This window comes from Diospyros lotus, chromosome 12 (genome assembly GCF_014633365.1).
Source record: "Diospyros lotus cultivar Yz01 chromosome 12, ASM1463336v1, whole genome shotgun sequence".
Taxonomy (NCBI): domain Eukaryota; kingdom Viridiplantae; phylum Streptophyta; class Magnoliopsida; order Ericales; family Ebenaceae; genus Diospyros; species Diospyros lotus.
Window position 1 is genome coordinate 165,616 of NC_068349.1, and position 264,384 is coordinate 429,999.

At 37.9% G+C, this 264,384-nt stretch overlaps 27 protein-coding genes, 1 non-coding gene and 1 pseudogene across 46 annotated transcripts; 23 read left to right on the top strand and 6 right to left on the bottom strand.

Annotated features, from left to right (window-relative positions):
* Positions 1–7,001: 7,001 nt before the first annotated feature.
* LOC127814089 (transcription factor IBH1-like) lies at positions 7,002–8,543 on the top strand. The gene has a single exon (XM_052355347.1). It carries the CDS (start codon positions 7,453–7,455, stop codon positions 7,963–7,965), a length of 513 nt encoding a protein of 170 aa, XP_052211307.1. The 5' UTR covers positions 7,002–7,452; the 3' UTR covers positions 7,966–8,543.
* A 9,501-nt stretch (positions 8,544–18,044) lies between these two features.
* LOC127787093 (probable sodium/metabolite cotransporter BASS3, chloroplastic) lies at positions 18,045–24,784 on the bottom strand. The gene is given in 6 exon segments (XM_052314953.1): positions 18,045–19,072; positions 20,609–20,856; positions 20,858–21,183; positions 21,287–21,382; positions 21,463–21,521; positions 24,722–24,784. Coding segments are annotated over 4 exon segments (873 nt in total). The 5' UTR covers positions 21,312–21,382; positions 21,463–21,521; positions 24,722–24,784; the 3' UTR covers positions 18,045–18,798.
* LOC127787092 (uncharacterized) lies at positions 24,050–26,566 on the bottom strand. 2 transcript variants are annotated; one of them, XM_052314952.1, is made up of 3 exons: positions 25,870–26,566; positions 24,987–25,081; positions 24,050–24,871 (listed from the first exon to the last, which is right to left on the bottom strand). In XM_052314952.1, exons 1-2 carry the CDS (start codon positions 26,347–26,349, stop codon positions 25,019–25,021), a joined length of 543 nt encoding a protein of 180 aa, XP_052170912.1. In that variant the 5' UTR covers positions 26,350–26,566; the 3' UTR covers positions 24,050–24,871; positions 24,987–25,018. The 2 variants fall into 2 exon arrangements, with proteins under 2 accessions (XP_052170912.1, XP_052170911.1); XM_052314951.1 differs by having other exon boundaries at positions 24,050–25,081; positions 25,870–26,565.
* Positions 26,567–30,623: 4,057 nt separating this feature from the next.
* LOC127787430 (monocopper oxidase-like protein SKU5) lies at positions 30,624–37,073 on the top strand. The gene is made up of 9 exons (XM_052315474.1): positions 30,624–31,052; positions 32,529–32,638; positions 32,722–32,992; positions 33,087–33,225; positions 33,480–33,843; positions 34,228–34,593; positions 34,709–34,787; positions 35,819–36,018; positions 36,687–37,073. The coding sequence occupies exons 1-9, from the start codon at positions 30,900–30,902 to the stop codon at positions 36,796–36,798; spliced, it is 1,794 nt and encodes a 597-aa protein (XP_052171434.1). The 5' UTR covers positions 30,624–30,899; the 3' UTR covers positions 36,799–37,073.
* Positions 37,074–38,007: 934 nt separating this feature from the next.
* LOC127786864 (poly(A)-specific ribonuclease PARN-like) lies at positions 38,008–43,090 on the top strand. The gene is made up of 8 exons (XM_052314571.1): positions 38,008–38,415; positions 39,264–39,394; positions 40,555–40,743; positions 40,821–40,933; positions 41,080–41,196; positions 41,278–41,392; positions 41,495–41,710; positions 41,999–43,090. Exons 1-8 carry the CDS (start codon positions 38,096–38,098, stop codon positions 42,646–42,648), a joined length of 1,851 nt encoding a protein of 616 aa, XP_052170531.1. The 5' UTR covers positions 38,008–38,095; the 3' UTR covers positions 42,649–43,090.
* A 37-nt stretch (positions 43,091–43,127) lies between these two features.
* Positions 43,128–48,076, top strand: LOC127786865 (uncharacterized). Of its 2 annotated transcripts, none has more exons than XR_008020060.1 (9): positions 43,128–43,625; positions 44,176–44,325; positions 44,892–45,106; positions 45,683–45,753; positions 45,871–46,030; positions 46,574–46,760; positions 47,128–47,267; positions 47,411–47,499; positions 47,591–48,076. XR_008020060.1 is itself a non-coding variant. In XM_052314572.1 (9 exons), the coding sequence occupies exons 1-9, from the start codon at positions 43,271–43,273 to the stop codon at positions 47,675–47,677; spliced, it is 1,473 nt and encodes a 490-aa protein (XP_052170532.1). In that variant the 5' UTR covers positions 43,128–43,270; the 3' UTR covers positions 47,678–48,076. The 2 variants fall into 2 exon arrangements, 1 of the variants encoding a protein (XP_052170532.1); XM_052314572.1 differs by having other exon boundaries at positions 47,128–47,286.
* Positions 48,077–48,722: 646 nt separating this feature from the next.
* On the top strand, positions 48,723–49,507 carry LOC127813966 (uncharacterized). The gene has a single exon (XM_052355125.1). It carries the CDS (start codon positions 48,822–48,824, stop codon positions 49,326–49,328), a length of 507 nt encoding a protein of 168 aa, XP_052211085.1. The 5' UTR covers positions 48,723–48,821; the 3' UTR covers positions 49,329–49,507.
* A 6,263-nt stretch (positions 49,508–55,770) lies between these two features.
* On the top strand, positions 55,771–57,325 carry LOC127787291 (calmodulin-like protein 3). The gene has a single exon (XM_052315260.1). It carries the CDS (start codon positions 56,753–56,755, stop codon positions 57,209–57,211), a length of 459 nt encoding a protein of 152 aa, XP_052171220.1. The 5' UTR covers positions 55,771–56,752; the 3' UTR covers positions 57,212–57,325.
* A 334-nt stretch (positions 57,326–57,659) lies between these two features.
* On the top strand, positions 57,660–61,239 carry LOC127787290 (uncharacterized CRM domain-containing protein At3g25440, chloroplastic). 2 transcript variants are annotated; one of them, XM_052315257.1, is made up of 4 exons: positions 57,660–58,221; positions 58,878–59,190; positions 59,831–60,238; positions 60,361–61,239. In XM_052315257.1, the coding sequence occupies exons 1-4, from the start codon at positions 57,959–57,961 to the stop codon at positions 60,880–60,882; spliced, it is 1,506 nt and encodes a 501-aa protein (XP_052171217.1). In that variant the 5' UTR covers positions 57,660–57,958; the 3' UTR covers positions 60,883–61,239. The 2 variants fall into 2 exon arrangements, with proteins under 2 accessions (XP_052171217.1, XP_052171218.1); XM_052315258.1 differs by having other exon boundaries at positions 58,881–59,190.
* A 767-nt stretch (positions 61,240–62,006) lies between these two features.
* Positions 62,007–65,960, bottom strand: LOC127814033 (protein FAR1-RELATED SEQUENCE 5-like). 3 transcript variants are annotated; one of them, XM_052355254.1, is made up of 3 exons: positions 64,384–65,140; positions 63,321–63,915; positions 62,007–62,476 (listed from the first exon to the last, which is right to left on the bottom strand). In XM_052355254.1, exons 2-3 carry the CDS (start codon positions 63,879–63,881, stop codon positions 62,273–62,275), a joined length of 765 nt encoding a protein of 254 aa, XP_052211214.1. In that variant the 5' UTR covers positions 63,882–63,915; positions 64,384–65,140; the 3' UTR covers positions 62,007–62,272. The 3 variants fall into 3 exon arrangements, with proteins under 3 accessions (XP_052211214.1, XP_052211213.1, XP_052211215.1); XM_052355253.1 differs by lacking the exon at positions 64,384–65,140 and adding an exon at positions 65,616–65,955 and having other exon boundaries at positions 62,008–62,476; XM_052355255.1 differs by lacking the exon at positions 64,384–65,140 and adding an exon at positions 65,616–65,960 and having other exon boundaries at positions 62,419–62,549.
* A 1,734-nt stretch (positions 65,961–67,694) lies between these two features.
* LOC127786744 (receptor-like kinase TMK4) lies at positions 67,695–70,765 on the top strand. Its single transcript, XM_052314383.1, has 2 exons — positions 67,695–69,942; positions 70,278–70,765. The coding sequence occupies exons 1-2, from the start codon at positions 67,695–67,697 to the stop codon at positions 70,763–70,765; spliced, it is 2,736 nt and encodes a 911-aa protein (XP_052170343.1).
* Positions 70,766–73,048: 2,283 nt separating this feature from the next.
* Positions 73,049–75,639, top strand: LOC127787289 (probable glucan endo-1,3-beta-glucosidase A6). The gene is made up of 3 exons (XM_052315256.1): positions 73,049–73,798; positions 73,934–75,232; positions 75,344–75,639. Exons 1-3 carry the CDS (start codon positions 73,744–73,746, stop codon positions 75,379–75,381), a joined length of 1,392 nt encoding a protein of 463 aa, XP_052171216.1. The 5' UTR covers positions 73,049–73,743; the 3' UTR covers positions 75,382–75,639.
* Positions 75,640–81,744: 6,105 nt separating this feature from the next.
* On the top strand, positions 81,745–93,487 carry LOC127787160 (chloroplast envelope quinone oxidoreductase homolog). The gene is made up of 5 exons (XM_052315065.1): positions 81,745–81,882; positions 85,032–85,383; positions 90,891–91,032; positions 92,161–92,252; positions 92,671–93,487. The coding sequence occupies exons 2-5, from the start codon at positions 85,315–85,317 to the stop codon at positions 93,361–93,363; spliced, it is 996 nt and encodes a 331-aa protein (XP_052171025.1). The 5' UTR covers positions 81,745–81,882; positions 85,032–85,314; the 3' UTR covers positions 93,364–93,487.
* Positions 93,488–95,459: 1,972 nt separating this feature from the next.
* On the top strand, positions 95,460–98,734 carry LOC127787159 (chloroplast envelope quinone oxidoreductase homolog). Of its 2 annotated transcripts, none has more exons than XM_052315064.1 (4): positions 95,460–95,808; positions 96,804–96,900; positions 97,234–97,325; positions 97,787–98,734. In XM_052315064.1, exons 1-4 carry the CDS (start codon positions 95,737–95,739, stop codon positions 98,474–98,476), a joined length of 951 nt encoding a protein of 316 aa, XP_052171024.1. In that variant the 5' UTR covers positions 95,460–95,736; the 3' UTR covers positions 98,477–98,734. The 2 variants fall into 2 exon arrangements, with proteins under 2 accessions (XP_052171024.1, XP_052171023.1); XM_052315063.1 differs by having other exon boundaries at positions 95,462–95,808; positions 96,804–96,945.
* Positions 98,735–99,788: 1,054 nt separating this feature from the next.
* On the top strand, positions 99,789–103,045 carry LOC127786675 (pentatricopeptide repeat-containing protein At3g07290, mitochondrial). Of its 3 annotated transcripts, none has more exons than XM_052314226.1 (2): positions 99,992–100,196; positions 100,469–103,045. In XM_052314226.1, exons 1-2 carry the CDS (start codon positions 100,129–100,131, stop codon positions 102,615–102,617), a joined length of 2,217 nt encoding a protein of 738 aa, XP_052170186.1. In that variant the 5' UTR covers positions 99,992–100,128; the 3' UTR covers positions 102,618–103,045. The 3 variants fall into 3 exon arrangements, with proteins under 3 accessions (XP_052170185.1, XP_052170186.1, XP_052170187.1); XM_052314227.1 differs by having other exon boundaries at positions 100,514–103,045; XM_052314225.1 differs by having other exon boundaries at positions 99,789–103,045.
* Positions 103,046–103,598: 553 nt separating this feature from the next.
* Positions 103,599–114,072, top strand: LOC127786676 (serine/threonine-protein kinase MHK). Of its 4 annotated transcripts, none has more exons than XM_052314228.1 (19): positions 103,601–103,833; positions 104,489–104,843; positions 104,940–105,018; positions 107,013–107,081; positions 107,244–107,333; positions 108,576–108,714; positions 108,815–108,917; positions 109,102–109,154; positions 110,546–110,612; positions 110,876–110,984; positions 111,081–111,146; positions 111,256–111,324; positions 111,401–111,461; positions 111,557–111,661; positions 112,067–112,105; positions 112,334–112,368; positions 112,504–112,549; positions 112,773–112,848; positions 113,744–114,072. In XM_052314228.1, exons 2-19 carry the CDS (start codon positions 104,836–104,838, stop codon positions 113,874–113,876), a joined length of 1,347 nt encoding a protein of 448 aa, XP_052170188.1. In that variant the 5' UTR covers positions 103,601–103,833; positions 104,489–104,835; the 3' UTR covers positions 113,877–114,072. The 4 variants fall into 4 exon arrangements, with proteins under 4 accessions (XP_052170192.1, XP_052170188.1, XP_052170190.1 ...); XM_052314230.1 differs by having other exon boundaries at positions 104,492–104,843; XM_052314232.1 differs by lacking the exon at positions 107,244–107,333 and having other exon boundaries at positions 103,599–103,833.
* A 4,241-nt stretch (positions 114,073–118,313) lies between these two features.
* LOC127786688 (uncharacterized) lies at positions 118,314–125,012 on the top strand. 2 transcript variants are annotated; one of them, XM_052314267.1, is made up of 4 exons: positions 118,314–119,159; positions 119,284–119,723; positions 122,187–123,534; positions 123,958–125,012. In XM_052314267.1, the coding sequence occupies exons 2-4, from the start codon at positions 119,649–119,651 to the stop codon at positions 124,560–124,562; spliced, it is 2,028 nt and encodes a 675-aa protein (XP_052170227.1). In that variant the 5' UTR covers positions 118,314–119,159; positions 119,284–119,648; the 3' UTR covers positions 124,563–125,012. The 2 variants fall into 2 exon arrangements, with proteins under 2 accessions (XP_052170227.1, XP_052170228.1); XM_052314268.1 differs by having other exon boundaries at positions 118,314–118,500.
* Positions 125,013–125,632: 620 nt separating this feature from the next.
* Positions 125,633–129,288, bottom strand: LOC127786689 (GTP cyclohydrolase 1-like). Its single transcript, XM_052314269.1, has 2 exons — positions 128,428–129,288; positions 125,633–127,085 (listed from the first exon to the last, which is right to left on the bottom strand). The coding sequence occupies exons 1-2, from the start codon at positions 128,633–128,635 to the stop codon at positions 125,914–125,916; spliced, it is 1,380 nt and encodes a 459-aa protein (XP_052170229.1). The 5' UTR covers positions 128,636–129,288; the 3' UTR covers positions 125,633–125,913.
* Positions 129,289–138,013: 8,725 nt separating this feature from the next.
* On the top strand, positions 138,014–145,019 carry LOC127813937 (uncharacterized). Its single transcript, XM_052355085.1, has 3 exons — positions 138,014–138,326; positions 144,490–144,605; positions 144,684–145,019. The coding sequence occupies exons 1-3, from the start codon at positions 138,049–138,051 to the stop codon at positions 144,725–144,727; spliced, it is 438 nt and encodes a 145-aa protein (XP_052211045.1). The 5' UTR covers positions 138,014–138,048; the 3' UTR covers positions 144,728–145,019.
* A 1,145-nt stretch (positions 145,020–146,164) lies between these two features.
* On the bottom strand, positions 146,165–159,883 carry LOC127814174 (cyclin-C1-2-like). Of its 4 annotated transcripts, none has more exons than XM_052355481.1 (9): positions 159,648–159,883; positions 152,045–152,148; positions 150,690–150,729; positions 148,969–149,013; positions 148,771–148,889; positions 148,562–148,676; positions 147,865–147,909; positions 147,239–147,386; positions 146,165–146,632 (listed from the first exon to the last, which is right to left on the bottom strand). In XM_052355481.1, exons 1-9 carry the CDS (start codon positions 159,677–159,679, stop codon positions 146,537–146,539), a joined length of 744 nt encoding a protein of 247 aa, XP_052211441.1. In that variant the 5' UTR covers positions 159,680–159,883; the 3' UTR covers positions 146,165–146,536. The 4 variants fall into 4 exon arrangements, with proteins under 4 accessions (XP_052211441.1, XP_052211439.1, XP_052211440.1 ...); XM_052355479.1 differs by having other exon boundaries at positions 152,042–152,148; positions 159,648–159,879; XM_052355480.1 differs by lacking the exon at positions 159,648–159,883 and adding an exon at positions 152,321–152,493.
* LOC127814170 (xanthotoxin 5-hydroxylase CYP82C4-like) lies at positions 153,114–155,627 on the top strand. The gene is made up of 2 exons (XM_052355474.1): positions 153,114–154,281; positions 154,793–155,627. Exons 1-2 carry the CDS (start codon positions 153,298–153,300, stop codon positions 155,420–155,422), a joined length of 1,614 nt encoding a protein of 537 aa, XP_052211434.1. The 5' UTR covers positions 153,114–153,297; the 3' UTR covers positions 155,423–155,627.
* A 1,152-nt stretch (positions 159,884–161,035) lies between the features above and the next one.
* LOC127814172 (cytochrome P450 CYP82D47-like) lies at positions 161,036–182,956 on the top strand. 2 transcript variants are annotated; one of them, XM_052355476.1, is made up of 3 exons: positions 161,036–162,138; positions 163,275–163,886; positions 182,803–182,956. In XM_052355476.1, the coding sequence occupies exons 1-3, from the start codon at positions 161,161–161,163 to the stop codon at positions 182,818–182,820; spliced, it is 1,608 nt and encodes a 535-aa protein (XP_052211436.1). In that variant the 5' UTR covers positions 161,036–161,160; the 3' UTR covers positions 182,821–182,956. The 2 variants fall into 2 exon arrangements, with proteins under 2 accessions (XP_052211436.1, XP_052211435.1); XM_052355475.1 differs by lacking the exon at positions 182,803–182,956 and having other exon boundaries at positions 163,275–164,112.
* On the top strand, positions 172,298–172,404 carry LOC127787765 (small nucleolar RNA R71). The gene has a single exon (XR_008020229.1). It is a non-coding gene; the product is annotated as a small nucleolar RNA R71 (small nucleolar RNA).
* On the top strand, positions 179,961–182,956 carry LOC127814173 (cytochrome P450 CYP82D47-like; annotated as a pseudogene).
* Positions 182,957–203,037: 20,081 nt separating this feature from the next.
* LOC127813963 (uncharacterized) lies at positions 203,038–206,574 on the top strand. The gene is made up of 6 exons (XM_052355120.1): positions 203,038–203,449; positions 204,208–204,407; positions 205,406–205,546; positions 205,644–205,724; positions 206,200–206,327; positions 206,432–206,574. Exons 1-6 carry the CDS (start codon positions 203,224–203,226, stop codon positions 206,472–206,474), a joined length of 819 nt encoding a protein of 272 aa, XP_052211080.1. The 5' UTR covers positions 203,038–203,223; the 3' UTR covers positions 206,475–206,574.
* Positions 206,575–208,825: 2,251 nt separating this feature from the next.
* On the top strand, positions 208,826–221,846 carry LOC127786997 (nuclear transport factor 2-like). 2 transcript variants are annotated; one of them, XM_052314820.1, is made up of 10 exons: positions 208,826–208,993; positions 209,157–209,266; positions 209,356–209,493; positions 210,971–211,241; positions 211,328–211,548; positions 211,661–211,838; positions 211,976–212,097; positions 212,176–212,241; positions 220,156–220,222; positions 221,344–221,846. In XM_052314820.1, exons 2-10 carry the CDS (start codon positions 209,201–209,203, stop codon positions 221,643–221,645), a joined length of 1,431 nt encoding a protein of 476 aa, XP_052170780.1. In that variant the 5' UTR covers positions 208,826–208,993; positions 209,157–209,200; the 3' UTR covers positions 221,646–221,846. The 2 variants fall into 2 exon arrangements, with proteins under 2 accessions (XP_052170780.1, XP_052170781.1); XM_052314821.1 differs by having other exon boundaries at positions 212,179–212,241.
* Positions 221,847–222,590: 744 nt separating this feature from the next.
* On the bottom strand, positions 222,591–227,574 carry LOC127787100 (galacturonosyltransferase 8). Of its 2 annotated transcripts, XR_008020103.1 has the most exons (4): positions 227,263–227,574; positions 225,944–227,179; positions 225,286–225,629; positions 222,591–222,972 (listed from the first exon to the last, which is right to left on the bottom strand). XR_008020103.1 is itself a non-coding variant. In XM_052314961.1 (3 exons), exons 1-3 carry the CDS (start codon positions 227,455–227,457, stop codon positions 225,354–225,356), a joined length of 1,707 nt encoding a protein of 568 aa, XP_052170921.1. In that variant the 5' UTR covers positions 227,458–227,574; the 3' UTR covers positions 225,016–225,353. The 2 variants fall into 2 exon arrangements, 1 of the variants encoding a protein (XP_052170921.1); XM_052314961.1 differs by lacking the exon at positions 222,591–222,972 and having other exon boundaries at positions 225,016–225,629.
* Positions 227,575–240,297: 12,723 nt separating this feature from the next.
* LOC127813870 (wound-induced basic protein-like) lies at positions 240,298–256,558 on the top strand. The gene is made up of 2 exons (XM_052354967.1): positions 240,298–240,535; positions 256,308–256,558. Exons 1-2 carry the CDS (start codon positions 240,465–240,467, stop codon positions 256,378–256,380), a joined length of 144 nt encoding a protein of 47 aa, XP_052210927.1. The 5' UTR covers positions 240,298–240,464; the 3' UTR covers positions 256,381–256,558.
* A 2,276-nt stretch (positions 256,559–258,834) lies between these two features.
* LOC127786745 (uncharacterized) lies at positions 258,835–260,010 on the top strand. The gene has a single exon (XM_052314384.1). It carries the CDS (start codon positions 258,835–258,837, stop codon positions 260,008–260,010), a length of 1,176 nt encoding a protein of 391 aa, XP_052170344.1.
* Positions 260,011–264,384: the final 4,374 nt, after the last annotated feature.

A 264,384-nucleotide genomic window follows, 5' to 3' on the forward strand; every position in this document is an offset into this window, starting at 1 on the left:
TCCTTCAATTGCCTCCTTAATTCCTTTAATTTTGGAAGCCAATTCCTTTAATTTTGGTACCACAGCAGAGGGCCTAGTTCCCGTCTCTAATTCAATGTGGTGATCCACTTCTCTCTTAGGTAGTAATCTCTTTGGCAATTCGGCAGGCATGACATACCCCTTCAATCTCCTTTGGTAGTTGGCTTGGACTACTGGACTCGTCCACCTTTATTGCAACAAGGAAAGTTGGTTGTGCCTTCTTTATGCCTTTGGAAAGTTGCATGGTCGAAATTGTCCTGGCTTGGATACTTGCTTCTCGCAACAAAGGTACCATGCATATATTCCTTTCCTCCAAGATACACATTGTGTTGGCAAAAGGGATAGGCACAACCTTAACTCGATCCATGAACTTCATGCTAAGTACTATAGAATAATCATCCAGTGGCACAATTGAAAAGTCTATAAAGTCAAACCACTCACCTAGGCACACCTTCACTCCACGAGCAACACCAAAAACTAATTAGGGCTCGGAGTTGATTGCCTTAAGCCATCCTTGCTCCTCCTCATATTTGATGCCAAGTCGGTCAATTTCCTTCACCTCAAGGAAGTTGTGGATAGCTCTTGTATCTACTAAAGCTCGAACCTCGTGTCCACCAACCTTAGTTGTTACATACAATCGTCCCTTCTTCTCAAATTAAAGTATCTTCACATCTGCTTTGATGGCATTAAGGATCTGCAAAGAACCCATCTTAGTCTCCTCATATTGCCGCGATTGCTCATCATTTGACTCAATCAAGGCTGAAAGTTTGCTTTTTTTCAGGCAATCCCTTGCCATATGCGACCCTTCACAAAGAAAGCACTTCAAATGTGGCTTTCCACTTCCTTTGTTATCCTTGTTGCTTTTTTTACCCTTATTAAAGTCTATCTTAGACTTTACCGAATCATTTGTTGCCTGCTTTCTTTGATGGCTATCTCCCCCACCTTTGCCCTTAAAACTTTTTTGTGGCTTGCTTTTCTCAGGCTTCCTAAACTCGATGAGGGATTCGACAATAGCGATGGCAGTGTCAAGGTTTTGTGCTCCCCGACATTGGATCTCCATCCTTGCCCATGTTTGTAGCCCATCCATGAAGGCAAAGAGGGCCTCCTTATCGGGGAAGTTAGGTATCTCCATAATCAACTTAGAGAACTCCTTAACATACTCCCTAATGTTGCCTAGCTATGTCAAACACCAAAGCTTTTCCCTAGCTTCATTTTTGGCATTCTCTGGATATAATTGTTGCTTGAGTTCTTTCTTGAACTCGTCCCAAGTAGCAATGTTGCAAAGGCCCTTATCCATCTTGCCCATGCCTCTGTCTCTGCCTCTACCTCCACCATACCATCGTAGTGTCTTCTAGGTAGATGGCCGCATGGTTGATTTTCTTTGCACCATCCATGATGTCATTTCTAAAGTATTGCTCCAAGCTCCAAAGGAAATTATCAATCTCCTCCGCATTGCTTGACCCCTTATATGCCTTGGGCTTAGGAATTTCCACCTTCCAAGGAGTTAGAGTTGAGGGCATGGCAGCAACTCCCCCTTGTGTGATCGCCATTTTACAAAGGGTCCAATCTCCCTTAACATCACCCAGCTTGGTAGCCAATTTTATGACCTCTTTCGTAAGAGTCACAATCTCACTCTTAAGGGCATTAATATCACCAATGAGAGTCTTTAAGGTCCTTATCTTGGCTAGCACATGATTCAGCCACCACGTTCAAGGATCCTTGCATCTCCCCACGAAGCTCCTATTGTCTACCCTCAAACTTCTTGATGCGTTGGCCTGACTCCTCAAATTGATCTATTCGATTGACCATAACAAGCTCTATTCTAGCGAGCCTTGAATTCATGCCTACCATGACATCCCTAGACTTCTCCCTACTATTCTTGTTGCCCTCGGGAGTTTTCGTCTCCTTTTCCCTTCCCTTATGGATGGTAACATCGCTACCACTTGCCATCTCCCTTGTTGGCTTTTAGCATAGTTGAAATATCCTCCCTTAAGCCGAACCTGGCTTTGATACCAACTATCACGAGCTTGGACTTTTACCAACAACCATGCGGCACTTAGTCACAATTCGTCACAACCAAGTCAGCCTATCCTCTAAACAAGCTATAAAGATAGTTAAAGAACTTTAGAAGGTAAGAGGGAATATGGAAACAAAGGAAGAACACTTGAAAGAAACCTTGGAAAGCAAAAAAATTCTATTGCTTTAAAGAATGTTGTACGAGGCTTCTGATTTTGCTTCATACCTATAAATGAATGCCTACTCCTATTTATAGCCTTCCACTTTCTCAATGGATGGCGTAGATTAATTTGATCTTACGGTGATTATGGCTTCTCTAGAAGCTTATCGTACCTCTACCATATTCTAGAATATTCTACACAACTCTATAAGATTCTATGATGTTCTAAAATCTTCCAGACTACTCTAGACCTTTCTAGGCTAGTCTATACATTTCTAGAGTCTTCTAAAACATTGTAGAACATTTTGGGATATCTTGGAACCAAGGGCGGATTTATGTGTGGGCAGTCCACTATGAAATTTAAATTTTGAAGGTAATTTTTCATCCCAATTTCAATTCAGTCCACTGTAACTTTAATCCAGCCCAATCCAATTTTTTTCAACCCACCCCAACCTAAATTTCTAGATTTGCCTTGCTTGAAACATTCTAGAACTTTTTAAAATTCTCTAGGACATTCTACACACTTTACATAACACTAAAAAAAGTTTTGCCTAATCCAAACTTCCATTGGGCAAAATTGGGGCGGAATGTGACACAGAGAATGGAATCACTTGCTCTCTCTCCCTTGCCGTCCCAATGCAGCGCCAATTTTTTGCTTCTGCTGCTGTGGATATGTTGTGTTCTTTTTATCTAATTATTATTGTTTTTGTGGGAGAGAATGGGTCTTGGATTGTTGCAGTGACGTAATTTTGAGAAGGGCCGCCCAGGGGGGGAGGGAGGAGGGAAAATAAGGTTTGAGGACAGGAAATGAATCAATCTTTGAAGGAATAGATAAAATTGCATTAATTAATCTGATTTAAAGCATTTCATGAAAACTTAATTGGCTTTGGCTGCTGCTTCCGCTTCTCTCGCAGGTTGACTCGATCACGCCTAGCCTAAACCAAATAGCAGCACACTTGGAGTTGGAGAACGAAAAAGGATTATTATAAAGAGACCCAACATCCAATCGATCTAAACATCAGGGAAGCCAACCCCACCGAATGAACAGTTGGTGCTTAGTGAGGTTGCCACCTGGCCTGGTTGCTCATGACTCATAAACCAATTCAGTGGTCCTAGAAAGAAAGAAAGAAAGAAGATACAAGCATGTGCATGTACTGGTTCTTAATTACTTATCTAATGATGGTAAACCTAATTATGAGATTAGTTAAGGAGTCTTAATTCTAAAGCATTTGATGTTTGTTAGCACGTAGGCACGCTGGCCCTACCATGTTCTTCTCTTCCTACTACTCACAGCCACCACTTAATGGACCTCATGTTATTGGACTATATATATATAACTTTTCTATAATAATTCTGGCCATAAAAAAAAAAATTAAATTATTAAACTACACCATGTATATATATATATATAAGTATTTTGCTTAGGTGCTTTGGTTTTAAATATGTGGTTATTTGCTACTTTAGATATAAAACAAAAGAGACATGTTGAATGAGTCATAACTCATGATTATTTCTCAACGAAAATCACTTCATTCCTCTGTCTTTGTTAACAAGGAATGAAAAATTAAAATGATGAAAATAATAAAATAAAATAAAAAGAAATATTATTTAATATTTGGGGTTGTTTTCGAAAATGAACAGAGTAGCTTTTATCTTAATTAGTTGGCAAATTTGAAATTAGCAATATATATAATGGTCCTCCTCCTACAGCTCCAGGTCCAGGCCATCCAATGTCCCAATTATCTAAGGCCTAACTCTCTATATATTAGATTTGAGCAAGTACATACACATATTTATATATCTTATTGGCCAACTTTGACAGTAACTATATATATTGATCCTCCCCCACACCCCATCCTTTTTAAGTCCTACTCTTGGCCTAACCCTAGACTCTGAGCCTATATATGTGTGTATATATATAGCTGTAAAGTATATTCCTAGGGGTGGGGTGACACTTACATATTTTTGGTACTCAATAGTCACTCACTATATAAACTACCCGATTTTGCAAAATTTTAATGACTTTTTTCTTTCTTTTAATTTTTTTAGATTTTAAAATTATTGTTGTTGTTCTGGCTCAATATCATATTATATTGATATATTTTTAAAAATATAATCTTTAACTTTTTGAAAAGATAAATTTAATACCTATCGTAGAGTTAAAGTTGCTCTTTTGTAAACTTTTAATTACGAACTTGTGTTGTGAAAATATTTTTATTACAAAAAATTTTAAAAATATTATATTATATATATAGTAATAACAAGCCCCCAATTCTATCAAAACAAATAAATCCTATGTAGTACTCGGATAGTACCGGCCCAATCTCAATCTTTGGCCATGGCCCAATCTTGACCTTCGACTTGCACTCCAATCTCAACCCACGACCTAGTCTTAACCCATGGCCCAATCTCGGCCAAAGCTCGATCCTGGCTGGCTCTATGCCAGCCAACAACAACATCATCAACTGCATGTTATGTATTCCCATGTCTATTCAATATGTCATCTATATTAATGGCAGATCATATCCCCATTAATGATAGTCTCATCGACACCATGCCACTACCAAAAAGTTCTGGTGCCAGACGACCAATCCTATCACCCTGCAAACACACGATGCATGTATGCAGAAGGACCTCTCCTCCTTTTATATAAATCAACTCTCTTTAGAACCAATGTATGTTCTCTTTTTAGTTTACCCATGCTCTATTATTTTTACTCCCTGACTTACTTGAACATCAAAGTATCTACATGTGTCAATCCCTCCCCTAATGGATCGATCGTCAACCAATTCCTTATCGTTACAAGCTTGCCTCTATCGTCCCTTTTGGCTAGGAAAGAAGAGTAGTGACCCTCCTTAAAATTATCTTAGCATATATTTATTTTAAGGTGGGTTTTCTTGGCATCATATATATATATATATATATGTGGGACACAAAGGACTCCACCCCATTCTCTGCAAGTGAAAATTTAACCAAGGACTTATCCACATAAAAAGTTGAGGTTTTTCAAGGATCGGCTGTCACATCCTTCTGAAAATAAAGTGCTCCTTAAAGCGGAATCCTATCCCTTCAACCATGGAATGTATTTAATGGTCAAAGATAGATAGACTTTTAATAATAGGAAATTAAAAAAAAAAACTGATTTTTACTCGCAATCTAACACAGTAGCCTAGCTTTGTGGGTCTCCCATCTTTTTGAATGCTTTTGCTGGCCTACTAGGGTTTTGATGTCATGCCCCAAGGGCCATCATATGTATATATATATATATATGGCTCTTAATTTGTTTATGTAACTAAAATGCAGGTATATTATTATTATTATTATTATTATTATTATTATCCTGAAGGAGTGGTTTGGTTTTTATAGAAAAAACCCTCAACCAGTGTCATATATATATATATATGTAACAGTACTGATATATTTCACTAATTAATTAAGCTTGCATAATTAAACGACTTGAGTGACAAAAAGAAAAAATCCTAAAACTTTGAGGTTTTGAGGTCTGAATATTCTTGTGGTTGGGCAGGATTTTGATTTATATTTATATTTGTTGTAATTTAATACTTTATTGGTTAAATTTATGATGTGGAAGTGTAATTGAATGATATTTGAATGCAAATTGTACCCATAAAAAATGACTTCACCCTAATTCTAGCTAGTTTTCTTCTATTCTCTTCTTATCTCATCTTAAATGAAAAGTAGACACAAGTGTATTACAATTAATTAACTAATTATTAAGGTCTAACCATATAATTAGGTTAAATTTCAAATGAAAGTAGCTTATATATATATATATGTAGAGAGAGAGAGAGAGAGAGAGAGAGAGAGAGAGAGAGAGGTAGCTAGGTTTGGCATGATATAAAGTAGCTTAGCCATGCACCAAGCTTTCTTTTGTTTTTTTTTTTTTTTTTTTTTTTTTGGCTATGAATATATAAGCTTCGACATCAACAACCCATTAAGCTAATTAAGCATCATGCTTATTTCTTTGTCATTTATTTATTAACTATTAAGCTAATTAAACGTGCCGTGCATCATGTATATACATATATACTGGGTAGGGTAGGGTAGAGTAGGCTTGTTCATATTAACCACCCAACGCCCAATTAACACGTAGCTAAGCTAACCCCACCGTTTCATTAATTTCTTCTATATATATATATATATATTAATTGGGTTTGATTAATTAGCGGTAATGACGCGCGCGCATGCAAGGTTTTTCAAAGAGTAAAGCTATAAAAGTCTTTGATTAATTTCCACCTTTTTCTTTCTTTCTTTCTTCCACTTTGATCCTACGATCGAACAACCCATCCATTCATTGACTGAAAAATGTTATGTCACCACCTTTTGCATATATATATATATATATATATAAATGTTGGGTAATTAATAAGAACTGATCAGCTAGCGCTGCCGCCGCCATGGGCCGCAACAGCTGCACCACCAGTGACATTGCCGGCGGGAGCCGGGCTTAAGAGATTTGTGGGCAGCAGCAGGAGTGCCGGTGGAATGTCGCTCTCTTAACGACCAAAAAGAGACAAACATGAGATAAATTACATACAAAATAAGCTACTAGGAAAGAACAAAATTGTTGGGAGGCCCCATCCATCCCAAGTGGGCAATGGAACCATGTGCTTCCATATGGTGGTTGGCCAGCAGCCCCACCACATCCACAAAATATTGGTTAATTAATTAATTAATTTAATTATATTCACACCGATGACTTCTCTATCCTTCCAAACCCCTCCCCCCCCCCCCCCCCCCCCCCAAAAAAAAAAGAAACTGATGAAAATGAAACATCAAACTTACAACTCAATTCAATTCTATAATATTACAACGATGAAAGATTGATTCCCCAAACTCTCCTCTTTCCCCACCGTCCATTCTCAATCCTCTCTCTCTCTGAGTCTCTCTCTCTCTCTCTCTCTCTCTCTCTCTGGTTCAAGTAGATATTGTGTCAGAGGAGGTCGTGAAGTTTCCTTTTTGTCCTTGTGAGGAAGAAGAAGGCCCCTTTACTTACTTTGTGTCAGAAGAAAATCTTTCATGTCCAATGGTTATTTCAATTCTGATGACTGTTTCATTCCATCGCAAGAACCGACCAACCCCTTTGTAGATCATATAAACACTACCTTAGATTCAGCTTTCAGCTTTACATAAGTGCCCATGTGTCCGAAACCCTAATTTTGCTGTCACGTACGCTCGCACTAGTCTAGCTTCTTCTCTTTATTGATCTCCACACACATATATATATATATATATCGATGAAGCCTACTAGTTCCATTAGAACTAGGTTTGCTTATGGGTTTCTTAGAGCCATGAAAAGGCTCAGAAACCGCAGAAGACCTGCCGCTTCATCATCATCATCATCATCATCTGCAGCGCGAGCGGCTTTTGGACGCTATCGTAAGCTAAAGATGGTGGCCGATGCGTCAATGGCTTCGGCAGTGGGGTCGAGGAGAGCCTGGAGCAGGGCCTTGCTCTGGAAAATTACCCGTCGCCAAGCGCTGGTGCGGCGTGCTTTGGCGGGAAAAAGGAGAAGGTCTGGTGGAGACGACAGCGGAATTAGAAGATCGGTAGTAGTAGAAAACGAGGGTACCCAAGATCATCATCATAATCAGTCTGGTGTTGCCCAAACTGATATCCTTCGAAGGCTGGTTCCAGGAGGTGAAAGCATGGATTTGTACAGCTTGTTGGGAGAAACTGCACACTACATAAAGTGCCTTACCATCCAGGTAAAAGTGATGAAGAATATTGTCGATTTCTGCTCTACCTGACTACTTTGGCCATACGTACTTGCAGTATCATCATATGATGGAAAATATAAGTACAAATTAATTAATAAATCCCACAGAGAGAGAGAGAGAGAGATGTTTCGCCAGGAAGTTACATGCAGTTGTGGAAACATACATACATACATATATATATATATATGCAGGATGAAGATCAGGTGGTCTTAAATTTGCAGATGTAAATGATCATGGAAATATATAGCTTCTAAGTAGAAGCTAGCTTTTAAAGATGTAGAATGTAAATTATAGACAGATATATGCATGAGTGTATTCTGGAAACTGATGGCTTTAAAGTTCCCCAGTACAGATCTGTTGCTTGTAATTCTACGCTTTTATCCATCCATCCATCCATCCTTGTAGCTCTTCAGGCTGTTTGTTGATTCCTTTGCCTCTTTAATTATTTGTTTGATCCAAATGGAACCTACTCACTCTCGCCGTGCTTCATTTATATCTGCATTTGATGATTACTAATCGTTGATGTATTGTAAAGGAATTTTTCTGTGTTCGCTTGATGATAAAATAAAATAAAATTAAAAAAAAAAAAAAAAGAATCCCCTTTAATATGGTTTTGACTTGGAAGATCTGAATGATCTAGTTTCAAGTACCAAAACAAAACCCCTCTTCCCCTTAATTTGTTACAAAATGTAGAAGAAGTAGACATTTCTAAGAGGAAAAGAGCTACTTCTTGTACTGAAGTCATGAACTGAACAAACAATAATGTTCCTGTTTTTGGAAAATGTCTTGACACCATATATATAATATGCATGTACGTACTACACATTCTTCAATAGTTCATTTTGTTTTCACCTGTCGTGGCATCAGTAACGATTCAACATCTCACACAATTACTTTCTAATCCATGGTATAATTGATCCTTTTTGCTAGTTTGATGCCCTGAGCTTAAATTAAAACCAATTAATATATATAAATAAAGAGAGAGATCTTGAAACCTCGTAATCTGTACAGACTTGGCACTGTTCTTTTCCCTTAATTTGCATCGATCTAGGGATTTAAGAAAGAGAATCCAATTAAAGTAAATATAATTTATGTAATAATATATTACAGATATTAATGCGTGTAAATTCAATGTATAAAGATGTCTTATATTGTTGAAATTTTATTAATATTTTACATGTATATGGAAAGCAGTATCATGTAAATCAAGCAAGCAACACAAAGGGATATATATATATATATGATTTGTACAATTTTGGCTACTGAGCATTTCAGAGGTACGCAATTAACAAAGGATCAATAAGAATGGATTTTTTTTTCCCCTTTCATCTAGTAGATGGATGGATATTTCTGGATCGTACTCGCCAATAGAAGCCCAAGGCCTCCATAGACCTTCCGACTCAATCTTGGCCCCGTGTTTACGAGTAGTGATCATCATCACATTCGTATCTACAACACTCCAGCGCCCACTACAAGTTCCATCAACATTTAATGTGACATTTAACGAAGGTTTCGTCGGCACTACTCCTCCGTTAGAGAGAGCCTCGCCAGCATCAGATACTGTTCCATCTTGCTACAACACCCAAGGCCTACTCACATGTCAGGGAACCCCTTCCCTCTATATAAGCCAATCTGCTCACAGGCTCAGGTATGTTCTTTTCAGCCTATTGACACCCTACCAACTTAATCCCTTGCTCACTTTACCTTTGTAGAGTTTTGTAAGTGCCACCACCTCTTCTTTCGATCATCGAAACCAGTTTCGACATCCCGAAATCTCCCATTTGACAACTCTTTGGGCCGAAAGGAACATTTAGTGTCCACCGTGGGGTCCAATAAAACTTACCTACTTCATAATCTCACCAGAGCCTTTCAAACCAATCCCTCCACCTTCCCATGGTGCGAACCAGAAGCGTCCTTAACTAAGAACCAAACGACAACAACCACCAACCAAAAAATTCAACCACCATGGAGGTTCTCCTCTAAATCGTCCAACAACTTCAAAACCAGGTTGCTAAGTTAACCCGAAATCCACAGTGTGACCAACACAACAAATGGGTCGATGATGACACAAGGTAGCCGCCACCAACAACACTTGGCTACCCATACTCCTGTTCTTCCACCTTCCATATCCCTATGTGCTCCAGGCCACCCCTTCTTGGAGTTCATTATGTTTGTACCGTTGCCAGATGGCATCCACCTTCCCAACACCTTGGAACCATAAGACAACACCTCCGACCCCTAGGAGCACTTGACCATGTTCAACGCCATGATGATGTTAAGCGGGGGGCATGATCCGATCATATGCTGAGCATTTCCCAACACACTTAAGAAGTCGACCATGTTGTGGTTCTCCTTCTTAGAACCAAACTCTATTCATGACTTTTTCGAGCTAACCACACGCTTTCTCACCCACTTCTCCACCACTCGGGCACATCGTAAAACATCGGCAAGCCTCAATCTGAGGCAAGGAGAGATCGACTCACTCCGAGCCTTCCTACACAGGTTCAACCAGGAGGCCATTCAGATCAGGGATATAACCCATGTCGTTTCCCTTTATGCTATTATGACTAGGCTTAAACTGGGGCCCTTTGCCAACTCGCTAACTCGAAAACCTCTAGCCAACCTGGACAACCTCAAGTTATGGTCGTGGGTTATATAAACATGGAAGAAGTCTTGGTTGCCCAGCACGACAACCCTCGACCATAGGCTAGGCCGTAACTAACCCAGCGGCAAAGACCCTTTACTAAGCATCAATGCCGTCTTAAGAAAGACTCTGGCTAAGCACGAGAAAATAAAGACCGCCATAGGGGACGCAGAGAGCAAGCCCGAGTCCCTGAGCCACCTTCGTTGCGTTATGACAACTACACTTCCCTTACAACCCGACAAGATCAGATCCTCGAAAAGGTTTACAATTTAAGGGTCATCCCTCCCCGAGGTAAGAGCTCGACCTAATCCTGATCCTAACCTAGACATTTGTAAGCGCTGCGATTACCACAAGATGTTCTGCCACACGACCGAAAAGTGCACAGCCCTCAAGGATAAAATTGAAAGGCTAATCAAACAAGGTCACCTTCAGCGGTATGTCCACCAGAGGCGAGGACGGAGTGCCGAACACAGTGACGTCTGGTATCGAAAAAGAAGCTACAGCCGCGAAATCGACCTGGGGCTAGGAAGGGTTAGGATACCCGGTCAGACCCCGCTAATCAGATAAGAGAGGTCATCGACACAATCTCCAGAGGTTTTGCGGGCGGGAGAAACTCAAACTCTACAAGGAAGTGACATCTCTGGGCAGTAATGTCAGTAAGCGATGCTGAGAAGAAGTTAAAGAAGATAACCCGACATCCAGTGATCTCCTTCACCGACAAAGACTTTGAGGGGATTGATCAGAACCTCAATGATCCTATGGTGGTCTCAATTGTCATCGCCAATTTTTTGGTTAAAAAAGGTTTGTATTGACTAGGGGAGCTTAGCGAACCTGTTTTATCTATCGACTTTCAAGAGATTGCAAATTCCTGAGGAAAGCCTCAAGCCTTTGCATGGGAGCCTGGTTAGTTTCTCTGGGGAACAAGTAAACATCAAGGGCTACATCAAACTACTTACCACATTCGACACGACGCCTCTCCAAAAGACCATCAATATCAGGTGCCTAGTAATCGACTGTCGAACTCCATATAATGCACTCCTCGACCGCCCTTTTCTCAACACTCTGGGCATAGTTTCCTCCACACCACACTTGGCAATGAAGTTCCCGATATCGGCCACCGAAGTCGCAGTCGTTCATGCTGATTAGAAAGAAGTTCGGCAATGCTATAACGACAGCTTGAAGCCTCGAAACCTTAAGCCTTGCTGGGAACCCACTAGTAGCCAAGACCTTGGTGCTAACGTTCCCAGCACCAGCTCCCGAGCTCCCTAAAAGAATGTGAACATGATTGCACTTAATCCTCAGAGTGAGCTCCCTGGCAGCCTCTCCCAGCCCACGGAAGAGCTACTTGTCATGGGTTTGGGGCCTCATCTAGAGCAAATAACCAAGATTAGCGTTACACTCCATTTCGACCTTAGCAAGCACCTGGTCGAGCTCTTGCAATGAAATGCCGATTTATTCACCTGGACGTCTGCAAACATGCCTGGGATCGACCCCAATTTCATCAGCCACAAGTTGGCATTGACCCATGCGCAAAACAGGATTCATCAGGGAAGTTAGGGAAAGAAAGACATAAGGCGATGGTCAAGGAGACAACCAAACTATTAAAAGCCAGATTCATCAGGGAAATACCATACACCACGTGGTTGGCTAATGTGGTGATGGTCAAAAAAGCTTCCGGCAAATGGAGGATGTGTGTCGACTTCACAGACCTAAACAAAGCATACCCCAAAGGATTCGTACCCCCTACTAAACATTAACATACTCATCGATGGAGCCTCAGGATAAAGGTATCTTAGCTTTATGGATGCGTACTCAGGCTACAATCAAATCAAAATGCACCTGAATGATGAAGAGAAGAAAATTTTCATTACGAAAAATGCCAACTTTTGCAACAAGGTTATACCCTTTGGGCTGAAAAACGCCGGGGTAACCTATAAGCGATTAATGAACAAGGTATTTTCTAAATAAATAGGCTGAAATATCAAGGTATATGTCAACGACATGGTTGCAAAAACCCCAGAAGACAGAAATCACTGCTCAGACTTGACCGAGATATTTAGGTAAATCAAGAGACACAACATGAGGCTCAATCCAGAGAAATGTGTTTTGAAGGTATAGGCAGGAAAATATCTCGGATTCATGCTCACCTACCGAGGCATAAAATCCAACCATGACAAGTGTTGAGCTATCCAAGAGATGTGCAGCCCCAACACGGTAAAAGAAGTGCAACACCTAACCGAAATGATTACAGCCCTCTCCCGGTCTTATCTAAATAGACGGATCAAGCCCTGCCGTTCTTTCAATGCCTCAACAAGCCAACAGAGTTCCATTGGACAGAGCAATGTGAAGCGCCTTCCAGGAGTTGAAACACTTTCTGGCCACTCTTTTCGATCCTGACAAAATCAAAGTCGGGCGAAGAGCTTCTATTCTACCTTTTAGTAATCGAGAACGCACTCAGCTTCGTCCTGGTCAGGGAAGAAGGCAAGACACAATGACTAATCTACTTCGTCAGCCGAGTCCTACACAGGTCCAAGGTCAAGTACCAGAAAATAAAGAAGCCGACACTTACATTGGTGACAACAGCCCAGCAACTAAGGTCCTATTTCCATAGTCACCAAATTATAATTCAAATTGACCATCCAGTCTGACAAATTCTCCAAAAGCCTAAGCTCTCTGGGAGGATGATTGCGTGGTCAGTAGAACAGTTTGAATTCGACATTCAATACCAACCCCAAAAGCACATCAAATATCAAGTACTGTATGACTTTTGTGTTGAGTTATCCTCTCCTAGCCAAAGCTCGGATAGTAACCCCTGGGTTTTGTTTTGTCGATGGAGCATCCAATATGAAAGGAAGCGAGGCCGGCATCATTCTAAAAGGGCCTAAGGGGATACTAATCGAGCAATCACTCAAGTTTGATTTTAAGGTAAGTAACAATTACAAAGTATGAAGCTCTCATGGCTGGACTCATCCTAGCCTCCAAAATGGGAGCCACATGGCTGGTAGCAAAAAGTGACTCCCATATGGTAACAAATCAAGTCAAGGGCGATTTCCAACAACTGACCCTCAGCTTGACAGATACCTCAACAAGATCAGAACTTTAACTGAATCTTTCGAATATTTTGATATTGAATACATCCCCAGGGAGCAAAACTCGCGAGCGAATCTCGGGGCCATCTCGATCTCTCTCGCCGTGTTATCTATTGTCCCTTGAATCAGACAAGGACGGTCAGTTTAGCACGGTCAATTCGCTCCCAAGAGCCCGGGTCTACCTTAACAGGTGAACCTCAGGGCCATCTTGATCTCTCTCATCATGTCGTCTATCGTCCCCTAGACCAGACACAGACAGGGGTCAGTTCGGCACAGTCAATCCGTTCCTTAACGCCCGGGTCTACCACGATGAGTGGACCTTAAGGCCATCCTGATCTCTCTCGTCATGCCATCTACCGCCCCCTAGATCAAACAGGGATGGGGGTTAGTTCGACACGGTAAGTTCGCCCTCAAGCGCCCGGATCTACCCTAGTGGGTGGACCTCAAGGCTATCCCGATCTCTCTCGTCGTGTCGTCTACTGTCCCTTGGATCAGATAGGGATGGGGGCCAGTTTGGCACTGTCAGTTCGCCCCCAAACGCTTAGGTCTAGCCTGACAGGCGAACCTTGGGGCCTTCCCGATCTTTCTCGTCGTGTTGTCTACCGTCCCTTGGATCAGACAAGGACAGGGGTCAGTTCGGCATGGTCAACTCGGTCTCATTCAAACCATGCCTTGTATCAAATAGGCATGGCTAGACCTTGAGTTACCTCGATCTCATTCAAACCATGTCTTGTATCAAACGGGTATGATCAGACCTCGAGTCACCACAGTCTCATTTAAACCATGCCTTATATCAAATAGGTATGGCCAGACCTTGAGTTACCTCGATCTCATTCAAACCATGTCTTGTATCAAACGGGAATTGTCGAACCTCGAGTCATCTCAGTCTAATTCAAATCATACCTTGTATCAAACAAGCATGACCGGACTTTGAGTCACCTCGGTTTCACTCAAGTCACACTTTGTATCAAATAGACCCAGTAACCTCGGCTCAATCGGTGCCTTATGCCAATCGCCCAGGTCTATCCCACTGGACAGACTTTCCTCGGATTACGACTTTGGATAAATGCTACAGCAAAGTGAGAATAGAGAAAATCAGAAGCTACGAGTTGGGAATGTTAAGATGGCTTAAATCAACTAGAAGTCTTCTTAGCTATGCCCCGGCCGAAGGAGCTACCAAATGAATACGTGGACAAGCAGTTAGGAAAGTGGGAAGACGGGATGCACTACAAGAAAACAACAATTTAGAGACGGATTTTTGAGACGGGCACTTTACCGAGGGACCAAAATTCGTCTCAAACTGAAAATTCGTCTCAAAATCACTGTTTTCTTGTAGTGATGTGACAATCACTCCATAAGAGAACTCAAAAAGGAGTGCAATCACCCATTCTAGTATTGTTCTCACTCAAACACACTTAACTCTAGTTATAGGTACCTCTGCAACGCTGTTAATAGAAATGCTCCCTTAGACTAGCAAGGCCTTGAGTCAAATCAACATCCTCATCCCTCAAACCCTAGGGCTACCTAAAAAGCAAAAAGCAATCAAGAGCGACTAAAATTGAATGCATAATTAAGGCGTGCAGAAGTAAGGTGTAGTCCTCCTCTTTTATAGGTATAATGAGGGACATCCAATAGCCAAGGGTCATCCGTCATCGCACTTAATGTGATGCTGCCACGTGTCTCAACATCAATGCCTTACATTTAGCGGTCAAAGAATCGCCATTGCAATTTGGTCGCGTGCCCGGATAATATAATATCTTGACTACCTCTCCACCTACACCACTCTGCCTTACCCTATAAGCCTAACACTTTAAATTTCTGGAGCGAGCACGCTATGTTAGAACATTAAAGCCACCCCCAAAATCATCAAGCTCCTTGCGAGCCTTAGAAAAATCGATAACACCCAAAAACGCCCATCACCTTTAGCGTATTAAGCTCAACCACCTCGGTCGTATATACCGAGCTCAAAATGTCCCGGTTAAGTGTAATCGACCTCAATCATCTCAGTTGCACATTCCTAGCTTGGTTTCCTACAAAGCCTCATCTCTTTGGCTAATGCACTCCTTGCTCTCTTATAATAATGACTCTGTAATCCATGCTCAGAAACTCACCCTCACGATCATCCAACCCGAGGGTCTTATTCGGAGCTCAACTGTCGAACTATCTCGATCTTACACGATAAGAGTCCAGCCGTCATCTTTATATTTTGAGCTCGACTGCTCACCTTAGTGAACATCCAACCTAGGGGGGTTGTGGACTGTACTGGCCCAATTAAGCTTGGCCCAATAGAGGCCCAAGACCTCTATCGACCTTCTGATCCAATCTCAGCCCCATGTCTCCCAATAGTGATCATCGTCACCTTTGTACTTGCAACAATCCTGCGCCCATTACAGGTTCCATTGACATTTAATGCGACATTTAATGAAGGTCCCGTCAGCACCACACCTCCGTCAGAGAGCCTCACCGACGTCGGATACTGTTCCATCCTACTACAACACCCAAGGCCTACTCATATGTCAGGGAACTCTCTCCCTCTATATAAGCTAGTCTGCTCATACTGCCCAGGGATATTCTTTTTAGCTTATCGACACCCTGCCAACTTAATCCCTTACTCACTTCACCATTGGAGTGTTTTGTAGGTGCTACCGCCTCCCATTCCAATTACTAGCTCCAATGTAACGTCCCGCTCGAGCGATAGGAAGATCCGGAACAACTTATCCTAATGGGCCTACACGAACTTCCTAGGGGGGTCACCCATCCCTGGATTACCCCAGGTTAAGCACGCTTAATTTGGGAGTTCTTTACCAACATTCAGCCCAAAAGGTATCCAGCTGGTGTTGTTTCCTTTCTTACACTATCCTCGATATATACTAACTTCTCTGGGCTCTCGGGGTATTACATTCTCCCCCCCTTAAGCACATGACGTCCTCGTCATGCGACCTTACAACCAGCCCCAGATCTCTCCCATTGCATGGCCGATGTGGGATTCGCCTAAGGTGCCTACACGCACCCCCCACAGGGGCCTACACACACCCCCCTCGGGACTCAGCCTTCTCGCTGAGGTTTGCCCCACCACCGCGCTCAGAGGCTCGGGGGTCGGCTCTGATACCACCTGTAACGTCCCGCTCGAGCGATAGGAAGATCCGGAACAACTTATCCTAATGGGCCTACACGAACTTCCTAGGGGGGTCACCCATCCCTGGATTACCCCAGGTCAAGCACGCTTAAATTGGAAGTTCTTTACCAACATTCAGCCTAAAAGGTATCCAGCTGGTGTTGTTTCCTTTCTTACACTATCCTCGATATATACTAACTTCTTTGGACTCTTGGGATATTACATCCAATGTCCCAAAATCTCCCATTTGGCAACCCTTTGGGCCGGAAGGAACAATTTCTACTTTCATAGAGGATCCATTAATAGGATTGCCATTGTTTGATCTATCAAAAACAATTACAAATGTTTAAACTTATAAAATCATATATATTTGGATATATATATATATATATACAGATTTATTCAGAATTATTGTCTCATAACTTTGATGCGTCACCCCCTGTGATTAGATGAATAACCTTGTTCCTAGAAGCTTGTTTCTCTCTATGAAATTTAATTTACTGAGAGAGAGAGGGTAGCTAGGAATGAATTTGAAAGAAGAGGAAACTAGTTTTACAAGATACTGGGTCATCTTTCTTGATAAGTCATGTATATCCGAGTCTTTTGAGTGTCTGAATTTCAATTATAAGTTTATAACTACATATTCAGTTGATTGTTGAACATATGTATATATATATATATATATAAAATAAATATGCTATCATTTCCATGTAAACTAATTAACCATGAATGTGAATGCTTTCAACGCTGGTGGAGAAAAAAACCACTGAAACGTAGAGATGGAAGGACATGCATGGGAGGTTCAAATATAGTTGATCGGCTCAATGTCTTGTTATCTCTGTGAGTGAATACTTTGGTAAATTTCATCTCCAGATATGTCCTGTGATGTGATATTCGTGATATATGTATATACATATATATATATATTCACATATTATTAGAAGTACGTTTGAGAAACTGCATAAATATTTAATACACACACACACACATACTGGTTCTTCCTTGTATATAATTAATAATAGTGGATGCATTCATATTGCCATGCCATGCATGCATGCATGCCTAGCCCAGGTCAGGACTAAGCAGGCTAGTGTCGTGTCTTCCTCTTGGTTCCATGCCATCCCATGCCACGCATGTATATGTATATAGTTGCAGACGGCACATACATATATTATGTAGTACTGAAGTCATCGAGCGAACTACGATGTTTGCTGTCCATAGAGTACTGTACATATATATATATTAATAATAACAACCCATGGCTGAGTGTGTCTGTCTAGAAGTGTCAAGTCTGCGCATACAAATTAATTAATTAAGCCTTCTTTTCGGGCCGGCCCCGACAGAGAAGAGAAGTTCTGGCCTCTCACATGATGATGATGATGATGATCCTTTTAATCTGGTCGTTCACTTTGTTCTGCTACTGCTAGATGCAGATGTAGTCAGCCTCTGTCTCATCGGCTCGGCCCGGGATTAAACCATCCCCACATTACACACAGTGGCCCAATTAAATAAAGCCCATTGCTTTGTTGATTGATTCGGCCCAATTCTTTTTTGTCTGGGCACAACAATCAATACATGAATGAGATGGATCGTAAGTGTAGAGCGGGCAAGCAACTGCTGATGAGCCTTTGTCCATTGGGAAGCACTGAGCAGGCCATCAGCACTTTGTTCATCAGATGAAGAAATTAAAAAAAGCATTTTGATTTCCTGCAAGAATGGTCCTATATATCCACACAGCCAGAACTAAAATGGATGACGCAAATCACAACTATATATATAGCCAAAGTTAAAAGCATTATTTCTCTATTGCATTTCCATGTTACTACTTTGACACTACTGCATATATGATTAAGCAAAAACAGGGTGCATGAGCACTCCACAGGAAAACCATCTCCTCCTAATTAAGCATATTTCCTGCTCTCTACACTCTCCTATATATCTCATTGATGCCGCCTTTCTTCCAAGTCTCGTACGTATTATTCTTAATTTCTATGAATATAATTTGCCTCGGTGGGTCAGTCTCCTGGAATCAAATACTTCATCCAATTAATGCTTACTTCTTCACTAAGGCTGGACTGTAGTCTGTAGACCGCAGAGCTCGCTCGTAGAGAGCCACTGCCCCAGAAAGATGCAAGACAAAGGCCCATGATCGCCATAGCAACTACTGAGAATGCAGCGGGAACCGCTTGACTACTGCTCCCAAGGAATTGGGCGGCAAGAACCCCTGCCAGCGTAGAACTTTGCATCCCCGTGCACAATGAAATTGTTCTGCACGCTTCTTCATTTTGCCTGCCAGAACTCATCAAAACCATTCAATTCATTCATTATTAAGGGGATTTTTTCAACATGCATCATTATGTGAAGCTAATTAATTGGCAATGGAGTCTTATTTACAACTCAATTTGTGGAAGCCCCATGCGTCCAACAATTGTTTGCTACTTTTGTCCATAAAACAAATTGATCGTAGGAATGATATGTTAAATGGCCCTATTGACGATAACTTAGATCTTAAAAATGGCCAAAACAAATGATAACCAAGTTAAATTGGCCAATTAACCTGTTCAACCCACCAGTCTTTCGACAATCAGTCTTTTTCGCTACCTGGACTGCTATCAAGTATGTCTATCTTCCCAGAGTATAGAACAGGGGTCCTAAAGAAAGGATTTTTTTTTTTTTTCTCACAATTGTCCTAAAGAAAAGCGAGTCCTGATATTTACAACAAAGTTTTTCGTTTACGACTAGAAGATAAAGGGTTTGAATTATGAAAAGCAAGCCAAGGTTAAGGCTGCTTATAAAAATGACCTCCCTCAACACTTGCAAAGTTGGGGAGCCTCATGCACGGAGGCATCATCTTTTCTTTCACAAGTGTCCTAAAGAAAGGATATAAGTGACAGGCCTAGCAAAAAAGCTTCATTCAGACAAGAACTTTAAAACCCTCATTCAGCTGCGGTATGGTGATTCCGCAGAGTAGATCAGGAGGCAACCTATTTTAAGTCAAATGATGTGTAAACATAAAAGGGGCCACCATTGTGCAGACTAGGGAAGTAAAAAGAAGAAAAAACAATTTCATAAACATGCACGACGCAAAAAGACAGGGTAAAAACTATGTGAGGTTATTAAGATATTATTTGTTCCTGGACAAATGAAAGAAAGATTCAAGGAAGCAGAGATATGAATGCTAGATGGTTTATCAGCAACGGAAGACCAAAAGAGAAAATCAGAGAGGAAAATATAACGTGAACATAACAAGGTGTTATACGCAGTACTTCCACCTAGACACAGCACTCCAGAAAACCACTTCCCCCGCCCAATGCAGCCCACCACCAAGACATTTAAAGTGAAATGCCATCTATATAATATATATATATATATGACATCCACTATAAATTAACAAGATAAGTCTCACCAACCACAATACAAGTTCCACTAGCTTATAACACCAAAGATTGAACTCAAATATCAGCAGCACGTGGGAAACATGGAGTCACATGGGATTTGTCCCAAAAATGATTTTTAGCTCCAATAAAACTACTTATTCATCCATTTAATTAAGTTAAGACAAAAACTACAACAAAAAAAAACCTGGATTGGATCATCATTCAATTATACAAGCATATGCCTCAACATACTTGACATCTCCACAATATATGATACATATGCATGCACTTATGAAAAATATGGCACTAAAAAAGTTACAAGTCAAGATCATGAAAATTCTAGGAAACATGTGATAATGGTCAATAAAGAAAGGGAAATACAGGAAGTGCTACTTTCTGAAACTAGTTCAGCAACACCTGTAAGCAAGATGAACAACAGGGGACTTACCTCAGAAGTGGTACTTTGGAGATCCAGTAACCCAAGGTGAATGCAACTACACGAAATGTCAACACAGGACCAACCAATTGCAGACCCTCAGCCGAAAGAAGCTGACCCTGGTTAATAGCAAGAGGGCTGCCAATACACAAGGAAGTACAAACCATTGCAACAAATGGCATCACAGGTTGAAGAAAGTTTACAAAAGATTTTGCATAAGTATTTAGCACGAGCCCAATTGTGATGGGAACAAGAACAACTTCCTAATGTGTACACTACCTGTGAAATGGACTTTGACATTTCAATTGCATCAAGTTGAACAATAGACCCAATAAGAAGGCCTGTTAAAAGTGGAGTAACAATAACTGAAGCAATGGTGGTCGAGCTTGTCAAGAGAACGCTCAGGGCCACATCCCCTCTGCTCAAGAAACTAGCATAGCTGGATAGCTGAGCCCCAGCAACACAAGACATGAGGACAAAACCAGCACAGAACATGGGAGAGATTCGAAATGCCCTTGCCACCAACACGCCAAGAGCTGGTTTCAGCACATATTGTGCCACAAACCCTATAGATATTGTTAAGAGGTCTGCAAGAGATGAGAAGGAGTTTAAAGGCAGATGCAGAGCATCGCCTGATCTAAAACTTCATAGCGACAAGGTCGATTTTTCTTAGCTAGAAAGAGGTGTTACCTCTGAAATGCAAGGGAAAAATCATCCATAGATAGTCTAATTCCAATTGACAACATGATAAATCCAAGAGCAGGGGCGTACAATTCCTTCGACATCCTGCAATTCACCATAAGCATGCCATATATCCTTTGAACAAAGTTTGCATAGAAATGGGAAGACATGGAAAACACTACCACGCAAAAGAAAAGAAATTTTCTCCCTAGTAAATCCGTTCCACTTCAAGCTATTTATTGATCTGAAACAAGACGAAAATAAAGTAACTTAATTTTAAACCTTGATCCTTTATAAACCTTAACATAACCAACATAATTGGGATGGAAGAATACTTTATAACCCTTGATAGCACAATAAGGAACATAATAGGGAAATGGGAAAAGGGTATACAAAATATTAAAAGCAGCAGGTGATAAAATCAGACCAAGTGAAAGTTGAAGGGCGAGCGAGAGCGGTAACTGCAGTGAGCGCGACCACGGATGGCATCATTGCCGGCAGAACTTGGGAAGAATCAGCCTTCACTCCTAGTCCTGGCAAATTGCTGTAGTTGGCATCGAAGGACAACAACAAGAAGTTACCTTCTCTTCTCTGTAATCCGACTTTGCCAATGGTCGGCGAGGACGCGGAGCAAGCCAAGCGAATGCGGAGAGAGAATCGCCATGGGGGATTATAGACAGAGAATTGGAGTTAGGAGTGGAAGTGAAAGGGGAAAGGTTGGTTTTGGGAGTAGTTTGGCGTGATTTGAGTGGTGGCGGGAAGGATAAGACAGAAATCGAGGCCATATGTGGAGTGGAGGGATGGTGTGGACGAGAGAAGTAGAACCACCGGACCGGAGAAGCCGGACTCCGCCAGGCTGTCGCAGCTTCTTCGCGGGAGAGAGAAGGGAGTGTTTTCCGGCAGAAGGGGAGAGAGAGAGAGAGAGAGAATCGGAATTGGAAGGTTGCTTCTTCCGTTACTACATACAGAAGAGAAGAGAATGTAATTGTACAGTAATGGCGGGTGATAAAATTTTATACAAATTTATTATTTGTCGATAAATAAATTTAGATTTGCTTTAAATGTTCAATTTATTTTTTTGTTTTTTCTTTTGTAATCACTTGGAGGGAGATGACAAACCCAACAATTAAAAGAAAATCAGACTGCTTGAATCATGAGTGAGTACTCTTTATTATTAATTAATTATGATTTTGGATAATAATAAAATCAAAGGAAAATGCAAGAGAAGAGATGTGTGGATATTATGGGCGGCCCCTCAATTGAGCCGACCAGCCAGCGCCCTTCATGTGCTTCCAATCCAAGAAAAATTAGTCTTCTGTCTTCCTCCTCTTCCATTTGTTAATTTGCCCACCCACAAATTGTGTGTAATTAGCGAAGCACACTGCGTCAGGGCTTCTCTTCTTTATTGTTGTTATTATTATTATTATTATTATCACATCACTTTACGTAGAAAATGGCACAGCAAATCTGTCAAGTTAACTTTCAAATTTTGCCATAAATATTATTATCAATTCAAGTTTACGTTCATTCGGATGGGATTATGAAAACTACATCCAGCAGCCCTTTCGTAAACAGGAGCTTACAATGTCGGTAGGTAAAAAGTAAAACGACCAAGCAACTAACATTCTACTGTCCCCCACCCCCAACCTGACTCTCCGATGAGATTCATATATATGCATGCAAAAAGTATTAGTTTCCCCCCAACTAACTTATCAACATGAGTCGATACAATCATGAGACGTCAACACTCGATTATTATTAAATACAACATTCTACAAGTGTCTGTCAAGAAATTTGAGGTACAGCAAAAGCAACTGTCAGTAACTGGGAACAACCATCGGACGGATAAAAGCAGGAAGAGGACGCAATGTTTTTCTTAAAACAGAAACGACTGTAACCGCTAAAAATCTAACGGCCTTAGCTACAGATTGTCAAATTTCTGACTTCTAAAGATAAATATACAACACAATCACTGTGCAAAGATTTTTTTTTTTTTGGGGGGGGTGGGGTGTTTAATGAAGCCTGTTAGAATGTTACACTGCTACATGCAATCAATCAGTTCAACAGTCAAATCAGATCAGATCCATTTGCAACAAAAACCTTTATGGCTGGAGAAAGGGAGAATTACCATCGAACAGAAAAATCTCCTGAAAACAACTCCTCAAAATCAGCCTCTGTTATTTGCTCAAAGCTCCATATGGCTTTGATTTTCTGTTAAATGAAAGTGCCCGGGATAACTATTTTAAATGCAGGCATGCAGGCAATTAAACCTTGGGACAGACTTTTTACTGCTTCAGTTCAGGTGTAGCTTAATCTCTGAAAGATCTCATGAACTTTTAGACAATGAGGAAGCAACAAATGTTCGTTCGCAGAAATCTGGAAATGGTTTCCACCAATAGGGTTGACAAGGCATTTTGACGGTAAACCATTATAATGAACTGAATTTCGCATGAAAATGTTCATAATACTCGAGGCTTGATCCTGAGGGGAAGGGTGAATTAAGAGAGGCCAGTTGATGATAATCCAAACAGAGAATTGTCATGTTTGGTGGACTAAACACTTCGTGAGTTCAATCACTGTCCTATTAAAACGTGGTAAGGCCACTGTACAGTTATCTGATAAGCTGCTTGCATGATTTATTTGTGAGACACATGAACAAATATTACAGATTCAGCATTGTTTCCATATTTCTCAGCACATGTTAACACACACTAGTGCCTACAAACAGGGACATAACAGAAAACTGCAATGGCAGTGAAAACAGTATCCGGGTGCCAAGGGAAGAAATCATGATGACCAATTGTGTAAAGATGATTGCAATATGTTACTTATACTCCAACCTACACAACCAGCAAATCTTTCTCATTAAAGTTATTTTTTAAACATGCTACTCGCTATGCAAATCTTCAACACACAACAAGTCCAAAAAGAACAAAGTATCAAGAGCTTCAGAAATTTGAAGTGAACTCGTGGATGTAGCAAGCCAGCTGCTTGAGGAAGTAATCGAATGCAAACCCAAAATACAACTTCTTCTATGACAGCTCTGACTTTCCTCCCTGCTTTCCACTCTTCCCACCTTTCTTCTCCCCCGAGTACTTTCTTTCCCCTTTTCATCTTTGTCCGATAACTCAACAATAATTTAGCATTCATAGAATTCAAAATAATAATGAGGTAAGCAGCACAGATTGTTTAAAGAGGCCAGGCAAAGAGGCAACAGTAGCAACTAGCAAGTACAAATAACTCCGAAATACAACATACAACATAACAGCCGTAAAGAAAATAACAATTAAATCCATTTTATTCCTTATTCTTTTATCAGTATTTATATCTCATCACTAATGCAAATACTACCAAAAAACAAAAAAGACGCTTTATCTAGAAACCGTGTATGTTTATAGTCATAATGAACTCAGCAAACAAAACAGACTTCAGCAGATTTATCACCTGAAACCACTTTGACCAAAGGCTCCTGTCTCATTATATTTTCTGCATAAAAGACCCCGATGACAATCCTGTTCTTCCAACTTGTCTCTCAGTCACATTCACGAAAACTGTCGTGCTGACAGGAGCAGGCATGGCTATAGTTTGCAGACTCTGCAATGTACAAAAACCGCAAGCAAGCACACTGAAAGGAAGCATAGGACCTGCTACTAGACTCTCAAAAGACATGTACATACAGGGAATGAAGCCCCATCAGTGATTGAGCTACCTTGCAACCTGAATTATCATTGTCTTGCCAATCTAAGAAACAGCCCTCATGGAATTACCCTGATCAGGTTGATTAGGCAGCTTGCCAGATAGATTCTGTAAGAAAGCATCAAATATCATCAGCCAATTGTAAAGGCAATCAGTTGCAGTACGAGTAAAATAAACATCATCAAAGTTACAGACTCAATGTTGAACACATAACATGTCTAGACTCCGGTTGCAGAGGAAAGAACAACCCGGTGAATATGTCATAACTAATTCTTGCGATCCTGGACCAGTAGTTCATGAAAAAGTTGCCAGAATTGGAAACACAGATGAATGGCTATATCTAATATGTGACGTTGTTAAATCTCAAACTAGGAATTTTAAACCAAAAATATCAGTTTCTTAGTGTGTTTGGAACACGACTTCATGATGGATAGAAACATAAAAAGAAAACGCAAAACTTTATGCTCGTGCATTTTTATATATAGATAAAAACCTTTCACTCTCAGTTCCTTCTAAGAATCCTGGTTCTAAACATAGGATTAGGGATTAGGGATTAGGGAAACACCCCATTTAGAATTCTGAATACTTTAAAAACAATCACAAATTAGAATAAAAACAAAAATATCCATGGAGATAAACTCAGAGAAAAATCCCCGTGACCAAATTCCTAAAGAAATAGGGGTTTAGATCAGAACCATACATAATCAATGTCCACGAATTTATTATGGCCTATTGCTCGTTAGCATAATCGATAAAAACCCATGAAACTATTCTTAGAACCAAGTCTCTAGCCAATCACCTCATCTTCAGGTTAATCAAGACACTTGCAAAAAACCAATAAGAGATGCACAGAATCTGTGAATTCCAGGGAATTGAGAAATGAAAGAAAGGAGGACCTTCGATACAGTTTCGGCGATCAAGCTCCCATCTTGAAGACCTGGGGGATTCGCCGCCGTGCAATCCCGTGGCGTTTCGAACAAGGAGAGGGAGAATTGCTTAAAAACAACCCCAACATCGAAGTAAATCAAGCCGGAGCTGGGAATATCCACCCGAATTTCCTTAACGGGGAACCAAAGAAACAAATCTTGAGCAGAAAGACCCGAAAGGCCGGCGATCTGGCCGTAGGAGAGAGTGCCGGAAACGTTGCGATCGTAGTGGAGTTCGTTCTCGTACTTGGCATTGCACTCTTGATCCAAATGGACCTCGAACTGGCCGGCGTCGTCCAAATGGAATTCCTTGACGCCCTTAGGGAGTAAGCCCATCGGCAGGCCGTTCGATCGGAGCACATCATATATCGACAAGGCTTCGGCGGCGGCTGAAGCCCAGAGATGGGTCGAGAAGGAGAACACAAACAGTAGTAGGAATCGGAGAAGCATTGTTGGGGGTGGGTTTTTGCAAAGCAGCAGCAGCAGCAGCAGCAGAGGGGAGGAAGAATTTTTGCATCAACAGAGAAGGGTGGGGTAGGGTTTAAGGAATTGAGAAAAAGAGAAAAATGATGGAGAGAGAGAGAGAGAGAGAGAGAGAGAGATGCCAGCAAGCAAGAAAGAAAGAATAGATTATAGAGAGGGAGCGAGGGAGAAAGGGTGGGTTAGATTAGAAGAAGAGATATTAGTAGATGAGATTACGGTCAGGGTCAATTGATTTGTTGCTGGATGTTGTGTTACCGAAATGGCAAGGGTCTTGCAAGTAAGGACTGGCCACGTGTACATAGAGGGGGGTATATATGTAATTCAGAAATTGGAAACGGTACGTTCACACGGGAAACGGGGGCGCTGATGGTGGAGCGATAAGCACGAAAATGGAAGGAATGGCCATAAATAGAGCTAGCGAGCGAGCGAGCGAGCGAGAGTTGTGGAGCTAAAAATAAAATAAAATTTAATTAATTACTAAATAAATATAATAATACTAATAGAGATTGCATGCCATTAAAGATATTCATAGCCAACTAGTAGTAGTAGTAGTAGTAGTAGTAGATATTTGTTAGTGGGTGGCTGAAGGCAGGCAGGCTGGCTGGCTGGCTGGCAGGCTCCCATAGTCCCATCCATTCCCATCTAAAATATATGTTATATTATTATTATTATTATGTAGAAGAATGTAGTAGTAACATGATGAAATATATAATAATATTATTATTATTAGTAATAATCAATCATGCATGGTAATGGGTGAGGGTAGGGTAGGTGCCTTTGGAAAATACATACCAACAGTGATTATACTCGAATTTGTCGGTCATTGGTATAACAATAACAATAATAATAATAATAATACAAAACTTATACCCACCGCTACGACAAATTTACCTTAATTTTTCACGGTCACGCCTAAATAATTGTAATTATTAAGAAACATCCGATCGACGACTACTTAATGAAGAGATTGATTGATTGATTGATTAGCCGAAATGCATAAATAAAATTATAATTGTATATATGAATCAGCAGATCAGCAACACCACGACTGACCCCCCCCCCCCCCCCCCCCAGGAGACGGAGACGATATATATATAGCATTTATAGGAGAATTGGAAATAGATTTAGATATTTGGTAAATAAGATTTGGATACAGAAATTTAAACTTGGTCTTATTAATTACTATTATTTTTATTTTAGCTTCTTCTTCTTTTGTTAGGAACCCCAGTTGACCAACTTAATAATTCACTATTATAACATTGTAAATAAGTGTGTTGGGTGCGGCAGCATTGCAAATCAAATCCTTAGTGCACAAAATAAAAATCAAAAGAATAAATCGATAGCAACAACAAGAAGAACACGAAATAAACTCCCTATTTCAACTAATGAATGACAATCATGAAGACAATAGATCAAGCCTTAGTTTTGAATTCATCAACACCACTTAGGTAACTCCAAAAATAGAGACACCAAACCACAAATGAGCCTAAACCTAAAAATGTTAAAAGGCCCGTCCTAGGTTGACCACAGGCTTTTTAAACAGATAGAGGATCAGCCCATTTACTGAAAAGGCCAAGCCTAGTCTGACCCTTTTTGCCATGGGTAGGGACGAGTCAGGCCACCCCATGGGCCTAGCAAGCTTGTGGGCCTTAGCCTACAAGGCCTAGTAGGCCGGTCTCGGTGGGCGAGGCCCACATGCCCTAGTAAGCTGAGCCCACTGAGCCCGAATCCTTTTTTTTTTTTAAATAATTTTTTTAAAAAATAATACATATATAAATATCAAAATAATGTATATATAAAAATTAATTTTTTTAATTTTTTTTTTCAAATAATTTTCTATCTTAAGTTTTAAATATAATTTCATCATTTTATATTTCAAAATTCTATATGCCTTGTAAATTTTATTGTGAATTGATATAAAAAATAATGCACATATAAAAAGATGAATGTTTATTTATAATTTAAATATATAAAAATTTTAGCTTAAAAATTGTAAATATATTGATGGTTATTATTTATATATATTGTGAAATATAAATTTTTTAGCCTTCAATATCAATAATTAATAAAAAATAACATAATCAAAAAATAAATGAGTAAGGAACGTTGAAAATAACATAAGGTCCCAACAAGCTGGGTCTAACCGGTCGGGCCCAGTGGGCCACAGGCTAGGCCAGGCAACCCGTAGGCTGCCCGACCCTTTTGACATTTCTACCCAACCCCCCCTCCAAAAAAATTGAAACCTTCAAACCCCCAAGTCTCTCGATTGATTGACACCTCTCTCTCAAGCCACACAAGCTTCCACACACAGTTGGATCTACCAAGAAACGGAAAGTAATCACAAAGCTATGGGTTCAACAATGGCTGAGAACACTTACATATAGAAAAGACAATCGATCCCCATAAATACACCTCATCGATAAATCGTCCAAGACGAACAAGGAAAGGCGCGACACTCAACAAGGAAAGGATCGCCAGACCAAGAAGGAAAAACAATCCGCCATATAATAAAGGAGCAATCGACCACAACAAGGGTGCCCAAGGAAAAAGAATCGGCCATCGCACACATAAGGCAAAAGGGGAAAGAATGATCCCTTTTATATTAAGGATCTAGGGCACAAGAGAAATGAGCTAAGGTAGCAGGCTTGGGCTTCTCCCTTTCTTGAACAAATGGGTCAAGCCCTATTTCTCCTCTAAAGAAAAGGTTAAAGGCTTATGGCCCAACTTCTATTTGGACAGCCAACAAAGGTGTTGAATCGTCATTTTAATCTTGAACCGAAATCTATGAAATTAACTTGAACCATCATGATTGCTTTAGATTTTATTAGGAAACATAAACCCAACAAAGTGTGACATTATTTAACATATATCTGGACATACTTACTATTACACTTTATTTATTCAAACTAAATATAAAAATTATCTTCCTTGACTTGCATGAAAGGGGAAATAAGAGTCCATGATTTCTATTGAATTTTATTTTATTGTAGTTGGTCCACGTATTATTAGAAGAGATTGAAGTGGAAATATTGTTACATGTATTTTAATTTTTATTATACTATATATATATATATTAGCACGATAATCTCAATATATATTGTGGCATGCATGTATTATTATTTCTCCATATTATAATACATTATATTATATTGTGATAACACTTTATTTATTGTTGGACAGAAATGGAAATAACTAGTTACTTTAGTTTCTTAATTATTGAAATTACTCTTAAAATTTGTCTAAATTACGTGCGCAGATTACCCATATATAGATGAGATTTAAGCATAACCGGGCGAGTGTGATTTTTAGTAGTCGTCATGCTTGAAGCGAAGCAGCTGTGGGAGACAGCTGGGCTTTGTCACAGGACGAGCCGGGAGGGAGGGGATCCCGGCTTGTCTTGTGACATTATTGTGAGCTACACCTACACCGACACAATACTACAGCTACACTAGAGAATTCCAAAGGAAAGTTGTCTCTAAGGGAGATTTGGTATGGGAAAAGTTTTTAAATTTTTGAAATTTATGATTCTTGGAAATATTTTTAAAATTTTTTGATTCATAAGATTTATGCAATTCTATGTTTGGATAGATTTAAACATTCTCGGGAATGTTGAGTATTCTTTTCTGAGAATTTTACATTCGTATGTTTGGTTTAAATGTAAAATTCTTGGGAATTCATGTTCTTTTTTAAAAATTACCCTTATTTAATTTTTTATTTAAAAATGATAAATTTATTCTACTATATAAAATATTGGGACCCATAATATCTTTAGAAAATAAAAAAAATATATTATTTTTTTACACATTATATATATATGCATGTGTATATATATATAATATATATACATAATATATATATTTGTATGAATATCTACTTTAATATATATATAATATTTTATAATAAATAATATAAATATATTATAATATTTTTTTATATTTAATATATAATATATATAATATGTTTTTATGGAATTATAAAAAAGTAATAGATGTTTTAATCTTTTTATTTATTAAAAATATTCTCAAATTCGTGGAAAATTTAGATTCCCAATCTCCCATAAATTTTTTTTGTGAAAAAATTAATTAAAAATCATTTTCAAAAATCTTATTTTCTAAAATTATTTTTATAAAAAAATTATACTAAACATAAAAATACATATTCTCAGCCTAATATTATCAGCGATCTTGAACATCATCCGGAATGTTAAAATTTCCCATTAACAAACGCACCCTAATTTCTACGCCTGGGTGGAAATGGGCCCCAAATTGCAGAACGCAGGAGCGCTCCAAGTCCAAGTTCCAATCCAGTCATGGTTTGCACTTTCCCATGGCCAGACCCATACCACCTCCACCGCCATGTCTCCTCCTCTTGTCTAAAAAGCAAAAGGATCCCCAAATTGCTCTCTTCCAGTAGTACCATCATCAAGTAAAGGAAAGGAAAAGCTGAACAGCCGTCGGCAACTAGCGGGGGAGCGAGCGAGATAAAGAGAGAGATAGAAACAGAGGGTGCCGAATCCAATGCCCTCTTCCAGTCTACTATCAATTTCCGGCTGCTTCTTCTGTTCTGTTCTCTCCTTGTTTACTGCTGTTGCCTTTGCGGGCGATCCTTATATTTTCTATGATTGGACTGTCTCTTACATCGCTGCCTCCCCTCTTGGCGTTAAACAGCAGGTTCCTTCAATTTCCTTCCTTCTCTCTCTCTCTCTCTCTCTCTCTCTCTAGCTCCTATTATTTACTTGCTATTTGATCTCCGTCTGCACGTGCTTATGAAAATAATCGACGAACAACACAACAGAAAATTTATTCTCTTCCCCCATTATGTTCTCCATCTCCACTGAGGAGGTGGAAGGACGCCATCATTCTGCTGCTATCCTCTCTGCAAATTGACCGACTACATTATCCCTATGGTCACCCGCTTTCTTGATAGGATGACACCAAGACAGAGCACACGCGCGCACACGCACACACGCACTCTCTCTCTCTCTCTCTCTCTACAACTAGGACTTCCCTAACTCATTTCATCCCTATCCAAGGCAGACTTTGGCCATAGAGGATACCTGGTGGTGTGCTGTTCATCAGGTATTCAAACTTGCTAGTTTCTCAGCTCTAGCTATGGAGTCCCTCCTTAGTTTGATGATTTTGATCCCAGTTAGTGGTGTTGGTGGAAAAGCAAGGATCCGTTCTTGTCTCTCTTGTTGAATTAGTGTACTACCTTTTTGCCCAAATAGAGAAACCAAGAGAACTTCCGCTTAGTACTTGATGCTTGGATCGCTTCAAGAACTGCGATGTCAACTTCTCCTTGGTCAACTGAAAGTGAAGGTTAACTTCTTGCCAAGTGTAGATTGTTGACAATTGTTTGGTCATCCCATGTTGCATCACCACCTTCCTCGGAATCTCCTAGGATACCAGCTTCCTTAAGTACATTGGGTGCATTCCCAATAATGACAGCATCAACTGTGAAGAGCTAGCAATATTAAACCAGCTTGAACACAGGATCAACTGCCTACCATCAGAATCTTCAATCTCCAAGCTATGATGGGGGTTTCCTTTCCTTTCTAAAACTCGAAAGTCACACCTCATATTCTACATAATACATGTGAAGAGCTTTTATATCAGTTCATTGATGAAATTTCTACATAGGTGAAGTCAAAATTGGTGCATAATCTGCTTTCCTGAGGCTTATGGATTTACCATATGGCTTTCTCACTAGAGATTGTTACAGTGCACTGTCACTTTGCATTTTAAACCTCTGCTTGGACTAGTATTTCAAGCCTCGAACACCTGCAAAACATTTGAAGTTAATTTACAGAAAATAAAATATTATTTTATCTTTACCGAATGGTATCTGGTTTTCCATTTTATATTGTTACTGCAGACTAGTTTTTGTTCAAAATGTGATGTTAATATGAGAAATGCATCATCCCCTCCTTTTTTTTGTGAGTATTCTTGTTGTTCTTTTTTATTTTAATCCAACTCTTCTGTACTTTGTTGTCCTTGGAATTTTGGAAGCTTCCACACACAATTTATGGTCGTTTTTAGTTCTCTACTGTTGTGATTTCATTATAACGAGATTCCTATACTGATGATTTTTTAGCCATTTGGATATATTTTGGTTGCTGATGTCTGTTTTAACTCAAAAACTCTTAGGTGATTGGAATTGAAGGACAGTTCCCTGGACCAATTCTCAATGTCACCACAAACTGGAATGTTGTTGTAAATGTCAAGAATAAGCTCGATGAGCCACTTCTTCTCACATGGTATAGGTGCACTGCAAGCAGTTGATATATCTGGAAGTAAATGATGACAATAACAGCATTAACTGTTGCTAATCTGATTGCAGGAATGGCATACAACAAAGGAAAAACTCATGGCAGGATGGTGTCTTAGGGACCAACTGTCCCATACCTGCCGGTTGGAATTGGACTTATCAGTTTCAGGTTAAAGACCAGATAGGGAGTTTCTTTTATTTCCCTTCATTGAGCTTTCAGAGAGCTGGTGGTGGATATGGAGGAATCATCATAAACAACAGAGACGTGATTCCTGTACCCTTTGGAACTCCAGATGGAGATATCACTCTCTTTATTAGTGATTGGTACACCAAGAGTCATAAGGTCTGTGTAGGTGTGTCATGATCACGTCTTGTGATGAATACCATCCATGTTTCTATTGTTTTATGGTTATTGACCAATGCTTGTTGGGAAACAGGACCTGAGAAAACATATTGAAAAGGAAATCGATCTTGGAGCTCCTGATGGCATCCTCTTCAATGGATTAGGTCCTTATCGCTATGATGACGCACTGGTTCCTAATGGTATTCCCTATGAGATGATAAATGTTGAACCAGGTAACTTCTTTCAGTTGGTATACAGCCCATAGTTCTGTGATTCAATTCAGAATTGACAAATGGTGTTTTTTGTCATTGACCTCTAAAATCTTCTCGTTAGAGAAGAAGTATCTTGATAGAATCACTAGAAGCATTTACAACATCACCCTGGAAGCCTTTGCTCTGGACTATTTTTTAAATGCTAAAAATTGATTAGTTTTATGCTATGAACTTCTATTGTAACTAACTAAATACCAGTTATTTAATGTAAACAGGAAAAACATACCGCTTCCGTGTACACAATGTTGGCATCTCTACAAGTTTGAATTTCAGAATCCAAAATCATAACTTGCTTCTGGTAGAGACTGAAGGGTCATACACTGTTCAGCAGAACTATGCAAATATGGATATTCATGTGGGCCAGTCATACTCATTCTTGGTCACAATGGACCAAAATGCTACCAGTGATTATTATGTTGTTGCCAGTCCCCGGTTTGTTAATTCATCTGCTTGGGCTAGGACTGCAGGAGTTGCTATACTGCACTACTCTAATTCTCAGGGGCCAGCTTCAGGTCCTCTTCCAGATCCCCCCAATGATGCTGACCCATTTTTCTCAATGAATCAAGCGAGGTCCATAAGGTTGAGTTTAACTGTTTTTCTGTTACTGTTAGCATGAATATATGACATTCTTGATAATACTGGTGGCCTTTCCGTTGAATTTTTCTAGCATTCTAGGCCTTCCTTAATGCTAGTCTGGTCGCTGTAAGTGATTATTAAATGGTTTGACTGACACATGGTTTAATGTGAATGGAATTTTAAATCTGGGATTTTTAGTCATTTATCCGCTAAGTGAATAAGTGTGGGATGCAAATGACGCCACAGCAGAACTTTGTTTGGGATAAATGTGGTTTCTTTTGTGTGTGCGTGTGTGCCTAGCTCATTAAGGTATCTTACAATCATTGAATATTTTCTAAATGCTGAGGTAACTAGCCTTACGCTATTCTGATGTCATTTGATCTGTAGATGGAATGTTTCTGCTAGTGCTGCTCGCCCAAACCCCCAGGGTTCTTTTAAATATGGAGATATTACTGTGACTGAAGTCTATGTGATCCTTAATAGACCTGCTGAACTTATTGATGGAAATTGGCGCACCACGCTCAACGGCATTTCATATTTAGCACCTTCAACACCGTTGAAGCTTGCCCAGCAATTTGACATTCCTGGCATTTACAAGCTTGATTTTCCAAATAGACTGATGAGCAGACCTGCAAAGGTTGATACATCTATAATTAATGGTACCTACAAAGGTTTCATTGAAATCATATTGCAGAACAATGATACTTCTGTTCAGAGCTACCATCTTGATGGCTATGCATTTTTCATCGTGGGGTAAGATCATAGATGATGCCCTATCCCCCCCCCTTCCCCCCCCTTCTCTCTCTCCCTTCTCCTCTCTTTTGAAAATGACGTGGTCATAATTAGCAGTTTTCCATTTGGAATGTAGAATGGATTATGGAGTATGGACAGAGAATAGCAGAGGAACTTACAACAAATGGGATGGCGTTGCTCGCTCCACTACTCAGGCAAATCTTAACTCTTGGTGCTTGTGAATGTCACATCTTTTGGATTGAAATATTTTATACCAAAAAGGAAAAAAAATAGAAAAGGAGAAACAGCCCTTTTCTTTTTGTTAGCTCAAGGAAGATTTACAAATTAAATCCTACCCTGAGACTACAGAAAACCTCAGTTGTTTTATGCAATTCATCTAAGAGAAGGATAGTATGAAGAACTGTAGTGATAGACTTGGTTTTTTTACCTTAGGATATAATACTCAAATGAATATTAGTTTGAACTTAAATGGCACTCTATGCCCCAATATACTTTATATATATAGCTGCTATTTGGTGGCATATCCAGTGACATTGTTTGCATGGCTCATTCTTTTGTATGAAGTATTTTCTTCCTAGTATAGTTCCTTGAAAATCATGCTTGCACTGCAGCGAGTAAACAGTAGCTTTTCAAGTAATTTGCCGTGTTGCATACAGTAGTCTAGAAGCAAAACTGTTGCTTTTGCATAATTTTAGGAGCGCATTTATTCAACCTTTAATCCAATAACTGGTGATTAGAACAGGTAGAAATGCTAAATTTTTGGTATCCAGAAGAAGCATTATACAAATCTTTGTTTAGATTCCGATGAAAATGCTGCAATTTATTATTTTCTTTCTGAGATTTTATGGTCAAACAATTTGGTAATCTATCCATGAGCCTTTTCAGGATTTAAGTGGATATAATTACACAGGTAGAAATGGTAAAAAGAAAAGGTAAATGGGTGCTTTAATAATGATATATTGAAATGTAAAGTATACCAAGCAAAAAAAAATGTGGGTTATAGTAGAGGAGCCCTGGGAATAATTCAGTATTTCTTTTCCTTCTAATTTTATTGGGGATAAGAGTTGCTGTTCGAGCACAATCATAAATATATGGGGTAGTCACTGTCTTACATGCTGTATTGGGCTGCGATTTTAAGTCCTGTGTGTCTGTTTTGACCAAACTTCTATACTTGTCTGGTTGAAATCTTTTTAAGGGGCCAACCTTACCTCTCGCCTGATTACAGGTGTTTCCTGGAGCTTGGACTGCCGTTTTAGTTTATCTGGACAATGATGGCATTTGGAACCTTCGTACACAGAATTTGAACTCATGGTACCTGGGCCAAGAAGTTTATCTGAGTGTGGTGAATCCAGAGATCACAGAAAAATCTGAGATGCCACTACCTGAGAACACCATCTACTGTGGCCTACTCTCACAATTACAAAAGTAAGATGTTTTCACAACTACATCTTGTCAATAATCCGCTACTGGTAGATGGGTTAACACTTCTTTTTTCCTGGCTATTGTCTGCTACAGATGTTCAACGTCTGAATTTCTATACTTTACAGGAGAAAATGTGTGCATATTTTGCAAAAATTTTGGGAGCAAGTTTTGCCCAAGCTATTAAGGCATTTGACAAAATCATTTATTAGGCTCTATTTGGATTGGGTAACTTGACCTTAACATTCAGAATTTGGAAATTTTCAGTTCCTTGTTTGGATACGTTTTTGTTGAAAGCATTTTGACTTGGTTCCAAATCTAAAGGTGGATTTGAACCCAAAAATAGAAAAATTTGGAATGCAAACTATTTCAAATTACAAATTTCAGATTACATTATTTAAAATCCCTCTATCCAAACATGACCTTAGAGTTGATTGGATGTATCGTATAATTGGAAACTTCTAGTGCTTGGCAAAATCCTCCCTCGTTTTTTTAAGACCCCCCTCTATTTTTTTTTTTGGGTCAGAAACACGATGTTGTGGTTTCATGGATGATGGTATTCGCCCCCCACATCCAATGCACTTTGTTTTATGTTTCGTATGGTCCTCAATATTTTTCCTTTTCATTTCCAAACTCCTATTCTAATGTTTAGCTTTGCTTTTTTCTTCCTTCAGGGACCAGTCTCAGAGAGTTAAGTTCTCTGGTGCTCCTTCTCCCCTGGCAAAAGTAAACAGAACATTTGTTATTGCATTTGCTGTTGCTTTATTGGCAGCTTTCATCAGGTAGGTAATAAACTTGCACAAAAATGTAACTCCGCATTATGAATCAATCAATCATGCATGTGGGGACGATTTGCTTAATTCCATGGAAGTTGAGAATGAAGATAGATTAGTCAAGTCCCATTGTGTTGCTTGTATTGTATCATCATGTAATTTCGATGCCTTGTGGCATGATTATGAAATCATTGTTGCAATGTCGAATTTTGTAATTACTTGACCATGCCACTTAATTAGTGGATCGGTAGAGAAGAGAGTAATGCAATTGTTATTATTATTTATCAATCCTTGATTGCCGGATTTATTACAATCAGTACAGCAATGCAATTGTCACAAATAAATTGAACAGGTAAACAAGAAAGACAAGACAACTCTGAGCTTAAACTTGGTTATTCTTTCCTGTTATCTGAGCTTACATGATTTCTCTCGAGGCAACTGTTATCTGAACCCGTTTCTGTCGATCAGAGTGAGGAACCAAGCTCTACTCTGCTAATTATATATATATATGTATGTATATCTTTGACAGTGGACTTGCAATGGACTAATTCAGCGGTATCTTTCCTCAACTCTTCAAACGAATCAGACTTCATCTTCCCTAACTTTCATCTCTTCTAATTCATCCAATGCCGATACATGCACGCATATACCAGAATAATCTCACCTTTCTCACTGTAAAGGTAATTAATTAATTAATGAGCATCGCAGCAGCATATGTTAGTGCTTCTGATCTTTCGTTTGTTGATATGGAGTTGGCTCAGATCAGAAGCCTTACTTGTTGCTGTTTTGGAGTTGGCATTGCAGGGATCTGGGCACATGGTCCCCAAGAACAACCCCCCCCCCCCCCTCCCCCGAAGCCGTGGCCTTTTTATAGCCGTTGGTTGATGGGGGAAATAATATGAAAATCAAAGCTTTTTTTTCTCTGGGTGATAATGGCAATGCTAATTACATTATGCTTGAATTTTATTCACAAAGAAGACTATTATATAAAATAATCTTTTATAATCAAGTAAATTGGTTATAGTAATGAAAATGTCAAGTTGTCACACAAAACAAAGTCAAAATGTAAGTGTTAAATTCATTCAAAAATTAAGTTTACTGATTAATCAAAATAATAAAAAAAATTAGTGATATCATAAAATATAGTATAAAAATATGAATTTTGCAATATATATATGTGTGTGTGTGTGTATTGAAAGGGACATATTTGCTTATATAAGTTGAAGAATTTGAGTTCTCTCTTAAAGAGGTCGGAAGTCGGAGCTTTGGGAATCAAACAACGTTTTTTATTGTATTGCCCTCCCAATCCAATGCTGCAGAGACGCTTCCTTTGCACCATCGTTTCCGGCAACCACCAGAAGCCTCGCCGCCAGTGGCCGATTAGGCAAGTGAACAGGTCCAATTTCTCCGAGGCTCTGCAGCACATCAAGGCCCACATCCGCGACTGCGACTTCGTGGCCGTGTCGTTGCAGAAGACTGGTTCCTACTCTGCCCCTTGGCACCGAGTTCTACCCCTTGACACCGCCGAGATCGCCTACTTCAAAGCCAAGTTCGCCGCCGAGAGGTTTCAGATTCTTCAGTTCGCAGTCTGCCCGTTCTCGGTTAGGGCCTCCAAAGTCGTCGCCCACCCGTGAGTCCCCAACTCATTATGATAACACCACCATATACAGGGCCCATATAAATAGATGAGAAAGATGAAAATAAACTTATTACCACTAGTGCACATATATTTCGTAGATAACTAAACGGGCATCCATGTGGCTGCATACTAGTATTGCTGAACTCGCCATATCTCGTGTATATGGGTTGGTCGACCAACTGTTTGTTAATTTTACAGTTGATAAGCTTTATGAGTTGTAATGAAAATGTAGATATTTTAAGTCTATTTCTCTAAAAAAGAAATGCATAGTTTACTGAACTTACAAAGATATAACCATGCTGCTTGTGCTGCCGTTTATGCATTGGGTAGTTGTATCTGGACTAATACTTCTTGTATAGATCATCCTATGACTTTTTCCCCTTTACCAATCCCTTTCTCCCGTCATTAATTTCTTGAACCAAGTGACAAGCCAAGCATCATGCCCCAAACTGCAACCTAACTTGAACTTATAGGTGTAAGCTGGGCTTTTTGATTTTTTGTGCTTGTGGAGTACACATGTTAATTCCAATTCAGGAGCTGTTGATGTCTGGGTACCTTTTCTCGGTTCTAATATGTCTCCAAAAGGAACCATTGGGAGTGGAGAATTTGGTACGTTATTAATATTTTGATCCTAGGTAATTATGTACATGATTTACGTGTGATAAACTGGAATATTAATTGTTGGTCACCTGTGTTTCCTTGGTAATTTGATTGTCTGATATAAGTAGAGCAAAAACAATATGTGCTGTCAGTAACTGTGCCATTCTAAGTTCTCTTGGTAATTTGATTGTTTGAAATTGAGATCTCACAGTGTTTTGTATATTTTTTATTTTATACAGATACAACTTTCATCTCTTCCCGAGGGATGAACTCAAAATTGGCTTGCCTTCATATAGCTTTTCGTGTCAGTCATCATACTTGAGCTCAATGGCTCGACAAGGTTTTGATTTCAATGCCTGCATATATGATGGTAAGGTGCTTAATTGCTTAAATAATAGAACAGTGATTTCATGAAGGCATGTTTAATATTTAAAATGTGCGATACTATTGTCAGATTCTTAAATAAGAAAAGTGAGATGCTCAAAGAACATTAGAAGATTTGACTTTAGTAAGAAGTTCAGAACTGTTTTGATCCTTAAATGTCTTGATCTATAGTTCTCACATGTTGTAAAACTCTGAAGTTACATTTTGCAATTGCTCCACAGGTGCTGCTGTTTTGATCCCGAAATGCACTATATATCTAGCTGGGATGGGCTAAGGAATTTTGAAGCTTCATTGGTTCGATAACTATTTAAAAAAATACCTTTCTGATATTTGACACATCAGTGACTTAACCAAATAGTAGCCGAAATTAAGGCCATAAAAAGCAATTTTTCCAGAATTAATAAGATATTTCAAAGCAATAGTTGTTTCCTCACATTCATTGAAAAACTTGGAGAAACATCTCTTCCATTTCTCTTTAATCACCAATTCATTTACCAATTTCTTTTGGTTTTATCTTTTATGCACTTCACTTGGCTCAGATACCTTGTTTTCCTCCCTCTTACTTTAACCGGCTGATATATCCATCCATGTCTTTTGCGTCAAGTCGTTGATTGACAAACATTGAGGGGAAAACTAAGCCAATTGCAGAAAATGTTAGGACTCTATTTGGAAACTCAACAACTAGATGAAGTTGCAAACTGCTGAGATACTCAAGGTTGAAACATTATTTATCAAGAAACTATTAATTTGAAACATTTGCTGATTTCGCTCGACATGTCTGAAACATTATTTATTGACTGAAATGCATCCCAGAATGAATATGTTGACATTTTGGTATGTGCGCCTATGCTGGAACTTTTCATCCTGAACCATTCTGGAATCATTTTTAGAAGGGTTGTGATACTCTAACATAATAGCTATTTTTTCTATCCTGAGTTGGGTGCCTTTGCACCAACTTATAAATGGTACCACTCTCATGCTAGCATCTGTTGCCCCTTATGAACAAATAGTTTTTTGAGAATGCATGGATTCCTCCTTGCGATTGGATTCTTGTTATTATTCAAGAAATACTTCAATACTCATTTTCATGCTTACATGAGATTGTCCAGTGTTAATCTGGAAAGACCTTTTTGGTTCTCTGGGCAGGCATATCATATTTATCGAGGGAACAAGAATCTGCTTCAAGAGAACGAATAGGAAGTCCAGTGCGTAGAAAATGTGAAACACAGCCTTCCTCTGATCTTTCAGTTGCTGACTCAATTTTTGTTGAAAGGATAAAAGCACGAGTCAGGAACTGGAGAAATGCTTTTAAAGACTCAAGCTCAAGGGCTGAAGGTGAGGAACGTATCTGTTATTCATTTTACATTTGATGTTGTTCCAGCACTTCTAAACTCATTCCCTATCATTGACAGATCCTTTAATCAATTCCCTGAGAAAACTTGTCATAGGAAATGAAGAATACGGATCAAGACCATGCTTAACCATAACTGTGTGCAGTGAACGCCAAGTGCAGCTTGTAGTAGAGGTAAAATGATCTCCATTGCTCTAGGCCATATTGTTGGACAGAATGAAAGGCGGACCATTACCTCCCTAGATAATTATCAAGAATAGTTTCTCATTAGAATTGTGAAGTGCAAGGTCATGTCTTGTAGGTTTTTGGGTTTTTTACAGATGCTGAGGGAATTTTATGATGACCTTGTACCTTTATCGGTTCCAGCAAAAGGTGGGGGTACCCAGGCAATTCAAGTTGTTTTAACAAGTTCAAAAGAAGACAGGTTACTGTTTGAGGTATGCTGAAAACCTTAAGTCCCAGGTGGTAATGCATGTTAAGCTTCGCATGATCTATGTAATCGTGGTTTTGATTGATAGATGGAACTTCAAAATCGGGAAGAGGAACAAAGTAAGCGGGTCCGTGGCTTTCGGGAGGTCATCGATTTGATTTCTACATGTCAGAAACCTGTTGTTTCCCACAACTCACTTAATGGTATATCTCCTTCGTGAAAAATTTGCAGCCATTTTAAACTCTAAAAGATAATTCCATTGCTTATGTTTATTGTAACTTTGCTACTATTTTACCTTGTTGCAGATTTTGCATTCATTCATGCGAAATTCCTTTCTTCCCTACCTTCTAGCATGGAAGAGTTCAGGCGCTCCTTGTGTCCGGCTTTCCCCAATATTCTTGATGTCGGCCATCTAATGAAGGAAATGGGGCCCCTGAAAAAGGTGACTAATTTGCCTGCCGCTATTTCTTATTTAAAAAGACGATTCTTTGCGCCTGTTGATGTGGAAATTTCTCACCAAGGTAAGTCATTTTTGCTCATCTCCGATGCATGCGACATGATAACATTACTTTCATTGTTGGTCCGGACTAGGACCATACATGTGATTGAGGTCAAGTTGCATCCATGATGTGGAAAACATGGTGCTCTGCCAACATAATTTCTAATATCTTGGGCAAATTGAGGTCGCTGCTATTATTAAGTTCCGCTGCCCATGAATTTTGACCTTGTGCTCATGAATATTTCTTGACATTGTAGCAATTCATGATCCATCACTTTAAAGTAAGCCTGATAAAATTTCCATCTTTCAGCTGATGCAGGTGACAGCAAGATCCATGGCCACAATGTTCTGAAGATAACAGAATTGTTTGCTAAACTGTGCTCTATTTTGAAAATTAACCCCGAAACTCTCCAACATGATTATGACAATTTCCCTTCTGCTCTTGAAAGCTCTTCAAACATCTTCAATCCTTGTTCCTCAAGTTCCCCCGACCCAATTGATGTGGATGTCTCAGTTTGGACAAATAACACAAGAAAAGTGGACACTAATAATTTGGTTTTCTTGTGGGGATTCAGAGATGGGATGTCTGCGGGAATGCTAAAGAGACGTCTCAGTAATTCCCATGTGGTGTTCTCTGATGAATTTGATGTGCGACTGGTGGATAAGAGTTGTGCTGTTGTTGTCTTCTGGAATCCTGGCTTATCATCAAGCTTTCTTGATGCTGTAGAATCTGGAGGGCTAAACTGTGAGCCACTGAGGGAGATGATCTCAGAAGGCCTTCAGGCTACAGGTTATCAAGCTTATAGGAGAGCTTGTGAGTTGGGTTTATGGGAAGCAAACTTAGCAGATTCTTTGGACAAAGCCTTAGAAGACACTGACATCCTTTCTGGAACTGGTTCCCAGGAGTCATTGAATATCTATTGGAACGACGAATTGATAATTAGCCTGGATGATCTGTGAATCATATAGGTTCTTGTTTTACCTTTCCTAAGGGAACCTGAGCTGATGCTTGAATCCCTCTCTCTCTCTCTCTCTCTCTCTCTCTCTCTCTCGGAGCAGGCACTGGGATACATCTGGTGGGTGCCTCCCCGCATTGAGAAGTAAACTTGTTTTTTGCCAAACTCTGAACTGGACTGGCTTGAATTCTTCAAAAGTGAGTTCATGATGATGGAAATTCAGCAGCGTTACCTTTTCAAAGGAAGAGAAAGTAGAGTTCCTAACTTCCTATTGTAGCATGATGATATATGATGATATTTTTTTGTTAAAAGAGTGTTTATAGAGGATGGTAACGTACTTGTTCCTATTTAATAGTAGTTTATGTTCCATTTTGACATGTAATTGTAATTTGCACTATTTATTTCTGTCTTTACAATAGGTTTTGGGAGTTCCCTTTGATTTGGAAGTTTGCAATGTGAATTAATTAATTAAACCAGTGTTGAGAGCTCGAGTTTATGAGTCCAGGGCCTTGCTATTGGTATTGGGCTTCGGCCCTACCAAATAAGTCACCGTCCCTTCCCTCCAACTACAACCGGAACCGGGCTAGCAAGTGCCAAGTAGGGCACCAAATACACTCTAAGCAAAAATGGCGGCCGTTGCTTCTAACGTCATTCCGGATCCTAACCCCAGGGCCAACGGTACCGTCTGGTGTCGGCGGAAGCCATTATCGTATACTGTCGCCTCGAATTCTAGGTTGCTACGCAACAAATTTCTTGGCAAACCTTTGTTTGCGTCAGTCAACAACACCCAAGGAGGGCGATCGGTTAGCGCCAGGGCTTCAGATTTCAAGTCGATCGATGCGTCGTCGCATTCTTTTGATGTGGTGGTGGTCGGCGCGGGAATCATTGGGCTGACAATCGCCCGGCAGTTTCTGCTTGAGTCGGATCTTTCCGTTGCCGTCGTTGACGCCGCCGTCCCTTGCTCGGGCGCTACCGGCGCTGGTACCGTGTTTTAAGGATTTTTGGTTTGTATTGTTCTCTTTGGTTGCTTAGGAGATGGATGAAGAGAAAAATAAAAGGAACTAGAATTGGTAAACTTTTGTCATTTCTTAGTTTGAGCTTAGGATTATAAGCCTGTGTGAATAAATTGTCGATGCAACTAAACGGTGGGTGAATATGTTTCTTTAGCTTGCGCATGCCAGTTTCAAACATAAGACCACTAATTTTTTAGTAGTGTAGAAAATTTGTTATTGCTTAACTGCTTATAATAGTTTTCTTATAGAATTAGAAGGCTAGCTAGACATGTTAATGAATTCTTATAGAATTATAAATGGGTGTGACTAACTGTTTTGATAAAGGACAAAAGTTTCTGGTTAGCATAAAATTTCTAATTTCTTAACTTGTAATGTTGATATGTTTGAACAATTCAAATGTTTGATAACTCTGGTCAAGCAAGTGAAGCTAGATTCGTAGAGCAGGTGATGCTTCTTTCTCCCTGAACTCTGATTGTAGGATTTCTTCTCCTTTTGATTGACATTGTGGATGGTACTAGGGCAAGGATATGTATGGATGGTTCACAAAACACCAGAGAGTGATAAATGGGAGCTCGCAATGAGGAGCCATGAACTGTGGGAGTTGTTGGCAGATGACATACAGCGTCAATGCATGAACCCCTTGGAGATACTTGGTTGGAAGAAGACTGGTAAGTTTGTATTCATGGTTGATAATCCACTCTCAACTCTCTTGTTATTGTATTTTGTGGGAAAACTGAACTCATCTCTAGACCAGAAGATATACGAGTTGAGAACTGCACTAAATGGTTGTTTTGGAAGAGAAACAATGTTTATTGAGTCATTTACTAGTTACATATCAAACAATTTCTACTTGCACTGGCAATTGACTTCGCATTTCTTACTTAATATTAGAAGAACTAAAAGTATGGGTTAGTGATTTACTCAGTTATAGTCCATTGTAATATTGCTGAGAGAAGTATAAATCACTAACCTTTTTGATATGTCATGGAATTGATTGCTAGGATTGGTTTTTGAGTTTACCACATAATATTTTTTAACTTCTGATTGGAGTCAAAAACATTATTCAGGATGCATGCAAGTGAAACAAGGTTTTCAGTAGCCTGATTTCTTCCTAAGCTTCCAAAAGAATGTTTGGATATGTTCAATGAAATCTTGATCGAATGTTGTCTTGCTTTTCAAATATTTATTTTCTCAATCATTTATATGCATTATTGTTTGCTGTTCTTATTAACAGGAAGCTTGTTAATTGGTAGAACTGCTGATGAGTCGGTCATGTTAAAGAGAAGAGTAGATCAGCTGTCTGAAGCTGGGTTAAAAGCTCAGTTCTTACATTCCAGTGATTTACTCTCAAAGGAACCTGCACTCATGGTTGCTGGGGAAGGTGGGGCAGCCTTTCTCCCTGATGACTGTCAGTTGGATGCTCATCGTACTGTTGCATTTGTTGAGAAGGTCTTGAAATACTTCTCCTATGTTATGTAATTGTACTGTTGCATTTGCTGAGAAATACTTTGTTTTTGAAATCCTTTTTGTTGTTTGTCACCTATGTTATGTGTGATAGAACAATGTAATTTTTCCCTCTACTGTTGAATGGTATGTACAGCCTAATACATGAAGTTAAACTACTAAAAAAGGAAATAATATGTCCTACATATATTCTATATATCTCGAGATATATGGTTACTATATTTGTAGAGATACCATATACAAATCATATGTTAACATTATACAAAGTAATAGCTGTTTTATGTGTGGTTAGAATGTTTTTTTACTTAAGTGTCAGCCAAGGACACAACAACATGGTCAGATTACTTATTGTTTTTTGAATACTTCCTTTATCCCCATATATCTTCTTTTTGTTTACATAATTGTTTTACATTTTCTGAATGTTTTTCTTATTTACTCAATGTAAAGTGCTATTCCTGATCCTGAAATAGTTTCCAAGTGTAGTGTCCAACATGGCTGCTTGAAAAATATAGAATTGTTAGCATAACATATTTTTCCATTCATTTATTGTATAATTTGTAGGTTAATAGACATTTCACGCCAGAAGGCAGATATGCAGAGTTCTATTTTGAGCCAGTGATTAGTTTATTGAGGTTCCTTCTTACTCTTTTTCACTCTGCTGAACTTTTGCTGTAACAAAGGTATTATAAGGAGGATTCTGTACAAAGTTTGTTAACTGATTGTGATTATTATGATCCTTAAATATTCAGAACTAGCAGTGGGGAGATTGAAGGCATTCGGACTCCTAAAAACATCCTCTATTCTAAGAAAGCTGTTGTAATTGCTGCTGGATGTTGGAGCGGGTCTTTGATGCATGACCTGATTAGGGATTCAGATATTGAATTGGATGTTCCTGTAAAGCCTCGAAAGGTTAGGATCTAAAACAGGTTATTGTCATTTTTTTGGCTTATAAATAGAAAAGAAAACTTGTTTCTGTATAGGCACTAGAAACAGTAGAAATTTTCCTTTGGTTGGTTTTGCAAATAAATAGAAAAGAAGATAAGGGAAAACAACCTCCTCTTGTTTGATTTCAAACAGGGAAGAGGAAAGAAACTAATTATAAAGAGAAGAAAATGAAACTCCTTTCCTCTTCTTTTCTTCCAATTTTCTTTTATTTTCCACCGTAGAACCAAATAGGGTAGAAGTCTTCTATTTCCATTTCTTCATTCCTTTCCTCAAGTTACCAAACCCAGAGCTTTATCCATACTGTCATTTAATGCTATAGCTAGGTATTCACTGCTTTGGAACATTTGAATGAGTAACATGACAATCAAACACGCTCAAACTTTATCTGAAATGAAAACTTGGAGCGGCAATGATGCCAGCTTTTGACAGAGTGAACCTTGCAACATTAAAATTGAGAGTTAAATTTTTTTGGGTGAAATCTGGGCTCATGGGTAGTCTGCATGACAGGGTCACTTGCTTGTAGTGAAAGATTTCAATTTCTTCAGACTAAATCATGGCCTCATGGAGGTGGGTTATGCTGATCATCAATCTGCAACTCTTCAATCCTCAGTTTCTGCTTCAGGGTCAGTTAATGCGTCAACGTCGTCTGTTTCAATGACAGCCACCATGGATTCTTGGGGAAACCTTGTTCTTGGTAATTACTTTATTCTTCACCTCTCTTTCCACTTTATCCTTTTAGAGATTGTCACTTTGTCTAGCATTTTTTATTTACCTTCATTGGTTATGTTTTCTGTATAGATTTAACCTTTTCTTTTTTAAATAGTCAGGAAAAGATTGTCCCTAAAAAGAGAAAAAAGTGACAATGCAGTTCCTGTTGAAGCTATTTTCTATATGGTAGAAAAAGGCCAAGCCTTGGATTATTTGAATAATATTTTGAAATGATGGCCCCACTTTTTATGTTTCCCTTTACATTTCCTTTTAGTTTTTAATTCTTTATTTGGGGTTGCAACTGCTGATCACAGACGTGTGTACATTCTTCCATTGTGTATCTGTCTTTCTAGGAAGCAGCCGCCAGTTTGTTGGATTTGGAACAGATATAGATGAGTCCATCATTGATCGCATATGGCACCGGGCGGGGGAGTTCTTTCCCACTTTGAGGGAGTTGTCGCTTAGAGATTTCATTGAAAGAAAAGAAATCAGAGTAGGATTAAGACCTTACAGTGAGTAAATAGTCTTTCCGATATTACTTAAAAAAGGATAATTAAGCTGATTGTCGATACTAGAGTTGGAGTTTGGTATCTGGAACTGGAAGTCATTAATCACACAAGGTTTCACTTGTTTCAGTGCCGGATGGGAAGCCAATGATTGGACAAGTACCTGGTTTACCAAATTTGTTCCTTGCTGCTGGCCATGAAGGGGAAGGACTCGCTTTGGTACTTTCTATACCTTTACTAGTTGCTTTGTGTTTTTGCCCAAATAAATGAAATAAACATGACTGTTGTTAGTGTGGCCCAAATTGCCCAGGCTCTGGGTACTGCGGAAATGGTTGCGGATATGGTGTTGGGCAATCCTGGGAAAGTTGATAATGCGCCATTTGCCCTGCAAAGATGATGATGATGATGTTGGAATAATGGTGAAGGATCAAACATCCAGTGACATTAATAATGATAAATAGATCACTAACACATGAGCTCTGCTCTGATTTCACTTGCTGGTTTATAGGCCCCATGAGTTGTTCCTCATTTCTTTTCACCTCACTAAGACTTATTACCACAATCCTTTCTTTCTTGAGCATATGTTGTCGGACGGACATAAATCTTGTTCTTTGCTTCATCAAGTCAGTGATGATTCCACAACCGTCTGCAGCTTCGTCTGTAGCCAACAAATGCACATCATAGGCTAGTGCTAGTGCAGAATTGCCAAAATGCTGTAATATTCAAATTTCGTTTTGTACTGAAAAATTAGTTGGGCCCTGTTCGATTCCAGTCTCAGTTCACATTTTAATTTCAATCGGTTTTGTTTTGGTTCGGTTCATTTCGATCCGGTTCAGCACCAGTCCAAAATCTAAACCTGGTTGAAACTAAATAATAATATAATATTTTATTAAATTGTAGTCTAAGTTGTTTTTTTTTTTTTTTTTTTTTAATTTTTGTTTTGAGTAATGTACATAAGCATACATGCATATTTTTTAAAAAATTTATATTAAATTTTTAAAAAATCAGACCCAATTAGGATCGACCTTAATTGGTCTAATTTTTTATTTAGAATTAATTTTAATCTCAGTTCGAATTGAAAAAACATCCCATGGTCTGGATTAAAATAAAATATTTTCTTAAAAAAATTAAATTATTGAAAAGTGTATCACTTTATATGCTTTCTATTCAAATAAGGATTATTCAAATATTTTTTCCAACCCAAATTTTAAAGATTCTTACAATTTAAATACCCAATAAACATTTTAATGAATTCACGCAATAATTATAAATTAATAATTTTAATAAAAGCTAACACGTTCAATAATTTTATTGCCAGACCCCCAAACAAAAGTGTTAAAGTAATAATAATAAAAAAAAAGGGAAAATACTAGTTTTAATTTAACCGGCCTTAGCTGACGTCAGATAATGAATCTTGACCGAACCGGACCGTAATCACCGGAGCGGAGAGGACTGAAAGGCCGCGTTCAAGCCATCTTGGTGTCTATAGCTTTGGCTCCTCCCCCTCCCCTCGAACCCTCCATCTCCAAGAACTCTCAACGATGGCGATGGCCGGTTTACAGAGGCTGACAACCAAAATCTACCGGAACCCTTCAATCTCTCTCTACTCCAAAGCCATAATCACTAGATCCTTTGCTTCTGCTTCTGCTTCTTCTTCTTCTTTGTCTTCACCCTCATCATCCAAGAAAGTCTCCGATCGAATCGTGAAGCTCTTCGCGATCGATCTCGATGGCAAGAAGCGCGAGATCGTTGGGCTCTCGGGCCAGACCCTACTCAAAGCCCTGACCAACAATGGCCTAATCGAGCCGGAGTCGCACAGGCTGGAGGAGATCGACGCTTGCTCCGCCGAGTGCGAGGTCAGCATCGCCCAGGAATGGCTTCAGAAGCTTCCTCCACCGTCCTACGACGAACAGTACGTTCTACGCCGGAATTCTAGGAATAGGGTACTCAACAAGCACTCCAGGCTGGGCTGCCAGGTCGTCCTCACGTCCGAGCTCCATGGGATGGTTGTGGCGCTGACCGAGCCCAAACCCTGGGACATCCCGTAAGGGGGGATTTTTCATATCGATCCTGTAAGAATTTCTCAACGAATTTTAGGGCTTTGAATTGAATAATGTGAACTCTTTTGAACGATGCGGTCTTTTTGCGGTCAAGTTCATGTGACAATTTGTATAAGACTCTTTCCAGTTTCGCATTTGAATTCTTAAAAGTTAATGCTTTGTGGTAACGCGCTTATTTGTTTGTGTGAATTTTGATGGTTCTTTTGCTTTGGTGAACCATTGACTAGTGCTACCATTCCCACCATTATTTCATCTATTCTTTTGAGAAAATATGCGTAGATATATTGCTGGTAACCATGTACTCTTTTATCCCCGTGCAGTTCAAGTCTGTGTTGGAATGTATGCCTTACTTGTTTAAGAATAGAGCTTCTCCATTTACGTTTTTGTTGTATTGGGAAAATACCAATTTACTTTGAGAGGATCATATGGGTCCTTGATGACATTGATAATTTGTTTTATTTTGATAAGTTTAGTTATAAATATGCAAAAGTGCAGTTCTTTTGAAATCATAGATTAGAATTATCAACTTTTAAAGTTCAGTTCTTATAAAAGCATTTGTTAGGATTTGCATTAGTTAGCATCAATTCTTGGTAGAGGATTTTAAATGTAGTTAGAAATAAGTTTGTATTTTATGTTTTATGAGTTTAAAATGTAACGGAACTAACTTACTTAGAGTTAGTATCGATAGTCCTTTTATTTTTTTCTATTTACATTTTAAGTCCTTGATTTGTAACCACCTCTATCTCTTATAAATAGAGGCGGATAGGTTCTCGGGAGGTAGATTTCAGCATTCATTTCTTTTGGTTTCTATCTTGCACAGGTTCTAGAGAATTGAGAGTGAGCAAAGGCTCGGTCCTTGTATTCTCGAGAGGTAAGGCTATTGATTCATAGCCAGATATGTGTGAGAGGGAGTGCTGTAATCTTGATCGCTTTCTAGTGGATTTCTAAAAGGCTTTGACAGTCTGGATGTAGGGCATTTTCTTGCCTGAACCAGGATAAGTTTCTTGTCTCATTTATCTTTCTGTTATTGCTTTGATTTTCTCTAACTTGTGTTATCCTATTTCTGGTTCTATTGGGTGAGTGTTGGTTGAGAGAGCGAGTGGGGTTTCTTGTGTGGTATTCGGTCCTAGATTCAACAGCATTGATTAGAATTATCTACTGTTGCAGAGGTTTTGATTTCTCGAATTGTAGGAATTCACAAAAAGTTGAAGTATTGCAGGTGTTAATGTATTTTTTTTCTGTAATTATTTCCAACCATCTCCAAACATGAATAGTGTTGTCAAACAAGATCCTTGGACATTCAGATTTGTCAATTCTAAGAAAATACTATAGATATCAGACAAATTGCCCCTTCTAATCACCCAAAAGAAGTGGTGGGACACGGCAAGTCAATAAAGAGGGGGATCCGTTGCAGTGGAACCCTATATGTATATCTAGGTACAGATTTTTGTGGTGGACATTAGCTCATATGTTACACTCTATTATTGGCCAGAAGTCTGTACAGTTTTAGCATATGAGCTGCTTAAGAGATGGATGGAGTGCTTAATTGCCTGGCAGTACCCTGAAGTGGTGGGATATGGCAAGTCGATAGAGAGGGGGATCTGTTGCAATGGAACCCTATTTGTATATCTAGATACGGATTTTTGTGGTGGACATTAGCTTGTAGGTTACACTCTATTGGCCAGAAGTCTCTAAAGTTTTAGCATTTGAGCTGCTTAACTTAAGAGATGGATGGAGTGCTTAATTGCCTGGCAGTACCCTGATCCTGTCTTGACGTGGGTGTTGTGTGTATTACTTGTCCTAGGTTTATATAATTTTAATTAATGTTGTTGAACTAGTCATTTTTATTGTTTCTTGATACTGTTTAAGGAACCGCTCATGTAAGAAATGGTATTACATCATATTTCCACTGAACATTTCTGGGTAGAAAACATATCCACTGGTACTTTTTAGAAATATTTTTACCTGTTCTAGGTAGAAAATGATGTGCAATGCAATTTGGCATTGTGTTCCACCTATTAGAAAACCCTCCTAGAATAACCACCCCTATACCTTGTAGTACTCCAGATTCTCACTTATTAACAAAATATTCTCTGGAATTTCTGCCGGAAATCCATCCAATTCCATTATGCCATTAGTCCTTGTCTTGCCTCCTGTATGACTTTAATCAATTACTTCTCAATCAGAAGTTGCTTTCTGGAATTCTTTTGGGAAACAAAGATATTACCAAAAATGAATGCTGGCTTAGTAATTTCTCGCTTTTAGAGCTCCTAAAAGCTGTTGGAAGAATTTCTAATAAAATTCCGATAGGAATATATATATATATATATATAAAAGAAGCATATGTAGTATATCTGAGTGATGTTTGTTTGTTTCTGTTTATCTTCTCTTTTGTTGAACTATTTGGAAGTTTTATCCTCTACACACACACACACACACACACACAAATAGATATTTGATTGATTCCATGCATTGTTTTGTTGCCTATTATTAAGCTTTCTAGTCATGAGTTTTATGTATTTCATATGTATCATGTATCATGTATCCTTTTATTTAGAAGAAGATGTCTTGACATGGTACTAAAAAGACCGATGGTTTTGCAAGGTAAAGAATCTTCATTGTTCTCTTAGAACACAGAGGGAATTGATTGTTTGAAATACATTTGGCATTCTTTCCCATGGTAGTGGTCCAACTCATACTGCTACCCTGTTCATTGAGGCCTTCTTCCATTGAAACCAAATTGCTATAGCATTGCTTGGATTATTAATGAAGAGTTTGATTTTTATATGTCATCCTCCTCCCCTTCCACATAACCGTTGTTTTAAGCTAGGTTGAGGCCACCTAGCAACTCTACTCCTTTATTCAGGTTTGGGACCAAATGTCATCATCAATTACCATTAATTGCACCTCTTATAACCAAGTTAGGATCGGTGGCACATCATTCCTAATGTAAATGAACTTCAATGGTTGTGACCAGGTGTGAGGAGGAAAAATAACTTCAACAAAAAAAATAAAATTTGATATCTTTGAGTTATGAGGTTATTTGAACATTTGCCGTACTTTCCAATTTTATGTAACAAGTATGTGTGGTTGTAGTTCATGGGTCATGTTTTGGGGACTGTGTGTAAAACAGTAAGACGAAGTTACTTACAAAAAGGGCCATCTTTCAACTCTTGAGAAACCAGAAATTTCGTGCCCTGGAGACATTGTAGCATCTGTCTTTTTCACTCCAAATAACAAAAACAGTTGCAATAGGTGACAGTATGGTTGAACAGATTAGGTGGTATACGGGGAATAATAGGCTTTTTGATTGTGAGGAAGAAAACTGGAAGTTGGTGATCATGTAATGGTATGATATGAGTCGGGCGATTGTTAATAGAAGAGAGGGTAGCATGTTTATTCAGTTGTACTTATGCAGAGACATCAATTATGATTATGGTATAAGAGTAGTATGCTTAGTGCTTAGTTCTGTGCTACATTCATTCCTGATGGACAGTGAGTTTTTAGCTTTTACAATTCGTTTTATTTCATTGGTTCTCCGTACTTACTTAAGAGTCTCTATTATCCTTTTCATCCCTTTTAAATGTCCCTCGTGCATCTTATCTTAAATAAGATTTATTTTAAAATTATTAAGACTTACTTTATATTTAATTCTGTCTTTTTGGTATGCTCGCACATTCCTCATAGATCATGTGTTGATGCAGTTAAATTTGTATTTTTGTGTATGTACTTTCACTTCTTTTTTTTTTTCTTCATATAACTACACAAATTTTTCGTTGTTTCGATTATATTAATGAACTTAATTTTTTAATCAATTTAATTTCTATGTTTTGACACTTTTTTTTATAACAAATTAAACTTTTTATTATTTCAATTATACTCTTGAATTTATATTTTTGAGTTAATTTAATTTTTATATTTTTATGTATTAAAAAAAATTAAGTAAAATAACAAAATAGATGTCATACTTTGTTCCAATCAAAATATAAGAATTAAATTGACTTGAAAATGTAAATTTAAGAGTGTAATTAAAATAATAAAAAATTAGAATTATTATATAAAATAATGTTAAAGAATAAGAATTAAATTAATTTAAAAAATATAATTAAAATGATAAAAAATTTAAACGATCATGTAAAAATAAAAATAAAAATTTGACCGTATTTAATCTATGAGCGGCCAAAACTTTTTGTTTTTGACGAAGTGTTATTGTCGCATATTTTTCAATTTTAAACTGTACAAGAACGAGGACGGTCCCTGTTTGATATGGGCCGGGCCGGCCCCGTCTTGGCCGTATGGTATCTTATGGGTCCATTAAATTGATTTCCCCTGAAGGAAAAGAAGAGGCTTTCCCGAAACCCTAATCTTCATAGTTCATATGATTTGCTTCGGCTGTATATATATATGTGTGTGTGTGTGTTCCGGAACCTTACCGAGCAGCTCTCTTCGTCTCTGTGCTGAGGAATGAGGTTCAGCGGTTTCGTCTCTGTGAGTTTTTGTTTATCAGTGGTTTAAATTGTTTGTAGGGTCTTGGGTATGTATATGTGAAAGCAAGTCAGCTTCTTGACTGGATCTTGAAATTGCTACGATCCAGGCAATATATCTATAGAACTTGCAACACCAAGCTTCCAGTTTCACTCGCCTGAATCTGATCCTTTTCTTTGCTGATTTTTCAGGCCCTTTAATTTCTGGAACATTCTCTCTCTCTCTCTCTCTCTCTCTCTCTCTCTCTCTCTCCCAATACCAACTTCTTTGATTTCTTTCCTTTTCCTATCAGAAAGAATTTTCTCCCAGAACACGTGTTTGGGTGGCCCTTTCATGTGTTCGACCTCATGAGGTCTCTGTCAGAATCACTATTTTTTCGTCTTCTTTTCAGAAGAGGGATAGTTGAATTCATTTGCGTTTTTCTTCTTCTACCCTTTTTTGGTTTCTGCTCTAGAATTGAAATTGAAACTGAAAGAGAGAATATAGGGTTCTGCATTGAGAATGGGGAGATGATTGGCTGCTGAGCAAACGCACTCTGTCCCAATACCTGAAAATGATGGTTTGTGGCAATTTCTTCGTTTGCAAAATGAATGATGTTTGTGTCTTCAGTTTCCAATTTACTCGTCCGTTTGATCTTTACATAGCCATGATCTTACGGGCACATGGTTGGATTACATTTTCACTGCCGCCCCGAAGCTTATGAGAGATTTGGGACTGTTGGGTTGGGCTTCCCTCCCTCGATCTCGTTGAAGGAAGACCAATAATGGTATGGTTGGGTATTCTTAAAACAATGGCTCGATTTTTATTACTAATATTTTTATTTAATAGGATTAAAATATCCTTAATAAGATCAGAGTTATGTGCCTCGTAGCCAGTAAAAGTCGTGTGTGAAGATGAGAAGAAACGGAGAGAAAGTTGTAGGAGAAATTTCAATTTTCAATTTTTGTCTGTGCAGTTATGATCTAACAAATGATGAGATGGTTTTTCATGGTTCTACTGAGCTGAAATTTAGAATATATGTTTTAGATATGACTGAGCTTTGGGAATCGAGCTATTTTTGTACTGTATCGTAGTTTAACTTGTTTTTTCCCAACTTGTATATTATTTTATTGATTTAAGATAAAGATTAATTATGTGTTTTTACTCTTATTTTTGGTGAGATTTTGCGATTCAAATCCGTGATATTAGTGAAATTTTGGGTGAATTTTGGTCCCATAATTTTTATTCCTCATATAGAGGGGTTTTCTACATAAATTTGTTGTTTTCTTTATTTTTGTAATTACATTTAGTATTTGATTAGTTATTTTATTATCTCACATGTTTTTATAAGTTAAGGATTGGGTTTTCATAGTTTGATACTGTGTAGTCTAATCCCTAACTCGCAAAACCTGTGTAGAAAACAAAGCAACTAATCACATAACAATTGTAATCATAAAAGTAAATGAGAATTAATTTATGTGAATAACTCTCAAAAAAATAAAAATCACCGGGATCAAAGTCTAACAATTATAAGAGACAAAAGATAAAATGCATAATTAAATTTATCTCAAATTAATGAAATAATAAAAGAGTTACGGAATAACAAATCGAATCAGAAGGTAGTACAAAAATAGCTTGATTCCCACCGTTAGATCCTAGAACCACAAGTTTAGAATTTCATTTGCAAAAATTGAAATTCAAAATTTTTCAATAACTAAAATTCAAGAACTCTATATTTTTTTTCTTTGTTTTTTTTAACCTTCAGGCATGACTTTGATAGTCTAAGAGACATAAAATTCTAAAAATTTGTGGGACCCAAGTGGCGGGTCCCGCAAAGAAGAGCATCTCTAAGAGGTACAAAACCCTAATCTCATTAAGGATATTTTAGTTTTATAAAATAAAAATATTAATAACAAAAACTAAGTTAATTTTTTTAAGAATACTCAAATCATTATTGGGTCATCCTCTTAAGGGACATGGAGAGACCCTATTGCCTGTTGGATAACCCAACAGTTTTGAGTTCAAAAATGCTATAGAAAATGAAAATATATTGTAATTCTAGGTGAACCCATCAATCATCAAATGGACGACATAATTTCTGTGTTCAAGTTTTCCCAGAAAAGTAAACTTGAGAGGACTTTGGCAACTAAAAGATCAACCCCCCACCCTTGAGAGGACTTCAATTTCAATTTAGCAGTGTTTGTAAAAGTAAAAGATAAAAAGCAAGAGGCTTTTGATTGCAACAAAGCCTCAACCATTCAATAACGCTGGGTATCATTCAATCCAGCAATCCACCCTTCAATCAGTTTAGATACAGAGTTGTCACTCTTTGTCACACGCACACACACCGATACACCCATCTCTTTCGCTTCACCTTCACCTTCTCCAAACAGGCACTATCCACCCTGAATGGTCTGATATAGTGACATACTAAAACAAGAGGTCTAACCTTAAAATTGAACAGTTAAGGAAGAAAAATAGTAGTGATCCGGTGCAACCTCCTTAAAATATCCCAACCTAGACTTGCAACAGGCAGCAGATATAACTCCTCCTAATAAGAGCCAGTAATTCAACGATATTTGCGGGTGCCATTTAGTGTCCATTCCTTCTCCGATTCTGAACCAACAAACGTGTAAATACACGTCCCACCACATGTTTCTCAACCCCTTCTGCCGAAGAAGCAGCCTGTGTCCTTTTTGAATTAACCTCTCTTTTGTTATCTAATTATTCTTTTTCTAGATAGTTACCAACCAATATTGATCGATGCTCTGTTCGTTCCCTTGTTTGGGTTAACACTCACAAATTCCTAAAATAAGGGTGGCTAGCACACGGCACTCCTGGTTGCTCATTCTTTGATTCATTAACAGTCATCTTTTTATTAGGCCTTTTTTTGTTTTTTTTTTTTGTTTGTTTTTAATTAGAGAGAGAGAGAGAGAGAGAGAGGGATTATGGACCCGGCAGAGCTACGGCGGGTTTTCCAGATGTTTGATCGTAATGGGGACGGCAAGATCACAAAGCAAGAGCTAAGCGACTCGTTGCAGAACCTGGGGATATACATTCAGGAAAAAGAGCTGGTCCAAATGATCGACAAGATCGACGCAAATGGAGATGGGTTTGTGGATATTGACGAGTTCGGGGGATTGTATCAGACGATCATGGACGACAAGGACGAGGAGGAGGACATGAGGGAGGCCTTCAACGTGTTCGATCAAAACGGGGATGGGTTCATAACGGTGGATGAGCTGAGGTCGGTGTTGCAGTCGTTGGGGTTAAAGCAAGGACGGACCATAGAAGACTGCAAGAAGATGATAAGTAAGGTGGATGTGGACGGCGATGGCAGGGTCAACTACAAGGAGTTCAAGCAGATGATGAAGGGCGGCGGCTTTGCTGCCCTGAATGCAGACTAAATATATATATATAGAAGAAGAATTCACTTACCGCAACAACACATGATGTACGTAATTGAAATGAAGGTAAAGAAAAAAAATAAAATAAACACAAGAAAGCTGCTTTTGGAATTATTAGTTAGTAGTTAAAAGAAGAGAGGGGGCAGTTTCATTGCCATTGGAGAGGACTTCCTTCTAGCCATAACTGTCAACTTCATATATTATGGCCGGCCCCTGAGAATATATTTTCTGTTTTTGTTTGTTGTGTTCTGCTTTGTGTTTGTGTAACGTTCATTGATGGGAAGACTTTTGTTTGAGCTTTTTAGTCCGAACTCTCTGAAGGAAGATATCAATGATCCACGCCCTTTGTTCTTCTGAACTAATAATAATCAATCTTCAGCAAATGGTAATGGGTTAGGCTGAGACGATGAATTCAGAATCTCAGGACTTTCAAATACCAAGCATTAATTATATTTTAAATGTTACCATTCCATCATTTGTTTCAATCTTTCTTTGTCCAAATACTTAAGTCACTGAGGTGTAGCCCATTAAACTGAACTACCAAGGATGGATGAATTATGTTTTTGAACGTTATCATTCCATAATTTATTTCAAAGTGATAGATATATTTTGTAAATACAACTAATGAATGAATGCATTATTTTGATAGTATTTTGCACTTGAAAACATTTTGTCTCTTGCTAAGAAGACCTGAATAATGGACCCTAGTTGGTCTGGGCCCAATCTGAATCCTTTTTTATAATTCAAATGGGCCAAAATGTTGGACCGTTTAAATTTTGGACAGCCCTCGACTGTCTCCGCTTGGCCTTGGCTTGGCGTTCTCAGCGCGCAGTCACAGACAGAGAGAGAGAGAGAGAGAGAGAGAGAGAGAGCGAGGGAGCGAGCGAACAAGAGGAGGTTGTAAAAATGGCGATGAGGACTCTGCGTGGATCGCACCAGCTTAGATATCTCTTCTCCAATCCTAGAATTTTCACTCCAACACCATACCTAGCGATTCTTCAAAAACCTAGGTACTCTCTCTCTCTCTCTCTCTCTCTCTCTCGTCTATGATTATGTTCTCTAAATCAACAACTGAATTTCTCTGAATTCGAACGAGACATTGTCCATGAAATGCGTTTCTTTGATGGACTGAATGCAAAATTTATGCTTTTTGTTTAGTTTTGCGTTCGGGATTTCAGGAAATTGCATATTTTCCAACACACCTGTTCTATCGTATTTCATTGTTCTTACTTTTATTCGAGTCTGATTAAGTTTTGTATTGATGTGATGGAAAAATCCATCTGGTCTTTCTTTTATTGGGAAGGTATACGGATTTTTGGATATTGAGCGTTTGAAATTTGCAACTAAAAGCCCATCGTTGTCTTTTTGTCTGTAAATTTTTGCCCTTGCATATTTAACTTATACAGCAACAGCCCACACACCGTGCCCCTTCTGTGCCTCAGTAACCATGAAGATGATTTTTTTTTTTTTTTTTTCTACTTCTGGCCAGTGTTAGGAAAATTTTGATCCAAACCTACAAGTATTTAACAATTTAGATGGAAGAAATCTTCTTTCTTGGTAGTGTGAATTTTGATGCACTTCTATCTATGCCGTGAATGTGTAGTTTACAATGATGCCTGAAATTTTTTTAAGAAAATGAAATGTTTTAAGTAATCTCATTTTGCAGTAGCGTTTATGATGTTTGGTGCAAGGTTTCCGGTCACAAACCAGCTACTTTGCTGATATCTCCTTTTCTGGGGACTCTATGGATTCATTCTGGTCAATTTCTGAACACGGACGACAAAGTTTTGGAGCAACCAAAGCACTCTGAAAGCATCATAGCTGCTGATGGCCCTTGCGATGGCAATGGTACAAAGAAAAGGAAGAAACTGAAGGGAAAAAGAGCTGTTGTTAGGTGGTTAAAGTTCTTGAGATGGAAGAAAAAGAAAGAATATAAAAGAATGACAGAAGAAGAAAAGATCTTATACAAATTGAGGAAGGTAATCTAATTGTTTTGATGCTTCAATACTCATGGATATTTGTCTAATGGATTCACCAAAGGAAGTTTACCACAAGGTTTGTGCATGTCTCAGTAGTCTAGAAACCTTGATTAACTCTATGTTTTACCGTCCTACCTTGGGAGTCAACCGTGCTTCCCTTTTTCCAGTTTACTTCCTTTGGTGCTGGTTTCCATCTTGTTACATGATCCCACACTACTTGAGCTCATAGAGTTCATCAGAGAATGTCCACTCAGAATTATACTAAATTTTGTTTTTTTTTGGTTGTATATTAGTTGCTTAGGCTAGCATCACCGTGTGAACTCAATTGAGTTGCTCAGATGAAGAATAGCTACTCGGCTAATTTAATTTGTTTTTTTAACACATATTGCTTGGGTAAACCTTTTGGTTGATATAATGTAAAACGAAGACCATTTACAATGATGTTAGATTTGAGCACAGTTCTAAGATTCTATGGGAGGGTTGGTTATTGATCCGAAAGAAAATAAAAACCGTTTCCTTTTCCTTTCATATGGACTGTTCCCGCAAGCACAATTTATTAATTATTATGGATGTTGAATTTCTTTGTACTGTTTCCATGATCAAGAGTCTTATACTGGGCACTGTAATCCTTTTACTCCAGGCTCAAAAGAAAGAGGAAAGGCTTGTTGAAGCTCTCAAGAAGATTGAACCTAAGGAGTCATTGGAAACGACCCATGATCCAGAGATACTGACACCAGAAGAACACTTCTATTTCTTGAAGATGGGCATCAAGTGCAAAAACTATGTTCCGGTTGGGAGACGAGGAATATACCAGGGTGTAATCTTAAACATGCATTTGCATTGGAAGAAACACCAAACTCTTAAGGTGGTGGTCAAGACGTTTTCACCAGAGGAGGTAAAGGAGATTGCCGCAGAGCTAGCAAGATTGAGCGGAGGAATTGTGCTTGACATTCAGGAAGAAAACACCATTATCATGTACAGAGGGAAGAATTACTCTCAGCCACCAACAGAGATAATGTCACCCAGGAGTACCCTCCCCAGAAAGAAGGTTTTTCTCTTTTCTTTTTCCAGTGTGCATGCATGTGAAGTTCAGAGATAAAGCAATGTTGCTGTTGATCTTATTTAATTGAAATTTGTTTTTTGCTCTAATTATGTTATCCTCTTATATAGGCTTTAGATAAATCCAAATATAGAGATGCACTTCGAGCCGTTAGGAAGTGTATCCCAAGACTTGAACAGGACCTTGAGCTGCTTCAAGTAAAAGCTGATAATAGGAGTAATGTTATGGAAGAATCCCTTTCTACTGGCACTGAAGATGTTGCCTCTCAAAGTCTTTTAAATTCACAGCAGGAGAATTCCGAGAGGCTGAGGGCGTTGATGGCTGAGAATGATGGATCCCAGGACGAGGATGACTCCGAAACTGATTTAGTTATGTGTTCAGATTCCGAAGATCTGTCAGATATCTTTGAGACAGATTCTGATACACAGAATGAAGAGAATACTGAACGGCCACTCTACCTGGATCAGTTCCAAAAATTCCCTGCTCAAACCGACAGAGAAACAGAAGGCATTGAGGAGCTTCTGCAACAAGCAGCTGGAGGGAAAGATGAAGAGAAACTGGACCTTGATGAGGTGGATCAGATGTTTCTGAGAGCTGCATCACTTTTAAAGAAGAAAAGAGGTAAAAGTTGAGAACTCTTTATGGGAGTTACTTTGATCTTCTGTTAAGTTTGTTAATAAATCATTAATTTAGCCTCTAGGTAGGTGTGCTTCTGTTCCCACCCAAACTGAAGTCTGTTTTGTCTTCACCTGTTTGTGAAGGCCATGAAAGAACTCTATATGGGAATTAGTTGGTAATTCTTCTATTTATTGCCACAAAGATTGTGGTCTCTTCATAAGTGTGTAATTCTTTCGTACTTCCCGGTATCGTTATTCTACTTGTGCAAGCATTGTACACTACCCCACCCATGAATGGGCGGCCTTTGTGCCTGAATCTCGTCTTGGGTTGAATTGGGCCTTTGGCCTGAGTATTGGGCGCTCTATTTATTATGGTAATCAATCATTTGGTTTGAGGACTTTGTGCCTGATGATTCTAAGTATTACGAACTTTGAAAGCAAAAATAGCCCACCACCTACTGCAACTGCAGACTGCAGCATCTGTGCAAAGATGAGATAACAAAGTGAAGAAAGCGTTTTCACAAGAAAGTTAAAACCAAATGATGCGTCATACCCTTGCAATTATATACGAGACTTGTAATATCCTAAGAGTTCAGAGAGATTAGTATATATCGAGAATAGTATAAAAAAGGAAATAACACCACCTAGATATTTTTTAGACTGAATATTGGCAAAGAACTCTCAAGTTAAGCGTGTTTGACCTGGGGTAATCCAGAGATGAGTGACCCCTCTGGAAAGTTCGCGTAAGTCCACCAGGATAAGTTATTCCAGTCCTTCCTATCGCTCGAACGGGATGTTACAGGTGGTATCAGAGTCGACCCGAATCGTGTGTTGGGACCGTGTACTAGCCAAATGTTAGGGATACTGGACTGGGGACCGTGTACTAGCCCAAAGCTGGGGGTACTGGACCGGGGACACTAGACGGGAGAGAGTTGGGACCAGTTGTAAGGTCGCATGACGAGGACGTCATGTGCTTAAGGGGGGAGAATGTAATATCCCGAGAGCCCAAAAATATTAGTATATATCGAGGATAGTGTAAGAAAGGAAATAACACCAATTAGATACCTTTTGGGCTGAATGTTGACAAAGAACTCTCAAGTTAAGCGTGTTTGACCTGAGGTAATTTAGGGATGGGTGACCCCCCTTAAAAAATTTGCGTAAACCCATCAGGATAAATTATTCCGATCCTTTCTATCGCTCGAATGGAATATTACAAGACTGGTGTGGATCCATCGCAAGTGTAACAGTTCAAGGTACATCTATCTAACAGCTCAGAGGAAATCTGCCCCAATTACTAATTGAGTCAGTCGTTAGTAAGGCTTTTACATTCGAAGAGCCAAAGGCCAAAAGAAAAAAAAAGAAAAAAAAGTAAGAAGAAACTTTTTTACAGATTGTATCTATAAAGCTAATCTGAGTCATTTTCATTTTCAAGTTCTCTTACACGCTGGACTATATTTTCCACACTTCTGGACATGTGCTCAGTGTGTTCTTCAACATATTTCAACAACATATTGAGCTGTTCCTGGTAAGCTGCACACTGGCGTTTACATCTCTGTCTCTCGTTGTATAGTTCAAGGGTCAGCTCACGAATTCTACGATCCTTCTCATCCTGCACCCAGGCAAACAAGTCGTTGGATTAACCGCTGCTTGGCGACCCCAAAAACCATACTTCTACTTGAAACCTATTTGCATATTGTTGAGGGTAATGATAAGAGAATAGAAAGATCAAGTTATCCCCATCGCTACCATCTTAAATATATGTAAATATATAGTTGCATGTGCTTAACCCGAGGGACATGGAGAGTAGAAGTAATAATATGAAAGATAAAAATGCATCCATCTTTCTAAAGATTTAACCTTTCAGATGAGAAATTAACACGCAGTATAGAAAACTAGAAATGATAGTTGTTAATCTAATTGCACATATCAGCCCTATTTTGTTTTGTGGCTCCAAAGAACACAACACCAGAGTAGGTTTTGACAATATTCAGACATACCTTTTAACTACTTGACAAATTGGATTTGCAACATGCATTTTGATCCCAGCCCAAAAGAAAAAAACATACATCTTGACAATATTCCAGCAACCAAATTCAATTTGTAAGTTTTGAGGGCAGCTATGCATGCACAAGGAAAGGAAAGGAAAGGAATTCTATATTAGATGTCCGTACAATTATTATTAAAATAAAAATTTTGAACCGTAGCCAGTTTAAGCCAGTGGCCCAGAACTGAACCTTCACATATGAAGTCCACTAAAGAAAACAAAGTTCACATATGGCCCAGAACTGAACCTTTTTTCTCATACGCCTTCTCATATGAAGCCCAACAAAGTAAATAGAATCTTAAGGACAGGACCTCAACAAAATTATCAAGCAACCTAGCTAAAAGATTCTGACAAAATTATCAAGCAATAAGGACAAAGAAGTGCATAATAGAGAAAAATACAAACGTACCTCACTGATCAAATGTTTTCCAGATCCTCGCCATGGTACTTTACTGGGAGACATCAAACTGTGATTGTGATCTTTTATGAATTTAGTAACAACCCATTTCACTCCATCCCTCAGAGCAACCCTGAGCATTGCAGGACAACCTTCACGGGTGATTGGCGGTGGAGGAAGAACTCTATCTTTCCTGTGTACATATTTCTTTTCCCGGAAACCTTCTTTTGAACATACAAAATCCTGACCAATTACCATATTATTGATCCGAGAACGCCGATTATGATGAATGCGCACCGTGAAGCCCGTACACCTACCATAAGTGACATAAAATTCTCGAGCCTCATCTCTTGAATCAAATTCCATGCCGACATTTGGTTCTATGACATCAGGTGGAGTTAAATTCCCACCTGATTGTTCCATTGTCTTGTCATCTTCACCAATACACAGATCCATACTCCTGGACAGTTCATCATCAGTGAGATCATTTGGGTTGTAGCTTTCAACCGGTGAGCACCTTTCAGCTTCATCTGAGTCAGATGCCCGGCTAAATGCGCCCTCCATGAAGACCATAATTTATTGATACCATTTATCCATCTTCCCAGAGCTGTGAGTAGGAAGCAAAATAATGAATAGGCCAACTTGAGTGTAGGTTCAAATCCTACTGAGTCTTGTAATTATAATTTTATTTTTCTTTATTAATGTACCAAACGACATGATATAGGATACAATAGTTTTATAGAAGTCATGACCATAAATAAAATTGTTGGAGATCTAGAATTCATATAGAAGACCTCACCTAGTGACATTAAAGTTTGTGATTGTTATTATTAACATACCAAACCAAGTAATTGAACCTATGACCCTTTGCTCAATTCAACTGAATTTCATACACAACCATCAAATTTTGACAATTAACATATGCGGAAACCTCATATATCCAGTTTCTATCAATAATATTCACTATAAGAACTTTGATTATAAAAAGAGATTGCATCAGTCAACAATGCCATTTGCCACATTGATTCACCAATAGTGAGCCAAGTCCATTAAAATCAGTGTCTTGTTCACTTACCTTAGTCTTGGCTCCCCTAGATGGAGTTTCCCCATTATAGATGGGTACAGCGTAATGTGATTCAGTTACCAGAACTTTCCAACACATCAATAGCACCAAGAACTACAAGAGTGGGAGGGTAAAGAATGAAACGGTAGAGAGAAACAAAAGAAAAAAATACAATTGGAATGGAGGTGTAAAACTGGTCTAAAGGCAACTAAAACCTGCAAGGTATAACGTCATGGCATCTTATCCTTAGCCAGAGATGCCAGACTCCCTTGACGCATGGGAAAATGGTTGGTTCAACATGTCTACTGTCTCAGAATGGAGGCAAACTTGAACAGTATGTATGAAAATGAACACTCAATCGGTAAGGTAGTTGAGAAAAGGCAATTTTTTTCCCAGCATGGACTAATAGCTGTTCGTTAAATCACTGTTCTAATAGAATGCTAAATAAGCGAATACCCACTGGATGACACGTAAACGCAAGGCACAGATCTGCATAACTTCTGATAGCAAAATAAGCATGTATGTATATGGGGCATTATGCTGCAAGAAGTGAGGTGAATATCTAGACCCGCGAAAATCTCCAATCAGTTGTTATCTGGACTTGACATCTCATGGTTGACAGTGAAGAACTTCACCGTGGAGCCTAGCATTTCAATGATGTTTAGAATATAAGCCAGCCGGGAAGCAATTGCTGTCACCATTTGCTGGTTCGTTTCTTTCGAGAAAAAAGACTTTTCTCCTTTTTATGCTTACAAAGGGAAGGGAAGGGAAGGGGGGGGGGGGGGGGTATTCAGTTTTCTTCTTCGTCTTCACCTCACTCCAAAAGCCCAGCAATTTTGCTCAAATTTTGTTAGGGATCGGACATATTGGCCCGTGTGCGTTCGGGTCTGTTCTTCTCATATCGATCAACAACCACACCGCCCAGAAGATCTTATTCTTGGTTAATTCGTTCTTCGCGGGGAGGGGGGCGCTTACGCTTAATGATTTTTCTATAAAATTAGAAAGTTTAATTACGAGAAGACGGTGGATTCAATCAGAGGAGGAGACACAAATTTTTCTTTTCCATTTTCATTTTACCATTCTTTTTCTCTCTAACCAAACGAAACGGGGGGAAAGAGAGCTTGCGATGAAGCGAGCAGAGTGCTTAATCAGCGGTCCAAGTCAAGTGAAAGAAGAAAAATAATAATAATAATAATAATAATAATAATAATAATAATAATTGATGATGGTTAGATCGAACGTACCGGCATAAACCCTAGCTTCCACGAGGTGGGCACCAGATCAGATGAAGGACGGTTGATTGATTGATTGAAATAGAGAGAGAGAGAGAGAGAGAGAGAGAGAAATCCACGGGCTCCTCTTCTTCTATTTTGGCCTGGCCGGAAATCGAAACACTTTCGTCGTCAGATGGAGAGCGTAGGGGCTGGGGGTCTATCAGGTTTCAAGCGCCGCACCCACAGAATGAAGGAATCCAGATCCAGCGACTCACTTGGTTTTGAGAGCGGCGGGTTAGTAATCACCTGCATCGTCCAACAATCCACGAGCACACTGCCCCCCAATCACCAGGGTTTTCCAAGGACTCGCCGCCATATCTAATTGGCTCCTTCCGCTGTTCAATTACTAATATCGGTTTTGTTTATTTTAAAAACGAATATAAGTTAAGATTAAAACATGAATATTATAAATAAAATCATTTTTAAATGACACCGTCCAATTATGAATATAAGAAATAATGCCCCCCAAAAAAAAAAGTTCAGGTCAAAAATATTGATGTGTTATGATAAAAAGACCAAAACAACTTTAAAAAAAAGACTATCAACATGAGATCTTCACTGATACTAAATTGTTGATATCAAATCTAGTCGTTGGATACCTTGTTGGTCTCTTGTGCTCAAAAATTACTTGAAGACGATTACACTATCATATTATTTTTCTCATGAACGAGAGTTTCACATAATGAGCAAACTAGATAACATTGGTATCTAAAAATTCTTTCAAGAGCTATGTGAATAAACATAGTTCATAAAGAATTCTAATCCTAATAAGATTTTAAAATATTAAAATAAATATTAATTATAAATAAATAGGTCTTCATTTTAGAAAACGTACGTTTTTTACATTAGTGTGAATACAGTCTTTAAGTCTTTAGTATATTCAATATCTAATTTAATTATCAAAATGTTTGTATGAAAACTTTTCTACGACTTCCAACTAGTTTTTTTTTTTTTTTTTTTTCTTATAGACTCAATTGGCTTGACGTTTTAAACATTAAATTATTATTATTATTATATTCGAGTGATAATAAACATGAATATAAAAAATAATACGATCTAATTATAAATAACTTATAAACACGTGATTTAATTAAAAATAAATGAAAATAAAACGATCATCGATTATAAATAGTTTATAAGAGATGTAGTAGTATCTTTAAAAACTAGATTGGAAAGAGTTGAAATTTTTATGTTTTTTATTTTAAATTTATTTATTTGGAGACTAAATTTCTAATTTTTTTTTATATCCAATTTGAGTTTTCACTTAAAAAATGAAAGCAAATTAAGGATGAGTGCAAGCGTTATTATACAGCTTATTATTAATCTCATGGAGTTGGGGTTGGAGGTGGGCGTTGTTGTTGACTTGGACTTGATGATGAGAAGAAGGTAATTAGAATGAATGAATGAATGAATGAATCGCAATCTCTTTCGGCGTACGATCAGCTCCAGATGCATGCGAGGTGGTATTAATTTGTACCCAAATGGTTAATTAATTACGTAAAATCAACCTTTAACCTTTATTTGTTAGCGGAGAGCTTAATCTCATTGTTACCCCCTGAGTTCTACCTAATTAATTAATTCAGTTAATAAATAAAATTATTACTTATTTCAATTAGAAAATAATTATATTATTATTATAAAATTATCTCCATTTTGATTTTTCAATAGTTATATCTTAATTAATTAGTTTATAATTCAATTAAAAATATGCTATCGCTATCATATCATATATTTAATATTGATAATTGCATAATATATAGTGTTATATATATATATATATCTCTCTCTTAATTATTTAAGAAATAATTAATGAGAAAAAAATTATGCTAATTGCATTTAGGACGTAATTGGGTGATTTAATAATAATTTAATTAATCAATCAATCCTTCCCATCAAGCAACCCCCCCCCCCCCCGGCCAACGCCATCCCGTCACCTTCTCTCCTCCACCAAAGAACACGGCCACCCCAGCCGGCGATCCTCTCTCTCTCTCTCTTCTGTATGCTGCAAACGGAGAAGGAGAAGAGAGACGGAGAAGAGTTATTAATGAAATGGAAGGAGATGAAAGACACCACGGAAAACGTATTAACTTCTTCCTTGCGCTAGCAACATTATTAATCGCGGCCACCTCCTCCCTCTACGGCGCCGATTCCCTCGCCACCAAAGAAGATGCGGCCATCATGGCCAAGCTGGCCACCTCCCTCACTCGAACGCCGCCCAGCTGGTCAGCCAACGACCCCTGCCGCTGGACCGGCATCACCTGCGACTCCTCCGGCCACGTCACCGCCATCAGCCTCGCCTCCAAATCTCTCTCCGGCCAATTGCCATCCGAATTAACCAAACTCTACGCTCTCAGGGACCTCTCCCTCCAACGAAACCAAATCTCCGGCCCCTTGCCCTCCCTCGCCAACCTCCCTTCCCTCCAACAAATCTTCCTCGACACCAACAATTTCACCTCCGTTCCCTCTCCGTTTCTCTCCGGATTAACAAGTTTACGGATCCTAAGCATGGCAGACAACCCTAATCTAGCTCCGTGGTCGCTTCCCGGCAGCCTCGCCGATTCCTCCGCCCTGAGTTCCATTGACGCCGAGCAATGCAATTTGATCGGTACCTTGCCGGACATATTCGGGTCACTGCCGAATCTGCAAGAAGTCAGGCTTTCACACAACAATCTCACGGGGCCTCTGCCGCCTTCCTTCTCGAAATCAGGGGTTCAGAGGCTGTGGCTCAACAATCAGGCTGTTGGTCTTTCGGGTAGGATCGATGCGATCGGTGGAATGTCGCAGTTGACACAGGTTTGGCTTCATCAGAATCTATTTACGGGTCCAATCCCAGATCTTTCTGGGTGCACTTCTCTCTTCGATATCTCGCTCCGAAATAACGAGCTAACCGGCCCCGTCCCGTCTTCTCTAACTACGCTTCCAAAGCTGGCTAATATTTCACTCCAGAACAACAAGTTACAGGGTCCATTACCGCGCTTCCCCAAAAATGTAATGGTGAGCCTCGGGAAGAACAACTTCTGCAACCAATCGCCGAAGCCTTGTGATCCGCAGGTGACTACATTGCTTGACATTATCGGGGCGTTTGGTTACCCAAATATCTTTGCCGAATCTTGGTCCGGGAATGACCCTTGCAAAGGATGGAAATCCGTTTCCTGTGATTCAAAGGGGAGAGTGACGGTGCTAAATTTTGGAAAACAAGGTTTGGTTGGGACGATCTCGCTGGCCATTGGAGACCTGAATTCATTGAAAAATTTGCTCTTGAATGACAATAACCTCACCGGCACAATACCTCCCAACTTGACAAAATTACCTCAGCTCCAGCTTGTTGATCTCTCCAACAACAATATTTCAGGAAAAATACCAGCTTTCGAATCATCTGTGACATTGAAAACATCCGGAAATCCAAACATTGGAAAAGACCTTCCATCTGATGGTAGCGGGAAGCGAAACGGCATGTCTGGGTTGCGGCCGTGGCTGATCGCAGCTGCCATTGTCTTAGCTTTGATTTGTATGGTAGCTTTGTCTCTCCTAATTTACAAGCAGTACGTGAAGAATCATAGTTGGAAGTACTACAGATGGATCAGATACTCTGGAAAAGCGGGCAATTCGAAGAGCACTAAAGATGGCACTGCCATTGGTTCGTCCGGTCCTGGAAGTGAAGCGCCCAGCCGAAGCAGCTGTACCACTAATAGTGGCATCCAGGCTTTAGCTGGCGGCAATGCCATACCAGTAGAGGTGCTCCGAGAAGCTACAAGCAATTACAGTGAACATAACGTTCTGGGTGAGGGTGGATTCGGGATTGTTTACAGAGGCAGACTCCCGGACGGGACTCAAATAGCCGTCAAGAGGATGGTAGCTATCCCGGCGATCAGTTCAAAGGGGCTCAGGGAATTCGAGGCCGAAATCGCGGTGCTCAGCAAGGTTAGGCACAGGCATTTAGTTGCGCTTCATGGTTTTTGCATCCACGAAAATGAGAGGCTTTTGGTTTACGAGTACATGCCTCAAGGCACGCTGGGGCAGCACCTGTTCAGCTACAAAGAAATGGGGTATCCTCCGCTTACTTGGAAGCAGAGACTCACAATCGTGCTGGATGTTGCAAGAGGGATTGAGTATTTGCACGGGTTAGCACAAGAGAGTTTCGTTCATAGAGATTTGAAGCCATCTAATATACTTCTTGGAGATGACTTGCGAGCTAAGGTGTCTGATTTTGGCTTGGTTAAGAATGCACCTGACGGGAAGCACTCGGTGGAGACAAGGCTGGCCGGAACATTTGGATACATGGCCCCGGAATATGCTGGTAATCAAGCACTTGTGATGCTGCCTCATTTCATATTGAACCGATTCAGAGTCTTTCAAGTCAAGGCTTGATATACATATGTTGTCACTCGAACATGCATATTTGGAATCATCTTCTGACTGCTGGAAGTTGGCGTTTCATGTCAAGATGAAATCTTTCGTCTTATGGACAAGCCAGTTCTTTTTTCTTTTGCTCTCTCTTGTCTCTCTCTCTGTCTCTCTCACACACACATATGTGACTGTCTTTCAATGCTAAGTTGTGGGCTTGGTTGGGTTGGATTCTTACATGCATATATGAATGCTGAAACTTCATAATGTTTCATAATTTCCTTGCAGCCACTGGAAAGGTGACGACAAAGGCGGATGTATTTGCATTCGGGGTGGTGCTGATGGAGACAATCACAGGTAGAAAAGCGCTAGACGAGAGCTTGCCGGACGAGGAAAGCCATTTGGTGGGTTGGTTCCGAAGGCAGCTCCTGAATAACAAGGACAGCATCAGGAGATTTGTAGACCCCTCCCTGCCGGACCCAGACGAAGAAACCTTGGAGAGCATATACAAAGTTGCTGAACTAGCGGGACACTGCACTGCTCGCGACCCCCGCCAGCGGCCGGACATGGGCCACGCCGTAAACGTACTATCTCCCCTTGTGGATCAATGGAAACCACAAGGGGAACACGGTTTCGGCTTCGAGCTTGGCATGAGCCTCCCTCAGGCCTTGCAAAAGTGGCGGTCTGGTGAAGATTCCATAAGAACCAGCAGTTTTACAAACCCAAGCGAACCTTCCGCCCCTTCAACCTCCTTCAAATCAAGAGATGGTCGATGAGTTCAAAGTTGGTTCAAACGAAGCTGCAAATTAAATTCCCACAAAGTAGCATCAACTCAGGTTTAGTTCTCCACTCTTCATATATACGTACGTCCAGCAGTACCCAACACAAGGACATTTTTGGTCATTTCAGGCTCTCGGCCTCTGCCCATGATTTGGGATCCATTGTCATTGTTCTTAGTTGATTGGTAATTAATCCTTTTATGCCTTTTTCTTTTCAGGGTATTGAAGCCTTTACAGAGTTGTGTTCCTTCCAGGAAAATTGGAGTCCGAAACCACTACCATATATAAGAAGGATGATCAATTGAATCATGTTTTGGTACTGTGACTGGCTGAAAGTGATGAAAGGAGGGGCATGAATTGATTCAAAGTACTAAAATAAACTAATCTAAACTGCCTTAAGATATGAGTGTGGGAACTGGGAATGATTGATTCAAACAAACAGTTATGTGTTTGATATATAGGGCACCCAATTAAGTCCTTTAAATTAATAATTTATTCTGCAGTTTATTAAACTTAGGTATATACGTATATAGCTTAATATTTATGGAGGAAAATTTTGTTTATATGTCAGGGAGTTAACTTAATTAGGATGGAGTGTAAGAGTGAGATCGATCGAGTGCTGTTCATAATTCCTTGTGTTTTGGAATTGGGGCTAAATTGCTGAGGAAGAAGAAGTGACCCTTCAATTCAATTCAACACAGATTTGCTGGGTAGAAATTAATTGTATATATACTGATGACCTAAAAGGTGCAATTTTTTCTTCACTTATTTTTGTCATTCTTTATTCAAGTATATATATATATTTTTGTCATTCTTTATTTTTCTTCACTTATTCAAGTATATGAGAGTACGTACTGAAACAACACTGGCTACTTTAATCACGATATATTGTGTCATTAATTTATGTTATTGACCACTAATTAATAAACAGGATTAATCCAAACAAAATAAACGGGCCGGTCGGTCAGGGGAACTTGGTTTAAAAATATATATATATGGAAATTAATATTGGCTCCTTAATTCCCTGTTCCAGGCCGGCCGGCCGGCCAACCAAACGCAGCAAATTAAGTATATAATTAGTCATCTAGTCCTATTAATTAATTAATTAATTAATTAGATGCCATGCAAGGATCAGGAATAATTATTTTTAAAATCCATTGATGTGTGTGTAGAACAAAACCATGCACCCGATGATCAAATAAATTTAAAAGAGATATATAGATCCAAATTAATTAAGAGAAATCTTGACCAGCAAAACTCAAAAAGGAAAAAAGATTTAGGATGAAAGAATTTGCTTAATTAATGAATATACACTAATCCAATTACCATGAAGTATATAGTTGAAGATAAAACTAAACGGATAATAGAAAATTTTCACACGGATGGCATATATAGGAGACCCTACCTCCTGGCCTTATGCCGAGGGGTTCTAATTAAAGAGAGTTTCAGCAAGCAAGCAAGCAAGCTCTTGTCTTGTGAAAATGAGATTTGAAAAAAGTCAAGCAAAGGATAAAGATTATCTATAAAACTTTAAATTTTAATCAATCTCACAATTAGTTCAATAATGTTTATCAATAATCTCCATCTCCTCTATATATAAACCCAGCTCATTTTACAAAAAATAAGTTATCATAATCATTTTTTTTTTTTTTTTACAAAATTTGAATGATTTGAAGAGAATTTTTCAACAATTAAATTATAGTACTACTGTTGCATCTAATCTAGTCTAGATAATAACAATTGACGTGGTATCTAATTTTTTTTTTAAATATGTTATCATTCATTGGTCGTGTTCTTGATCTTCCCAGCCATGTTATCAATCGTACAAGCTTAATTCCTAGAAACGTCACAAGATTATTTTTATTTATGTATGGGCTCCAAATTGAATATATTATTCTTCTAATTATTATTTTAACTTTTCTAAGGGTTGCTGGCTGCCGTGCCCCATCACGCATCGTCGGGCGGGCGGTCACTGGAGTGGAGAAGATAAAAATATGATAATGATATACATTTTGCTCCCAGTCTCTGATTAACGAGCCAATTAAATTAGTGAGTGGTCGCACGAGTAAGCATGCAATTGGTGATCGATTCTGCAGACTTTCCTCTGGCTTATCACTTGACCTTGCTTTCTTACTGTATCTAACTTATACAAAATTTAGAAGAAAAAAAAAAAAAAAACTGATCATGTAATGGATTTGTATTTAAACTTTCAGATCTATCTAAGATTTTGATCCATCTCATTCTATTGTTTGTTTGTTTGTTTGTTTGTGGGAGGAAATGCTCCACCCACCCACCCACGAAAGGTACAATCATCAAAGTATGCAGCGCCCCGTCGGGTCTCTGTCTCAATTACCATGACCCAGACCCAACGCAACGCAACGGAGCATCTCTCCCATTCACAAAGACCGTACACAGAGAGAGGAAGAGAGAGGGAGAGGTTCTTCCTTCCTGGAAGCATCCCAAAGCCTATTAAAGTTGCCCATCCCCGAAGGAAGAAGCCCAAAGCCAATTAAAGTTGCCCATCCCATCCCCGTCAAAAGTCCACCTCTTATTCCTTTTCCTTTTTCCTCGTTTTTTCAGCTTCTCTTTTTTCTCGTTACAGCTGCAATAGCTTCAGCTTGATGAAGAAGATTATTATGTATTTGTATACCATGGCATAAGCCCCCGCGTCTAGCAGACCCACCTTCCTATCCGCTCTGATTCTCTGCGGATTACTCTACCATTTCTTTTTTCGCCTTTCCCCCCTTCTCTTTTACCAAAAGGTCCAGAGAGAGAGAGAGAGAGAGCAGTCTCCCCCACCCAACCACACCACACCACAAATAGTAAAGTGGTCTCCCACCTGACATAGAGAGCGAGCGGAGAGCCAGCATCCATCCTCGCATCGACAAATCTTAAAAGCCCGCAGCTTTCTCTTCCATTTATTCGCCTCTCGCTTCATCGATCTCTTTCCTATCCTGCACGAACACCGTCTGTAAATGGAGATGCGTTTACTTTCCCTGCTCTTGCTTTCTCTCCTCGTTTCTTTCTGCAGTAAGTTTGATCTTGCTTCTTGCTTCTCTTGCGCCTTGCCTATAGCTATCTGTATATTCAAAATTAATTTATATCTATCTGTATTTGAATAACCCACATTCTTTCTGTCTATTTGTTTTCGGTATGATTGATTAGGTGCCGACATCTCAGAGAAGGTGGGCGTTTGCTACGGCCAGCTGGGGAACAATCTCCCGTCTCCTCCCAAATCCGCAGAACTCATCAAAACCCTAAAAGCGAAACGCGTCAAAATCTACGATGCCAACCCAGAAATCCTCCAAGCCCTTAGTGGCACCGACCTCCAGGTCTCCATCATGGTCCCCAACGAGCTCCTTGCCAACATCTCCGCCGACCAGAAACTCGCCGACCACTGGGTCCGCACCAACGTCGTCCCCTTCTACCCCCAAGTCAAGATCAGATACCTCCTCGTCGGGAACGAAATCCTCAGCTCCTCCGATAACACCACCAAGTTCAGCCTCGTCCCGGCCATGCGCCGGATCAGACGCTCCGTCAAGGGCCACGAGCTCCGCAAGATCAAAGTCGGTACTCCCCTGGCTATGGACGTTCTGGAATCGTCTTTCCCACCTTCCAACGGGACGTTCCGGTCCGATGTCTCCGGCTCGATCGTCAGGCCGTTGTTGCAGTTCTTGAACCGGACCAAATCGTTCTTCTTCCTGGATGTGTATACGTATTTCCCGTGGACGTCGGACCCGGTCAATATTAAACTCGACTACGCTCTGTTGGCGGCGAAGAACATAACCTACACCGACCCGGGCACGGGCTTAACCTACACCAACTTGCTCGACCAAATGCTGGACGCCATCGTCTTCGCCATGAAAAGGCTCGGGTTTCCGGATATTCGGTTGTTCATAGCGGAAACCGGCTGGCCGAACGGTGGAGATTTCGACCAGATTGGTGTCAATATTTACAATGCCGCCACTTACAACCGCAACGTCATCAAGAAACTGACGGCCAAGCCGCCTGTCGGCACGCCGGCTCGCCCGGGAACGCTTTTCCCGGCCTTCATATTCGCCCTGTACAATGAGAACCAGAAACCCGGCCCGGGCACGGAGAGGCACTTCGGGTTGCTGTACCCGAATGGATCGCATATCTACGGGATTGACTTGTCGGGGAAGACGCCGGAGTCGGAGTACAAGCCGTTGCCGGCTCCGACGAACAACGAGCCTTACAAGGGGAAGATATGGTGCGTGGTGGCAGAGGGGGCGAATCGGACCGATCTGGCTTCGGCGTTATCGTACGCTTGCGGGCAGGGGAATCGGACATGTGACCCGATTCAACCCGGAAAAAAGTGCTATAAACCGAATTCGTTGATCCGGCATGCGAGCTACGCATTTAGTTCGTATTGGGCCCAGTTTCGAAAGGCTGGTGGCACTTGTTACTTCAGTGGGCTCGCCGTTCAGACCATCAAGGACCCAAGTAAATCCGTTTTCCATAATAATTTAATTAATTTTTGGGATAACATCTCATCTCTCCATTGACTGATTCTTAATGGCTTGCTTCTCTCTGCTTGTGATTTTTTTTTTATAGGTTACGGCCAGTGCAAGTTCCCAAGCGTTACTCTTTGAACTACCAGTGATTTAATTTGTTGGTGACAAACAACCCCCCCCCCCCCCCCCTCACTTTAATAATAATTATTATTATTATTATTGTTTATTTGCGGGATCACTCACTTTTTTGTTTTGTTTAGTTTAATTTAATTTAATGTGTTTGCGTTGAGCCCACTTTTTTGTTTTGGTTCTACTACAACATGTAACGGCTATAAGATTCTTTGTTCAGTATTGCGGCGCACCCCATTAATGGAAGAACGGCCACATTTGAAATTCCTTTCGGTCCGTTTGATGTTTTCTTTACACCAAGTTATGTCAACATCTCCCTCCGGATGGATGATATATATAAGAATTATGTTAGATATATATTTATTTTGTACATTTTAAACTACATAAAGGGATATTATGACCAAAATATTCTGCGTCTTTATGCGTCTCATAAGAATTTTTTTTGTCATAATATCTCCTTATATCGTTCAAGATGTATAAAATGAATGTATTAATAACATTTTCTGTCAGTCATTATTGCTGCTTTGACAGATGGAGGGAGGGACTGCCACGGTGGTGGGTGAGAGAAGAGCAACCATCGCCGTCGGCCGGCAAAATTTATGATGGTGTCAACAGATGGCGTCTTCCTGCGCCGTGCTCATCACCAGCTTGGTTACAAGAATTAAACACAAATTAGTGGTCCATCAACTCTTCTCGATCGTGTATTTAAATTTATTATTATTATTATTCATTTCATTGCCATTGTTGCCATATTTTGTAAGAGTACCACCTAACATAACATAATGAAAAAGGACAACTCAATAGAGGATAACTCATCTGGACATTTCACAACTTTTGGGGGTGGGACTTATGGGAGGGGAGGCCCCCCTAGGCAGCATCCCCCATTTCCTCCACTATAATGTAAAAAAAAAAAATGAAAAATGAATATGATATAAAATAAAAAAAAATAGTAAAATAATATTTTTTAAAAATGTAAAATACAGTAAAGCGAGGAAAGTATGTAAATAAATAAATAAATATATTTTTAATACCAAGTAATTCGTATTATTGCAAACACTTGATATATAGTCGTAGGCTAGGCAGAGAGAGATTCAGTTGAGAGGAGGAGGCGGAGGAGGACCACCGCGGCAACGAAAGATTCACTTGAGAGGGCCACCGCGGCAACGAGTAATAGCCGAGCAACCACGAGTGTAATCGTTGGCTGGCTGGCGGCCCATCGTCGGATGGTGATGGTGGTAAGCCTGAGGGTTGGGCCTGGGGTTGGGCGGGAAATGACGTATATACTGCGGCCCACCGGCGGTCATCCCAGCCATACCTGCCATCGCAACCAAACACAACACCAACCACTTCATCACGACCATCATCATCATCTTCATCTCTTCTCAATAATCTCCAAATCACACTCACTCTCTCTCTCTCTTTTATTTCTCCTCATCATATATGGCCTTGGGTTACTCATTTATAGGGATGGACCCAACAAAATTAACACCCTATTTTTGAAAGGATTGAATTTGAATAGCGAAATTCGCGTGATACTATATTTAGCGAGTGTGTAATCTAATCTAATAAAAGTATTATTAACTCCAAAACTGACAAATTTAGACAATGACAACTTGGCTCGACTTTGTAAGAGGGGTCTTTTGACCCAGTCTAGATTAAGACTAAATAAGGTTATTTTTTTCAAAAAATTCAAAGTAGATATAACTTGCTGATTTAAGTTCAAAAAATCAGAAATTCCAAAGTCAAAAAACAAAATTTTAGATTGAAAACCGGACCAACATTCAAATTGATAAAAATTTTAGATTGAAAACCGAACCATATAATTAAGGGCAAGATCAGAGTGGTTCAATGCAGTCCGATTCTATTAAATTTGTGTATTTATACATATACAACAATACAATCAAAATATACATACTACTACTACTATATTTATATTTACAGCAGTCTGTACTGCTCTATTTAATTTAATGCAAAAAATATAACAATGCATATTGTTGTATTGATGAGCAATGATATATACAGTAATTTATTTGGTCTTTGGATCTTAAATCGGGATCGAAACAGACTAAATGGAAGACCGATTTTTAAAAATTTTCAAATCAAAGAGTAGACCAAACTTATATTCGAACTTAGATCAAATTGGGTTTTTTTTTTTTATCTGATGACAAGATTTGAACGCCCCTACCCACCCAGTAGAAGCTAGGCTAAGATATATAAGATGAATGCAACGGAGGGATGTTCTTGCTTGACTTTCCCCAAACGCGTGGCAGTTATGCTTAGTTTGGTTTTGTAATATCCCCCCCCCCCCCCCCCCAAAAAAATAATAGGAATAATAATTTAACCATAATAATAGTAAACGAAATTAAATTAATTAAACTAAATTAATTTGTTTAAAACATGTGGCTGTGGGCGTATGCTTGGAGGCTACGCCTTGCACAGTAGCCTTTTCTGTCAAAATGAAGCAGAGAGTGAGCGGAGGGTGAGAGATAGAGATCGAGATTGAGGGAGATAGAGAGGATGAGATGGAGAGATCGGGTGAGGGAGAGAGCTCAGCCGCGAGAGAGATAGAACGAGGGAGAGAAGGAGGTGGCTGCCATGAGGGCTGGCCGAGAGCTCGGCTGCCAGCCGAGAGCTCGACCATGGCAACCGAGCAAGCAACCAGTAGCGACAGCGATGCAGGGCGGAGCAGCAGCGTCGATAGGCGTTCGGCGAGCCAGTGGGCGGCCGCGACAAAGCGGCCAGGGGCTTGGCCGATCGGCCATCGGCGACGTGAAGAAGCAGCGGCGGCGACGGCCCAAAGCGTTGGTGGTGCGATGATCAGCGGCGGCGGTGGCCGCTGGTTCGGGCGAGGAAGAAGGTGCAGGGGAGGCAGCGCGGGGAAGAAGAAGAAGAAGAAGAAGAGAAAGGAAGAAGAAGAAGCAAGGCGCAAGGGAGGAGCTGCGGGAAGAAGAAGAAGATGAAGAGAAGAGAGAAGAGAAAAGAAAAGAAAGGAAAGAAAAGAAAATAAAATAAAGAATTTTGGGATTATTTCGGCACGGGAAGTGATCAGGTACGTGGGTAAAAATTAGTCAAAGCATGTCATGTTTAAATTATAAATTTTATGCGATTGAAATTAATTAATTTGGGTCCCGATTGTGTTATTTATTAGGAAATGATTTAATTTGCATCGGGAGCTCGAGTGAGGTCAGAATCAGCTGGTTTCAGGCAAGCTCTTAACCCTCTCTTCCTAATCTTTACTTCCCGTGAAAGACCCCGTGATTTCCTGTACTTTATCATCTCGCTTACTTTAATTCGGCACCTAACTTTATTTGTTAAATTATTATTCATTTGTTTTAATTTAAATCCGAGACTTCTATAGTTTTGTTTGTTGTGAGCTTATGGGAGTTTGTACCGCCCCCACTCCTTTCTGGAATGATGCTGAACCAGTTTGGGGAACTAGGTTCCTAGTCGTGCGAGTTTTATTTACGGTTTTTCCCGGATTTACTTATGATTTGGTTAGAGCTATTGAGTAGTGGGGCAGGGGTCAACCGTTTGGTGACGTTGGGGTAGACTATTGTACGGCCCTGAAGTGGACCGTCGGGTGGACTCTCCTAGTCACTGACCGTTGGCCGGTGCCGGGCACTGCTGACTAGCTCTGCCAGTATGTGATTTACTGCATGATTAAATACCTTGTATTACTGTTCATGACTTGATATGCACATGGGTATGGGATTCATGTTGGGATATTCATTTATTGAGTATGCTTGGACACGGACATTCTAGCTTGGTTAGGTTGCATCCAGCGCGGCATATGCATGGCGTGTGGTTTACTATGTGGGCGGAGCATGGCCTGATGCCTGGATGTATGGGCGCCTTGTATCACGTTGATGCTCACTACGCTATTGCATTTCTATGTGCATTGCATGGATACTGGTAGTATTTAGTTCTCGGACGGGAGTACCGTTCCGAGGGAGCCTATGGCTCGATTATCGGGAGTACCGACGGATACGGGTGACGGGAGTACCGACTCAGGATTGCGCGCGCAGGTTTGTGGAGATATTTGTTGCCTTTCAGGGCAGCGGCAGGTTGGTATGGGACTTGGGTGCCAAGTGTCTTATGTGGGCCCCAAGGACCGGTATGTGCTTTTATTTTGTTATGCTATTGAGCTGTTGTGTTGTAGCGTCTCATGGCTTGTGTGTACCTGGGGGTTTATTCTGGGGTGAGATTTCTGGTTTTGTGTAGTCTTCAGTCTTTTCTTCCTTATGCTTGCTGAGTCTCTCGACTCACCTTGCTTTCCATCATTCCAGGTAGTGGTGGCGTGGGCCATAGCAAGGAAGTCAGCTTTAACGGCAGAGTCGGTGTGGTGTACAGGCAGTCTCGTCAATCCCTATCCACTCTGATGTCTAAGTAGAATTTACTCTATTATTTCGTACTGTGCCAGGTCTTTTCTCGAGTCTTGTGTATGTCGGCACAGGAGTTTTGTTTATTTATTTATCTTGTGACCGCTGTGTTTGCGGGGTACTTGTAGTGCATGCATGTGTTTTGCTTCGCTTCCGCTATTCTCATTTTTGTGTATGCATGTCGGGGTGGTCTGTGTCTCGTGTTTCATTATTTTTCTCCTCCCGTAGGCGCTCCCGTTCGGGTAGTCCGGGCGGCTGGGATATCCGGGCGGGGGTGCGTACAGGTTTTTTGTGTTTTTTTTTTTTAATTTTTAAGCTAAGTAGTGTTTAAGCTGTTAATAATATTTAAGTTGGATAAGTTGATAACATATTTGGTAAAATATATTTTTAAGTATACATGAAATATTTATTTTTAATAAAATTAATTATAAATTATTGTTATATAAATATATATATGTTAAAATTATTGTTATATATATATGTATATATACAGAGACAATGACGCGGAGATGGACAAATGACGAACAGTGGGGGCGACAAAGGAAACAAGGGCGATGGGGTGGGAAGATGGTGGACAATGGCCAAAAAAGTTAGGGGTGATGACGAATAGTGGGGGCGACAGAGGAGACAAGGGCGATGGAGTAGGAAGATGGTGGACGATGGTCGAAAAAGTTGGGGCGATGGCAAATAGTGGGGGCAATGGTAAGTTGGTAACGACTGGAAAAGCTTTCAGAAGCGACTGCTATGGCTAGAAAAATTGATGGCGACGATAACAAGCCAGAGGTAAAAGATTAAAGAATAAGGACAATGATTGAAAACATTTCAAAAGATTAAGGGTAAAATGGCTATTTATTTGATCAATCTAGCTTATTTAGTAGTAAGTTTTTTCAAAAATTGACAAGTGATAACTTTTATAAAAAACTGATGCATGGGCATTTAAGCTAACGTTGTTTGTTAAAGTCAAACACTTAACTTAGATAAGTTGGATAGCTTAAAGCTAGTACACCAACTTATAAGCTGTAGCCCTTGGGGTCATTGCTTTCAGATCTTGTCTTCCTTACAAGCCAAACAAAAACTACTTACGATTAGTCAGAAGTCATTATACAAGATTGAGACTGTTTAATTTATATTATTATTATATCTAAGCATCAAACGGTAAAAACAATAATTTGAAGCACTGTATGTACATGGGATGGGACATGCATTAATTATTTAACAATGAATATTCAATCATGTTAATTAATAATAATAAAGACTCAAAGAACAACTTCAAATTAAATTAAATTTATTCATGAATCTTGAGGAGGACGGACATAAGAGTTGGTAAAATGTACAGGCAACAACTCCTTAATTATAATAAGACCGCGCCATAATTGAAGAGATGGATCGATCGATCAGCCGCCACAGAGGTTTCAACGATATTGGAATGGATATATAGAATAGATAGATCCCATTAATTTGATGAAACTAATAATCATCAAAACTCATATATAGTTAGCTGCTAATTAAGCTGTTATAGCAAACAACTCAGAACTTTCCTTCCCCGACAAGTCCTTGCCAAACACGGCCTCGGAAACTTCTCCCATATCCAAGGTCAAGTCTTTTCATTGCCCTTCAAGTTAATTTACGCTGCTTCTTCTTCTTCGTCGTCGTCTTCTTCTTCTTCTTCATTCTCTTTCATCTCTCTTCTGAAACATGGTGCTTTTCCTCTTCAACTTCATTTTCTCGGCCGTCATCACGCTATCCAACTTACTTTCATGGCTGATCTTCACGACCACGGCGCACCTTCTGGTGCTGCTGATCCAAGGCCTGAAAGTCACCGGCGAGGCCTTGAAAGGCGGCTTGGAGCAGGTCGCGGACTTCATCAAGGCCTGCGTTGAGTATTTGTTGGAGCTGGCATTGGAGGCGGCCGGCAGCGTGGTTGCTGCCCTGTTTGATCTTGTTAAGGAAGGCGTTTCAGGGTCGGCTGCTGCCGCCGGCGCAGCCATCGGAGGATTGATCGAACTGACGAGGAACTCCATTGAAGGGCTGTTGGAAGGCATCCCAGGGGTTTTAGAAGGCCTGTGGGAGATTATTTGGACCATGATTACAGATTTGTGGAACAATTTTATGGAAGCCATTGGACATGTAGGTGAGAATGCTTAATCTGTATTGTACCCTGCTCTCCACAATGTATACTTGTTTCTAATTTTCTCTAACAAAAAAATAAAAATTTATTAGTTAGTAATTAGTAATTATAATTTAATTTTTATTATATTTTATAAAACATAGTGACATTTGTTTTCGTGAAAGTAATTGCGGCTATCTGGTAGCTCCATTTGACATGTTCTTTATGGTATATGTTCTGAAAAATATTTCTCTTTCATTTTTGTTGTTGGATTCATGATGTTTTGGGCTTAAGCCTATTTTATCATTATAAGACTCGAGATATACCTTAATTTCTATTTTAATACCCTAAATATTAGATCCTTGTAGTCTCTTCTTATTGATATTTTTTTTCTTATCTTGTGTTGTTGTTCGAGATATATCCTAACATGATTGTTATATGTGATTAAAGTCTCTACATATGTTTTAGAAAATTTAAGAACTAATTTAATAGAAAAAAAAATTCAAGAAGTGTATGAACTAAATATCTAAAAATTAAAAGATGCACGATTAATTTATTGAATAATAATATTGTTAATAACAAAATGGGATATTATAGCTAATTTTTGAAAAATTTAAAGATTACCTTTAAAATTTTAGGAGATACCTGAATTAAATAGTCTGAATTTAAGAGATATATAATGAATTTATCTTTTTATATAAAATCCCCTTCCTTTATTAAACTATATAGTTAATATTTTATATTAAATTATATTTTAACTGACTTCTCCAATAAAGAGTAATAAGGAGGGCTCGCAACTTACCATTATTCTAACTCATGTCGACTCTTCAACATGTTTAAAAGCATATATTGCCAAATTATTATATCATTTTCAAGTATAGTGATAGATTTGAATGTTGAATGATCTATTTAAGAATCAAACCCCACCTTTGAGCATTGCTATGACTATCTTGAAATCAAGAAAAATCTAAATAAATGGTGATTGATCTCAAAATCTTCACCATTCATAGAATGGTTTTAGAGAGAGAAAATAGAAAAAATTAAAAAAAAAACAAAAATGTTATTTGGACACTCTATGTAACATTCGAATATCAATATGTTTTATTTTTTATCTCTTTAATATAAATATATAACACATTAATTAATAAATATTATAAAAAATGTCATAAATAATATTTTTCAAAAAAAAATATCAAATAGTGGCAAATAGTCGTGGAGGTTGAAACTTGGAAATGAAGCAAATTATAAGTTCAAAAATCCTATTTATACCACCCTGAATTTTTATTTTATTTTATTTTTAAAACCCTAAATTTTTAATGGTTTCAAATGTGGATATGAATTTTGTTCAAAAAAATATTTATGCCATTGAGTTTTTAAACTTTTTTTCTCGTGTAACCTTAAAACTTTTTGTAGATTTAAATATGTCTTTGAATTTTACAAAATCACTTATTTAAACACTTGGCTAATAAGTAAATTAGGAACACATCTTAGATGTTTAAATGAGTAATTTTACATAATTCGGGGGTACATTTAAAACTACAAAAAGTTTAAAATTTTATTTAAAAAAATATAAAAAAGTTTACATACATAAATATGTTTTTGACCAAAGTTTAGAGTACATTTGAAATTACGAAAAATTTAGAATTTTACAATGAGAATATTTTAGGTGTTTAAATGAGTGATTTGATAAAGTTTAGGGATACATTTAAAATTATAAAAAAATTAAGTTCTACAAAAAAGAAATATAAAAGTTTGAAGCATAAATATGCTTTTGGTCAAAACTTAAAAATACATTTGAAAGCTAGACGTTTAGGAGTATAAATGTGTTTTTTTTTTTTCCAAATTACAAACTGGCACCACATCTACGTTCACATTGGTTGGTATGTTAAATTAGTCAACGGCCCAATATATAATCTTGGCCCAATATTGAATTTGTGTTGGGTCAAGCTAGCCCATCTACCATTCCTTAGCCCAATACATGCTCTGGCGGAGAGGAGACGTCGGAGAGGGTACCGGACATAATGAAAATGCAAATTCCTGGCTGCGGTAACTAAAAGATCAGGATGTGGCGTTGCGGAAGGCGGCTGAAGCCGGGCAAACTCAAGCTGGGTAGTAGATTATTATTAACCCTAATGTCATTAGTGTCTTAGGGGGGTGTTTCGTTTAGCGGTTTGAACGCTTATATTTAGTTTCTTCAACTCAAATGTTATATAACTTATTTAGTTATACATTTGTTAAAAATTAAAAAATTATTGAACTTAAAGCCCTATTTTAACAACGTTTTAAACCTCTCATCCCAAAACTTTTTTTAAGCTTTTTTCAAAATGCTATTAGTTGCTTATTTCATTGATCAAGTTTATTACTATTTTGTCACAATTTTTTTATTATTTTTAACTTCTCTACATTTCTCCCTTTTTCCTCTTTTCTTTTTTTGCTCGTTGCCTCCCTCCTATCTCTTTTCTATGATCGCCTTCATTGTCAACTCTCATTCATTATCGTAGCTTTTATCCTGGTCGTTGCCTTCAACCCAGTGCCGTTGCCTCCATTGCCATCTCCAACTTCCATTGATGTTGCCCCATCTTCGTCGTCTCCATCTCCTTCTCATTCTCCGTCACTTCTATCGCTGCCTCCAATTCCTTCGGTCATCGCTCTTTTAATAATTGTATATGATTTATGTAAAATTTTAATAAGTTGAGCATCAATTTATTTTTTTATTAAAAATTAATATTTTTATAAATTTTATTTATATTATTCAGTAACTTGTTTATTTTAGTTTTCTTGTTAAATTTTGATAATTTATCAATTTTTTCAAACCAAACACATAACTATATAAATGACAGCTTAGAACATATTTATCCAAATATATTATCAGCTTAAACATTAGTTAAATTTAAAACTTTACATAGTTTATAAGTAGAAAAACTTAAAAGTTATCTTAAAAATGATAACCCAAACAGTCTTTTAGCCTTCGAACTGCGCTAAGGGGGAGCTAGAAAAATATAATAAAATTTTTCTCGTACTCTCTGTCCTTCATTATCTGTTTTAAGATTATTAATCAACTATAATAAAATAATTATATTATTAGTTAAGTAATAATTATATTTATAATATTATAATTATTATTCAGAAATATAATTATAATACTAATATGAATATACCAAATTTTTCAACAGGGGCTTCTTCTAAGAGGAGGAGGGGCTTCTACTTTTTCGTCGGTGTACAAAGAGAAAGGTCAAGAAGAGCTCCTCTTGGATCATGGCGAAGACACGCATGGCATGCGGTTGCCACAGAAATAGGTCCACAGTCCACGAAAAGCTTTGAGTTTTCTACTCTTTTGACTTTTTTTGTGTTGCCGCCCGTTTGTTGATTCTTCTGGGCTTTCTTCTTCTTTTCTTTCTATATATATATATGCAACATTAATAGAGCAGAGCCATACTCTTCTCTTCTGTACTGAATATGGCCGGGAAGAAGCTCATGCACGCGGTTCAGTACGATCGCTATGGTCACGGACCTGCTGGTTTGAAGGTAATCTCACTTACTTATTGCTGGTTGGCTAAATCTATGAGATTTTTTGTTTTAATTTGTGGAATTACGTACTGGATTATTCAAGGACTTCCAAAGATGAGCTGCTGGGCAAGCTTCCAACAGTACCCAATAAATTATTGGGAAAATGATATTTGTACATAAGCATTTTTTTTTTACAAGTAATATATCGCGATATTTTGATATTAAAATATTATGATATTTGTTTATTCCCTTCTCTCTCTCTCTCCCCTTCCCACACCGCCGCAACCGACCACTCGTCGCCGTTCTTCGCCTCAACTGCCTCGCCTGTTCTCGCCGCCTCGCCTTCTCTCACCACTGCAACATTTGCAGCCTCGCCATGTCGCCTCATCGCGTCGCCTCTATCACCTTGCCACTGCCGTCTCCTCTCACCTTCCACTGGAGTTGATGGTGTGAGAGGGAGAGCGAGAGAGAGACCGAGGGAGAGAGAGATGGTATTGTAGGGGCAAAATAAGTATTTTATTTGTAGGCACCCCCGCCCGGATATCCCAATCGCCCGGTCAATCCGAACGAGAGCGCCTACATAAGAGAGAAGAGAAACAAACACAAGACAAAAATACCCTGGCATGCATACATACGAAAAATACAACAGCGGAAACAAAATAATATACATGCACGCCCACAAGTACCCCGCTGGAACAGCGGTCATAGCGGTCATGGAGTATATAAAAATATATACAAACCCTGTGCCAATAAGTAGGAAAAACGAGGGACAACCTAGCACAGTCAAAAATAAGAGTCAGGACTCCTAACAAAACATCAGAGAAAACGGGGGCAGCTAACTGTACACCCTACCGACACGGCTGGCTGCTAGGTGGCACGGTCCTCGCCCTCGACTTTAGCCTTACCCTTACCTGGAATGATGGAAAGCAAGGTGAGTCGCAAGACTCAGCAAGTTTATATAATAAGGAAGGCTGTAAACGAAATAGAAGAGAAGATCACCCCAAATATAAACCCATATGTACACACAAGTCATGTGATGCAACAACGCAACAGTGCCGCATAATAAAACATATACCGGTCCTTGGGGCCCACATAGAACACCTGGCACCCAAGTCCCATACCAACCTGCCGCTGCCCTGAAAGGCAACATAAATCACCACAAACCTGTGCGCACTGTCCCGGGTCGGTACTCCCGTCACCCGTATCCCTGCCGGTACTCCCGACAGCCGAGCCAAAGGCTCCCTCGGAACGGTACTCCCGTTCGAGAACTAATAACTACCAGTAACCATGCAATGCATATAAAATGTAAGGCGTAATGAGCACCAACGTGATACAAGGCGCCCATACATCCAGGCATCAAGCCATGCTCCGCCCACGTAGTAAATCACACGCGATGTATATGCCCGTGCTGGATGCAACCTGACCAATCTAAAATGTCCGTGATCAAGCATAACCAAATCATGATGATCCCATCATGCAGCCCGAACCCATATGCATACCAAACCATGCAACAAAAATGAAATAATCAAGCATGCTATAATCACATAACGGTAGAGTAGGTTAGCAGTGCCTGACACCGGTCAGCGGTTAGTGATTAGGAGAGACCATCTGACGGCCTAAAATAGACCATATAACAGTTTCACCGTCACCGAACGGCTAACCCTTGCCCCCACTGCCCAACCGCTCTAGCCAATAAATAACCAAAAATCCATAATAATACCCGACAGCTAAGAACCTAGCCCCGGGTGAGTACGACATCATTCCCATAGGATTGGGGGTGATACAAACCCCCGTAGGCAACCAACGATTAATACCCTCGAAACCAGGTTAATAAATTAAATTATTAAACACACCGTTTAAATTCCATAATTTATTAACAGCCAAATCTAACGAAGGGAGACCAAATAAATTGACATCGAAAGAATCGACAATGAGGGTATATAGAACTTGCCTTTCCGGAGATAACCTTAGGCTCAATTTGACCAAACACGGTCAAAGTTATACAAACTGCAATATTCCAATTATAGACAAAATTAATAAAATTGGGCCCAAATGAAATTTCAACTGCAGAAAATATTAATTACTAGTTTAATTATATACCTGAATAATTAAATCAGAGATTAAACGGAGTTTAATCCGATTTTTGAAGCCCCAAAATTCTCAGATTTATGTCGCACGCACTGCTATTTTTTTCTGAAATTTTTGCTGCTGAATTCCACTCAAAACACGCCCGAAATCGGGCTAAATCTCGCGCAAAAAGGGGGCAAGGGGGCGGCGCCACGTGGCAGCGCTGGAGCGGCTGCTGGGGAGGCCACCGCCTCCTTCGAAACGACGTCGTTTTGACGTCTAGAGGCTGAATTAAATCAGCCAAAATTTCCCCCTCGCGCGCAGCCCCCGCGACTCGAAGCCGCGTCCACTGCCTGGCCGCCTCGCGCACGAACCGCCTGCGCCCACGCTCGCATCTAACCTATATATGACTTAGGTTATATTTAATGTGATTTTTTCCCCTTTCCGCGATTCACGCCAGCACCCCACAACTTCCATTAATCACACAATCACCCCCTATAATAATTACAGAAATGCCTGAACTTTCTAAAAATCACACAAATTAATTTATTTTAATTTTTTTCTCTTTCCAGAAATTCCCAAATAACAAAATTAATTATCTTAATTTCTTATTTCCATAAAATCATATAATTAAATTTTTATTTAATCTCAACAACTTATTTTAATAATTCTTTTAAATCCAATTACCCCAAAATTAATTTAATTACCATATACGGGCGTTACATTATTACCCTGTAAATGATTTTGTAATCCACTTTTTGTATAAATAGTATGACTCAAATTATTGGGAACGATTTCATTTCCCGCGGGATTATTAATATGAGCAATTCTACACTGCCCGACAAAACTTAACAAGGGCCTTACCGAAGCTAATTGTTTTGACAAAATTACCCCTCACCCCCTCAACAATATTACAAATTTGCCATTGAAGGCTATGTTGTTGGTTCTTCCTCATTCTCTCTCTCTCCACCGCAACGTGCGTCCCTTCCACCTCCGGCGTGCATCTCCTCTTGTGTTGATGCTCCTCACCAGAAGCAGCCTCTCTCTCCCTCTCTCTTGCCCGTGTGACTGCTTCTCTGGCTGCCCCTAACTTGTCCCGTCTGCCGGGCCACCTTGCCAATGGCCACTCCACTGGCCGAGATGGTTCCGCTCGCAACCAGGCCTGTTGGCAGATTATTAGATCCGTTTGATTGGCTGATGGCATCAAACCCATTTTCTTTCTTTTTACCAGTTTTGTTGTCCACTCTTTCGTCATATTCTGTACACAAATTTATACATACTTTATTGGAGATCTCACACCCATTAAGAATAGATCTTCTCGCAATGAAATTTAATTTCTTAAATTCTTTGTAACCTGATATATATATATATATATATATAGCCTTCAAATCATTTTTTCTTTTCTCGTAACTGGAGAGATAAGAATGTGCACATATATGCTTGGAAAACTTTTCTGGAATTTTATCGTTATATGTAAGCCCAAAAAATATTAGTGAAACCTATACAATAACCAAATCTGGTTGAAGTCTGCAATAACCAAATCTGGTTAAAGCCTCATTTAGGTGGCCGGTGGTGGTGGGTTGTGGCTGTCGACGAGGAGGAAGAAGGTCTCTCTTGATTTTCTTGCAATGGAGGTTTCGATTTCAGACTCTGGGTTGTGTGCAAAAGTTTGGCACTGTTCTTCGATACTTTGCAGTCGCCCAATTACAAAATATCGCAATATTGTAAAAGCCAAAATTTCGCGATATTTTGGCTTCGATAAGACAATCGATAAATTTTGTCGGGCAGTGTAGAATTGCTTGGGAAAATTTGCAAAAATAGAACTTTTGCCTGGAGAGTAATGAAAAATAGGATATTTTAATTTTTTTTTTTTGTAAAATTAGAACTTTTGGAATAAACAAGGACAAAAATACCCTTATTCCTTTCTTCCTTATCAATTCATTGTTCTTTTGGTCCATTTTTAATCCTCATTCCTTCACACCACCACCATTCATCACCACATATGATGGAAGGCATCATTGGAGTCAGCTTTTCCTAGAGACACCAAAAAGATACGAGACCTAATCAGTTTTCACCACTGTTGGATCTTTGGTCCAAAACGTAAACTTTTATGCAGGTGAGGATGTTCGTTATTGTTAATATCTTTGTTCCATATATAACACATAAAGTGGAATGTCCTATAAAAATGAAGAACAAGTTGCAGAAAATTAATGCTACTTTGTATATTTCATCCACTTTGTAACAGAAATCATTTCATGTTTCTGTGCAATTTTTGTTATTATTGATATATATATACATTTAATCAATTGATATTTACTACAATCGATATCTATAACAGATATCTTTGAACCGATATCTTTAAACTGAAATTTTTTAAATGATATTTTTGAACCAATATTTTTGCACCGATATCCATCAACAACTGATATATTTGAACCAATATCTTTGCACCGATATCTTTTAATAGATATCTTTACACCGATATCTATCAACAATTGATATCTTTAAACCGATATCTTTGAATGGATACCTTTGCACCAATATCTTTGAATTGATATCTATCAACAATCGATATCTTTGAACTGATATTTAAAATTGATATATTTGGACAACCATTATACTTGTTTGTTGGAGAACTTGCAGAAGGTGAAGAAATAAACAAAAAAAATAGAATAGAATAGCAACTTAGGTGGAGAAAGCAAGACACACAATCACTGTGTGTGGCGGACTATAGAAATCTTTTTAGAAAATTAATTAGCGAGAAACAAGAAGCGCCATTCTTCTTTTCAATGGCACATAAACATAAAATGATTTCTGTTACAAAGTGGATGAAACATACAAAGTAGTATTAATTTTCTATAACTTGTTCTTCACTTTTATGGGACACTCAACTTTAAGTGTTATGTATAGACCAAATATATTAACAACAATAAGCATCCCCACTTGCGTAAAAGTTCACATTTTGGATCAAAGATCCAACAATGATAGAAGTTATTTGGGTTTCGTAGCTTTTCATGTCTCTAGGAGAAGCTGACTCCGATGACATATTCTATTGTATGCGGTGATGAATGATGGTGGTGTGAAGGAACAATGAATTGATTAGAAATGGAAGAATTAAAAATGGAAGAGAACAATGAATTGACGAGGATGAAAGGGACAAGGGTATTTTTGTCCTTGTTTATTTCAAAAGTCCTAATTTTGCAAAAATATTTAAAGTGTCCTAGTTTTCATTACTCTCTCGACAAATGTCTTATTTTTGCAAATTTCCCAGTTATAAGAATTAGCCAGAAGATCCTGGTCTACCATGGGAACTGTTTGCCTGTTGTGTATAGGGGCATGTATATGCCGTGGTAGTTGCTTTATAATGCTTCTTGATGTTAGAAACAAGGATTCAATATGATCAGCGGATTTTCTACTTCATCAATCATTTCTAAATTGCACTTCAATACATCTTGCAGCACGTGGAAGTTCCTGTTCTCGTTCCAAGCAAGGATGAAGTCTTGTTAAAACTGGAAGCCACAAGCATAAATCCATTTGATTTGAGAATTAAGAATGGCATACTGCGCCCCTTTTTTCCTCGCAAATTTCCTCATATACCAAGTAAGTTCATGGGCATATTGCCCAAAAGTCTTCACCTGAATTATTGTGGCCTACTTCTCTCTATGAGCTCGTATGTTTTCGTACCTCTCTTTCTGTGCCGAGCAGTTTGAACCATGTATTGCTTCGTCCTTAAGCTGGTTATCTGCTGTTTGGTTGTATTTGAGGCAATTTTCCCCCTTTCCTGCTGAATAAATCTGGTTCCTTTTCATTATTAGATTTTTCTTTCTTTCTTCTTTTCCTTAATGGAGCCTCACTGTGGGCACTAACCCTTTGCTAATACAAACTATCTAATTGTATATATCGAGGTGAATGCGGTTTCATCACCGTATTTTTGCTGCAACCAGGGGTAAAGCGAAGAGCCCGTGCAATATCTCAGAAAAAAGTGCACTTGCGTCTCAAAGATTTTGTATCTGTCTCACAATTTGTATATGGAGACATTTGGATGTCCTTGATTGTCAATTGTTATGATTTCTCCATGAGCTGACATTACAAGACATGGCTTCCCTAAGTAGGGTAGGGAGGAGTGCAGTATTTTCAGGGATGCAACATTGGAACCAATTCTTCTTGCACATATTGTCTTGTCTTTCAAATGTTCACTGCATGCTTCTCCACTTGTTTTCAGTGGTATTGATGAAATTCCCGGGGATTCGTCGATTCTCTTGCTCATACAACAATCTATCAAGCCTTACGTCCCATTTTGTGAGTCTAGCTCTTCTTGTAAATAACTCGTGTTATTTGATTGGACAGTTTTGTGCTAACCGTCGGTTACCTAACGCAATCTTCTTTCTTTATCTGACCTTGAGACTGGTTGTATATAGCACTCCACAGGCGGAGTTTTTTCACTTGCTTTTATGCAACTGAAATTTTCCTTGCCTGATTTTGCCACAGTTTGTTGACTAGCATGAGTCTTAAACCTGTGGGAATTACTCTTTCGCTTAATTAACCGACACCTTAAATCTCACGCTAATGCATTGTTATTCTTGCCTTGCTTTAATACAGAGTTGTTATTTTATGCTTTTCAGACTTGAAACTTAATGGCATTCTACTCTTTGATTTTGCTTATTAAAATGAAGTTGATATTTACTTTTGGGGCTGATTTTTTTTTATTTTTTCTTATGCTTGGAGCAGCTACTGATGTAGCAGGAGAAGTGGTGGAAGTTGGATCTGGAGTCAAGAACTTTAAAGTTGGCGACAAAGTTGCAGCCATGCTTAGCCATGCCGTAAGTGTCATTTCTTCCCTCGCTTTTATGTTCATTTTTATAATTTGTATCGCTGTGTTTCCTTGCCATTGCTTAGCCAATGAGCAAATTTGTAGCTAAAAACTTCAGTGATCTACTGATGTTTAATGAGAAGATGATAGGATCCATAAAAATACGACTGTGTCCCATAATGGTATGCAGGGGAAGTCGAGAACTAAGCCCGACAAGGATGCAAAAACAGAACAATCAAAAGAGCCACTTGAACTTGATGGAAAGCAATTGCTGAAATATCACGCTGCATGATTGTAATAGGAAATAAATGTTATATACATTTGCATAACAATTTTAGGGGTGCTGAATATCACCCCGAATCGATCAATTTCCCTCATCTTGTTTTCATTTTCTGTTCTTGTTTGGCTGTATGTGGGGTGAATTGTAGGCTGGAGGCGGACTAGCTGAGTTTGCTGTGGCTAAGGTGGCTCTAACAGTTCCGAGGCCACCTGAGGTATCAGCAGCAGAAGGTGCGGGGCTACCTATTGCAGGTGTTACTGCTCACCAGGCCCTTACCCAATCGGCAGGGGTCAAGCTGGATGGAAGTGGCCCGAGAAAGAACATTCTGATCACAGCTGCCTCTGGCGGCGTTGGCCACTATGCAGTTCAGCTTGCAAAGTTTGGGAACACGCACGTAACAGCCACTTGTGGGGCTCGCAACCTGGACTTCGTGAAGAGTTTGGGGGCCGATGAGGTCGTGGACTATAAAACACCTGATGGGGCAGCTCTCAAGAGCCCCTCTGGCCAGAAATTTGATGCAGTGATCCACTGTGCCACAGGCATTCCTTGGTCTACATTCGAGCCCAATCTGAGTGAACATGGGAAGGTGATAGATCTGACGCCTGGACCGAGTGCCATGATGACTTTTGTCTTGAACAAGCTCACATTCAGTAAGAAGCAGTTGGTTCCACTACTTGTAATCCCCAAAAGTGAGAGCCTCAGGTCTGTGGTTGAGTTGGTGAAGGAAGGGAAGCTTAAGACAGTGATAGATTCAACACATCCTCTGAGTAAGGCTGAAGATGCTTGGGCTAAGAGCTTCAGCGGTCATGCTACTGGGAAAATTATCATAGAGCAGCGTTAAAAGCATAGTTAGTTTATGCAGGGGATCCATGATTTGTTCGTGCATTAAGCTATTTGATAATCTGTTGGATGCTGATGTCTAATAATGATAATACAAAGGCCTTTTGAGTTATTTTTGTTCCCATTTTGGAAATGGCAATATCGGGTTGAAGATGTTATTTGGGCACTTAAATTTGATACGATACTTTGCATTAATATCACATATTCATATTGATATAACATAAAATATACGATATCAATGTAGAGTGTTATTACTAGTGTCAAAATTATAAGTATTTAAATAATATTTTTTGTGTCAGAAATGCTGTATTATTTTGAGAACTAGAAGTGTATATTGTTCGATTTGGGAATGTTTTTTAAATCAAATCGATGGAAATTTGGCTACTTCTCAAATTATAGTCAAACTACCACATGTTTCCATCCACTTAAATCGTAACTTATTGAATTGGACAGTTTAAAAAATGTAAACAATATTGTCATTAAAATTCAACTGTATGCCCAACCAAATTAAAACAATCTCATGAATTACCAAAAATCACAAAGCCCATAAAATTTCAAATTCAAGGACAACCATATGCCATCGCATCCAAATTGCTAAAACCATTAAAAATTAATTGTTGTAAAGGTTTTTTGAGCTTCAATTAAAGGGTACGTGCAATCGATTTTATATGTCGATTTATTGAACTGCAAAACTAAAATCAGCCATCACAATTGATTTTCTAACAACCCAAACCACCAAAATAAAAAAATCACGATTTAGATCGAATTAAGTTTGAATCATTGGCTTTTTTTTATCTACTTTATTAATATAACATAAAATATAAGACACTAACATAAAATGCTAAATGCATAAATACATACCAAATCTTTCACATTTTTTTATTATGGCACTTTTAACTTTACTTGATTTTATTTACACACCTAAATTAAAAATTTTCACACCATATTAACCGTGGCCAGTACGGCTCACAACGGGTGATGTTCACACGCCATGTTAACCATGTCGATTGTATTTGTATTAAAAATCCCATCCCTCATATGTTCTCTTTGTCTTCTTTCATTCAACTTTGACAATTATTTTTTTCCATTTTCTTCCTTGAAAATCACTTTTAGTGTTTAGCTTCAAACGCCATATTGATCTAAGCCATGTACCTATAGTTTGAAACATTAAATATGAGGTAGACACGAGGTGCCAACATTCAATTGTCATTGTGGAGAAACAACAAATTTAAAGGTCTCGTATACAAAAACTAACTCAGGAAGAAAATTATTCAGGTGTGAATCTCTTGATTGTCATAATTGAATTCCAATTATTCCTTTAGTTACTTATTCTCGAAGTATGCATGCAATTCGCTCACTTATTGCAACGGATTAAGCACATGAAATAGAGACTTGACTTGATGCATATATGATCAACAAATGAAATGATTCATTTGGAGTATGGATGGTCGAATGAGGTAATCGATCAATTGGGACTTGATTTAAAAGGTGATTTGTAGGGAATATGAACGATTGAACGAAACGGTGAGTCACACAAGAGAAGATTAAGGTTTTTATCAATTGATTTTGGGAAAAAATGAAAAAAAAAATGAGAATGTCGACTTTATAGAGTCACATAATCGAGAAAAATGGTTGACAATTTAATATTATTCTTCTTTTATTTAGACAATAATGAAAAAAGATTAATAGTTTTGACAACACACATTTCCTTCTTAATGTCTATATCAATGCGCATATATAACAAATAACAGACACACTTTTAAAATTGGTCAATGATTAATATAGTGTGAAAATGACTAATTTTAGTGTATAAATAAATCAAGTAAAATTATGAGTGTCACAATAAAAAATAAAAATTTAAGTATATATTTATGCATTGGGCCTAATATAAAATAACTCCGCAAGGTTCAAAATTAAACGTCTAGAAGGCATTCTAATATGGGGATATATATATATATATATATGCCGTGTTATTTTGACCACCTTGAAGACCCGCAACTGCAATACCGTGGGCTGTCAAACGGCACGCGACTCGGGTCTCCCTCCGATAAAACTAAAGCATTAAAATTAAATTTATTAGCCACTAAAAGCCCGAGGGGGGCATTTCCGTCAGTTTGTTTACAAAGAGAAAGGCTCCTCCGTCTCATCATCCTGCTTGACGGCGACACCTGCGTGCTTATCCGGTGGTCGGGTTGCCAGAGGTCCAAATCCGTCCAATCCAACTGCTTTGCTTTCTACGCTCGATTCTCTGTTACTGTTGCCTCCGGCGCCCGCCGCCCGTTGACTCTTGAATCTTGGCTTTCTGCTTTCTCTGTATAAAAACTAGGCTCGCTTTCTGCACTCTTCCGAATAGAATCGCCGTTCCAAAGGGAATATGGCCGGGACTAATAAGCTCATGCACGCAGTTCAGTACGATCGCTATGGTGGCGGCTCTGCTGGTTTGAAGGTAATTCACTTGTTTCCAGACCTCTCTTCTCTTTTCTCCTTTCCTTTTCCCCCTAAATCCTGGTGGATTCTCTGAGATTTTTCCTGGATTTTTTTGTGTAATTACTGGATTCAAGAACTTTCGAAGATGTGGTGGGCCAGATAGATTTGACGTACATATAAGAACCTTTTTATATTCTGTACTATTATCAAGTGGTTGTAAATTTTCCAAGAGTTTCAAGTTTGGTATCTGCTTAGAACTTACCATCTGTGGGGTTTGTTTTCGATGAAACAAAGATATGCGTATTGAAAATTTGTTTAACCTTTAAGAATTCCGGTACGCGAACATTGAAGTTTTAGACAATCTAAAGATACTTGATGAGATTACGCGACAAACTCTTGACTTTATATAACCTAAGTTGAATGGATGTTGCCCTAAGGAGGTTAAAAGGACCCTTTCTTGGACCATCCAAACATGACTAGTGGATGCAACAAAAATCTGGTATATGGCTACTAGGGTAGGAGGTTTTCTGAGTTTTTTACACCTTTTATCCCAAAATTCGTCATTCGAACTTGGAAAAGGTAATCAACATTATTCTTATCAGTTGAGCGTTTTCATACATGCTCTCTTGTGCCTAGCTGTCTTTTTTTCAAAAAGTGAAATTGTGGCCAGTGGGTTGGCAGAAGGTATTATGTGTTGGTGGCCAAACTAGAGTCTGAAGTGAAGTGTAGCATTTTCTCTAGAAGTGAAATTATCACCAGCGGGTTAGTGGAGACTATTATAATGTGTTGGCAGCTAATCTAGAATGTAAAGGGGAGAGCCTGCGTACTACATATCTTGGTGAGCCTTGGGCGACTCTTTTAATTTAGAATGGTGTTGTGGATAGATTTGAGAAGAGTATGACTTCTAAAATCAATTCTGATAAAAGTTTTCATTTCCAGTCTTCCTAACTTATTTATTTTCATTGATATAATCTGCAAATTTTCTTCTTCAAAATTGCACCATGCATTTTGCAGCACGTGGAAGTTCCTGTTCCTGTTCCAACAAAGGGTGAAGTTTTGGTAAAGCTGGAAGCCACAAGCGTAAATCCAGTTGATTGGAAAATTCAGAAAGGCATGTTTCGTCCAATTATTCCTCGCAAATTTCCTCACATACCTTGTAAGTTCATTGGCATATATGTTGCCTATATGTAATTGAAATTTTCCTTCCCTGATTTGGCTGCAGTTTGTTGACTAGCATGAACCTTACACCTATGGGAGTTAGTCTTTTATTTAACTAAGAGACACGTCAAATCTCATGCTAATGCATTATTATTTTTTATTTAATATAGGGTTGTCATTTTTGCTTTTGAGACTTAAAATTTAATGGCATCTTCAATTTTGCTTATCAAGAAAAAATGTCGAAATTTACTTTTGGGCTGATTTTTTCTTCTTATGCTTGGAACAGCTACTGATATAGCAGGAGAAGTGGTGGAGGTTGGATCTGGAGTCAATAACTTCAAAGCTGGTGACAAAGTTGTAGCCATACTTAGCCACATGGTAAGTATTATTTTTCATTTTTACAATTTGTATTACTGCATTTCCTTGCCATTGCTTAGCTGATGGACAAATTTGTAGTTAAAGCCTTGAACGATCATAAAATGTTTCATGAAAAGATACTACTACTCTCCCACAAAAGTAAGGCATTTTTGGTTGGTTACCTCTGGATGAGGCAGTATGGGGAAGTTGAAAGCGAAGCCCCACATGCATGCAAAACCAGAACAATCATAAAACAGAAGGATAGACTTCAAGCTTGATGGAAGGCCATTGTTAATAGCATGCTGCATGATTTTAAGAGGAAATAAATGTTATACATGCACAGAAAACTTTTGGGTGTGCTGAACTCTGGATTACCAGAAAAAGAAGAGGAATGTGCAATGCACGGTTAATTGTCACGCTGCATGATTTTTTTTTATATTTTGTTTTTGTTTTTGTTTGGTTGATTATGGGCTGAATCATAGGGTGGAGGTGGACTAGCTGAGTTTGCTGTGGCTAAGGAGACTCAGACAATTCCAAGGCCACCTGAGGTATCAGCAGCAGATGGCGCAGGGCTACCTATTGCAGGTCTTACTGCTCACCAGGCCCTTACCCAAGCGGCGGGGGTTAAGCTTGATGGAAGTGGCCCAAAAAAGAATATTCTGATCACAGCTGCCTCTGGCGGTGTTGGCCTCTATGCAGTTCAACTTGCAAAGTTTGGGAACACGCATGTAACAGCCACTTGTGGGGCTCGCAACCTGGACTTCGTGAAGAGTTTGGGGGCCGATGAGGTCGTGGACTATAAAACACCTGATGGGGCAGCTCTCAAGAGCCCCTCTGGCCAGAAATTTGATGCAGTGATCCACTGTGCCACAGGCATTCCTTGGTCTACATTCGAGCCCAATCTGAGTGAACATGGGAAGGTGATAGATCTGACTCCTGGACCGAGTGCCATGATGACTTTTGCCTTGAAGAAACTCACATTCAGCAAGAAGCAGCTGGTTCCACTGCTTCTAGCTGCCAAAGCTGAGAACCTCAATTATCTTGTCAATCTGGTGAAGGAAGGGAAGCTTAAGACAGTGATAGATTCAAAATATCCTCTGAGTAAGGCTGAGGACGCCTGGGCTGCCAGCATCAGCAGTCATGCTACTGGGAAAATTATCATAGAGCCTTAAAGCATATGGAAATGGAACTTATTTGGTACCTCTTTTGTGTAGGTAACTAAAAGAAGAGGGCATGGGTATGGGTATGGGTATGGGTATGCATGTGTAGCTATTCGATGATATAATGTGTAATACTGCCTTGTGTTTCCGCATATTTGTTCATGCTATTGCTGGTTGTCAGTTGTAGTCTTGCAGATACATGTATTTTGTATACAAATAATACTGTTGATTTGGGTGTTGGTCTATAATAAGGCAGGCTTCTTTAGTTGACTTGTTATGTTTTCCTGTTTTGGAAAGATCAGAACAGTAAGGAATTTAAAGAATGCTATTCGTACAAAAGAATATTTACAGAAACGTTGCCGTCTTGCCCTTTGATATCCTTATATGTAATATATGAGCTTGAAATTTTTTATTTTTATCTTTTTAAAGTACAAAATTAAGTTGTAGAAAGAATCAAATTGTGGTAACCTACCATAGAAAATTGACTTTCTTCCAACTCCGGTAAACCCCATTTTGTCATTGGAGTTGCAAATGAGTCAACTTCTTGACTAGTGATTCATTCTAATCTTTAGTTTGACAAAAACTCGTTCAACTTTGTTTATTAAAGTAAATAAGCTAAATTTAAACTTTACTTCAAAACTCAATTTGTAAATGACTTGAGATTAACTTCAATAAAATACGACTCGTTAAATCTCATAAACAAATTCAATTTAAAACTTTTGAATATTCATAGGATCAATTGGAATCTAATAAAGATAATCGATTAGAAGTTCATGAATAGTTCGTTACCAAACTCATTTATAAATATATTATTTATAAATTTATAAATATATTATTTAACATAAATAATCAAACTTTGAATTATTATAATAATATAATTAAATTGAATGTGTTTAAAATTATTATATATATTAATTTAATTATTTAACTTAATAATATATATATTAAAATAAAATAAAAAATTAAATTTAAGCAAAATAACAAATTCTGACGAATCTGAATAGACACTTGAGCTTGTGTTGAACTCAAGCCCAAGTTCAACTCGTCAACCATGACGAGTCGAGCCTAAATTGATTTATATAAATTGAGTTTAAGTCTAATTGAAACTCAATAAAATTTAACTTGATTTGATTTGATTATAACCATATTTATGATCACATCATTTATATTGAAATATAAATTTTTTTACAAAAGTTATAATTATGAATAAATTTAAGAAATGTTTTATTGGTGATATAACTCAACATGTAGATAAATATTATATAAAAAATGGTTATTAGGAAGAGAATAACGATTATCATTTGGGTTCATAAAGCCTCAGCCTTGGTGGCGTTGGCGCGGTAGTAGCAACCTGCCCGGTTCAAAAATCAAAAGCAAACGCCTTTCTCAGTTTGCCCTCGCTCCCATTCCAGCATGCAAACGTGTATGTATGGGCATCTGCATGTTGATTCGCACGAATAAGCTTCTAGAGTTGTGCTTGAAGCATTCTCGTGCACAGCAACATCCTGTCTCAATGTTCTCATCAATTTCTCTTTCATCTTGCCCAACTGTTCCAGCATCCTTGGATGATAGTGATACCATTCGTCTCTTTTCGGCTTCGATGAACCAACCCAATTGGGAAAAAAGCAACCGCCTAAAATCGCTGGCTTCTCACCTTCCTCCCCATGTTGCTTCCAATATTATTGCACAGCATAGTGACAAGCCTGAGCTCGGGGTCCGATTTTTCAGATGGGTAAGCAAGCAATCCACATATTGCTATGATTTAGATAGTAGAATTAATCTTCTCAAGTTATTGGTACTTCGTAATTTGTTTTCTGTTGCACATAGGGCCGTAATTTTCTTGATTAAAGAGTGTAGTAATAGCGAGGATGAGGCTCTGAAGTTAATGGGTTCGCTTGACGACTTGCGAGATACTGGGTTTAGGCTTAATTATCCTTGTTACAGCACTCTTTTAATGTGTTTCGCTAAGTTGAGCATGGGTATGTCCGCATTTTTTGTTTATAGGAGAATGGTGGGTGATGGATTTGTCCTTGGCATTGTCGACTACAGGTCCATTGTTAGTGCCTTGTGCAAAAGTGCTTTCGTTGAAGCTGCTGAAATGTTTTTATCCAGAGTTTTGAAAGTTGGGTTTCGTTTTGATGTTCATATTTACACCTCTCTGGTGTTGGGGAGTTGCCGGATGGGTGATCTCGAAGAGGCCTTTCGAGTGTTTGATATAATGCCCAATCAAGATGGATGCAACGCCAACAGTGTCACATACTCGATACTAATCCATGGTCTATGTGAAGCCCGTAGGATTGAAGAAGCATTTCAGTTGAAGGAAGAAATGAGTAAAAAGGGTTGCCAGCCAAGTACACGTACATATACTGTCCTCATTAAAGCTCTTTGTGATGGTGGATCGACGGACAAGGCTTTAGGTTTGCTTGACGAGATGGCCATGAAGGGATGTGTACCGAATAATCACACTTATACTGTATTGATAGACAGGTTGTGTGGAGAAGGAAGGATTGAGGAGGCTAATGGGATGTTCAGAAAGATGTTAAAAGAAGGGTTGTTTCCCGGCACCATAACTTACAATGCCTTAATCAATGGTTATTGCAAGGAAGGGAGAGTCGTGTCTGCATTTGAGCTACTTAGTGTGATGGAAAGGAGAAACTGCAAGCCTAATATCCGCACCTACAATGAGCTAATGGAAGGTTTGTGCAAAATAAATAAACCTCACAAAGCAATGTTGCTATTTAGAAGAGTCATTGATAATGGCCTTTTGCCCAACAGAATATCATACAACATTTTGATCGATGGATTCTGCGAGGACGGACAACTTAGTGTGGCGTTCAAAATATTGAATTCGATGGAAGCAATTGGCCTTGAACCTGATGATTTTACTTACACAACGCTGATTGATGGGCTTTGCCAACAAGGGAGACCTGTGCAAGCAAATGGGATCATGGGTTTGATGATGAAGAAGGGAATATCTCCTGATGAAGTAACATTTACTGCTCTTATCAATGGGTATTGCAAGATTGGTGAAGCCGGAACTGCATTTTGGCTTTTTCAGAGAATGGTTTACCCCAGCTGTTTGATTAGTCCACATATATTCAATTTATTCCTTGATGTACTTAGCAAACAAAATAGGATGAACGAAGCAAACTTCATATTGGGCAGGATGGTAAAGTATGGTTTAGTTCCATCTGTTGTGACTTTCACAATATTAATTGATGGACTTTGCCGAGCAGGTGACACTAGGAAATCTTTAGGCATCTTAGGTCTAATGAAACAAGTTGGCTGTCTCCCAAATGTTTATACTTACACTGTTCTGATCCATAGCCTATGTCAGCAAGGGAGATTGGATGAAGCTGTGGCTCTTCTCTTCAAGATATCCCTCTTAGGATTATCTCCAAACTACATTACATATACCATATTGGTAAAGGCACATGTTAAAGCCGGGAGATTTGATTGTGCCCTTAAGATTGTCAGTGCCATGGTAAAAAATGGTAACCAACCAAACAGCCAAATCTACAATGCACTGCTTGCAGGCTTTGTTATTTCATCCCGAGAACTAAATGCAGGAACTGTGAGTACTTTGCATGATTTGGGTGCTAAATCCTCCCTTATAAGGGAGAATTGTGAGGATTGCATTTCTGACTGCATTTTCAAGCAAATAAGCATTAATGATGCTTTTGACATTCTTGGTAAGATCAAAGAATCCATTGGCTCCTCTATGGATTTGTATAATTTCTTAGGTATGGGCTTATGCAAAGTGGGAAGAATGTCTGAGGCAGGTCTTCTTGTCCAATATATGGCGGCGCATGGTCTCTGTCCTGACAAAGCTCTCTGCTCTTTGATCATCGAGTACTTGTGCAAGGAGCAGAAATTCGATGACTGCCTCTTGTTCATAAAACTCATTCTCCATAATGGTTTTCTTCCACCTAATACATCATACTGTTCTGTGATACATGGGCTTCGCAAAGCAGGAAAGGTGGAAGAAGCTAAAAGACTAGTCTCTGATCTCATCAGATATGCTGGTGTTGAGGAGAAAGCTGCAGTAGCACCCTATGTCGAGTTCTTAGTAAAGGAAGATGAACCCTGTCAACTCCTCGAGCTTTTAAAACTAGTTGAGCAGATGCATCAGGATGATAGGCCATGTATTTAATCTTTATCCCATTTCTTCTTCTAACTAAGAAGAGCAGGGGACATCTTGTTTCTCCATATGAGCAGGGATCAGTCAATTAAGTCTTCCCTTGACTGGCAACATGCATGATACATTCATTCATTCATTCATTCATCAAGCTGCATTCCAGCTGATATGCTGATTCAGCTGATGGTTTTGGGGGAACCGTTTGTGGCCGATTCAACGAAAGCTAAGTGCTATTGGGAGTTCTCTTTCACCATGGTAAAACTTGAATTTTGTTAAATTTGATCCCCCTGTATATTTGCATGTACGGCTGATGATGGTCTTCAAATGCTTCCAATTTACAGATTAGATGCAACCATCTCAGCTTGCTTAATCAATTCCAATAGTTAAGAGTAAGGGGTATACCATCCATGTTCAACTTTTTTCTCTTATTTAAATGTATGTACATCACCATAAATAAAAGTAATTAATGAATTACAATTTATGTATTCGATCTCGTTAAATGTTAGGAATTATGTTAATGTATTGTATTTTTATTAAAAAAAATATTAAATAGAAAAAATAATAACACATAATTTTTTTAAATTTTTTAATGAAGAGACGTAACATTTATAACTCCTAACATTATTTAATTAAATTAAATCCTAATAATTGCTTATGCGACAAGCAGACAAACAAATAACAAGGAAATTTACAAGTTGCATTGCGTTCACGTTATCTTTTATTTAAAAGTTGGCGACGTTATTGTCGTGGCATGGGATGGGGACCATAGGCGATGGGTGAGGAAAGCATGACCGTGAATATGGACTAAGTAGGGGGGCATTTCGGTAAATGTTCACGGATAATTTCCTTATCTTCGGGACCACAAGCTCAAGCACCACCACCAGCAGGAGGCACCAGCATTTCTTTCATTTATTTTACTAATTAAATATTTTATTTGAATTTCTTATTCTTTGTAGTAGGATCGTTTCGCCTTATTAAAGTTGAGAAAATAATAATAATTTCATATTTCTTTGGCTTCTTCCTTCTGCTTCGCTTCTTCCCCGGATTCGGCTGTTATCAGAAATCCAATTCTCTCTCTCTCTCTCACACACACAAAAGCTCCGTCTCTTGCTTTCGACGCCGTCCCGATTCTACGAATTTTCATATCTCTCTGCAATTCTTTCTTTCTTTCTTTCTTAGTCTCTCTTTTCGCTCGTCTGTTATGTGAAGGCACACCTTCAACAGATCGATGGTGAGTTCAACTTCTTTTATCGCACAATCTTGTGTGTATTTGCCAATTTTCGTGTTTCTAGGGCTTGATTCGGAGTATTCTGATTAGCATATGATCTGCAATTCGAATTGCATTTTGACTGTTTTCGACCTTATCTCGTGTGTGTTTCTTGGTATTGCATGCGTCTGTGCCTTTTCTTTCACCCTGGACTGTTTGTTTCCCCTTCCTGTCGCTGTTAATTGACGCTTAGAGATTTTGTTAGCATGATCATTGGAGTTCGGTGTTTACATAAACTCAGTTTTCGTTATTTTCCCCTAATGTACAAGGTTCGGAAAATTTATGAATCATGTCTCGTAATTAAATATGACTTTGGCAACGCTCAAATCAGAAATATGTATCTACTAATCTGATCAATTAGTGACTTCATCTCTAAGGCAATTTTGATTAATAGTCAATATATCTTTTCATGCATCTTATTGCGATGAGAATCTTTTTTACACACATGTTAACATTCTTGTAATTTGGTAGTAAATTGACATTCTGAAGAACACCTGCTCTTTCCTAGCAAAAATACCATTTTAACACTCGACAAATTTCATATTAAAGGATTCTGTTGGGTGGTGTCCTGTTTATTCCTTATGTTAATTGTAGCTGATTTGTGCCATTGTTTTGACAGAAGGTCATTGTTTGCTCTGAAGTTTGTGCATTCTTGGACTATGTCAAACTCTTCACCTGCTGAAGTTACGCCAGGGATTTCTTAGATCAAAGGAGTTTGTATATTATCTGATTGCAGCTTGTAGAGGCCGCATTCAAGCATGTTGGTGATTTTTTTGTACCTGTTTAATCTCTTCAGCAATGAGAAGTGGGTTTTTAGCGACTTCTTGTGTTTTATGCCACATTTTAGCACTACCATGTATCTACCAGAAAATGAAAACCACTGTGTTGCCAGTCTAGAAACCTCTCTTTGGAGGTTGGAAGTCTGTTGAACTAACTGAGACTTACTGTTTGCCAGAATTTTTAACCATGGAAAGGTATTTTTTGTGTTTATAGACATCTATTTTAAAATCCATTGGTGCCTTTTGACTTCGGGATCACTAGGCTTGTTATCTGGTCCATGATTCTTTCAGGTATAAAGTTATGGAGGAGCTTGGAGATGGTACATGTGGCAGTGTATATAAAGCTATTAATATGGAAACATCTGAGATTGTAAGTGGTTATTTTCTTGAGAGGATCATGCATCTATATTTTTAACTGTTCATGGCATTTATTGCCGATACAAAATTACTTCCTGATTTATTTTCTTCAATTAGTTGAAGAGCGAAGCGAATATATAAGTTATGTCCAGAAGTATCAACGATAATCAAGACATTCTTGGAAAACACAAGAAGTATTGGAGTAAATTTTTCCTTAGATGGTGTGTGTAACTAACCAGCTATGAAGAATTATTCATTTTGCAACTAGGTGAAGCAAGAGGAACGTACACTTTTCCTCCCCTCTAGCCCCTTTTCCCCTTTAACACAACTGAATCATCATAGTCACATATGAATAGTTAGTTGATGGTACCTTTGTGATCAGTGACAATTGTTGGTATTCTTCATGGTATGATTGTTTTCTCAATTACATATCCTGTGCAATAATCTCAATGTAGTTGTGGAAACTTAATTATGTATATGTTTCAAATAAGAAAAACCTATGGTTAAGTGTAGTTGGGTTTTGTATGCATATGTGAAAATGGATTTAATCCACTTTTGAACGTGAACTGACACTTTATAAAGCAACTTACACCTCTGTTAAAATAATCTTGGTTTAAGACCAAGGTTATTAATACTGTACCATACCAGACATTTTCTGGTATGCAAGAACTATTATTTTGTTTTGGCATGGGTACTTCCTGGTACTGGAGGTACCGACCAGGACATCCCAATACCGGGGCACCAAAGCTACCCGTCCTTTTTGAGCATGGAAGGTCAATCTTCAATCAGAGATTGCAGAGGCAAGATCAAGTCATCTAAGTCAATTTCCAGACTGCTGAAGGATGGTCTTTAATTCCCTGTTGGTCAAATTGCTTGATTATTCAAGGCCAAGAAGTAAGTTGATCATGTCATTGATGCTGCCCCTGTTTGCCTCTCCACCATTCTTCATTATCTCGTTGCAGAGTAATTTCCATGGTTTTTTTCTTGGGGAAGCTTTATCAGGTGATGAAACCCAGGAAGGTGATTTGAATCCAAGCTTGTTCAATCTTTGATGATCATCTCTTTGTTGAGATTTTGGGAAACAGAGAGGGTGTCTGTTATCTGTTTGGCATAGATTGGTTCTTGAGCTAGCAGGGATTGCCGCAGGGGATAACAAGAAGAATTGGATTCTTCCAAGTCATGTATAGCTTGCTGTGAAGAACAATGAGAAATTCAGCAGGGATATTTCTATGAAATTACTGAAAAACGAGGACTTCTTTGTGAAAATGGTTCAATGAAAATAAATAAAATTAACTAACCTTCTAAGAACATGTCTTGTAATTATTAGGTTATCTGTTGTGTCGGTTTGTATATTTGAAAATTTTAAGTGTTATGAATGTTGATTTGTATTTTTGAAAATTTTGAATGTTATATTTTTTCATTGGTTTATGAGCTTCAACACTTTAAATGTCTATAAAAATCAGCTACATGTTTTTCATGACTTATTTTATATAAGAAAAATTGTTATATTTGTACATAAAAATCAGCTACATGTTTTTCATGACTTATTTTATATAAGAAAAATTGTTATAAAAATCAGCTACATGTATTCTGTAATACTAATACCAAATCAGGTTCTTTGTCCAGTACAGTATAGACAACTATGTGTTAGATGGCTACTGTGGTGTTTTTTCATGGTTTCTTCAGACAAACTTAGGGTTCCAAATGGTTCCTGGACACAGTCAGGCCTAGAATTGACCTTAACTCTTATTTACTACAAGCTTTTGTGTTGGGTTCATGCCTTCCTAATTAACTAGTGGTGCTTTTGGGTATTCCGTGGTTGAAACTCTCTATGCTGTCACCTGTCATAACTTGTTCTATTCTTGTTATCTCATTTCCTTGTACTTTGGCATGTGATCATTTAGTAAATTTTCTGTTCTCCTGTCTGGCTCACTCACTTGTGGTTTAGAATGACTTTCTGTGCTTTTGGAGTGGCAATTATTAGAAGATTGATTAGATTTTTCACAGGTTGCAGTAAAGAAAATGAAGAGGAAATTCTATTCCTGGGAAGAATGCATGAATCTACGAGAAGTTAAGGTATGTGATTGTTGCCATACTTTAAATGGTATATACCATATATTGCACATTGTGCACCAGTCAGATTGCTAATCTTCTTGTTTAGGAAGCACTACATAAACATAAACACAAACATGTGAATTATGCAGGATAACATGCCTTTTGTTTTCTGTTATTCTGCAGTCCCTTCGTAAATTAAACCATCCTAACATCATAAAGTTGAAGGAGATTGTCAGGGAAAGCAATGAGCTTTTCTTCATATTTGATTACATGGTAATGTTTGCCATTTCTGCTATTTTAACTGTTAAATGTAATGACCAAAGATTCCAAGTTTTTGCTGCTGCTTTGATATTTATGCACAGTATATTTAAAAGTGATGCTATTGCTTAAGCTTCAGTTATGATGAGATCTTCCATCATAGTTTCCTACCTCCTAAATGTTTTTTTCTTGATCATTTCCAACAACGTTGAATCTTAAAAGAGCTGAGCTGAGTATTTTTCTAACATCCATATGAGTAAAAAGTAGAAAGCTGAAAAAAAAAAAATTCAAGTAGAAAGCTGGAGCTATTTAGAATCATTACATCTTTCTGGAAATAGTTTTTCTTTTTGGTGAATAGAAATCTGTCACGGTTCTTTGACTTGTAGGATTGAATTTATCAATTTTGTTGTGCAATGAGATTTTTGCAGAATTTCCCAAAGTAATCAAGGTTCTTCTGGTACTGATATTTGTAATTGTGGGGAATTTTTCTGTTAAAATGTTCTGAGAAACAAAATCCAAGTCTTTTTGTGGTTAATTAATTGGCTATCGATGATATTGTTTAAGGATATCAACAATGCATTCCCTTTGTGTCTTAAACTTCTTTTTTTTTTTTTTAAGATTATGAAAACAATAATATGTTGCTTCTCCCATGAATGATGGCTGGTGTGCATAATGTGCTGTGAATGTCTTTTCACAAGGCTCAAGTTCAGTTTGTCTTGATCATCTCTTCAACTTTTTATATTAATCTTGACTGTATGTTTTGCTGGATGGCATTCTCTCTGTAGTTACTGCAGTTGCTTGTTAGGCATCTGATATGCACTATTCACATAAACTTGTTCCATAATAATTTTTTGTTAATTATGTGCTGTTGTTACTAATCTTGGAGAAATACTAGTTGAGGAAAGGTGGAAAGTTATTTTGTTTTCTAATTTTAAATGCTTTGACTAGCAAGTTAGGGTATTTCTTTTAGTAGTGGTGAAACGGACGTCCATGACAACTTGTAGAATTATGGTTGTGTGTTTCTTTTGATAAATAAACGTTGGTGCAAACCCTGTTCAAAAGAACCTGAGAGTATAAATCTCCAAGCGCGAAATCACATCATACTTTGGCAAGACCACTCCCATGAGTATAAATAAGAACTCCATCTCTTAACACTGGTTATACAGAAGTTATTTTTGCTATGAAATGGTGAGATACCTACTGGTATGAAATATGAATTATAATATTATGATGCTTGAATCTGGGCCTTCTCTTCAGGAATATAACCTGTACCAAATAATGAGGAGACAACATAGGCCCTTCTCAGAGGAAGAAATTAGAGCTTTTATGGTGCAGGTGCTGCAAGGACTAGCACACATGCACACAACTGGATATTTCCATCGGGACTTAAAACCTGGTATGGATCTTATCTCAGTAGCCTTCCATAATTTATGGCTCTGTTCATGGGGGTTGGAATCCATGGAAGATGTATAATTATATATCTTTTTGCCTTTCAGAGAATTTGTTAGTGACAAATGATGTCATCAAAATTGCTGACTTTGGACTAGCTAGGGAAGTGTCATCAATGCCCCCTTTTACAGATTATGTTTCTACTCGGTGGTAAGTTATGATGATATTTTTATCCTGTTAGTTGCACATATGTGATTGTTCTTACTTATAATTCAATTGATTCAGCTTCTTTCTTTAGTAATATACCATCTGTTATTCAAAACATGAATTTGTACAACCTGACTGCATTTTCCAACTGAAATGGAAACTTACTACCAAAGTTAATTTGTACAAGGTACCGAGCACCAGAAGTCTTGCTGCAGTCCTCAACGTACACTCCTGCCATTGGTATGTAATATGCCTTTAATTTCTGAAACTTCTCAATATCTTGTTAGATGTTGAAGAAACTGCACTTTAAACTTACCAATGTGTTGCATGGACTACATTCTGGTTTGGACTGTTTGGTTGATCATGTATGAACTAGTCATATATCTCGGAATGTTTGTTTCACATAACATCCTTCTTTCCCCTTTCTTTCTTTGGGTTTCCAATCAACGTTCCCTAACTGATGACAGTTGAATTCTGTCAAAGAAGCCATATATGTGCTAACCCCATTTCTTTAGAATACCTTGATATTTTACGAGTGATAATAACCATCTGATGTCTGCTCTGTTAAAAGTAACCGTTAATAAGCATTGCCTACAACTAATTTCATATGGTTGAGTCAAAGGTACAGTTATATTGTCCACTTACTGCTGCGATTCACAAGTTCTGTGCAATGAACCTAATAATTCTAGCCATTTGGGCTGTCATTTATATGACATGAACCTATTCATAATGTTTTACACAAGTTAGGAATGAACAGGTTAAGGATTATACATGATGTTCCATTGACAGACAATGTACTTAGAGTGCCCCAGAGTTTGGTTTTAAGGTGAATATGCATAGAAAAATAAAAATTATTCATCATACTCCATATATACACATGAAATGTGAGTTGGAGTTGCAAATCCACATGCTGTTTCTTTTGTTTATTTAATATATAAGAATCTTGTCAAAACTGAACAATGGAAAGAAAAAGGCACTAGAGCTGGAGATTTATGCTTATAATATACAAAATTTTAGAAAAGAAGTTGATCTGCTTTTTAGAATCTTAAATGGAAAATCATATAGTAACATGCAGGTTGAAGCGTGCATACTTAATGCTTGGTTTCACAATAATATGACTTCTCTTTTCATTTCGTTGCTTTCTTTATCAGAAAATGGTAAAATCAGTGTACCATGGTATAAATACAGATAGTTTTTGCCAGTATACTGTGTTTGATGGACCTGGGTATAGGCCAAGTTTCCTATTAACTCTTGTCCTAGACAACTATTATATTTTGGTGGAAGTTGATATGTTAGTTTAATAGATAGCCTGGCTGATTTCTAGACGTGCTTATAAACTTCATTAAAAGGATTTTGACCCAAAACTGCCTGGTCAGCTGAATTAGAGGTGTGACTGTAGTAGTAGGGTCTTTTAAACTTTGCCAAAAGCAGTCCATAAATTGGTTCTTCCAAACATACTTTTGTAAATGATAGATCAACAATGCAAGTGAATAACTTAGCGAGCCATTTGCATTTGGTAATAAATTTAATTTGATATTTTCAGTTCTATTTTCTTTCCAAGTTCATAAATTTAAGCTATGAGCTCTTGGTTGTGTTTTTCTTGCTAACTGATGACTGATAATTAAACGCAGACATGTGGGCTGTTGGTGCAATCCTAGCTGAGCTTTTCACTTTGTGCCCTATTTTTCCTGGTGAAAGGTAATTTCATGACCTTAATTGACATTCAGTTTTCTTCACATCTAAGATGATTGCAAAAATGTTCTCTTATTATTAATCCACTACTGCACTGAGATTGGCAACTGCATCCTGTAATAGTCAGGTAATAAAGTCACCACGCCGAGTTTTCCTGTACTAGGAGCTTAAATGGGAAACCTGATTAATTGCATGCTGCATATTATGCTAAAGTTTCTTCATCAGGGCCTTTCCTTATGTCTCACTAATATCATTTCCTTCATTTTCAGTGAACTAGATCAATTATACAAGATATGCTGTGTTCTTGGGACACCTGATTGGACTGACTTTCCTGAAGCAAGGAATGTTTCACTACTTATCAATATTAGTTACTCAGAGGTGATCTCTTGTTCAGAGTAGTGGTTTCTTTTATACTATTTTATGATATTCCTCCCCTCATTATTGTTTAACTTTTTTCTCGTTTGTTCTTGGTAGATTATGCCTGCTAATCTCTCAGACATCATTCCTAATGCAAGCTTGGAAGCTGTAGATCTGATCAAGGTTGTTGCTTTATGCTGCAGGATGTATAGTTTACTTGAAAGTTGACATACTATTTGATTAATAAAGTTGATTTTGGTTGTGATTTTGTTTCTTTCCCGACTGTGCTTAGCAACTTTGTTCGTGGGATCCATTGAGGAGGCCAACTGCTGAACAATCCTTGCAACATCCATTTTTTCATGTAATCAGTGATCTCAAGTTTATCTGAAGGTTTCTTTATTGTTTTATTAGAGGACCTAACATGTGCCAATAAATAGGTTTCTCCGAGAATTTCTCGTCCAATATGGGATCCCCTTTCGTGGAAGTTAAACAGCATGAGTATGATATTGAACTCTGCAGCTAGATATCTAGTACTGCAAAATTTCTTTTACAAACCTTGTCTCGTTCTATATTCTTCTCTTATTTCTATACAGGACCTACACCAAATCTTGAGTTGAAGCTATGGGACTTTGGTACTCAACCAGATGATTGTTTTCTTGGTTTGACCCTGGCTGTGAAACCCAGTGTGTCCAACTTGGGTAATGAGTTTCTTCTTTATTTATAATGGTGCCTTTAAGCATGGATGGAGACAACAGTTAATTCTGTTTGACGTAAGCAGTTGATATGGGTTAATTGTTCTGGTGGGACAACTTATTGCAGGGTTTTGGTAATATTTTTGAAGCATAAAATTATGTGTAAACCCCATTAATTACCAAAATTGAGTGTCTTGCATGTTTGTCTGTTCAAAAATTCATGTTTATGATGAAGACTCCATCACCATTATCTTACATCACTCATGTGCCGCTTATGACAAAACCACTGCAAGTTCTATAAATTGAAAACAAATATATATCTCCATTTTTTCTTGGGTCAATTTTGAATGTGTGATACAGGGAAGAAGTACTGGCAATTGTTGTGTTTTCTAAAATTTTATATTTTCCCAGACATCACTTTTTTTGGGACAGAGGGAAATGAATATCCATGTATGTATCTATTCTTAAACTGTTTTGCAATTGCATGTTCATTATTTCCAAGAGAGTTTATGCTGCCTATTTTAGCTTTAGTATGGATGGTATATGACCTTTGTATTTAACCCTTGTATTCTGTTTCTTCCTTTGAACTGGTTCTCTGGTCCTCTTCGCTTCATTTTTCTATACCTATTATATTCCAAAATAAGTATTCTTTTTGATATATGAATTCGTTCCCTGCAGACATTTCCCATAAAACATCCAAAGGTACAGGAGAGGTGAGTTTGAAGAGCTACATTCTGAAAATGCTGCTGTAGCCTGTGATATTCAGTGGAAAAAAATTTACATTAGATTTCTGCTTGTGAAGGAAATCACGTACAATACTCTAGAAATTGTGAATTTCCATTATGCAGGATATATTGGTGTGCTCTGGTTTCCGGGATAATCCAGAACAATCAGGTAATTTTTCTGTTAATTGATATTCCCTTTAGTGCTAATGGGCCATAGTTGTAACTTGATGGATAAGGGTGTTCTCCCTGAGGATGTGATTGCTAACAATTTTTGTTTTTGTGCCAAGGCTTATCCTCCTCATGGTCGTGTATAAATCATAAACTTGTTCTTTTTCTGCTGTTGTAATATTGTTGCCCTTGTTTCTGAGGACTTGCTGATTTGTTGTTTCCAGTTTTTTTATCGCTGCTTTCTCCTGGTCACAATGGAATTACCCCACCAGTGGAGTCGTCCTTGCCATTATCATTTAGGTGAGTCCAAATGCCTCTCTTTCTCTCCCTCTTCTTCACCATCATATAACACTACTAGTGCATCCAAATAGCCACTTCATAGATTTATTGACCTTGCTTTCCCAACTGATCTTAATTTGAGTTCTCATTGATGTTTAAAATCATTTTGGCCATTTTAGGTCCTGCCTAGAACTAAATTGGAAGTAGGAAGCCGATTTTATTTTATTTTGTTTTATTTTGTCTGACGTGTTGTTATATCCCCTGATAAAAGGTCATCTCTTCCAGTTCACTTATCAGTGCTAGTTTCTTCAACTTGGTCTTTGGTTTTAGGTTCTCACCATTAATGGTGTCTGTTAACGTTTTAGTTTGATTGAGTTGTCAAGGGTAATATAAGAAATTTCAAATGACTTAATTTCATTTCCATCTTGGTTCCAAAAATAAGAATTAGAATTCAATTATAATTTTTCAATGTTCTGTTCCAGATGAAATGGTCATAATCCTAATGGAATTAGAATTCCAATTCTATAAGAATTGGTTCCAAACAAGCTATTAAGGAACATGGGTAGTTTGTGCTGAACCCAAATGAGTGGGCACCAAGTTCTGTGTAAACATGAAGCATGTGCTCTCTCTCTCTCTCTCTCTCTCTCTCATGGGCACGCAGAGAGTAGCGTGCCCTCGTAGACACGCACATACAAATGATGCCTGCTATGTTGTTCTATTTTAAGGCTTGGGCATAACCATGGTTGTCCATTTTATGGACGGTGTACAACAAAAATTGTTTACTGTGGCATATCTCTGATGTAAATGGAATACTGTAGGGGCCAAATAAAGGTTCTACTAAAATAATTTGTTAATAGAAGCTTACTGTTGTTTAGGATTTTGCGTGGTCTTATTATTCTGTTTTTTTCCATAACAGTCCAATTCCAAATTCAACAATTGGAGTTCCACAATCAGCTGGATTCACCATCGCCTCTTTGCAGCCTCATATCTTAGACCGACCATTGTTGTCCATGTCTTCTTCCCCCTTCCAGCAGGGTCATTGTCGTTAAGGGATTAAAGAAGTTGCTCACATGATTGAAAGGAGCAATTGTAGAGAGTATACTTGTAATTATTTCCTCCCAAAAAAAGCCTACTAGGACTGTTTACAGCTTATTTTTCCTTGAAATTTACATGTAAAAACACGGGTCTCCGAAGAACTTTAAATTTGCAAGTATATACATTGAGCAAATATCTTCCTTTTTGGTCTCTGTTTCTATTGTGTTCTCTAAGTGGAACAAGAGGGTGTTTGTCAAATCAAATATGTTGGCTGCTTTGAAATAGAATTGGATAAGGAGATTTAGTTAGGGTTTGGTTAGTGGTGGAAAATAAAAAAAAAAAGTGAAGAAACTTGTTTAAATACAAATATTTTTAGATAGAAAATTGAGATTTTCAGGATAGTTCTAAAATAAGTTTTTTTTTTTTTTTTAATTTTTCTTGCTAATGTGAAGATTTGGAGAAAGTGGTTTTTGACGAAATTTTCTTCAAATCATCTTTATTTCTTTCTCAAAAGAAAAATCTCTCTCTTTTGAAAATGTATTACAATTTCTTAGATAGAAAATTAGATTTTTTTTTTTAACTTTTATATTTGAATGCATTTTTGAAATTATTTATAGAAAATGAACACTAAAGTTTTATTAGAAATTAGAAACAAAAAATATTTTGAACAACAAAACAATCCCTAGCTTAGCGCTAGCTAGCTAGCGAGCGTCCCATGTAATGTTCTGTGGATGTGGATGTGTATGTACTGTGGGAAGTGTACCTGATTTGACTTGGCCACTTATAATGCAAAAAGAACAGCTGGAGTGGGGGTAAAGTCTACATACACGCGCCCCAAGTATTATTCTTCTGCAACTGCTTGCAAGCTCCAGCCAAACGAGGTAATGAATTCATTTGGACTCTGGATGTTGATAATACCCCTTTGTTCTGCTTGAACCAGGCAACCAGCTGTTGTGTTGAGAGAGCCTCCTCCTCATTGTTAGTTTCATTTTCATGTTTTCTATGCTTGTGTGTGGCACACAAGGATTTTGCAATGGAAGAGAACGCATGCATGATTAGTGAAACGGAGTACGGGATGATGGCTGGCTCACATTCTAGTTATATTTACACCATGGATTTGGAACAAGGATTGGGCGACCACGAACTATTGGCTTGCTTGTACTTGCAGTGTGGCTGTTGATACATCATGGGCTTACATAAATCCTTTCCAAATGGATATTGTGTTGTGACAGTGAAGGGTCGTCACAGGGCAGTGTAATCAAACCGATTCATGAGTTGGGGTTTTGATCTATGGTGTTGGAATTAACGAGTCTTAAATATGTGAATTGTAAAAGTCTTCAAAATTGGACGTGACTATTCATACGGGACGCGATGCAGGTGAGTGAACATGTCAATTTGGATGTAAAAGGTGTAAGAAAAAATATGTGTGCAATTTGGACCGTCAAGTCGCGTCTAAATATGAAAGGATGCGATATGAAAATCTATATTAAACTAGGTCAAACTGATAGATGTCTTAGTTCTCAGAAGGCTGATTTTCACCTAACTATTTCAAGATAGAGGGGAAAAATCAAAAGTGTGAAGACACTTTGGCAAATACATTTTTAGATTTTTTCAAAAGTCTCAAATAGAAGACAGATCAAAGCTTTATATAGTAGGTTGTTCCTGACCCTCTAGATGCTAAGTACATGAATGTAGAAATGTAACTGAAGCATCTACATGAATGCTAGAATTAAAGAGAATACATCAATACTGAAATAAAAGAACAATTAAAGGATCAATTAAGGAAGTCAGATCAAGTGAACTGATTTGTGCTATCGGTCTTCTCTCTAATTGGGCTTCATGAGTTGGGCTGATGGGCTTACTGGATTGGGCCTGGTCTTATGGGACTCATCCTGCTAGGCTGGGCTGGCCTTTTATGGGTTGATTATACAGGCTAGTTATGGATTGTGGCCTTAAATGGCACATGCTGGCCCAACTGGTCCATTGGTTGGTAGGTTGGGGTCTCAACTAATGCAACATGTTTCTCATCGCTATCGAGTTGCCTTAAATTATTGCCAACTGCGCCAATGCTCAAGCTGTTGTCCGAGCCCAACATGTCCCAAATCTGAAGGGCTGAGACTCGAGATCCCAACACAAACAACATGACTTTTTACAATTGGACACTTAAAAACTATAAATAAGACCCCCATATTCCCTTCTCTCTATCAAAAATCAATTCAAGTTATTGATTTCATACATTCTTTCTCTAACATATTTTCATAATTCTCTATTACTTTCAAAGTATAAGAGATTCTAATATCTTTCTATCAAGTCAAAAATAAGAGTACTATCAAGTTTGGTTTTACCCATCAAGATTAGTATTGTGCTATACTAATTCTTGGAAGAAGTGTTAAATCTTGAGAGACGGACATCTATTGATCTTTTAGTAGAGAGTGAAATCTATCATAAAGAGATTTACTTCACATACCTCACTTCAATTTGGTCCTATATGTTTTGTTTAAATCTCCTTTTATTGAATAATTGTGTTTGTGTTTTATTATTAACGTGTGTATTATCCTAGTCAAATTCTGATTTTATTCCAACATATGTAACCATGATGAGATGAATATATATATATTTCCTCATCTTTCCAGAACCAGTAGACCGCCAGCCATGCCTTTCCAATAATAATGAACAAAATTTTGCAATGGGATAATATTGCGGTAACTAACTGCTGCCTATTATTATTTATATTTTTGTAAAACATGTGTCGTTACCATATTTTCAACTTTGCCAACCAATTTTATTCGTTGCTAACAATACATTTTTAAAATGGTTACGGAATGAGTGAATAATGGAAACCGCGGCCAATGAAACCCATCTCAATCATCTCATCCCAATTAAACAATCTCCCTTACATCCCAAAATGCAAGGAAAAACAGAAAATGGAAATATGTACTATTTTAATTTTATCTTAAAATCATTTTCACTAGGGTTTAATCTTTTTAAGAGTGTCTATGGGTTTAATCCTTTTAAGAGTGTATATATATATATATATATAGTTTTAATTTTTTCAATAATATTGTTTAATTTATATTAAACAATGCTGATATATTAATTCAAATATAATAATTATAAAGAGTTTACCTATTCAATTTTTTTAATACAATAACTTAATAGCGTAAATCCTGTATTATTATATTTAAATTATAATATTTACTTAGAAAATGATAAATCTCTCCCTCTCTCTCTTTCTCTTTCTCTACATGTATATATGTTTGCTTCCTTATTATCAATTCACCGTATGTATGCACAAATCATAAATTAATAATTAAGACAGTTTGAGTTATAACAAAAAAAATAAATAAATAAATAAAAAAACAACCTTTATAAAAGAGATAACATAGTTCCAAACACTAATGTCCTCTCAGAGCAAACAAGTAACCAACCATCAATGATGGCAAGAAGAACATAAATGCTGCCCATGTGGGTAGTCTAGTTGGTCAAGAAGGGGGCATAAAGTATCTTTCGTGGTGAATTTTGGACTAAGATTAAGGATCGAGTTTCGTAAGCTGCAGTGTAGGAGTACCTCTCTCCAAAGTGAGGGGGGCTCCTTATGCGCGGTGAGTCTAGATCTAGTCATTGCATCCGGCTAGGTCACCATAATTAACCTCTTCCCACGTTCTATTGAGTCGGGTGTGAGGGGCGCTCGGGGTGAGCGATTTCACCTTTTGGACCAAGAAGAACATAAATGCTTTATAAAAAAAAAAAAATCCTATATACGATAAATAATTAATGAACTTCTTAACATTAAATTGGTCGTTACAGTTGATCGGTTTTTGAGTTATTTATCGAACCTAAAAATCGAATTCAAACTACTTCGGATAATTTTTAAAAATAACCGAAATCAATCATTAATTTTTATAAATTGTAATTTGACAGTTTGGAACGGTAAAATTAAATTATTTTGCTTTTTTTCTTTATCCGTACCCAATAATAAATAAGAATAGGGCAAATATTTATCATATATATTGGGGGCTCAAAGTAATAATAAATAAGAATAGGGCAAATATTGATCATATATATATATATATATATTGGGGCTCAAAGTCTAGTCCACATGTTTGGAAAGCTCTGTGTTTTTTTGTTTTGGGGGGGGGGGGCTGTGTGCTTTGGCAGGTGAAACAACATGAAAGCAACCCTTTACCCATAGGCGTCACAAGTACTGTGACTTGGATGGATGTGTGTCTCCCCTCGTCACATTAGCAATCCACAACACAACGATCAAACCCAATGAAAAAATGAAATCCAAAAAGAATTCAACACATCCAAACACACCCTCTCTCTCTCTCTCTCTCTCTCTCTCCGTGTTTATTTCTACCACTGGAATTTCCTCTCTTTATATCAGAATTCCTCTTTTTTTTTTTTTTTAACACGTTTATCTCTCTCTCTCTCTCTCTCTCTCTCTCTCTATCTGTGTATAAATTGGGCATTTACCCATTCATCGTAGCTTCTCTTCTCACTTTTGGGTTCTTTTGAGAGAGAGAGAGAGAGGGAGAGGGCCGGGCGGCTCTGCGAGGGGAACACACCTATCAAAAAAGGATCTGAAACTATCAATACATACGCCAATATGTATATACATGCACAATAGAGAAAGAGGTAGATTACCCACAGAGAGAGATAGAGAGAGATAGAGCGAAAGAGAGAGGGACACTTCGAGATTTATCTTTCGCTTCATTCTTTCTATTTTTCTTTGATTTGCACTGTGTCTACTCGTTACGTGACCAGTTCTTGGAAATTATAGAGTATTCTTTTTCAAAAATTTCGCTATTAATTTATTCCAATCACTTGTTTCCCACCGCCGAGCCCCAAAACTTGTTCTCTGCAACTTCTTTCTTTTTCCTAATCTGGGTTTTCTTCTTCAGTCTTCTTCGTCTTCTTCTCTCTTTTTTTTCTTTTTTGTTTCTATATGCGTCTTACCAGTATACATTTCATATCGTTTGGGTGGTGAATTGAAATTAGGGTTTTGATTTTCTGTACATGATTGATGGTCTTGGGGTTTGATCGGATCTTCACTCGATGAAACCCTAATTCCCTTTTCTTGAACTATTAGGGTTACGATCACAAGTTATAGGAGAGCATTGGGGGATGATAGGGGCATTTCTCAGTTGAATTCTGTATACCTAGTACTGGATTTGCTGAGTGTTGATTTTCTGGATTCAGTGGTTCTTCCTTGAATTTTGCATATAGAATCTGCAAAAGATTGATGGATGTTGTTTGGCTTTGAACGGTTCAATTAGACTCTTTGCAGAACCTCGGTAGGCGGTGGGAAAATTTTGCAAGTTCTTAGATTTCAACACTATAGTATTGTTCTCTTCTACTGCAAGTTGTTCATATTTGTCCTCGAGATATGGTCCTGATATCGGTTTTCATAATGGGCAGGTGATGTTACTCTGATCGCCTTGTAGGACCAACAGAGGATCAGATTGCTGGCAACCCTTTTCATCTGTCGGTAAATCTGTTGAGATCATTCTTAGTGGCATAGAGTCGACTGGGCTTGCACTGGTTTCAGCTGCACGTATCCATCTCGACTTGGAGTAGGAAAACATTTCTTGAAATATTTGGTTCGGGGAATTTTGAGGTGATCATGGCGCAGAATTGAGCTTGAAATGAGTGCAAGGACATGGTGCATGGACGGGAGAGAAGTTTGTGTTCTGTTCCTGTGTTGGAATATCGATACGGGAAACTAGGTGAAGCATTTTTATTGGTGGAAGTTTTTCGGTTACCTGTCTCAAAGATCACTCGCAATGTCTCGCTGCTTTCCTTTCCCACCTCCAGGATATGAGAAGGCTGGACTTGGTGATACAGGCTTGCTAACAAAGGTTTACACGGAATACCTTTATTTCATTGCCTTTGCCACCTCCAGTATGTTCATTTCTATGGCTAAACTATCTCTCTTGGATCACATGGTTGGCATAGCTTAATTCTGTTAATATTGGAAAATTGTACCAAGCTTTTGAAGGTTGTTTATGCTATGTCTGGGACTTTGACTTCTGGAGGGTAAAGAAGGATGATCTAATCAAGAAAGGAAAAGGAATGAATTTAAAATGGATTTATATATGTTTTTGGTCGGGATAGAAAAGATATAGACATCTTCCCAGGATTTGTTAGTTTCTTTTTCTTTTTTTGACTTTTATTATCCATAAAAAATGTATGCGTTTTTTAAGTGACACCATTTTTCTTTCCTTTGAGAAATCAAATCCTAGTTCCAAAAATGGAGTAAAGCACCTTGACACAAAACAGAAGGAAGCATTCAGTGTTCAAAATTGTTTGTTGAATAAATATTGAATGGAAAAGTTCTGGAGTTGAGGGACTGGGAAACATCTTAACAAGATTTCTTTAGAGATGATACATTTTAGAATCTGAAATTATTATAGAAGAAGACATTTGGAACCCAGTACCTTTCTTAAGAAGAAGGCATTTGTCAAATAAAAAGACAAGTTTATTGAAGGATAAGGGCATAGGGTGGATCTTTGTTGTAATCCAATTGTAATTGGGAAAGACTTGAGTGTTTCCTCTACAAGTTCTAGCATACTTTTTTGCTTTATGATACATATTTTTAATAACTAGCATTTAAGCAAATTGGACTCCCTTTTGATCTGAAATCTTTTATAAGACTCCTCTTTGGACTTTGCCACGAGCTCTTTTATAATCTACAAGACACCATGTGTAAATCTTCTTGTTTTTCTCTAGACCCTTCTGTGAAGCGGTTTAGCAAGTATATAGCTTTCATTCTTGACTTATCAAGTATGAAACCAGCTTGATTTTCAGATGCCATGCTTTCTCTTCTTGAACTTTATATAATTGCTCGCTCAAAGTTCCATAGTTGGTTCATTAGCTTAGTATCTCTCTAACTTTCACACTTTAAACTTCTTCTGTCTTCTTGTAAATAGGTTATAGGGTGCTCTTTCTCCATTCACCAGGCATCTTTTTTATTTAAAGATTACATTAAATAGTTTCGTTGATCATAAAATGTCTTCTTCTCCTATGCATTTATTGAGATATTATTCGATTTCACCGCTTTACCACATTTTACTTTTTTTTATTGCTTTTTTACTTCTTTTGGACAAATACATCCGTAGAACATATAATTCCTATATTTTTCTGGATTGTTACAGTACCACAACATAATATTTATTTCTCCATGCCCATTGAATAGTTTCCAGAAATACTTTTTCAATCTCTCATTGATTGCTCCCTTATTTACTAGTAACTTTTGGTTTTCATATTTTATGCGCATTGGTTGGCTCAAATTCCTTGTTTTTCCATCTCTTGTTTTTTCCAATCTTTCTTGCTTTAAATGAACTTACAAATTTTAGTTAGATTTTTGTCCTGCTGGCCTTGGGCCCCATTTATTTTATGGTGGCATGAATGCTTTGGAAAATATGCAAGGCACAAATCATCAGCCTTGTTATTATTAGAAAGGAATATAATCTTCGTTGACCTCTCAATCTGGTAACTCTTTTAAACCTCGTTCAAGACATTGAAGAGGGAGAAAGAACCTAAAAATCTATGGATTTTCAGAACAATGAGAACTTCACTAATTTGTTAGCTAATATTATTATTTGTGAGAAAAAGACATCTACACCTGCTCAGTGCTGATCCTGCTAATGCAGAGTTCTTAAAGGTTAGACCGATGAGAATGATCTCACAAAATGAGTCAGGTTCATAGCCTTTGTTGGGACACTAGCTTGTTTCTGCATGATAGTTTTTCCAATATGTTAGTAATGGACATGAGTAGAGCTGAGATCTCCTGTTAGTAAGAAGTACCACGATATATAGCTTATATTTCCCCTCTATTTCATTATAACTATTAACTCTGTTGCATCTCTTGGCTTTGGATAACTATCATAACTGTAACTGTCCTCATCAGAAATTTAGTTGTCGTACTTAATGCACTTGATTCAGTTGTATAGCTTCATGGATGTTCAACTTCCTAAAAATAGTTTGTTGTGTGCTAAGTTATAGTTTATCCTACAACAGCCTTATAACTACATGCCTTAATAACTAACTGTTTTTTTGTTCTTTCATCTTACTTTTTTTTAGTGGTTATTCAAGTCAATTTAATGGTGTTGTGCCTTTGGATATGTTCTGCTAACAACTGTTGATCTTTTTGTCTACTGCGTGCTCATTTGGGTACCTGTAACTTGAAGCCATTGCTTGAACAACCTATCTCAAGTATTTACAGATTGTATTACTTTTCCTTGCATTTTTTTGTTAGCATTTGATTCTGCTCCTGTAAGGTGATGTCCTCAGTTCAAATATATATACGTATATTTTTTCAGGAGAAACACAAAGAGAAAAAGAGTAAGAAAGATCAGAAGAGCAAAGAAAAAAAAGAAAGGAAAAAAGACAAAGAGAGAAGTGATGGGAAACATAAAGAAAAGAAGGACCGAAAGGAGAAGCACAAAGACAGGAAGGATAATGATAGGGATAAAGAGAAGGAAAAGACCCTTGATGAGAAAAATACTTCAGGACAACAGGTAGCCCTAAATGGTCAGAAGCTTGGTTCTGACAACCTGCACAGGGGTCATGCTACAGAGACTAAATTTTTGCTGGAGTTGGACAAGAGAATCAGAGATGAAGGTGGAGCTAGAGAAAACCAAGTATTTCAGAGTAATACTGTCATAGATCAAAGGAGCATTGAATATCCAGGGGTAGTTGTGGAGAGAAAAATTGGCTCAAGTGAAGGGAAAGAAAAGTACAGGAACAAGAGAGAAAACCGAGTATTTCAGAGTAACACAGTCACAGAGCAAAGGAACGTGGAACATCCAGGGGTAGTTGTGCAGAGCAATATTGGCTCAAATGAAGGGAAAGAAAAGTACAGAAACAAGAGAGAAAATCGAGTATTTCAGAGTAATACTGTCACGGATCAAGGGATCGTTGACCATCCAGGGGTAGTTATGGGCAGCAATGTTGGCTCAAATGAAGGGAAAGAAAAGTATAGGAACAAGAGAGAGAATCAAGTACTTCAGAGTAATGCTGTCACAGATCAAAGGATCGTTGACCATCCGGGGGTAGTTGTGGAGAGCAATACTGGCTCAAATGAAGGGAAAGAAAAGTACAGGAACAAGAGAGAGAAAGGAGTCTTTCAGCGTAATACTGTCATGGATCAAAGAAATGTTGAACATCCAGGGGTAGTTTTGGAGAGCAGTATTGGCTCAAATGAAGGGAAAGAAAGGTACAGGAACAAGAGAGAAGATGATAAGAATGTTAATGGACAAAAGAACAAAATTGAGGCAATGGGTACAGAAAATGCTTTTCTTCGTGATTCCAATGCAATGAGTCAGAAAAGTGTTGGAGTGGCTGGATCAACAGACAAGGATGACAATAAGCAGAGGAAGAAGAAAGAGAAGCATAAACATGAGGATACTGATAGTAAAGGTGAAAAAAGCAAGGACAGGGACAATCAGAAGAAAAGCAAATCAAAGGATAAAGGCACAAAGAAAGAGAAGGATAAGGAGGAGAAAGCAAAGGGGAAAGAGCCAAATAAAGAGCAGCCTTTATTGAGAGTTAGCAGCAAAGAGGGCATGGATAGTTGCAATATTAAGCATCCAAATCTTTTGAAGGAGAGCACCTACAATGGAAATCTTGGCAAAAGAAAGGAGCTTGAAATTAATGGATTTGTACATGGTGAGTTATTTCCTGTACCATATAATGTTCTCATTGCATTATATCTCTTTTAGTGTCCTATGCTTAGAATCATGAACCATAATGTGTGCTCTTCACCCAAGGAGAGTGATAGAGGCATTGCAGTGCTTTGATGCTCCATAACCAAGACCATGCATTCTTGGGGGCGCCTGGTTACACCCTTTTCCAAAATTTTGTCCACGCTAACTTGAGGTCTTGACATCCTGAAGTGCCCTGATTATTTTCTCTTTTTTCAAAAATTTTGTCAACCTGAAATTAGATCCACCACCATCCTGGATTTTCAGACTGATATTTAGTGTTTGGCTTCTTGGTTTGACTTTTTTCCAGGGATATATTGTGCTTCCAGATATTAATATTTTTTGGGTTAATATTACCATGTAGTTTACTCTTTCAACTTTGTCACAGATGATGACATTCTGCCCAATAAGTTGCCTAGATCCATGACTTCCTCTCATCAGCCCGTTGAAAATGGGAGGAAATTGGAAGCAAGCAAAAGTACTATCCTTGATTCATGTGGAAAGCAGGCAGTAGTAGTCACCAACCATGAGGTGGAGGTTAAGGTTTCTTCTGGTCACCAAATCCTGCATGAGAGAAAGAAATTAGAACCAAATTCAGAGTCTGTCTGGCTTGCCTCAGAAAGGCAGCGGGCAGCTAGTAGCGGCAAGATAGATCAGGAGACCAAGATTAATGGTGTGCTAGATGCTCAACAAATAAATGCTTGTTCAAGCAAGCCTGTGTCCGCTCCTTTGCGGGTGAAGGAGAAAGTTGAAGCATCTGCCAAGCTCGCACATCGCGACTCTAAGTATCTGAGCGAGATACTTTCTGTGCCTAAAGTGGCCGAGTGGTTGGATTTTGATGACCAGGAGTGGTTGTTCAGCAGGGATAATTTCCGTGAAGAGAAGGAAAAAGGCAGCAGGGGCTTGGTTGATGGAACACCGCAGGTCTGGGCAGAAGCTTTGACAATAGAGACAGCTGACATTACTGCTTTGCCATATGTTGTTCCGTACTAATCGTCCTCCAAGCTTGCTTCTCTTTCCCTTCCTTGGGGGAGTTTAGAGGTTTCCTAACTGCATTTTGATTCCGTATTCTCATCCCTGGTCCTTTGCTGATCTATTATGCCCCATTAACTGTGATTGCCGTCCTTGTTCTGATTTATCTGTCGTTGGGCGTGGAGTCGGATTCAAATTGGTTTCTTTGCTTGTGCTCCTCTGGGTAGGTATATTTTTGCAGTTGTGTTGGGAATATTATGGATGGGACGGTGGTGGTTATCTGTACTGATTTATTCTTTGCAATTTGAGGATGAGGAGGGTATTGATGTGGTCTCTATTGCGCCACTCCAAATTTTGACATTGTAAAATAGGGTAATATATGAAGATTATGATGGTGGTGATGATGATGATGATGAGTGTATATTTCTGAAAGAAAATATAAAGGAAGCACTGTCATTTGTTTTTTGACCATCCTTTTCACTTTATAACTATTGGTGCCCTTCATTTTAACGGTGCCCTTGCTGGTTGATGTGCCGTTCTAGTCACTAGTAGATCAGTTGGTTTATTATTATTATTATTATTATTATTATTATTATTATTATTATTATGCAGTTTCACTAAATTTATTTTTTCTGTTCAGCTGTAGCTACCTTCAGATGGACCATTCCACTTGTGCTATTTGTGGGACCTAGACCTTGTGGACGCTAAGAAGAAAAAAAGGAGGAGGAAATAACTGGGAAATTATTTTCTGCAACATAATGAAATTATATATATATATATATAAACACACATTTAAATTGTGACAATTAAGCCTTCGCATTTTAGGCGAAATTTTAATGCCGAGTCTCCTCCATCAATACCTATGTGAGGATAGAAAAGAAAAATATGATTTATTATGTCATCCATTTAAATGGCATGACAAGCGTTCAAATTTAAGTAGATCTGTGCGCGCGCGTCCTCCATCTCATGCCACAATTTTATACAAACAAAGCCAAGCCTTATGAAGCTAATGGATCGCAGAAGAGTTTGCATTACTGATGATGGTATGTGTGGGTGTCTGGGTGATGAAGAGGCCAAGGCACAACACTCTCTGAAATTTCAACAGCAAGAAGGTAGCATATATGTAAGAAGTAATCGCTGCCAAATTTGTTGGCAAAGACTGCAAAGCAGAAGTGGAAAAAATTAAATTGACATAAACCCCTTTCAACTACTCCAAACAAAACTTGGAGCAAGACCCACCACTATTCTCTGAATCATTTGTGAGATGGGCTTTATGAATTTTGTCTGTGCCTGTGCCACAACCTGAAGAAGACCCCTGAGTGCTGAAGAAAGAAAGCTTTAGTATGCCGGCAATCACGGAAGCTAATAAGATTCAGCCTCCAGCTGCAGGAGAGTTGGGGATGCTCTGCAAAAATTTTGCTCTAGCTGCAGGGTCAGTTGAAAAGCGGCCCAAGACAGCAATTGTAGCGGTACTGCTTCCAAACTTCTCGATACCTCTAGAGATCATACAAGTGTGGTTGGCCTCTACCACCACCATTACATCTCCGCCAAGCAATGGTGAAGCTGTCTCAGCTATTTGTCTGGTGAGCCTTTCCTGTACTTGGAGCTTGAAACCGTGAAAATGCACTATCGACTGTAAAAGAGACTTCCCAATGGGGCCGACTCCATGAGTACACATGTGGCCTACATGCACAACACCGTGAAAAGGAAGTAGATGATGCTCACATTGGGACCAGAATGGCATGTTTAGCTCTGACTGGATGTCTTGGCAAAAGCTCAGACCCCCACTGGATTTAAGAGCATCTGCTCGACCAAGAACAAATCCATTCAGTTTCATCTCCAAATTAGAGTTCTTAAAATTCATTAGCCACTTCACAAAGCGAGTAGGAGTTCCTAGAAGCTCATTCCGTAAGGGGTCTTCACCCAAGGACTGAAGAATTGAAGCTACAGCGGCAATCATTTCTGAATTGGCCGGTTCCACCTTAGACATAGCTTGAGACGGGCACCAACATCTATCAGCAGACTCTTTTGGATTGGTTTTCTCAACTTCTATGCCTCTGAATCTCAGGAGACTCATAAAATCATTCCAAACGTCGCCCTTATCATTTTCAAAAACCCCCGAACCTGAAGTAACTAGCACTTTTACAAACCCTTGGTGACTTGAGTCAAGGAAGGCTGATTCAAAATTTGGGAAGTGAATGTGAAAGCATTGGAGAATGACAGCAACACCTGTTGGCTTGATTCCATGCTGCAGAGCAGAGCACACTTCATCTGCTAGATGCTGTGGGTTCTGTAGCCTTTTTGCAAAGACATCAGCCACCCTAGACAGCTTGCTTAGGCCTACAACCCGCTGCCCAGATGGTACATATCCAACATGGCACTTAACCTGGAATGGAAGCAAACAAGACTCACAATACGAGAAGAGATCAAGATCTCGAACAATAACAAGTCCACCCACTCCTCCAGCATAACCAGTTCCGCTTTCCAATCCCGCTTCGGGGAATAAGGCACCTTGGACAATATCCTTCACCTTCTGCTGGTAACCTGAAGAAGTAGGAAAATGCATTTCAATCACTGAACTAACTAATACCTCCAACTGCAACTCAATATAGAGACATTAAGTTACAGGTATTTGTCTGCATCTGATATTCACATCAGATTGAGATTATTCACTTCTTATCTCTTTTACCTTAAAGTTTTTTCCATAAAATTTGTGAGTTGCAGAAAGCACAGCAAGCATAGAGATTATGCTGCCGTCCTACATGGACAAGGTATTGAGTGAAAGGGCAATGACATTACCACCTCGGACTTGAAGCAAACATAAAATGTCAAAGCATCTTGAGAAAAGAAGATGAAACCTAATATAATGAATATTTATGGGGAAAAAAGAGGGAATACAAGATTAGTTTAGGCTGCAAGCACCTCCAACAAAATCATTATGATACCACATGGACTTTTATAAGCTGAAATCCAAATGGAAACCCCTAAAAAGTAGAAACAAGCACAAATATAAAATAAATATTTTGGATGGTGATTAAAAATATATATATAAATAAAATATTTTAAACAGACAAGGACCAAAAGAACAGAAATTTTAAGTTGAAAAAAATTAACAATGTGACCAGGGTGCCTGTCAGCACCCAGCCACGTGGTTAGCCTTGCACAAAATCTCCAATTCGGGTTCAATACTGTTGCACTAGTGGACTACACAGTGTACCATGTAGTCTTCTTTCATGGTAATATGGCCTCAATCCTTGCAGGCTTGTTCCTTGATCAGAATAGGAAAGGAAAACTGATACACATCCTAAGCAAACAATGCATAGGCCAAACTTTGCCAACAACATATTACATAGGTTTTTCTGTATATACACACAAGTGTACTATTTTTCCTTCCTCTGTTCCTCCCATCATTTGATTTTGTACTTATTATTTTCTCACTGGTAAACAGACAAAAGGGCTACAAATGTGGAACCCCTCCCACCACATAAACTGTTCTAGGCAGTCCTTAGATCTCCTTGTTACCTCTTCTGGCATGATTACTTGATAGTAATATCTATACATGTTTGTAGCAAAAAGAGAAAAGTAAGTAACCGTATCTAATTGACCTATTACAGCAGCACATGCTACTTATAGCCACTGGCATGGAATTGTTTGATGTAATAATATTAGAATTCGACCATCTCTGCATGCATAAAGCTTACCAGTTTCTAATAATGTTTCTGCAACAAGCTTTATAGCAAGCCCAAAACTAAGAGCACGTATATAACAACCAAACAACCGCGCATATAAAAAGATTTGGCCACAAAACAAAACCATAGGATCCAATATTCCAAAGGAATCTCTATCCGTAAAGAAATGTAATGTGAAAGAAAGAGAAAAGTGGCACCTCTGGTTCCTTCTCGAAGGGCCTTGGCAACGCGAAATGGGGTCTTCCTAAGACCTTCGCGATTGACATCTTCGCCCAAACCTTGCAAAAGAACCTTCACGGCAGTTTCAACGGCCAGCGTCTCTGGCTCAGCGCAACCTCCCAGTCCAAGCTTCACTCCATTTTCTAGCTCCTCCTCAAAGAAGTGCCCCTCATCCAAAGCGCCCATTGACAGAGCAAAAAATCAAATACTACAAATTCCACACGCCGACCCAAAAACACAAAATCAAATATTCACAACAACAGACCAATTCAAAGGAATCTTACTACTAAAGTACCCAAAACGAATCAGTCAAAAAGAAAAAAAACTCAGAAAGTTTTAAGCACCCAGATCCAAAACAACACCAAAGACACAAACGGGCTTCAGACCCAGAAAAAATGATGAATTAACAAAAGCGCCAAGATGATGACGATGAAAACGTTTAAGGATGAGGGTATGGGGGCGAGAGAGGGCAAGGAAATATTGTAGGCATATACGGAGATGCAGGTGCAGTGTTTGCACAGATAAATGAGGGGCGGGCGTTGATCATTGGAATGTGTGGAGGCCTTGTTTCCTTATTTAGGATCCCTTTGTCATCGATAAGTGGGACCGATTCAATGAATAGGCGGTGGGGTTGAAGAACGCAGGCCCAAGCCGTGGCTCGGGTAATTAGTTGGTTGTTGGTCCGAGTGCCATCGCTTTCATGGATTGCGCTTTTCGCCGCTTTTGCTTAATGCCAATGGAGATGATGACGATGATGATGGTGCAGCAGGGAGCGCAGGAGAAAGCGAAGGAGAAGACATCGGGGCCATGGAAGAATTTGACTCCATACCAGATGGCTCAACTGAACCAAAGTTGGCAAAAGCACCACGAAACCAGAACCCAACCAAATCTTTTCTTTTCTTTTTTTATTTTTTATTTGTAAATAATATTGATAAGTTATATATTTATTTATTTAATAATTCCACCAAGACCCAAAACCTGATTCCGAATATTCGAAATCTCCAAAGAATAAACCAAATTTTATGTATTTTATAATTCATTTTTTAATACTTTCGTTTTAAGCAACTTTTCTCAGTGTAAATGAAACCAAAAAAATAATTTTTAAAAAAAATAAAAATAAAACGTGAGAGAAACTCCAAAATAAAAAAATTGTATGGATGTTTTGTATGTATAACTTTTATTATAAAAAATTATAAAAAGTATTTCGAAAAAAAAAAAATTCATTATATTTATTAAATTTTTTAAAAAGAAGTTATATAACTTCTTATATTAAACTTTCAAAATAAATTTATCTATTTTCCCTTTAAATATCTTTGTTATGGCATGGAAAAATCAAAAGAAAAAAAATGAGAAATGATAAAATCTTCAACTCACCAAGAAGTCGCTTCGTTGCGAGCTGATAGCCGTAAGGCGGCTAGATGATAGCCGCAAAGGCTAGCCGCGAAAGCCAACCACTAGGTTGCCTCGTGGCAGCCTTTGCTGCGAGGCCAAGCTGTCTCGCTGCAAGCTCAGTCCGCGAAGCCTAGTTGCCTCGCGGCAGCTTTTGCCGTGAGGCCGAGCTGCCTCACGGCAAGCTCAGGCCGCAAGGCCCAACTGCCTCGCGGCGGCTTCGTGGCTATTTCCCCTTATTTTTGTTAAATTTGACCCATTCAGTAATCAACATGAGTCAGCACTCGCCATCCTTGAGAATTGTGCCCTATAAATACCCAGTTATAAGACATTAATGGGACTTCCAACTTCGGTAAAATCTAAACATTTTGAATGCAACTTTACTATTTTCGTGAATAGACATTAGAATTCGAGACTAACTTTGGCATCGGAGGGTTTTCGTGAGAGATGATTTCCGTGAGCCTTCTAACCCATTTTTTGAGTATCAACAGGGTCAAATCTTTACGGCGAACCTAGTGGTAAAGGCAAAAGCTCACGGTGAATCTAGCGATGAAGGCAAAACATTGTGGCAAAATCTTGTGGCGAAGGCAAAAGCTTGCGGTGAGACCTAGCGATGAAGGCAAAATCTTGTGGTAAGAGCTAATGGAAAAACCTTATGGCAAAATCTTGTGGCGAAAGCTAGTGGCGAAGTCTTGTGGCGAGAGCTAGTGGCAAAACCTTGTGGTAAGAGCTAGTGGCGAAATCTTATGGCAGAACCTTGTGGCGAGATCTTTATGGCGAGCATCTTAGCAACAAACTCCCTTGAGGCAACTTCTCTTACGGCATCCTAACTTCACCCGACACCGAGCTCGAGTGGACCCCACATCATAAATTTTAATTGTTGTATTTTGACAACAACAATTTGGCGTCGTCTGTGGGAAACGCAATAAAAGGCCAATCTTAACACAAGATACTGAGAGGGACAAGATCAGCCGATTGGGCGAACCCACCTGACCTCGCCCGAAGGAGCACTCGTACCAGAACAAGAGCCACGAAAAGCCCCCATCAGGTGCACTATACAGTATTAGAATTTTTAGTAGATCACCTTAACAACGAAATGCGTTTAGGGAACTTTCCTGTACTCAAATGCAACCATACTACCGGACTGAGAGGCATAAAGCATTCATAACAAAGAGATGCACATGTAGCTGGATTGAAGAGATATGCGACAGGGCGAGAGAAGCAAGTCCCACATGCAGCGCCTGCTAGTCAGGAACAACACTCATTTGGGCAATCTTCAATTCCAAATGAAAATCTCATAAGGACTTCAAGAATAACTCCACTCACAGTCTTACTCTCAGATTATGAACTATTGCGGAAGAATTTTGAGGAGTTGAAACAACAAAATGATGAACTTAGGATGAACAATAAGGAGAATATGAGAAGACTATAGGGAGTCATTGCTTTGTTACGTGAACTAATGCCGGACATTAACATTCCCCACATGGGTCAAATCGATACGAGGGGAGAACACCAGAGATCCCGAGACAACCCTTTAAGGGCCTCTCGACGGAGGATAAGAATCAGAACTCTAGGGCCGAATAGCCAAGTCTCGGAAGTAACAGACTCGAGAAGGAAATATGGCATAGGGGCAAGAAAAGCTCCCACGAATAAAGAGACAACATAAAGCACCTACTCAAGAGTCCCTTATGACCCATCTCTTTGCCAAAATGAAGCGAAACATAAAACACTCAGCGCGTCTGACATCCAACGCCTTATAAAAGAGTTGCTAGAGCAGAAGTAGGTAATGATGGTGCCAAAGGTAACTCCCTCTAAAGGGTTCCTTCTATCGAAGGAACTCCAAAACCAACCAATGCAACCAGGGTTTGAACTGCCACAGCTTTCGGTATACTTAGGAAATGAGAACCCCGAGAAGCACTTACAGTGTTTTATCGTAGTAGCCGTGTTACATGGATGGAATGAGGTCACTAAGTGCAGGGCTTTCCCTCTCTCCCTAGCAGGACAAGCTCAGCAGTGGTTCACTAAATTATCGACAGGACATATACAATCATTCTAACAGTTGAAGAAAGAATTTCTAAATGCATTCTCCCTCTATCTCCCAAAGAAAAAGAGTGCAATATATCTAATGAGCTTACAGCAGAATCCGAATGAATCCCTAAAGCAATACATCGAGCGGTTTGGAGCCGCGACGCAGGAAGTAATGGATTTCCTAGTCAGATTGGCAGCGGCAACCCTACTAAACGGAACTACATACGCCCCGCTCAGAAGATCCTTAACTTTCTCCGAGCTAAATTTTGTGACTGAGTTGTTTGACCGAGCATAACAGTTTATCGTCCAAATGGAAATTTTGGACGTAGGGGAAGGTAATAGAAAAGGAAGGAAAACCCAGCCCGAAGTGCGAAGGACCTTACAAAATTCAGAAGATATTAGGCCTCAACATGTGCACACTACCGATACTACAAGATGAGGGGATAGGAAAAGCTTGGAACACCGTGCACCTCGAGAGGTACTTCCCAGCTTTAACCCCAGGGGAAGAGACGAAGCGCAAGACGTAGAGTCAAGCCTGTCATCAGAAGCATTACTTGATCCAGTTGGAGGCCAGAATTGTCTTTAATTTTCCATTGTAATAACATCCCTTGATAAATAAAAGAATATACTCTCTGTATTCCCGTGGAGTAGGCAAAATTATAAGCCGAACCACGTAAAATCTCCATAGGCCCAGATTATTTGTATGTGTCATGCAGGTACGATGGCTCAAGCACAGCTCGCTTCCAAAGGTTAAGTTGCCTAGTGACAATCTATGTTGCACGGAAACACCTCATAAGAGTCGTTTCCCCGTTTCGGAAACGTTTCCGAAACGTTTCATATTCCCGTTTCATACCCTATTTATGCCTACTTTTTTAGAAGAATGTTCGTTTCCACGTTTTCGTTTCCTATGGGAAACGTTTCCCGTTTCCATTTTTGTGCAACATAAGTGACAATCTGGTGCAAATGACCACGGGTTGGCTCGGGAGAACATCCAATGCCTATGCCTGCAAACTCACCCAGATCCCTCGTTTGAGTTTGGTGCCATGCCTTTTTGGCTAGACCCAACTCCTTGGTTGATCTAGCGCCTAGATCTCTCAGCAAATTCGGATGTCTGGTAGGAATCCCACGCCAGACCACTAGCCAAACCCAGATTCCCTGAGGTAGACTGGCCTTAGGAAGGCGGAAAAGAAGTGTGGTGATCACATGATAGCTCCAGCATAAGCCCGCTCCCGAAGGTCAAGTCGCCTAGTGGCAATCTGGTGCCGATGACCACGAGCTGCCTCGGGATCACCAAATGATCCGATGCTTATGCCCGCAGACTCATTGGATCCCTCGTTTGAGTTTGGTGTTATGGCTTTTTAGCTAGACCTAACTCATTGGTTGATCTAACACCTAGATCTCCAGGCAAACTCGATGCCTGGTGGGAATCCTGCGCCGGACCACTGTCCAAACCCAGATCCCATAAGGTAAACTGGCCCAAGGAAGGCACGAAGAGATAATAACCCTATAACAGTTCTTCCATGATCCTGCTTATTGGAGTTGAGTCACCCGGTCGCAATCTGGTGCCGATGACCACGGGCCTAGGATTACTAGAACATCTTATGCCTATGCCCGCAGATTCACTCGGATCCCTCATTCGAGTTAAGTGCCATGCCTTTTTAACTAGCCCCAACTCCTTGGTTGATCTAGCGCCTAGGTCTCTAGGCAAACTTGGATGTCTAGTAGGAATCTCGCCCCGAACCACTGGCCAAACCCAGATTCCCTAAAGTAGGCAAACCTCGAAAGACGAACATGGAGAACACGATAGCCAGTGCGCTATTGTAATGCCCCATTTTCCCAGAATATGCATTACCTCGAGATTTCGAGAATATTTTTTTTCAACATCATACACACAACATAAGTCTCTCGATATACATACCCTCATCATAATCATTTTCCAACAATCCCGATTATACCTTCTCAGCATATCAAAATTTAAAAAAATTAATAGACTAAGATAGGTATTATCAATCACATCAGCGGAAGCAAGATCGAAACCTCAATGATATATAACCGACAAATTCATTTTACAGTTAAATAACCAAATCGGTGTTTCACATGAAAATATCAAAATATTACATAACTTTTGAATATCGTAATCATAGATAAAGACCTACGAAAACTAAACATAGCAGCTACATCTCGATGACATCATTTCCCTTGGCGCCACTGCTTTCACCTGGAACGTTTGAATATTCCAGGGACATAGTCCAAATTAGATGTTGAATCATCTAAGTGAGAGTTCAAAAACATTTTCATGAATATATGAAAAATCATATATAAAACTGACAAATCCTGACATGCCCCAGCCTAAGAGAATCTCACACAGCACTTAGCCCTAACCGGGGAAAATGCAATCTCTCTAAAGACAGCATGACCACATCGACCTATTGGCAAACTCAATCTTCCTTAAGAGGGATAAGCTCGACATATGAACCCGGGAATCACCCCATTATCATTATTAGGCATTACGCTCCTACTCAAAAGCATTCCAAAACCCAATGCAACCCTAGTCCCAAGAGTATCATATCAGCACTATTATCGAAATTAATGACACCTCGGTATTAATGCTATTGCTCAAAGGAACTTGTGGTGGTGTCCACTCTCAGCCCTGCCGCTTGAGCAACTCGGGTGGTGTCCACTCTCAGCCCCGAGTGCTGTCACTCAAGGGTCACGTCACAGGTTAACAACCCATGTCCCACATGGGCAACACATAACATGCCAATGCCGAAAATCATAACATGCATAACATAAAATCAACATTTCAATGTATGCAATTTATCGTACAAAATTCAATGCATGTGTAAATACTCGTTTGGACGAACCATCGCACAAAACCAACTCTCACGATAAATCAAAAGTGATCAAAAGTAACAAGAATATGCACAAGAATTGGATTTAACAAATCACAGGAAACCATTCACATGCCACAAAACAAGTTTTTTTCGATAGAATCACTCACCTTTAAACGCAACTTAAATTTTCTCAAAAAGCGTGAAATGTCTCGATTTGCGTGCCAACCTCAAACTTTGCACAAGTTACTTAACCTTAAGTCGCAAGGCACTCTAATCATCATATTTATCCAATAATCATCAAAATATAATTTTCTCCTTAATTTCCTCACATTTTCCTACACAACCATTTTCTCAAATATTTTTACATAATCATACATAAAATAATTTTTCAAGAATTTTGGAAAAAAAATCGGAACATACCTATTTGGCACGCGCCCCCACGCGCCATGTGAGTGGGCTGCCGGTGGCAACCGCGCATGAATGACACGCGCGCCTTCTTCTCCGGCGAGTTCCTCGCCGGCTGACAACCAGAAATCTTCTTCGACCACACCGAATTGTAGCCCTCTCCAAGTCGATCACGAGGGTACCCTTGGGTGCCCGAAACAACCACCGAAGGGCCTCCAAATCGATCAAAATCAAACCCAACTCGAGCACCGCACGTAACTTTCCGACGACCCTCAAACACTCTTCAAACACACTCCAAAATGCTTTAAAATCTCCAGAAATACTCCTCTACTCTTAGGGAACAAAATCCCCTTAATCTTACCCTCAAAAACTTCCCAAAACTCGACCAAATCGAAGCTTTAAACTTGCAAAAACCCTCGACCAAAGCTCGGCTATTTATAGCCAAATTCGTCCATTTTTCGACCAATCAAAGGTCGTTGCTTCGCCCTTACGCGACCTTGACCCATGCTCGGTCATGCCCTGTCGAAGTACAGCTATCCCATTGCCGAATTTGGCTTCCACGATTTGCGGCTGGCGACCATGCTATTTCAAAAATTTCTAGAATTGCAGTTCCACCCCCTTGCAATTTCCTTTTGTATTTTAACCCTCATCCTCAAGCCCTTGAATTTTTTTTGATAATTCCGTTAAGTCCCTTAAGATCTAAACCTTTCATTCCACCCCGAAGACTCAAAAAAACCATCTTTTCGACCTCCCTCAGCCAAAATCAATAAATTACACTTAGACTTGATTATACGTAGGATCATATGCTAGCCGAAAATCCTAATGTTTCTTCTCGAAACCTCTTAAGGGTTGTTTTTTATATTTAATATAGCCCTACTCGGGGTCCCGTTGACTTCTCGAGAATCTCTTACCATCATTCGGTTTCTTAGCCTGAATCCTAGCTGTACCGAAAATCGTTTCAAATTTGATTTCTTTCCATGCTATAAATCTTATCTCAGACTACTTGAAACTGATGTACCATTTTCTTTAGGCATCTAAGCCCCGGGGTACTCCTTGCAGCTGATTCGATAATTTATTTTACTATCAAACTCATTTTTCGGTATCCCATGCTCCTCGAAATTACGTGGCAACCTCATGCCAATACAAGGTATTACAGCTATGATCCGTCCTGGGATTACCGGATGCACCGAAACTTGTGCCTGTAGGCTCACCGGGATCCCTTAACTGAGTCCGATGCTATGTTCCCTAGCTAGACCTGACTCCATGGCTGATTCGACGCCTAAGCCTCCTGGTAAGATCGGATTCCCAATAAGAACCCCATAGCGGAACCTATTTCTCGAGGGCCTGGTTGCCCAGAGATAAACTGGTACCTAAAGCCCCTAGCTGAAGTAAGATCTTCGGGCATCCTGGGACCTTTAATTGAATTCAGGTGCTAGACCCAGCTCTTGGCTGATATTCTACTCTTCAATTTTGTCTAAAGACAAAACAGAAGAGTGGAGGGCAATTGTTGTGCCACGAAAAAATCAAAAGAAAAAAAAGAAGAAATGAGAAAAATTTTGGCTCGCCGAAAAGTCGTTTTGTCGCTTGTCGATAGTCGCAAGGCGGCTAGATGATAGCCACTAGGCTGCCTTGTGGCAAGGGCTGGCCGTGAGAGCCAGCCTCTAGGTTGCCTCGCGGCAGCCTTTGCAGCGAGGCCGAGCTGCCTTACGGCAAGCTCGGGTCTCAAGGCACAGTTGCCTCGCGGCAAACTCCAGCCGTGAGGCCCAGCCACCTCGCGGCAGCCTTTGCCTTGAGGCCGAGCTGCCTCGCGACAAGCTCAAGCCACGAGGCCCAGCTGCCTCACAACAAGCTCAAGCCGTGAGGCCCAGTTGCCTCGCGGCGGCTTCGTGGTTATTTCTCCCTATTTTTGTTAAATTTGACCCATTTAGTAATCGACACGTGTCAGCATCCGCCATCCTTGAGAATTGTGCCCTATAAATACCCAGTTACAGGACATTAATGGGGATTTTCAACTTCGGTAAAATTTAGACATTTTGAATGCATCTTTACTATTTTCATGAATAGACATTGGGATTCGAGATTGACCAAACCTTGCGGTAAGACCTCGTGGCGAAGGCAAAACCTTGCGACGAGACTTTGTGGTGAAAGCAAAAGTTTGCAGCAAGACCTAGCGGCAAAGGCAAAACCTTGTGGCAAGAGCTAGTGGTAAAGTCTTGTAGCGAGAGCTAGTGGTAAACCTTGTGGCGAGAGCTAGTAGTGAAACCTTATGGCGAGAGCTAATGGTGAGAGCTATTGGTGAAAAAACTAGTGGCGAAACCTTATGGCCAAAAAGCTAGTGCCAAGATCTTTGTGGCAAGCATCCTAGCGGCAGACTCCCTTGAGACAACGTCTCTTACGGCATCCTAACTTCACCCGATACTGAGTTCGAGTGGATCCCACATCACAAATTTTAATTGTTGTATTTTGGCAACAACAAACTTATTTTAAACTTTACAAATAAGTTATTTTGATATAATTTTATCTTATTTATTTTTAACAAACACTATCTAAACAAATATAAACATAAGTTATTTTTATTTTTAACGTAATTATTAAAATGATAGAGACGAAATTATTTATGTATGGTCATGAAATAACAAAATATTTTAATTTTTTTAATATTACAAAAATATTTTTAAAATATTTTTAAAATTATAAAAATAACTCAAAAATATATATATATTTTATATTTGTTAACGTTTTAAGATAAAAAATATTTTAAAAATATCAAAACAACACTGTTTTGATACTTCCACGTAATAAAGGTACTTTTGGGACAGAGTTAGAATTCTACATTTTACAATAATAAAAGTACATCTATTTATTTGATAGAATATATTATATTATAATAGTATATTCGTTAGAAAAAACCCTACCACGAAGAGACGACAGCACCGCCTAAAAATGGAGTCTTCGTCGGCGACGTGCGGAACATGGAGGCCATGCTTGCTCCATCATCCGGCGCACCACCACTACCACCACCCTCCTTTATTCCTATGCCCTCCGCCTCTCCACCGCCACCATTGCTTCCACATCCACTTTTCACCTCACTGTCCACTTCACGGCTATCTTCTTCAACCAAACCCCTACCTCCAAGCGTGCCCTGATTCTGTCCCCTTGCCTGACCAGCCCAATTCACAGGTTCCTGATGATCCTGGACAAACTTACCCTTCCGACGCCCTGTAAGTGCTCTAATTCTACTCCTTTCCTTTTCCGATTTCTTCCCCCCGAACAATGAGCCATTAATGAGAATCGCACTCTCTTTATGCAATGATTATACATAGCTGAGTGTGAACTGGGGTTTACTCGAACTAGTGTTTTACATTGGATGTCCTCTGGAAGAGATGAATTGATTGAATTGTTGATTTTGTCCTAGGGATCCTTTCTTCGAGCAAAGTTGAATGCAAGAAGTTGGTGTTTTTGTTGCATATGCTTGTTTTTCACAGTTCTGTTGTATTAGACTCACTGGATTAGGCATATAATAGATGAAACAGATCTTTCACAATCTCTTACCCACTCTTTTATCAACAGTATAAGAGATAACACAAACAGAAATGAAGGGAACTGAAAGAACAGAACATTAAATGAAATCAAACCAAACAAGATGCCAGCGATTATCCTGGTTCACATTGCGACAGATGCAACCCTACATCCAGCAGTCAAACACCTAAGAGCAGTCTTTTATTGCCAAGAATGACCATTACAACAGCTTCTTGATCCCTCTCTTCTATTCCCAAGTACATCAAACCTTCCCTCCCCAAGATTACCAAGCTATCTCAAAACACTAGCTTTTGTCTCAGAACGAAACAGCACTTGTTTCAATAGAATGAGAAAATCGTACCAACTGGCTACCCCTTGCCCTCTATTTATAATAGGTGCGGACATCCCAATGAAACTAATCGGAATTTAGATAATTCCGGTTTGACCCCCAAACTTACACTAATTACATTTAGGGTATAATTTTCAACCGTCTATCTAGACCTTAGTCGCTTTATGCCACTGCCTTCACTGATCTTCTAGGTTAGCTCGAGGCAACCATATTAACAATACTCCACCATTTGCCTTGAGTTTGCTCCACCAGATGAAACTGATCCTGCTCTCCTCCGGGAATGTCTGCCATACCTACTCAATCACAACAAACATTAAGAATATTTAAACAATGTTGTAATTTAGATATAGGGACGGCTTTGGTGAAGATATCAGCTGCATTATTTTCTCCAGCAACTTTAATTAGGTTTATCTCCTCCTTCTCAAGGATTTCCCTAATGAAATGATACCTAACATCTATATGTTTGGTTCTATCATGGTGGGATTGATTCTTAGCCAAATGAATAGCACTTTAGCTATCACACATCAACTTAACCTTGACATCTCTACCTACGAGTTCACTAATAATTCCTTTAAGCCAAAGACCCTCTTTAATTGCTTCTGTAACTGCAATATATTCAGCCTCGGTGGTGGATAACGCCACCACCAGTTATCGGTTAGTTTTCCAACTTATGGTTGAACCCCATAGCTGAAAGACATACCTAGTTGAGGACCTCCTCCTATCAATATTTGCAGTAAAATCTGCATCTGTGAACCCTAAGATGCAAGGATTTTCTTCCATTTTAACTCCACCATAAACCAAAGCCATTTCTAAAGTTCCTTTAACATACCTAAATGTCCACTTAACTGCATTTCAGTGGGCCTTACCCGAATTTGCCATAAACCTGCTAGAGACACTCATAACATGTGCCAAGTCCGGCCTTGTATAGACCATGCTGTGTATTAGGCTACCAACTGCATTAGAGTAAGGGATCTTACTTATTTCCTTAATGCCTTTTTCATACTTAGGGGACTGCTCATGGGATAACTTGAAGTGTTGAGCAAAGGGAACTGAGACCTCCTTTGCTTCACTCGTATTAAACCTTTTAACCAACTTATCTTGGTAAGACCTTTGAGATAATGACAGCTGCCTTTGCTGTCTATTTCTCCTGATTTCTATGACCAAAATCTTCTTAGCTTCTCCTAGCTCTTTCATCTCAAACACTGCTCTTAATCTTAGCTTAAGATTCTCGATTTCTATGGCTGATTGACTAGCAATCAGCATATCATCTACATATAGGAGAAGATATAGAGATATATTCCCTAACATATGCTTAAAATATACACAACTGTCATAGGCACTTCTCTTAAACCCTTGGGCCAACATAAAAGAGTCAAACTTCTTATACCATTGCCTAGGGGACTGTTTTAAACCATAGAGGGATTTCTTAATTTAGCACACTTGCTCTCTCTTCCCCCTAACCTCAAACCCCTTTGGCTGTTCCATTAGAATGTTTTCCTCTAAGTCTCCATGTAAAAAGGTTGTGGTAACATCCATTTGTTCTAGAATTAAGTCTAATTTTGCTGTTATTTCTAGAAGAATCCTTATTGAGGTGTGTCTCACCACGGGTGAGAATATCTCATTAAAGTCTATACCAAGCACTTGGGTAAACCCCCTAGCCTTATACCTAGGCTTATCCTTTTTTCCAACACCTTCCTTAATTTTGAACAACCACTTGTAGCCAACCACCCTCTTCCCTAAGGGTTTATCTACAAGGATCCAAGTCTTATTCTTTATAAGGGAGTCTATCTCAGACTTCATGGCTTCCTGCCATTTCTGAGAATCCTTAGAGTGCATTACTTCATCATATGTTAGAGATTCTTCACCTACTTCAGCAGTTGCACTTGACAGTGCATATGAAACCAAATCAAAATAGCCATATCTTGCAGGAGGTCTTGAAACCCTCCTTTGTCTATCCCTAGCTACATTATACCTCTACGGGTTAGGAGGATTTTCAGAACTGGAGGATTCATCATACTCCTCTTGCTGCCCTGAGGAGGATTCTTCATATTCCTCCTGCTACCTTGATGAGGATTCATCATAATCCTCTTGATGACCTAACTCCTGATCAGGTAAATTATCTAGGTCTCTATCACTAGTTTCATCTTGCAGTTCTATGTCAATTGCCTTAGATTTTCCAGCTTTCTTTGATTTATCCTTTTCCTCAAAATCTTTTATTGTAGACCTTTCATCAAATGTAACATCTCTACTCACAAATGACTTGGGCATATCTGGATCCTAGCTCCACAATTTATATCCCTTAACCCCATCCGGGTATCCTATAAACAGGCATCAAGTTGCCCTTGGGTCTAACTTTCCTTGCTTAATATGTGCATAAGCAATACGTCCAAACACCCTCACATGGTCTATATTTGGCTTGTGACCTGTCCACATCTCATAGGGAGTTTTGAAACCTATAGCTGTCGATGGAGACCTATTGATCACATAGGCTGCAGTAGAAACTGCTTCTACCCAAGAAGATTTTAGTAGTCTAGCATGTATAATCATACATCTAACCCTTTCTAATAAAGTTCTATTCATCCTTTCGACTAGACCATTTTGTTTGGGATTCCCTGGAACTGAAAGATGTCATAGGATACCATTTTGATTACATAACTGGGTAAATTCCTTGTTGCAAAATTCTAATCCATTATCAGTTCTAATGATTTTGATTTTGCTATCTTTGTGATTTTCTATCATAGTTTTCCAGGTTTTAAATGTCTCAAAAGTGTGGTCTTTTGATTTCAATACATAAACCAAACCATTCTAGAATAATCATCAATTATTGACAGAAAATACCTAGCTCCACCATGGGATAAGGACTGAGAGGGGCCCCACAAATCTGAATGAATGAATTCTAAGGGGGCCTTGGGGGAGTGGATAGCCTTGCTAGGAAATTTCACTTTTGCTGCTTTTCCAAAGATGCATGATTCACATTTATCTAAGGCTATAACACTTCCAATGCCTACAATCCCTTGTTTTGACAATTCCTTAAATCCTTGCTCACTAATGTGACCCATTTTATAGTGTCGTAACCTTGTATACTCAATAGGATTTATCCTCTCCTATTGTTGCCTCTCCACATACTGTGAATGCTTGCAGTACATATATGCCATTTTGAAGGATTGCCTTCATGCATATGAGAGAGCCTCTAGTTACCTGAAGGACTCCACCAACTACTCTATAGGAATAACCATTCTTATCTAATTCACCAAGAGATATAAGATTTCTCTTTAAATCTGGAACATACCCTACAGAAGATAATGTTCTTATAGTTTCCATCATACATTTTGATTTTAACATCCCCAATTCCTTTGATTTTACACTCTTGGTTATTACTTAACAACACCTTACCACCATCAAGATCCCTATAATTTAGGAACCAATCCCTATGTGGTGTCATATGAAAGGAACAACCAGAATCTAACACCCAAACATGCCTATCCTCGGTATTAGATATAACCAGTGCATCTGCATTGTCATAATCAAATTCATAGATTGAAGATGAAATTTCAGCATTTCCTTTTCCTTGAAATTCCCTCTTTTTCTCGGGACAATTATGCTTAATGTGTCCCTCTTCATGACAGAAAAAACATTTGATAGGTTTCCTACTGTTCTTCAATTTTGACCTTGATCTACCCCTAAATCTTGGGTCCCTCTTTTCCGATCTTGACCTAACAGCAAGGGCATCTCCCATAGAATTCTTGCCTTCAACCTTATGTTGTAGTTCTTTGGAGTTTAAGGCTCCTATAACATCATCTAGGGTCAATTTTTCTCCTCTATGTTTTAATATGTCAACAAAGGTCTCATAGGATTTAGGCAAAGAATGTAAAAGGACTAGAACTTTATCCTCATCGTCATATTTGATATCTATGTTTTCAAGATCTAGATATAACTTGTTAAAGACGTCTATATGCTCTTGCAATTTCTGACTTTCACCCATTTTGAATGAGAAAAACTTGATTTTCAAGTATAATCGGGTAGACAGTGTTTTGGTCATGTATAGGGTTTCTAATCTTTTTCAAAGGGCTTCTGCAGTTGTCATCTTGGACACTTCCCACAATACTTTATCCCCTAGACTTAGAATCAATGTATTGTAGGCTTTCTTGATGATTTCTCTCTTTTGTTCATCGGAATATGATTTTGGCATTTTCTGTTCACCGTCTAAAGCCTCTTCCAGTCCTAAATTCCCTAGTAAAGCTTTCATTTTCATCTTCCAAAGGACAAAATCATTCCGGCCATCAAACTTTTCTATATCATATCTAGTTGCAGCCATTCTTGATACTACTATGACTGAGAGACAACAAGAAAATGAAAGAAAGACTTTTCTTGATTCTAGGGGATGGCTCTAATACCAAGTTGTATTAGACTCACTGGATTAGGCATATAATAGATGAAACAGATCTTTCTCAATCTCTTAACCACTTTTTTTATCAACAGTATAAGAGATAACACAAACAGAAATGAAGAGAATTGAAAGAACAGAATATTAAATGAAATCAAACCAAACAAGAAGCCAGCGATTATCCTGGTTCGGATTGCAAGAGATGCAACCCTACATCTGGCAGTCAAACACCCCTAAGAGCAGTCTTTTATTGCCAAGAATGATCAGTACAACAGCTTCTTGATCCCTCTCTTCTATCCCCGAGTACATCAAACCTTCCCTCCCCAAGATTACAAAGCCATCTCAAAACACTAGCCTTTCTCTCAGAACCACTCGTTTCAATAGAATGAGAAAATCGTACCAACCGGCTACCCATTGCCCTATATTTATAATAGGGGCAGACATCCCAATGAAACTAATCAGAATTTAGATAATTTCGGTTTGACCCCTACACTTACACTAACTACATTTAGGGTATAATTTTCAAACGCCTATCTAGACCTTAACTGCTTTATGCCACTGCCATCACTGATCTTCTAGGTTAACTCAAGGCAAACATATCAACAAGTTCAATTGTGCTAATTTTGATGTGAACATGGATACTGTTGTAACATTTAGCAGTTATTAAGATGTCCATTCAAAGTTATAGCTATAGATGCAGCTATTGTTGAATCATTAAAGGGACAAACAACCGACAAATACACCAAACAAACATGTAAAATAAGGTTAAAGGGGAATGGATTGGTTTCTACGTGATGAAATCCTCAGAAGCTACTAGGAACTCGTTGAGAAAAACATGTGTTTATGCTAACACATAAGGGTCCAGGGACACTCCCCTTGTGTATGGGAAAAGCTACTAGGGTCCAGGGAAAAGCATGTTTTTTGTATGCAAATTCCGGTTCCCTGTTCTAGATCATTATACCTTACAAAATGAAATAAAAAAAGTTTTCGAGTGTGGGAATTGTTTCAGACCTGAAAAAAGTGAGGATTCCATTTGATGAAGCAGAGACCTAATTTGAGTTTTTTCTATCTTTTCCCAGCGGGAAAACAGTTCTTAGTGATCTTCTTTGATTTTTGGCTGGTTTCTATATAGAATGATGCAAGAGGGGACTGAGGAAGTGGCAGAGGAAGATGAAGAAGAGCCAGTTTTTGTTTTAACTGATGAATGGAGGGAGTTCTTTGCAAAATCTGAAGCCAAAAGGAGGCTATGTAAGCTGAATCTCTCTCGTTATCTTTACAGTTGTACTTGAAACGTTGTTTCTGATTATCCATGCGTATGTTGAGCAGCGAAGAAGCAAGCTAGAAAGAAGTGGAAAAATGTGCAGGCGTAAGAACTTCATATTCCAAGTGACGAGGAGGAGAGGGGGTGGCAGTTGCTCTCGACATTCAGTGCCATGAGGAAGATGATCCAGAACCTGTTGCTAAAGTTGACGTTGAAGCTACACAATTAAGGAACTAAAACCAAAGAGTGCCACTGAAGATACACACTGTACACTGTTCGGATTGAAGTTTAGAAAGTGAATGGAAGTAAATGCGCTTGTAATCCTTCTTGAATGAAAATATTCATTACCTTTTGTTTGTCTAGAAACAATTGATGCCAAGAATTTAAATGATTAGATTGAATATGGAATTTTACATAAAAAAAAAAAAAAAAATTGTCGTTATTTTGTAAGAATTAAAGGATATATTTTGCATTTGAAATATAAACATATTTGACCAACAATACAAATCATCTAGTTTCTAACTCAGGTAACTGTTGGTTAATCAAGATATAGATAACAAAAAATAGGATATAAAAAGTATTTTAAATAAAAATAATTTTTATTATGTTTATTAAGATAATATTTGTTAATCAAGATATAAATTAAAAAAAGTGAGTTATAGATAAAAGTATTTTTATTATTTATTAAATTTATCTGATAATTTATTTATTTTTTTAAAAGTCACATAATTTTTTATTTATAAATTTATAAATAAATTTATTTAAAAGAAGAAAAAAAATAAATTTATTTAGAATTTTATAAATTAAAAAAAATAACTTATATGTGCCTATCTTATAAAACCCTCAGCTTTCCTGTTTGTCTTCTTTTTCTCTTATTTTCTTGTTCACCTTCCTTTCTTTTTTCCTGATGCTTCAATGAAAACAGGCCTAGAAAATGGTGAGGTAAAGTCCTCCTTTGCCAATTTTTTTTACTCGTTTTTGTCTTTCCTATTCATATGCATCGACCGCCACTGCCTGCATTTTCTGTTACATACGCTGCTGCTGCTGCTGCTGCTGTCGCCTACATCGTCCGAGGTCGTCGTTGCAACCTGCTTCGCTCGTCATCGTTGCCTCTGTCGCGGCCTGCTGCCTACAGTGGCCTACTTCACCAACCGCTGTCAGTTGCCTGTCATCACCCGTCACTGCTTCTCTGCCTGTCGTTAGATTCCCTTCTTATTAGAATCTCAGTTTCCCCTGTTTCTGAATGCTCTTTTGACAAATTATTGTCTTATTTATTTATTTTGATAATGATTTTGATTAAAAAAAATATTTTTCTCAAATGTTTATCATATATATTTTAAAAAACATATAAAAAAATATATAATTCTCAATATATTCTAAAAAATTTAACAAATAATTTTATTAAAATCTTAAAATACTTTTCAATTTTATCTTGACTATTCTATATCTTAGTCTAAAAAATATTTTAAATTTATCTTGATATTATCTTATGGTGCTCATTTAACAAACGCTACCTCGGATAAAAACCAATACATGGTTCTTCAGGTGAGCCAAAATTATCCACTAAAAATTGAACTGATGCATGCGTTAATATCCCATGTTATGGATTCAACATGCCAAGTAAGTTTGATTGTCTGTTTGTTTTCAAATAAATATATTGGAAATCCCAACCTCTTGAAAAGAGAAAATTACACCGTGAAGTGTGCATAACACTTATCTGATACAGCAGTGACTTAAGAAGAGAAAACCTTTATCTGCTGGCCGGTTGTGCAGGGAGGGCGAAGCGAATGCTGTTCAACAATGGGGTGAGACTGAGACAGTAGTCATCTCCTATTTGCCAGATTAAAGAATAACAAACTCGATCCACACACCCATTGTGATAAAGAGTCATATTAGTCCAGCCATCTATGGGTTTAATTTAAGTAAGCTTGCTCAGAGCAGCATGGATCCTCTCGCTTGTGATCATTTTGTGGCTGTCATAGAAGTCTAATATCTCCATTGCTATATTTTTCACCTGCCCAAGTATACACCACTACAAATTCAGGACAAAGCGATCTAATTGTAGAAGTCTTAGTCAATGCCGTGAAAAATAAAACCCTTCAAAGAATTAGAGTTGGGGAGAGAGAAGAATTCTCTACTTGCTCCAGTGCAATATAAAACTAAACCTCAAACTCATTAAGTATGCCAGCAGGCACTTGTTTTTCTAATCAGATCTCTACAATACCGTCATTGATATGTTTTCACCACCGACTGCTATAGATTTCCTCTAGTCAATGGAGTAGGGAAAATAAAATCGTGAAACTAAACCTATGCCATTATTCCTATAGAATCACTCACTCAACTCATGTGTCAACTGTCAATTCTATGCATAAATATAATTGCCACACAGGAGCTCAAGTGAATGCCCCAAGGGCACAAGGTAAAATTTTCACTGTATATCGTGATGGCATAAGATGAAATTTTCACTTTTTTCTCAGGATGGAATACAACACCACCCATGTTTGTCTATTTTTTGATGTGTTTTTTGTTTTACTCTATTCCATGTAAGCTTTAAGGAATAATAGGTTATGGTTTAGATGTATAACTATAAACACGCGCGCGCGGAGGGTTAAGGAGTTACCACATTCATCTCAACCCGAAGCTCTTCAAACCATGAGATGTTTTCTTTATCCCTGAGTACACTTGCAACATGTATGCAGCTTAGCGCAATTAAGTGTGGAGGATGTACAAGAATTAGATCCATTTTATAAGTGTCATTTACAAGTCCCCTGCATGGTTTAAAAATTAAAATGCCAGTCAGGTCATGCTTTACAGAACGAAGTGAACATAGAAAGTGACAGCAAATTCTTAAAGATAAAGTAACAAACAAACAAGAAGGATAAAACAGGGTAAAAGGTGATTCATTTCCAGAGTATAAAACCCCCAGGTATATCTATATCCCGTATATGTGGAATATAAGGTATAGTTGGAAGCTGGTATATAAGGAAGAGTTGAGAGAGTAGAATCTTGTTACAGGAACAAAAGAACACAATCATTCCCCAACCAACTCATCTTGAGTTATTAATTCAAACTTTACTGTGCATTTGGCATAATTCAGAATAGATGTCTCTAGCAGGTCATGCAGTGTAGAATAAAATTATTTTTGAACATTCAAATCACCAAAAGACAAAAAAGAAGCAAAAATGTTAGACATCATAAAAAAAAAAGAAGTAGAAAATCAACAACAGTAGCAACTGGGTTCTGTACCAACACATCTGCATTGCATCAATCATGCCGGCATCCTGAAGCAATCTGCCAAGAACAATAAATAATTATACAAGAAACAAGAAGAAGAGGAAACTAAAATAGCGATCATAATTGAAAGACTATCATAAGAAAGTTTAAATGGTTAGCATAATCAGAAAATCCAACTTGAGCTGGAGCCTGGAGGAATAAGCAAAAATGCAGCCTTGAGAGTTGGTGCCATATTGGACATCAGAAGTTCCACCCATTGCATTATAAAACCTAAAAGAATCTCACAGAGCTTCCTGATAATTTATAAGTGTTGCCAACAGATTGTGGATAATCAGAAGCATCAAAATATAGCTCAATGAAACAACTTTATTTATCAAGTTGACAGTAATTTTAATTTAATGCCAAGGGTAAGATATGGCTGGCTGACTTCATCTAAGTATGTTGTGATTATTAATCATCATGATGGAGTTGGAGAAGAAGAAAAGCCCTTCCACCCCATTACTTGCTTTTGGGGGGAGGGGGAAAGTGTGTTAGAGAAGGGGTGAAATAAATCAAGCATGGTTCTTACTAAAATGGACCAAAGAGGTGAAATAAAAAATAATCTACCATCAAAGCAAAGCATTGAATTTTGAAAGAGAAGCATCAAGAGTTCCATGATGAAACCATTTTTGACAAATGCAGACAATTTACATGGAGATGAACTACTCACTGAGGCAAAGAATGGTAAGGGTGGAACACAACAAGATAATAATTGAGTGCTTCCAGAATCTTCATTTCCATCTCAAGTATGTCTTTTATTTCATATCTATATTTTTCATCAGAATCTGCAAACAGAAAAAGGGCGGGTTACCAGAATTTCACATTAAATAAAACATGGCCATTCTATAATATAAACAGGCTCAAATAGCAAGGGTTTACGCATTTTTTTTAGGCAAAATACAAGAAGCCTAGCTTGCAATGTGCTTTCTTCTGCTTTTGAAGCCAAGTATAAGCAGGCTGGAGCCACTAGACGTGGATCATATTCGATCATGCTTTTCCTGATAGGATGAAAGTAGGAAAATTCTTAACAATGATGCAGTCATTAAAAGATTTAGAGTCGTGAATTGTTCGACATACTTGGTGTATACACGTCTCATGTATGTAATAGCAGTTGCTACAACCCTGAAAGATTGACCAAACATATTAGATTTGCATCAATTGGCGTAAGCCTGCCAAGAAAAGTTTAACATGAACTTGCAGTTATCATGGAGGTCAGAAATGACCGTACAAGACTCTAGAATATCAATAAACATTTCTAATTATGGTGAATGCCATCAATATCTGACATACCAAGCAAAAATATTAGATGCCTGCCACTTATTTCTGGAGCTCTCAATGCAAGAAATGATTGTGTAAAGGAGTCAACAATAAGTCACCTCGTGACTCAAAAAACCAATCAACAACGAAGGATGAGCATCATACGGAGAAGTGAAACAAGTATAGAGCCTTAGGAGGAGTAAATAGAAAGCTCCATGTTGTCAAAAGGTCAGTTATTCCTTTTTTGCCAAATGTATCACCATCATCACATCATCATCAATAAATTCATCATCCGAAGCCTTAATCCACTAGCTTGGATTCCATCAAGTGTGTCACATTACCAGAAAAAAGGAATAAGAATCAAAAAGTGTCTCTAAGACATAGAAGGGGTGCCCCAATCCCAACCAAATAGGAAAACTCTCACTGAGGCAGGCAAAACCAAACAGATGCCAAATAAATGTAAATAGAAGCTCCTAATCTCTCTAGCCATGGGATACTGAAAAAAGATGATCAATTGAACTCTCACCCACTTGTGCACAAGAACCACCATACCCTAAATCACAAGGACAGCCCTGTGAGAAGTAAACCAGAAGAGAAAAAAAGTCAAAGCCGGGCAGAGACCTTGTTCTCTAGTACCTCAATCATTGATACCTAGAGTAAACCAAGATAAGTCCAATCAACAAAGGCCAGCAGACCTCCTTGTCATCAGACTACCGTGATGGAGAGTGTTTATGAAGTAATGCAGAAAAATCAGTCATCAAATATATCTGCACCAACTATTTAAACAAAATCTAGTATCAACCCCAGCCCAAAATAAAAATAATATTTCTATAAAATTCAAGCCTTGCCCTTCAAATGCCCCTGCAAACTGCACAAACAAAAGACAAAGAATTGGGATCAGAAGCCCAACCACCCCACAGTAGCCAAATTGACAAAAATAACTCTTCTCTAGAGGCTATCCCTTTCCACAGCAAACCTACAGGGCCATTTATTGAACTTTTTTGAAGTGATACTCGAACTTGTCCTTGAGACTATCCCCAAAGGAAATCACTCTGAAGCTTCTTCAAATGTTTGACAACTGACAAAGGGGATACAAAACAAATACATCACATAGGCCGGAATGCCTCTGGACCAGCCAGGGGCTACTACCAATAGAACAGTATTGCCTCTTCCAACAGGCAAGCATGCTCTCACGCCTCTCAATGACGCCATTCCAAGCAGAATTGGATTTAACTAGGGGAAGGAAGAAGGGAGAGAGCCAACTCTACGACCAAAGGAAGCAGCTACCAATTCAGCATTGTTAAACTGGACGGCGTGGATAACCCCACTCTTCACAAAGTCCAAACAACCTCAAAACAATTTAGAAAGTATTCCAAAATCTCAATTCTCTAACCCATCATCTAGATTTTCCAATATATGCATCTAACTTCAAGGAAATTTGGTGCAATTGATAATAGGTAGAACATTATGTTTGCCATGGAAAGAATAAGCAGTCTACATATTTGGAAAACAATATAAACAACAAAAATATTAAGTCAAACCTTTGTCTTACTTTCACATTTTGAGCCAATCTCACAATATCTGAAAATTAAATAAATACACAAATAAGTGCACACAAAGAGATCAGGATATGCAAGAGCAAGACAGGATTATCATTATGATGCATGCATGGCACTCTGTGTCAATGCCTGTTCTATATGATTCTCATGTAAATAAACATAAGTATATTAAAGATTAGACCCACGTAACAACATAGCTTATAGTTTCTTGTGAAGATTCAGTAAAAAGGAAAGCTACCAGTATTGTTAATGTTATATGATCAGGTAAAACTTTGAAAATATAGATAAAATTGTGTACACATATATATTAGCATCATCATACACATAATTTATCCACGTGCTGACAAGTATGTTCTATAGTCAAGAAAAGACGTTGCCAGGCACTGGTTAGAGCCGTTGGGATAGATATATCTATACATACACATATCTCATATATATGAACTTTAAACAAATGATTCTATAACAGAATCTAAATGGCCAGGTAATAGTAAAGAAATACAAGAAACAAGAAAATCCTGTGGGTTCGTTTTATTATGCCTTCTTTGCTTTTGTTTTTTCTATTTTTTGTTGTTTTAGGAACCAAAAACAATGAAAACTTTGAAAATATTATGTAAAAAATAATTTTTAAAATAAAAAAATAAGTCTTTTCACTCAGCAAAAAAAAAAAAAAAAAATCAACAAAATAATAAAGAGTTGGCATCTTTTGACAAAAAATTTTTGAAAACAATTTTAAACCACGTGTCCTTCAGGGCAAGAAGCAGAGGCTTCCCGCTTTGCATGAGTCTTACAAACAAAAGGGTTATAAACATTGATTCAAGTGATCTGTCTCGGAAACTTAAAAATCAGGGCTACTGCAAAAAAAACAAAAAATGGTTACATTATGTCTATAAGTAGGCTGGCAACTAGCAAGTCCTCATCTCTTAGTTTTTAGAGATTTGTCTTGAGTTCTCTTGACTGCATCTCGATTGGCATGTAAGCTCACATAGACAAGTGAAGATGTTTTCCATACGCACATATCGGTAAACCGAGAAAATGAACAAAAGGCTGGGGCACACAACTAATGCTGAAGAAGTCTCAATTCTAGGAAATTCGTATAATAGCTAAAAACTCCAGAAAACCAAACAAAAACCACGGAAGAAGCTGAACCTATGAAGGAAGCCCTCCGTGTATTGTTAAGGATCCTTTTAAGCAACGAATACAAATAAAGACAAGGACAATTGATGTGCTAAGTTATAGATTAATTCCAGAATTTACAAACAGTAGGTGCAATGCAACCCAGTTGACAATTATAGATGCGTGTGTATGCAAGAGGCAGTAAGGATGGATATAAATACAACTGGCCATCTGCATCTTAATGAGCTTGAAATCTTCAAGAGTGATGCCCTTCTCTCTGTCAAGGGGATGCACCACATCCACCTCTTCCGGGTCCAGCAGCTGTTTGCTGCCCCAGTTCAGTGATCGCCCCAACAGAAAAATAAGAAATCAAATCAATCATCGGACCGAAACAGAGGCGAACAAAACCAAGACACAGACGACAAATTTTTCAAGAAAATAACAATTAGAAAACCCGAAGAATGATTGGATAGCCGCGATGAGCTTGAAACGCTACTCACTAGTGCGATGAAGTCCAGAAATTGGCCGCCATTACTTGTTTTCCCCTTCCTTTCCTTCCGGAAGGACTCAACTCGGATCGGCCTGCTTCTGCAGCGATTTGCGAATCAGAATTCACATAAAGCCTTCATCGAGGAGGACACCCCCTTTTCTGCTCGTTTTCTGTTCTAGCGATGCGACCGTGACGTCCGAGTGGGTCCCCGGGAGGCTGCTCGAAAGTTGTTTACATAGATGGGCTCGAACCGGCCCGACTTCGGGTGACCCACCCAAATTGCACAGCCCACTGCAGACCCAGCCCACTAATCCGGAATTTGGGCCCCTTCTTCTGGCCCCTGGGAGTTGGACAATGATTTATCATTCGACGGCCCAATATCCAATCTGTCGGGTCGGTTGGACCAGTGGTATATTTATAGCAATATAGTTATTTAGTAAAATTAAATTATGTGCAATTTTTTTTTCACTTCAATACATCTTAATAGTTATATTATAAGCAATAACTAAAAACAATTTAACAAAATAGCCGACCCAAGAAACTAACCCAACCCGACTTAGTCTTCTATGAATTGGGTTAATTGGGTTATAAAAATCTTTACTTTGAATCTTGACTTTTATGAATATCACACCTATTTTTAAAAATTATCAGCCACAAATTCATCAGTTACATCAGGGCGTGTTACACGAAACGCAGTATAATTTAATCAGTGTCAATTCTGTGTGTCTGGAAATCACCATTCTTGACTCTCCGCCACTCAGTACATGGTACCATATGTTTCTGGTTGTCCCCTCCCTCTCTTTCTACCCTCCATCCAAACAACTCTTAAGTTAAAAATTCTATTTAAGTGGCCATGGAATCTGGGCTTGCTCAAATCATTCCATGGCTGGAAACTAGTTTGGCCCCTTGGATAGTCCTACCGCATGAGCAGCCCCTTGTATTTGCAGTAATCAATCTTCTGGCTAGCTAGCTACCTCTCTGCTGACCATGGATCTTCTCCCTCATTTTCTCGCACTTGCAGGGCTGCTACTGCTAGCTCTTTACCTCCACTACTACCACAGGCCAAAACCAGCTGCTGCCATCACCAAGGAATATTTACATAAGCGCCAGCTAAACAGAGCCCCTGAACCTCCTGGAGCCTTGCCCTTCATTGGCCACCTCCATCTCCTGTGCATGTCCGGCGCCGTCCCCGTTGCCCGCATCCTAGCAGCCATTGCAGACAAATACGGAGGCATTTTCTCCCTCCGGCTGGGCAGCCACCAAGCTCTGGTGGTGAGTAGCTGGGAGTTCGCAAAGGAGTGCTTCACCACCCACGACACCCTTTTCGCTTCCCGGCCGTTGATGGCGCTGGGCAAGTACATGGGCTACAACCACGCCGTGTTCGCGCTCGCGCCTTACGGACCGTACTGGCGCTACGTCCGGAAGATAGTCACTCTGGAGCTTTTCACCGCCTGGCGGCTCGAGAAGCTCAAGCACATCCGGGAATCGGAAGTGGATATGTGCATCAAAGATCTGAACTTCCTCGACGAGAATGAAGGCGGTCGTCCGTCGACCATCCGGGTAAACATGAACAAGTGGTTCGAACACTTGACATTTAATATTATCTCGAGGACGCTGGCTGGAAAGCGATTTTCGGCCGGCGACACGCAATCTGCAGACGATTGTTTCAAGGAGGCGATCAAGAGGGCGCTGTATCTCAGTGGGATTTTCGTAGTGTCGGATGCCATTCCCAGTCTGGAGTGGATGGATTTTGGCGGCCATATAAGAGCTATGAAGCAGACGGGGAAGGAGATTGATGTGGCGCTTTCGCGCTGGCTGGAGGAACATAAAAGGAAGACAGTTGAGGCTGGCGGAGCCACCGGTAAAGCTACTGATCATCAGGACTTCACGGATGTTATGCTGTCACTGCTTGCAGAGGACACCACAATCTCCGGATTCGACCGTGACACCATAATCAAGTCAACACTCCTGGTATGTCTCTGCCCTCCTACTTCTTGTTGTAACCCAACCTCCGGGGTAGATTCGTTCTCCAAGAGAAAGTGTCGTTCCCCTGAGGCAAGAGTTGTTCTCCACGTGGAATGCCAATTTTCAGAAAAATGTCGTTCTCCTAGACCACATATGTTCTCCCAAAGAGGGATGTTATTTGGGAGAAGTGTAGTTCTTCCCACGACAAAACATCACATAGATCCACCCGATTGAGTCATTCTCGTAAGGAACCATCAAGAAAGACCTTCTCCCGAACAAATCACAACCCTCTCATTGCCCCGTGTAATGGTAGCCCGCCTCAAGGTTTTCCTTCTCCTGGAGGCTAATTAGTCCTCGAGGGAAATTTCTTCAAGGTCTAATCCATGTTTAACCTAGGATGACTTCTTGCACCCCTCGTACATGTGTGTCACATTTCACATTATTAACGTTTATTGTAAAAAAATATGTTAAATTTAAGTCAAATCTTTAATTAATTTAATATAAATTGATTTGTTAGATTCTGATATTGACGGGGTCCGAGAGTACAGCGGATACGTTGATATGGGCTCTTTCTCTACTCCTTAACGATCGTCATGCTCTACAAGCTGTCCAAACAGAGCTCGATGTCCAAGTAGGAAGAGATAGATGGGTGCAAGAATCCGATATCACAAAGCTAAATTACCTTCAAGCCGTAGTCAAAGAAACTCTCCGCTTGTACCCGCCGGGGCCCTTATCAGGACCTCGGCAAGCCCTAGAAGACTGTCAAGTTGGTGGCTATCATGTCCGAAAAGGAACCCGCTTAATCGTTAACCTCTGGAAGTTACAAAGAGACGCTCGAATTTGGTCTAACCCCGACAAGTTCCAGCCAGAGAGATTTCTCTCCAATCACGCCAACATAGGGTTCAGGGGGCAGCAATTCGAGTACATCCCGTTTAGCTCTGGCAGAAGAATGTGCCCTGGCTTGACGTTTGGGTTGCAAGTGGTCCACCTAGGGCTCGCCCGGTTGCTTCACGGCTTTAGCATAACAACTCCAGAGGAGAAGCCAGTAGACATGTCGGAGGGATTGGGCCTCTCCTTGCCCAAGGTGCAACCGCTAGATGTCATCCTCACGCCGCGCCTTCCGCTCGAGGTTTATCAGAGCATTTGAATTTACTATCATCAAAGATTAAATATTTGAATATATATATATATATATATTAGAAAATAAAAGTAGTGTGATCAGAGTGTGTGTGTAACTATATTCACGTGCATGCCTTGGATATATATACTTGTCGTCTCTCTTTAATGCACCTTTGTAGTTTTTGTCTAGAATATTAAATATGAAAACCTATGCCTTGGATATATGTACTTGTTGTCTCTCTTTAATGCGTCTTTGTAGTTTTTGTCTAGAACTAGAATATAAAATATGAAAACCTATAAATCAACAAAGAATAATCTATTTTCTTTAAGCTTAAACATAGTCACTTTGGAGAATGAGATGTTCAAACGGCTTTTAGATTGTTTGAAACTCAAAATTGTGCACATTTAATGCTATTTGTAATGATTAATTTTCGAAATTCAGCACAACATTTATCGAGTAATCTTAAGAGTTAATCGATTGAGATTAGATATTACTCAATTGTCTAATAATCTTATTCAATTAATATTATCATTCGCATAGTTAATAATATTAGATGTCTGTCACTTATTTTTAAAACTCTTATTACAAGAAATGATTGTGTAAAATAGTAAATAATAAGTCACATCAAGACTCAAAAAAACCTATCAACAACGAAGGATAAGCATAGCATGGAGAAGTGAAACAAGTATAGAGTTTTGATTATCTTTAATGGCATAGCATGGAGAAGTGAAACAAGTATAGAGTTTTGATTATCTTTAATGGGGATCTCTATCTCATTTTGTATTATATTATAAATAATTCGTTTTCTATTTTAATTTTATCTTAAAATTTGTATTTACTCCAACTACACTCCTTATTATCTTTTTTATCTGATTCTTTATTTTATTTATTTATTAATAAACTTCAATTCTATTTATTTTATCTTATTTCTAATCAATGATCAAACATATAAAATAATCAAATACATGTATATATAAAATTAATAATCAAATATACAAAATAATCAGATACACATACACAAAATAAATAATCAAATATGTACATACACAAAACAACAATCAAATACACAAAATCACTATTCCAATATACAAATAAATAAAAAATTCAGAAAAAAAAAATTCCACTCGTCATCGCCGCTAGGCGTGGACGTTGCCAACACCATTTCCGCTGGTTGCCACAACCTCCACTGGTTGTCACAACTGTTGCGCCGCATCTGAACCTTATCTTCTCCGGTTGATGTCGTCTTCACCGCAATTAGTTGGCCTCTTTCCAACGTTGATGGTTGTGGTGAGAGAGATGGCAAGGATCTTCTTGCAGATTTCAATCGCCACATCTTGTAATGCTTTTAAGTTTCACAAGAAATTTGGCGATGGGGAGGTCCATTAGAGGCATGAAAATCGGGTTGACTTGCTATATTTGGCATTGGCGAACAAAAATAGCAACACGTTGGAGATAGCTTGAAGGAGTAAATAGGATGCTCCATGCCGTCAAAAAGGTTAGTTATTCCTTTTTTGGCCAAATGTATCACCATCATCAACAAATTCATCATCCGAAGCCTTAATCCACTAAATTGGATTCAATCAAGTGTGTCACATTACCAGAAAAAAGGAATAAGAATCAAAAAGTGTCTCCAAGCCAAAGAAGGGGTGCCCCAAATCCCAAGCAAATATGAAAACTCTCACTGAGGCAGGCAAAACCAAACAGATGCCAAATAAATGTAAACAGAAACTCCTTATGATTTTCGTTCCCTCCATGAACGAAGAGGAACCCCGTGACATCTTTGTCCCCTCCTGCTTCCCTTTTCTCCCTCACTCCTATTCATTCCATTGCGCCATCAGGAGAGCAAATTGATCCATCATTGTGGCCATATTTTTTTCGATCCCACTCACCTTCTGCACTTCCAACTTCAGCAAGTATAGCCCACTGTACAACCCATTTATCCGCCCTTCTAGGTCTCTTACTCGATCACTAAGGTTCACCATGAGGATCAACTTTGCTGCTCTGATACCAAATGATAGATTATTCAAGATAATCTATCTTGGTTCACTGGAAACATAGAAAATTACAACTAGAAAATTAAGTAAATGAAAAGAAAAGTTGACTTTCGAGAGATCCACATTCTCCCAATATCTCCACTGCTCCAAAAATTGCCTCTATTCTATTATCTTTTCTATTTATATGTTGTTCCAGTTATGCTCCTCTAACCGATTCTGTTGTCTGCAAATGCCACCCATATTGGCCTTTAACCATTTTTGTTGCTTTCTCCCTTTCAATTATCACTATTCTGATCGTGCTTATTCCATCTTTGGTAATGAAATTGTAAGGGTTCTCTATCATATGCATGCATAGCACTCTGTGTCAATGCCTCTTCTATATGATTCTCAGGTAAATAAACATAAGTATATTAAAGATTAGACCCACGTAAAAACATAGCTTATAGTTTCTTGTGAGGATTCAGTAGAAAGAAAGCTACCAGTATTGTTAATTTTATACGATCAAGTAAAACTTTGAAAATATAGATAAAAATGTGTACACATATATATTAGCATCATCATGAACATAATTTATCCACGTGTGCTAACAAGCATGTTCTATAGTCGAGAAAAGACGTTGCCAGGCACTGGATCCCGCCCATCAATGCTGTTGGGATAGATTTATTTATCTATACACACACATATCTTGTTGCAAAATGAAATACACAACTCCTAATTTTATCACTCAAAGAAAAAAAAATTTACAAAAATTAATAATAAATAGTGAATATTTCTGATACACAAGTTCCACTCAAGTGACAAGTGTAGAGTATACTTTATATCACTAAATTACTATTAACTTTTATATAACAAACTATTACAATATTTGTTAGAACACTTATGAACACTCACTTAAATTAATAAAATTAGCAAACTAAACACACATATTTATACTAGTTCTCAAGCAATTACAACCGCACAACTTAAATCAAATATGGACCACACCTTTAACTAATGGGGTAAAGTTAAAGATGATAACTCAATCTTATCATCAACTTGGGTCCCATCAATTAGAGATGACTTTTAACATATCTCATATATGAACTTTAAACAAAAGATTCTACAACAGAATTTAAATCACAGGTAAAAGTAAAGAAATACAAGAAACAAGAAAATCCTGTGGGTTCATTTTATTATGCCTTCTTTGTTTTTGTTTTTTCTATTTTTTGTTGTTTTAGGAACCAAAAACAATGACAACTTTGAAAATATTATGTAAAAAATAAATTTTAAAATCAACAAAAATAAGTCTTTTCACTCAGCAAGAAAAAAAAAATCAACAAAATAATAAAGAGTTGCATGTTTTAACATAAATTTTTTGAAAACAATTTTCAACCACGTGTCCTTCAGGGCAAGAGGCAGAGGCTTCCCGCTTTGCATGAGTCTTACAAACAAAAGGGTTATAAACATTGATTCAAGTGATCTGTCTCGGAAACTTAAACTTCAGAGCTACTACAAGATGAACAAAAACTGGTTACATTATTGTCTATAAGTAGGCTGGCAACTAGCAAGTCTTCATCTCTTAGTTTTTAGAGATTTGTTTTGAGTTCTCTTGACTGCTTCTCGATTGGCAAGTAAGCTCACATAGACAAGTGAAGATGCTTTCCATACACACACATCCGTAAACCAAGAAAAAGAACAAAAGGCTGGGGCACACAACTAACGCTGAAGAAGTCTCAATTCTAGGAAATTCGTATGATATCTAAAAACTGCAGAAAACCAAACAAAAACCACGGAAGAAGCTGAACCTATGAAAGAAGCCCTCCGTGTACTGTTAAGGGTCCTTATAAGTAACCAATACAAATAAAGACAAAGACAATTGATGTGCTAAGTTATAGATTAATTCCAGAATCTACAAACAATAGGTGCAATGCAACCCAGTTGACAATTATAGATGCGTGTGTATGCAAGAGAAGAGGCAGTAAGGATGGATATAAATACAATTGTGGCCATCTGCATCTTAATGAGCTTGAAATCTTCAAGAGTGATGCCCTTCTCTCCGTCAAGGGGATGCACCACATCCACCTCTTCCGGGTCCAGCAGCTGTTTGCTGCACCCGTTCAGTGATCGCCCCAACAGAAAAATAAGAAATCAAATCAATCATCGGAACGAAACAGAGGCGAACAAAACCAAGACACATACGACAAAATTTTCAAGAAAATAACAATTAGAAAACCCGAAGAATGATTGGATAGCCGCGATGAGCTTGAAACGCTACGCACTAGTGCGATGAAGTCCAGAAATTGGCCGCCATTTCTTGCTCTCCCCTTCCATCCCTTCCGGAAGGACTCAACTCGGATCGGACTGCTTCTGCAGCGATTTGCGAATCAGAATTCACATAAAGCCTTCATCGAGGAGGACCCCCGTTTTCTGCTCGTTGTCTGTTCAAGCGGTGCGACTGTGCCGTCCGAGTGGGTCCGTCCCCTGCAGGCTGCACAAAGGTTGTTTACGTGTATGCCTTCGGGTTACCCACCCAAATATCACAGCGTACTGGCAGACCCAGCCCACCAATCCGGAACTCGGACCCCATCTTCTGGCCCACTGGGAGTTGGACAATGATTTATCATTCGCCGACCCAAATATGCAATTTTTCTCACTCCAAAACAACTTAATAAGTATATTATAAGCAATAATTAATAACAATTTAACAAAATCGCCGACCCAAGAAACTAACTCAACCCGACTTAATTAGTCTTTTATGAATATCACACCTATTTTTTTAAAAAAATTATTGTTGAATATTATTTATACATTGAGTCGCACGTGCCAACAGCACCAGCCCGCAGCCACATATTCGTCGGTTACGTCAGGCCGTGTTACACGAAACGCAGGATATTTTATCAGTGTCGGGCCTTTGTATTTTGCAGATGACCATTCTTGATTCTCCGCCGCTCAATATTTTTCTGGGTGTCCCCTCTCTCTCATTCTCTGATTCTCTTTTATCCTCATGTTTCATGTTTTATGCGAAGTGTTTCTCCGCCACTCAATACATTATAGTACAATGATTGTACCTTATCTTTCTGGGTGTCCTCTCTCTTCTTTTGTATCCTCATGTTTCATGTTTTTTTTCCGAAGCGTTAATAATAAGTCATTAAGATGTTCCATCATATGGTCAGTCTATTTATATAGTTCTTTTTCATCTTTTATACATATTTAGCCTTTCATAAAATAAAAAAAACTCTTGTGTTTGATAATATTTAATTAAAAATAAAAATATTTTTTAATTTACGTAAAAAACAAAAATCATCTCCCCTTACATAAATTTTTTTATAAAAAAAAGACAAAAAGTATGATTTAATAATTGTACCATGGAATTCAATTCCATAAAAAATATAATATGTCTAATATCAAAAATAGAATTCAATTCATTTGATGTGATATTTTTCATGTATTTTTCATATTATCAAACACATTCTTAGTATGCGTTTGGTTTGATAGAAAAGAACAAATTCAATGTTAGTTCAAATAATAAAAAAATTTCTTAAAATCAAGAAATCAAAATTTCCCACGGGCGAAAATTAGAATTCACCAAATTAAAATTTAGTCCCATTTTCACCCCCAATCAAACACTACCTTTAAGTTAAAAATTCTATTTAAGTGGCCATGGAATCTGGGTTTGCTCAAAGCATTCCATGGCTGGGAACTAGTTTGGCCCCTAGGGTAGTCCTACTGCATCAGCAGTCCCCTGCGCATTTGCAGTAATCAATCTTCTGGCTAGCTACCTCTCTGCTGACCATGGATCTTCTCCCCCATTTTCTCGTACCTGCAGGGCTGCTACTGCTAGCTCTGTACCTCCACTACTACCACAGGCCAAAATCAGCTGCTGCCAGCACCAAGGAATATTTACATAAGCGCCAGTTAACCAGAGCCCCTGAACCGCCTGGAGCTTTGCCCTTCATTGGCCACCTCCATCTCATGTCTGGCGCCGTCCCCGTTGCCCGCATCCTTGCAGCCATTGCAGACAAATACGGAGGCATTTTCTCCCTCCGGCTGGGCAGCCACCAAGCCCTGGTGGTGAGTAGCTGGGAGTTCGCAAAGGAGTGCTTCACCACCCACGACACCATTTTCGCTTCCCGGCCGTTGTTGACGCTGGGCAAGTACATGGGCTACAACCAAGCCATGTTCGCCCTCGCGCCTTACGGACCGTACTGGCGCTACGTCCGAAAGATAGTCACTCTGGAGCTTTTCACCGCCTGGCGGCTCGAGAAGCTCAAGCACATCCGGGAATCGGAAGTGGATATGTGCATCAAAGATCTGAACTTCCTCGACGAGAATGATGGCGGTCGTCCGTCGACCATCCGTGTAAACATGAACGAGTGGTTCGAACACTTGACGTTTAATATAATCTCGAGGACGCTGGCTGGAAAGCGATTTTCTGCCGGCGACACGCAATCTGCAGACAATTGTTTCAAGGAGGCGATCAAGAGGGCGCTGTATCTCAGTGGGATTTTCGTAGTGTCGGATGCCATTCCCAGTCTGGAGTGGATGGATTTTGGCGGCCACATAAGAGCTATGAAGCAGACGGGGAAGGAGATTGATGTGGCGCTTTCGCGCTGGCTGGAGGAACATAAACGGAAGACAGTTGAGGGTGGCGGAGCCACCGGTAAAGCTACTGATCATCAGGACTTCACGGATGTTATGCTGTCACTGCTTGCAGAGGACACCACAATCTCCGGATTCGACCGTGACACCATAATCAAGTCAACACTCCAGGTATATCTCTGCCCTCTTAATTACTTCTTGTTGTAACCCAACCTCAGAGGTAGATTCGTTCTCCAGGAGGAAGTGTTGCTCCCCTAGGGCAAGAGTTGTTCTCCCGGAGGAATGCCAATTTTCAGGAAAATGTATGCCAATTTTAAGGAAAATGTCATTCTCCTAGACCACATATGCTATCCTGAAGAATTCTCTAAGAGAAGTATTCTTCGCATAACAAAACATCACATAGATCCACCCGTCCGAGTCATTCTCTTGAGGAACAATATAAAATCAAGGGAGATCTTCTCTCGAATGAATCACAACCCTATCATTGTCCCGTGTAATAGCGACCAGCTTCATGGTATTCCTTCTTCTGAAGGCTTACTCCTCCAGGGAAGTTTCTTCTAGGCCTAATCCATGCTTAATCTACTATGACTCCTTGCACCCCTTACTAAATTACACTTAAAACACTGGTTAACCTGCTTACTCATCTGGAAGAACGAACATGATCTTTCTCGGACACTTTCACCTGCTTATTCACAGCATCACCATGACTTTTTCTGACTTGAGCAATATTGAAGTGCCCATGCGAGAGAAATTCTCGCCTGCCTTTTGATTGTATACTGCCTTGCACCTATTTTCTCTTGGGCGCGCAATAGAGCTTTCCCCTAGATAGTTATCCATCTCTATCATGCTTCAATCATTTGTTGCTTGTTTAAGTTTAAAGGTTGTTTCTTCGAGAAACTAAAGCCTGGTGATCTTTCCCTCAGATAGAGATGGGTGCTCTGTCTCGAACAAAAATGTGAGTTCTCCCTTAGGCAGTAGCTTGCCGCTCTCTCTTGATAAATTTGGCTCAATAATTTTGGAACTACAAACTTAACATGCCAATTAAATTTGACATTATAATGAATTGTTACCATAATTTATCCTTAAACTACACCATAATTTGAGTTTAAGTAGTGAAATGATTAATGACATTCATATAAAGTTTAAAATCTTAATGGATACCTTTAAATTTAAGAATAAACACTTGTACACCTGATGGGAGACACTTGGATATCCAACCTTAATTACCTTTTTTTTTTTTTTTGTAAAAGAAATGTGTTAAATTTAAGCCAACCTTCAATTAATTGATTAATAAATTTATTTGCTAGATTCTGGTTATGACGGGGTCCGAGAGTACAGCAGAGACACTAATATGGGCTCTTTCTCTGCTCCTAAACAACCGTCATGCTTTACAAGCTGCCCAAGCAGAGCTCGATGTCCAGGTGGGAAGAGATAGATGGGTGCAAGAATCCGATATCACAAATCTAAATTACCTTCAAGCTGTAGTCAAAGAGACTCTTCGCCTGTACCCACCCGGGCCCCTATCTGGCCCTCGCCAAGCCCTAGAAGACTGTCAAGTCGGCGGCTACCATGTCCAAAAAGGAACCCGCTTAATCGTTAACCTCTGGAAGATACAAAGAGATGCTCGAATCTGGTCTAACCCCGACGAGTTCCAGCCGGAGAGATTTCTCTCCAATCACGCCAACATAGGGTTCAGGGGGCAGCAATTCGAGTACATCCCGTTTAGCTCCGGCAGAAGAATGTGCCCTGGCGTCACATTCGGGTTGCAAGTGGTCCACCTGGTGCTGGCCCGGTTGCTTCACGGTTTTAGCATGACAACTCCAGAGGAGAAGCCAGTAGACATGTCAGAGGGATTGGGCCTCTCTTTGCCAAAGGTGCAACCGGTCGATGTCATCCTCACGCCGCGCCTTTCACTCGAGGTTTATCAGAGCATTTGAACTGACTATCGTCAAAGTTTATATATTTAAATATATATATATATATATTATAGAAAATAAAGGTTGTGTGATCAGAGTGTGTAATTGCATTCTCGTGCATGCCTTAGATATATTTAGTTGTTGCCTCTCTTTAATGTACCTTTACAGTTTTTATCCAGAAGATAAATATTAAAACTTATAAATCATAAAAGAATATTCTATTTTTGCATTCCAACAGTTAATATATGTTCTTTAAGCTCAAACATAGTGACTTTGATGAAAGAGATGTTCAAAGAGCTTTCTATAATGTCTAATTTTTTAAAATTTAGCATAATATTTATCAAGTAATCTTAGGAGTTAGTCGACTAAGATTAAATGTTATTCAACTTCCTAATAATCTTACTCGATTAAGATTATCAGTTATATAGTCTTTACTCAACTATAAATATATGTTATTGAACTAAAGATTGATATTACTCGATTGCAAGCATATCTTGGTCGATTAACATTTCGACCAATAGGAACTTTAAATTTGTTATTCAATTAATCACTTTTACTACTTGAATAGAATATGACTTTACCTAACTACAAATTTCACTTAATCGATTAATAATTTAAGTATAAAGACTCATTTTTTGTTCAATAAATTTACTAGACTAAGGCTCTTAGTTACTCGACTGATAATTGCTCGATTGATGATTGCATCCTAGTCAACTAAATGTTTAAGTACAAAAACTTGACATTTTGCTCTAGATTTGTTACTCAATTAATAAATTTCATTATTCAACTAATATTTGTTATTCAATTAATAATATTTCTTTAGTCGATTACTGCAATAAATCTAGGGTCTTTCATTTTGTTTCAAATTTATTACTTGATTAATAAAATTCATTACTCAATTAATGTTTTCCTAGTTGATTAACAATATAAGTGCAAAGACTTGTCATTCTATCTATATTTATTATTCGATTACATACTATAGTTGCTCGACTAATATACCATTTAGTTGATTAACATATTAATTACTCAATTAATACTATTTCATCACATACTCGAGTACTACAAGCGTATAATTGATTAATTTCTTGAGTATCAGGTCTTAATAGATTAAAAAAATAAAATTAGTTGAGTGCAACACTTGTTATTTAATGAAATATTTTCTTATTTGCTTAAAACAATGGTTACTTAATTATATTGATATGTTAGTTGAATAATCTTCAACCCCTAACACAAAAAAGAAATTATTTTAGATACGAAATTTACAGACATAATTTATTTTTATTTCTAACGAAGATAGATTTTGAGACTGATATTTTAGAGATAATTTTACAGATAAAATTTTTTCGTCTCTAAATTATAGACAAAATAAGTGACAAAAAATTTCCCTCTCTGAACGTTTTTCAAAATTGCAATGGAATTAGAAACAAAATATTTTATTTTTGATATCAAAGACAGTTTTTTTTTTTTTTCATAAAAGATGAAAATTTTTCTTTCAAGAAGCTCCGACAAAGTCTATTTCACCTTGGAATAGCATCGATTGAATTCCAATTTCTTTTCTTGCATGGAGGATGGCTTTTTGTCCAGTGATTTGATATGATTTTCCTTTTTCTTGATTTGGACTCTGGCATCCTCTCCTCGCCATTGTAAATGGCAATCTTAAAGTTGGTCTACCATGCTGTATTTACTCATATACTTGAATATATATATATATATATGAAGAGGTGAGGTACCAAACAAAACAAAAAAAGAGGCTATTTTGAGGCTAAATGTAGTAATGTGTTATGGTTTTATAACCATTGCAAAGAGTTTAATTTTGTGGCAGTTAACCACCGCTATATTTGCGACGATTTTAAAAAAAAAAAAAAAAAAAAAGTTTCAGTCGGATGTGGGTAACGGGATCCAGCCGCCCAACCCGACCCAACTGGGTCGAGATAAAAAGGGGAGAAACCCATCTCTCCCCTGAACCCGATCCATACAACATTTGTGATGGGATACGTGCGTACTTTTCCAGAAAATGTATGATCTGTGTGTGCAAATTGCAACTTAACAGAAAAATTTCTACTTTGCTTGCTTGCAAGCTCATTCTTCATGGGATTCTCTAATAAATGGGCACTAGACCATTCTTCATGGGATTCTACTTTGCTTGCTTGCAAGCTCATTCTTAATATTATTCTTTTTGGTTCAAAAAATAGATGATTAAACGGAGATTTTGAGACAAGAGTCAAAGGTGGAGCCAAGTGAAGTCTAGTGGGGGGTAGTTGCCCGCACTAGACCAGATTTTTTTTTAATATTATTTATAATCAAGTCCAACTCTCTAAATTAAATCAAAATTATTATATTAAAGATTAATCTAAATAGTGAAATGGTCTAAATCCACATACTCCTATTCCATTTTATTTCTATTTTTATCCTATTTCTTGTTTTCTTTCTCAATTTTCTTTCTTTCAGTGTATTTGATTGCACACATTTATCATAAAAAATCTGTAATTATTACACATATTTTCTATAGAAGCAATCAAACACTCTTAATTTTTATATGAAAAAATGTGTATGGTACAAGTATTTAAAATTTCTTTTCATGAAATTCATTTTCTAAGAGGATGGGGTGATTTTTGTTTTCTAGACAATCATTACCTAGAATTTAATTCTAGGTAATGTAATCAAACACACCCTTACAGTTAAAAGATTATTTTTTACAATAAACATTATGAATAATCAATTACATAATAGGATTGAAAATTAATGGATTAATGATAGCTTAATTGTGTATGTTGAAAATAATGTATTTAATAAAATTGATAATGAAGTCATTATACGAAGTTATCAAAGTATAAAAAGTCGTAAAAAAATAATTATAAAAAGTTTTTTTCTATTTTAATATTATCATTATTGTCTTATTTTTGAAATTATATTTTTTATACTTAAGTTTGATCCCATTGAATCAAAATTATGACTCCGCCCTTGGCAACAATGATCTGCACGGCAGAAGAGTAGTATCTACAAATACTCTGACGCTCAAGTAAGTAAGAGTTTAAGACGATAGAGTTTCTATTAAATTGGAAAAAAAAAAGCATACCTTGACCCATGGCCAACTAACTTATATAGAAGAGAAGGGGATAGCCATTCGCTTGTTGCTAGTGGATTAGGAGCCAAGGATATCGGGACAATTGAGGCCCGTTGTGGGCACAAGTTATCTGGGCATGGCATTGATGGAATGGAGAACGTTGCTGAGCTGACATTGATGGAATGGGCCCTAGGGATCAAACCCAGTATCGAGCTATGGGCTTATTGTTGGGCCGGGCCCAATAAAACTAATACAGTCCAAATATCATATCATTAAAGACTATAATCTTAAATTATGGGCAGAACTTACCAGCATCCCTCTCCCTTAAAAGACCATATATAAATATATATATATATAATGAAAAAAGAAAGATGACCCTTTGATGATGCTGGTATTAATCACTATCATTGTGACTTTGCAAGGTGAGCGGTGCCGTTGTTCAAACAGTTGTATTAGATTTTTTTGGTTGGTTGCTTGTAGTTGTTGGGGGGAAATAAAATTTGAGCTCTTTCACTTAAATCTCATTTATTTTCTCTTATTACTTTATGTTGTAAAGGTATTCAATATGGTTTCTTCTTTCTCTTAGCAGCATCATTCTGTAAAATTAGATCATGAGGATTTGAGGTATGCCTGCTCTTTTATTAAGAACTAAACGCCTTTGGTAAAGATCTTTTCTTTCATACCATGTGTGTTAGATTATGACTCAAAATTGGTTTGAGTTTGTCAATTGGTATATAGAAAGAAGATTGTCGACCGTTAGGTTATATCTATCAACAGTTAGATTTAATTTGGTTGTTAGAGCTGTAAGACCATCTTCTAACCGTATCTAATCTCCAACCTAAACTCTAATGAAGTCTGAAATATTTTATATATATATAGGATTAGAGCATGGAAAAAAAAACGTATGAAAAGAAGCTATTGCATTTGTTTTATATGTGTAAATCACTAGGTTAGGAGAGAAAAGAAGAAAGTTGTGAGTGTTGGGATTGCTTGGGTATCTGAGCGTGTACTCTATTACTTCTTGAGTGATATGGTGAGACTTCTTAGTTGTATTATTTTGTAATCAATTTCTCTCTATTTTAGTCAATTGATCAGTGAAAAAATCCTTGCCATGAGTAGAATTCATTTACAAATTTGAACACATAATTTATAGTGTTCTACTCGTGTGAGTGGGGTGTTTGTGTTTAATGATTTTTGTGTTCTTGTATTTCATTTTTATTCTTGATCCATTCGTCAACAGCTAAACTTCAACGAATCAACAAAAAACACAATAACTGGTATTAGAGCTAATTCAAAACCTCAAGATCCAAAGGGTTTCTGCGAAGTCTCAAATCAAAGATCAAGAATAGAAAAGGAGATGGGATCCACGAAGATGGAAATCAACAAATTTGATGGTCGCGGTGACTTCAACATGTTACACACTTGGTGAGAAAATTACTATCATAAAGATAGTTTCTTAGAAACGCATTACCTAACAAATATTCTATTCTCATTTTGTCTTTACTCAATTATTCTATTAATTTCTTTGAATTACCACAATAGGTTCTGCCATGGCTCAATCTTCTAATGAGACCAAGACCCTGGCATGTGAAATTGGCTTGCTTATGGGCTTGAGCTCGTCTACAAGTTCTTGTCCTCTAAACACCGAGTCCAGGTTAAGGAACGAAGTTGCGTTTGTATCTGTAAACAAGCTTGCAGCATCGACGACGACAACAAATGTAACAAGGATCCATGTTAAGTGAACTGAGAGCCAGACTAACGACAAAGAAGATCCATTCTTCAGTTTACTTACCGGTGCAAACATGAAGAGTAGCCTATTTTGAGTACTTGGAGATAACTAGAAAGCTAGCAACTTCTCCTTTTATCGGTTGCCAAGCTGAAAATCTTTGTGTTATCTAACCTATTTTGGCCCTTTTTATGACTGTTAGACCATCTCCAACCCAACCCCAAATTTGGGGTAAAATTCTCTCCAACCCACCCCCAAATCCTACCTCAAATTTGGGGTTGTGAATAGTATTACCCCAAATTTGAGGTTATACTGTTGCTTGACCCCAAATTTGGGGTAATATGTTTGTTCCTATTTTGTCCCTCCCATTTTAACTATAACAAAATTGAATTCCTTTTGTGTTCCACTTTTATATATTTTTATTTATTTATTATTAGTATTAATAATATTTAAATAATATTAATAAATTATAATCAACTAATGAATAATAATTAATAAATGCACTAAATTAGAAATTACTAAATAATAATTGATTAATAATTATTAAATATATTAAATTAAAAATTACTAAATAAAATTTACATATACGATAATTAAAAATGAGCTGAATAAATACTACAACATCATACACCTTGAAAACTAAATATTATTGAATTTGAAATACTACATAAACAAAGACAATAATTTAATAATCCGGTAAATCACTTCCGGATCCTCCAATATCATTGAATTTTTTTTTTTTTTTTTTTGTGTTTAATGTAATGTTTTGTTAATGAAGATAGTAAATGTAATGTTTTTATTTTTTAATATTATTGATAATTAATTTTTTTTAGTTAATTATGTAACTTTTAGGTAATAATTTAAATTGATATATAATTAATAAGTAAATAATTTAGATTATAAAAGAATGTTTAGAATAAAAAAAATAAAGAAAAAAGGAATAAAATATTCCTTTACCCCAAATTTGGGGTAAGGGGTTGGAGAGGAATTGGATCTTACCCCAAATTTGGGGTAAAGGGTTGGAGATGTTCTTAACATCCTGTTACTCTTGGTATTGGTTCTCAGTCATACATAAGAGGAGAGGAAATTTGAATCTCTTCTTGCTAAGGAATTATGGATCTGAAGCCAAGTTTGGAAAGATAGACTTACAGAAGGAAGGGATCAAGAAATTTTGACGTAATTTTCGGGAAACAAAAATAGGATTAGAAGCCTTGAGCAATTTTGGTTTAGCACTTTTAGAATTTTTTTTATATTAATTTTGATTTCTAGTTTGCTCAGCAATTTTGTTGTATAAATAGCAATTTTGTTAGTGTATTTGATTGATTCAAATTTATAGAGATTTTGATTTCTTTGTTAGAATTTTTTTTTGCAAATGAGTTACCATTAGTTAAAATTTCTGATTATGAAAAATGAGTTAATCAGATTGTCAAGTTAGCAGCTATCACATCCAGAAGGAACCCGCTTAACCATTAACCTTTGGAAGTTGCAAAGAGAGACGCTTTAATTTGGTCTAACCCCAACGAGTTCTAGTCGGAGAGATTTCTCTCTGATCATGCCAACATAGGGTTCACCTCCTGCAAAAAAATGTGCCCTGGCATCACGTTCAGGTTGCAAGTGGTCCACATAGGGCTCACTCAGTAGTAGTTATATTTTCTTATTTCATCTCTATTTTTTCATGCCAAATCATCAATTGATGCCACCATTATTGTAGCCTACCCTTCGAGTTGAACATGGAGTTCTCATGAGACTGTAACAATAACGTTCTTCTAGACAGTAAAGTCCTCCTTGAGATCGAGACACTCAATGTACTGACAACTTAAATATTGCACACTCAATCGAGGCAATCTCTCGAAGAACAACACAAGAGGTTTTATCTTGGACAATTATACCCTTCCATTGCCTCGTACAATACCAGCCTACCTCTAAGGCATTCCTTCTCCCATAGAACTATTCTTTTGAGGGGTTTCTCATTAACCCCATTCCATACTTAACTTGAGACCACCACCTACATCTCCGTATGATGTGTCCCTATCACCAACATCGGAGTGAGTATAAAATACTACTTTCAAAAATTCAGGCAAATTTGAAGTAGTGGGAAATTTTAGCGCTTCAAACACATTAAAAGTGATTTGCTCATCATTTAGCCTTAACATGAGTTGTCCTTTTTGCACATCAATAAGAGCTCGTCCAATAACTAGAAAAGGTCGCCCCAAAATAAGGGGAATATCCCTATCTTCAGCCATATCCAAAATAATGAAATCTGTTGGAAATATAAACTTGTCCACTTTTACCAAAATATCTTCAACAATTCCACGTGGATGTTTTACGGACCGATCCGCTAGCTGCAATGACACCCTTGTAGGTTTTGCTTCACCTAAACCAAGCTTTTGAAAGATAGAAAATGGCATCAAATTAATGCTAGCACCCAAATCACATAAGGACCGTTCAAAATATAAGCTACCAATGGTGCACGGGATGGTGAAACTCCCTGGGTCTTTCAACTTTGGTGGCAATTTATTTTGTAAAATGGCACTACATTCCTCTGTTAGCATCACGGTTTCATGCTCCTCAAGCTTCCTTTTGTTCGATAGAATCTCCTTCATAAATTTTGCATAGCTGGGCATTTGAGACAGAGCTTCCGCAAATGGTATATTGATATGTAGCTTCTTGAATACCTCCAAAAATTTCTCAAATTGCTTATCCAACTTGTGCTTGCGCAATCTTTGAGGAAACGAAATAGGTGGAACATAAGGCTTGATTGTGGGTAGAATCACCTCCTCTTGTTCAGCTATATCTTCAGGCTCCTTATTCTCAGTTATTGTCTCCTTTTCAACATCAGTTTTCTTTTCCACACTTGGTCTTTTAACATGAATTTCTGGCAATTGCACCTCGCTCCTTGTAGTGATTGCATTTGCTTGCTCCTTAGGATTAACTTCGGTATTGCTTGGCCATGTGCCCTGTTGCCTCTCAGTAAGAATTTTAACTAACTGCCCAATTTGAGTCTCTATATTTTTTATGGCTGCATCGGTCCGCTCACTTCGTTCTTGAAGTTTTGAAATTGCTACTTCTCATCCTCCTTTTTCCTCATGTGGTCTTCCTTGCTTTGGTGGGTTTTAAATTCCCTGATTGTTGCCATATGAAAAATTTGGATGGTTTCTCCAGCCGGGATTGTATGTTGGAGAATATGGATTATTTTGTGGACGCTGGAAATTTTGTTAACGTGGGAAATTTTGCGCATAAGCAGCCTGCTCTGTGAGTGAAGAATCCCGAACAGTCAATGGGCATTCGGATGACAGATGGTTTGCCCCACAAGTTACACAAACTGGAAGAGATCCTTGCACCATGTTAATTGATGGAGAGTATTTTAAGTTTTCCATCTGTTTTGAAAGAGCATCAATCTTGGCCAACATCAACGTATTCACATCCACTTCATGTACTCCAGCTGCTCTCCTATTTGAACTCCTATCCGGCCACATTACAAATTGCTCACTCATTGTTTCATAAAGATCATGTAACTCTCCAGCCGATTTGTTTCTAATAGAACCACCTGTTGTAGAATCAACCGCCGAACGGCTGTAAGGAGTTAACCCGGCATAGAAATAATGATTTTGAGCTGGTAAAGAAAACCCATAATTTGGACACTTCCTTAGCAATTCTTTGTACCGTTCCCATGCTTCATGAAAGTTCTCAATTTCAGCTTGCTAGAAGGTCGAAATTTCATACTTTAATTTGTTGATCTTGGCTGGTGAAAAATATTTAAGTGTGAACTTGTGAACCAAATCAGTCCATGTAGTGATGCTACCAGGTGATAGCGAATCCAACCGCTCCCGAGCTTTGTCTTTCAAAGTATGAGGAAAAAGTCGCATCCTCGTTGCTTCTTCGTTGATCCCTTGATACTTAAAGTTGCCACAATACTCTAGAAACCGAGAGAGATGGTAGTGTGGATTTTCATCACTTCTCCCATAGAATGGAATGTTATTGGAGAACAAATTTATCACATCCGGTCTCAACTGGAAGTTATCGTGCCCATATGGAGGATAAACTATGCTCGACCGATTCTCAACGACTGGAGGCATCATGAAATCCCCCATCAAGATATCTCTATCATTGATCTCAACAGTACGCTCCACTTGAACAAGCTGATTTTCATTGTCGGCCATAATGCCTTGCTGTTGTTCCCTTTTTGCTCTTTGTTCACGACGCCTTTGATGAAAGGTTTGTTCAATCTCTGGATCAAACTCGACAAGATCAAGACGTTCTGAACGCCGCATTCACTATTTCAATCCTAACACAGCAAAAATTGAAATAATTCAGCGTCAAGAATAAGGAAAGCAACACAAGTGTTAAAGCTAATCTTAATTAAAGTAGTAATCAAAATAACCAATCCTCGGCAACGGCACCAAAAACTTGTTCGCTTATTCTTTCCCGCAAGTGTACGGAATCGTAACAAGTAATATAATGATGAATCAAATACCGTTCCCACGAGGATTGGTTTTTGGTCCCTACTTTAACCACTATTAACTTTAATAAGCCACACACAATTTAAAGAATACTCAATGGAAGTTTTATATAAATTAAAACTAACTCACCAAAGGAAAACACACAATAATTCTTTAGGTTTTAAATATGGAAATCTAATGCGCTATGGTTCATGAATCCACCGTAGTTCTATATTTGGTTTAATCTCTCAGTGATTGAGTTTTATAATTCTTGCTTTGAGCTGAAAATCGATGATTCTAAGTTAATCAAAAGCCTCTCTCGATGGTCAATCGAATATATGCTCACATATGAGATTAATTATCTCTAATTAATCTGCAAATATAAAAACATGCATTAATCCACAATGATCATCAAAATAAGATTTCACAAGGCATAACGGTATCTCTACCTATTATCGAACCTTATGTCATTTATTATCAAGTGCTAATCTATATTGAATCTCTCGAAAGCAATATAAATCACAAACACGTTCTAATGGCGGCCAAGCATCAAAACGGAATTAATGCATAACAAACGATCAACTCAAAAGACAAGAATAAAATAAAACCCAAATACTTTTAATTAAACCATCATTGAACTAGGTTTCATCAATCACCCTAGCCACAAAGTACTTAGCCTAACATAGTTTCAACCAACGAAAAAGTAATAAAAACGGAGTTCATGATATTGCAAAGAATAAAGAACAGAAAAATAAAATCAAAACCGAAACTCTTCAAGAAAATCTCCTCTTTTTGCCTCAACTTGTCGTCTTCTCTGACTGCACTCTCACCCTGCAACTAAAACACAAAACAAAACACAATAAAAATTTTATATTTTTTTTATTTATTTAGGCGAGAGGTTTATACTCGTCAGTGTACGAGTGCAGTTGTAGTTCAAATTTAAATTTATACTTTCTGGATAAGTCCAGGTCATCCACTGAGAGATTTATTTATGGCAAAAGAAAAAAAGAATGTCACACACACGCACACGCATTTAGATGGATTGATAACATGATTTTTTTTAGATAACAAATACTAGAAAATAAAGCAAGACAGAAGTTGAAATAAATACTGAACGTGAGAATATGAAATTGGAAAGTACTTGAGTTAAGACAATTTCAGTGCCAACCCGTTGATTCCCAAATATTAGCATAAAAGATTAGCAACATTAATTTAATTTCAGATATGAGGATTTGTTATTAAATGCAATTAAAGATAATGATAGCTCTAGTTTAAGCAATCCCCATACATGATATGCGGGATTCTAATTTAAGAAACTACCATGAATTTAATTACAATTAATACACAAAACAACTAAATTAATCATCCGAATTTGGGTATGATAGCGTTTCCAGTTCTAGTAACTCTCATGCGTGACATGAAAGCTCTAAGTTAGGCTTACGCTCCAATCCAAACCTAGTGATTTTTCAATAATCAAAACACACTCATATTGAAGTTTAAACCAATGTTACTCATTTAAAGCGTAGCTTTCTTTGGGAATCATTGGCGTTGGACACTGTCCTTGCCTTAACCCAAGATTAGATTTAGCTACTCATCTCCATTAAATTAATTGACAGGAATTTAAATGACATAATTTAAATAACTGAATTTAAATGACAGGAATTAAAATAGAAGAAACTAACCGGCCATTTAGGCGGTAGATAATTAAAATACAAGAATTAAAATTGCAAGAATTTAAAGGCATAAACTAACCGTCCATTTAGGCGGTGAACAATTAAATGACAAGAATTAAAATTGCAAGAATTTAAAGGCAAAAACTAACCGTCCATTTAGGCGGTGAATAGTAAAGTAATAATAAATGACATAAGAATTTAAAAGAAGAAAGGAAGAAAGGAAGAAAGTAAGATCACAAGAGAAAATACTAAAGAAAATGAGAGAGAACAAAATCAATTCTCAAAGAGAGAATTCTAAGGAAATAACTAAACTTTGATTCAAGAATAATAATCACACTTACAAATGCAATCAAGTGAGCTATTTATAGGCCACAAGATGCAATACAAACCACACAATTTCAATTATTCAATTAGACATAATTATATCTAATGGGCACTCACACACTTAAAGTTAAATGGATTTTAGCTATAATACACACCTAATATTAAATGGATTTTAGCTAAAATACATACCTAATAAAGCACTCATAAAGTTAAATGGATTTTAGCTAAAAAAGACACCTAATAAAGCTCTCACATAAAAAATAAAAATAGATTTCTATAAATTGGTTTTTAATCTTCATTAGGATTAAAAATAATCCTTGGGCCTTCTCCAAATAATATCTTCCATGGGTTGCTCAAATTGGGCCTTAATTCTTCATGGGCTTAAATTCTTCATGGACTTTAATTTTTCATGGGCTTGAATTCTTCATGGGTTTGATTTCTTCTTGGACTTGAATTCTTCATAGATTTGATTTCTTCATGGACTTGAATTCTTCATGGGTTTGATTTCTTCATGGACTTGAATTCTTCATGGATAAAAATAAAAAAAAATAATTTAATATTATTATAGATTATATATATGTATTACACATAACACACATATATATTAGATTATATTATATATATATATAGTACATGCATGCATATAATGATGTATATGTATTATATATAATTTTATATATTATTATTATTTACTTTAGAACTTCATTTCATTCATCTTTCAATTTAAATTTGCATATAACCATAAAATATATATTAATATCTAATTTAAACCATATTTAAGATCGAAAGAAGGGTATAATTATAACAAAATTTTTACAAAATTAACCACTAATCATTCTCCTCCTTCCAAAAGCTCCTTAATCTCCCAAAAATAAGCCTTTATATAGCTCTCTTTAGGTTATCAAAGTCCTTCACCTTGAAGGAGTCTATTTCCCTTTTATTTGGATTAAAACGGGTTTAAAATGGCCTTGTCACGAAGCTTTGAACCCTACCGCGGTATGCTTGTTGCTGCAGACCCGTGAGCTCCAGAAAATAATTCCTAAAGCGGTCCTACAGCGGTATGACCGTGAGCTCCAGAAACTAAGTCTTATAGCGGTGCTACAGCGGTATGCATACTGCTATAAGCCCGCTAGCCTTCTTCTTTGGCCTCTTGCTTTATCATCTTCAACTTCTTATTTTCGATACTCTTTTGCTTCTTTTTAATTCGAAACTCGACCATGCCTCCAAGCTTCATTTCACTCCCATCATCCACCAAAAATCACTATTTTTGCTCCATGTCCGCTTTAACACATGCTCCACATCTACATAACTATATATAGAACCAAATCAAGTAGAAATCATGCTCATTGAATGTATAAATGCTAAGTTTATAGACCAAAATAAGTGTATAAAAAACACTTATCAACATATATATTAGCATCATCATGAACATAATTTATCCACGTGTGCTAACAAGCATGTTCTATAGTCGAGAAAAGACGTTGCCAGGCACTGGATCCCGCTCATCAATGCTGTTGGGATAGATTTATTTATCTATACACACACATATCTTGTTGGAAAATGAAATATACAACTCCTAATTTTATCACTCAAAGAAAAAGAAATTTATAAAAATTAATAATAAATAGTGAATATTTCTGATACACAAGTTCCACTCAAATGGCAAGTGTAGATTATATTTTATATCACTCAATTACTACTAACTTTTATACAACAAACTATTACAACATTTACTACAATACTTCTATCTCTTACTTAGAACTCTTTAGTAATGAGTTCTCACACTCACTTGAATTGATAAAATTAGCAAACTAAACACACCTATTTATACTAATTTTCAAGCAATTACAATCACACAACTTAAATCAAATATAGACCACACATTTAGCTGATGGGGTAAACTTAAAGATGATGACTCATCTTATCATCAACTTGGTGTCCCATCAATTAGAGATGACTTTTAACATATCTCATATATGAACTTTAAACAAAAGATTCTACAACAAAATTTAAATCACAAGTAAAAGTAAAGAAATACAAGAAACAAGAAAATCCTATGGGTTCATTTTATTATGCCTTCTTTGTTTTTGTTTTTTCTATTTTTTGTTGTTTTAGGAACCAAAAACAATGACAACTTTGAAAATATTATGTAAAAAATAAATTTTAAAATCAACAAAAATAAGTCTTTTCACTCAGCAAGAAAAAAAAAATCAACAAAATAATAAAGAGTTGGCATGTTTTAACATAAATTTTTTGAAAACAATTTTCAACCACGCGTCCTTCAGGGCAAGAGGCGGAGGCTTCCCGCTTTGCACGAGTCTTACAAACAAAAGGGTTATAAACATTGATTCAAGTGGTCTGTCTCGGAAACTTAAACTTCAGAGCTACTGCAAGATGAACAAAAAATGGTTACATTATTGTCTATAAGTAGGCTGGCAACTAGCAAGTCTTCATCTCTTAATTTTTAGAGATTTGTTTTGAGTTCTCTTGACTGCTTCTCGATTGGCAAGTAAGCTCACATAGACAAGTGAAGATGTTTTCCATACACACACATCCGTAAACCAAGAAAATGAACAAAATCCTGGGGCACACAACTAACGCTGAAGAAGCCTCAATTCTTAAAAAGTCTGAACAAACTTTTTCACCTAACACCCACAAAGTTGATTGTGTGGACTCTAAACTTAATACGTCAACCAACCATATTGAGCAAAGGGAGATGCCCTTTTGGGCCTGGGCTTTGTCGATTTGTGCTTTTAGGTAGAGGCAGGCAGGAATGCATGCATGCATATGCATGTGTTTTATATAATAATAATAGGCACACACATATATAATAAAGGGGCCGGGGTGGGGGTGGGGGTGGGGGTGGCGGTGGGTGGCCCATTCCAAAAGGCTGAAAATAAACGTGTCCTTCACTGTTCCAATTTCGGCTGCTGCTTTTTCCTTCTTCTCTATCTCTCGTGAGGCCACTCACTGTGAACACCTTCCGCCACCTCTACAGCTCACTGAGTACCAATTCAACATGTCTTCTTCCATCTTTGATTTTCTTCTTCTTCTTCTCCCTCAGATATATTATTATTATTATTATTATTATTATTTAATTAAAGAACAGAAGATTCCAATTTCTTTTTGTCTTTTTAAAAAAGGTTTCTCCAAATTAATACACATCCGCGTGAATTAAACACACATGTTGCTCCCACAAAAGGACGGATATTTTGTGTCATATTTTTGTATTGAGGTATTATATTATATTATGTGTCTAATCAATATAATTATACAATTCGCTCATATAAACTAGCCGTCTCATTATTTTTTTCAACTTATCAAATAAATTATCGAATTTCAAATTTGCGATCAAATTAGTTATTGTTCTTTAAAAAAACACAAATTACAATCATAAACGATTCTTTGAATATAAATTTGGGGTTCGATTGAACGTTTGTGGAGTGTAGTGTTGTGTTGAGTGGGGATAGAGTTGACCCTATTAATAGGATTAAAATACCATTGGACAACGTTAACAAAACTATAGTGTAAGTCATATTTGTCATGATATAACTTAAGAGTGTTTGCATGTCTAAATAGTGATGCCAAATGAGTTTGGCGAGTCAGGTTCACCACCACTATGTATAGAGTCGAGTCAAGTCAAGTCCACTATCTAAAAACTGCAGAAAACCAAACAAAAACCACGGAAGAAGCTGAACCTATGAAAGAAGCCCTCCGTGTACGGTTAAGGGTCCTTACAAGCAACCAATACAAATAAAGACAAAGAAAATTGATGTGCTAAGTTATTGATTAATTCCAGAATCTACAAACAATAGGTGCAATGCAACCCAGTTGACAATTATATCCACCCAAATATCGCAGCGTACTGGCAGACCCAGCCCACCAATCCGGAACTCGGACCCCATCTTCTGGCCCACTGGGAGTTGGACAATGATTTATCATTCGCCGACACAAATATGCAATTTTTCTCACTCCAAAACAACTTAATGAGTACATTATAAGCAATAATTAATAACAATTTATATTTTGGAGATGACCATTCTTGATTCTCCGCCACTCAATATTTTTCTGGGTGTCCCCTCTCTCTCATTCTTTGATTTTCTTTTATCCTCATGTTTCATGTTTTATACGAGGCGTTTCTTCGATACTCAATACATTATAGTACAATGATTGTATCTTATCTTTCTGGGTGTCCTCTCTCTTCTTTTGTATCTTCATGTTTCATGTTTTATCCGAGGCGTTAGTGATAGGTCATTAAGATGTTCCATCATATGGTCAGTCAATTTATATAGTTCTTTTTCATCTTTTATACATATTTAGCCTTTCATAAAAAATAAAAAATTCTTAGTGTTTGATAATATTTAATTAAAAATAAAAATATTTTTTAATTTACATAAAAAATAAAAACTATCTCCTCTTATATGAAATTTTTCATGAAAAAGAGATAAAAATATGATTTAATAATTGTAACATGGAATTCAATTTCATAAAAAATATAATGTGTTTAATATCAAAGATAGAATTCAATTTCTTTGATGTGATATTTTTCATGTATTTTTCATATTATCAAACACATTCTTAGTATGGGTTTTGTTTGATAGAAATGAAAAATAGGGATGAAATTTATTTTTTATTCAAATTTCAAAAAAATTTATCAAATAATTTTTTTTTCATGGAATTCAAATTTAATGGTAGTTCAAATAATAAATATTTTTTTAAAATTAAGAAATTAAAATTTCCTAGAGGCGAAAATTGGAATTCCACCAAATTAAAATTTAGTCCCATTTTCACCCCCAATCAAACACTACCTTAAGTTAAAAATTCTATTTAAGTGGCCATGGAATCTGGGTTTGCTCAAAGCATTCCATGGCTGGGAACTAGTTTGGCCCCTAGGGTAGTCCTACTGCATCAGCAGTCCCCTGCGCATTTGCAGTAATCAATCTTCTGGCTAGCTAGCTACCTCTCTGCTGACCATGGATCTTCTCCCCCATTTTCTCGTACCTGCAGGGCTGCTACTGCTAGCTCTGTACCTCCACTACTACCACAGGCCAAAATCAGCTGCTGCCAGCACCAAGGAATATTTACATAAGCGCCAGTTAACCAGAGCCCCTGAACCGCCTGGAGCTTTGCCCTTCATTGGCCACCTCCATCTCATGTCCGGCGCCGTCCCCGTTGCCCGCATCCTTGCAGCCATTGCAGACAAATACGGAGGCATTTTCTCCCTCCGGCTGGGCAGCCACCAAGCCCTGGTGGTGAGTAGCTGGGAGTTCGCAAAGGAGTGCTTCACCACCCACGACACCCTTTTCGCTTCCCGGCCGTTGTTGTCGCTGGGCAAGTACATGGGCTACAACCAAGCCATGTTCGCCTTCGCGCCTTACGGACCGTACTGGCGCTACGTCCGAAAGATAGTCACTCTGGAGCTTTTCACCGCCCGGCGGCTCGAGAAGCTCAAGCACATCCGGGAATCGGAAGTGGATATGTGCATCAAAGATCTGAACTTCCTCGACGAGAATGATGGCGGTCGTCCGTCGACCATCCGTGTAAACATGAACGAGTGGTTCGAACACTTGACGTTTAATATAATCTCGAGGACGCTGGCTGGAAAGCGATTTTCGGCCGGCGACACGCAATCTGCAGACGATTGTTTCAAGGAGGCGATCAAGAGGGCGCTGTATCTCAGTGGGATTTTCGTAGTGTCGGATTCCATTCCCAGTCTGGAGTGGATGGATTTTGGCGGCCACATAAGAGCTATGAAGCAGACGGGGAAGGAGATTGATGTGGCGCTTTCGCGCTGGCTGGAGGAACATAAACGGAAGACAGTTGAGGGTGGCGGAGCCACCGGTAAAGCTACTCATGATCAGGACTTCACGGATGTTATGCTGTCACTGCTTGCAGAGGACACCACAATCTCCGGATTCGACCGTGACACCATAATCAAGTCAACACTCCAGGTATATCTCTGCCCTCTTAATTACTTCTTGTTGTAACCCAACCTCAGAGGTAGATTCGTTCTCCAGGAGGAAGTGTTGCTCCCCTAAGGAAAGAGTTGTTCTCCCGGAGGGCCGGAGGAATGCCAATTTTCAGGAAAATGTATGCCAATTTTAAGGAAAATGTCATTCTCCTAGACCACATATGTTATCCTGAAGACTTCTCTAAGAGAAGTCTTCTTCGCATAACAAAACATCACATAGATCCACCCGTCCGAGTCATTCTCTTGAGGAACAATATAAAATCAAGGGAGATCTTCTCTCGAATAATCACAACCCTATCATTGTCCCGTGTAATAGCAACCAGCCTCAAGGTATTCCTTCTTCTGAAGGCTTACTCCTCCAGGGAAGTTTCTTCTAGGCCTAATCCATGCTTAATCTACTATGACTCCTTGCACCCCTTACTAAATTACACTTAAACACTGGTTAACCTGCTTACTCATCTGGAAGAACGAACATGATCTTTCTCGGACACTTTCACCTGCTTATTCACAGCATCACCATGACTTTATCTGACTTGAGCAATATTGAAGTGCCCACGCGGGAGAAATTCTCGCGTGACTTTTGATTGTATACTGCCTTGCAGCTACTTTCTCTTGGGCGCGCAATAGAGCTTTCCCCTAGATAGTTATATATCCATCTCTATCATGCTTCAATCCTTTGTTGCTTGTTTAAGTTTAAAGGTTGTTTCTTCGAGAAACTAAAGTCTTGTGATCTTTCCCTCAGATAGAGATAGGTGCTCTGTCTCGAACAAAGATGTGAGTTCTCCCCTAGGCAGTAGCTTGCCGCTCCCTCTTGATAAATTTGGCTCAATAATTTTGGAACTACAAACTTAACATGCCAATTAAATTTGACATTATAATGAATTGTTACCATAATTTATCCTTAAACTACACCATAATTTGAGTTTAATTAGTGAAATGATTATTGACATTCATATAAAGTTTAAAATCTTAATGGATACCTTTAAATTTATGAATAAACACTTGTACACCTGATGGGAGACACTTGGATATCCAACCTTAATTACCCTTTTTTTTTTTTGTTAAATTTAAGCCAACCTTCAATTAATTGATTAATAAATTTATTTGCTAGATTCTGGTTATGACGGGGTCCGAGAGTACAGCAGAGACACTAATATGGGCTCTTTCTCTGCTCCTAAACAACCGTCATGCTTTACAAGCTGCCCAAGCAGAGCTTGATGTCCAGGTGGGAAGAGATAGATGGGTGCAAGAATCCGATATCACAAATCTAAATTACCTTCAAGCTATAGTCAAAGAGACTCTTCGCCTGTACCCACCCGGGCCCCTATCTGGCCCTCGCCAAGCCTTAGAAGACTGTCAAGTTGGCGGCTACCATGTCCGAAAAGGAACCCGCTTAATCGTTAACCTCTGGAAGATACAAAGAGATGCTCGAATCTGGTCTAACCCCGACGAGTTCCAGCCGGAGAGATTTCTCTCCAATCACGCCAACATAGGGTTCAGGGGGCAGCAATTCGAGTACATCCCGTTTAGCTCCGGCAGAAGAATGTGCCCTGGCGTCACATTCGGGTTGCAAGTGGTCCACCTGGTGCTGGCCCGGTTGCTTCACGGTTTTAGCATGACAACTCCAGAGGAGAAGCCAGTAGACATGTCAGAGGGATTGGGCCTCTCTTTGCCAAAGTGCAACCGGTCGATGTCATCCTCACGCCGCGCCTTCCACTCGAGGTTTATCAGAGCATTTGAACTGACTATCGTCAAAGTTTATATATTTAAATATATATATATATATTATAGAAAATAAAGGTTGTGTGATCAGAGTGTGTAATTGCATTCTCGTGCATGCCTTAGATATATTTAGTTGTTGCCTCTCTTTAATGTACCTTTACAGTTTTTATCCGGAAGATAAATATTAAAACTTATAAATCAAAAAAGAATATTCTATTTTTGCATTCCAACATAATTTCCAACCCTTAACACAGTACCAAAAAAAAAAAATCATTTTTATATACGAAATTTAGAAACATAATTTATTTTTATTTCTAACGAAAATAGATTTTGAGATGGATATTTTAGAAATAATTTTACAGATGAAATTTTTTCGTCCCTAAATTATAGACAAAATAAGTGACAAAAAATTTTCCTCTCTGAACGTTTTTCAAAATAGCAATGGAATTAGAAACAAAATATTTTATTTTTGATATCAAAGACAGTTTTTTTTTTTTTCATAAAAGATGAAAAATTTTCTTTCAAGAAGCTCCAACAAAGTCTATTTCACCTTGGAATAGCATCGATTGAATTCCAATTTATTTTCTTGCCTGGAGGATGGCTTTTTCTCCAATGATTTGATATGATTTTCCTTTTTCTTGATTTGGACTCTGGCATTCTCTCCTCGCCATTGTAAATGGCAATCTTAAAACTGGTCTATTGTGCTGTATTTACTCATATATTTGGGTGTAAAAGATAAAATTCCTCATCTCAAGGTCTTCACACATTATTTTATGTATATGGAAGGGGTTAATCATGGTACACGATAACACATCAGGTAGAAGACACAATGTATGGTGCCCACAAGAAACTACCCTCACAGAAGAGTGAAACTCCAATACTACAACTGTCATTACTCAAATCTACATTTTTGGATGTAATCTTCTATTTAAGAACCAATCATGTTATGCCAGTCGGCAATATTCAAGTATATGAAGAGGTAAGGTACCAAACAAAACAAAACAAAAAAAAAAGAGGCTATTTTGAGGCTAAATGTAGTAATGTGTTATGGTTTTATAACCATTGCAAAGAGTTTAATTTTGTGGCAGTTAACCACCGCAATATTTGCGATGATTTTTAAAAAAAATAAAAATAGTTTCAGTCGGATGTGGGTAACGGGATCCAGCCGCCCAACCCGACCCAACTGGGTCGAGATAAAAAGGGGAGAAACCCATCTCTCCCCTGAACCCGATCCATACAACATTTGTGATGGGATATGTGCGTACTTTTCCAGAAAATGTATGATCTGAGTGTGCAAATTGCAACTTAACTGCAGAAGAGAAATTTCTACTTTGCTTGCTCGCAAGCTCATTCTTCATGGAATTCTCTCTAAGAGTTCTATTATCTTATTTATTATACAAAAGTTTGAGGGAATGTTTTTCAGATGTGCTACTAAAGTAATTGCTTAGACGAAATGACTCATCTAATAAATTAATATTATTCTTTTTGGTTCAAAAGAAAGATGATTAAACGGAGATCTCGAGACAACAGTCAAAGATAGAGCCAAGTGAAGTCTAGTGGGGGCAGTTGCCCACACTGGACCAGATTTTTTTTTTAATATTATTTATAATCAAGTCCAACTCTCTAAATTAAATCAAAATTATTATATTAAAGATTAATCTAAATAGGTGAAATGGTCTAAATCCACGTACTCCTATTCCATTTTATTTCTAATTCTATCATATTTCTTGTTTTTTTTCTTAATTTTATTTCTTTCAGTTGTTACTGTTAGAGTGTATTTGATTGCACACATTTATCATAAAAAATCTATAATTATTACACATATTTTCTATAGAAATAATCAAATACTCTTAATTTTTATATGAAAAAATGTGTATGGTACAAGTATTTAAAATTTCTTTTCATGAAATTCATTTTCTAAGAGGATGGGGTGATTTTTGTTTTCTAGACAATCATTACCTAGAATTTAATTCTAGGTAATGTAATCAAACACACCCTTACAGTTAAAAGATTATTTTTTACAATAAACATTATGAATAATCAATTACTTAATAGGATTGAAAATCAATGGATTAATGATAGCTTAGTTGTGTATGTTGAAAATAATGTATTTAATAAAATTGATAATGAAGTCATCATACGAAGTTATCAAAGTATAAAAAGCCGTAAAAAAAACAATTATAAAAAGTTTTTTTCTATTTTAATATTATCATTATTGTCTTATTTTTGAAATTATATTTTTTATACTTAAAGTTTGATCCCATTGAATCAAAATTATGACTCTGCCCTTGGCAACAATGATCTGCACGGCGGAAGAGTAGTATCTACAAATACTCTGACGCTCAAGTAAGTAAGAGTTTAAGACGATAGAGTTTCTATTAAATTGGAAAAAAAAGCATACCTTGACCCATGGCCAACTAACTTATATAGAAGAGAAGGGGATAGCCATTCGCTTGTTGCTAGTTGTTGCAAGTGGATTAGGAGCAAAGGATATTGGGACAGTTGAGGCCCATTGTGGGCACAAGTTATCTGGGCATGGCATTGATGGAATGGAGAACGTTGCTGAGCTGACATTGATGGAATGGGCCCTAGGGATCGAACCCAGTATCGAGCTATGGACTTATTGTTGGGCCGGGCCCAATAAAACTAATACAGTCCAAATATCATATCATTAAAGACTATAATCTTAAATTATGGGCAGAACTTACCAGCATCCCTCTCCCTTAAAAGACCATATATATATATATATATATAATGAAAAAGGAAAGATGACCCTTTGATGATGCTGGTATTAATCACTATCATTGTGACTTTGCAAGGTGAGCGGTGCCGTTGTTCAAACAGTTGTATTAGATTTTTTTGGTTGGTTGCTTGTAGTTGTTGGGGGGAAATAAATTTGAGCTCTTTCACTTAAATCTCATTTGTTTTCTCTTATTACTTGATGTTGTAAAGGTATTCGATATGGTTTCTTCTTTCTCTTAGCAGCATCATTCTGTAAAATTAGATCATGAGGATTTGAGGTATGCCTGCTCTTTTATTAAGAACTAAACGCCTTTGGTGAAGATCTTTTCTTTCACACCATGTGTGTTAGATTATGACTCAAAATTGGTTTGAGTTTGTCAATTGGTATATAGAAAGAAGATTGTCGACCGTTAGTTTATATCTATCAACAGTTAGATTTAATTTGGCTGTTAGAGACTACAACTCTAACGACCATCTTCTAACCGTATCTAATCTCCAACCTAAACTCTAATGAAGTCTGAAATATTTCTATATATATATGATTAGAGCATGGAAAAAAAAACGTATGAAAAGAAGGTATTATATTTGTTTTATATGTGTAAATCACTAGGTTAGGAGAGAAAAGAAGAAAGTTGTGAGTGTTGGGATTGCTTGGGTATTTGAGCGTGTACTCTATTACTTCATGAGTGATACGGCAAGACTTCTTAGTTGTATTATTTTGTAATCAATTTCTCTCTATTTTAGTCAATTGATTAGTGAAAAAATCCTTGCCATGAGTAGAATTCATTTACGAATTTAAACACATAATTTATAGTGTTCTACTCGTGTGAGTGGGGTGTTTGTGTTCTTGTATTTCATTTCTGTTCTTGATCCATTCGTAAATAGCTGAACTTCAACGAGTTGACAAAAAACACAATAACTAGTATCAGAGCTAATTCAGAGCCTCAAGATCCGGAGGATTTATGTGAAGTCTCAAATCAAAGATCAATAATAGAAAATAAGATGGGATACACAAAGATGGAAATCAAAAAATTTGATGGTGGCGGTGACTTCAACATGTTACGCACTTGGTGAGAAAATTACTATCATAAAGATAGTTTCTTAGAAACACCTTACCTAACAAATATTCTATTCTTATTTTGTCTTGACTCAATTATTCTATTAGGGTGTGTTTGATAGCATTTAGGTGGAAAGGAAAGTGTTTTCCATTATATGGAAAACAAAAACCATCTCCCCCCTAGATGGAATTTTTCATGGAAAAGAGCAAAAAACAAGCTTTAATGATTATACCATGGAATTCAATTCCATGAAAAATATAGTGTGTCAAACACCCAAGAAGGAATTCAATTTCTTGAATGGGACATTTTCCATACATTTTTCATGCTATCAAACACACCCTTAGGCCGCGTTTGATAGCCTATTTTTTCTTGGGAAAAGACATCTTTTCCACCCAATTTTCCATTTGTGTAGTGTTTGATAGCAAAATTTTTCCAGGGAACTCATTTTCCCATTTCTTGTCACGTGATAGCTTTTTCCTTCAAATCAAGGAAAACAAATTCCATGGGGGGGGAGGAGCTCCGATTTTCCAAGCAAATGGAGCAGCAACTCACTATGCTCCCATCTTCATCCTTTTCAACTTCACCATTGAAGCTACAGCGAGAGAGGGACAGAGAGAAAACGAGAGGGAAGGCAAGCAAGCGAGAGAGAAGGCGAGCCAGCAAGTAGGTCAGTGGCGGCGGGTGGATGAGCGGGGAGGCAGTGAGAGAGAAGGCGTATATATATATATATGTATGTGTGTGTGTGTATATGTATTTGTGTGCGAACGAGAGGAAGGGCAGGTGAGAGAGGGCAGGTGGACGAGCGAGCGTGGGCGAGCAAGCGAGTGAGAGAGAGAAAGGCAGCGAGCGAGTTAGTCGTGTATATATATAAATATGTATATATATGTCTCTGTTTGCGAAAATGTGTATATTTGTATGTGTGATTGTGTATATATATATGTGTGTGTGTATATATATTATTTTGTATATATAAGTTTGGAAAATAGAAAATTTTTAATTTAGTGGTTTGATTTATCTGTGAAAATGATTTAGTTAATTTAAAATAGGTTATTATTTTAATTTTTCAGTACAATTTCACTATTGAATTTCATGGAAAATTGGTCATTTTTCATAGAAAATAATACCTATCAAACACGAAATATTAGGAAAATGATCAAATTCTATGGAAAATATTACCAATCAAACACCAAAAGATGGAAAATAATATCATTTTCTAGGTAGAAAATTATAGCAATCAAACAGTTTAAACTTACAATTTTCAGAAATTCATTTTCCCTGAAATTCAATTCCCTAGAATTCATTTTCTTTTCACCCAAATTTCACCCTTACAATCAAACGCACCCTTAGTTCCTTTGAATTACCGCAATAGGTTTTTAGTTCCTTTGAATTACCGCAACAGGTTTTGCCATGGCTCAATCTCCTAGTGAGACCAAGACCCTGGCACGTGAAATCGGCTTACTTACGGGCTTGAGCTCGTCTACAAGTTCTTGTCCAACACAAAGTCCGAGTTAAGGAACAAAGTTGCGTTTGTATTTGTAAACAAGCTTGCAGCATCAACGACGATAGCAAATGTAACAGGGATCCCTGTTAAGGGAATTGAGCCAGACTAACGACAAAGAAGATCCATTTTTTAGTCTACTTACCGGTACAAACATGAAGAGTGGCCTGTTTTGAGTACTTACTGATAACTAGAAAGCTAGCAACTTCTCCTTTTATCGGTTGCCAAGCTGAAAATCTTTGTGTTATCTAACTTATTTTGGCCCTTTTTATGGCTGTTAGCATCCTGTTACTCCTGGTACTGGTTCTTAGTCATACATAAGAGGAGAGAAAATTTGAATCTCTTCTCGCTAAGGAATCATGGATCTGAAGCCAAGTTTGGAAAGATAGACTTACTGGAGGAAGGGATTAAGAAATTTTGACTTAATTTCGGGGAAACAAAAATAGGATTAGAACCCTTGAGCAATTTTGGTTTAGCACTTTTAGAATTTTTTTTATATTAATTTTGATTTCTAGTGTGTTCAGCAATTTTGTTGTATAAATAGCAATTTTGTTGGTGCATTTGATTGATTCAAATTTATAGAGATTTTGATTTCTTTGTTAGAATTGTTTTCGCAAATGGGTTACCATTAATTAAAATTTCTGATTAAGAAAAATGAGTGATGATGGTTTTCGGGACCGACCACCACGTGCCACCTCTGCGACTGGACCTCGAGAATGGAACCTCGGACTTGGGGATGTCGGACCTCGGGTGTAGAACCTGCAAGACAATGGAGGGCTGGGGCTAGGATCCCCCGGGATGGACTCCGACGCTCAAATCAGTAGAGTAAATGCGAGTAGGAGTAAATGAGAGAGCTGTAGAGCTTGAATATACCTGGCGAGAGTCCTTGTTTTTTATAGGCGAACCCGTTTTGGGGTACCCGAGATGAGCGCACACGACCCCCGAGAATCCCGGTCAAGTTGGAACGGGTTTTGCGGTTCGGCCCGGATTTCCCGAGCTCCGCTCCGGAGTGTTGACTTGCCACGTGTCGGTCTCTCAGGTGATCCGCGTGGCAGGTGAGACTATCAGCGCGTAGGGGTATTCTAGTAATTTCAGTTGGTGCCACATCACTTGCCCCCCACTCCTTGAGCCGAGCTGAAAACCATGCTGGGTCGAGGAGTAGGTTACCTGACTGTTGATTTTTACCAAGACGCACAAGAGTGTTTTTAAAGTTGAGATTAGTGCTTAAAAATCTCATTTACTACCCTGGAATTATAGGGATGGGTTTTGGTTGGAGGGAAGAATTCGTTTGGAGGGAAACATTGTCATTTTGAATTTTTCTTCCTTTGGGTCCCCTCTATATAAGCCCTAAGGCCCCACCCCACAATTATTATTTCAAGACAAGCATTCATCTCCTTGAGGTTAGTCTTTCCCATCCTCCTTTGCTTTTATTTTTCTTTATTTGTTATTTATTTATTTTTTATCTTTGCTTCTCTTTTGCTTTTTTTTTTTTAAAAAAAAAAAATCAAATTTTCCCTCGGCCAGGCGCCTCTGCCTGGCCGAGGTCTACCTGGCCTGGCTGATTAGTGGTTAATTTTGTAAAAATTTTGTTATAATTATACCCTTCTTTCGATCTTAAATATGGTTTAAATTAGATATTAATATATATTTTATGGTTATATGTAAATTTAAATTGAAAGATGAATGAAATGAAGTTCTAAAGTAAATAATAATAATATATAAAATTATATATAATACATATATATCATTATATGCATGCATGTAATATATATATAATATAATCTAATATATATATGTGCCATGTGTAATACATATATATAATATATAATTTATTAATAACATTAAATTATTTTTATTTTTTTTTAGGCATGAAGAATTCAAGCCCATGAAGACTTAAAGTCCATGAAGAATTCAAGTCCATGAAGAATTCAAGTCCATGAAGAAATCAAAGCCATGGAGAAATCAAGTCCATGAAGAAATCAAACCCATGAAAAATTAAAGTCCATGAAGAATTCAAGCCCATGAAGAATTAAGGCCCAATTTGAGCAACCCATGGAAAATATTATTTGGAGAAGGCCCAAGGATTATTTTTAATCCTAATGAAGATTAAAAACCAATTTATAGAAATCTATTTTTATTTTTTATGTGAGAGCTTTATTAGGTGTGTTTTTTAGCTAAAATCCATTTAACTATTAGGTGGATATTATAGCTAAAATCCATTTAACTTTATGAGTGCTTTATTAGGTATGTATTTTAGCTAAAATCCATTTAATATTAGGTGTGTATTATAGCTAAAATCCATTTAACTTTAAGTGTGTGAGTGCCCATTAGATATAATTATGTCTAATTGAATAATTGAAATTGTGTGGTTTGTATTGCATCTTGTGGCCTATAAATAGCTCACTTGATTGCATTTGTAAGTGTGATTATTATTCTTGAATAAAAGTTTAGTTGTTTCCTTATAATTCTCTCTTTGAGAATTGTTCTTGTTCTTTCTTATTTTCTTTAGTACTTTCTCTTATAATCTTACATTTTTTTTCTTTCTTCTTTTAAATTCTTATGTCATTTATTATTACTTTATTATTCACCGCCTAAATGGCCGGTTAATTTGTGCCTTTAAATTTCTACAATTTTAATTCTTGTCATTTAATTATTCACCGCCTAAATGGCCGGTTAGTTTATGCCTTTAAATTCTTGCAATTTTCATTCTTATCATTTAATTGTTCACCGCCTAAATGGACGGTTAGTTTATGCCTTTAAATTCTTGCAATTTTAATTCTTGTATTTTAATTATCTACCGCCTAAATGGCTGGTTAGTTTCTTCTATTTTAATTCCTGTCATTTAAATTCTGTTATTTAAATTACGTCATTTAAATTTCTGTCAATTAACTTTCAAATAAAAATGAGTAGTTAAATCTAATCTTGGGTTAAGGCAAGGACAGTGTCCAACGCCAATGATTCCCAAAGAAAGCTGCGTTTTAAATAAGTAACATTAATTTAAATTTCAGTATGAGTGTGTATTAATTATTGAAAAATCACTAGGTTTGGATTGGAGCGTAAGCCTAACTTAGAGCTTTCATGCCATGTATGAGAGTTACTAGAACTGGAAACGCTATCATACCCAAACCCGGATGATTAATTTAGTTGTTTTGTATATTAATTGTAATTGGATTTATGGTAGTTGCTTAAATTAGAATCCCGCATATCATGTATGGGGATTGCTTAACCTAGAACTATCATCATCTCTAATTGCATTTAATAACAAACCCTCATATCTGAAATTAAATTAATGTTGCTAATCTTTTATGCTAAAATTTGGGAATCAACGGGTTGGTACTGAAATTGTCTTAACTCAAGCACTATCCAAATTCATATTTTTACGTTTAATGTTTATTTCAATTTTTGCCTTACTTTATTTTCTAGTATCTGTTGTCTAAAAACAAAACCATAAAAAATCTTGTTGTCAATTTGTCCAAATGCGTGTGCGTGTGTGTGACATTCTTTTTCTTTTGCCATAAATAAATCTCTCAGTGGACGACCTGGATTCATCCAGAAAATATAAATATAAATTTGGACTACAACTGCACTCGTACACTGACGAGTATAAACCTCTCACTAAAATAAAAAAAATATAAAAGTTTTATTATGATTTGTTTTTATTGTGTTTTAATTGCAGGGTGAGAGTGCAGTCACTGGCCCGACCTCGACCATGGCCGAGCTCGGCCATGCTCGGCCTCGCCAGATCTCGGCGAGGCCGAGCCCCTCGGCCATGGCCGAGCGCTTGGCTCGGCCTAGCCGAGGTCAGCCAGGGCCGGGGGGCTCGGCCCTAGCCGAATCGGCCATGGCCGACCCCCCTCTGCTTTTTCTTCTGCAATTTTTTTTTTTACATCTAATATATATATATATACATATATCTACATAGGTATATGGGCGTCCTTCCCATCGGACTTTTGCCCCTTTTTTATTATTATTATTATTATTATTTTATATATATATATATATTTTTTTTTTTTATCCCCTTGGGTTAGCCATGGCCGACCCTTGGGCTTTGACAAAGCCCTTGGACTTTTCCTTTGTTAATAATAACAAAACGATCTTTAAAACAAGGCTTAATTTCACTAACCTGTTTCCTTGGCTCTTCTTTTTCGCAGACGTGACTCGAGATTTTTCCATCTAAGTCGCGTCTGTTGAGCTCCTTTTGGCTTGTGTCCAGCTGTGATTTTCCTTCCCTGACCTCTGTCTTTCTTCTCTTGGTTAGGCTGGGATATCCTCTAGTGGGATTCCTTAGTCTGGCTGATCAAGCTGAGATATCCTCTTGTCAAGATGGGATCCCTTGGTCTCTTGACCTTTGGATTTCAGTCACTCCCACGCAGAAGAGGGTGTTGGGCTTTGATTTTTTTTTGTCGTTAATCCACCTTCAGCTTGGGAACGACTTAGGATCCTGACCCTTGGGTTCTTGTCACTCCCTCGTCGAGGAGGGTGTTGAGTTTCTTCCGGCCGTTAGTCCACCTTCTACTTGTGGACGGCCTAGGGCACTTGACCCTTGGATTTTAGCCACTCCCTCACGGATGAGAGTGTTGGGCTAGAGATTTTTCGGGGCCATTAGTCCACTTTGAGGACGGCATAGGGCTCATGACCCTTGGATTTTAGCCACTCCCTCGCGGAGCAGGGTGTTGGGCTAAAGTTTTTTCGTGGCCATTAGTCCACCTTTTGGGGACGACCTAGGGCACGTGACCCTTGGATGTTAGCCACTCCCTCACGAAGGAGGGTGTTAGGCTAAAGTTCTTCTGTGGCCATTAGTCCACCTTTGGGGACGGCCTAGGGCTCGTGACCCTTGGATTTTAGCCACTCCCTCACGGAGGAGGGTGTTAGGCTAAAGTTCTTCCGTGGCCATTAATCCACCTTTGGGGACGGCCTAGGGCTCGTGACCCTTGGATTTTAGCCACTCTTTCACGGAGGAGGGTGTTAAGCTAGAGTTCTTCCTTGGCCATTAGTCCACCTTTGGGGACAGCCTAGGGCTCGTGACCCTTGGATTTTTCTTTGGCGAAGTGTTGACCTTTGTGAGATTTCTGTTAGATGGAGAGAATCCGAAGTCTTCCCATTAGTCGTAAAAGAAAGAGTACAAAGAGGTTCGAGGAATTCCCCTCCTCATTGAAAAAACTTCCTTATGTTTTGGACATTCCAGGTATGCTTCAAGGACTTGCTTCCCATGTCTTTTAGTCGACATGCCCCCGGACTTAAGGATTCTATCACCTGGTACGGTCCTTCCCAATTCGGAGTTAGTTTATTCGCGTCTCGAGGATGACTCTGTTAGAACAGTAGCTTCTATGGCACACACCAAGAGAGGGGGTGAATTGGTTATTTAAAAACAAAACTTGAATGATACAACTTTGAAATCCTTTTGATTGAAAATAAATAACTCAATGCACATGAGGATAATGAAATGTTGGTAGTGATAAACAAATAAAAAGAAACACAAGCAAGAGAGAACACAAAAATTTATAGTGGTTCGGCTTAACCCAAGCCTAATCCACTACCTTAGCTCCTCACTAAGGATTTTTCAAACCATCCACTATCAACCCCCTACTCAACCCGAGTAGGTCCTCTAGTCCGAGACTAGGAATTACAACCTCCCACTCAAATGGGCCCTCTAGCTATACAAGCTAGGAAAATAACAACGATACAAATGAAAGAGAGAAGCTAAGAGTTAACACTCTTAATTACAAGTTCTCTCACAATGAAAACTAGGCTTAAGAATAGATTTACAATGATAGAACAAAACCTCGCATAGAAAAATATAACAATGAAAGCACAGAGAACACTGTAAGCACGAATAAAATGATTTGTAATATTTAGATCATCTCGTTTCCGTCCATTGGCCATTTCTTGATCATCCATGACTTGTATTTATAAGCCTCCCAAGAGATTGAAGAGAAATGTAGCCGTTTGTGACCGTTGGGATTGAAAAACTAGCCGTTGGAAGTTTTCTGCAAAACACATAGTCGACAGAAGAAAATGCATAGTTGACTATTTTTACAAATAAAACAAAACATAGTCGACAGACAAAACGCATAGTCGACTATCTTATAACACAAAAATCCCATAGTCGACAGATACATATGCACAGTCGACTATTGCAAAAATGTGAAGAAAATTTTGAATTCTAAGAACAAAAATAGTCGACAGATGAAAAGCCATAGTCGACTATCCTTACTTGATAGTCGACAGACTGAAAAATAGTCGACAGATGCCTTAAATAGTCGACAGATCGAAACAGCATAATCGACTATCCTTTTGCATAGTCGACTATCTTTAACAGCATAGTCGATTATTCTTAGGCATAGTCAACAGAATGAAATGCATAGTCGACTATCCCTTAGACAACTTTGAAAACTTAACAAATCCTCATTTTGATTCTTTTAAAAGCAAGTTGAGATTATCACAAGATGTATACTTTTAAATGAACCACACTCAACTATACTCAAAATTTCTCTTAAAGGAATTTATTCCTTGCTTCAAGATTTACATAATAAAAATTTATTTTCTCATTCATATAATCCATATTGTAGAGATTGATTTTCATATAGTCATTATCAAAACCATTTTATTACTAAGAGTAAAATATCAATCTCCCCCTTTTTGATGATGACAAAACAAATATAAAAAATTATGAAAATCAATTCACTCATTTTATCTCCCCCTTTTTGTCAATATCAAATAAAATGAATACTCCCTCTTAAACCAAGAGATAATCTTTCTCCCCATTTTTAACTCTCCCCCAACGATAGTTTGAAAAACTTCATTTTGAAATAAAAACATTTCAAAAGATTTCACAAATCTTAAAATAGATAATCTCCCCCTTAAACCAAAATCTTTTCAATAGAAATAAATTGGAGATAAACATAACTAAGTAAAGATAGTTTTTAAAAAACAAGAGATAGCTCCCCCTTAAGATGACATTATTAATATCAACATTTGAGCACATGCCATATACATAAACCTTTCTCATGAGATACCAAAACAAATTTAATACATCTTTCATACTCATGATCATATTAGAGCCGATCTATATCTTTCCATATAATCACTCACATTTAAACAGTCAAAGCGCAAGATCAATTGCATAGCCATACATCATATTATAGGCATATACATCAAATGATCACTACATGAGTGAAATATATCATTTCAAGCAAATAGAAAGACTTTTTTTGAAAAACTCCCCCTTAAACTCACACGGGAGGTTTTAGCCATAGAGACATTTTTCATATAAAGAAATAGAATAGCAATTTGTCTCAATTCAAATGATTTTCGCAAGAGTAAAATATGACAATGATCATAAATTTGAGGAATGAACCACATGCACTCATATATATATATATATATTCAAATAATAAGTGGTCATCCAAATACATAAATCTAAACAAGTTATGGCAAATTTAATGCAAGACATATATTAAGGATAGGCTTTAAGAACATGCATTTGTCTTTTGATAATCTTAGCCATACTTGTAATCACATAGGATCATTACATATAGATAACTTCAAGAAGCAAGATGACCCTTTAGCAAATAAAGCATGATTTCGTACTCAAGTATTCATTTGTCATAAAAATAAACAAGCTATTTCATACCAAAAAAAATATATCATTTAAAGATCTAAGAGTCTGAGGGCATTGTTCTTTGATTCAACCAATGATGGATTTGAGAGAAATGGAAGGTTGATCTATCTTTGAAATCAAAGGTTTCAAAACTTAGAACAATATATTTCAAAATAGAACTCTTTGGAAATTGTGTTTCGAAATAGAAGATATGATGTTTCGAAACTTCTTCAAATAAAAATAAATAAAAAAAACTTGAACTCAAAGATTGATAGAGATTTATCTAGAATTTGATTTCTAACAAGTTTAGACACAATCTAAAGTGTTCAAACTTTTGCATACTCCAAAATGATATTTTCTCTTTGAGCATGATCCCTTATGAAATGAAGCTTGATTTCAATATATTGAGCATGAAAACCAGAATTTTTGTTAGGGACATAGCATTTGTATTAGCACATTTGATTTGGAATATTGTGGGGTTTTATGCCATAGTCTTTTTGTTCCATCCATAGGATTCGAACAACTATATAATCACTTTTAGTGAAAGAGAATGGAATGAAAATTCACTTCATTCTAAACAAAGACACTAGGAAATTTCTTATAACTTGTCATGGATCACTAGTGATTCAAGGCATAATCATTAAAGTATACTTTATATTTTTATCACATAATTGACTTATGCTAGCTAGGTTATGCATAGGAGCATTTATCAAGAAAGTATTTCTAGCATATATCAACAAACTTCATTCTTCCCTCACTCAATGCACATATCAAAACATAATAGAGTGCAAGCATATCATTCATTTTTATCAAAAACTAATAAGTATAGGGAGTTAAGGGATAGAAGCATACCACCAAGATTTTGATTAATAAAATCTTTCTTACACTTGGTTGGCAAAATGAGGAGTGATCTTCTTGTCCACTTCCTCCTTCCTTCATGCTTGATCCATCCATAAAGATTTTTCTTTAAAGTTCATTTGGATGTCAAGCAACCTATATAAACACTATCCACAAGCTTTTGGTGCCCAAACCACCTTGGGATCACCACTGTTAGCATAGAGCTCTTCCTTAGGAACCCAAATTTGTTTAAACCTATGTGGACTATTTCTTTCAAAACCTTTGTTTCTAAATTGATACCAATAGCTAGGATGTGAAGCAGAGAATTTATGTTTCCTTTTTATGAAAATTGTTTGCTTCTTATCCTTTTGCACATTCCTCCTAAAATGAGAATTTTTAGGTATCAAAACATGCTTGGATCCTTGGGGTTTAATATTGGAGACAGTAGACACCTTAGTTCCCTTAGGAATCCATTTCAAATTAGGACCACTGGATGATTTCCTTTTAAAAGGACAACAAAATGCAATGTGGCCTTTCTTACAACAGTAAAAACATTTAAGATCATGAGAGGTCTGTGAAGGTGAGCTTTTGACATTAGCTCTTTGACTATTGAAATTTTGAACACCCAGTTCATGATCACATGAATTTGTAATCTTCTCTTTTAAAATGGATTTCTCATTTAATGCACTATTCGAGGATTTCAATTCAAACTCTTCCAAAACTTTTTCCTTTGAAAATTCTTTATTGGAAGGAATCAAATATTCATTCTTTGATCTTAAAACTTCCAATTCATTCGATAGTAAGTCTAATTGCTTTTGAAGAGTTTTATTTTTCAAACATAACTTTTCAAAATTTACATATAAATCATTAAAAGCATTCAATAACTCTTCCTTTGAAACAGTATCATGATTATCATTTTTAGAATTCAAAGAACTAGACTCATGGACATTTTCAATATCAACACTGTCATCAAAATCATAAGTAGAAGTAGAGGTTACCTCCTCTTTTTCTTGAGCTATGAAGCATGAGATGGGATTTGAGCTTTCTTCTTCCTCTCTTTGTTGATGATTCAAGTGATTTTCATCCTGTAAATTTTCATCAACATGCTCACAAGATTTGTCAGAGAGATACAATGAATCAAGAGTACTCAATATCTCTTTAGCACTAGAGCACTTAGAAATTTTTGCATAAACATCTTCAAGTAAAGCTTGATGCAAAATTTTCATAACTTTGATATTTAAAACAAAATTGTTTTTATCATCTTCACTCCAAACAGATTTTGGTTTTGAAACAAATCCTTTTTCTACAATATACCACAAATTAAAATCAATAGATTGCAAGTAAATACAAATCCTTTTTCTCCAAAAATCATAATAAGAACCATCAAAGTACGGTGCCACATTTGTAGGATAACCTTCCTTAAGAGCCATGGATCTCTCCTTAGGTTGTTAGACCTTGAAATAGGGAGTTAGGCTCTGATACCAATTGTTAGAACAGTAGGTTCTATGGCACACACCAAGAGGGGGGGTGAATTGGTTATTTAAAAAAAAAACTTAAATGATACAACTTTGAAATCCTTTTGATTGAAAATAAATAACTCAATGCACGTGAGGATAATGAAATGCTGGCAGTGATAAACAAATAAAAAGAAACACAAGCAAGAGAGAACACAAAGATTTATAGTGGTTCGGCTTAACCCAAGCCTAATCCACTACCTTAGCTCCTCACTAAGGATTTTTCAAACCATCCACTATCAACCCCCTACTCAACCTGAGTAGGTCCTCTAGTCCGAGACTAGGAATTACAACTTCCCACTCAAATGGGCCCTCTAGCTATACAAGCTAGGAAAATAACAACGATACAAATGAAAGAGAGAAGCTAAGAGTTAACACTCTTAGTTACAAGTTCTCTCACAATGAAAACTAGGCTTAAGAATAGGTTTACAATGATAGAACAAAGCCTCGCATAGAAAAATATAACAATGAAAGCACAGAGAACACTGTAAGCACGAATAAAATGATTTGTAATATTTAGATCATTTCGTTTCCGTCCATTAGACATTTCTTGATCATCCATGACTTGTATTTATAAGCCTCCCAAGAGATTGAAGAGAAATGTAGCCGTTTGTGACCGTTGGGATTGAAAAACTAGCCGTTGGAAGTTTTCTGCAAAACACATAGTCGACAGAAGAAAATGCATAGTTGACTATTTTTACAAATAAAACAAAACATAGTCGACAAACAAAACGCATAGTCGACTATCTTATAACACAAAAATCCATAGTCGACAGATACATATGCACAGTCGACTATTGCAAAAATGTGAAGAAAATTTTGAATTCTAAGAACAAAAATAGTCGACAGATGAAAAGCCATAGTCGACTATCCTTACTTGATAGTCGACAGACTGAAAAATAATCGACAGATGCCTTAAATAGTCGACAGATCGAAACAGCATAGTCGACTATCCTTTTGCATAGTCGACTATCTTTAACAGCATAGTCGACTATTCTTAGGCATAGTCAACAGAATGAAATGCATAGTCGACTATCCCTTAGACAACTTTGAAAACTTAACAAATCCTCATTTTGATTCTTTTAAAAGCAAGTTGAGATTATCACAAGATGTATACTTTTAAATGAACCACACTCAACTATACTCAAAATTTCTCTTAAAGGAATTTATTCCTTGCTTCAAGATTTACATAATAAAAATTTATTTTCTCATTCATATAATCCATATTGTAGAGATTGATTTTCATATAGTCATTATCAAAACCATTTTATTACTAAGAGTAAAATATCAGACTCAAGTCGAACCGTCGCAATACCAAATCTCATGGCATGAAACTCTTAGCGTGGACTCATCGGTTATAGTACATAGTAATGCAGCCTTTCGAATTTACGATAGGTCTTGGAGCTCATCCACCCCCAGTGCGTCGTTTTCCTTCTCTCCGGGACGGTGTCCAACTTCGCTCTCGGAAGCGATCCCGAGTGGGAGACCTCCTATTATCTGACTTGGACTCAACTCTACCCGAACTCATGCCTTCTTGGTCAACGAAATCTTGGAGGTAACCTCGTTTGATAAGCTCCTGAATTTCTTCTTTTAACTGGATGCAGTCCTCTGTAACATGACCATGGTCGCGATGAAAACGACAATATTTCCTTTTACTTCGAGTGTTGGGTGGAGACCTCAACGGTGGAGGACGCCGTAGATAATCCTTATCCTCTAATGCCAGTAAAATCTCTGTTCGACTGGCGTTGAAGGGAGTGTAACTCACCGGGCTTCCCCATGCACCCCCAAAACCCGGGCGATCTGGAGCTCGGGAGGGGCGGTAGTCCGTCTTCTGTTCCACCATCATCTTTTTCTTCTCCTTCTCTCTTTCCTTCTTATCAGGCTGTTCAGCCCTCTTCACCTTCATCACCTCTTCCGCATTGATGTACTTATTAGCCCGTGTAAGGGCTTCTGTGAAAGTACGAGGTGGAGTCTTAGCCAATGACTGAGCAAATGGTCCAGCCCTCAAGCCATTCTGGAGAGCCACCATAGAGATCCGTTGATCAAACTCGTCAATGCTCAACGCCTCCTCATTGAACCTAGCCACGAAATCCCTTAGGGATTCACCCTGGTTCTGCTTGATGTTCACCAGAGCCATGGAAGACTTTCGATGGCGCTTCAAGGGAGCGTAGTGGGCTAAGAAACAGGTCTTCAGCTCTTCCCAGTGGTTGATGGAACGATGGGGAAGGCAGGAGTACTAGGTCCGGGCATGTCCTCCCAAAGTGGCCGAAAATGCCCGGCACCACATCGCGTCCGACCCCGATTGCACCAGCATGTGAGAGGAGAAAAGCTCGACGTGGTCATAGGGATCTGTGTTTCCGTCATAGAGCTTGATGGAGGGGATACGAAACCTTTCCGGTGGAACCTCTGCCATGATGTCCTTACTCAAGGGTTGGTTAGAACCGAGGTGGAGTAGCTCTTTCTTTCCCTTCTTGAGTTCCTGGACTTGCTTCTCTAGGAAACGCAATCGTCTCTCCTGCGAAGTCCCTCTTTCTCGCGAGGGGGCAGAAGTGGATCCTGCCGCCTCAAAGGAGTGGATTTCCTGACCTGTCTGGCGGGATTGACGAGGCTCCCGAGCAGGAGGAGGTGACTGATGTTCCGCTCGCTGAGAGGGCACATGCGAACGATGCTGTTCAGTCTGGTGTAGATAACCAGTCAACAACTCAGTTAGTTGTTGGACCTGGTTTTCCAACCTGGTGAGTCGATCCTCCGGCATGGGATTGGCTGGAAGTGGTGGATTCTCTCCTTGTTGCGGGGCTTCTAGATTGGCTCCGACTTGGCTGCGAGTCACGTCTCTTCAGGGAGCCATGTGGTTACTTATGACAAGGAGCGAAAGTCGTTTGACACTCGCGAAAAGACCGAGGTCCGAGGTGAGGAGTTGAAGTCCGAAGCGCGAGGTAGGGAATGAAGAGGCTAGCGAGTATGGACGTCGGCCCCACGGTGGGCGCCAAATGATGATGGTTTTCGGGACCGACCACTACGTGCCACCTCTGCGACTGGACCTCGGGAATGGAACCTCGGACTTGGGGATGTCGGACCTCGGGTGTAGAACCTGCAAGACAATGGAGGGCCGGGGCTAGGATCCCCCGGGGTGGACTCCGACGCTCAAATCAGTAGAGTAAATGCGAGTAGGAGTAAATGAGAGAGCTGTAGAGTTTGAATATACCTGGCGAGAGTCCTTATTTTTTATAGGCGAACCCGTTTTGGGGTACCCGAGATGAGCGGGCACGACCCCCGAGAATCCCGGTCAAGTTGGAACGGGTCTTGCGGTTCGGCCCGGATTTCTCGGGCTCCGCTCCGGAGTGTTGACTTGCCACGTGTCGGTCTCTCAGGTGATCCGCGTGGCATGTGAGACTATCAGCGCGTAGGGGTATTCTAGTAATTTCAGTTGGTGCCACATCAATGAGTTAATCAAATTGTCAAGTTAGCGGCTATCACATCCGAAAGGAACCCGCTTAACCATTAACCTTTGGAAGTTGCAAAGAGAGACGTTTAAATTTTGTCTAGCCCCTACGAGTTCTAGTCAAAGAGATTTCTCTCTGATCATGCCAACGTAGGGTTCTACTCCTGCAAAAAAATGTGCCTTGGCATCACGTTCAGGTTGCAAGTGGTCCACATAAGACTCACTCGATAGTAGTTATATTTTCTTATTTCATCTCTATTTTTTCATGCCAAATCATCAATTGATGCCACCATTATTGTAGCCCACCCTTCGAGTTGAACATGGAGTTCTCATGAGAGTGTAACAATAACGTTCTTCTGGACAGTGAAGTCTTCCTTGAGATCGAGACACTGAATGTACTGACAACTTAAATATTGCACACTCAATCGAGGCAATCTCTCGAAGAACAACACAAGAGATTTTATCTTGGACAATTATACCCTTTCATTGCCTCGTACAATACCAGCCTACCTCTTAAGGCATTCCTTCTCCCATAAAACTATTCTTTTGAGGGGTTTCTCATTAACCCCATTCCATACTTAACTTGAGACCACCACCTACATCTCCATATGATGTGTCCCAATCACCAACATCGGAGTGAGTATAAAATACTACTTTAAAAAATTCAGGCAAATTTGAAGTGTTCCCAATTCATTCTGCAATTCTAAATCCTAAATCACTGCCAATTAGTCTCCATGTCAAGTTGGACGGCGCTTGGAACACATCGTTATCATTAATACCTTATTTATGTTAGGTTCCATTTGTGGTTAGGGGTGGTTGAACCAGTGCAGCTTTGGATTAGACTTTTGCCCCTTTTTTTTTTTTCGGGGGGGGGGGGGGGGGATAGTCACCTAATCTTTTAAATTCAATTGTGAGGATAATTATCTACAAATTACGTTTATTATTCATATTTTTATTGAATTTACATGTTCAAAACTGTTATTTTGGACACTCAAATTTAATGCTCAGTGTAACCCTCTCCATTGTTTTCTTATATTGTGTTTTATATCCATATAAATATATAAAATATTAATAAAAAACCTTACTTGACTATTGAATTGGGGCGTGCAAAATTTAAATTAATCAAAATAGTCGAATCGAATTAATCGAAATTATAAAATGATGTTGTTTTTTGGCTGCATTATCGTACTAAAGAATAAAAAAAAAATAGAACAGAAATTAGGGAAGAATAACCCTAATCGATTAATTCTTTACAATTAAATCTTTAATCTTCAGTTTATGGCCTTCGATCGAGTCTACCTAAAAAGAGAATCGACTCAACTGAGAAATAATATTTAATGACTGTAATAATAATAATTAAAATATAATAATTAATTTATTTGGAAATATAAAATTCAGGTATGCAGTCAATTACAAAAGTATCAAATTAGGCCCAAAATCCGAGAATTAAATGTCCAAACCAGCTGCCACCAAACGCATTGAGTCGACGTAAGTGAGAGGGCACCAAGCAAACCAGAAATAGTCGACGTGCCAACACCTTATTGTTCCTTTTCTAAAATACTCAGTGAATGCCCCGTAATCCCGCCTCCACGCTGCAACGCGCTCTTCGTGTCCCTCCCGAAACGGCTGCCTCCTCCCACTTGCGTCTTCGCTCCAAATTCCTCTCTCTCTCTCTCTCTCTCTAAAACTCTATCTCTGATTTATTGTTTCTCTTTCTGAATTTATCGATCATGGGGAGGAGGAGGAGCTCGCCGGTGAACAAGATGTTCGCCTGGGTTCGGAGGCAGTCAATGAAGGTGAAGACCTTCTTGGGCTTCACGACCGTGCTCTGCTCGCTACTCGCTCTGAAACTTCTCGTCAGAGATTACGATCACTTCTTCATCGCGTCCGAGGCCATTCACGTCGCCGGGATCGCGGTCTTGATTTACAAGCTTATCACTCAGAAGACCTGCTCTGGTATATAAATACATTTATGTCTGCATATATTACACCTCTAGATACTTTTGATTTCATATCTTATTGCTTGCATTTTTGTTCTCGGCCTATTTTCTTGAGGATATAGAAGGGATTTCGAATTCTAGTTTCCCGTTGTTCTTATGAAGTTAGGAATTTAATTCGTGTGTGATTCTGATGGGGTTTACATCCTTGAGAATTCAAGTAAGAAGCGGGGGGGATTTTACTTATTTGCCTCTATTTCTTGTGGATAAAAATGCTCTGCTGTTTCGGTTAGGTAGGCATCTGCGTGCACTAAAACTAGACTGTCTCCCTTGTAATTCGTTAGTATACTCACAAGCCATTCCTGCAAATCTGCTATGAAATATAAATTGTCAAGAAATCCCTTTCTAAAATTTGCCTTTATTTGAGTCGTTTACACAGCCCTGTGGCTGTTGTCAGTCATAAAAAACAAGATTGCTGTATTGCATATGTCAGAGAGAGAGAGAGAGAGGGGGGGGGGGGGGGGAGAGAAGAAGAAGAAGAAGACGAAGTTAAGCAAAACGTCCACGATTCAATTTGGTTGAATTAGACAGTCCATGATTTATTTTGGTTCGAATTCTTCAATGTGTAAGAACAAACTGTATTGAGAATCCTGAAGTAATGCATTTTGTCTTGAGAATCTTTAATGTATTACTGTCCTGAAGTGTATGTATTATCTCCGTTTCTTATGATGTACGGCCCCAATTGCTCATATGATTGGTTTTCTCTTACTCTATTAGGCCTATCACTCAAGAGTCAGGAGCTTACTGCCATATTCCTGGCTGTAAGATTGTACTGTAGTTTTGTCATGGAAGGTGACATTCACACAGTACTCGACTTTGTCACACTCATCGCTACCATATGGGTTATATACATGATCAGGTTCAAGTTAAAATCAACCTACATTGCAGAGTTAGACAACTTGGCAATATATTATCTGGTAAGCACTTTGTTCATGACTCTTATTCAGATATGACTTCGTAGAAAGCAGAATTTGTCATCAATTCTTAGTTCGATTTTTATGTTTGTTCACATTTCATGTTCTCCCCTCTTCATATTTCTGATACTTCTTTTGTGTTAAGCTTGTGCGTACCTGGTCCTTTTTAGTCTTAATGTGATTTTCCAGGTTCTTGCAGTTTCCATGCCCTGTCTCCATAATAGGCCAGATGCTTTGGTATTATTAAGCTAACCTTTTCAGTGATGTTATCAATGCTCTGTTGTCAGAAACTAGTGGTGTGATTACGCACAACAGTACATTTTCTACTACTATAGTGCTAGTGGTAATTTGTTCTTTATGGAATTACTATTTCCTTCACAGCCACAGAAAATGAAGGCAGTGCAGTAGCCACCCCTATGTCTCTAGTTGCCTCTGTACCAGAAATATCAACATTGTTGAAGCCTTATCTATTCAACGAACTTGTCCACTTAAAATCCATTTTTTATGTTGTTAAAACTTTGGCATTGCTTTTCTACAAGAAATAGTTCTTCATTCATTAATTTCATTTTAGTAAAAGAACTCTCTCTCTGCTGACATACAAGTTTATATATCCTGTTACGTGTATGAGAAACTTCCTACCCCAATTGATATGCTTTAACTCTAGTAAGCACCTGGCTTGAAATAATAGTTTTATTCAATGCCCAACTGGACATTTTCCCTTAGTACATTAGTACATTAAAGAAAGGATATTTACACGGTCGACACAAGGATTTTTAACATTCCTGTTCTATGGATTTGTTTTTACCTTTTTGGATGGTTTGAATTCGGATGTCTTGCTTTATTGTTAATAGCTGATCTCCGGTTCTTCTGCTTGAGGTCTGAATTTCTATGAGGAGAAATGAATGCATGCCGTATTTTTTTTTATCCTCTTGGCAATTATGAAGTTTTGCTAAATAAAATGTTTAGTATCACTGACTGCATTTTCTCCTTCCGTTTGACAGATAATTCCTTCTGCCATTGTTGCTGTACTTATCCACCCATATACCCATCATGCATATATCAGCCGACTCCTCTGGGCATTTTGTGTGTACATGGAATCTGTTTCAGTGCTGCCTCAACTTCGGCTGATGCAGAATGCAAAGGTTTTGCCAAAAAACTTGTAGACCTTCTTCCATGTTGGTGTTTCATATACTCATAATTAGTAAAGTTCATTTTGTTTTGTCATAATGCTTTTTTCAGATGGTTGAACCATTTACCGCCCACTATGTATTTGCGCTGGGTGTTGCAAGGTTCTTAGGCTGTGCTCATTGGATCATTCAGGTTAGTCTATTTATGTTTTATTCTTAGGGCAGGTATCTAGTGTACATTCTATGAAATACTTTACCATTTATTCATACACGTGTTCCGGCCATATAAAAGCTCCTGATCACAGGAAACACACAATGGTTGGCCGTACCCTAAGCAAAAGTTTTGATTATATTTTCATGGTTTTCCCTCAATTAACCATCTCATGATTTGATTTCCTAACTTCTGATTCAAATTTATTGAATGGTCATAGTTGCATATTTTATTGGGACAAGTATCAGTTGATTGACCTGAGTAATGTCAATTGGAGTTTGTCATCCATGATTGAACCCGAACCCGTACCCATAGTTTGGGATGGGTTGAACGGAGAGATGGGACCATGGAGAAAGGGTGGGGGCGGGGACAAGGATGAAAAAGATAAAACAGTAGATAATCCTCTAATCAGTCCTTTTAGTCCCCCCCTGCAAGTAGTTGATTATGCAATATGCAGGTTTATGATAGTGCTGGTAAATACCTGTTCTTGGTCGGGAGCGGGTACTTTTGGCTACCGATGGCTCTGCTTGCAGAAGTTGTTCAAACATTCATCTTGGCAGACTTTTGTTACTACTATATCAAGAGGTGAGCCCTTAGTTCCCAGTGCCATTCATGCCAACTTCAATCCTTGTTTACTCTCCTTGCAATTAATAACCCGTGGACTTATTTTTTTTCTGATATATGCGCAGCTTCATGAACGGCCAACTCCTGATGACCCTGCCTCCTGTTTAGAAGTCTGATTTTGAGTTTGAGAGGCTGCGACAATGTAAATGTTATTTTGTGAAACTGGCTCTTATTATAATTTAGACTGGGCGTTTGGTGCTTTTGAGATAGAGATGGCCTTTCCTTGTGCCCTTTTATGCCATTGCATCCGGTGATCTGCAGCTATGCCTTTTTTTTGTTGTCTCTTCGTGTTCTGAAAATCAACTTAGAGCGTAATTAAACAAAAAAATTGATGCTATCTAAGAGTGTTAATGGGACTCGATGGAAAGATCTCTATGGAAGACAGACTGTGGGATTGTGGAAGGGACTGAAATTGTTCTGAACAGTTTCAACTCTCAATTTCTAATGCTAATGCACACTTCTCAACAAATTGTAAGTAATATATATTTTTTATAATTAAAAGCATACAAATATTAAGCCCCACACTTGTAGTAGGTTAAGTAATAGAGTGAACTGAACCTTGGACTTCCTATGTTTTGGGTTGTTTGTACATAAATTCTTTTTATTTTAGAAATGACTTTATTACTCTCTATGGGTTTGCATTTATCGCTTGTGCACCCTTTCCTTTAATGTCAATGTTAATTAAAATGTAACTAAATCAAATTAACATAAATTTAATTAAAAAAACAAAAAAAATTAAGAAATCCAAGGTTTAACGGTGATGGCTTCACTAACTAGTTTAGTCTATGGAACCTATTGTCGATAAATCATCTGTGGTTGAAAATAAAAAAAAAGAAGAAAAAATGGACAATTCATTATTTTTCATTGAGACAAAATCTTAGCAACCCATCGACATAAGTGATGGATTCTATCATAGGAAGTCATTGATGGTCAAGGAAGACACGAATTTATAGAGAAATAAAATGAAATGTTGAGATCAAGATATTAACAAAGGCAATAAATATATAAGAAAATTGTGGCTAGGGTTTTGCCAAATATGAGAAATAATAGTGATAATTATAAAAAGAGAGATCAGATATCAAAGATGGAGAAGAAGAATAATATGAAGAGGCAAAGATAGTGATAGATGAGATAATGGCAAAATAAGGAAATGACAATCGACTTAGTTGAGAAGATAATTGATACAAATAAAAAAAAGACAAAGACAAATAATGAAAGAGAAATGATAATGAAATTTGAGAGAATAGAGACAATAAGTAATAGATGGTCAGAGATAATATATTTAATGTGAAATAATAAAAGTGATTCAATATCTTGTTTGTGACAATGCATGAGAGTTTATAAACCAAATATGATGTGTTTTGACATAAGACAGTGATGGTTGCGGCAAGAGAAAGAAAGAGACGTAACTTATTATTTAATATTTATTTTTTTAGTTTTTTGTTTTAAAATTTTGATCGATTCAATTTTTTGTTTTTATTTTATTTGATTAACTTAATTATTAATGTTTAAAGTAACCAAATTAATAATGAAAAATGTATCTGAGCAAAAAATTAAACCCACAATACCTTCTGCATTAGGATTTTCGTGTAAATAATCTAAATTATAAGAAATTTAGATGCAATTTAGGCTAACTAATATTAATGTAAGTGACATTTAAAATATGTGACATTCCACTTAGTTTATCTATATCTATACATATATATATGTATGTATAGTATAGTATATTCAAAACTCTATTTTGTTTTTATTTTTTTAAAAAATAAGAATTATAAAAGTATTTATTTAAAAATTAAAATAAATAAATTTTGAGATAGTATCGATGATCTAGTTAATCATGAAATATTTTCAAGTCCATTAAATGTTGAAAAGAAAGGCTTGAGTTTATATGAGTCGACAAATAGAAAAAAAAACAAAATTAAAAGCATTAGGTACATATATATAAAGAGATAAATATTTAAAAAATTATTTAAATATTAAAGATGAAATTAGAGATGAATTATTGAATTAGTTTATAATTTATTTTGTATGTATTAACTATATAAATTTTGACAAATGAAATTTCAATTGCGACCACACTGTTAAGAAAATTATTACTTTAAATAATGGTGTCAATTACTTTATAAATATCATAATATCATATAAACAACGTGAGATATACATAATTTATTTGTTATAATAGCTGATGTATTTTCTTGTGGCTTACTCAATTTTTATTTTTAGTTACTCATATATTTTGCTTTTAATCATTTTATTAATCGGCTCATATATTACACATTTAGGGGTAATTCTGATACAAATATTATATTTTATATGTATTTTTTAAAACCGGGAAAGGCTCAATTTTAGAAAATTTTACAAATATAATTATCATATGTGTAATTTTTCTAAACTTGAGGGGGCCAATAAAAAAAAAACAACTCTATGACGATGCGCCTCCGTTCCGTATAAACCCTCACTCTCGTTTTATTGTTCCCCGACCCCCTTCTCTCTCCTCCACAAGCCTTCCTCCTGCCCTGCGCAAACCCTAGACACAAACCGTCGCGTCAGCGGAGGAGAGAGAATCAATTACAACACCAGCAAAGAGCGTTTCTCGTCCTCACTCTCCTATCTCGAGCGAAGCTCAGGTACGCTTTTCCTTTCAGTGCTAAGAGTTTTTGCACTCGATCTCTGTCTGTCTCTGCAACATGAACATGATTTCTGCGAGGTATCCTTCGAATCCACGTTTTCTGGAAGGCTAGGGTTTTATAATATGCGTGTTCCCTGGATTGCGTGATACTTGCTTTGCAGTTGTACGCTAAGGTTTTGATTTGCTATACCGAGATCGATCGTTAATGGCGGCGGCGGCGGCGGCTGTGACAGCGACAGCGACGGCACAGCAACCGGTCTCTGCTCAAGTTGTATGTCTTTATTGCGACCTTTCCGTTTGGTGTATGTTCTGTTTAATTCAGTTAGTAGTTTCTGATTGAATTCATTTCCGTGGTGGTAGGTTGGGAATGCTTTTGTTCAACAATACTATCACATACAGCATGAATCGCCGGAATTGGTCCATCGGTTTTATCAGGACATCAGTAAGCTTGGTCGTCCCGAGGAGAATGGGACTATGAGCATTACCACCACTATGGAGGTGAGTTCTCCATTTGTATACAAAATTTCTTCTTGAGTTGGTAGCATTTCTGTTTAATTTATCTCCCATTTGATTGCTTAGAAGGCCTAAGATAATATTCAAGTTGTCGGTTTTCTGTTATTTTTGCTTGTTAAACTATGTAAGATAAGAAAGTTAACCTTGATTGTACCGTTGCTTGTATTAAGATAAGCAGACTGTAGGTATTTGTTTTACTAGATGCCAATTTTTGGAAATTCTTGTGATTTTTTTTTATTATAGCTTTACATTCCTTTGTGATAAATTGTCTGGTCGGAATAGCAATGGATCAGGTTTGATTGGGCTCTTTGTCCCAACACCCCTTTTTTGTCCACATCGACGTTGTGCGGACACTTTCCAAGCTTATTGGGTATCTGACTATCTGTTAGCCGACCACTTTATTTAAAGCTTAAAAACAAATTTAAACGTTATTTTTTGTTCTCAACTATATCTCTTTGCAACTATATCGATGTTGCACATTTCGTGCTATTATGGAAAGGGCTTATTTCTTTTAGGCGACATGTCCAATATTTAAATATAAAAAACAAGCTTATATATAATAGCAATCAGAAGCCTTAATTCCACTAGGTTGACAAGATAAATTTAATAGAAAAAAACAAGCTTATATGTGAATGAAATAAATTTAAATGTATTAAAATTATTTGTAGGTTGGGGACTCCATACCCGTTCATGAGTTGGGATTCTTTTTGTCCGTATCCCCTTTGCTGAATTTTTTTTTTTTTTTTGGGTCCAAATTCAATATTTTTGAGGTAGATAGGTACACTTCCAGGCAAGTATCCATTATCATCCCTACTGTAAAGTAGAGGAAATTATGTAATAGTGTTGGAATTATGTTGACATATTTGATAACTGCACACCAATGCCTAATAATTATGGTTGATCTTCAGAAAGAAAATAAAATCAATTATAATTTTTAATGGTTCATTAAATCACTATGAACAAATGGTCAAATGTTATAATTTTTTCCTTATTTTGTAAGTTATTACCCCCAACACGACATGGAATTTAATGATCTTATAGAAGATGTGATGATAGACAAAGGTTATTAAAGTTAGAATTCATATACCCTACCCCAACCCCATCGAGTGGGATTAAAACTTGTGATGACCATGATAATTATCTTTTAACCCAAGAAAGAGGAAAACCTAGCTTCAATACCTCCATTTTTCTTTCTCTTTACACTCAATATTTCTATGTTATGTTAAGCTATTTGGAATTTTCTACACTGGTAATTGGACCGTTTCCAGTTTATAAGAAATCTTTATACTTCATATTTTGTTATCCACCTGATTTCCAACACAATTAAACAAATAATAGTAGTATCTCTTGTAATTATTACCTTTCGATGATCTTAAGGAATTTTAAGTAACTAGGGATTTCTGCAATTCTATGATTTTTTTATTTATTCCCTTTCGATGTTTGGCTGGATGTGAATTGGCAGGCAATCAATGAGAAGATTCTATCACTCAATTACACTGAGCTAACAGCTGAGATTAAATCAGTGGATGCACAAGAATCTTTCAATGGGGGAGTCCATGTCCTTGTAACTGGGTCTTTGGCAGGGAAGGACAATATGATTCGAAATTTCACTCAGACTTTCTTCCTTGCGCCCCAGGAAAAAGGGTTCTTTGTTTTGAACGACATATTACGGTATGTGGATGGAGACGAAAGTCTTGGCAACTTAATGGAATCTCCCCTCACCTCAGAGCAGGGTAATGAATGAGCTTGAATATCCTTACTGAATATCATTTTCTTTTTGGCTTTTGATGGTGAACAAACTTTTTCTTGCGACCTACAGCTCCTCCTGTGCAGCAGGATCATGTTTCTGAGCAAATCATTGGAATTGTAGAGGTTGATGGCGAAGAAGTAGTCAATCCAGCTGAAAATGGAGAAGTGTCTGTCGATGAAGAGGAGGTGCTAGTGGCCGAGGTTGTTGATGAAATACCTGACAATTCACATGTCGTGGTTGAATCTGACTCCAAAATTGAGGAAGTGCCAAAAAAATCTTATGCTTCTATAGTAAGTGTTTATTGGGCTAGTATATGGATGTCATTACCAGGTCTTTTTTGGTCCTGTCTGCTTGCAGATGCATTGAAATGGAACATATTTATGGCTTGGTAATGTTTTCTAGGTAATGGATCTGAAGGAGAGTGGTATGCCATTATCATCCCCTGCACCTACTCCTCGGAGATCTGTAGTTAAGACGCAAGAGCCACAAGTGAACCTTGCTCAGATGTCAGTAACAGCAGCTGAGACATCAGTTCCAAGTTCAGATGTAATTGAAAATGGGAATTATCAAGAGGGCGATGGTATGCTGTCATGATGGTCTTTCATATCTTAGTGTTGGTGCTGCTGGTTTTTGAACATTATTTCACTTCACATATTTTTTATATTTGTAGCCAACCTATTTATTCCATTCATATACTTATATCTCTTTATTTTACAGCTGATGGTTATTCAATTTATATCAAGGGCCTGCCAATGAATGCCACACCTTCCCAACTTGAGGATGAATTCAAGAGGTTTGGACCAATAAAGAATGATGGCATCCAAGTTAGGAGTAACAAAGTTTGTATCAAGTCATGTTCCACGCTAGTCTCTTCTGGTCTTATTATTTCTTAGCTACTTATGGTCTATATAATGCAGCAGCAGGGATTCTGCTTTGGCTTTGTTGAATTTGAGGTGGCAACTGCTGTGCAAAAGGCAATTGAGGTATATACTAGCATATGCTTTGAAGCAATTCATTATGTCTTGATTCTGTTTGTTCATACTCTGTAGGAATAAGATGAATGGCTCATTATATGTTTATTAGTTTGAATTCTGTGGAACTGTGAATGTGACAGTTAATACTCTCATAAATGTTCTGCCACTTTTTGCTAGTATTCAAATTAATGTTTGATATGCTTCTGAGATATGGAATCTTTGCTTCGCGCCTCTGTTAAACATGAGTCCAATTCACTTGATATGAAAAGCAGTGAGTTCCATTTCTACTTGATACTTTTGTGGTAGCCAAAACAAAAAAAGTGGATCGACTCTTCTATTCCTGTTGTTAAGTTTCGTGTGCTGGTTAATGTGGTTCTGTGAAGGTTTTTGGTATTTCCTATGGCCTTTAGACAAGGTGACCCAATTCTCCTATTCTTTTTGTGATTTAGGGATTTTGTGGTCAGTAATAGTTTGAGCTCTGGTTGGGGGAAGCCTGAAGCGAATTTCTGCATTGATGAATACAGTTGAGATTCTGGGTGGTTATGCATTTATGTATATATATGACGATTCACCATTTCTTGAAGCTTTACCTCTCCCCCAGATGAACTATAGCCAAGAGAAACAATGAACTATAATAGAACAGCTTGCCCCACCCATGAGTGAATATTTTACAGTAGCCAAGAGAAACCATTCTTTCATTTCTGTGGATCAATTTTTTATTGTTTTTGTTGATGATACCTTCTTGTTTTGTGGGCAACTGAGTGAGAGTTGATTTTCAAGGGTAATGTCTCACGCTTGAAGGTCAACATAGCTAAAACTAAGATTATTGCGATAGGAAATGTCTAGACATTGAGGACCTAGCTGCCAGTTTCTTTAGCTTGCAATATGAGAAGTCTCCCTTCTACTTATCTATGTTTTATTTGGAGCCCTTTATGTCTTAAGTAGTATGAAATAGGATAATTGAATGTTTGTTGGAAAAGATTAGCTTTCTAGAAATGCCAATCTGTCTCCAAGTGAGGTAGGACCATGCTGTCACAGAAGGCCCCTAAGAACCACTGATCCGAGTAGCTAGAAGTCTTAGTTTGTTTGTTGTTGTTGTTTTTTGCTTGCTTATGTCATTTACCTATTGCTGTAATTTTGTTATTTTTACTGCTGTAACTCCACTATTAATATTAGTAGTAAGCCGGAAGATTCTCCACGTGGAGGGGGGGGGGGACTAGAATAGGACAAAAGGGCGATTATAACTGCATGGAGAAAGGATCTGCTGTGGCAGCCCGCCACCTATCGGTTGCATAAATATTCCTAGGCTTGCTGGGAAGATCATCATTGAATTGAATATCAGAAACGATTCTTCCTTCTATTGCTCGTACCTCTCTCCTTCTCTCACTTTCTTTACACTCACTCTCTCCCTACCTTGCTCTGTTCTATTTTGTTTCGATAGAAACTACCTCCTAATCCATTCCGGGCTAGGAGTGTTCTAAATTCACGGATGAGCTGTGACATTTTGGTATCAGAGCCACCTTTCCTCGGCCGATGATGGCAAAAGGGACCCGCATGAAGGATTTGGAATCCCAATTGTAATAGGCCAGCTCGACCAGAAACGATTGTCAAAATCGGATCGACCAGCTGGAATTAGGAGCTACCCAGAGCCATGAAGCGATCATGGTGTTGGATCGCCGAGTGGAGAGCACCATGGATGGATTGGAGCAGAGGTTGGAAGGGTCCATTGCAAGGGTGCGAGATGAATTGGGTGCTCAAATGCAACAGTTCGTGGTCATGTTTGCTCTCCAGAACCCGGTAAAGTTGTCTCCTAATTTTCTACACAGAGAGCATATGGAACCAATCCTACAGAGGAATAGGACTAATAGGGGATAGGGAACTTCGGAGATTGAGGTGGAGCCAGAGGAGGAGATGGTCGGACTGATGGACATGGGTCACGAAGGCCTTGTAAATCATTAGCACCCAGGGTTTCCAATGCCCCAAATGGAAATTCCCACTTTCGAGGGAGTCAATCCTCGATGGTGGCTGAGGAAATGTGAAAGGATGTTTGAGTGATATGGTGTTCTTGAGTTGAGAGGCAAAGAGTACCATTGGTTGCAACCTATTTCAATGAGGTGGTTGACGCATGGTACCAAGGGAGCATTAGACAGGGGAGGATTTACACTTGGGAGGAATTTTCTAAAAGGTTGTGTGAAGGGTTTGGGGAGAGAAGTATGGTGGACATTATAGAGGAATTCAACAAACTGAGGGAAACCGGTAGTGTAGAGAGCTACCAAAAACGTTTTGAGGAGTTGAGATCTCTCATGATCCAACATAATTCGCACCTATCATAGACCTACTCTGTGTCGAGTTATCTAAGTGGCCTTACTGATGAGCTCAGGCCAATGGTAAAAGTGTTGAGGCCTCAGATGGTGGAGTAAGCCTCAGAGAATGCTAGGTTGCAAGAGTTGGTGGTAAAAGCCCTAATGAGGAAACAAAGACAACAAACGAGGGGAGTGGTAGTAGGGTCTTTTAATGCTGTTGGAAGACACCCCAACCAAGATTTGATAAAAGGAAATAGCGGGGTGAGAGGGGTGGTAGGCCCTAACCCAGCTCCTTTTGGAGAACAACTGAGGGAACAGAGAAGACTAGTGAGATTGTGCTTTTGGTGTGGAGAGAAGTACCATGTGGGACATCAGTGCAAGAGGCAGATACTATTGTTAGAAGGGGATGAGGAATCTGACCAAGAGGTAACAAAAGATGAGGAAAGGGCCAAGGAGGACAATGGACAAATATCAATCCATGCCTTGAAAAGGGTAACCCACAACAAAATCATAAAGGTGGAAGGGCAGATTCAAGGAAGAGGCTTGATGGTCTTAATTGATAGTGGGAGTACCCATAGTTTTCTAGATCAAGGCACGTCTAAGAGGTTGAAATGTCAACTCACAAGCACACAACCCTTGAGTGTGATCGTGGCTAATGGCCAACAAGTGATGAGCACCTCGGCTTGCAACGGGTTTTGCTGGGAGATGTAGGGTGAACAATTTGAAGCTGACCTAATATTGTTACATTTGGGGGGATGCGATGTAGTATTGGGGGTGGATTGGATGAAATGAGTAAGCCTAATTAGCTTCGACTTTAACCGAATGGAGGTGTCATTTGAAAAGGAAGGAAGAAGGATGGTATTGACAGGAGATAAGGAGGCTGGAACATGCAATATGATAACAGGAAGGAGGTTGCAGAAGGTACTGAGGGGAAAATGGAGCCAGCTGGCCAATCTCTTCTCCATTGTAGCAGCTGAGGAGCCTCCCATGAGGGCACGAGAGGGCCTACGTAACTGTCAGCTCAATTGGGAAACTCCCTGACCAGGTAAATCACTTATTGTATTAATGAATTGTTGGCAGAATATGAGAACCTTTGCATGGAACCCAAATCCCTACCTCCTACCAAATCATTTGATCACACCATTCACCTAAAGCCACATACCAAACCCATTAATGTGTGGTCTTATTGATACCCTCCATTTCAAAAGAATGAAATAGAGAAAATGGTTAGGGAAATGCTCCAACAATCCCTTATTAGACCCAGCCAAAGCCTCTTTGCTTCTCTTATCCTATTAGTCAAAAAGAAATATGGATCTTGGCGATTTTGTGTGGATTACCGCCAACTTAATGCCATGACCATCAAAGACAAATTCCATATACCTTTGGTGGAAGACCTCCTAGATAAACTTCACCAAGCCCAAATCTTTTCAAAGCTTGATTTGCGTTCTGGGTACCACCAAATTAGGATGAGGCCGGAAGACATACATAAGATAGCCTTTAGGATCCACCATGGGCACTTTGAATTCTTGGTGATGCCATTTGGGCTCACCAATGCTCCGACCAGCTTTCAATCCTTAATGAACTGAATATTCGAACCCTACATTCGAAAATTTATCCTTGTGTTCTTTGATGACATACTAGTCTACAACCCTTCCCTTAGCCAACACCTAATTCATCTTAAGACCACCTTGGACATCCACAAATCTAACCAACTTTTCATTAAAAAATCTAAGTGTGCATTTGGTTAAGGGCAAGTGGAATATTTGGGGCACATCATATCCAAGGGAGGGGTTAGCATTGATCCAAAGAAGGTGGAGGCTATGGTGTCCTGGCCGAGGCCTAATTCAGTGAGATCTTTGAGAGGATTCCTAGGACTGACTTGGGTACTACTGATAGTTCGTAAGAAACTATGGATTCTTTAGCAAACCACTAACAAAATTATTAAAGAAGGGGAATTTTAGCTAGGGCTTGAGGCTGAAGGGGCCTTTGAGAAGTTAAAGGAAGCCATGAGTGAAGTGCCGATGTTAGGGTTGCTTGACTTTAGTAAGCCTTTTGTCCTAGAGATAGACGCATGTGGGAGTGGTGTAGGAGCGATTCTAGCTCAAGAAGGTAGGCCATTAGCATTCTTAAGCCAAGCTTTGGGCCCAAAACATTTGGGGCTCAGCATATATGAGAATGAGTTTCTCGCGGTGTTGATGACTATAGATAAATGGACACATTACTTGGAAGTGGAAGGGTTTATAATTAAAATGGATCACGAAAGTTTGAAGTTTCTATTACAGCAGAAACTACAAACACAGTTTCAAAGAAAAGGCATGGCCAAATTGATGGGTTTAGACTACTCGATACAATACAAGAAGAGAAAATAAAATGTGGTTGCAGATGCACTTTCAAGGTGTCATGAGGAGGGGAGTGTAGCAGTTGTAACTACAATCATTCTTGAATGGTGCCAGCAGGTGATAGAAAGTTACGAAGGAGATGAAAAAGTGAGGGAATTACTAGAAAGGGTGGTTGTGGGACTTGAAGGGGTCGAAGGGTATACATTGGTGGATGGAATGTTGAGGCATTAGGGCCGGATTGTGATTGGAGATAATGAAGATCTCAAGAGGAAGATCCTATAGTCACTACACGAATCTCCATTGGGGGGACACTCCGAGATCCAAAACACTTACATAGGATCTTTCATTGGTCAAGGCTGAGAGCAGAAGTAAGAAAATTTGTGTTGGACTGTGACATTTGTTGGAGATGCAAAATTGAGAATATGGCCTACCTTGGACTTTTACAACCCCTTCCAATGCCTGAGCAAGCCTGGTCTAGTGTTTCTATGTATTTTGTCGAAGGGCTGCCTAAGTCGGAAGGAAAGGACAATATAATGGTTGTGGTATATCGATTCACCAAATTTGCTCATTTTATAGGAATTGACCCACCCTTATACAGCCCAAGAAGTGGCTAGATTCTTCATGGATCAGGTGGCAGCCCTGCATGGGGTTCCTAAGACAATTATCTTCAATCATGACAAGGTCTTTACAAGCACTCCATGGAAGGAGCTTATGAGGGCATTGGGCACTAAGTTGAATATGTCTTCAGCCTATCATCCCAAAACAGATGGGAATGCTGAGCAGGTGAACCAAGGCTCGAAAAATTATTTAAGATGTATCTGCATCTTGCAGCCAAAGAGCTGGCATAGATGGCTATCCTTAGCCCAGTGATGGTACAGCTCCAACCACCACTCTTCCTTAAAAATGTCTCCCTTTGTGAAGCTCTCTTCGGATACAAGCCTCCTCTATTACTGGCTATTGAAGAACATCCCACTGCAGCCTCAGTTGAAGAATACTTGCAGCAGAGAAGGGTGGTATTGCAACAACTAAAACAAGAATTGGCTATAGCTTGAAATAGAATGAAGCAAGCTGCGGATAAGAAAAGAAGTGATAGAGAATTTAAGGTAGGGGAGAAGGTATACTTGAGATTGAGGAAACCCCACTTGAAGGCTATCACTCAAAGGCCGGTTTCAAAGCTTGCTCTTAGATATTTTGGTCCGTTTCCCATACTAGAGAGGGTGGGAAAGGTGGCTTACCATCTACAGCTCCCGGAGGGGACCCACATCCACCCGATTTTCCATGTTTCCCTACTAAAGGAAATAGCTGGGTTGGAGCAAGTGAACCCAGCAATGCCCACCATTCCGAGGAGAAGGATAAAATGGAGGAACCGGAGGCTATTTTGGATAGAATGGTAGTTCACAACCAAGGGGTTCCACTATTCAAGTGCTGGTGAAGTGGCAGGATGGAGCAACAGGAAGTGATACTTGCAGTACTTGCCTGATTTACTCAAACGATTCCCAAGAGCTACCGGCCTCCTCAGTATTTCTCGAGGACAAGGGAGGGGGAATTGTCACGGAAGGCCCCTAAGAACCACTGATCCGAGTAGCTAGAAGTCTTAGTTTGTTTTTTTTTTTGCTTACTAATGTCATTTACCTATTGCTGTAATTTTGTTCTTTTTACTGCTGTAACTCCATTATTAATATTAGTAGTAAGCTGGCTGGAAGATTCTCCACGTGGAGGGGGGACTAGAATATGACAAAAGGGCAGTTATAACCGCATGGAGGAGGGATCTGCTGCAGTAGCCCTCCACCTATCGGTTGTATTAATATTCCTAGGCTTGCTGGGAAGATTATCATTGAATTGAATATCAGAAACGATTCTTCCTTCTATTGCTCTTACCTCTCTCCTTCTCTCACTTTCTTCACTTTCACTCTCTCCGTACCTTGCTCTGTTCTGTTCTGTTTCAGTAGAAACTACCTCCTAATCCATTCCGGGCTAGGAGCGTTCTAAATTCATGGATGAGCCGTGACATATGCTTATAATAGGTCCTTGCCTAGCCTCTGTGCATATATATTCTGGCCTCCTAGTTTGCTATTAATGGGTTGGAGAAAATTCTTGAAAGACTTTATTTGGCTTAAGGCTAGATGACGAGTTCAAATGCCTCATTATTAGCTGGGGTAAAGTCTGGCACCCTCTTGGTAAACGGGAGTGGAGTCAAGGAAAATGGTTGCTTTTGATGAGAGGTGGCAAGTATGGGTGTATGAGAGGTGATTGGCCCCCAAGAAGATCAAGTTCTATCACGCTTCTTGGGAGAGGAGTGGGATGGGCAGAGTAACATACTGAACTATCGCTGGTTTTTCTTATACATTTGTGACTTTGTCCTCCTATGTTGTCTGCAGCTACTGCTGGCAACACCAAACATCAAATGCTATGATATCCTCATGTCCATATTTGATACATCATCAACTTTTGGTATCCTGCACTCTTTTTTGTTTGCTTGTTTGTTTTTGTTGATTGTATTGCTCAGTCTTTGTCACTGGAATTAGCATTTCCAATATCCTGTTCTCTCTAATGTTTCAGCGCCAGATCTCCCTGCCATTGCATTCATGAACTTGCTACTTTATACTGCATGTACACCTCACTGCCGATGACGCCTTTGCACTTGGGGTAGAAGTAATGCAATTCCTATTCCATTTGTTTCCACTTTCAAACATTTTGAATTGGATGGGTCCGCATTGTCCTAAACAGAATCTAGTACAATATGGAATATTATTATTTCCATTATATCCCATTTATATTCTTCATCTGCATCAGCTATTTTGACGTGCATGTATTAGGGAGGAACCCTGATCTGTGCATTTGTATTTCAACTTTGATCACTGGTTACTTAAGTGTGCCTATGTAAATTTAGGCCCTCAACCTATCTTATTGTATATTTGAATAATTTTTATCATTTAGTGGGTTTATGTTTCATATGAAAAATTAATTTTGCAGAATAACTGGATATACTGTGAATGCTTATTCCTGAGGTTCAAATTTGTATTAAACTCTTAAGGTTGGGTGTGGTCTGGTTGGGACTTCCTGACCCTTGTCTGATTTTCTATTAGCCACATCATCTATCTGCTTGACCATGGTGGTTAATTATTTGGATTTTGAATGTGTGATGCTATTATTACAGAATATTATCAACATAATGTTGTTTAAGTTATTGCTTTCTAATTCAGTTGATTTGTACCAGTTTTTGGTGTGAACTATGTTTATTCATCCTTTGTGGTGTCTAATATATTCCTATTATCTTTCAGGCCTCACCAGTTACAATTGGCGGACGCCAAGCATTTGTTGAGGAGAAGAGGTCTACCAACTCTCGAGGCAAGTTAGGTTTTATGATTATATTTTCTTACAGTAGCATTTCTTAATAATGTGCTTCTAACCATTGCCTTTAGTTGATGAAATGTGTGATAATAGGGCAATGGTTAAGGTACAATCAATAAATGCACTTGTTTTAGACAAGGTGCATTTATTGCAACATGTTTTCAAACTCAAAACAATTATATTATTTGATAAAAAATTTCAAAATACAAAGTATTTATCACCAACCAATAGGAGTGTTTGAGGGCTAAAAATGTTCTTTATTTGAAAACAAGGTGCATTTATCGCAGCTTAGCATTAACCTAATAGATTATAACTTAACACTGATAATTAAGGTTGCTGCTGTGTAACTAGAAGGGCACTGGTGTGAGTTGTGGATACAATCTTTTTGCAAATCGGAAATGCTTCTTGGACATGGAGTTTGTACACTCCAGGTTACATTCAGCTTCAATGTATTTTACATCCATTGTATAAACACTTTGGTAGCCTTTGGTTCAATGAATGTACAATGCATTGAAGCTGAGTGTACAAACTTGATGTCCAAATAGCATTGAAGCAGGATGCCTTTTTACTGATAATTAACTTTCAAAGTTCATAAACAATGTTAAATTTTCCTCTAATTTACAAGATTTAAATAGTGGAGTTTAACTAAGTCATCTACAGTGGACATGGCGCTGTACAGTGGGACAGTTGTTTTATCATGTCCCATGAATTATGACCAATGGGCACACCATGGAGCATGTCAAGCATATCTTTTATATGCCTAAGAAGTATACTCATGCCCATCATGGGTGATGCTTCGGCCGGTAACATGGAAAAGAAGTTATTTGAATTCATTATGTCCTTTTGCATGAGATGAGACTATAATGGGTCCCATTTTCTTCACCTCTCAATGGCAAAGGAGGTTAGTATTTGCAACTAGGTTGCTTCTCACTGATACACAAGTGCTGCCATGTCTGGAAATTTGTGCACTGTTATATATGTTCTATTGCCTATTTGGGGAGGGCATATGAGAAGGTTTGCTGGTGGCAGGATGTGCTGGTTGGATTTTACATTGGGTGTATCCTGGGCCTACTACTACTTTCTTCTGTATGACCACTGGTGGTTTTATCTTTTTGCAGTGAATAACAGGGGGCGCTTCCCAACTGGAAGGGGATCTGGATACAGAAACGAGGGGGTCAGGGGGCGTGGAAACTATGGGGGTGGTAGAGGTTATACGCGGGGCGACTTCAACACCAGGAACGAGTTTGGTAATAGGGGCGGCAATCGCGGAGGATATCTGAACCGGGGAGCAGATGGATATCAGAGGGCGGATAACATGGGAAGTGCCGGTGGGCGGGCAACGCGTGGTGGTGGTGGTGGTGGTGGTTTGGCTATCAATGGAGCCAAAGCTGTGGCACCACGGGTATCTGCTAGTGCTTGAGGAACACCATAGGTTAGGAGGAGGGTGACTAGTGACTGATTGAAACGGGGTTTGGTTTTTGAGGAAACAGATTTGTCTTATTGAGTTTTTTGAGTTGAAAATGTCTGCCCCATAAATTTTTGCCCAATTTTCTATTCTTGGCTAGGGTTATATAAAGGGTTTGATAGTTTAATGAGTTGAAGTAATTTTTTTGCTTGTGAAGTGTTTTGGCGTTTCGTAAATTCATTCTTTCTCGAGTATCGTCGTTTTTCGTGATCCTGATGCATGATGCAATACTTTGCACGGGTAGCATATTAGCTCCTACTCCTAGTAGGTCTTTGCTCTAAAAACCATTACATACCAGAATTGAATCTTATGATGTGTTTTGCGGACAGTTAAGAAATCTGATGCCTAACGGGTGATGGTTTCCCGTTTGAGAATGATCTTAATAATTGGATGAGAAAAAAACCTCCTCTGCGTATTTTTTTATTTTATTGTAAGCGTGTTTGATTATATTTAATTAAAAATATATATATTTTTAAGAGACGTAAAAAATAAAAATTATCCCCTCTTAGAATTAATTTTTCATAAAAAAATATGTTAAAATATGTAACATTTTAATATTTAATTTTATAAAAAATAATAATTTTTATAAAATTTTCGTACTTTCCAAAAGTCTACTTTTATTAAAAGAAATGTACTCTTTACCATTGACAGCATGCTGTTTTACCATTTATTTTATAGCATTCTGAATTATTTTTATAGTGAAATAGAAAATTATTATTTATTTTTAACCTTAATAAGTATAATATAGCAAATATTTAGTTATCAAGTACTGTTTCTTAAGATGACTTTTATAATACAACACAGCAATTCCATCACAAACAGTAAGTACTAAACACGCTCATTTGTCTCTGGGACGCACAACGGTTGGCCTTAACATCACCATCCTTTTCTCATTTTCGTTTTCAAGTGTCCCAAGTTGCAATTCTCATTACTTTTAATCTATGAATGTCATTACAACAAGGTATGGGAAAATTCAAGCTGTCAATGCAAGGGACACCTCCTTCTTCTCCAGGACAAAAACTCTTTATTTTAGAGATAATGACTAGGAGAGTATACACAGGTCTCACAATCTCTCTTGCGAAAACACCACCAATCTCAGAAGACTGTTTACTTGTAGTGTAGTATGGCAGGCCTCTAGAAGGCAGTTTTTATCAAGACGCCGAAAACTACCGTCTTCTTTGCTTTTTCACATATTGAGCTTCTCCACCTTCCTCCTCCCTATACGCCAGTAACTAACTAATCCCCAATCTCGTCCAACAATCTATTAGCAAAATCTAGAAACCTGACAAAAACCATCGACGTCAATTCTCACATCCCAACAACAAATTTGGACCAAGATGAATCACATTGTGCTTTACTACAATTTGTAATATAAAATGAGATATATGATGAGTGATGCTAATTTAGGGCAAGTATTCATAATTCAACCAAAACATATTGCATAAAGCAATGAACTTCATGTTTCTGACAAAAGTTCATGGTTACACCACACATGGGACTTCCAATAAAAAAATACATCATATTAATACAGTATGACATGTATTAATGCAAGGACAACACGAAGCAATACATGGTGTATATTCTCCTCACTTCAACTCAGTTGATGGTCATTATTCACTCCCAGGAATCAAGATATAATAGTTAATTACAGACTCCAATCATGATAATATCTTCTTATTGCTCTGCCGAGGATAACATTAAATGCAATTTCTCCTCAAAGCACATAACAAAATATTTACTCAACTTCCCAACAAACTCATGGTACATCAGTATATCTAACACACAGTCTACACATAATAAATGACGGTTTTAAGATAAGGCTAATCTTGGAAGGGCTCACATTCCTATGAGAGGAGGGCGATAGGCAATAGGGTTTTCTGCCTGCACACAAATTCAAGTCAAGCTCTAAGGTTTTCTGAGGACATGTTTGGAACAAGGATCTTTCAATGGAGAAGACAATAATATATATATATGTATATGTGTGTGTGTGTGTGTGTAACTTCCGCAGTGGTGGAGCCACATCAGGTTGATGATGGGCATTTGACCCCTCAATGCTAGGCAAAAAACACCTAATGCGTAAACTTTGGAAAAAGATTTCAAAATGCACCTCCCCTTAAACATGTAACGTCTAGGTTCTTAGGATGTAAGTTTTCTTTGTACATAGTAACAGTGTGAACACTTGGAAGTTATCCAAAGGAAGAAAGACAGGAATGAAAAGCCACTTAAACATTAAAAAGTAAATGATAAGAACAATGAATAGTTTCCTTTCTTTCCTTGAATATTTCATCAACGAGGTGTAACAAATTTACTTCTCCAAGGTAAGGGGAAAATACCTGTACTGTTTTTTTTTTTTTTTAATATTTTTATGGCCGAAGAACCTAGTGCGATTAAAACTTGTGATTGTCCTATTATATTTGTAATTAGAACTTAGTTTACAGGATAAATAATTTAACTAAACTATAGTTCTAATACTAATTATAATGCACTGTATTACTAATCAATTGATTAATCTTTGAATTATACATATTACCAAGGGACAAATTTTTTGAGAGGGACATGTTCGACCAACGGTCATCTTAACAAAAGATTGGTGGTTGAGATGATGAATTTGGAGTATGCTATAATAAATGAAGTTTTCTTTTTATTCCTTTATGCAGCTATGCCTAAATTCAAAAGGCAAGAATTTTTTTGTAAAATTTAAATGGTTTTTTATTTTAGTTAATCAGTTACATGTATGATGTGCTATAATACTACATTAAAAAAAAAAAAAAAATTGTCCTCACTGAGTTCAGGTCTTAGCTCCGCCGCTGATTACTTATGTAAATATATTTCTATAGAAACCTATATGCATATAAGAATACTCATTTTCTTTTCCTTCCACAAATCCTAGTTCCAAATATAGCATACTCTTGCACAACATTTCCACTAGAAAATTTTGACCGGTTTATCAGGAGTCATACAATTAGATTAATGCAATGGATTTCAGTGCATCAGACTAGAGCCAATGCTTCGAAGACTCATAAGTTATTTTAGACAAAGTGAGAATGATGGAAGAAAAGAATAAGTTTCCGCTATTTGACTTTCTTGAATTGTGAAACCAGATTGAAATTAGAATTTGTAATAAGGAACATGTGCTCTAGTTTTTAAATGGACATATGTCCAAATCTCTCCAATTTTTTCTAAAGGGGCTAGAGATGTAAAGACCTAAATCGGTATCAGTTCAATACTTCCTACAAGCATACTTGGAGCAAGTTATATCATCAAATAGAACATTGCATCATCATAATATAAATGCATAAAAATTAGCATATTACAAAAATCAAGATTAATAAAGAGGATACTGCAATTGCAAGCAGGTGTTATTATCATCATATACCTTGATCACCAGTATGCAGGCGTCTATTAGGAAAAACAAATAATCCGACATTTCCAGAAAAACTGAACATTTAGCCAAGATAATTTTATCATCAAGACATATGAACAATTTAAGGATAATAGAACTAATAAAGAAAAAGAAGAATGCTACACTTGGGAAGACATAAAATTTCTACGACTCTAAATAACAACAGTTAAGACGTGTAAAGTAGAGCCTTACAAAACAGAACTAGCACCAGGACTAGGATTTTCAGATCCTTCAAGCATGGGCTTCAACTGAGAATTTTTCTAAAGGCCAAAATTGCAGGCCTGGATGTACTCATTGTCATAGTCAACAAATCTTGTCCAAAGTGGCTTAAATTGGTTCATAGCAATATCCAGCCATGGTTTCATATTACCATTGAAGTGCACAACTGCAGCATTGCTAATCTCTTCCATGCTTATGCTTGGATTATAGCCAAGCCCAAGAACATGCCAGGATTTGTCTAGTGGCTTTGTTGTGGAATAAAATGTGATCAGACCAGGTGGTAAGGTTCCCAATTTCCAGAGGGTCCGGTTCTCATTCTGCATCCAGGACAGTATCTCTTGTCAGTATTGCCTCAAAATGGATTTTGAAGATCACAAGTGAATAATAAACAAGTCTACAAGCAATATAGAAAGCAACTTAAATATATACATAGTTAGTCCCACATGAAATTCTCGTTTTAAGGAATTGGACAACAAAAATCAGATGTACCAATTCAAAGGATTAAAGATTCATGACAAGATACTAAGAAAAACCGAATGGTAGTGTAAAATATAAAAGGGTTTTACTTTTACTGCTCAAATCAATAATAATTCAAGAAAAAAAAAAAGTTTCCAGAGCAATCAAAACTCACCAGGTTCTGCCAATAATGATATTGTTCAGTGCATTTCTCCTTTCTCCAAGCATCCAAATCAAAGAAATTCATCCCATAAGCCCATCCACACGCCTTGGGATTAAACTTTTCTTTTATCAAAGGGTGTGAGAAATTCATGTATTGTGCATACCGGTGGAATGACCCAAAACAAGTCTCAACAGCTCCATTCACCTTTCCATCCATGTCTATCTTCCATAACCCTGTTAGGTCCCTCTGAACAACCACATCATCATCCAAAAATAAGATCCTGTGCAACTTCGGATACATTTCAGGCAAATAAAACCTCAGATGATTCAGCATCGACAAATACTTGGGGTTCCTAAATTTCATGTTGGTCGTATCTTTGGTTGCATTTTCAAGCTTATTCTCAAAGTAAAACCTCTGCAAGTTTGCAGATTCAAGCTGTCGAAGCACCGGAACGTATGAAGAATTCAAAAACTTATAATCCTCCACCGCCTTCACCTCAATGTGAGCTCCATTATAATCCTTCATCTTGAATATAACCTGCATTGCTCCTAGATTCATCTTATCAGTCACCACATGAAACACGTGCTTCCATGGCTCCTTTTGGTTCTTCACCGCCGAGTTCACCACAACTGACGCTGCAACCACATTATCCGAGAAAATGGCATAGTGGTAAAGCTTCGGGTCTTCAAACTCGGGAGGCGTCGGCTTCCCTTCGTCCGTGTACTTTTCCGAATGCGCGATTCTTTCTTCCATCAACCTCATAGCGACACAGTGCAGGCTTTTCGGTATCGATTTCGCTGCAATCAAGCTCGAGAACGCCCCTTGTTTCTTCGCCTTCGTTAACTGTTCATTAAGGGCAAAAATGCTGTCCTTCAACTTCTGAATCTTCAGCTGATTATCGAAAGACTCCTTCGCCTCCGCGATTACTTGCCGCGTAACCTTGATCCGCTCCTTCACCTCCTTCTCGAATTGCCGAAGCACCGATTCATCAATTGAGCTCGCATCCGAGTCAAACAGCGCCCGATAGGCAGGTTTGGAGACCAGATCCGTGTAGTTCCGAGACAGATCAGCGAAAACCCTAACGATCTTCGAGTTCTCCAGCTTCAGCTTCCGAGCATACGAAGCGTAAGCGAGAGCAAGCGATCGATGATCCTCCGCTTGCTTCCTGATCTGATCCAGCCGCGGCTTCAATGGATCAGATTTCAACGCTAAAATGTTCCTCCGGATCAGGCCAACTGTATTCGAGCCCTAATCGGAAGCAACAAAAAACAGTTAGCGCTCACAGAAATAAATGTAACAATAAATGGAGACAATTCGTCAGTGCTACTCACGACGTTGATGTCGGGGGAGTCGGTGGAGGAAGTGAGGTGGAGAGAGGCGGTGAAGAAGAGGAAGATGGTGAAGGCGATGACTGTGGCGAAGAGCTTGAAGACGAAAGAAGCCGGGGCCCGAATCGCTGCGCCGGCGAGTCCACTGCTCCGATCGTAGTGCGATACGCGCGAGCTTCGAAGCGTTGGGTTGGTCATTTCCCGAGTGATTGCTCGAGAGAGAAATCCTCTCTCGCCGTGGCTGCTCCAAGTGGGAGTCTCTCCCCAACCGCGTCAAGTGAAGGGATAGATAAATATGGGGGGCAAGCCCAAGTTGCTGGCAACTGGCAGTCTGTCTGGCAAATATCATGTAGCAACGAGTACATGATTATGGATGTTTCCTTCCGTTCCGCTACCGTCGTCATTTAATTAACAAATTGAGATCCCTGCCATCCCAATCACTTTATTAATCACGTTCCAGATCCAATGGGCGGTTGCAGCAAGTATCGTCGCAGAGAATAATTACTCTTCGGCAGTCGGTGGCTCCTGATTGGTCAGTGCTTGAAAGTGGGCCCCACACCCCATATCTTTAACCTCGAGATGTTGAGTTTTACTGCTTCTAATCAAAAGGATTAAGCAAAGACCCTAACAACTACAAATCAGGTTCGGCTGACTCGCATTTACTGTTCTAATCCTTCTTAATTAAATTAAATTAATCGCGTGATTTAGTTTTTGTTTTCATTGGCTGGGCCTTATTATTAAATGTTGCATTTGATGAGGTGGGCAAATGATACTAAATAGCGATTAATTCAAGCATAATTACAATCCTTCTTGAATGAATGAAAGTAACATTTTAGACACCGTTTGGCAGACATTTTAATTTTTAATTTTTATGTTTTGTTTTGGTTTTCTTTAAAAAATAAATAAATATATCTATATATATATTGTTTAATAGTTTTGTATTTAATCTTAGTCTTGAATTTTTTCAAATTTTATTTTCTCTCTCACCCTTCTAATTGTCGACTCTCGAAGAAGTTAATGAGTTGCACGATTACTAATAACTCCTTTCATAGTCATTACTATAAGTGTTGCCAACTCTTTAGATAAATTACATTGACGTTGACAAATCCCAAAAATATTTTAAAAAGTTACCTAATTCTTATTATATTTCAAGATCACCAATATATTAGTTTAAAAGTGTCTTAGCAACATTGAGTTACAATAGTTATATAGTGATGATGAATAACATTGCATATATTATTTAGTTTTCCAAAAATTTACTATGTGACCACTTAGTATTCTTCTCATATCTTGAAATAAAAAAAAAAAATCCTTTGTATATTGGTTCTTTAAATTTGTTAATACGTAAACACTATATATTTAGTAAAGTGGAATGATCATCTTTGGTTTATCTCTTTCAGCCTTAGTCTTGTGATATATAATGGTCTTGTGCCTTTACTTGCTAATTTTATATACTTACAAGTAACGTTTGCTCTTGTTTTCAAGACACAGATCAAGTGGCTAAGTTACGATAAATTAAGATTCACATTAATAGATTATGGGTTTGATTTTTTGTTCTACGTAGTAAGACAAAACTTTTACCTGCGATTTACCTCTTATGCTAAAATTGATCACACAAGCGGTGTGAGATCGCACAAGGACAATAATCTCAAATAATGTTCCCTCTTAATCTTTATTGTGGTAGAATTTTGTTCTTTAAGATTGATGTCTATTCTATCTTGTTTTGGGACATGGCCCCACTTATTGTCTAACTAACTCGATTATTCTTCAGTTAATGCCTCAATATTCATTTTGACAGAAAAAAAACATAAAGATATCATAAGATTATAAAAATAATTAATGTTTTCTCTAATGCCAACTATTATTGAACTAGCCTTGGTTTCTAAACACTCTAAATTGGAACCGACCCTTGGAATTTGGAAATCATAGTTTGGCCGTTTGAATTATCTTGTTGAAGTTAGTTTGGTCGGTTTGATTTCTTTTTATTTGCTTTCATTGGCCCTATCTTTGTCTTCTCATATCCATAACTTTAAAAATGGTATCAAATTAGTGACAAATAACTACCGTTAGTTGTCTTATTTACGATTAAAGTTCGATATTTATTAAACGCAAGCATATTTCCAAATTTATGTGTGCTTTTTTTATGTTTGTATTTTGTGAATTGTTACGTATATTTATGAGTTTAGATATTTAATGAGTAATTGTTAATAATTTTAGCGTTAAAAAAAGTGATATTAAATTCATTATTCTAGGTCAGTTAACTTAGTAATGACAATTTACTTACAACAATAGAAATTTGATATTATTTTTTTTCTTTTTTAACGATAAAAACGATAACAAATTAGTCATTAGGTATCAACTAACTTAACGTCGATTGCCTACACCAAGGTTTTGTTGGTATAGTAATTAGCCGCCAACCATAACCCCCATCATCACCAGCCGAATTCCCCCTCCCCTCTTGTAACAGTACAAGTTGATCCTTTCATCGACATCTCTGGGTCACTAGCACCGATTCCTCAACCACTCTTTCGCCCATCCATTGGCCACCCTTCATCGTCATCAGTTCGTGTCTCCTCGCTGTTGCACTCCGACGACGAAGCCCCCCCACAGCCACCACCACCCCCCCCCCCCCCCCCAACAGCCACAGCCATAATCAGGCTTCTTTGTCCTTCCCAAATTATCCCTCAAAATCCCATAATTAACCCCTTTACAACCCCTGCTATTTGTCCCCAATAACCTACTTATAAATCACGTTCAGCAAATCAAATGGAAACCACTCCTTTACCATATCCCCCTGAAAACCAAAGCATATTCCTCTTGATTGTCCTCACAGTTAGCCCAAGTATTAGTGCTATGGTGGAAAAAGAAGACAAGCTCACTTGATCAACTTCATATCTATATCCAACTTTCTTCCTCACCCAGACAAATTCTGCCCATTCCCAACAGGTTCTCATGATAATGGCAACTTGAAATCTCGAAGTTCTTTCCAAGCTCTTACACTTGCTTTAGATGGCGAGGCTCTGTTGCCTTTCCCTCACAATGACAGTCTCATTCGGACATTAAGACTATGGGAATCGGGGATTCTTCAAGATGGAAAAAAAGAAGAGATAAAGACAATCTCAAGCTCTATATGTTATTATCTTTTAATAGTTTTGTTTGTCTGTTTTACTTAATCTCCTTGCTTCCTTTCTTTCGTTTGTATCTCATGGTGACAATCTCATTGCGTTTTCTAGCTTTGGGTAGCTTGGAAACGACTTACGTGCCAGCAACAGCCCTTCGGTGTCATCTTCCCACTGCGCGCCCCCCCCCCCCCCCCAACAAGGCAAAAGCTGATTCAATTAGCCCCTGGCCATACGATAATCTTGTTACCTTGTCAATCTCTGCACAAGATCCCTTGTCTAAGGCTTGCCTTTGTTTCAGGCTTTTAGTTTAATATATATTTATATGTATGCATGTATGCCATCTTAGAGCAAACAGCAGAGGGATGCATCAATCATCTAGAATTTCTCACCAGTCAAATAGAAAACAAGAAACAAAGATATAGTCTGATTGTTAAAGATGGAGGAGATGTATCATCATCGTATGGCCTCCTCTTCCTAATTCATATGGAATAATGGGTATTTTATCATTTAATGTTAGCATTAATGATAGTAATCATAATAATGGGACTGGGACCATCTTTCTTCTTAATTATTATTGTCCTCAATTCCTCGCTCCGGCCGACTTGTGCTTCCGCCGGCGACACCGGCATCAGTTTCTAAGTTGCCTGACGAAGTCGATGATGTACTTATCAGGGTGATCGCCCGAAGGGCCCTCCCATTTGTAAAAGCGAATCACATCTCCCTCTCGCAGACGGTTAAGAGACAGAAATTGAGACCAACCAGTTGAAAGCCTGTACCTTCCACTGACCTTAACCAGTATCATGCGCCATTCGAGGTTTCTGAAATCGACGAATGGAAGCTCCACCGCCTCTTGATCCACTTTTCCCTCTCTCCTGATCACGGCTGGGAAATGAGTTTCTGCAGATTTCTTTGGTACGTAGTGTTAGAAGTGAGTGTGTGTGTGTGGTTTTTATCTTTATTTTTATTTTCTTTTCTTGCTTGGTCCCCAAGGTGTTCTAGATTTCCTTAGCCCCCAAGGTCTTCTAGAAATACTTGGCCCCCAAGTTCTTTTAAATTAGATTGGTCTCCAAGTTTCCTTCATTGCTAAGTTTATGAGGTGCCTATATATATTGGTTGTGTTGGCTCATTTTTGTGTGTGAAGTTTTCCATTTCTCCACAAGCTTTCAAGTTGTTCTCTCTTCTTAAGTTTTGCCTCCCATCTTGAGTTTTCTTCATTGAGAGCAAGCCTGTCTTGAGTTCTGCTAGCTTCGGTTGTTCGTGGCTGCCGTTCACCGAAGAGGTCGTTTCATCCTGCTGAGACAGTCGCCGTAGTCTGCTTACCGCCGGTGCAGGGCGCTAACTGTCTTCAGGACAGCGCAAAGCGCGACTCGACCTCCTTCTGTTCCTGCCTCTTCCACGATCCAGAAGTTTGTTCCTGATTCCTTGTCGTTCCAGCTGGGAGCAGTGCTGTTCAACCATCTTCTCTGATTTGTTGTTTTAGTCTGGTAACCTCTGTTGTTGTTCATTTAATTATAAGTTCTTGTTACCGTAAATATCAGCTGTTATAATAGTGGTCAAGTATATAGTATATGTTTCTTGTATCGTAGCCGGTTAGAACTACTTTCTTGTATCAATCAAGTTACTTTTGTATTACGTACGCATCTATACTCTCTGTATCCCTAACAATCTGAAGACAGTTAGTAAGAGAGTCTAGGAAAGATGGATGCCTCTATTCCTGCTGGTGGTTCCGGTGCTGCTGCTGCTGCTGGTGTTGCCTCGGGTTCAAACCCGTCCCATGTTGATGTCTCGGGTTTTCGCCCACCCATTGCCGCTGTTTCTGCAATAGCTTCTATGCAAGGGCTCGGTTCAGCCGTAGCCAAGCCAACCCCACATGTGAAAAAGCCACCACCATTTAATGGTGAAGATTTTAAAAGGTGGCAACAGAAGATGTTATTCTATCTGACCACACTGAATCTAGCCCACATCCTCAAAGAGGATTGCCCCGTTGTCTCGGAAGAGAATATGACAACAGAGACTGTGGCTGCGAGGGAGGCATGGATGCACTCAGATTTTCTCTGTAAAAATTATATTCTGAGTGGCTTGGCCGACCCGCTGTACAATGTGTATTGCACAGCGTATGCTACTTCCAAGCAATTGTGGGAGACTTTGGAGAAGAAATATAAGCTTGAGGATGCTGGCACCAAGAAATTTCTAGTGGGCAAGTTCCTGGATTACAAGATGGTTGATACCAAATTGGTGGTCAACCAGATGGAGGAACTGCAAATCATCATTAGTGATTTGCATAGCGAGGGATTGGTCATCAATGAGCCATTCCAAGTTGATGCTGTGATTGAGAAGCTGCCACTTTCATGGAAGGATTTCAAAAACTATCTCAAGCACAAGCGCAAGGAGCTGTCTATGGAAGATCTGGCTCTTCGTCTTCGTATTGAAGAAGACAATCGCAAAGGAGATAAAGTCTCAGACAGATTTGAAGCTAAGGCTCACTTAGCTGAGGCTCTCAAATCTCAGCCTAAGAAGCAGCAAGGCAAGAGAGTAAGCGGATCGCTGGGTCCGAAGAAGTCTACTACCAACAAACGCATTCAAGGCACATGTTGGGTGTGCGGTAAGACAGGCCATAGGGCTATGGATTGCAGACACAAGAAGGGTCAAAGCTCTGGTAGCAACCAGCGCAAGTCTAAGCCTTCTTATGCCAATATGGTGGAAGATGATGAGCTCGTTGCAGTCATCACTGAAGTTTGCATGATTGATAACGCCAAAGGCTGGTGGATCGATACAGGTGCTTCAAGGCACATTTGCAAGGATAGATCCTTGTTCTCAACTTATGAGAAAATGGATGGCACCGAAAAAGTGTACATGGGAAATGCCGCAGCCTCGACTGTGGAAGGCAAGGGCAAGGTACTGCTAAAGTGGACATCTGGGAAGATCCTGACCCTCACAGATGTATGGCATGTGCCTGAGATTCGCAAAAATCCGGTTTCTGGAACACTATTGAACAAAAATGGGTTTAAACTTGTTTTTGAATCTGATAAATTTACTCTTACCAAGGGGGGAATGTATGTGGGTCGAGGATATCTAGATGATGGCATGTTCAAGTTGAATGTACAGGGCCAAGTGCCTAAGAAGATTAATAAGAATGACTCTTCTACTTATATTGTTGAGTCGTGTGATGTTTGACATTCAAGATTATGACATGTCAATTATCGTTCCCTCCAAAGCATGGTTAATCTAGGGTTATTACCTAGTTTTAACATTGATAAGGGACACAAATGCGAAGTTTGTGTTGAATCAAAGTTTACAAGAAAGCCGTTTCCATTTGTGGAAAGGAATAGTGAATTACTCGACCTAATTCATAGTGATGTTTGTGATATGAAAAGTACTCCCACTAGAGGTGGAAAGAATTATTTTGTCACATTTATTGACGACTGCAGTAAATATTGCTATGTATATTTACTCCGTAGTAAAGATGAGACCTTTGATATTTTTAAAATATTTAAGGCAGAAGTTGAAAATTAACTGGGAAAGAAAATTAAGGTGCTCAGATCAGATAGGGGTGGTGAGTATGAATCATCGGCTCTGTCTGAGTTTTGTGAATCTCATGGTATAATCCATCAGACGACAGCACCTTATACACCACAACAAAATGGTGTAGCTGAAAGAAAGAATCGAACCTTGAAGGACATGATAAATTGCATGTTAAATAGTTCGGGTTTACCCCATAATTTGTGGGGGGAAGCGTTGCTTACTGCAAACTTTATATTAAATAGAATTCCACATAAGAAGTCTGGTAAGTCGCCTTATGAAGTGTGGAATAATAGACAACCCTCTTACAAAATCCTGAAAGTGTGGGGGTGTTTGGCCAAGGTGCAGGTTCCTTTACCTAAGAGAACTAAACTTAGTCCAAAAACTGTTGATTGTGCCTTTATAGGCTATGCCTCGCATAGTGCTGCCTATAGGTTCCTGGTAACAAAGTCAGAAATTCCTGACATTAATGTTCATACTGTTCTGGAATCTATAGAAGTGGAGTTCTTTGAGAACATTTTCCCTTTTAAAGGAGATAAACCTTGTGCAAGTGGTTCCAAGAGAACTCATGAAGCAAGTTCTTCAAAAGGCCAAGATGGGCAGAAAATTGACATCGAGCCTCGAAGAAGCAAAAGGGCAAGGAAGGCCTCTTCCTTTGGCCCAGATTTCCTAACCTTTGTGTTAGAAGATGAGCCGCAAACATATGGTGATGCAATGTCATCTCCTGATGCTCCTTATTGGAAAGAGGCTATTAATAGTGAAATGGATTCCATCTTGCAAAACAATATTTGGGTATTGGTCAATTTGCCACTTGGGTGTAAACCAGTTGGGTGTAGATGGATTTTCAGGAAGAAATTAAAGGCCGATGGTACTATTGATAAGTACAAAGCTCGGCTGGTAGCTAAAGGCTATCGTCAAAAAGAAGGACAAGACTTCTTTGACACGTATTCTCCAGTGACGAGAATCACGTCTATCAGGATGCTGATTGCTATTGCAGCGTTATATAATTTGGAGATACATCAAATGGATGTAAAAACAGCATTCCTGAATGGAGATTTAGAAGAAGAAGTCTACATGAAACAACCTGAAGGGTTTGTCGTAAAGGGACATGAAATGAAAGTTTGTAAACTAGTAAAGTCTCTTTATGGGTTGAAACAAGCGCCTAAACAATGGCATGAGAAGTTTGATCACACAATGTTATCAAATGGATTTAAGATAAATGAGTGTGATAAATGTGTTTATGTGAAAATCATAAACCAAGAATGTGTCATTGTGTGCCTGTATGTGGATGACATGTTAATAATGGGCACGAATCGAAGTGTCATACAATCCACAAAGCAAATGTTGAACTCACACTTTGACATGAAAGACCTTGGTCTTGCAAATGTCATTCTTGGAATTCGAATAATAAGGAATTCCGAAGGGTATGCTCTTTCTCAATCGCATTACATAGAGAAAGTGTTGAGAAGATTTGGTCACTTCGAGAGTAAGCCAGCAGTTACTCCGTTTGATCCAAATTCAAAGTTGAAGAAAAACCATGATGAAGGTGTATCTTCTCTGGAATATGCCAGAATTATTGGGAGTCTGATGTACATCATGAATTGTACTAGACCTGACATCGCCTACTCCGTAGGCAGACTAGCGAGATACACGAGCAATCCTGGGCATGACCATTGGGATGCATTGGTCAGGGTACTTAGGTACTTGAAGTACACCCTGGACTATGGATTGCAATATACAAAATATCCACATGTATTGGAAGGATTTAGTGATGCTAATTGGATCTCCGATAGCTTAGAGACTAAATCAACCAGTGGGTATATGTTCACCCTAGGTGGTGCTGCTGTGTCGTGGAAGTCTTCAAAGCAGACGTGTATAGCACGGTCAACCATGGAGTCAGAGTTTATAGCTCTAGACAAAGCAGGCGAAGAAGCTGAGTGGCTTCGCCATTTCCTCGAAGACGTTCCATTATGGCCAAAGCCTGTTAACGCCATTTGCATATATTGTGACAACTTAGCTGCCTCAATGAGGGCTAAGAACAGTGTCTACAATGGAAAGTCAAGACACATTAGGCGCAGGCATAATACTGTCAGAGAGTTGCTCACAAATGGAATAATCTCCATTGACTATGTGAAGTCGAAAGAAAATCTAGCTGATCCTTTGACGAAAGGAGTGACTCGTGAGCAAGTCAAATTTACATCGAAGGGAATGGGGTTAAAGCCTTTTAAATGACTTTTCCGGTGGTAACCAAACCTAGTTGACTGGAGATCCCAAGATCTAGGTTAAATTGGCCAACTGGCTGGAATAAGTCATAGTTGACACACTATGAAACTTTTAGTTTCTCCCCATGTCTCAGAAATTGAAGAGTGTGTCCTTTCGATGTTAAAGGGAAGGTTGATATCTTGATATAAGAGGAGTAGTGACAGGGTACTCTTAGTCAATGCTTCCCTATATGAGAGTAGAAGTGGGGTCGCTTCTATGAGAACTGTTCAATGGCTTGGGTTCTCTAGAGCTCTCATGAAATCCAGGATGCTGTCCAGGACCAAAATGGACACAATCGTATAGAACTCAATGGGTTAAGACATGTTGTGTGTGATGTCTATTGTCTCGATTTACCTTCAGAAGGATAGTTCAAGAGTTAGTCTCACTATTTCTTCGATAAATTCGATAGACATTCACTAAGGAAGGTTCAAGTCCAAAAGACACCTTGTTGATGCATAACTTGTCTATTTGCTCTCAGTGAATCCATGTCATTTTGTTTGATTTTAGTACACACACACTCATGTGGGGGATTGTTAGAAGTGAGTGTGTGTGTGTGTGGTTTTTATCTTTATTTTTATTTTCTTTTCTTGCTTGGTCCCCAAGGTGTTCTAGATTTCCTTAGCCCCCAAGGTCTTCTAGAAATACTTGGCCCCCAAGTTCTTTTAAATTAGATTGGTCTCTAAGTTTCCTTCATTGCTAAGTTTATGAGGTGCCTATATATATTGGTTATGTTGGCTCATTTTTGTGTGTGAAGTTTTCCATTTCTCCACAAGCTTTCAAGTTGTTCTCTCTTCTCAAGTTTTGCCTCCCATCTTGAGTTTTCTTCATTGAGAGCAAGCCTGTCTTGAGTTCTGCTAGCTTCGGTTGTTCGTGGCTGCCGTTCACCGAAGAGGTCGTTTCATCCTGCTGAGACAGTCGTCGTAGTCTGCTTGCCGCCGGTGCAGGGCGCTAACTGTCTTCAGGACAGCGTAAAGCGCGACTCGACCTACTTCTGTTCCTGCCTCTTCCATGATCCAAAAGTTTGTTCCTGATTCCTTGTCGTTCCAGCTGGGAGCAGTGCTGTTCAACCATCTTCTCTGATTTGTTGTTTTAGTCTGGTAACCTCTGTTGTTGTTCATTTAATTATAAGCTCTTGTTACCGTAAATATCAGCTGTTATAATAGTGGTCAAGTATATAGTATATGTTTCTTGTATCGTAGCCGGTTAGAACTACTTTCTTGTATCAATCAAGTTACTTTTGTATTACGTACGCATCTATACTCTCTGTATCCCTAACACGTAGAAGCTGTGGCCACAGTCCGACGAGTTTATTTTCTTCTCAAAAAGAAACTTCGGGGGGATAAGAACGGGTCCGGGTCTGGGTCCGGCGCCGGCTTCCGTTGGCCTACATATACATACATATAGCACAGACGAGACGAAATGCAATTAAGGGCTATCTACTAATGAACTTGACTTGAAAAAATATGGCCATGTGGCCAAATTCATAGATGATGTTTAGCTTTTATGTTCACTCAACCTTGCTGCGTTTGGTAACAGGCAAAATGAAAGAAAATTCATGTGCATATACATACATACATACATAGAAAATGCTTACATATGGATGGATAAAGATAGATAGATTGATTCAAGTATGACTCTTGAAAGAAAAAATTAGGTATACCTGGATTGAGAATTTGCTTGTTCAACATTGTTACTGGCTGTACTTTCAGTGTCAGACATATTCTCAATTTCTCAATATTAAAGATTTTTCTTTTCAGATAACGATTTGAAAACTTCTTTGATTGATTTTTTTAAATAGAGTTTTCGATATTTGAATTGAGGTGTTGACTCATGACGTGATATACGTTATAAGCATTAATAATTGTTGTATAAAAATTAAATGAAAATATTACTCTTTTCTTTTTGAAAAGGCAAGTTAAAATGTTCGGAGACAAACATGTTTGTGATGGTCAATATTATTCAATTTGTTTCCTTACGAGGTTAGATATGATAGAGTTGACGACCATATTTAAAATTTATGAATTCCCTCAATGCTTTGGCTCACAAAAAATATTAATAAAATAAAATGTGTGCATGCATACTTGCATATATTGAGCTATAAATGCGTTTATTAGATAACTTTTACATGAAACTCAGAATATTTGGTTAAAACTATCAACGATTCATGCATTTTCAAAAATATCACAGATATTCTTTGAGATTAACTATTATATAATACATATTTTTATTGTTAAATAACAATGACTAATTTTGTAAAAATCACCAAAATCTCCTCTCATCTAGCTCTATAATCTCTTCTAATTTTTTGGGAAAAAATTTAGAAAAAAAATTACAATCTATCTAAGAGTGAATTCGATCAAAACCCATCCACTTGTGTAAGTTTCAGTCAATGAAGCTTGCACTAGTGGGTTCTACCAACAAACCCACTATGTGTGGGAATCTCCTATGGCAACCTTTTCTCTTGGTCAGTTGGTTCTTATAGAGAAAGATAAACATTTATTATCTTTCATTGTTAGGCTAAATAGCATATTTATTTGAAATTTATTTGTTCTTTAACATCATTTATAATATTAATTAGAGTTGAGAAATCAAGTCACATGAATAAGTTATAAATTTTTATAATTCATACGTGAGGTTGAACGATAATATTTTTTTTTCTTACTGAAAAGATTAATTAAATATTGAATAAATAATGTTTGTGTTGGTTAATCTTATCCAAATTGTTACTTTACAAGGGTTAGATATAGCTAATGACCATGTTTAGAATTCACATGGATCGGGAACACCTAAGTGTTCTTCATGAGTTCAACTATGTCGTATTAGGTTACCTTTCATTTACTAAACTCAAATCACAATGCAATCAAACCCGATTTTCCTAAATTTGGAGGTGACCATTGATAAATATATTCCATCAACTTTCAAGAAAATCTTTAACTAGACCAAATTAACCAATTTTATGTATGGACAAATTGAACAAAATCAAATTAGTAATAATTGAATTAATCGTCTAGGCCAAAATAGTTGAATTAACAGAATACAACCGAAAAAAATTGAATTTATTTTTCTATTATTTTTTTTAGAATCATTAATTTTTTACAAAACTTCCAAAAACACCATTCATAATACATATTAGATATTATTTTCAATCCTATATTATTTTTTACCCATAGCTTAAAAAAAATACTTGAATCCCAAACATCTAAATATCTAAATCATTGATCCAAAAAAATGATATATTCTTCTATTATCAATCACAAAATATAACAAAATTAATCTTCATCGTTTCTTTTTATTGAATTCGGTTCCATCTTCTCTCACTCTCTTGTTTATATCCTCTTTTTGTGCCTTATGATAAAGATTTAAAATAACAATTTTTAATAATTGATATACGAAATTTTGATACATTAAGGATCAAATATTATATTTTTTAACTATTAAAGGAGCATAACAAACGAGTCAATTTTTTCAAATGTTGCCAACTAATCATCCACGTAGCATGTCATTTGTAGCATGTCATTTACAAAAACCTGCACGTTTTTATACGCCCTATCATTTCGTCACAATAAGAACTTAAATTAATACTTTCTAATAGTTAAGATATCAAAACATAATGTTTTGTATATTAAAAATTAAATATTATATTTTTTAATTATTGAGAGATACTGTATATATTAAACCCATTCAAGTTTACCCTTTACTATGGTTAAAGTTAAACATGGTAAAGAAAGTGGGTAAATCCCACTAAAGGTCACAAAATTTTAGTGTCTTTTATAATTTGATCACTAAATTTCAATTTTTTGTAAAGTGATCACAAACCTTTAAAATATTTTGCAATATAGTTACTAAAGTGATTTTTTGACAATTTCTTATCAAAAATGCTGATGTCGCAATGGTCACATCATCGTCACATCAGCGCCACATCATCGCCACGTCAGCAATTTCGGTTAAGAACTATTAAAAAATCACTTTAGTAATCACATTTTTAAATATTTTAAAGTTTTATTATCACTTTACAAGGAATTGAAGTTTAGTGATCAAATTGAAAAGAATACCAAAATTTTGTCAACTTTAGTGTCCCCCTCCTGATGGGCCCGATAAGCCCATTCACAAGACATGCCTAACGTGACCCATTGCACAATCATAACAGATATGGAAAATTATACGTTTATAATCTGCAAGCAGCGTTAGGAGAGCGACAAGGCCGTGGAAACTGCGGGCGATGCGAACTAGGGGTTAGGGTTTATTCCATTGAATTGAATAGTATTGCGTGATTGCTTCATTGGTTCGATAAAGGGAGAAACTATGATTTACGACGTCAACTCGCCGCTCTTCAGGTCCTTCCTCTGCCAGAAGGGAGGTTATTCCGACAAGAGGTATTCTACTTTTCTCTTTCCTTTCAGTCAGTTTTGGAATTTTGGCTAGTATCTCTCGTTTCTATTTGCTGCTTATCTTCTTTGTTTGTATGGAAAATAAGAGATAGAGATATTTTCCCTCTGGTCCTTTGTGCTGGATTATGCGTAATCTTACTAATGCTTCTGTTGTGAGAAAAAGGGAAAAGAAAAAACTTTGGTAATAATGGAGGTGGTAAATTGGTAGTAGGTTTTCATCCAATGAGCCTTGTTGCCATTGTTGAAATCGAGGTAGCGGAATACAAGGATATCACATCTCCTCGCAGTCCGAGCGACGAACACTTGTGTCCACTGGATTGGTGCAGTGGAGAGAAAAAATAACAAAAAGATACTCAACGAAATACTCAAGCTGTTTGATGATTTAACTAAATATTCAACTACAATATCTTCGTTAACATCTTCTCCAGATCTCTTATTAGTGTGCATGTTTCTGAGTGATTTGTACTTATCCAAATTATGTAGCTGAATTTGTTGCCTCAGACTAGTCCCATTTCATTTTGTCCTGAAACTTGCTTCCACAATCCAGTAAAGTTGTGAAAACAAGCAGATGGAGCTTTGTTGGCTTGCCTAGAGAGTAGGCTTCAACATATTAATACGTACTTTGTTAGGTTTAGGAGCTCTTATGACAACTCAAACAATGTTTCCAAATGCCAATTCTCTCAACTCCTCACCCAAAATCAATCCAAAAGACAACAGAAAATAAAAGCAATCAAATCAGAACAGATTTATGAAACAGGAAAGAGAAACACAAACCACAAAACACAGGTTTTATCCTGGTTCATGCCACGTGAATGGCACTGCATCCAGCAATCAAAACACCCCCTCGAGCAGTCTTCTTTATTCAGAGAATGATCAGTTTACACAACAAAGATTCCTTCCTTCCATTTCCCGAGTACAACAAGACTTTGCCCCCCAAGATTACAAAGCTATCTCTCTAGCCTTTCTCTCTAGGGAACAATCTCTCTCTCTGCTACCCCTTGCCCTCTATTTATAACAGTGGTCGGATATCCCAATGAAGAATATTAAATATTTACAGTTTAACTCCTCAACTATCACTAATTATAACATGGGTTATAAACTTCTATTTAAAGCTTCATTGGCCCTCAAAATATATTACTGCTACCTTAACTTCTAGTATAACTCGAGACAACATTTTAACATACTTGTTCTAAAATAATTGCTTGGAGGAGTCTTGGGTAATCTAATGTTTTAGGCTAACTTTTACCGCCAAATAAACTCCCTTGACCTTGCAAAGTAGGGAGCCTTGTGCATTTGGGACACCTTTGATTAAGTTTAGGCATATGTTTTTATTGCACTCACACTTCTAATTCTATCAGAGTTGCATGCGTCTACTATATTGCTAGTCCATGTCAAATTCTAGCAAATGATATGAACATCCAAATCTCATTTTTTTCAATCTTAGTGTGTGTGTGTGTGAGAGAGAAGGGGGGGGGGGGGGGGGTTGTCATGTAGAGAGGTTGGCCATTAGTAACTATTGATTAGTTTGAGGTGCTTGGGCAACAAAAAGTTGACCTCTTGCTTGCTATCTAGAAAAGTTGTCATATTTGTTTTCTTGTATATAGAGGAATTTCTACTTTATTGTTTGGAATCTTGAAAGAGAAAGCTAGGTATATCTAGATCGGGAACTTGCTTGTTCAACAATGCTACTGGCAGTATTTTCAGTGTCAGACATTTCCTCGATTCCTCATCAAAAGCTTGAAGATTTTTCTTTTTAGATTTGCCAAGTACAAGTGATCTACGGTTTATATAGACGACAGGGAAAAGTCGTGGTCATACAAGGCAATGATCTTTGATCTCATCTAATAGTTTTAGGTCTTAATTATAGGATGAATTTCTTTTATTGCTCTTGCATGTTCTTAATGACTGTAAAATGGATAACAAACTACCCGTTAGGTGTCAACTAACTTAGCGACAATTGTCTAAACCAAGGGTTTTGTTGGTAGATGTTCCATCGTAGCTTGTTGGTCGTTAGCCGCCAACCATAACCCCCATCATCACCTAGTCGAGTTCCCCCTCCCCTCTTGTAATCGTAAAAGTAGTTCCTTTCATTGACATCTCTGGACTAGCACTATTTCCTCAGCCACTCATTTGCCCCTGCCACGACCACCCTTCATCGTCATCAGTTCGTGTCTCCTCGTTGTTGCACTCCAACAACGAAGCCCCCCCACAGCCACAAGTGTCACCCCTCGCCCCCCTTCAAACAAAAAAAAAAGAAAACACAGCCACATCTAGTACAACCACAGCCACATCCATAATCAGGCTTCTTTGTCCTTCCCAAATTATCCCTCAAAATCCCATAATTAACCCCTTTTACAACCCCTGCTATTTGTCCCCCAATAACGTACTCATAAATCACGTTCAACAAATCTAATGGAAACCACTCCTTTACCATAACCCCCATGAATACCAAAGCATACTCCCCTTATTTGTCCTCACAGTTAGCCCAAGTAGTAGTGGTGTGGTGGAAAAAGAAGACAAGCTCACTCAATTGACTTCAAGAAGAGAAATTTGGCTTGCCTTGGATTCGTGTGGGAAATGCAAGAAGAGAAATTCGAGGCAAACCTCTGGCTGCTGCAACTAGGAGGGTGTGATGTCGTTTTAGCGGTGGATTGGATGAAGGGGGTGAGCCCCATAAGCTTCGATTTCAACCGGATGGAAGTGTCATTTGAAAAAGAAGGGAGAAGAATGACTCTTACTAGTGGGAGGGAGACTACTACTTGCAAGATGATTACAGGTAAAAGGCTGCAAAGGGTCCTCAAGAGCAAGTGGAGTCAACTCACACAGCTATTTTCCATTGTGGAAGTGGAAGAGAGTCCTAAGAAGAGCTTGGGGAGCTACAACTAATTGTCAGCCACCAGCAAAAAGGTATTGACCAAGTATGTACATTGCCCCTTATTGATGAATTATTGGTAGAATTTATGGACCTCTTTGTGGAACCAAATACCCTTCCTCCTAACTGGACTTTGGACCATGCCATTAACCTAAAACCGAATGTTGAGCCAGCCAATATCAGAGCCTATCGCTATGCCCCTATTCAAAAAACTGAAATTGAAAAAATGGTGAAAGAAATGTTGAATCAATCATTCATTAGACCGAGTCAGAGCCCTTTTGCTTCCTAAGTTCTTTTGGTAAAGAAAAATGATGGTTCTTGGCGTTTTTGTGTAGATTATTGCCAACTTAACACCCTAACCATTAAGGATAAATTTCCCATACCCCTTGTTGAAGACCTAATGGATGAGTTACACCAAACCAAATTCTTTTCCAAACTTGATTTGCGCTCGAACTACCACCAAATCAGGATGAAGCCCGAGGATATCCACAAAACTGCCTTCCAAACTCACCATGGCTATTTTGAGTTCTTGGTGAGCTCACCAATGCCCCAACCACCTTCCAATCCCTAATGAACCGGGTATTTGAACCCTACCTAAGGAAATTCATACCTTAGTTCTTTGATGACATCTTTGTCTATAGCCCAACTTTGGACCAACACCTTAACTGCCTAAGAACCACCTTTGAGGTCCATAGAAGCAACCAATTATTCATCAAAAAGTCTAGTGTGCATTCGGCCAAAACTAGGTAGAATACTTGGGGCACTTAATCTCGGGGGAAGGGATCAGTATCGACCCAAGGAAGGTGGAGGCTATCCTGAATTGGCCAAAGCCCACTACAATAAGGGCTCTTAGGGGTTTCCTGGGACTTACTAGGTACTATCGTAGGTTTGTTAAAGGATATGGAGTTATTAGCAAACCCCTTACAAACTTATGGAAGAAGGGGAACTTCTAGTGGGGGTAGGAAGCAAAAGATGTTTTTGAAAAATTGAAGGTGGCGATGAGCAGGGTACCCACATTAGGGCTACTGGACTTCAACAAGCCTTTTGTGCTTGAGACAAATGCATGTGGAGTAGATATTGGGGTCGTTTTGATGCAGGATGGCAAACCATTGGCTTTTTTAAGCCAAGCCCTCAGTCCAAGACACTTAGGCTTGAGTATATATGAGAAGGAATTCTTAGTTGTTCTTATGGCTGTGGAGGCGACATCACTTGGAGGCGAGGAGGTTTGTAATCAAAACTAATCATGAGTCTTTGAGGTTTTTGTTACAGCAAAAGCTTCAAACTCAATTGCAAAAGAAAGAAATGACCAAGTTAATGGGATTAGATTACTCCATACAATATAAGAAGGGCAAGGAAAACTTGGCAGCAGATGCCCTATCGAGATGTCAAGAGGAAGGGAGTGCAGCCACAATGACTGTTGTAATCCCTGAGTGGTGCAAAAAAGTGGTGGACAACTAGGAGGGAGATGAACACATAAAAGGTATGCTGGAGAAATTGGTTTTGGGAAATAAGGTGGCGGAAGCGTACACCATGGTGGATGGGCTATTAGAGATATAAAGGAAGAGGGCCACAATGAGGAACTCAAGAGGAAAATTTTACAATCCCTGCATGAGTCCCCTTTAGAGGGGCAGTCAAGCATTCAAAACACTTATTTGAGGGTGAGACAACTATTCCATTGGCCTCAACTTAGAGTGCCAGTGAAGGATGTTGTATTGGGGTGTGATACATGTAAGAGGTACAAGCAAGAAAATGTGGCATATCCAGGGCTGCTGCAACCCCTGCTAATATTGGAACAGTCATGGACAAGTGTGTCCATGGACTTCATTGAAGGTCTGCCAAAATCTGAAGGGAAGGATTGTGTAATGGTGGTGGTTGACAGGTTTACTAAGTATGCACATTTTGTAGGATTGGCTCACTCCTACATAGTCCAAGAAGTGGTAAGGGCATTCATTGATCGAGTGATAGCTATGTATGGGGTCTCGAAGTCCATTATATTTGACCGAGATAAGGTGTTTACAAGCCATTTTTGGAGGGAGTTGATGAAGAACATGGGCACGGAGCTCAACCTTTCAACAACCTATCATCCCCAATTTGATGGGCAAACAGAAAGGGTAAACCAAAGCCTAGAAACCTACCTCCAATGCATGTGTTTGCTACAACCTAAGAGTTGGCATAGGTGGCTGGCTTTAGCATAGTGGTGGTACAATTCTAGCGACCATGCTTTTATAAAAATGACACCATTTGAAGCAGTATTTGGGTATAAACCTCCTATCCTACTAGCAGCAGAGAAGAGGGGTATTGCAGCAACTCAAGCAAGAGTTGGTATCGGCCCAAAACCAGATGAAACAATATGCCGATAGGAGGAGTGACCGTGAGTTCGAAGTTGGGGAAAGTGTCTATCTAAGACTTAGGCATCCACATCTAAAGTCCATCTCCCAAGGGCCAGTATCCAAACTCAGCCCTAAGTACTTCGGCCTATTTCCCATAACCACCAGAATTGGCAAAGTGGCTTACTGATTGCAGATGTCGGAAGGATCCAAAATTCATTCGATCTTCCATGTTTCCTTATTAAAGTTGACCACGGGTAAGGAGAGCGTTAAGCCAGAGCTACCAGTACTACCTAAGGAGAAAGAAGTGGCAAAAGAGCCAGATGCTATAATGGGAAGAAGAGTGGTCTATCACCAAGGAGCCCCTCTCATCCAAGTGCTAGTCAGGTGGCAAGGAAAGCCTTCGGGAAAGGATACTTGGGAATATCTTCCTCAATTACAACAACAATTTCCAAGGGTAGCCAGCCTCTTGAACATTTTTCAAGGATAAGAAATTGTTGAGGGAGGGGTATTGTCGTAAAACGAAAGGAAGGCTGAAATTTGGGCCAATTTTGTTGCGGAATTTGAGTTGTTTTAGCTGTTTCCTTTACTGCTATTAATTGTAACTTTTATATTTTTTAGTTGGTAGTTTGTTAGACAGGTGTAAAGGGGGCTAGAATAAGACAAAATAGTCTGTTATAGGACAGGTGATCTGTTGTGGCAGCACCTACGAGTCTACTATATAAACTATGGCAGCCTCATGTAAATCTATCGAACAGTTATATCAAAATCAGATTCCTATTCTCTCTACTTTCTCTTTTCCTCCCTTACTCTCTCTTCCAATCTCTTCCTCTTTCTTTCTACAGTTCTCTAGCAATTCCCTCTAATTCACACCGAATTAGGAGAGTTGTAGTTGTTACGGCATAACTGTGACATCTTTTAACCAGTATCATGCACCATTTGAGATGGAGAAAATGAAGAAGGGATTCTTCATTCCGCACTCCGACCGACTTGTGCTTCTGTTGGCGATACTGGCATCAGTTTCTAAGTTGCCTGACGAAGTCGATGATGTATTGGGGGTGATCACTCGGAGGACCCTCCTGTTTGTAAAAGCGAATCACATCTCCCTCTCGCTGACGGTTAAGAGACAGAAATTGAGACCAACCAGTTGAAAACATGTACCTTCCACTGGCCTTAACCAATATCATGTGCCATTCGAGGTTTTTGAAATCGACGAATGGAAGTTCCATTGCCTCTTGATCCACTTTTCCCTCTCTTCTGATCAAGGCTGGGAAATGAATTTATGTGGATTTCTTTGGCATGTAGAAGTTGTGGCTATAGTCCGACGGGTTTATTTTCTTCTCAAAAAGAAACTTCGGGGGGATAAGAACAAGTCCAACTCTGACGTCGACTTCCATTGGGCTACATATATATATACATATAGCTCAAATGAGATGAGACGTCATGCAATTAAGGGCTATTTAGTAATGACCCTGACTTGAAAAAAAAAAAAAGAGGCCATATGGCCAAATTCATAGATGTTTAGCTTTTATGTTCACTCAACCCTGTTGCGTTGGGTAACAGGGAATATGAAAGAAAATTCATGTGTATATACATATATACATAGAAAATGCTTACATATGGTTAAAGATAGATGATGGCGTCAAGTATGATTCTTGAAAGAGAAAGCTTGGTATACTTGGATTGGAAACTTGCTTGTTTAACATTGCTACTGTTTGTACTTTCAATAGTAGACATATCCTCAACTCCTTAGCAAAAGCTTGAAGAATTTTCCTTTCAAATTTGCCAAGTACATGTGATCCATGGCTTATATAGAGGACGGGGAGAAGGGGTGGTTATAAAAGGCAATGCATTAAAATGTTGTCTCGAGTTATACTAGAAGATCATTGAAGATAGTGACTTATGTTGGCTAAGGGGTAGATAGGCAGATAGAAATAATTCTTAAATGTTATTAGTATATGTTTGGGGGTTAAAACTGTAATTATCTAATCCTAGTTAGGTTATATTGGGATGTCTACTTACTATTATAAATAGAGGGCAATGGGTAGCTGAGAGAAGACAGAGTTCTCATTTCTGTTTGAAATGAGTACTGGTCGTTCTGAGAGAAAGGTTAGGGTTTGAGAGATAGCTTTGTAATCTTGGGGAGCGAAGTCCTGTTGTACTTAGGAAATAGAAAGAAGGGATCTCCGCTGTGTACTGATCATTCATTCACATTGAATAAAGAAAGCTGCTCGAGGGGGTGTTTTGATTGCTGGATGTAGGACTGGTGTAAACCAGTTCGAACCAGGATAAAATCGGCATCTTGTGGTTTTATTTTCTAATTTATATCTTGAATTGTGAATTCTTTAAATTTATGTTTATGTTGATTTCTTTTAGGTTTTAATTATAGGAATTTCTTTTATTGTCAAATTTAGCATGTTCTTAATGATGGTTGGTTCAATGCATTTCTTTTTTCTACCTTTGTTATTAATAATATCGTTGTTGGTTCGTAACATTAGAGACGATTCTATTATATATTAAAAAAATGATATCAATTTGAAAACTTTTTTGTTTTTTTCCAACACAATTTTCAATGTTCGAATTGAGGTGTTGACCCATGTGACATACGCTGCAAGCATTCATAATTGTTGCATGAGGGTTGAATGAAGATATTACTCTTTTCTTCTTGAAAAGGTAAGTTAGGATGTCTAGAGAGCAAGGTGTTTGTGATGGTCAATCTTATTTAGCTTGTTTCCTTATGAGGTTAGATATGATAGAGTTGGCAACCATATTTAAGATCTCGGGATTCCCCTAATGCTTTGGCTCACAAAAAATATTAATAAAATAATATGTGTGCATGCATACTTGCAAATATTGAGCTCTAAATGTGTTTATTGGGTAACTTTGACGTGACACGCAAATATCGACAATTTATACATTTTTAAAAATATCACAGATGTTCTTTGAGGTAACTATTGTGTATTACATATCCCTTATTGGTAGATAACGATGATTAATTTTGTAAAAATTATCAAAATCTCCTTTCATTTCGCTCTATAATATCTTCTAAATTTATAGAAAAATAAAAGTTAAAAAAAATTGCAACCTGTCTAAAGTGAATTCAATCAAAACCCATCCATTGGTGCAAGTTTCGGTCAATGAAACTCGCACGAATGGGTTCTGATCAACAAATTCACTGTGTGTGGGTTCCATTAAAGATATATATATATATATATATAAAGAGAGAGAGAGAGAGAGGGAAAGAGAAACTTATTGCCTCTTGCTGTTGAAGATTATTTTTCATGGCTAAATAGCATATTTATTTGAAAATTGTTTGTTTTTTTAACATCATTTACAATATTAATTAGAGTCGAGAGATCACGCCACGTGAAATATGTTATGAGTTTTTATAATCCATATGTAACATTTTTCTTTTCTTACCAAAAAGTTTAATTGAATCTTGAATAAATAACGTTTGTGTTGGTCAATCTTATTGAAATTGTTACTTTACAATGTTAGACATAGCTAATGATCGTGTTTAGAATCCATATGGATTGGGAACACCTAAGTGTTGTTCATGAGTTGAATGATACCGAATTAGAGGCTACCCTTGCCTTTCCTTAAACTCAAATCACAATGCAACCTGACTTGAGTTTTCTATCACAGATATTTCTTTGAGGTTAACTATTGTGTAATACATATTCCCTGTTGGTAGATAACGATGATTAATTTTGTAAAAATCCCCAAAATCTCCTTTCATCTCGCTCTATAATCTCCTCTAAATTTATGGAAAAATAAAAAGTTAAAAAAAAATTGCAACCTGTCTAAAGTGAATTCGATCAAAACCCACCCACTAGTGCAAGTTTCGATCAATGAAACTCGCACTAGTGGGTTCTGACCAACAAACTCACTGTGTGTGGAGATATATATATATATAGAGAGAGAGAGAGAGAGAGAAACTTATTGCCTCTTGCTGTTGAAGATTAATTTTCATGGCTAAATAGCATATTTATTTGAAAATTGTTTGTTTTTTAACATCATTTACAATATTAATTAGAGTTGAGAAATCTCGCCATTTGAAATATGTTATGAGTTTTTATAATCCATATGTGACGTTGAACAATAACATTTTTCTTTTCTTACCAAAAAAATTAATTGAATTTTAAATAAATAATGTTTGTGTTGGTCACTCTTATCCAAATTGTTACTTTACGATGCTAGGCATAGCTAATGATCGTGTTTAGAATCCATATGGATTGGGAACACCCAAGTGTTATTCATGATCTGAATGATACAGAATTATGTTACCCTTTTCTTTCCTTAAAACTCAAATCACAATGCAACCAAACTTGAGTTTCCTAAGTTTGGGGATGAGCACTGATCAATATATTCCGTCAACTTTTAAGAAAATCTTTAAGTAGATTAAATTAACCAATTTTATATACCGACATATTGAACAAAATCGAAATTAGTGATAACTGAATTAATTGTTTTAGCCAAAATGGCTGAATTAAAAAAATCCAACCAAAAAAATGAATTTATTTTCTATTAATTTTTTAATATCATTAAATTTTTACAAAACTTCTAAAAATACCATTCATAACACAAAAGCATTATTAGATATTATTTTTCATCCTATAATAATGTTAGATTCGATTCATGTTATGAAGTTTACCCTTAAATATGGTCAAATACATATTTTTGTCCTTATAATTTTATGTTTTTTTTTTTGTATGGCCACTCAGACATTTCATTATTTTGATTAGACCCCTAGACCATACATTTTCGAGTCAATTAAACATCTCAATTAAAGCGTGCAACACACGCACGTTAAAATGCCCAAATTACCCATCACACTACCACCATCTCTGCCACAACTTCTTCCTTTGGTGGCCAGCGACGAGGCAAGTGTAAGCTGACAGCTATGGTGGAAGGTGCAGAGATTGTTGTTAGTTAGGGAAGGCAGAATTTGAAGGTGTTAGTGGTGGCAGAAGGTGAAGAGGCGAAGGCATCAGTATTGGCGGGAGGCCCTCGACGGCCTCTACACCTTTTGCCACTACCGATGCCTTCACTTCTTTGCCTTCTACCACCACCAATGCCTTCACTTTTTTGCCTTATGTAGCTGTTGACAGCTTTTGCAAATTTCACCACTGCTGAAACCTTTGCCTCTTTGCCTTCTGCCTTCCCGACAATGGCCTCTGCACCTTCTGCCATAAATCAGCCTGTACCTGCCTCATTCCCAGCCACTCAAGGAAGAAGCTATGGCAGAGATGGTGGTTGCGTAAAGGGTAAATTGGATGTTTTAGCGTGCATGTGTTACACAATCTAGTTGAGGTGTACAATTGACTCGAAAATGTATAGTCTAAGAGTATATTTGAAATAATAAAAAGTTCAAATGATCACATGAAAAAAACATAAAAATACAAAGGTAAAAATATGTATTCGGCCCTTAACTATCGTTAAAGTTAAACAGTAATGGGCCCGATAAGCCCATTCGCAATACAGACCTAAAGTGACCCATTGCACAATCGTTACAAATATGGAACATTGTATATTTATAATCTGCAAGCGGCATTGGGAAAAGCAATAAGGCGGTGGAAACTGCGGGTGATGCAGACTAGGATTTAGGGTTTATTCCATTGAATTGTATTGCGTCATTGCTTCATCGGTTCAGGAAAGGGGGAAACTACGATTTGCGATGTCAACTCCTGCTCTTCAGGTCCTTCCTCAGATAGAAGGCAGGTTATTTCGATAAGAGGTATTCTACTTTACTCTTTCCTTTCAGTCAGTTTTGGAATTTTGGTTGGTATCCCTCGTTTCTATTTGCTGCTTATCTTGTTTGTTTGTATGGAAGATAAGAGATCTAGATATTTTTCCTCTGGTCCTTTGTGCTGGATTATGCGTAATCTTACTAATGCTTCTGTTGTGAGAAAAAGGGGAAAAAAAACCTTTGGTAATAATGGAGGTGGTAAATTGGTAGTAAGTTTTGATCCAATTAGCCTTGTCCCCAATGTTGAAATCGTGGTAGCAGAATACAAGGACATCACATGTCGTCATAGTTATAGCGAGGAACACTTATGGCACTGGATTGGTGCAGTGGAGAGAAAAAATAGCAAACAAATTCTCAACGAAATACTTAAGCTGTTTGATGATTGAACTAAATATTCAAATACAATATCTTCGTTAGCATCTTCCTGTGTTTTTGAGTGATTTGTACTCATCCAAATTATGTAGCTGAATTTGTTGCCTCAGACTAGTCCCACTTCATTTGGTCCAGAAACATGTTTCCACAATCTCGTAAAGTTGTGAAAACAAGCAGATGGAGCTTAGCTGGCTTGCCTAGAGAATAGGCTTCAACATATTAATACATACTTGTTCTAAAATAATTGCCTGGAGGAGTCTTAGGTAATCTAATGTTTTAGGCTAACTTTTACCGCCCAATAAACTCCCCTGACCTTGAAAAGTAGGGAGCCTTGTGCATTTAGGACACCCTTGATTATGTTTTTTGTTTCTCTTTATCAAAGTTTAGCTGTATGTTTTTATTGCACTCACACTTCTAATTCTACCAGAGTTGCATGTGTCTTCTGCATTGCTGGTCCAAGCCAAGGTGTTCTAGCAAATTATATGAACATTCAAATCTCATTTTTTTTGTCATGTAGAGAGGTTGGCCATTAGTGACTATTGATTAGTTTGAGGTGCTTGGGCAAGAAAAAGTTGACCTCTTGCTTGCTATCTAGAAAAATTGTCATATTTGTTTTCTTGTATACAGAGGAATTTCTACTTTATTGCTGTTGTTTGGAATCTTAAAAGAGAAAGTTAGGTATATCTGGATCGGGAACTTGCTTGTTCAACATTGCTACTGGCTGTACTTTCAGTGTCAGACATTTCCTAGATTCCTCAGCAAAAGCCTGAAGATTTTTCTTTTCAGATTTGCCAAGTGCAAGTGATCTATGGCTTATATAGAGGACGGGGAGAAGGTGTGGTTATAAAAGGCAATGATCTTTGATCTCATCTTGTAGTTTTAGCTCTTAATTATAGGATGAATTTCTTTTATTGCTCTTGCATGTTCTTAATGATGGTTGGTTCAATGCATTTCTTTTTCCTGCCTTTGCTGTTAATGATATCATTGTTGGTTTGTAACATTGCAAATGATTCTATTATATATTAAAAACTGATATCAATTTGAAAACTTCTTTATTTTATTTTTTTCAACACAATTTTCAATGTTTGAGTTGAGACATCAAACCACGTGACATACGTTACGAGCTTTCATAACTATTACATGAGGGTTGAATGATGATATTACTCTTTTCTTCCAGATAAGATAAGTTAGGATGTTTAGGAAACATCATGTTTGTGATAGTCGTTCTTATTCAGTTTGTTTCCTTATGAGAGTAGATATAATGGAGCTGGCAACCATATTCAAAAACTCAGGATTTTCCCAATGCTTTTGCTCACAAAAAATGTTAATAAAATAATATGTGTGCATGCATGCTTGCAAATATTGAGCTCTAAATGTGTTTATTGGTTAACTTTCATGTGACACTTAAAAGAATATCTGTGATATTCTTAAAAATTTATAAATCGTCGATATTTGAGTGTCACGTTAAAGTTACCCAATAAACACATTTTTAGAGCTCAATATTTGCAAGTATGCATGCACACACATTATTTTATTAATATTTTTTGTGAGCAAAAGCATTGGGAAACAAGCTGAATATTTGCCAGCTCTATCATACCTATCCTCATAAGGAAACAAGCTGAATAAGATCAACTATCACAAACATGTTGTTTCCTAAACATCCCAACTTATCTTATCAGGAAGAAAAGAGTAATATCATCATTCAACTCTCATGCAATAGTTATGAAAGCTTGTAACATATGTCACGTGGTTCAATGTCTCAACTCGAACATCGAAAACTGTGTTGAAAAAAAAAAAATAAAGAAGTTTTCAAATTGATATCAGTTTTTAATATATAATAGAATCATTTGCAATGTTACAAACCAACAATGATATCATTAACAGCAAAGGCAGGAAAAAGAAATGCATTGAACCAACCATCATTAAGAACATGCAAGAGCAATGAAAGAAATTCATCCTATAATGAAGACCTAAAACTACAAGATGAGATCAAAGATCATTGCCTTTTATAACCACACCTTCTCCCCGTCCTCTATATAAGCCATATATCACTTGTACTTGGCAAATTTGAAAAGAAAAATCTTCAAGCTTTCGCTGAGGAATCGAGGAAATGTCTGACACTGAAAGTACAACCAGCAGCAATATTGAACAAGCAAGTTCCCGATCCAGGTATACCTAACTTTCTCTTTTAAGATTCCAAACAACAGCAATAAAGTAGAAATTCCTCTATATACAAGAAAACAAATATGACAATTTTTCTAGATAGCAAGCAAGAGGTTAACTTTTTCTTGCCTGAGCCCCTCAAACTAATCAATAGTCACTAATGGCCAACCTCTCTACATGACAATCCCCCCCCCTCTTCCCCTGCTAACACACACACTAAGATGGGAAATGAGATTTGGATGTTCATATAATTTGCTAGAACACCTTGGCTTGGACCAGCAATGCAGAGGACATATGCAACTCTGGTAGAATTAGAAGTGTGAGTGCAATAAAAACATACAGCTAAACTTGGATAAAGAGAAACATAATCAAGGGTGTCCTAAATGCACAAGGCCTACTTTGCAAGGTTAGGGGAGTTTATTGGGCGGTAAAAGTTAGCCTAAAATATTAGATTACCTAAGACTCCTCCAGGCAATTATTTTAGAACAAGTACATATTAATATGTTGAAGCCTACTCTCTAGGCAAGCCAGCTAAGCTCCATCTGCTTGTTTTCACAACTTTACTGGATTGTGGAAGCAAGCTTCAGGACCAAATGAAATGGGACTAGTCAAATTCAACTACATAATTTGGATAAGTAGAAACAAATTACTCAGAAACATGTGCACTAATAGGAGATGTGGAGAAAATGTTAACGAAGATATTGTATTTGAATATTTAGTTCAAACAGCTTAAGTATTTTTTTGCTATTTTTTCTTTCCAGTGGACATAAGTGTTCCTCGCTTGAACTACGATGAGATGTGATATCCTTGTATTCCAGTACCATGATTTCAACATTGGGAACAAGGCTAAATAGATCAAAATCTACTTACCAATTTACCACCTCCATTATTACCAAAGGGTTTTCTTTTCCCTTTTTCTCACAACAGTAAGATTACGTATAATCCAGCACAAAGGACCAGAGGGAAAATATCTAGATCTCTTATTTTCCATACAAACAAGATAAGCAGCAAATAGAAATGAGAGATACTATCCAAAACTGACTGAAAGGAAAGAGAAAAGTAGAATACCTTGTTGGAATAACCTCCCTTCTGGCTGAGGAAGGACCTGAAGAGCGGCAAGTGATTGGTACTTATCCAAATTATGTAGCTGAATGTGTTGCCTCTGACTAGTCCCATTTCATTTGGTCCCGAAACTTGCTTCCACAATCCAGTAAAGTTGTGAAAACAAGCAGATGGAGCTTAGCTGGCTTGCCTGGAGAGTAGGCTTCAACTTATTACTACGTACTTGTTCTAAAATAATTGCCTGGAGGAGTCTTAGGTAATCTAATGTTTTAGGCTAACTTTTACTGCCCAACAAACTCCCCTGACCTTGCAAAGTAGGGAGCCTTGTGCATTTGGTACACCCTTGATTATGTTTTTTGTTTCTTTTTATCCAAGTTTAGGCTTATGTTTTTATTGCACTCACACTTCTAATTCTATCATAGTTGCATGTGTGTAGTGCATTGCTAGTCCAGGCCAAGGTGTTCTGGCAAATTATATGAACATCCAAATTTAATTTTTTCCCATAGTGTGTGTGTGTGTGTTAAGAGAGAAGAGGAGAAAAAAGAGAGAGAGAGAGGGGGGGTTGTCATGTAGTTGGTAGAAGTTGGTCATTAGTAACTGTTGATTAGTTTGAGGTGCTTGGACAACAAAAAGTTTAACCTCTTGCTTGCTATCTAGAAAAGTTGTCATTATTTGTTTTCTTGTATATAAAGGAATTTCTACTTCACTGCTGTTGTTTGGAATCCTGAACCATCTATCTTCTACTTTATTTGTTTGGCTCTTAACTAATAGTTCAAGAGTGTGGCTTTACTTGCATTTGTGGGTATTTTTTTGGTCTCTGTCTTTGGGTTCTTGTTTGATGTTGCGGTGACCAGCGTTCATATCCTTAAATCTGTGAGATTATTAGTTAATGTATTTACTTTTTGCATATCCTTAATTAGGGCCACACTAACTCCCTATTTCTTTTTGACCGCTGGTAGGTTGTTTCTTTATGTTCCTATAGGATTTAGGCAATGGCAAAAATACAGTGTCTGGATTTTGACTTAAAACAGCAAATATTGATAGGGAACTGCACATATGCATCATGTAGTTATGTAAGCAAGCATCCATACCATATTACTTTCTCTTGTGGGTTGGTCATACTCTCCTCCTTCATGCTAATGGTTACTGCATATTGTGTTGATATTTATTTTTGGAGGCTCCTAACATCTGTTTGTTTGGTTGGAAATACAGGAAAACTGAGGAGCACAAGCCCAAGGACCAAAAGCCAAAAGCTAATGAAAATAAGCCTGTAATGACCGAGTGATAGGTACACAATGAAGCCTTGGCACTGGTTAGGATACTTATGATGGCTGTATTGAACTATTTCAAGGACCTATTTTGAAGTGAATTTCTTAACAGATGAGACCCACAACACAATGTTTTGCTTCCTGTGCACTGTTCAGAAATAGCTATTATGAGTTTGATTAAATCTTTCTTTGACACACCTCTCTTTTATGAAGTTTTTTTATGTTTGCTAAAGCTATCATTTATGAAGAAGTTGCACTTGCCCACAGGATGGTGGTTGAAGGTCTGACTTCTCAAACTTTATTAGAACTTTCTTTAATTGAGAGGGAAACGAAGATGATGAATGATGATCGTTTTGGGTGGTTGATAGAATCTCACCTTTTATCTAGGAGAAAAAAATAAACAAATCAATTGCAGAAGGGATGTTGGGTGCTCAAGAGCCCTTGAGGGGTCCCATCTACATGGTTATGATTATTCTTGCCTTTTGGCTGAGCTCCATTTTGACCCTTACACCCAAAAAAAATTACGTACAACAATCATGCCTGCCTATAGGGCAGGCATTTGCTCTAAAGTGGATAAACATTACATTCCGTTTTGGAGGGAGGCAACAATGGTTACCGACATCATTTTTGTTGTTCAAATCTACATTTTTTCTTTCTATTTCACATGTTTTACATGTAGTTATTTTGATTATATTTTAAAATTTATTTAAATATTATATCTTAACTTTTTTTTCGTATCGCAGTTCAATTTTTTTTTTTTGTTGTTTTAATTATATTTTTAAGTTTATATTTTTAAATTAATTTAATTTATATATTTTTATATATAAAAAATAAAATAAAATAATAAAATATACGTTATACTCTGATTATATTAAAATATAAGAATTAAATTAATTTAAAAATATAAATTTATAAATATAATTAAAATAATAAAAAATTTAAATTATTGTATATTAAAATATAAGAATTAAATTGATTGAAAAATATAATTTTAGTAGTATAATTGAAATAAAAAATTAAATAATTATATAAAAATACAGGAATAATTGTATAACTGTGGCCATTTTTCTCTATTACGTAAGTGCTTTGAAATTGACAACTTGTTTTTATTTTTTATTTTTTTGATAGTGAATTGACAAGTTTTGATGCATAAAAAGGTTGGAAAACAAGTCTAGAGAAAAGTAGATAGATTGAGAAAAAAAAATAAAAATAAGAATCCTTGGAGGTATATTCACTATTATCCAAAAATCTGGAAATGGAAACGGGCACATGGGTCCCTTCAATTTAGGGACCGAGGGCATAATGTGCCCTTGAGTGGGGCATTGAGGGTATTCCCATGCGAATGCCAAAGCCCATCTGTCCTCCCAAAGTCCAAGACCCTCCATTACTTACTTTCCCTCTCCTCTACTACCCCTTCGGTCATATACCCAAATTGCCCCCAAGATCTAATCTACTGATATTATATAAGCATGGGATCATCGATGTTTATTTTCATGTCTATGAAACCTCAAAACGTGCACACCCCACAATAATTCATTGCCATCAAAGGCAGTTATGCCTTAATAGAGCTTTTATATCATTGAAATTGTACATAGTCCTCTCTTCACCTACTCCATGTGCTATAAATTATACTTGCATCTCAATCCTTCTTCCTATGAATGCAAAACAAATTCAGCCCAAATTTTTGCCATCCATTTGGACGGGTAATTTTCATCTTAACATAAGATTAGGTGAATATAGCAAATGAAATTTACATGTTACATGTGAATCTATATGTTACATGTCACTTGCCATTTATATGGGTTCTTTTTTTTTTGCGACAACAACATTCTGTAACAGTAGTTATGAAATTGTTATCAATTTATTATAAATTAAAGTTCAGTAACATTTCTATATCTCAATACAAAATTTGGTAATTATTTATAATATTTAGCCATTTACAAGGCCTCGAATTCAAGTAGCACAACCCTCTGTTACTTGAATGGTGACCCATTACACAGTACACTGAGTTTTTTATCTCTGAATGACCAGTAAGAGTTTTTCTAAGACAATGAGTGGGTTAATCCTTGCAAAACCTACCTTTTTAATCACCCCAGAGGGTTGGAAGCATGTAATGGTTACGCAATCACCTGCTGTGTTTGTCCAATTACTGGGCCAGTGGTACTGTAAAGGGCCATGTGAGGGCTTTTGAGGTAATTTTCCACATTAAAGGCGAATTATTTGGTGGTTACCCAAACAGAGAAAAGTTTCTAAAGCAGATGCCTTTGTTAGTTAGTCTCCCTCTGTCCCCTCTCCTCATCTCTCTCTCTCTCTCTCTCTCTCATTCCCTATATTCACGGCGCTAACACTTCCACAATCCACACAATTCTTCTTCAATGGACTGACTTTCTTTCTCCTCCATTCTTCCCCATTCCACCACCACCACCATTGATCTGTCTCTGTCTCTGTCTCTGTACATAGAAGGGAAAAACATGACCGAACTGTGTTTGTCAAGCCCCCCGAAGACCGCCCGTGTCTCTAGTCTCCACCTCTCTGACTTGCTGCTCCTACTCCTCTCTTCCATCCTCTCCCACCCCATCTACTTCTTCTACTTCATCTTCTTCTCCCCTTACCTCCTCAAACTCCTCTCCTTCCTTTCCCCCCTCTTCGTCACCACTTCCCTTCTCTTGCTCGGCTTCCTCTCCCTCTCTCCCGGCCTTCTCCATGATCACTATCCTCTCGAACCCGAAGAACCCAACAAGTTTCATCTCTTCGAGGAGCTCGAGGCCTTCCAGATCGCGTTCGAGCTGACATGCGACGAAGCGCCTGTTCTTAACAGTGCTTCAACCGATGAGACATCATCAGGTAACCTCGCATTGGGTGCGGATTTCGAAGAGAAGACAGTGGAAATTGCTTGGGAAGAGAAGACACTGGAAGGGTTGCTGAAAGAACTGGATGAGTTTGACAAGATGGATTACAGTGTGGAAGAGAAGAAATTAGTTGACGCACCCGACGGCGTCGAGTTCGATAAAGATAAAGCAGCGGATGAAGAAATTGCAGCGCCGACAAAGGGATCCAAGGCTAAAGTTGATAAAGTAACTGGCCATGGCACAGTTAAAGTTGGCAGGGACAAGGACAGAGAGAGGGAGAAGCCTTCAAAACCTGCGCCAATTTCACAAACCTTTGACCAACATGCAGATGCAGTTGACGATGGCACTGGTTCAGAGCTGTTTGAGAGCCCAAGATGGGGACTAATGGATTCGAATCTCGGAAGCTATGGGTCAATGAGGAGAGATAAAGAGTGGAAGAAGACGTTGGCCTGCAAGCTTTTCGAGGAGAGACAGAATGTGGATGGCGGCGAAGGCATGGATCTGCTCTGGGAAACCTACGAAGTGGATTCATCGAGTAACAAGGCCAACGGCGGCAAGTGCAACAATGCCCAGAAGAAGAAGAAGAGCAAGAAGAAGAGCCAAGCAGAGTTGTACAACGACGATGACGATGAGGCAGAGGACATGGACGGCCAGCTATGCTGCCTGCAAGCTCTCAAGTTCTCGACGGGGAAGATGAATCTGGGCCGGCCTAATCTGCTGAAGATCTCCAAGGCCTTCAAAGGGATTGGATGGTTGCACAATGTCACCAGGCATACCAAGAAAGCTCTTCACAACTAATTAATAAGACACGTTTGGTTTTTAGAGTACTGCTGCTACTTTTGTCACCTTTGTTTCGAATCAATCAATATTTACAAGTATATATATATATATATAATTTCATTTTGAGTATAGATATCATAATTAAGGATCTTCTTTCGTTAGAGAATATCTAATTTGAACCATAAATATTATAAGGATGTGATCTCGTCGTCTCAGTAGTCAGTCCTACTAACATGTACAGTGATGCATTCCACTCCCCGTAGAATCTACTCCCTCCAAGTGGGTTTCGTGTTTTGAACTCCATCCCCTCAACTAAAGAACCCAAGAAGACCTCCACAGAACCGAGCTCCCACTTTAATGGTCCCAATGTGACTTTATTAGTCTTAATCTGCTTATAGTCTGCTCCAACTCCAACCATACACATTAGATCGCGGGCCTATTCTATGGGCCAGGCCTTATCAAGTATTCAGTCGTGGGCTTTGCCTATAATGGGCCTGAATCTATTAATTAGGCTTCCTTCGTCAACAAAGATGGTGGATGGTGGTTGGTAGTGTAAGGAGAAGGTGCCATCCTCTCAAGTTAGTAAAGACAGCAGCATAGTGCAGTGTGGCAGTAGCCAAATTTGATCGAGCACTCTCTTGTTTCTACTTAAATGTCTAAACTACTCCACGCCTTGTGTGTAGTGATAATGGAACTAGGGTCACAAGTGGCTCGAGTCATTTGTAATCGGTTCAGTGTTTGATTTGATAAAATCTTATTCGAGTTTGTTTGTTAAGATAAACAAATTGAGATTGAGGTTAAATTTAAATCTCAATTTATAAATGAGTCGAGATTCAGTTTATTAAAGATCGGCTCGTTAAAACTTATTGATATATTCAATTAGAGACTCGTGAATACTAATAAACTTTATTAGAAGTTTGTAAATATGCTTGATTAAAAGTTTGTAAATAGATCGTGAATAATCTCGTTCGTTTATAAATATATTAATATATTTATTTATAATTTTATAAATATATGATTTAATATTAAATTATCAAATTTTAAATTATTATATATTAATTTAATTATTTAACATAATATAGTATATATAGATTTTTAAATAGGGCTGAGTGAACTATAGTGCAAAATCATATCTCCTTGGTTAATAAGACCCAAAAGGTTTAGCAATCTCAGCATATTCATAATAGACATATAAAAAATTTCGTATGTCAAATAATATTAAAAGTGTTATTTTGAAAATATGAAATATCTAATATTTTTTCACCTAGAGAGCTAATTAAATTGTTGTGAGCCAATGAATGGGCGTGCTTTGGAAGAAGCAATTTATTATTGAGAATAATAAGAACATCTCTAAATATTTAATATATAATAAAATAAAATAATAAATTCTGGTAAGACCAAACTCGTCAGCAAAGACAAAAACTCAAACTCGAGTTTGACTAGTCAACCTTTTAATTAACCAAATTCAAACTCAAATCTAAAAACTAACTTTCGAATTAAGTTTAAAATTTACAAAAATAAAACTCCACTCTAATTGATTATAACCCTAAATAGAAGCAAGGATGCACACATGCAGTCTTAACATTTAAAGTTTAGGGTTTAATCTTAAAGATTAGCTATCTATTTAGAAGCTGTAGACTTGACTTAGACTAACAATTAAACTTGTAAATAAATAAAGAAAGGGAATGATTGATTATTGAGTAAATGTATTACCATTATTATTATGTGTTCAAGTGGAGCAATGATGGGGTTGGGTTTGGCGGGGCTGCATTGCGCTATCATTAATATTATTAATAATACTAAAATTTGATGTTTATTTATATAATAATAATAATAATAATAATAATAATAAAGCTTCGTTAAGATGGATGAGAGGCCGCCCATCCAATCATCGCACCGTCGGTGCTGTCTGTTGTTCCCTCAACCAAACGCATCGCCCCCTCTCTTCATTTATTAATTCCCGAATCTACCCTCAACCCCCCGTCCTTCATAACTTCTTCGACCTCCAATTTTACACAATTGCCCCTTACCTTCCCCAACAATCCACCTCCCTCCTCTTCCAACCTTTTCGAGATTCATTTAAAATATTTTATTCTTAAATTTATATTTATATTTTTATATTTTTTTATGTAATTATTTAAATTTTTCGTTATTATATTTTTAGTAATTTATTTTTGTAAAATCTGTATTTTGATTTTTTTATATGACAATTGAAACTTTTAATTGTTTCGATTATATCTATGTATTTTTTGGATTAACTGTATACCTCAAAAATACACAATTGAAGCAACGAAAATAAAATTGAACCATGTATTGACGAGGTGTGTGATTAATTTAAAAATATATAATCTAAAAGTGTAATCGAAATAATAAAAAGTTCAAGTCATCATACGAAAAAATATCAAAATATATAGACTAAATTATTCAAAACTATATTAATTAAAATAAAAAATTAAATAATTATACAAAAAAATATAAAAGTAATCGGGTTAAATTATGAGTTTTGCCAACTTTTATAGTTCAAATTACAAAAAAAACAAATACAGTATGAATTAAAAATAATTATATTTTTATTATTTTAATCTTAAATTTAAGTTGGTCTTTTTGACCATTCTTTCTAGTTATGATGATCAAAAAAGCAATGAAGCTCGACTTTTTGACCATTTGATGAATCCGGCGGCTACGTGTCCACCGCATGATCGATCTGACTCCCAGATCTTTAAATCATTTTTAGGAAACTGAAAAAGCACTGGAATTCCGCCTGTCTTCGCTTAATAAGGCTGTCCTCAGTTAATTAAATATATCTTAAATCAGATTATTATATAAAACGAATTTGTTATTTTGGCATTTCAGAGGGGTATTTGGAGTAATACTTTTACCTTAATGTGTTATATTATGTATCCAATCAAGCCCAAACCTATATTTTTTTTATTTTTTTTTATTTTGATTATATTTTTAAATTAATTTAATAATTATATTTTAATATTTGTTAGTATAATAATTCAAAATTTTCATTATTTCGATAAATCCCTGAACTTACATTTTCAAGTCAATACCCATGTAACGTGTATTTTGTCATTTAATTTTATTTTATTTTTACATATGAAATAATATAGTTAAATTGACTAAAAAATACAGATCTAATTGTGTAAATTGAGATAACAAAAAATTCAAGTTATCTCATAAAAAAAAAGGTCAAAATACAAGAATTAAGTTGACTCAAAAATCAAGTTCGAGGATGTAATCGAAATACCGAAAAGTTTGAGTGACCACAAGAAAAAAAAACGTGAAAATAAAAGGACAAAAATATGGATATAACCATCCAATCAATATAATATACTATACACTAAGATAGTATTTATTAACCAATATGTGGGGCTGAAAAATGTGAGATATGAAAAATATTAAATATAAAAGTATTTTTTTATTATGTTTGTTAAATTCATTTAATAACACTTGAAAAAGAAGTCATGTGACTTCTTGTCCTAAATTGTCTAAATAAATTTATCTCTTTCCCATCCAAATAATTTTATCTTGAACTTTACATTTAAGAAAAATTGACATATAAGTTTCTCAATATATTTCAAAAAAATTAATAAATAGTATGATAAAAAACTTAAAATACTTCTCAATCTTATATTGATCATTTCATATCTTGGTCCAAAAAATATTTTAATCTTATCTTGATATAATATTATATTGTTTATTTTAACAAACACTATTTAAAAGAAAAGTGTCCATCTTGAATATCTAAATAATATTTATGTATATAAAAATTTAAAAAAAATGCACTATGAGTGCATTTTATTTAAAGGTAAGGCATATTATTTTTAAATAATATACATTTATTATATCTTATTTTTAACATATAAATAATTTTATTGACTAGTGATAAATATATTATATTTTAAATTATTTAACCAATTAATAAAATTGTTTGAACATTGAAATTAATAAAGTTCATTCGTTGGTGTTTTAGTCATATTAACCATTGTTCTTTGAACATATTATTTTTAAATAAAATATATAAAATACATCTTATTTAAAAATAAAATATATTTATTATCTCTTGGCGCTTTACTTTTGTTATTTATTTGTCACGTGATGATGAGATTTTACAAAAATATATATTTTGAGTAAATTTCAGTCAAGTCTCTTTTAATTTAGACGATTTTCACTCAAATCCTTATAATTAATTTTTATTATTTAAATTTTATATCATTTATTTTCTTTTTAAAACCCCATCTTTTAAGTAAATTAACCCAAATGGGTTGTCACTGATATTAAATTTAAATTATAAAAAATTAAAATAAATCATAGAAGTCCAAAAATTCAAAAAATAAAATCATTAGGACTATATTATTAAAATTTATCCTTATGTTTATAAAGGGG

What these genes read in the sequence shown, in the direction of transcription:
- LOC127814089 (XM_052355347.1), top strand. Translation starts at nt 7,453, where the DNA reads ATGAAGCCTACTAGTTCCATTAGAACTAGGTTTGCTTATGGGTTTCTT.
- LOC127787291 (XM_052315260.1), top strand. Translation starts at nt 56,753, where the DNA reads ATGGACCCGGCAGAGCTACGGCGGGTTTTCCAGATGTTTGATCGTAAT.
- LOC127787289 (XM_052315256.1), top strand. Translation starts at nt 73,744, where the DNA reads ATGGAGATGCGTTTACTTTCCCTGCTCTTGCTTTCTCTCCTCGTTTCT. An exon ending in TCTCCTCGTTTCTTTCTGCA is followed by an intron (nt 73,799 to 73,933) that starts GTAAGTTTGATC and finishes ATGATTGATTAG; the next exon opens with GTGCCGACATCTCAGAGAAG. An exon ending in TCAGACCATCAAGGACCCAA is followed by an intron (nt 75,233 to 75,343) that starts GTAAATCCGTTT and finishes TTTTTTTTATAG; the next exon opens with GTTACGGCCAGTGCAAGTTC.
- LOC127786744 (XM_052314383.1), top strand. Translation starts at nt 67,695, where the DNA reads ATGGAAGGAGATGAAAGACACCACGGAAAACGTATTAACTTCTTCCTT. An exon ending in CATGGCCCCGGAATATGCTG is followed by an intron (nt 69,943 to 70,277) that starts GTAATCAAGCAC and finishes ATTTCCTTGCAG; the next exon opens with CCACTGGAAAGGTGACGACA.
- LOC127814172 (XM_052355476.1), top strand. Translation starts at nt 161,161, where the DNA reads ATGGATCTTCTCCCCCATTTTCTCGTACCTGCAGGGCTGCTACTGCTA. An exon ending in TAATCAAGTCAACACTCCAG is followed by an intron (nt 162,139 to 163,274) that starts GTATATCTCTGC and finishes TTTATTTGCTAG; the next exon opens with ATTCTGGTTATGACGGGGTC.
- LOC127786689 (XM_052314269.1), bottom strand. Translation starts at nt 128,635, where the DNA reads ATGGGCGCTTTGGATGAGGGGCACTTCTTTGAGGAGGAGCTAGAAAAT. An exon ending in CCTTCGAGAAGGAACCAGAG is followed by an intron (nt 127,086 to 128,427) that starts GTGCCACTTTTC and finishes CTACTTCTTCAG; the next exon opens with GTTACCAGCAGAAGGTGAAG.
- LOC127786997 (XM_052314820.1), top strand. Translation starts at nt 209,201, where the DNA reads ATGGCGGCGGCGGCGGCGGCTGTGACAGCGACAGCGACGGCACAGCAA. An exon ending in GCATTACCACCACTATGGAG is followed by an intron (nt 209,494 to 210,970) that starts GTGAGTTCTCCA and finishes GTGAATTGGCAG; the next exon opens with GCAATCAATGAGAAGATTCT. An exon ending in TCCAAGTTAGGAGTAACAAA is followed by an intron (nt 212,098 to 212,175) that starts GTTTGTATCAAG and finishes TATATAATGCAG; the next exon opens with CAGCAGGGATTCTGCTTTGG.
- LOC127813937 (XM_052355085.1), top strand. Translation starts at nt 138,049, where the DNA reads ATGGAGTCTTCGTCGGCGACGTGCGGAACATGGAGGCCATGCTTGCTC. An exon ending in ACTTACCCTTCCGACGCCCT is followed by an intron (nt 138,327 to 144,489) that starts GTAAGTGCTCTA and finishes GTTTCTATATAG; the next exon opens with AATGATGCAAGAGGGGACTG. An exon ending in TGAAGCCAAAAGGAGGCTAT is followed by an intron (nt 144,606 to 144,683) that starts GTAAGCTGAATC and finishes TATGTTGAGCAG; the next exon opens with CGAAGAAGCAAGCTAGAAAG.
- LOC127787430 (XM_052315474.1), top strand. Translation starts at nt 30,900, where the DNA reads ATGCCCTCTTCCAGTCTACTATCAATTTCCGGCTGCTTCTTCTGTTCT. An exon ending in TTGCTCGCTCCACTACTCAG is followed by an intron (nt 34,788 to 35,818) that starts GCAAATCTTAAC and finishes GCCTGATTACAG; the next exon opens with GTGTTTCCTGGAGCTTGGAC. An exon ending in CTACTCTCACAATTACAAAA is followed by an intron (nt 36,019 to 36,686) that starts GTAAGATGTTTT and finishes TTCTTCCTTCAG; the next exon opens with GGACCAGTCTCAGAGAGTTA.
- LOC127787159 (XM_052315063.1), top strand. Translation starts at nt 95,737, where the DNA reads ATGGCCGGGACTAATAAGCTCATGCACGCAGTTCAGTACGATCGCTAT. An exon ending in CAAATTTCCTCACATACCTT is followed by an intron (nt 96,946 to 97,233) that starts GTAAGTTCATTG and finishes TGCTTGGAACAG; the next exon opens with CTACTGATATAGCAGGAGAA. An exon ending in TAGCCATACTTAGCCACATG is followed by an intron (nt 97,326 to 97,786) that starts GTAAGTATTATT and finishes GCTGAATCATAG; the next exon opens with GGTGGAGGTGGACTAGCTGA.
- LOC127786676 (XM_052314228.1), top strand. An exon ending in AACGTACACTCCTGCCATTG is followed by an intron (nt 109,155 to 110,545) that starts GTATGTAATATG and finishes AATTAAACGCAG; the next exon opens with ACATGTGGGCTGTTGGTGCA. An exon ending in AAGCTGTAGATCTGATCAAG is followed by an intron (nt 111,147 to 111,255) that starts GTTGTTGCTTTA and finishes GACTGTGCTTAG; the next exon opens with CAACTTTGTTCGTGGGATCC.
- LOC127786865 (XM_052314572.1), top strand. Translation starts at nt 43,271, where the DNA reads ATGGCGGCCGTTGCTTCTAACGTCATTCCGGATCCTAACCCCAGGGCC. An exon ending in CTGTTGCATTTGTTGAGAAG is followed by an intron (nt 45,107 to 45,682) that starts GTCTTGAAATAC and finishes TATAATTTGTAG; the next exon opens with GTTAATAGACATTTCACGCC. An exon ending in TTGGGGAAACCTTGTTCTTG is followed by an intron (nt 46,761 to 47,127) that starts GTAATTACTTTA and finishes CTGTCTTTCTAG; the next exon opens with GAAGCAGCCGCCAGTTTGTT.
- LOC127813966 (XM_052355125.1), top strand. Translation starts at nt 48,822, where the DNA reads ATGGCGATGGCCGGTTTACAGAGGCTGACAACCAAAATCTACCGGAAC.
- LOC127786675 (XM_052314225.1), top strand. Translation starts at nt 99,894, where the DNA reads ATGGGCATCTGCATGTTGATTCGCACGAATAAGCTTCTAGAGTTGTGC.
- LOC127787100 (XM_052314961.1), bottom strand. Translation starts at nt 227,457, where the DNA reads ATGACCAACCCAACGCTTCGAAGCTCGCGCGTATCGCACTACGATCGG. An exon ending in ACTCCCCCGACATCAACGTC is followed by an intron (nt 227,180 to 227,262) that starts GTGAGTAGCACT and finishes GCTTCCGATTAG; the next exon opens with GGCTCGAATACAGTTGGCCT. An exon ending in ATCATTATTGGCAGAACCTG is followed by an intron (nt 225,630 to 225,943) that starts GTGAGTTTTGAT and finishes TCCTGGATGCAG; the next exon opens with AATGAGAACCGGACCCTCTG.
- LOC127787290 (XM_052315257.1), top strand. Translation starts at nt 57,959, where the DNA reads ATGGGCCAAAATGTTGGACCGTTTAAATTTTGGACAGCCCTCGACTGT. An exon ending in GCGATTCTTCAAAAACCTAG is followed by an intron (nt 58,222 to 58,877) that starts GTACTCTCTCTC and finishes CTCATTTTGCAG; the next exon opens with TAGCGTTTATGATGTTTGGT. An exon ending in TCTTATACAAATTGAGGAAG is followed by an intron (nt 59,191 to 59,830) that starts GTAATCTAATTG and finishes CTTTTACTCCAG; the next exon opens with GCTCAAAAGAAAGAGGAAAG.
- LOC127787160 (XM_052315065.1), top strand. Translation starts at nt 85,315, where the DNA reads ATGGCCGGGAAGAAGCTCATGCACGCGGTTCAGTACGATCGCTATGGT. An exon ending in ACGGACCTGCTGGTTTGAAG is followed by an intron (nt 85,384 to 90,890) that starts GTAATCTCACTT and finishes TACATCTTGCAG; the next exon opens with CACGTGGAAGTTCCTGTTCT. An exon ending in CAAATTTCCTCATATACCAA is followed by an intron (nt 91,033 to 92,160) that starts GTAAGTTCATGG and finishes TGCTTGGAGCAG; the next exon opens with CTACTGATGTAGCAGGAGAA.
- LOC127814170 (XM_052355474.1), top strand. Translation starts at nt 153,298, where the DNA reads ATGGATCTTCTCCCTCATTTTCTCGCACTTGCAGGGCTGCTACTGCTA. An exon ending in TAATCAAGTCAACACTCCTG is followed by an intron (nt 154,282 to 154,792) that starts GTATGTCTCTGC and finishes TTGATTTGTTAG; the next exon opens with ATTCTGATATTGACGGGGTC.
- LOC127786864 (XM_052314571.1), top strand. Translation starts at nt 38,096, where the DNA reads ATGCTGCAGAGACGCTTCCTTTGCACCATCGTTTCCGGCAACCACCAG. An exon ending in TCCAAAGTCGTCGCCCACCC is followed by an intron (nt 38,416 to 39,263) that starts GTGAGTCCCCAA and finishes TATTTTATACAG; the next exon opens with ATACAACTTTCATCTCTTCC. An exon ending in TGTGGAAATTTCTCACCAAG is followed by an intron (nt 41,711 to 41,998) that starts GTAAGTCATTTT and finishes TCCATCTTTCAG; the next exon opens with CTGATGCAGGTGACAGCAAG.
- LOC127813963 (XM_052355120.1), top strand. Translation starts at nt 203,224, where the DNA reads ATGGGGAGGAGGAGGAGCTCGCCGGTGAACAAGATGTTCGCCTGGGTT. An exon ending in CACTCAGAAGACCTGCTCTG is followed by an intron (nt 203,450 to 204,207) that starts GTATATAAATAC and finishes TTACTCTATTAG; the next exon opens with GCCTATCACTCAAGAGTCAG. An exon ending in TGTTACTACTATATCAAGAG is followed by an intron (nt 206,328 to 206,431) that starts GTGAGCCCTTAG and finishes ATATATGCGCAG; the next exon opens with CTTCATGAACGGCCAACTCC.
- LOC127787092 (XM_052314952.1), bottom strand. Translation starts at nt 26,349, where the DNA reads ATGCTTCTCCGATTCCTACTACTGTTTGTGTTCTCCTTCTCGACCCAT. An exon ending in TCGCCGAAACTGTATCGAAG is followed by an intron (nt 25,082 to 25,869) that starts GTCCTCCTTTCT and finishes GCTTTCTTACAG; the next exon opens with AATCTATCTGGCAAGCTGCC.
- LOC127814174 (XM_052355479.1), bottom strand. Translation starts at nt 159,679, where the DNA reads ATGGCGGCCAATTTCTGGACTTCATCGCACTA. An exon ending in ATTTTGCCTAAAAAAAATGC is followed by an intron (nt 148,677 to 148,770) that starts GTAAACCCTTGC and finishes TTCTGTTTGCAG; the next exon opens with ATTCTGATGAAAAATATAGA. An exon ending in CCTTACCATTCTTTGCCTCA is followed by an intron (nt 147,910 to 148,561) that starts GTGAGTAGTTCA and finishes TGTTCTTGGCAG; the next exon opens with ATTGCTTCAGGATGCCGGCA.
- LOC127814033 (XM_052355254.1), bottom strand. Translation starts at nt 63,881, where the DNA reads ATGGTCTTCATGGAGGGCGCATTTAGCCGGGCATCTGACTCAGATGAA. An exon ending in GAAAACATTTGATCAGTGAG is followed by an intron (nt 62,477 to 63,320) that starts GTACGTTTGTAT and finishes GCCTGGGTGCAG; the next exon opens with GATGAGAAGGATCGTAGAAT.
- LOC127786745 (XM_052314384.1), top strand. Translation starts at nt 258,835, where the DNA reads ATGACCGAACTGTGTTTGTCAAGCCCCCCGAAGACCGCCCGTGTCTCT.
- LOC127813870 (XM_052354967.1), top strand. Translation starts at nt 240,465, where the DNA reads ATGATTTACGACGTCAACTCGCCGCTCTTCAGGTCCTTCCTCTGCCAG. An exon ending in GGAGGTTATTCCGACAAGAG is followed by an intron (nt 240,536 to 256,307) that starts GTATTCTACTTT and finishes TTGGAAATACAG; the next exon opens with GAAAACTGAGGAGCACAAGC.
- LOC127786688 (XM_052314267.1), top strand. Translation starts at nt 119,649, where the DNA reads ATGTCTCGCTGCTTTCCTTTCCCACCTCCAGGATATGAGAAGGCTGGA. An exon ending in ATACAGGCTTGCTAACAAAG is followed by an intron (nt 119,724 to 122,186) that starts GTTTACACGGAA and finishes ATATTTTTTCAG; the next exon opens with GAGAAACACAAAGAGAAAAA. An exon ending in AATTAATGGATTTGTACATG is followed by an intron (nt 123,535 to 123,957) that starts GTGAGTTATTTC and finishes ACTTTGTCACAG; the next exon opens with ATGATGACATTCTGCCCAAT.